Raw genomic sequence first — 288358 nt, forward strand, 5'->3', positions numbered from 1 at the left:
CATGCGTCCATCTGTGTGACCGTCCATGCGTCTGTTCGTGCGCCCGTCCCTGCGTTCGTTCATGCATCCGCCCCTGCGTCTGTTCATGCATCCATCCATGCATCTGTCTGTGTGTCCTTTCGTCCATCTATTCAACACTCCAAGTCCCACCATCTCGCATCTTTTTATCGTATATCCCCATATAGAAGCACCGCCATTCAGTGAACATTCCAAGGACTAAACGAGAGGTGGCACACGCACACTTTCTTACGGCTTGCGCTTCGGGTCTACTTCCCACCTTCAACCACCTTGAGTACATGGTATATACTAGTTCACTGTATTCATGGCACTGCGGCCCAATGCTCGCTAAACCTTTCTAATACCAAGGAGGTTACGCCCAGCGAGTATAACGTAGCAACCTTTTCCTGTCAGATAGTGCTCAATGTACATGCCAGTGGCTGCTAATGTGAAATGAGAGACAGGAGAATTCAGCTTTTAATTTCTTACGGCTTGCGCTTCGTATCTGCTTCCCCCCTTTAACCACCTCGAATTCATTCATGGTATATACTAGTTCATTGTATTCATGGCCCTGCGGCTCAACGCTCGCTAAACGTTTCTAAAACTAAGGAGGTTACACCCAGCGAGTATAATGTAGCAACCCTTTCTTTTCTGATAGTGCTCAATGTACATGCCAATGGCTGCTAATGGGGATCGCAGCGTGCGCGTTGACTAGAAGCCAAATGCACTTGTCTGTTCCCCATTAGCAGCCATTGACATGTACATTGAGCACTATTTTTTATTGTTAAACAACGCACAGAAGAAATCTCTCACCGGCACCACCTTGGAGGTCAAATGTTATACCTATTTCGGGTATGTGCCACTGGTGGTTACGTACTACGAGGGTTACGTGTACAGTTCTAATGTGTAAATCGTTAACCACTTTTCTAAACACGCAGTTCATTTACACATGAACCTTTCTGTCCTTCCTCATTTATTCCTCCTCCTCCTCATTTACACATAAAACGTGCCGTCATGGTACAGAGATGGGTCTTTACCATCGCAGAGCCACGTTAACAACTCGCACAAGCGAGCAGCCATAAACGAATAGGCTATTGTTCTTTATAACATATATAATTGATTGATAGATATGTGGGGTTTAACGTCCCAAAACCACCATATGATTATGAGAGACGCCGTAGTGGAGGGCTCCGGAAATTTCGACCACCTGGGGTTCTTTAACGTGCACCCAAATCTGAGCACACGGGCCTACAACATTTCCGCCTCCATCGGAAATGCAGCCGCCGCAGCCGGGATTCTTTATAACATATATAAAGAGCAATAATATATATGCGGGAAAAATACGGCACCCACTAAGTTCTGAGTTCATTACAGTTATCTTTAATTATATTCATCATTTCAAGTATTTCAATGTGTCACAGAGCCTTCTACTACAATGAAGGCGAGTAAAGATCAGAGCGGTTTTCATCGCAAATTTCTGCATTACTAAAATTACCTTCCTCTAACCAGTACATGATTCATTAGATGCACACTTGACCCTTTCTATCTAACTATTCGTTTCTTGGCTGATTACCGAGAGTGGGTGTGAGCCATGCATATAGGCTATCATCATAATCATACCGCCCGTGACGTTTGATGACGTGATTCGTCGCCATTGAAGAAGAAGTAGCTTCCCACTCGAGTGAAAGTCTGGACGCTTTTCGCACTTTCTTCGTCGCTTCGCCTCGCTCTTATGAAGATGTCTGTTGTCTTACTAGTGGCGTCGTGCGTCCATTTGCTCATCGCAGCGTTTTCAGTGGTGAGTAACGCTAGAAAGTACCGGCATGCGATACTATGCGCCTGGAATGCTTCTTTGTGCACGCAGCAGGAGTATATACCATTCCAGTACAGCGGCAAACTGCGTAAAGTAGGTCATAATTTCACTGCAGCTAACGTTCACAACTACAGAGCTGGTGTCCCGCTACAGTCTTTACATTCTCGAACAATTTCGAAGCGCCAACTTCTGCCAGTGAAGCTGTGAACAGTCCCCACCATTACCCATGATAAATTAAAAAAAAGGGTACTTCAATTTTAGCCTGTATAATAGCATCTTTGACATTCCCATTGATTGCTTTGGAGTTTAATACAGTATTACTTTATTCAGACGGTAATCAATGTGAGACATTGTTATTCTTAATAATGCTCATACGTAATATATATATATATATATATGTTCACTCGTGTATTAATATACTAATCATAATAGGTCTCGTCTGATTTGAAGCAACATTTATTGCGTATTTTATGATCCCTATCCTTGTCATATACAAAATTTGAGGTAGATTTTTTCCACGCATTTGAACCAACTACTGATTGTGGCAAAGAATTCTCACAGGACTTTCTAAAATGTAGCTTTCTGAGGCAGCCGCAGTAGTACTTAAGCACAGAAAGTGTCGAGGTAGCTGCCAAGCACGATGCCTTACGAGAACTTTGATAACTCCAAACGATTCAGTGGCCGCATGGCGCCTTCCACAGTTCTTCGAGGGTTCGCACGTAAACCGGCAGGAAATAACTATTGAAAACAAGAAGAGTAAAAATACCCACAGAGGAGTGAGGACAACCATCGCGCTGTGATCACAGCCCACAGATACGAGTAAAGTGTCGAATTGTAAATCTCGATGTACAAGGTTTCCCTCTCGTAACGTTTCCAAAATACATTAAACCAAAAAGAGAAAAAGTGGTAGCGATCTCGTTGGTTTCCTGAAAACACTCTACGTTTAGTAATCTCAACGTGCAAATGCAGTTTAAGGACTACATACGCCTCGCATGTGCTTCAACCGCAAGTATGTCCATTAACAAAGGGCAATCACTACAACGAATACAAAGCGTTGGTCATATTGACGTTTCATTGTGCAGCAAAAATTTTAATTGACCTCGGAAATATCAGACAGCTGCAAAGCAACAAGATTTTAGCATGTGTAGGTCTACGATCAAGTGCTTCTGAAGCGACTCACAATGCAACTCTGTGGGACCCGAGAGCGCAATTAGGCTCGAAGCAGTCTTTTGGTTTCTTCTTTTAGCACGTACTTTTGAGTTAGTTCAATCGTAAATAAGAACCATAACGCAGATATCAACACAATGTAGACGTCCAAGAATATCACGAGGAAAACAGGACACAGCAAAGAGCACAGAGTATATATTACTAGAAGACACAGTATTGGTCAGGTCTTTCCACGATAATTCCAGACCATACGCTTACGTTTGTCAGATTGCAAGCACACTTTGGTGTTGTACACTTGATGGAGGCAGTGCTCCAGACAGTTTATGACAGTGTGTGTCAAGTGGCACTGTGCTGGAGAAGTTGGTGGTCACACTCGCCTATGTGCCTGAGTAGGAGGACGTCTTAAGGGGTACCTCAAATATGGCGTATACATAGCAATGCAGAGCAGCATAATAATCGCAGCTTCACTCCGGGCTAATGCGTGCGCTTTGCTATCGGGCTAGAACGACTAGAACGCACGGACTCTGAGTGGTTGCGTGCACCAGCCATCGCTTGCGCTGTAAACAAGTGCAGGTGGCCCCATCATGGTTCATTTCTTTGCATTTTTATGATCTTTTGAGCTGATAACTTAAGGTATAATAAAAGTACTTATCTCTGTGAAGTGATCGTTTTAATTATCTTGCTAAGAATATGGAGACGCAATACCTTATGACGTGTTTTTTTATCGTTGTTACTGCGTTCATCGAACTAAAATGTCTCCATAATTGCGCTAATCCCTTCTAACCCGGTCACCCAGCAATCGGCGCAAGCCGCAAATCCCTCTGCGACCGCCGTGCTCCTGGTAAAGGCGGCCGACGAGTCCCCTCCCATGGGAATGTGCGTACTCTACGTTCCCGCCATCAAGGACATCGCCAAGAGCGAACAAGAAGCCGTGAGTATGCGCGTTTCCCATGGAGATTCTCCAGATGGCTCATTACTTCATTTGAGCCCAAAATAAACTGGCAGCCCAATGCAAACTCACCGGATCTCCATGCATTCACCTAAGACGACTCAAAATCAATATCTACCTTCTTCGATTTATTTTCGTCAATCTTCCATGATCGAGGGCACCTGACTTTGCATTGCCTTCGTAATCTGCCCACCATTGACAAATCAGCGATAAGATTCGTCTCATTATGTAACTTCATGAAGACTCCGCTAATTATTTGTTCTGTGTGACGTTGTGGTGACGTCATCACGTGTTCACATTTCACCACTAGTGTTGATGTCACTGACGCTCCACTTTCACGCTGGATGAGGCATTTTAAAGGTTTGGACTCAAAAACCAACCCTAATGGTTGACTCATGGTAGGATGGATTTCGTTTGTGATACCCACCAAGAACGGAAAGTATAAAAAATTATCCAATTAACATGGCCCACTTCCCTTTCGCTCTTGCAAGTTTCAGCTGCACCAACTGTTACTCATATATGACTGTTTAAAGTGCTGATACCGCGCAAAGTCAAGCAAGAACACTTCTGGAATTTCAATGTAGTAACACGAATATCGACTATACGGGGCACAGAAATGCATATAGCGTGTTGTTGTACGGCTGTTTACCTACACATATACCTAGCAACTATTTTCTCTGAGCTCGCTAAGCATGTGGGCCAAGTCTCATGAAAACGCGCACACGCTCAGGACTCCGGAAAGCATTTCGGGTATGGCGTTTGTTTAAAAAAAATGACCAAAACAAATAAAACTTCAGCAGCTAAAGTGACTTATTTGGGACTTAGAAAGCGAATATAAGTGGAATTTGCACAAACTTTACCATTGCGCATGTTTAGGCTGTTTTTCGTTGCTTCTGCTAAGTTCCTGTTTTTCATGCCCCCCCCCCCCCCTCTTTCCGCGCAATATTTGTGCCCTAAGCTGTTATCCGTCTCAATCTTATTAAAGTATAGAAGCAGCAGCAGTGGTGACAGCGGAACAGTTTTTTCAAGCTTCGTTTTTCTCCAGCGAGAAGACACGGGAGGCTATATGTGTCCGTGCGTCCTCTATGTTGTAGCTATATAAACGAAGACAAAAGGGAGTTTTAGTGCTGGGCACCCAAGCGGCTTGCGTACCCACGACGTTGGGGCGTCGGTATAGCGCATGCGCGAAACCCCAAACAGATGCGTCGCAAGATCGCTGGGGCGATGGGGCCATGCGTCCGCGCTGCCATAAACAACGCTGCCACCACTGGCCTCCTAGTGGCGATAAGGTGCTCTTGCGCACATGCTGGCGCTTCATTTTACCCGTGACGTCACCCACCTTCACGGCGAGCAATGCTGAGGCTGGCCAGAGCCACCACTTTGACTTTGAGCACAAATATTATAGTGGCTAGCCACTATACAAATCACATAGCACAAAGGCGCCAAATCTCTGACAACATGGATCAGCCGCCTTGTAAGGTCCACCTTCGCAGGAACTCACGGTATCCGCCCTGCGGATACTCTAGCCGTCGAGTTAAAATAAGCTAACGTGCGAGCACTGTTAAAGGTAGGAAGTCGATGATGGCAGGAACGGCGGGCTTCTCTTTAGGCGTCTGCCCAGACGCATTGCCGGCCCAAACATAACAGCACCAATAGTGATTACATTGTTTCAGCCAGATTACCAAAGCTAGAATAGCTTGAAACATAGAAACTAAAAATATGCCAGCACCCAAATTAGCTGAATAGGTGGCGCCATCTAGCGCGGCCATAGTGAACCAGACAATCAATACATTGTTATTGCAGAAGCATTGTGCGTTGTACGTCGGGTGAAAAAACCGCACAGCGGCGTTATTACAAATGAGTAACCTTTTGATTTATTTTCATCTCAAAAACATTAGGCGTAAGCCAGCATGTTCAGGACTGTGGTTGCAAGAAGTGTCACAAGATGCCAACACTATCGTTACAGCCACCTTGTATTTTTTACTTTTTTGCGATAAAAAACTCTCGTGATTTTGCCGCAACGGTCATACATTCCTATGTAAGTTAAACGCAGTTTAAATGCAGTTAGCATCACAATTTATGGTTCGCAAAAACGTAAAGGCATACATGTTTACGTATGATGATCTCAAAACGTTGGAAGAGGCACGTTCCGGTAGGACGGTAAACGCAAACTGGTATCCGGTAACACGTTAACGTAAAGAAGTATACGTAGAAGCTAAAAGTTACACAGAGTTACACGTTACACCGTCACTGTCGTCGCGCTTGTCGGACTTCGACTGGCTGTCTGGATTGCTTGGCATCGACGGTGCCGGCTTCAGTCGCAAGTGTGACGCATACAAAAAAGTTTTTTTTTTGTTTCGTGTTGATAACTGTCATATTATTTAAATATGATTTATTGAAATTACTTTACTCCATGTTACTACGTAAATTTAGTTAAACATTTTGAATCGTAAACATAAATAAATAATACCAACGCGATAATTAAGACGCTATGGCGCTGCGAGCGCGTGTAACATTTGTGCGGCTTGCGTTTGTGTGCGCGCCTCTATAAGGCATTCCAGTTGGGTATGGGTTGGGTACGCAACGCCGCGTGCCCTCAAGCCCGCAACGCCCCAAGAGCTTGCGTACCCAGCACTGCAACTCTCTAAAGACTTTACGGTGCTTGTTTCAACTCGTAAACGCAATCGTTTCTCTTGGCCCAAGTGTCAACAATGTTTTCTTATTGTTTGTACAAAATATAGTCATTCATATGACACGTAATTTTTTATGTTGTTCCTAACACAGTCTCCGCATGGGTTATCTCTTCAAAGCAGTTTTGACGTCATTCGTGAACGGCGCTGTAATTCCCACTTCTATCTCGTAGGCACAGCCAATTTCACAGAAGCACTGCATGAACGCGTTTACGTTACATTTCTAGCAGGTAAACATCGCGACGAGCTTTGCAAACGGGTAGTACGCAGAAAATGTTACGCAATGCTTACTGATTCCCACTTTTTACAGTAGGATGTTATCAGCAAAGAATGTAAAAAGAATACACTGCTTCTTTTCTGCATATTTTGGCTTCATTCATGCCGGCTGAGGAGTGGGCGTGGCTGAACGATATTGGGTTGCAAGGTGACGCTGCGTTATTTTTGTGTCTGCGTCGCTCTTGTTTACTGCTGTTGGTTCAATGAATTTACACAGGTATCCAACTACTTTCACGAAATGCGTAGAACTCAGCAATTCCGCGGAGGAAAATTGCTGAGAGGAAGTATCGATAACTGCGACACTAATATAAAAGGTTAGTAGGGCAGCTGTAATAACCGAATGCAAAACAGACCAGCTTCAACAAATAATTGGCTGACTGGTTGCACATGATGATGATATTTCTTATGTGTGATTGCCAAATCATAACAAGGCTGGTTAGTCGCTATGAATTCGCAGCAAATTTGTCAACGCATTTTTGGCTTGCCAGTAAGCTTCTCGCCTCTGCATTTGCAAACAAAGCCCGAAGTTATAAGCACACTGATATTTCTGACCTTTTTAAATGATTGATTTACAATGGTCGTACCTGGCTGCGTGTAGCCTTGTGATTGAGACTGAAATAATACGTCCGCTTCCAAATATAGATATGCTAATGCTGCACAAGTTCAAGGCCAATAGCGCGTTCTGTAAACAAGTTCTTGGTTCCTCATTCACAAACTCAGCTTTATGAAAATGTGAGATTTGCATGTACGTCACCTTATTTTAAATCCCTGTGTTGGGGCCCACACGGCACTGCCAGGTCACGCGAAACGTGAACAGGAAAGAAGCGCTTCTTGTATTACTAGTGTCATCTGTCGCATTTTCTTGCACCCTGAGGGCCTTTTGTTATGACTTCCGAGACTATCGACCTAAAAGGGGGTGAGCACAGTGGCGCGTGGCGTCTTCAGAATATAACAAAATTTGTGAGTGCTATTCACTCTATGCGCGAGTAATAGGCAGTGCCTTTAGGTACGTTGGTGACGACCTGTTAATGCTTGGTCCCATAATATTCTATTTCACGTCTTTATTCATGCCTCAAGGTTGTCCACAGTATCACTTACTTGCGTACAGGTCGCGCTATCATACATTCACGAGTACCATCCGCAAACTTCCGGTTGCCTTCGGCTGCATCAAGCTGTTGTCAGTCACTGGCGTAGCCAGAAAGCGTTCCTCACACCAACCCCTGCTTTTCTTTATTAGATTGATAAAAATTGGCAGATCCCACGCACAGTGGAAATCGATGATATGCGATGCATGTAAGAGAAATGTAATTATGTCACTTTAAAATCAGCATGACGTTACGAGGTGGAGGTAAATGATGCCGTACATAACTACCGAGTCATGATTATCATGTTAGAATGTGTCACTATCGTTTGTCATCTATTGACGTCACGTAATAGCAAATTTAGCATTTGTGGAGCTAGCGAAACGGCCGCGAGCACGCTGTGAGTTTGATATGTTGTCATGTTCTTAGATGACACGCGTGTCAGGATTATTATGTTCGCACCAGTCATATATTTCGTCATCCATTGACGTCACGTAACACTAAAATTGGTATATGTGGTGCTGAAAAAAACGGCCGCGAGCGCATCGTGAAGGGCCTAATATGCTCCAATGTAGCGATGACGTGCGGTCACGCTGGGCACAGCGACGCTACGTTAGCGAAACGCGAGCACTCTATAGGCAGACGCCAGGCGTGACCAGCGTCCGTCGGCGCGGCCCGACGGCAACCACCGCGAAATGCGACATGCTCCATTTCGAGCCGATGCTATAGTGTAACATTACTCTATGCTGATACGTTACCCGTACAGCACAGCGTCTCCCTCTTTTCGTGGTGGAGCTAGGGACGCCAGACGCACTGAAATACGCATGCGTCAAAGCAGCACAGCGCGGCACGCGCCTGCGAGTAAGTAGCAGGACGGGCACCTGGCGTGGCGATGCCGGCGTGACGCAACGAAATGAACGCCGGTGAGCACGTACACCGCGTCATGTCGAAATGTATTGACGCCTGGATTGTGGCATCTATCCATGTTCTCACACGACACGCCTCTAATGATTGTTATGTATGCACCCGTCACATACCTTCGTCATCCATTGGCGCCACGTAGTACCAAATTTGGCATATGTGAAGCCATCGAAACAGCTGCGAGCGCATCATGAGTGTGGCGTGTAGTCATGTACTTACATGACAAACATGTCGTTATTGTCATGTTTGGAAGTGTCATTTACCTTGTCCGTTCCCGTCTCGTAATGCCGAGTTTGGTACAGTTGAAGCTATCGAAACGGCTGCGAGCATATCACGAGCGTGACATGTAGTCATGTTGTTACATGAAAGTATGTCATGTTTATCATTTTTGCACAAGTCACATATCTTCGTCATTCATTCACGTACCGTAATACCAACTTTGGTATATGTGACGCTAGCGAAACGGCCGCGAGCGCATTATGAGCGTGCCACGTAATCATGTTATTACATGACACGCATGTCATTATTTTCATGATAGGGTCTGTGACTTGTGTTCGCCATGCAATCATGTCATACCATACCAGTATTGCAACATGCCATGTAAACAAAACCACCGCACGAGCTGCAGGACCATGAAATGTAAATTATGACATTCATGACATATATATCATGATTTTCATGTTATGACTGGTCAAACGTATTCATACAGTCATGTTATGCCATACCAAGTTTGGTATCGATATTATTATCGAAACGGCCAGGAGAGCTAAAAGTCATAGGCTGCTAGATAGATAGATAGATAGATAGATAGATAGATAGATAGATAGATAGATAGATAGATAGATAGATAGATAGATAGATAGATAGATAGATAGATAGATAGATAGATAGATAGATAGATAGATAGATAGATAGATAGATACGCTCAAAGTCGCTGAAGTTCGCCAAGAAATGCTTCGCATTTAAAACACACGAACGCGTACACACGCGTGCACGAACAAAATAGGCGATAAAGCTCATTTCCGCCAAAGACGATTTCTTGCTACGTCCCTGGTTAGAGCTGATTCATAAAAAGCGATGTAGAAAAAAGTAGAGAAGGCATATAGTGTTGTGCATAATAAGAACTGATCTACTTCCGTTTCATACGCTTGCTTGTGTATGACACAGATATGACATACGAGGAAAGGAAGAAAGAAAGAAAGAAAGGAAAAGGAAGAGAAAAATATAGAAGAAAGAAGGAAAGAAAGAAAGAAAGGAAGGAAGGAAGGAAGGAAGAGAGAAAGAAAGAAAGAAAGGAAGAAAGAAAGAAAGAAAGAAAGAAAGAAAGAAAGAAAGAAAGAAAGAAAGAAAGAAAGAAAGAAAGAAAGAAAGAAAGAAAGAAAGAAAGAAAGAAAGAACAACGATGCCTTAAATCTGAATGTTATGGCTGCATTTTGCCCTAAGTTCTGAACTCTTACGCTACACCAACAAGCGCCTATGCTAGAGATGAAAGAAAAAACGAAACGCTCAGTAGGAAAGCCTCACCAATGAAGAGTTAATTTCAGCAGAAGGCGCAACGGCTACATCGAATTCAAGGACAAGGAGGCTAGTTACAGTAAAGTATATGAAGGGGCGTAAACGCGTAGCTGTTGCACAACGCACCGTCCCACAACCTCGCCTCCGTGAGCACTGTACTTATGGCAACAGTGTTTATGCGCCCTAGCGTAATTGCGTGGGACGCGTATCTTTCCGCAAGGTGCCTCGAAGGATTCACTGAAACGGCATTAGGCTGAGCCTTGAATTATTTCCTAATACAAAATGTGAAGACAGCCTTATCAGAGCTGGCTGGGGAGGCTGTCTTGTGACTTGTGAGTTCACGAAATCTATGCATTAATCTTTATTTTTTTTTTCATTTGCATTCGCGAACAAATAGCTACTGCGATTAGTTTGGATAATAAAGCACGTGTACACCTTCCTGTGCAATGTTCTTTCATTCTCAAGTGACCAAACCAGCCAGACAAAATTCTGTACTGCATCTGCAGCAATACCACCCGCTTGTGAACGTGCTCAACGACACCGAGTGCGACTACGAGCGGCGTAGCTTCGAGGGCAAAGTGGTGCTCATGGAGCACTGCGACAACACCTCTAACGACGACATCATTCGGAAGGCCAAGAGCGCGAAAGCGGCAGCCATTATCGTGACCTTCAACGAGAAGCGACCGGTAAGCCTTTGTTGAAGGACGCCCATGAGAATGTCGCTTGCATCAGTTTATATAAGGTAAAAGTATTGCTGACTAGAAAATAGAGTATCGTGTTCTCGTGTTTCCGCAATGTCCGGTATGGTGCACTAAGCAAGTACTACTTTCTATAGGCGTACCCACGGGGAGACAAGGGGAGGGAGGCACCCCCTTTAGGAACCTATTAGGGGGTCGCAATGCCAGTCCCATATATTGGCACACTAGAGAAAGAAACCGGTGACTCGGAGGGGAGGGAGAGGCGCAAACGAAGTTGCTAACGAGGCGGGGAGGGCCGGGGCGCTGCGACCAACTGTCGCCGCCTCAGCAGCGGTACCCTGCACATGCCCATGTTTCTTACTTTGGGTTCCCATGTTTAGGGCGTGAGCTACATATCCGGCATTGAGTGCAAAAGCGATATTAAAGCTACCACTGACACCTTGAGGACTAATAGAAATGTTATGATCAGTCAGGGGGCGTTTAACGTTAGAACGAAAATTGCGAGTGACTTTGGTGTAGGTTTGTTTTAATTGGTGTTCCGGTCATCTTCTAGGTGAAGGACACGACCACCACTATAAAAAAGCTTGACATAAGTGTCGCTTTTGTCAGCAATTCAACGGGGCAACTAATAGCGGTGAGTGATGGCTTTTCCGCCCATCTTTTGTCACAAGACGTGTGAACTGACCGTGACAAAGCCGGTAGCACTGGTCATAAAAACAATGGCGTACATTTCAAGCGCTATTCGTCACGTGTTTTTCCAGTGTCATCTAAGCATGCGTTAGCAGTCGATGTCTACTCAACGTGCGCAACCCACAAAGAAAGGAGCTGTATTGTTACGGAAGCTTCTGACAAGCAGTCCTTGGCAATTCGCTAAACATTTAGTCTTATAACTGAGCACCGAAAACTTATAATTAAGCAATAAAATCGATGAAAAAGTGCAGTGAAGACTTGGCGGGCAATTTCTCGCAATTCGTAGGGGATGATAGGGCTGGCAATCCAATAAAACGCCTTCTGAATTTCGTAACACGTGTTGCAGAGACCTGTGCATCAATGCAGGCTTAATCATTGAGCGCAGCTTTCCAGAAGTCACAGACGGCTTGACCACAGCAAATATTGCGGGCACCTAAGTGGCTCTGGCTTGGCTACTTCTCTGTTCTTCTTTCCTTCTTTTTTCTTTCTCTTTCCCTTTTTCTTTTCCTCTTTTTCTGTGTTCGTTCTCTCGCCGACCATACTAACTGTACTCCGCAACAGTCAAGTCGGCACACATGTTCAAGGAGCTAAGCACAAGAGGGAGACGATAAAGAAGAGGACGCAGACGGCGAGTGCCGGTTTATGACAATATTCTTTTTTTTATCTGTGGAACACGCTAAACCTCGTACATACCTGTTCTGCCGAAAATAACAAAAAAAAAACAGATATCAATCACAAGAGGTTGAAAAGTCTGCTTGCTGTTTCGAGATGAGAATTTCTGATGTAGGACTCGCGTCCCACATTGACTCTAATAGGTTTGATGTAAATCATTTAGCATGTGAGAGCAGAGGAACATGAAGTGTCCTGTGGTTATGACAGTTCGTGCGAAATTTGCAAATGTAACATGGCAAGTGATGTCAAGGTTTGTTCAATCTCACCTTGTGTTTCGCATATACCGCAGCAATATGAAGAGAGGCTGGCCAACAGCACCGTGATGGCCACGCTATTCACACGCTCAACGTCCCTTGACTGGAGTTTCCTGATCATCTGGCTCATCGCTGTCGTCACGGTCATGTTTGGCTCCTACTGGTCAGGCATATCCCAGTACGAAAAGTGAGTACACGCTGTGCCTGCGAGACTCGACATTTATCTTGCCTTGCTGGTCAACGGTCTGTAGCGTCTAGGTCGTTCAGTCGTCCAATTAAGTGACGTGAACACATCCGTAACAGAATATTTGCTTCGCATCCATAAATTCGCATTCGTTCCACTCACCTCGTGTCGTCCACGTTGACCTCTCATGGCGTGCAAATGCAAGTACCCGCTTTATGAAAAGTGCTTTTTAACGCTAACAAAACAAGTGGGGAAATGTATGGCGTTTAGAACAGAACGATCACAGTAAAGCATATTGCTCATTAGAGTTGAGTTCACAAATTATTTTTTCATAAAAATGGTCAACAACAACGCCTTCACACAAGTGCTTGGGGCAGCCATAATTCGGAAAGGTAAAACAAGTTGAGGTACTGCAAAAGCTCAACCTATTGATTACATCACACGAAAATAACTAACACTAAGTCAATTATATGTGACGCACTGAACCAATGCACGCGGCATGGCTAGCTATTCACATGGCAGACCAGAGGCGCGAGCATTGCCAATCACATAGGCATCTCATATGTCATAATAACTGTCTGTGGTGCGCAACTGATCAGGTGAGTAATGTAGTAACGTGTGCCGAATAAAGAGTGTGTGTGTCATGTGAATTCACGCACACATGGCATCACAGCAGTTAAAACAAAAAGCTACCTAAATTCTCAAAGGTGGAGGTGTGATGGTGAGCGTCTCCTTTCAATTGTTTGAAGCTTTCTGTCACGCCACAAACAGCGCATGCACGCAACATTCTTGCAGAAGAGGTTATAGGCGGCTAGTTGGTGTGTATTCAGTATGAGTAAGTGACAGCTCAAACAAAGGGGGGAAATTGAGAGCGGGAGAGAAACGAATGCAGGCTGAAACTCGTGGAGTTGTAAAAGGAACATACAAGAAAACAGGTCGGCAAAATAGTTGCCAGTAGAATGGTCAACCATGGACGAGGCTAAATTTTGGCTGACCGAGAAGAAGTACACTTAACCAAAAAAGATACAGTGGGCTCAAATAGAGTAGCGCCTATTCGAAGCCGCGATGTCAGACAGGTCAATGAATTAATTTTTTTCGGCGCAGGTATTTTCCGAAGCCTCCTGGTATTTCGGCACTCAAGAGGCCGCAGAAGGCCAGTAAGCGTCTGCGGAGGCCAAGCGAACCGGACAGGAAGAAGTAAGCGGAGGCTTTTCTTTGATTTCACAGCAATGTTTCGTAATTATTTCCTCTGTGTTTTTTCGCTTTTGTCTTTGAAAGCTTTGTTTTCAGATACCCGGGGTATTTCCTGGAAGAATATTACTATTTCGATGGATGCAGAAATGCTGTAGGCCTGGTGTCTTTGGTTTAGGGGCATAATAATGAACCCCAGGTGGTCGAAATTTAGCCCACCACGATGGCGTCCCCTTAAACCCTATTCATCAAGCAATCAGTCTGTCAACCAATCAATCAAAAATCTAATGACGATGATAAAGGTGAAGACAATAACATTCCGTTTTGTATTTCAGTGACTATATCCAGATGAACTTCAAAGGACCAAGATTGATTCCACCGTACATACATCAAGCTGTCCTCTAGAATACTTGTAGAATTAAGAAAGACGTGCTGCTGGGCGACTTTGTAATTCATCCTAACTGAGTTGCGCGTAAAAAATTGAAGTACAAAAGGAAGACACCTAGACACAGCGCCCACTAACAACTGAAACGTTATCCGAGAGAACAGACATATATTTGCTGTTTCGAGAACACGTCCGTAGAAAAAAAAATAGATTAGCAGACATATTGTAGTGATGATGCGCTTCCAGAAAAGCACATATATATGTCTGTTTCTTCGAATAAAGTTTCAGTTAGTGTGCGCTGTGTCTAGGTGTCTTCCTTCTTAACTTCAATTTTTTTCGCGCAACTCAGTTGAGTTGTAGATTCGGCTGTGTAACTGATGGATTAAATAAAATAAATGGGACAAAAAACGTGCTACCACTGGGAGCTGAACATGTATATAGGGTTCACATTAAGGCGCACTCAATCTATTTCCGTACCATCTGTCTCCTGAACTTGTCTACCCTTATTTATAGCGTATATGTTCTGTACACGTGAGAACATAAATTTTGGGCTGTATTTGGCCTTGCAAACCTGTATTAAAACTAAGCACGAACGAAGTGTGCGATAGGCACTGCCTGGTTTGTTGGCGTTTAGGTTTTGCACTCAAGGCACCATCATGTAACGACTAAAGAAAAACAATGCGAGCGAGAAAAGAATCATCTCTAAAATTAACTTTCAATTCACTTATCAATACTCTCAAGGTGATAGGCATTAAAAAGGGAAGTCAGCAAATAATAAAACAAGTAACAGCAAACAAAAACCGCAGCAAACAATAAGTAACAATAAAGATTTTTGGGTCCTATTCACACAGCGTTTGATAATGTTGCTTCGAACAGTTGATGGTACTGAAAGGTGACGAGGCTTCAGGGAACGCGTTTCCAATCCTTTGATGTGTGCGAAATTAAACTGTGATAACAGTATTCAGTATGACAGGAAATGATTCCAACTTTATCGGAGTGATCAAAAGTGGTATGACAGTTGAGTTATTCGTTAAGTCCACCGATGGCTATTACGGAAGTAAATTTTGTGAAAAACCATTCACCTAGGATTAAAATGTTACCCGATATTCCTTTGAAGAACGTGTCATATAGCACCCGGCAAGGGTACGGGGACGTAAGTCTGTAGGGAATGCCGGAGGTATATGTGGTGCTGATTCATAGTTTTCCTTGTAAAATTTCCCCTCATACGTTATGTGCTTGTATATATGACCAGGCGACCGCTGGCGACTGATTACTAATGTCTCCGGCAAGCTTGCAAGCAAGGTTTTCTTGCGAAGTTTTTTTATAAAGTTGATAATAACTGTGTGCATCTGCATGGTCTATTGCTACGCAGGAAGGCGTCCGTGTCGGTCGGCGTGCCAGTGGAGCCGTCGGACTTCACGGAGAGCATGGTTGAGCTGGAGGAAGAGTTCACGGTGCCACTCTCCCCTAAGCTGGTCATCATGTTCGTCATGCACATGAGTGTCATGCTACTCATGCTGTACTACTTTTATCGTTATCTTGGTAAGAGATCACCAACCTATTGTCTTCCTCGCCATATAAACAGAGTGCACAAGAACGTGCGGCACGACCACGAAGTAGTCCATAATGTCGCCAGAATACTGCCCCAGTAATGGTGAACAAAGGCGGAGATATATTTACTCGCGGACCGCTTTTCTCGGCAATATAGGAAAAGCTGCGGTGGCGCAGCGTCTGCTCATGTAATTCTTGGCGAAGTAGAGCAGTATAACACGTGGTTCACACGACTGTGGACATTGATGGCTGCACGCAATTGACACGGCCAGACGCCGCTTATCGTGTGAGGAGTCGATAAACGGTGCGACTTTTTCACGCGTGCAAAAAAAAAGAAAAGTGAGAACGTATAAAGTAAAACAAATACAAATTATATCAGTGGTGTGAGCGGCACACTGTCCCAAAAACGACACGTTAAAAAAGCAGGCGTATTTTCTATATATATCACGCAGAAAAAAGGAATGAAATTTTGAACCTACGTTTATTGGTGCTAGAATATTTGCTATTAAGTTGAGTAACATATCGTACATTGTGAAGAAATTGTGTGCACTAACGTGCTTCGACTCACATTGCGCTTCGATACGAGTATACGAACTCGCTTTCGGCTCTAAAAACTTCATATTCATATACAAACGTGAACGGGAAATGACTACTTAAAAAAAAACGTTACACTATCTCCAACTAAAGAAAAGCATGCGAAGCAACACACGCGCCATTCCCTTCATCTCGGCCACATTGCCTGGTGTTAACGCGACCTTACAAGTGGAGAACACTATGAATTCACTGCAGTTTTTGTTGCGGTTACTCGTTCCGATTTCTTATTGAAGCATGGCACGAGCGTTCATCGTCAAGCCACGCGGGAGCACGTCGGTTCATCGCGGGTCTGCAAATTCTGGTCCCCCACCGCCATCACGTGATTGCTGAGATAGTGTAACGGGAAGGGGTCGCATAGTCTTACCCAGTTCCTTACACAGGCTTGAACACACTAGCGCGCGAGCACATTCTGGCAGTGCTTGGGCCAGCTGCTGCACATGCGCAATAAGGGTGGTTACGCACACCAAATTAAACTACGGCATAATTCGCATTTGAAAATATTTGTGTTCCAGCACCGTTCTGGTTTATGCTGCAGTTCAGCAACATTCATTGTCACGCGACTTTTCATCACTCAGGCGCCCTTCATACCGGAAAATTCTGTCGCATTTGGCTTCGCATGACATGTTGCTTATAACTTGTCTGTTGTGTGGCACAAACTACGTTTAATGATTCCGAAACAAAAATGTGATTTATCAAACCACAACCTTTCATGGTCTACATTTGGGTACACGTTAAAGAACCCTAGGAGGTCGAAATCTCCAGAGCCCTCCACTACGGCGTTTCCCATGATCATACGTTGGTTTCGGCACGTTAAACACCACATATCAATTATACACCTTTCATTGTCTATGTTCAATTTGTATTAGATAGCGCCCCGCCGTGGTAGTCTAGTGCCTAAGGTATTCGGCTGCTGACCCGCAGGTCGCGGGATCGAATCCCGGCTGCGGCGGCTGCATTTTCGATGGAGGCGGAAGTGTTGTAGGCCCGTGGGCTCAGATTTGGGTGCACGTTAAAGGGCCACTCACCAGGTTTTACAATTTTGAGCTGACAGGCGCAATGCGTAGACGAGGCGTTCATGATCACGTCTGCCAAATTTTGCAACGCTACACGCCGCGTAAATGGGTCCAATTTCAAGGTGAAAGGTTCTCCCCCTCCTTTCTGCCAGCGCACGCGTAGAGAATGAGGGCATGACGCGGGCGTAGGAATGGCCCTACGTACACGGCAATGCAGTGACGCTGGTCCTCTACGTAGACAAGTCTGCTCTGACGTTGTGAACAATATACCACGTCACATGGCAAAAATTATTTAACACAACATGCGTTGTTTATGTATTTGTTGCTTTAAGAGATGAATAAAACTTGAAATAAATAATGTCACGCAATAAAAAATTGTGCGCGTTTTTCTTTCATTTTCCCTCGTGAAATGCTACGAGATGCGGGGCTAATGTGCCAGCGTTGCGCATGTGTTCGTGTCCCCGCGGTCAGCGCATTGAGCAGACGACCGCCGTGGAATGTTCCTACGCGTTCACGCACTCATTGTGCTCGTGTACTCTACCCCGTCTAAGCCAGCGTTTTCAAACCATCGCGCAGAAACAGGCAGAAGACCACAATATAACGCTGGTCAACAAAGCAACGCTGCTCGCGTGCTCGGGGGCGGGGCTTGTTCGGCTCGTCATGCGCACGTCACCTCTTTGTCGGATGCCTGAAAGGGGGGGGGGGAGAGAGACTTGGCTTGCGAAAGCTACGCGAAGGAGCGGCAAGGGTTTCGAGCTCACCTCCTCTCACCCTCGTTTCGCACCACTTCAAAAAACCTGTTTTCTCCACTCGTAATGAACAGATTAGAAAAATTTTTGTGGCAAAACGTTCCTCATCGGACACCCAACAACTTCCACTGTCTAACTAAAATTCGGTATCGGGCCTGGTGAGTGGTCCTTTAAAGAACACCGGGTGGTCGAAATTTCCGGAGCCTTCACTAGGGCGTCTCTCATATACATATGGTGGTTTTGAAACGTTAAACCCCACATATAAATCAATCAATGGGGCAGTTTATGGCTGTACTTGGACACGCATTACCGTTTTTTAAAGGACACGCATTACCGTTTTTTTAAAGAAATATACTTCCTTAGTGCGCAGGGATCTTTTATTTTTTTTTTTAAATGCAATGCCAGCCACTCCAAGTAGCCACTCTTTTACGCATTACCGACGAAGCGACAAAACAATACTAGCTGATACTCTGAACTTTTATATAATGAAGCGGCAGGCCTCTTTCTGCGAATCTATGAAGAGAAAAATTATTTCATCTTTATTAGAGAACCTACAAGACAGCATTGAATATAGCTAATTTTTCTGCTGGCCAGTTTCGTAGGAACTCGCTTTTTAAACGCTAAGTACCAACGAGTATTGCACATTAGTAGATGCATATTGGGCCTTGTATCTATTTATGCTCATTAACTTGACCACTAAGTGCTTCAAACTAAATATTTTGAATGAATCCTAAATCTCACAGGCCTATTTTTGGTGGTAGCAACATCTAATGAATGAAAAATAAAGTTTTTTTTATGTGAGTTCAAACATTCGCCCCAATGTGGCGCAATTAAAATAACTAAACGGGTAAAACAGGTATGGAATATATCTCCAAGATTCATAGTTTGCCTCACAAGTGTGGTCACCGCTCGTAACAAACACCAACCGTTAAAGGAGGAGGGCTGACTAGTGAATCTTTTCCACTCGCACCACGTCAGCAGGTGGGGCGGTGTCATTAAGTAAGTGACAAATTGTTTCGGTACGCCGGAAAATTGCGCGTTCGTCATGCGTTCGCAGAACCAGCGTTACCCGTAGCGTCTTTAGTAATGTGCATTCTTCATGGTTTGTCTGCTCGTGTTTTGCGCGTTCCTTTGAGTTTTTTCATGTATTTGAGGTTCAAAATTGTGAAAGGAAGGACGCTGGCATGCCATGCGAATGATATGTATGTAGCGCCGCTTCAAAGGGGACGCGATGTTTTTTTTTTAATGCGAAGAATTTCTAAGCGAGCTTCGGCGACGTTGAGCGTATCTATCTATCTATCTATCTATCTATCTATCTATCTATCTATCTATCTATCTATCTATCTATCTATCTATCTATCTATCTATCTATCTATCTATCTATCTATCTATCTATCTATCTATCTATCTATCTATCTATCTATCTATCTATCTATCTATCTATCTATCTATCTATCTATCTATCTATCTATCTATCTATCTATCTATCTATCTATCTATCTATCTATCTATCTATCTATCTATCTATCTAGCCAGCCAGCCACCTACGACTTTTAGCCTTCCTAGCCGTTTGGATAATGGTATTGATACCGAACTTGGTATGGCATAACATGACTGTATGACGAGCATATTTTACTATTCGTAACATGAACATCATGATATGTGTATCATTGATTTCATGATTTACATTTCATGGTATTGCTGCTCTTGCGGTAGTCTCGTTCACATGACATGTTGCAAAACTGGTATGCTATGACATGACTGCATGGCGAACACAGGCGATAGACACTAATGTGGAAATCATTACATGTTTGTCATGTAAGTCATGAGTGATGACTACACGCTACGCTCATGATGCGCTCGCAGCCGTCCCGCTACCTTCACATATAGCGAATTCGGCATTACGTGATGCGAATGAATGACGAAGGCATGTGACCGGTGCAAACATGATAATGATAGATGCGTGTCATGTGAAAGCAACGCAGCGTGGCGCACGCCTGAGAGTATATGGCGCGACCGGCGCCTGGCGTGGGAACGCCGGCGTGACGCTACGAATTGAACGCCTGTGAGCACGTGCTCCACGTCACGTCGAAATGTATTGGCGCCTTGACTGTGACATGAAGTCATGTTCTCGCGTGACACACATCTCATGATTATCATGCTTCAACCAGTTCCATACCTTTGTCATCCGTTGGCGTCACGTAATACCAAATTTGCCATATGTGAAACTAGCGAAACGGCCGCGAACGCATCATCAGTGTGACATGTAGTCATGTTGTTACATCCCCCGTATGTCTTGATTCTCATGTTTGGATGTGTCATTTACTTATGTCGTCCGTTCGCATCACGTAATACCGAGTTTGTTACATGTGAAGCTAACTAAACGTCCACGAGCGCATTATGAGCGTAGCATGTATAGTTGTTACATGACGCGCATCTCATGTTTATCATGTTTGCACCAGTATCACACCTTCGTCATTAATTCACGTCCCGTAATATCAAATTTAGTATAAGTGAAGCTAGCAAAACGGTCGTCAGCACATGAGTGTGGCATGTAGTCTTGTTGTTACATTTCAAACATCTCATGATTACCAGTTTGAACCAGTCACATATTATGTAAATCCATTCAAATACATTTATAACGAATTTCGTATATGTGACGCTAACGAAACGGCCGTGAGTGCATCATGAGCGTGGCATGTAGTCATGCTTTTACATGACCCGTATGTCTTGATTTTCATGTTACGGTCTGTCGCTTGTGTTCGCCATGCAATCATACCATACCATACCAGTTTTTCAACATGCCATGCAAACGAAACCACTGCAAGACCTCCAGCACCATGAAATGTAAATCATGACATTCATGACATACATGTCATAATTTTTATGTTATGACTATTCAAATATGTTCTTCATACAGTCATGTTAAGCCATACCAAGTTTGGTATAGATACCATCATCTAAACGGCCAGGAGAGCTTAGATAGATAGATAGATAGATAGATAGATAGATAGATAGATAGATAGATAGATAGATAGATAGATAGATAGATAGATAGATAGATAGATAGATAGATAGATCGATAGATAGATAGATAGATAGATAGATAGATAGATAGATAGATAGATAGATAGATAGATAGATAGATAGATAGATAGATAGATAGATAGATAGATAGATAGATAGATAGATAGATAGATAGATAGATAGATAGATAGATAGATAGATAGATAGATAGATAGATAGATAGATAGATAGATAGATAGATAGATAGATACGCTCAAAGTCGCCGAAGTTGGCTAAGAAATGCTTATCGTTTAAAAGGGCGACCGACGTACATTTTCTGCAAAAAGATGTTGTTGCCACCCACCAGGCTTTTCTATCAAACGTGTAGATTCCGACGCCGCCGACTTCACGTGTTCGATGGGGTGCCAGAAGATTCTGCCTTAAAAGAACTGCTGATGAAAAGTCTGATGGGTCAGTTTTCGCTGATTTACGCTTAGAAACCTGGAAAAGATTGTCACAATTCTTATGTTAAATGAAGGAGCAGTGCAAATTGTCAAACACTTTGCAGAAACGGTTTTGCAGTAGCCTATAACTATAAAAAAAACTCTAAACTTCATTTAAAACAAATGTATACCTTGTATTAGTTTGGTGGTTTTGTCTGGTCGAATATTTGCATGAATATTATCTTACGTGAGAATCGTATCGGTACTGCTTAAGTAAGTGTCGGTAAAGAGGTCCACGGGACGGCTTTCAGCTCTTCCATAGTAGAGTACTCAGTACGCTAAATCATTACCAACCTTTTCAACACACACGATTCACGCTTCTATTTCGGGTGTGGGTGCTTAATGCTCTTGTTCTGAGATTGATCAGGCCCAAGGGAGGGCTCTCTATAATCTCCCATAGTAGAGTGACAAGTGTTCCAAACATTTAACAACTTCCTCCAAACACACGGTTCTGTTCCCTGCGCGCACGTGTGCGGTTCATTGCCGTTCGACGAATGGGTCCGAGACCCATTCTTTTGCCGTTTTCCGAAGAGTGACAGGGCTGAGCCGCGTCGTCTGCTTTTGCTCCTACGCATCACCTGCGTCTGCCACGGTACCGTTCGAGCTGCTTGCTTCTTGCTCCCGGTTTTCACGCTATGTCGTGTGTGTTCCACAAACGTGTAATGTATGCGTTCCGAGATTCAGGAACGGTTGTTTAAGCCTACAACATCAAGTATTTGAGTATGACTCTCAAAAACGGTGCCGAATTGATTTGAGTACTGTGTTGTCGAAGCTAAAGGACATCCGTCTAAAGCCAATGGAAGCACTACTTCGGAGCTTATGAGCTACAGAGCGCACGGCGGCTGCTTGCTAGATTCGAGGCAGTCGACAGCTGTATTCAGGACAGCCATATTTCTCGGAGGCTTTGAACAGCTCTCCCGCAGACGGCGGTGGCCGACGGTCTACAGCATTGCGCCGTTACTGCAGGCTTACCGCTAGCGTGAACCGGCCCTTTGCGTAGGGGCCGAAGGCGTGAGGCACATCATGCGTCGTCAATTCGGAGTGTCAGTTCCTTCGGACCAAGGAGAAAGAGAGAGAAAAAAAAATGGCTACGGATCTGCATGTAATCTGCAAATGTCGTCGAAAGACAATAGTCTTGCGTGTTGAGAGAGTGAACAAAACACTTATTTGATGTTCTGCGTAAGAAAATCGGTGAATGATATTCCGGAGGCGCCACGTTAGAGTGCCTCGAGCGTGCAGCGCAGGCGAACGAGCGCATCAAGTCACGTCACACGTGAAACATGAGCGCCTTCTGACAGTTTCTTTTGGAAAACAAAGCGCGTGGCCTTGCGCGCCCGTCTCAGAGGTGATAAGGTGTAGAACGCGAGGCGACGGGTAGGTGCCACCACCATTTCGTGTTAGCAAAGCGTTGGAAACACTCCCTGTTCTGTGCAAGCGTTGCATGGTAAGCGCTGCGTGATAAGCGCTACGGTTCTTCAAATTACTTATGTATGCGTGTTCCAGTAAGTGATGCATATGCAGAATATATACGTGTTGTTATGGTGGCCCAGACATGCGCAATAATTGCTTTTTAATTGAAAATTGCACAAGCATGAACGCTCAACCTTGAGTAACATTGGTGGTCGCTGCGGATGGGGTCAACCGTTTCAAGTACCCAATCCCGCTAAGAATGGACAGACAAATGTACAGACAGACAGACAGACAGACAGACAGACAGACAGACAGACACCAAAATTTTTGCGTCGAAGGTCCCAAGAAAGACTATCGTCTTTCAAGACTTTATTTGCGCATAGTGCAGAGCCTTCCAAATGGTCGGGCCCCTATTCCAGGGCTCCGCTGATCCTAGCCATCTCCTCTACCCGTTAGATGAGCCAGCGCTGATCAGGAATGACCGAACTGGACTGTGTTTATTCATGTTGTGTTCTTCACTGTGATGTGTACACTCCCACGTGATGTGAAACAGAGTTGGTGTGGCCCCACACCACGAACATCTATCTCTTTATGCTCTGGGGTAGAATACATGTAGGCTTTGTAAGTTCGTGTAGGTGTTTGTTTTGAGTCTGCGTATTGCCACTGACTCTATCGCTGTGAGATTCCTATGCGGTGCTGGATACAGTTTTCTATTGTCCCTGTAATATTGAAGAATTGTACCAAAGATGGGGTCTAGGGGCGTTGGATCATCTATTACAGTGTGCAAGGAAGCTCGGTGATTTGTGAAGCTTTGAACCACCTCATCCGCAAACTGGTTCCCGGTGACGCCCTCATGCCCTGGTGACCAGATAATGATTTGGGTGTATTCAATTGGAAAGACTTTGCGAGCTTTGGTTAGAATTTGGAAAGCCTTCATACATATTCTACCTTTTTCGGAAGTCCTACATGGAGCCTTCGAATCCGTGATTATTGTCATGGGGGCTTTTCGCTCCCTGCCCTCCTTGATTGCCAGCGCGATCGATATATCTCATCCGCTTCTGTGATAGAGGCCTTGGGCTTTGGAGGCACAACTTGTAACGTTTCCTTTTCGGTCTGTGACCACGGCCACCATGTTCTTTGCATTTGCCTGATATGGTAGAGCGTCTGTAAATCTCGACGTATTCAAATATTTTGTCTTTTTATCTATGTCAGCGGATCTTACTTTACGTCTTCCAGCACGTAGAACTGGGTCCATGTTCTTCAGTAGGGGACATATCTTGTACCAGGCTCTGAGTGAGCATGAAAATTCCTTAACTTTTCCAGGTGCTTGCACTTGTTCATCGAAGCCGATCCTCTGAATAAGTTTTCTGCCGGTTGGCGTCAGTAGCAGGCGGTTAATCTGGGTGGTTACTTGCGCTTCAGCCAACTCATCAAATATATTGTGAAGTCCGAGCGCTAAAGCTTCGCAGTTGAAGTGCTTTTCGGTAGTCGCAGAGCCGCTTTATACACCATCCTTGTAATTTCGTCTCCTTTTTCTTTCTTCTCTCTATTCATGTTGTGGTAGGGTAGCGAGTGTGTTCCGACTTGTGTCCGGACTTGTGTCCATGGATACGCTGTTGCTTGTTCTCGTTGGTATTGCAGGGTCAGTTAACAACGTCATTCCCAGTTTCTCTATTTGTCTTGCGATATTATTGCCTTTGGTGTCTTGCATCATATATCCCCAGCTTGCATGTCCGGCATAAGAGTCCCCAACAATGATTCCAGTTTTCCCTTTCGCCAGTGCTCTTGAAAGAGCTCTTCAAACGTTGCTCTCTTTTCTCTTGGGGGACTATAGATATTGAGTACGAAGGCGCTATTTCCATGGCTCCCTTTGAGGGTTATTTCTGTTATGAGATGTGGGATATCCGCCTCTTTTATGGGCTAATGACATATTGCTGTAATCGAGTTATCGACTAATGTAGCAACTTTTCATTCTGCGTCCCCGGTACTATAGGTTTCGTATCCCCATAATTTTGGTTGTGTTCCGGCTTCCTGGTCAGCTATGACAGCTGGTGGCTTTTGTTGCGACGCCACCAGTTGCAACAGTTGCCCTCTTTTCCGCCGGGAACCTTGGCAGTTTCACTACTATAATCACACTTTTCTGACCACTGTGTTTGATATTTAGCCATTATGCGTCTCCTTGTTCATGACCAGCAATACGGGCCTGTTGTAAATGTTCTCAGCTTTTTCTCTAATATTGACGCCTGTGGCATGCTTCTGCAACGCTTTCGTGAATTCGATGTGTTGTGCCTTGATTTTGTCGTCCAGAATATCGAGATTTCCATCTACCTTTATCAATACTTGCTCCATAACTGTCGGTATAACTTTCTTTAATGTTCCTTTCAGCATTGACAACTTAATTATTAAGTCGCCTCCTGCATTCGGTTGTGTCTGCGATTTCTGGCCACTCCGGGCTGGTATAGAGTTTTCTTGCGAGTGACGCGTTTAAAGCTTTTTAGTTGTATATTTTCGCCTGCTAGGTCTTCTATTTCTACCCGCATCATCTCTAAATTGCGTTCTAGGCGTGTGAGTCGTGGTGTTTGGTGTGAGTTTAGGGGGGATTTCACTTCCCAGCTAACCTGGTTCCTTAGTTTTAGGGGCGAAGCTTCTTATAGCGGCACCTTTTCGTCCCTCGTAGTCGTAGTAGTAGTCGTAGTGCGTAACCCGCCTTAAGTTTCGACCTCCAAGGTGGTGCCGGTGAGATATTTTTTTCTGTGCGTTGTTGAACAATAAAACATGCGCAGCGTGCGCGTTAAATAAAAGCCGAATTCCCCTGTATTTCATTCCCTCTTATCAGCCACTGGCATGTACATTGAGCACTATCTGACAAGAAAGGGTTGCTACGTTATATTCGCTGGGCATAACCTTCTTGGTTTTAGAAAGGTTTAGCGAGCGTTGGGCCGCAGTGCCATGAATACAGTGAACTAGTATAAACCATGAACTCGAGGTGGTGTAAGGTGGGAAGTAGACACGAAGCGCAAGCCATAAGAAAGTGTGCGTGTGCCACCTCTCGTTTAGTCCTTGGAATGTCCGCGGAATGGCGGTGCATATGCAGAATATATAGTGAAAAGATGCGAGATGGTGGTACTTGGAGTGTTGAATAGATGGACGAACGGACACCCAGACAGATGCATGAACGCACTCACGGATGGCTGCACCAACGAACGGAAGCATGGACGGACGCGGGGTGGATGCATGGACGAACGCAGGGACGGACGCACAGATGGACGTGCAGATGCACGAACAGATGCACGCATGGATGGGCGAATGGACGCAAGGACGGTCACACAGATGGACGTATAGACGGACGGATGCTTCGACCCACTTTCCATCATTCACTCCGTGGATATGCTGCCATTTTGCCTTTTGTGTGCGTTCTTGCCCATCCTTGTGCTGTTGTTACTTTGCTTGGGCCTGCTTGTGGTCATCACTCCTGAAGTTGGAGCCGTCTCGAGAGCCGCACCTGGATCGGGATGTAGACCGAGACCTGGATCGGGAAATACAACGGGCCCCGCCTGGCGATGCCGAGTCCTCGTGGTCCGTGCTGAACCAGCGTTTCTTGAGTATGCCAGTGGTTTGAGGTGTGCTATGTTTGTGCGACAGCAGCGAGCGGCCACTTTGAGGGACGCGTTTGAGTTTTTAGGAGCGAAGCTTCTTATAGCGGCACCCGTTCGTACCTCGTAGCCGTTGTTGTGTGTAACAAGTATAAAATTTTGTCCTCCAAGGTGGTGCCGGTGAGAGATTTCTTCTGTGCGTTGCTGAACAATAAAAAATAATGCTCAATGTACACGTAAATGGCTGCTAAGTGGAATGAGAGCCAGGAGCATTCGGCTTTTAGTTAACCTGCACGCTGCGATACCCATTAGCAGCCATCAGCATGTACATTGAGCACTATCTGACAAGAAAGGGTTGCTACGTTACACTCGTTTAGTGGAACCTCCTTAGTTTTAGAAAGGATTAGCGAGAGTTGAGCCGCAGTGCCATGAATACAATGAACAAGTATATACCATGAATTTGAGGGGGTTAAAGGTGGGAAGCAGATACGAAGCGCAAGCCGTAAGAAAGTAAAAGCCGAATTCTTCTGTGTCTCCTTTCCCATTAGCAGCAATTGGCATGTACATTGAGCACTATCTGACAGGAAAAGGTTACTACGTTATACTCGCTGGGTGTAACCTGCTTAGTTTTAGAAACGTTTAGCGAGCGTTGAGCCGCAGCGCCATGAATACAATGAACTAGTATAGACCATAAACTCGAGGTGGTTAAAGGTGGGAAGTAGATACGAAGCGCAAGCCGTAATAAAGTAAAAGCTGAATTATCCTATCTCTCATTTTCCATTAGCAGACATTGGCATGTACATTGAGCACTATCTGAGAGGATAAGGTTGCTACGTTATACTCACTGGGTGTAACATCCTTAGTTTTAAAAAGGTTTAGCGAGCGTTAAGCTGCAGTGGCATGAATACAATGCACTAGTGTACACCATGAACTCAAGGTGGTTAGAGGTGGGAAGTACATACGAAGCGCAAGCCGTAAGAAAGTAAAAGCCGAATCATCCTGTCTCTCCTTTCTCATTAGCAGCAATTGGCATGTACATTGAGCACTATCTGACAGGAAAAGGTTGCTACGTTATACTCGCTTGGCGTTACCTCCTTGGTTTTAGAAAGGTTTAGCGAGTGTTGGGCCGCAGTGCCATGACTACAGTGAACTAGTATATACCATGAACTCGAGGTGGTTAAAGGTGGGAAAGCACTTGTCCTCTCTTCCTTTCTGTTTATTCGTGCGCTTGAACTGACAGTTATACCATCCATATCCAACTAGCCCAACTATCAATTCTGTTGCAAAGGGGGGAAGTAAACCCGAAGCGCAAGCTGTAAGAAAGTGTGCGTGTGCCACCTCTTGTTTAGTCCTTGGAATGTCTGCTGGATGGCGGTGCTTCTATATGGCGAATATATGGTGAAAAGATGCGAGATAGTGGTACTTGGAGTGTTGAATAGATGGACGAACGGATACACAGACAGATGCATGGATGGATGCTTGAACGGACACAGGGGCGGATGCATGGACGAACGCAGGGTTGGACGCACGAACAGACGCACGCACGGAAAGGCGGATGGACGCATGAACGGTCACATAGACGGACGCATGGACGGGCGGAAGCAAGAACGAATGGATGTACGAATGCTTCGCCCCACTCTCCATCATTCACTCTGTGGATATGCTGCCACTTTTTTGGTGAGCTCCGATGCCACCGTGGGGTGGCGTCTGCCACGCAGAGCACATTGCTGATCACAAGTGTAGTCGTCAGGGGGGTCTCTTAGCCGGTAGTTGCTGCACGCCTTTGTCATTGGTGTGGGGCAAACATCCGTCCTATGTCCCTGGCTCTTGCAGAGTTTACAGTATTGCGGTGTGGGTGGATAAGGCACGCACAGCATTTAGTCACCCTAATAATACACGAAGCGCGGCAGTAGTGGTCAATCGAACGTGATTACTACAGTTTGTAACTGTCCGAGCATGCGGGCTTGAACAATTGTCACTCCTTGAGTGCGCACTCGGAGATGGCTCAGGAGTTCAGCTTCTGACGTTTCGCGTCCTAATCCGTGTACCACTCCTTTCAAGTATCCTGCTGAAGTGGATATGTAGGTGTTTAAGCGATAGTTGGTGGCAGTGAGCTCTAGTGTGTTTACTTTGAAGATATTTTCTGCTACATCTTCGTAGGGAGTGCTTGCAGTGATTATGCTTACTTCGTTGCGAAGACGAAGCAGAAATTTGTGGCTGTTACAGGCCTCCGGGTCACCGCTTGCATGTTCTATTGCTTGCGCGACCTGGTATGCTTTCAGGTCCTTCACAACTAACCCTTGGTCTGGGCCGCGCGATAACCTTCATACCATTTTTGAGCAGCGGCACCACGCGCGTTCGTCATCGGCCCCTTTTAGATGCTCTTCCGCGTCATTCTTCTGCAAGGGTTCTGGTGCCGCAGCTGTTGCTTTCAGTTACGCCTCAAGCAACGCTGTCATCACGGGCTGAGTGTTCTAGTTTCCCGATGTGTTTTCGCTGTCGCAATAGCATTGCTACCTGCCACTGGCTATTCTTGGAGGAGGATGATGAGGAGAAAAACTTTATTTATCCCAAGAGGGAAAGGTGCGGTGGTGGAGTGTCAGAGGAGCCTACCCAGTGTAGGTCTCCGCTCTCCTCTTGGCCCAATCTAAGATCTGGTCCTGGACCTCGGGCACCGAGCTGCACATAGCAGCCTCCCACTGCTCCCTAATATTAATGTGTAGAGAATTAGGTGGTGGGTTTTAAGTACACCCCCACATGATATGGTCTAGGTTAGCTCTTTGTTGACAGAAAATGCACAAAGGGGTATATCGTAGGGTGTATAAGATGGCGAAAAGATGGGTAGGAAAGGTGCGGGTTTGTAACTGGCGCCATAGTATTTCATCCGGGTAGCGTGAAGCTCCATGATGTAAGGGGGGGGGGTATATAGTGCGCTGTAGGCGGTAGTGATTTGTTATATCGTGGAAGGTCAAACGACGATCTCTCGCGCTGAAAAAGGCCGCGTGGTCTAAGGCGCCATCAGAGGCCTGTGCTCGGCCGGTCATTCTCCGAGCACAGGTTTCAGCCGCCTCATTGCCACTCAACCCCGAATGCGTGGGCGTTCATATGAGAGCAACGTCTTGCGTGGGAGGATATTTCTTAAGAATTGAAAGGGCAGTTTTCTAAGACAAGAGTTCTAAGTAATTTGTTGTTAACGCGGTCTGGGCCTGGAGCTGACGTGGTACGGAGTGTTGCGATGGCGTGCCTAACTTCCGCTTCCGTTATCGGCGCATCTAATGACTCATTAGGTTTCCCTGTGTAAGAAGGTATAGAATCCTTACGTAATTGAGGTAAATGCAACGTGCGGAGGTTATCAAAGAGCTGTCCTAAATGGTCACTGTGCTCGTGTAACAGTTTAGTGATAGCGTGAGAGTGTCGTGCGCGAGAAGTGTTAGGGTCTAGCAGATGTCTAAGAAGTTGCCACGTTCGTTTATTTCTGAGGTGGTCATGCATTCCTGCTAAAGGTGACCCCATTGTTGTGCCGCCGATTGAGTCGTGTATTGCTCGATTTGTTGGTCTAGCTTCGCTATCCTAATGAGGAGTTTCCTGTTGTGGCGCTGGTGTTTCCACCGTCGCAGAAGTGACTGTTTTGCTTCCCAAATACGGAGAAGCTTGGAGTCAAGAGTAGTTATCGGGGTGTCGGGGGGTAGAGTTCTCGTGTGAATTTCAACACCTTTTTGAAGCTGTTGAGTCTACTCGGTAAGGTCTGCAATACGTGAGGGAGCGGTGCTGTTGCGGGTCTCTCTAAATTTGTCTCATTCTGTGAGCATCTGTGGTTTAGGTGCAATGGGTCTGTGTTTTAGTTGTAAAGTAATGCTAATAATGTAATGATCACTGCCAAGATTAGTTTGGGTGTTAGTCCAAACCATTGTGGAGGCATTGTGAGTGAGGGTAGGATCGGGGGATGTATCGTTGTTCACACTGTTCCCCAAACGAGTAGGCTCCTCACAGTCGTTGTGCAGCGTAAAACGATGTGCCTGATATGGGACCAGAGGGCTCTACCTTTCGGTGTAGAGGCAGTATAACCCCACGCTGGGTGGGAGGCATTGAAATCCCCCACTATGAGGAGGTACTGTTTGCCTGCTGAGGATGTAGCTCGGGCAAATAGGGAATCGAAGCGGTGCCTTTGCTCTTGTGGTCTACTATATGCGCTAGGAAGGTATAAGAATGGCGAGTTAAGTTTATCAGGTAGTATTTGGAGAAATTCGTGCTCAATGTCGATGTCAGCAAATTTTGAATAGGTAACCGTAATGTGCTTCTGAGTTAAGACAGCAGTGTTCGGTTTGGCATCAGCCAGGTTTTGATGCGTTCTATAACCCGGCCGCTGCACTACACCATTTGTTTCTTATAACGCAATGATTGGGGGAGAGGTAGTTTGTAATTTGATGTACTGCAGGAGGTTTGCCTTTTTTCGGCGAAACCCCCTGCTGTTCCATTGCCATACGCAAAGTTCGGTGCGGGTACGACGAGCCATTTTCGCTAAGTTGATTTGGCTTAGGATGGGCAAGCTCTGGATGGTTAGCGTGGACCGTGTCGATCCACTGCGTGACTCTAGCTAGGGTTTGTCGTATCGGTAACATGGCTTGTTGTATTGAGGCCATGGATTCATGTAGCTTCTGCAAGGAACCTGTGGGGAAGGTAATAAAATTGTCTAGTTTTTCCTCAAGTTTGGTTACTTTTTGTTTCTCTTTGTCAACCTTCTCTAGTTTCGCTTCGACTTGGTCTACTCGCTCATCGAATGACAATGTGGGAGTCGAGACTTTTCGTTTTTGCACAGATGGTGGAGCGGGGTGCCTAGCTATAGGGGTGGTTGAGAGAGTAGCTGGTGCTGGTGAGATAAGCGTAGGGGTGAAAGATGAGGCGAGGAGGCGTGGGGAGGTAGATGGTTGTTTGAAGGACTAAAGCTCTAGGCGTAGTTTTGCATTTTCTGCCCTTAATTTAGCCATCTCATCCTGCAATATTTTGAGCTGCTTTCGAATGGAGCTTTCAGGGGAGTAATATGCCCGGGGAGGGATTGAGGCTGCGACCCAGGATCCAGCGAAGGACGACTCTTGCGACGCGTCTCACGAACAAGTAGAAGATGCGTTTAATTTACATATTAGCAAGAGAAGTACATTGCAACGATAGCGTACAGACGCGCCTTTCTATCACAAGGGCCCAGAGCGCACACGAGGCGAGCGGGCCAGCGAAGTCCAGAGAGCCCAGCGCACTCCCGACATGCTCCTTTTATAGCCGTCCGTGCACGCGCTAGACGCCGACTGCGTACAGCAGGCCTGCCGATGCGCGTTCCTCGCAGCGCGCCAAGAGATTTCCCGCATTCCTGTGGAACGCGGACAGCGTATGGCAGGTACGCTGATGAGCATCCCTTGCATGCCGGTTCCTTGTATTGCCGGTTATGACAGCTCGTCCGCCGTCCGAAGGGGTCACGTAAGGGCTGCAGTGGCGCTGCTCCCTGAAGTGGCCGTAGTCCGTCTCTGTAGGCGCAACACTGTCTACCACAACACAGAGACACTCACCACATAGCAGGTATTACGGTAGGCGCACCTCAACGTCGTAAAGAGGCCAGGCACATCACACGCTTGGTCACAGCATGGGACTGTCCACAGCTGCAAAGGCCCTGTCACCACTGCCTGGTCGTCCACTGGCCGAAGGAAGAAGGAAGCCCTACCGAAGGGCCACAGTCCGCAATAGCTGGTTCGTCGCGTCCACCATGCCATGCTGTTGGACCGGCAGGCATAGCAATATTCTGCCTGGCTTTAGCGGGGAAGACGCTCTCAAACCGGACACCCACACTGAGAACACTCAGCTCTCCCGAGAATGACCAGGTGTAACTTGCTGCTAGGCTCGTAATTTATTGCACAACAGAAGACTACACTATGGTGGTGACCAAGTGAACTCGAACAAAGAAATAAAAAACCTATTTTGCCCTTCCTGTCCCTAAACACCAGTTCAATGAAAAACTCTGCGCCATCATCCGGAACTATAGGTTGAAGCCCTTTACAGAACATTATCAAGTGATTGGCAGTTTCTTCTTCCTCTCCACACGCACTGCATACTATGTCTACCCCTTCGTATTTGACCCGATATGTCTTGGTTCGCAACACTTCCGTCCGGGCCTCAAACAGCAGAGAACTACCCCGAGTATTGTCATAAATTTTTTCCTTGACAATTTCCTGCTTAAAAGTTCGATAGATCTCTAGTGCGGACTTCTTAATCATACCAATTCACCACATGTCAGTCTCCGTTTCCTTCACTTTATTCTTAACCGATAGTTCTTTTTGGTTTGGCCACCTGCTGTTTTCTAAGTATTTACCAGTCAATTTCCCGTTTCGCTTCCTCCATTTTGTATCGACATTCTTCGTGTACAAGTAGCTGAAAACTTGTCTAGCCCAACGCTCCTGCCCATTTCTCTCAATCGCTTCTCAAATTTTATCTTGCTGCTAGCTTCCCTGCCCTCAAATGATGTCAATCCCATATCACCTTGTACTCCCTGATTTGGTGTATTCCCATCAGCTCCTGAAGCAAGCCTACCTATTGCACGTTGCTTAATTTCCAATCTTGCTTGAACTTCTGTACTCATGCACAAGATCGCATTGCCGAACGTCATCCCAGGAACCATGACCCCTTTCCATAATTCTCTCACAACATCATACCTATTGTATTTCCACAGTGCCCTCTTTTTCATCACTGCTGCATTCCTGTTACTTTTAGTCGTCACATATATTTCGTGTTCCCTTAGGTACTCGGTCCCATTGCTTATTCATACGCCCAGATATTTGTATTGATCAGTTATCTCTAGCGTGACCTCCTGTATTCTAAGCTCACTACCTTCGTTATCATTGAAAATCATGACTGCTGATTTTTCCTTACTGAATTTGAAATCTAACATATCTCCCTCATTACCGCAGATGTCCATCAATCTCTGCAAATCTTCCTTGTTATCGGTCATTAGCACTATATCATCTGCGTACAATATTGCTGGTAGTGCCTGATCAATGAGTTTTCCTCATTTGACTAAAGACAGGTTGAAGCCCAGTCCACTACCCTCTAATTTGGCCTCTAATCCTTGTAGGTACACCATGAATAATAAGGGTGACAGGGGACACGCCTGCCTAAGCACCCGTTTTACCTCTGCGGGCTTGGATACCTGTTTTTTCCATTTTATAACTACCTTGTTACCTTTATAGATATTCTTTAAAGGATTAGTCACCACATGTTCCACGCCTAGTGTGTCCAATATTCCATACAATTCCTCTTGAACCACTCCATCGTACGCTCCCTTGATATCCAAAAATGCTAGCCAACCGGGCCGGTGTTTGTTTTCTGCTATTTCGATGCACTGCGTCAGTGAGAACAGATTGTCTTCCAACAACCTGTGTTTCCGGAACCCATTGTGCAGTTCCCCCTGCACCCCCTCATCCTCTATCTGCGCCTGCACTCTTTTCTTTATAATATGCATCGCCAGCCTGTAGACCACTGATGTCACTGTTATAGGACGGTAGTTGTTTATGTCAGCTTTGTCCCCCTTTCCTTTATAGACCATGCTCATCCTGCCAAGTTTCCATCCATCGGGAACTCCACCATCGATTATTAGATTACTCACTGCCTCTCTCAAAGCCTGCTTAGACTTCGGACCTAATGTCTTTATCAGCTTAGTTGGAATGCCATCTGGGGCTGTTGATGCACTACTAGGAACCCTTTTCTCAGCCCTTTCCCACTCTCGTTGTGAAAATTGAGCCATTGCACCACTTGAATCATCCTTGTCTATTGTGGTGCATGAAGCACATCTGTGTTGAAATTTTTCTGTCGCCCTTGTTCTTATATATTCAATAGCTCCGTCCCCTTCTAGGCTAGCACCTTGGGCTGTAGGTATAAACCTCTGCTCTATGCTCGTCTCATTTCTTAGGAAGTTTAGATGGTTTCAAAATTTCGCACCTGCCTTTCTATCTTTTTTATGTACTTCTGCCAGCCACTGAGCTCCCTTTCTTCTAATCTTTTTATTGATCAGAAGGGATGCATCCCTTCTACAGCTTAGAAAGGTTTCCCATTTTCTTTCAACATCATCTGTTGGTTCACCCCGCTGCTTAGCATGTCTGTGTTTCCGAGAGGCTTGCTGACGTTTTGCAATGGCTCTCTTAACTTCCTCATCCCACCAACTTTTGGGTTTGTGTCCTCATTTCCGGGTTGACTTGTCACGCGTCTTAGCAAGCTCTACCTCGAACAGTCAAAATAGATTCGTGTATGTCCACACTGCTTTATTATCCTCTGTGATTACTTACTCAATTTGTTCAGTGGCTATTTCAATTTGCGTTTCCGGATAAAAATTTTCCTGTAGTTGCTCATCTTGTCTCCTTCCCACTTTCACTGCTCTTCCGAAACATAGCTTGATACGTTTGTGATCACTATCCAGACTTCTGGAGCCACCTTCACCTATGTGCATTCCCCTGAGCTTATCATACATCCTATGTGACATCAGTGCATAATCTATCGCCGACTGCAGCCTTCCTACCTCCCATGTTATTTGCCCTTCACACTTCTCGGTACTGTTGCAAATGATTAAATCAAGTCTTTCACAAATATCCATGATCATTTTGCCTGTCGGGTCGGTATACCTATCTATATCTTCTATGTGTGTATTCATGTCTCCTAGTATAATTGTCTCGCACTCTCTTCCTAACTCCTGAATGTCCTTTACATACACTCTACCATTGCCTGGTTTTCCTCTCTGGCCTTTGCTCCCGTCCACAAGTACACGAACCAAGGAGTGTCATTTGACCTGCCATTTTCCCTTTTAGCCATAAGTAGACCTTGCACTCGACCCTTTGCCAGTCTGTACTTTTATGAATGAATTCCCCAATACCACCCCCCTTTCTGCTGCCTTCTGTTCTAATACAATATTCCCACGCGTAGTCTAGATTGTTCAGAGGTTGTTCCATGTCCCTGAGATCTGTTTCTACAAAACCGTATACCACCGGAATCTCTTCTCTTAGCTGTTTTTCTATCTCTTCCTACTTCAGCCTGTTCCTACCACCCTGCATGTTAATATACCCTATGTCTGAATTGGCTCGGCGCTCGTGGCTACGTCTATTTATGCCCCGGACTCTACCTATCTTAGATACTGGTGCCACTTTGTAATCGTATCTGTCCATACCACCTGTCAAAGAGTCTCCCTGGTTGTTTTCCTCGTTACTAGCTATCCGGCACCCCGAAGGGCCCGCTTTCCCCCCAAAAAAGCTACTGCGCGTCCTGCAAGTCGCCAACCCACCTCATCAACTAGCCGCCCAGCGCAGTGAATTCTGTCTCGTTGAAAGCCACCCCACCTATGCACCTCTCTGATTATTTCCACTACCTCAAAGCCTTTCTCTCGACTCATCCGCCATATCTCTTGATTTGCGTTGACAACCGCTCTTTGCAGGTTGCTATCCCGCACCGGTACCTCCGGTATCGTGCATATCACTACCTGTACCTAAGGAGAAGTGGCGCGCATGTCATTGACGCCTTTCGCAGTGTGGTTGCTAGTCCTGCTGTATCTTTATTTAACACATCGTTTAAACCGCCTGAAATTATCACGAGGTTTCGTCTATCAGCTGTAGTTTTGAGTTTTGCGCTCGCTTGTCTCATGACTGCTTCCAGCTTGCGTCCTGAGAACGCCCCTACTGCAACCCTCTTGTCACCTCTTACCCTCTCTTTGATGGCTTCTGTGCATCGATTTAAATTCGAGTCCCCGGCGATTATCACATGCCTTGACTTTTCAGCTGGAGCGTCTTGCACCTGGGGGCTACTTGCACCTGTGACGCCGGCTGCTTTGTCCCCTCCAAGCCCCACCACGACCTTGCTGAAGCTGGGCTTTGCGACAATTGAACCGGCTGAACCTGTTTTTCAAACTTGCTTGCTCTTCCGTTTCCGCCGTTCTGGTTGCCGGTTCCCTACTGTTCTCCTCGTAGGCCGCTCCTTTGTTCAGCTTCGCTAATGCTTCTTCGGTGGTCTTCAGTCTTTCTCCCATTGCCCTCGTTTTCTCTTTCTCTGTCGCCAATGCAGTCTCGAGCTTGGCGATTCTTATCAGCAGTTCACTCTGGGCAACCATCATTTCCTCCATTTTTTCCTCGACCTCACATTGCCTACACTTCGCGTCAGCCTCTTCTCCATCCGCTTCTACACTTGGGTCCACTTTTAAACCCCCTCCACATCCTGAACACTTTACAGTCTTTTTAACCATGTCTTTTTGACACGAATTGTCCCTATACTCGATAATTATTAAACTCCAGCCCTGCACTACGAAAAAAAGAAAGTCTAAGCTCTACTACAAAAATATGCGTGTTCAATGTACGCGCACCTCCCCCATGGGGTGGCAAATGAAAAACTACAAAAACGTCAAACACACGCACGCACTAACGAATGAATACCTGGTGACTGGCCCCCGAAAAAGCCGTACCATAAAATTAGTGCTACGAAAATTTCAACTGCAGCCTTATAATTATAAAGACAAGCTCAAAACACGCGAAAACAGTTATCTGCACAGTCGATCGGGAGTACTCAAAAAACACGTCCATCCACCATGACAGTCCGAACCATTCTATCACGCTGGATGGATGGATGGATGGATGGATGGATGGATGGATGGATGGATGGATGGATGGATGGATGGATGGATGGATGGATGGATGGATGGATGGATGGATGGATGGATGGATGGATGGATGGATGGATGGATGGATGGATGGATGGATGGATGGATGGATGGATGGATGGATGGATGGATGGATGGATGGATGGATGGATGGATGGATGGATGGATGGATGGATGGATGGATGGATGGATGGATGGATGGATGGATGGATGGATGGATGGATGGATGGATGGATGGATGGATGGATGGATGGATGGATGGATGGATGGATGGATGGATGGATGGATGGATGGATGGATGGATGGATGGATGGATGGATGGATGGTGGGTGGATGGATGGATGGATGGATGGATGGATGGATGGATGGATGGATGGATGGATGGATGGATGGATGGATGTGGCTGTACCCTTTAGATTGGGCGGCGGCTAGCGCCACCAAGCCGTAATACCTAATGAACCAAAAACTATATTTATTTTTTTTCTTAAAAACGTGAGTTTGAGGATTCATACTTTGCAGTGAAGAGTTTAATTTTCACTCGTGCCTTGACTTTAGCCACCAATCAGATAACCTCCTTCTAGTTAGGTCTACCCGCTTAAAGTTTATTTTGTCCTCCCGGCCCCTAAACCCCAGTGCTTTGAAAAACTCTGCGCCATCATCCTGAACTATAGGGTGAAGCCCTTTACAGAACATTATCAAGTGTTCGGCAGTTTCTTCTTCCTCTCCACACGCACTGCATACTGTGTTTACCCCTTCGTATTTGGCCCGATATATCTTGGTTCACAGTACTCCCGTCCTGGCCTCAAACAGTAGAGAACTACCCCGAGTATTATCATAGATCCTTTCTTTGGCAATTTCCTGCTTAAAAGTTCGATAGATCTCTAGTGCGGACTTCTTAATTATGCCCATTCTCCACATGTCAGTCTCCGTTTCCTTCACTTTCTTCTTAACCGATAGTTCTTTTTGGTTTGGCCACCTGCTGTTTTCTAAGTATTTACCAGTCAACTTCCTGGTTCGCATCCTCCATTTTGTATCGACATTCTTCATGTACAAGTAGCTGAAAACCTTCCTAGCCCAACGCTCTTCCCTCATTTCTCTCAATCGCTTCTCAATTTTTATCTTGCTGCTAGCTTCCCTGCCCTCAAATGATGTCCATCCCATATCACCTTGTACTCCCTGATTTGGTGTATTCCCGTGAGCTCCTAAAGCAAGCCTACCTATTCCACGTTGCTTAATTTCTAATCTTGCTTGAACTTCTGATCTCATGCACAAGACCGCATTGCCGAACGTCAGCCCAGGAACCATAACCCCTTTCCATATTCCTCTCACAACATACCATAAAATAAGTGCTACGATAAATAAGTGGTACCATAAAATAAGTGGTATCATAAAATAAGTGCTACGAAGACTTCAACCGCTGCCTTACAATTATAAAGACAAGCTCAATACATGCAAAAACACTTATCTGCGCAGTCAATCCGGAGCGCTCAAAAAACACGTCCATCCACCTTGACAGCCCGAACGCGTGGGCACCCCTCAGCGCCACCTGGGGGTCCTCCTTCGAAAAAAGGAGGATTGAAAAAAAATGATTGAGCGGAAGCTCCCACAATGCCTTGCCAGCAGAAGTGAAGCCATCTTTTGCAACTGCTAAGATGCGTAAACATGCTCTTTTATGATAGTACCCACTTGGAGATTAGGTGCTTTGATATATTAGTGCAAATTCTAAATTAGTTTTATATTAAAATACAGTTGGTATATTATAAGAACACAGCTATAAACACAGTGATTAAACAAACACACAAGAAGGACACTTATTATAAAAGAAGTATTTTACCTCAAATTAGAAGCTCACTAACGAAAACTTGTAACAATACGACGCATTTTGAGCACTATGTGACCCGAAAAATGTTTCCACATTACACTCTTTAGGCGTGCGAGGGAAATGCTCCATCGTTTATTTTTGTGCTCCTTTTGGCGTTCCAGTCTTTAACGCGGTCAGCATTTCGGCGGCGCCGCTGCCGCGTGTCCACTCGCGAGTTTGCCAGCCAGCTACTTTGAGGCCTGATCTCATCGTCGTCGGCCCCTGCCAGGACCAGCGAGGCTGGCGTCAAGGCCGTCGGCGCTCCCCCTCAAGGAGCACTGCTTCAACTTCACCGTTGCGGAGCGGACGGCGTCCATCGACGAGATCATCGATTGCCTCGAAGATGTCATGGGGATTGAAGGGGTGTTGTTCCCTGCAACACCATGGAGCTTCTAAGTTCCTAGTTGCGGCTAGGTCCGCTGCACAAGCAACCAAGTTGATTGTAAACCAAGATTTCAAGTTACAAGGTTACAAGGTACAAGTTGAAGCAGTCGCGACGCCAAGTGTGCAAGTCAGTGTGCTCCTCCTCCAGCCGTACGTGTCAGTTGACGCAGTTATTTATTCTCTTCAGCCATACGGAAAAGTCAAGGGCATCACATTTGTTACCCTGCAAATGCATCAATCAACGTACACTAGTACCCGCATCGTCCGAATTGAGATGGCCAAGCCCGCCCCTAACTTCCTAGCGATTCAAGGTCACCACGTAATGCTCGAGTATCGCGGTATGCGCAGAGTGTGCGCAAGCTGCAGCAGAGAAAGTCATGTTGCGGCTACTTGCACAACACCCTTCTGTCAACGATGTGGCACCTTCAGCCATACATCTCAGAATTGTCTGTCCAAGTGTAAGCGCTGTAATGGGGACCACGTGACTAAAGATTGCTTCCCTCCCAAGTCATACGCAGACGCAGCGCGGAGCCCTTCACAATCACTGAAAGAATTCCCAGAACTTGGAGAGCCTGCTTCGAAGAGAATTACCCAAGTTGAAACCTCCTCGCACATGGAAGTTTTGCAACGCAAAACCAAGCCACGGCAACAGAAGATTCCAGATTACTAGAATGACGATAACGCAACCGACACAGAATTTCATGACGCCGAGTCAGAAACGCCAGCGGCGTTGATGCCGAATTGCCATGCACAACGAGTGACGACGTTTCTGCGCTGACTGGGGACACCGCAGCGTTGTCATCTCCCACAACTTTGCCAAAGGAGCCCAGCAACGCTGCAGAGACGCCAAGTGCGCTTGCTAAGTCTTTATCAGAGGAACTCAAGGCCACAGAAAACGAACAATCTTCCAACGCATCACCGCTGAAGGAAGCGTCCCAAGCATCTCGGGGCGCTGGCCAACCGGAAAAATTGCTCACTAATATCCGACCTCCCGGAACAACGAGTGCAAGTGACGAGCTCGATGAACGGCCACCAGTGGGCCTGGAAGGTAGCGTGAAGACGGCAGCCACGAAAGAAGTAAAGACCGCGTCTTCAAGGAAACATACAACTGCTCGCACACACGCTGTACAGGCCCAAGAAGAAGCGTCCGACAAGACATCCAGACATCGTAGGAGCCGGTCACCATCACGAAAATTGAGGAGAAAATAACTTTATTAAATAAAAAAGCGGCAAGATGTGGAAGAATTGTCTCCTTCCCCTAGGTGGCAGCCATGAGTCTTTGAGCTCTGGTGGCATCCTCGGCTTGACGAAGGACGTCGAGTTGCACTTCTGGGTCTGCGCTTAGCAGTGCGATCTTCCACTGCTCTCCATTGCTTTACTTTTTATACTGCCCTATCCCTGAGGGGCAAGCCCACACTATATGATTAAGATCCGCCCTTTGATAGCAGAACTTACACAAATCTGAGTATATCTCTGGGTAGATGTAGTGAAAAGTTACCGGGTTTCGGGAACCTGTTGATTTGTAAGAGGCGCCATGCCATCGCCTGCTGCTTGTTGAGCAAAGTATGTGCCGGGGGCATTCGGACCCTTCCTAGCCTTTAGTGCTTTGTGATCTCTTCATAACTAATCATGCGGTCCTTCTCCGCCCCTGGACTTCGCACTGCGCTTGTTCGGCCAGTCAGTTCTCGAGCCAGGTCGTGCGTGATTTCATTTCCGGGGAGGAAGGAGTGAGCAGGTGCCCATACAGTAATGCCGCGTGCATAGCTGCATTTAGTGGCGAGATAGCGAGGACAACAAAGAACGCGGATTTGCTCGAGAGGCGCAGTGCAGCAGAGTGAAGAAGACGAAAATCTTAGCGGCCTTCTCTGAGAGCGTCTCTACAAGTCCCACTGTCCGTGTTTTTAAATAAACCCCCTGTAATTTATAACCCGTGACAATATTAACTACCCGCTCGTACCAAGCGTTTGTCAGAATTTTTAGCGCTTCCGGTAAGAACCTTCCCTTGGCATAACTTTTAACAGTTGTTTTGGAGTCGCTTATCACAATTTTGGCTTTTGTGGAGGCTATTGCTAGTGCTATAGCCGCCTCCTCCGCCACTTTTGCCCTATCTGTACGTACACTGCCACTGACGTTGGAATCCCTTTGAATATTTGTTGCTACGATTACCATACTTCGGCCATTCTCGTATTCTGCTGCCATGTCCCGGGCATTGCCGAACTTTTTATGTAGGCTTTTCGCCCTTTCTATCCTTCTAGCACGGTGATGCTCAGGATGCATATTTCTATGTAATGTAGGCATCATGATATGCCCCCTTGCTTCCCGTGGAATGCCCTTTTTTACCCCATGTTGCATAATGTACGTGACACCAATTGTGTCCAAAATATGCCTGCCCATAGGGCTCTGGGTTAACCGATCATACGGTGCCATCGTGTGGGCCTCTATTGGCTCTGCGAGTGTGTTATGTAGCCCTAGAGCCTAGAACTTGTCATTCAACGTATTTAACGGTAGACTTATTGCTTGTTTATAGGCTTTCCTAATTATGCAATCTATTTTGCTCTGTTCGGCTGCGTGTAGTTTAAGATATGGGGCAACGTACAAGATGCGGTTGACTACAAGAGCCTGGACTAAACGAACTAAGTTGTGTTCCTTCATACCATAGCTTTTGTTGGCTATTCGTTTGATCAGCCTGCTTGTTTGGTAGACGCTGTTCTCTAATAGCCGCTCCATTGTGCCCATTCTCAGATATACGGAGGCCGATAACTCGCAGGTTCGCTACCATGGGTATTTTGCTTCCCCCTGCAAAAAATCATGATGTTTGGCCTTTCCTGTATGCTTTTGTGTCACCTACATGTGGGCCTATAAATGAGCAATTCTGACTTTTCGGGAGAACATTTTAGCCCCTTACCTTATACATATCTCTCTACAGTGTCAACAGCTTCTTGTAGTATGTTTTCAATGTCGCCGTCATTTCCACCCGTCACCCAGAGGGTGATGTCGTCTGCGTATATGCTATGTCTGGGCCCTCAATCTGGTCAAGTTTTGCGGGTAGGCCAATCATCGCCACTATAAATAACAGGGGAGACAGCCCCGAACCCTGCGGCATTCCCCTACTGCCCAATTCAGTCTCTTCAGGCCTTGCCTCTCTGACCGCAATTCTTGCAGTGCGGTCGGATAGGAAGTCTCTCACATACGCGTAGGTGCGCTGTCCTATCCCCAGTCCCTGAAGATTCTCTAATATGGCTCGGCGTGTGATTGTATCGAAGGCCTTAGTGAGATCAAGGCCGAGGATAGCCTTAGAGTCTAAAGATCTGGTCCCGACGTCGAGTATTTGATGCTTAATCTGTAGCATGATGTCCTGCGTTGATAGTTTAGGTCTGAAACTGATCATGGTATGTGGGAAGAGTCCGTTCTCTTCCATTGAGGTAGTGAGATGCCTAAGGATCACGTGCTTCATAAGTTTGCCTATACATGAAGTCAGTGAAATTGGTCTGTTATCCAGCTGGGCTTTCTTTCCCGGCTTCGGAATCATGATGACCGGAGCAGTCTTCCATTGACGTGGGATAGTCCTACTCTTTCAACACTTATTCATGTACTCAGTGAGCGCCTTAATGGATTTGTCGTCCAAGTTGCTGAGCGTCTTATTATTTTATCAGGTCCCGGAGCAGACCTCAGGTTTAGTCAAGCGAGCTCGAATCTAACCTAGGCCTCCGTTATATCAGCGTCGAGTATAAGGTTGTCCTGCCCTTTGTAACCGGAAAATGGTTCTTTTGTTGCATCTGCGAAGTACTTTTTTCGTAGCTCGTGAAGGAGCTCCTCCTCTGTTCCTGCATAGTTGTGTATTACGTGTTGCAGCTTATGCCTCTGTGCAGTCTTTGTACTTTGTGGGTCTAGGAGACTTCGGAGAATGTTCCAAGTCTTTGACATCGTCATTTCTGTATCCATCAAGTTACACGTGGCTTCCCACTGTTGTTGGGTCAGCCGATTCGCATGGAGCTGTATCTCCTTGTCTAATTCAGATACTTTCTTTCTTAAAAACGATTGTATTTTTGTCTTTTCTAGCGCTTTTGGATGCTAGTCCTTGCCTCCCACAGATGCAAGAGTTTGCTGTCCATCTCCGCCATTCCCGCTTCTTCGGGAACAATTTTAGTGGCTTTCTTGACACTCTGTTGGAGCTTTTCTACCCATTTTTCTATATCTACTCTGGTATCATCCGAATCCTCCTCTCGAATCTTGCGGAAATAGTCCCATTCTACAAGTGCCAGTTTTCTGCCTTGCTTTTTTTTGAGGGCCTGCATGTACCGTTGTAACTACAATATAATGATCACTGCCAAAATTCTGCTGCGTGTTTCTCCATCGCGAGTCTGCTACGTTCTTCGTAAAAGTTAGGTGCGGTGTTGTGTCATTACTAATGCTGTTGCCTATTCTTGTGGGCTCCTCAGGATTCGTTATCAGCGTAAGGCCCTCGTGTTGAGCGTCTGTCCATAAGTTGCGTCCCTTTATATTCTCAACAGTATATCCCCAAGCAGCGTGCGGTGCGTTGAAGTCACTGACTATGACGAGAGCCTGTCTCTCCGCTATGCTCAAGGCTTTGTGGAAAAGTGGACCAAACTTGAGCTTCTGTCGCAGTGGTCTATAAATGTTAAGCACGAAGAGGCTTCCCTCTTTCTTACGGGAGGGTATTATTTCTATAAGAACGTGGTCTATGCTATGCACTCCGGTATCATGCTCTACAGCCGTGAGGTTTCTATGCACCGGAGTTGTGACAGTCGCCTTCTCACCAGAAGTACTATACGACTTGTACCCCGATAACTTTGCCGTCCCCCCGGTCTCCTGCAGGGCGATGACATCTGGCGCGTCCCTGTTTATCACGAATTGCAGAAGGTTCCCTTGTTTCCTACGGTACCCGCGGCAATTCCACTGCCAAGCAATGTACTGCTTACGTGGCGCCATGCTTATTCATGGTATTCTCTCCGGTGGTCTTGCTAGTTTCTACTGTGGCTGTTCTGCTATACGGTTTTAATTTAACCGGCCCCACACCAGACGACCTAATGTCCTTCGGCATGCTCCATATCGCTAGTACCCTGTGCTCGAGTCCATCAAATCTCTGCTTTATTTCGACGTGCATGCAAGTAATTTGGTTTTGTATTTCATCAAACATTTCTTTGAACAATCCCTTAACCTCACTAATCGAAAAATTACCGGCTTTTTCTGCCTCTTCCTTCGCCCTTCTTTTTAGTGGTGGGGATTCCCCACTCGTTTGCGAGGGAACAGATATTAGTGCTTGATTAGGCATTGGTATTTTGCTAACAGAGGGAGTGTTAGGCGTCGCACCCGCGTTGCGCACCTCCTGAAGCTTTGCATTTTCTTCTTTCAGTTGCTTAATCTTTTCTTTATGCGTTAGGTTCTCTCTAGTGATCTGTTCAAACATTTTTTTTAATCTGCATGATTTCCTTTTCTAATGCGGACCCTATAACTTTACTTGGAGAAGCAGTGCCGGAGACCCGACTTGCAAAGCTCACCTGCGTACTGCCGCTCCCTCGAGTGGTTCTTGAGCGGGACCTTGGCCTTGATCTTGATCTCGGTTAGGAGCGGAACCTGGACTGTCTTAGACTTTTTCCCCCAGTAAGCTTTGAGAAGGATGCGGAATGGTCTCGTGCGTGGCCGTTCACACTATTTTGCCTGTTAGTGTCCTTGTCCGACTTCTGGCTGGTTGTTGTGTTGTGGTCCTCGTCATGGCATACGCCGACATCCTTGTACTGGTAGCAGGCATCAGCGCACGCTGCCCGTGCTTCCTCCTCGTCTCGCCTCATCCGTTCCCAGTGACGCCTCCTAACCAGGTACGTTATCTGTTATCTTGTATCTTGCCCTACATCTCTTGTCTCCAGTAGGGTGATCTTTGCCACATAACTTGCATTTACCTTCACAATCGTGATCTTCCGCTAGATAACCGCTCATACCCCTGCACACCTTGTCGTTAGGGTTGGGACACACATCTGCTCTGTGTGCAAGTCTCCCACAACCATAGCAAACATCGAAGTGTTTTCTGTATAGCGTGCACTTAAAGAGCATTGCTCCATACCTCAGATATCTCGGAACGCGAAACCCCCTCAAACTGCACAATAATATTGTCCGTGTTTACCATTCTTTTTGCATGAAGGACTCCTGGGTTACGTGGAGTGACCAAGTTGCTAAAGATGTCTTCTGGGCTCTCTGCCTTGGGCAACCCTCATATAGGTTCTTTTGACGTGTTCTCCGGGGCTGCCCTGTACGCACAGGTCTCAAATTCTGCTGACCTATACGTAGTTTGGTAATAGCTCTATACTACCGGGCTCAATCTTCGGACGATGTACTGATGACGAGTGTGTTCTGCGTGTTGTTAATGCACATACTGTCTTCCACAGCCGCCTCCCGGCCGACCCCTGCAGCGTTGGGCAGGCAGCAATATATGCGATTCATCCTGTATTCGGAGACGTTAAGTCCACGACGATAGTTATAGCGCGAGAACAAAACGACGACACAGAGACAGGAAGGACATAACTGTGCGCTATAGCTAACATAACGCGCTATAACTATCATCATGCCATATCAACTAGCCCAAGCTGCCACACTTCTAAGTCCACCACGCGGACGCACAATGACCTTATTGTCTTCTGTTGGCAGATTAGGCATTCGACTCGCTTTGATGACTTGTCGAGCGTTTCGCTCATTCTTCCATTTGTTTCCTGGGGCATTTTCTGCCAAGGGCGTCTCTCGCTGCGTATTTCCCGCTGAGCCGGGCTCCCGGTCGACCTGCGCCTTGCGCCTTTTCGCACTTCGCACCAGCCTGACCCTTTTCAAACTCTTCTGGTGATAAGTCTTCTTCATCCACAGTTACGACCTCCATTTTGGCATAAATCAGGCCTTCGAAGAGGAACGGGGGGCTCTGAACAGCTCCGACGGTGCGTTCGGCCGAGCTCTCTACACCGCCGCGGTGATGGAAACACTAGCGTCCAGTTCGCGTTCGCTGAGCTTAGCTGCCGCGTTGAAGTGGCGACCCAGAAAACACGGTTGTTGCACCAAAAAAATGGCAGCATATCCACGGAGTGAATGATGGAGAGTGGGGCGAAGACTTCGTCCGTCCATTCGTTCTTGCTTCCGTCCGTCTATGCGTCCGTCAGTGTGACCGTCCATGCGTCCATCAGCCCGACCGTGCGTGCGTCTGTTCGTGCGTCCGTCCCTGCGTTCGTCTATGCAGCCGCCCCTGCGTCCGTTCATGCGTCCATCCATGCATCTGTCTATGTGTCCGTTCGTCCATCTATTCAACACTCCAAGTACCACCATCTCGCATCTTTTCATCATATATTCCCCGTATAGAAGCACCACCATCCAGCGGACATTCCAAGGACTACACGAGAGGTGGCACACGCACACTTTCTTACGGCTTGCGCTTCGGGTCCACTTCCCACCTTTAACCACCTCGAGTTCGTGGTATAAACTAGTTCACTGTATTCATGGCACTGCGGCCGAACGCTTGCTAAACCTTTCAAAAATTAAGGAGGTTACGCCCAGCGAGTATGACGTAGCAAACTTTTTCAGTCAGATAGTGCTCATTGTACATGCTAATGGCTGCTAATGGGAAATGAGAGGCGGAGAATTCGGCTTTTACTTTGTTACGGCTTGCGCTTCGTATCTACTTCCAATTTTTAACCACCTCGAGTTCATTCATGGTATATACAAGTTCATTGTATTCATGGCACTGCGGCTCAACGTTCGCTAAACCTTTCTAAAGCTAAGGAGGTTACACCCAGTGAGTATAACGTAGCAACCCTTTCTTGTCAGATAGTGCTCAATGTACATGCCAATGGCTGCTAAAGGTGATCGCAGCCTGCGCGTTAACTAAAAGCCGAATGCTCCTGTCTCTGATTCCCCATTAGCAGCCATTGACATGTACATTGAGCACTATTTTTTATTGTTCAACAACGCACAGAAGAAGTCTCTCACCGGCACCACCTTGGAAGTCAAAATGTTATACTTGTTACAAACTACGAGGGACGAACGTGTGTCGCTATAAGAAGCTTCGCCCCTAAAAAATGCAGCCCACCTGTCAAAACGTGGTGTTCAGAAGATCTCCAGAACTTCCGTCGTCCACTGGTGTGAAAAATGTTGCTAGGAACTTCGATATCGTGCCGATCATCATAGAAAAACTGCGGAGCCAGTGCGACGTGCGCCCGCACTCCGTGGCCCCCAAGCGGCGAACGTTTCCGAAAATTAAGGAGTGAAAGTTTTTTGCAAGCTGCACGATGGATATCTTTGTCTCCTGAAAATACGTGCCCTCCCAAGACTTTGTCCAGAGTCCCAAGCTCTCAGCGTCGCTCTAATCCTGATCGTTCAAGCAGTGGAAGTGACGTCACCACCTCCGGAACGTCCAAAAAGCCCCGAGTGGATTCGCCAGAGCGAGATGCATCACCTGATGCGGGTGAGGACTCAATGTGTTTTTTTTATTTGTACAGCCCACATCCAATCTTTCCGTTTCCTGTTGCCTGTACCATTGAAATGCTTGCTTCCAAGCCGTGCAACCACTATGCATTTGTTGTCTCTGATGCATGCAAACTGTCTAGTATTCTATATGTTACTGTCATTCACAATGAAACCTTCATGCGCCAATTTGTGAGTTCTCTGCTGTGGCAGCTTTGCCCTCTTATAGTAATTGCATCATGTTAGTTATGTTGAATGCTGCGTGTAATAATGCTGTTAATATTGGTGTTGCTTACTGTGTCCGTGCTATCTGTGCGCATGAGTAAATCGCAGCGCCAGTCCTTCGAGTATTATCACGTTGACTTCATCTACTGCCATTTGACACAGGAGAGTCTGTGGCATCCCCTTATTGATTGCTTTTATGGAAAAAAACGGTTGCTTTTTATCTCTAAACTTATTTTAAATGAATAGGCTATCTTTCATGACTTCAATGTTTGTGGTTTCAAGGATTTTGTCAAAAAACAGGAGATAATGAACCTTGCGTGCTCGCTTGGGGTGGACGTGCTTTTTCTGGAAGAGACAGACTTTCGAACGTGGCATGACGTCATGGCTTTCCATACTAAATTTTCGGTTGAAGCCTTCCTCTCCTTAACGCAGACGAAGTCACGTGGCAGCGGTGTCGTGTTTCTCAATCCGAGGTTCTGGCGGGATGCGCATTGCCTATTCAATGCAGAAGGCCGTGTCATCGTAGTGGCCATGTGGATAAACGACCAGAAAATTCGATTCACCAAGCTTTACGCGCCCATGAATAGGTCTCTAGTCAATGAAATTTTTAGGGGGTAAGGTCATTCCTCCTGCTAAGTTCAGCACCGTGTGTGTTACGTGATTTAAACTGCGTTTTTTATTCACTTCGAGATGTCTGAGGTCCTAGTCAAGGACGAAGGACATTCCATTCGAAATAGCTGCATAAAATATGCAGAGAGTTAAATCTACTGGATGCATGGACAAGGTTTCACGGGAACACCTTTGGAGCCAGGCGGGTTCAGGGTACGTCTCAGAGCAGGATTGACAGAGTCTATATCCCTGGCGAGCTTGTTGCAAGTTTAGAGACATGCGATGTCATTTGTTTAGTGCCTGGACAACGCAAGCTCAGCGACCACATGCCAGTGTTGTTCATCTTGAAGGCCCAGCTTGGAAGGCATTGCTCCAAGTTGTGGCAAATGAATTCGTCAGTTGTAAATGATGAAGATTCGGTACATGAAATACACATGGAGGTCTATGCGTCTTTGGAAGGCACGCAGCAAAGTACGCCGACAGCATAAGATCTCTTGAAGGCCAGATGGCTTGTGATTGCACAGGAGGCAGGGAAAATGCATTATTCATGTCAAGCATCACAAATAACGAAACATTGAGGCGTATTCGAATTGTTGAGCATGCAGTTAATTTAACCAGCGCAATTCAAGAGTACATAGGGAGAAAAAAGCTAAATACGACCTCTTGTTGAGCGCAAAGTCCGGGGCTCTTAAACGCACAGAGGAACTGCACGTTCCTACGGATGAACTTGGTAACTTGGCATACGCTCGGCAAGTAGGGGTAAGGAAAAACCAGCCCAGTATTATCGGCGCAGCACGGACGCAGTGTGAGAACATCGTCACAAATGTCAAATTAATCGTGGAGGTCTTTCTGGCGCATTTTGAAAGGCTCTACTCTGCAGACCATCGCTCCAAAGACAGCAACCAGCATCAAAGAATCGCAGACTTTTGTGAAGGCTTGCCCACGCTCTGTCCTGAAGCATCTAATATGCTCTGCGCTGAGGCGACAAAAGATGAAGTTTGGCAAGCCCTGAAGAAAATGAACACTACCAAGGCTCCAGGTCGAGACAGAATACCGACTGGGTTTTATGTAACTTTCTTCGACGTCCTAGGTGACGCACTTACTGACATGGTGAACGGGCTCATTGTAGATGGGCAAAAGCTTAGGTCTTTCAGTGAGGACCGTGTAGTTTTGCGGCCAAAAGAGGGCATGGATCCTGACGATCTACCGTCGTGCAGACCGATTTACCTTCTTAACACGGACTACAAACGTGTAGCTAGGATCCTTGGCTTGAGGCTAAAACCTTTTTTGCCCGATGTAGTGTCACTAACGCAAACGTGTGCAGCGCCGAGTAGGTCAATTTCTCAAACACTTGCCCTGATAATGAATTTGTTCTACTATGCCAACGCAGAAAACGTTAGTGGTGATTTCGTGTCGTTGGATCAAGCAGAGGTCTTCGACAGGGTCGAACATGGCTACCTATACTGCCTACTTAGAATTTTCGGTTTGCCTGAGCAGTACGTCTGCTGTATAAAGCTTCTATACACCAACATGACCAGCCGACCCCTCATGAATGGCGTGGAGACAACAAGCTTTCCAGTAACAAGAGGTGTTCGCCAAGTATGCCCAATGACACTGGTGCTCGTTGTTCTTTCAGAGATCCTCTACTTAGAAAAGTGGCAAAATGTCCTAATATTCAGGGCTTTCCAATGAGAGGTATGGGGTCAGTTAGCATCACCGCTTAGGCGGATGAAATCTCTGTGTTAGTGCGAAACCAAGCCAGTTACCGCGCTTTTTTGGAGCTGTTAGAAGAGTAATACAGCTTATAGGGTGCTTTCCTGAATGCGGGGAAAAGAAAGGCCCTTCGTTTCGATGGCTTCCATAGCTCTTTTCAGGGCAGTATTCAATACGTGGATGCCATAAAAGTTCTCGGGATATACTTTCAAGACGGAAAGGTGGCCGAAAAAATTGCGAGGATGCCGTACATAGAGTCACGCAGGTCTACGCGTATGCCACTGATTTCATATTGTCACTTGACGCCAAAGTGACGGTGGTGAAAACCGAAGCAGGTGCCTATGCTTTCTATATCGGACACAATGCACTCATACCTAAACTTTTTGCGAGCCGCCTTGCATCATTGTGGAAGCCTTTTTATGAGACGGGAAGACACCGAAAATTTAACAAAAGTTCCTGAAGCTCCTAAAAAGTTGTTGAAGACTTAGTCTGCCAGATTTACGACATTCACAAAGACAAGTGCCTTTCTGAATGTCGCAGCTGAAACAGTTCATAAATTGTTTCAGGGCAATGACTATCCTGGTCGTAGATTATTGCTATATTGGACCGGAACTCCTGGAGCCGCATTCAAGTAAGAAAGGTACCGGGGGCCTCAAGCAGAACACCCACATGGCTTTTATAAAGCAGCAGAGGGCCTCAAGCGTACGGTTGATGGCTACGCCGCCGAAGATTACTTAGTGAAGCTTGCACCCGCACGCATTGGCGAAACGTTAATCAGTCGCTCGATTACTGACAAGTAAAACAGAGATGGAGGCCCAGCAAGTGGAAGAAATGGCGGAACAATCACGTTCCAGAGATAGAGAATTCAATTGGCTGCGGCGGATGGACGCGTTGCCCACTCGTCAGAGACTGTCAAAGAGAGGCGTCGTTCCCAATGACCACTGCCCCAACTGCAGGAAAAGAGAAACGATCCACCCCACGGTGTTTGAATGCGTAGTGGCCAAAAAGGTGTGGCATTTCATTCGTCGTCAATTCGGAGAGTCATTGCCTTCGGGCCGACAGCGGGCTCATTTGAACAACTCGTGCTATGCGTCCCAATGTTCGTCTTGTAGCGTCACCTCTGTATGGCCGAAGCACGGCGATGACCCCAACGAGCTGCATACTCAGCGTTACAGAAGATTAGAATGATCATAGTTTGGTACTTTACCGAACATATTGAAACTCAGGGTGAAGAAGCCTCGATCAGAAGGTGGCATACACGTTTTTTTTTTAATTCGAAATGGGAGTATTGAACTTCCTATACTGCCGTTTTAAATCGGGAAAAAAATTCCTTCTCGTCACACGTAATGTGTGAATCTGTTCCAACATAGAGTTTTCTGCGTTTCTTTTTTTCTTTATCTTCTTGAGTCATTTGTGATCTGTGAGAATATTGAAGTGCTGTGTGTTACATCATGTCTAGGTTCTCTTGTTTGTACATGCCACTGAAGTGATTTTGTTACACCAGACAGTTGTGCTCACCTGAAATGTTGTTACCAGTTTGCAGTAAACTTCGCTGTCTTAATCGCTGGACGGTGATAGCTTATCATGCCCCAGGTAAGATGGCTGCCGCAGCCGGAATCTTGCCAGAGACTCGGCTTCACTACTAGGCATGAATTTCCACTCCAGCATTTTTTTTTCTTCTTGCTTCGGACAGACAGGGCAAAAGGGGCTTAGTTAGACAACTCGTACTTTACGTCAAAATATTGGTCATGTGGCGTCGTCGCTGCATGGCCAAAACACGCTGATGACCTCAACAAACTGCATATAAACCCAGCATTACAGAAGATTAGAATGACCATGGTTCAGTACCTTTTCGAACAGATCTAAACGCAGGGTGAAGAAGCCTTCATCAGAAGGTGACCTACACGGTTTTTTTAAAAATTAGGAATGGGAATAATGAATTTCCTTTACTCACATTTTAAAACTCACTGGCAAGGACAAAAAAAATCTTGCTTCTCGTCGCACAAAATATGTGACTCTGTTCGAACTTGGAACTTTTTGTGTTTCCTCTTCTCTTTGTTTCCTTGAGTGATTCGTGATCTGTGAGAGTATTGCAATGCTGTGTGTTACTTCGTGTCTATGCTCTCTTGTTTGTACGTGCCACTGAAGTGATTATGTTACACAAGACAGTCTTACTCACCTGAAGTGCTGTTACTAGTTTGTAATAAACTTCTCTGCCTGTACCTGCAGGGCATTGCACGTTAAATCTGCGGGCAGTGTTACACCTACGGGACAGCCTAGTGTTTCCCTAAAGTAGAGTATCAAGTACTCTAAATCATTCACCACTTTTTCTAAACACCAGTCGGCTGACCAAAATTGGGGCGGTGAGTGCTTTGTCTAGAGACGTAGCTCGGTGCAGCATGTACTTTTGTCAACCCGGCCTCGTCAAGTGTGAGGCCCATGCGGTGGCTGTATGCTCTCAAATACTACAGTACTGAGTACTCTAAATCGTTGACCACATATAAATGCGAGTGTATGGTCGGGCTATGTCACGCATCCGGCACTCTTCATGGCGCTGTTCTCGCGCCGGCAGATGTTATCTCTTTGTTCTCACTCTATCTCCCGTAGTAACAGCTGCAGGCGCGCGTACTTATCCTCTCACCTAGCAACCGGAGAATGTGTTAGCGCGTGTGTCCTTCTTTTCACGTTGTTTTTTACGCGTCTAGAAGCTCCCCCGGTATGACGAACCAAATAGCTCAGGAACAAGTACTTCTAAGAGTGTAGGAGACGGTGGGGGTGCAGTGCTTCGCCACTCCTTCTCTCGCCATTCACTCTCTCTCCTTCCTGCTCCCCGCTCTTCCGTGCGCTCGTACTTAACTCTTGACCGTTCGCTGGCTGGGGGCCTCTCAAGAACAACCGGAAATGTGTGCTCGAGACGCCGCTGTGAAAGGACAACGTCCCCCGTCCACTCTCTGGTTCTCTGGCTGGGTGCCTCTCAAGGTCATGGCAGAAGTCGGTGAACGTGAATGTGTGACCGAAACAGTACTCTCTCTCAGCTGAATAAATTGCCTTTTCATTTCCTCACAATTCCCATCGGGGAGTTTAAAGAATTTCTTTCTAAACACACGTTGCAGAACGGAAGCTGATTTCCTTCGCTGTCGTGAACTCGTTCACGGCGTAATTTTTGTGAATACGGCCTTATCAAATGTAAGTCTCACGGGGCGGGTTTATGATTTCTTATAGTAGAGCGCTAAGTACTCTAAATTGTCAACTACTTTTTCAAAACCCAATACATACTCTTCCATGGTAGTGTACCAAGTACTCTATTTTGTTAACAACGCTTTTTCAACACAATTTAATTTGGTGTGCTAGGAAAATTATCTGTTTCAATCACCGTGAGCGAGCTCGCGCCGTAATTTTTCTCTTCGCCGCTTCCTCAAGGATGGAGCCCACGGGACGGCTTTATGCTCTCCCATAGTAAAGTACCATGTACTTTAAATCATGAACCACTTTTTTAAACACAAATAAACCTTTTTTACACAGCACCTTGATAAAAATAATCTTTTGGGACGGCTTTCCGCTTTCCTTCAATAGAGAACGAAGTACTCTAAATCATTCAGCACGTTTTCTAAACACTGTCTCGACGACGCAGAGCTTTTTGCCAGAACGACATGAGACGGCTTTGTGCTCTCCCGTGGTAGAGTGCGTATAAAGTGCTCTGGATCATTAACGACTTGTTCTAAATACACAAAGGCACTGATTTAGGCTGGGACAGCGTAGTGCTCAACATTAGTGCAGTACATCGTACTCTAATTTGTCGCGCATTTACTCTAAACACAGTGGTCTTCTAGAGGCTGCTTGTGGCTCCACCATGGTACTACCACGATTATGGGATGAAAAATATACAAGAATTTTCAGGGGCAAACTTTCTTAGGGTCTAGCCTTGTCGTTGTCCGAATCTGTCATGGGACATGAAACAGAAGAAATGTTTAACAATATAAATATTAATAACTACTGGGGTTTACAGTCCTAGAACCGGGATATGATTATGCAAGATAGCGTATTGGAGGGCTCCGAAAACTTAGACTACGGGAGCTTCTTTATCGTGCATTTTTATCTAAGCACACGGCCAATAAACATTTTCGCCTCCATCTGAAATGCAGCCACCGCAGCCGGGATTCGATCCCGTCATCTCTACAGTTGCAGCCGAGTGCGACAGCCACAACACCAGCGCCGCAGGGCAACAATACTTTAATGTTATTTGTAATTGTGACTGAGCAATATAAAACACCTATTAACATAAGCCCTTTGCGATCTCCGCGTAGACATTTTCGACCTTAAGACTTAGCTCCACGCACTTATCACAATTTATTTCATGAAGATGCATTCATTTTTCTCAAGTTTCTTTAATATTTACCATGGTACTACTGAGCACTCCGTACAAAGTCGATTGATGTGAGGTTCAAAACAACCACCATATCATTAGTGGAGGGCTCCGGAAGTTTCGACCACCTGGTGTTCTTTAACGTGCACCCAAATCTGAGCACATGGGCCTACAGCGTTTTCTCCTCCATCGAAAACGCAGCCGCCGCAGTCAGGATTCGATCCCGTGACCTGCTGCTGAGCACAGTCAGGGGCTGCTGTTCCTTATACCTCCCATAGGATGCCTTTACTTATGACGTCAGTGGTGGCAGTGCCATTTACACTTACGTCGTGTTATTTACGCGACCCTGGCGAGTGGGAATGTTGGAATGAGACAGAACCAATAAAGGAGCACAGTGTATTCGCCATCGTGGCAACACTATCGCCAGCCGCAACTCCTCTTTTAGCATTCTGGCACGTGCTCTTCTTTTTTTTTTTGCCAGCAGACAAGAATAGCTTTTTTTCTTGTGTTTTTATGAACCCTATCACGTGGGTTGCACCCGGTGTGGTGCTTTTTTTTTCTTATGCATCTGTTGACGTGCGCTGCACTCAATTGCTCAGACCTTCAGGCCCAGCAGGCCTCAGTTCAGATAGCCAGAACGGTGGCTTTATCTAATGGTGTCCCGGAGTAGAGACTCCACCTAGCTTGTAGGGACTTCTCGAAAAGTCTTACATCTCTCTGAAATAAATAAATAATTTTCACCACAACCGCACGTTCTTTGCGCGTTTCAATGCTCGCAATCAGCACTCACGAATTCTGCAAACCCTGATTGATTAATTAATTTGTGTGGTTTAACGACCCGAAACCACGCTATGAATATGAGAGATACCGTAGTGGAGGGGTCCGGAAATTTCGACCACCTGGGGTTTTTTAACGTGCACCCAAATCTGAGCACACGGGCCTACAACAATTCTACAAACCCTGCACACATGCAGCATTTTTAGGAGCATAAAATAATGAATCACGGTCAAAGTAGAACATACATTTGGCTTCGGTTTAATGCCCTCGTCTCCAAAGAATGAACATTTTCATGAACGTGCACGAAACAGGCTGGTTAACTTTTAAACAGAAATAAAACCAATGCGATTATTACCCGTGTTACACGGGCATTCTTAATCGCCATCAGTGCAAATCTAGATTAACGAGGTTCTATTTTAGATGCTGCTACACGGTCACTTTTCATTTTATCAGGACAGATTATGATCAAGACTATCGCAATCCACACATCGCGATCGGGTTGAGAGATCGCGATTCCGTGTCGTCTGCACCCCCGGCCGAGTTTGTTGAAAGCGAAACAAACAAGAAAATCAAGGATAGTTTTGTATCAAGTCAGAGGTATACTTACAAAAAAACTTTCAGCTGTTTATTTGGTCAAATGTTTTGCATATTTTAGGATTATTTGGTCAAATATTTTGCATATTTTAGGGTAATAGTGCATATTTTAGGATTCACATTGACCGCATGTAGTTGCGGGAGAAGCAGACGATAAGTGGGCGACAAGTTCAACTCTCGCATCGTCGGAGCAGTTGGAGCACCTGGAAGCGAATGATTATGGGTGTTGCCAGCTTTTCGACTACGTCGCAGGGTACGCCCACTTCTTGGTCGAATGAAGATACCTTTACCTTAAATACCTTTAGTGACTGCTGGCAGGAGAAACTTCGATACTTGAGGTGCCTGAAGTGAAACTCTGGCGTGTACAACAAGATTGCCGTTTCGCTGCGACTGAACGGCTGAGCAGATGCCATGATACAAAAAAGTGTATATAAAAATTCTCGCAGAGTAATACAGGTAATTGCGAAGAAAACTCCTACAAATGAGACTTATGAAATTCCTTTTGTAGTGGCAGCAAAGTTCTTGACGTTCGAGCGGTTCTTGCACGAGTAACATATTGTTTATAAATGGCTTTATTGAAATATGGTACGCTAAGTTTAGTCAATAACATGTTCTACGGCACGCATGTGTCACCTGGTGCATTTCATCATACCCAACCTTGAACCGGATTAGCTTGGGACCAGAAGCAGTGACCATAAAGTTCATCGCAATCAAGAAAACCACTCTGGATCACCCTGATAAGTCCTGAATACCCGGATCACCAAGATAGCTAATAAAAGTACCCGTGTGACACTAGTATGACAGATTACCAGGAGATTAACATACGTATGTTCATGATGACTAAACAACATGACAGTTCCTGACAAAGTAAATACTTTCAACAGCAGTGCAATAAAAAACAGAACATGATACTTAGCCACAAGAGCTTAACTAAAAAGAAATTTTTTTATAATCGAGAAACCATGGAAGGGCAACAAGCTAGATGCGCACAACACTGGATAAATTGGTCTGCTATAAAATTAGTATAACTAACAAAAGTGCATATTTAGTGTATTGCGAAAACAATGAAAGCAGTTGAAATACCTAAATTACAGTAATGTAATGGTAATTTTAAAGAAGTCAAAATAAGCTCTACATGCAACACAATTTTACTGGTCGCACTTTGACGCCTTCTTTTCCTGGAAACAATAGTTTTTGAAAGAAATATGTATGATAAACCATGATAAAATTAAAAAAAATGTGGTCGAAAGATTCATGTCGGCTGTTTTGAAAATACGCCCTTCTGCAACAATTCAGCTTTTCTCTGGGCACACCGATCTTAACCCCCGAATGCAGAGATGTTACTTGGCTCGTGACTTTAACTTAACTTGAGCAAGTCGGCGCGAAGCAAGCAGCGGACTTCAAAACGCCCAACTCAGCCTTCGCGTTTCATAGATGCTCAGGCTGTCTTGCTTGGTCAAGTCAAGAACGAACTTCAAAGCAGAAACACGCTGCTCGCCTGCTAACGAGGGTAATAATGAAGTTGTTTGCGTAAGGCATGCATTACATCAAAAAAAAAAAGACCGTACGTTTTAAAATAACTATAAAAACGAAGGGCCACAAGCATATTCTTGTCATTTTACGGTTAACGAGCGGCACGTAGTGCCTGCCGCCACAGCGATGCGCAGTGTTGCTTCTGTAGAGCGTTCGTTGCCCGCTGGTTTTAGTGGCCACCCAAATGCGGCGCGTTTCTCCATGGTTGCTTGTTTGGAGGCGAAGCAAGCACCGCGTTGGGTTCTTTCATCGGTTTTTTTTTTCAATCTAACGTCACGGCATGTATTTGGGCTGACCGGGCTCACGAGGTGATGCGATTTTCAGTATTTGCCTTTCTGTACACCTGTGTGCATGCCTGTAGTGGGCTAGGTCGCAATTATTAAAAAAAACAAGTTCTGGGAACAAATGTGATTCGTATCCTTTTGTTGAGCTTGATAAACAAGAGAAAAAGTGGGGGTCAGGACATTGCCCTCAGCAGAATTCTGTCTCGCGGGGTGCAGCAGTGTCGCGCTGCATGATGGTGAAGCGGATAAAAAGAACCCGTGATAGGGGCACCTCTTTTTTATGTGTGTGAAATTTTACGTAGCACTGTGCTACAAGCGATGCCTTTCTGAGCGAAAAACAGCGCCCTAGACGGGACGAAAGGATAGACGAGGCACACGGACACAGCACCGAGTCGATTTTTTTTTACCGAACGAGACGGAAAATGTCGTCGTGTTATAGAAAAACAGAAATAGCCTTTGCGGTTACGGAACACTTCGGCGTTGTCGACACCGGGGCTATTAATACGCACGTGTGTGTAGTCGACAAAACCTGTAACGCAAGGGAACTCAGCCACTTCATAACAGTCCGCCGGCTGTGAAAAGCGCACCAGCATCGTGTACAGGTGCTTTGCGATGAGTAGCGTAACTTTTCCGACTGCACGGCACACTGTCGACTACGGAATGCGGACGAAATTTCTGGTGACTGGTTGGAATGTGCCAGCGCTGTAAAACCTGAGAGCCATCAGTGGCTGTAACACTGGATGCACGAGCTGTCTTCGGTTGTCCCCACTTTCACGGAGCGGCAACATAACGAGCAGCTGCCCCACGGCGTTCTTCATGAATCTGTACCTAGCGTGGAATTGTTGCTCGTCGTACAACTCCATCGGTTTTCCTTGGTCACGTAAAGCGGTTCCAAGAATCTTGGCAGGCAGTGCGCCTCAAAAATGCTACGCTTATGGCGAGGCAAGCAAACTCAAAAGCGGCCACCTTTCACGCGACGTCCATTCGAGAGGTAGCCATGTTGGAATGACGCACGAAGTCGCTTTCAAGCTAGCCCCGCAGCTGACTTGAAACTTGTCCTGACTTCGACCGAGCCAAGTCGCCTTCAAGTCATTCGCAAGTTCGAGAACGATTTATGGCGACCGGCAAGACTGTCTTAAGTCAAGAACGAGTCAAGTACAAGTCAAGTAACATCTCTGCATTCGGGGGTAAGTGGCCTTCAAGAATACTTTAAAAACGCTTCCAAATGCCCGGCTAAATATTGAGATACCGTAGTCAACTATGCCTCGTGTTGAGATCGGCTTTCCCGACATGGCACCGCTTAGACATGAGACGGTTGCTGTACAGCACTCCCAGAAGTGAACCGAAAGCGACAACGACACGCTAACCGTACTTGAAATTTCGTGGCGCGGTGGTCTCCTTTCGTAGAATTCTTTGAAGTCACCCGCCCGACTGTCGGCCTATGAAGGGCTGTTAGCAATCTAAGTGGCTTAAAAAGAGTGGTTATCTTTGTACATCTTTCCTCGTCGGAGTGGTGCGTTCTCAAATGGTCTGTGGTGCCACCATGCCACCGTTTCTACAAACCACGCCTTGTCTGGCGCCGTTGAATCCTCACCGCAACAGATTATGGACTTGATTTCTACATAGAACCTAACATCTTCGCGCGTGCTGTGTCGTGCGTCTGGTGCAGTGTTAGTGAAGTGTTTTATCCCTCACCATGGTACGAACTGGGCGTGCCTCTCCCGTCTTTTCCTGGGTTGGGAAGGAGGCAGTGTGTCATCCTCCCATTTCGAGGGTGGAGGTGAAGAGGACTATTTGATTGGACCATCCTGGGTTTCATTGTTTCCCTGCAGGCGATCCTGGGAAGACATGTACTTTAAAAACACGAGTGCAGAGACGCTCGAGGCATGCTACCAAAAACCATTGTAGTATCACGCTATCTTGAAACTGTATATAATGTAAGTAAACGCTCCTGTTAACCGCACCGGCTCTCTTCTCGTCCTCTCACTGGGACTTTGGCTGGCTTCGTTCTTATGGGCAGACTCCCGAACACATCACTGGTTAGATGTGACTATACTTACCCGACTTGTGTAGGCTCACCTAAGCTTAACTTTGCTAAAAATGAAGTCAGCAAAATCAACTAGACTTGACTAGAATCAGCTCAATTAGGCTTACTTATGCCTTAGTTTCTTGGAAGATACCATACTCAAGTAAGTTTCGTTGACTTCGGCTACGTTTACTTTGGCTTAAATAGGCAATTAAATATAACTTGGTTTAACGCGACGTACGCAGACTGGGATAAAAACATAATTCTGTATGTCTCATTAAAATATACGACGCTAGCTATGCTTAGTTATGCTAATTATCCGGTGTGAAAAGCGATGCTAGCCTGGTGCTTGAGAGGGCCCCACTGCAGCCTATATGTAAAAGAACCATGCACATTCGATGAAGCAAAGTGACACCCAGCTGTCGTTTTGGCTACATACGCGTAAACCCGTGTCCCCATCAAAGAAAGTGACGCGAGAGGCCACCTGATCACGACGGCACGGGCCTGCACACTGCAGCAGGCGCCACGTCGGCAGCAGCACGTAGATGCTTTGTGGCCCGCCATCTAATGGTCAACACTTTTGCTCGTGCCTGTACGTCGCATGTGTTTTATGTCCGTCATAGGCTTAATATGCATAATATCTCTATAATGTCTGTTGCTTGTTCGTGTACCAATGCAAGCACAGCATCATGCTCTTTTCACACCAGGCCTTCCTGCGAAAACAATTGCTCTACGAACCAATGCGTAATCTGTGGTTGCTGCCAATCTGCTGTCAGAACGGACAATTCACACTCCCAGTTACAAATGTAATGCCAAATCTAACAACACATACATGTCTTTTAGGATCGAAGCACCTTAAGGCGTGGGCTGAGCGTCCTAGTCGTAATCGTATGTGGCCACCTCTGATTAAATCTTGAACCGGCCGTAGAAGGCGGCACATGTACATATAGCGAAATGCATATACGCTGAAAAATGAAAATGGTACACTACTAGAGGACGTCACTTGTAGTATGATAAATAATAATAATCACAGCATATCCATGGAGGGAATGACGTTGAGCGGGGCGAAGCATTCGTCGTTCCGTCCGTGCTTCCGGTAATCTGTTCATTATTGCTTCCGTTCGTCAATGCGTCAATCCATTCATCCATGCTTCCATCATGCGTTCATCCACCCGTAACCCGTACGTCCTCTCGTGTATCTATCCGTGCGTCCATCCGTCCGTCTATGCGTTCGTTCCTACGTTCATCCATGCGTTCATCCGTCTGTCCCTGCGTTCGTCTATGCATCTGTCCGTCCGTGGGCCCGTCCATTCATCCGCTCGTCTGTCCATTCGTGCATACGTTCATGCGTCCATTCGTCCCAGCGTCCGTCCACGCGTCCGTCTGCCCGTGAGACAGACAGACAGACAGACAGACAGACGATGGGCGGACATCGTCAGCGGATGACTCACGGTTTGCCGATAAAAACTATGATACGCGCAAGGCCGTGGTGACTCGTGCTCAAAGACGTAACCCCGATGTGCAAGCGCACGAGAAAATAGGAATGGCGTCACACGAGGACGTTGGCGATCACGTGTTATTTGGTGGTGCCGTACGCTAGGGGGCACGGTGTAGTAAAATAAAAACCGTTTAGGCGCGCGCGCGCATTCAGGTCAGCGGATGGAAAAGGTTGCAGAGCGACATGCGCGAAAGGCAGCGGCAGCTCGCGCTCGAAAACGGAACTCCGATGTGTGAGCGCGCGACGCAGATGCATGCATGAAGCTGCGCAGCGGCGCTGACAAGATCCCGGAGTAAGGAAACAGGAGGCCGAAGCAGCACGGGCGTGTGGACCCAGCTCCGCTTTACTCTCCTATATTCACCCCGTGGACATGCTGTCAATTTTCAAAATACTCTTGCACGCTCAAGACATGTCAACAGTTCAACAGTCTCAAAATCTCAATTCATACAAAAAGCGCCTGCATGATCGTTGACGTTTCAGGTAATGTTTCCAGTACTATTTCATGGTGTAAAAAAAACCTTCTGTCAGTGCAATATGCTCACTTCAGTCTTCCTGTTTAAATTTTCAACCGCAGTCTATTTCATTGTCGTCCTGTTTGCGGTGGCATCGACAGCAGCTCTGGTTTCCTGCCTGGAACCTGCCGTCAACCGGATCAACATGGGAACGTCAAAGTATGTGTGGATCATTTGCGTGTGCCTTCTTGAGCCTGCGAATTTTTTAACAGCAGAGTCACCGCCGCCTCTATTTTTTTCAATGCCAGTGCAAAAACTCCCTCCTCACTGGGTATCATCCAAGGGTATGATTAGTCCACCTTGTATCAGCAAGCTGTAGTTGTGCACGACCAATTAAAAGGATTAAAACTTGGGCGAGTTGGTTTGGATTAATTGCTTGAAATAGCGCGGAAAGACTATAAGAAGAGCAAGGTGATTTTGTGATTTTCACTTGCACACACTGCAGACGAACAGACGCTGTTGGCGTAATCCAGTATAATGACCAGTTGGTGCGTATTCAAGTTTTAAAACAAAAAATAAGGCAAGCACGAACAGCACTGCGTGCCTTCCCCCTATCTTTATCTTCGTTTATTGTTGTGTGCTTTTCTGTACAAGAAATGAAGACCTATGCAAAGTATTTTTAAACATCTAAAAATTGCGACATAAGTATGAGGTCGACACTGGAATGACATATATCAAAGCGAGCTTAAGCGTTATCCTCATAATTTCTATACGGCAGAGCACGTTAGGTCATGTTGCTACCAGCGGAACGGAGACGCGCCCGCAGCAAACGTCGCGTCTCTCAACACCCACCGTGAAAGCCTAGCGTGGTTAAAGTAGGAAGCGTCCGTGTGTGTGCCGCCTTTGTTCGTGTGCCGCCTCCATTTTTTAAACGGAGGTGGCGCACATATGAACGCTTCTTAGGCAAGATAGTTTTATTGCAACGCCCCTAAAATAAAAATCACGACAACTACAAAATCATAGCATTTGCCCCGCCGCGGTAGTGGCTAAGGTACTCGGCTGCTGACCCGTAAGTTGCGGGTTCGAATCCCAGCTGTGGCGGCTGCATTTCCGATGGAGGTGGAAATGTTGTAGGCCCGTGTGCTCAGATTTGGGTGCACGTTAAAGAACCCAGGTGGTCGAAATTTCCGGAGCCCTCCACTACGGCGTCTCTCATAATCATATAGTGGTTTTGGGACGTTAAACCCCACATATCAATCAATCAACGAGACGCGAGCCAACGAAGCCGAGCGCAGGCGCCTTCAACGCACCCGCCACTCTGCTTCATCCATTCTGCGTCATCGATTCGCCACCTACGGCGTCTATCTAAAAGACAGAGAAACACTCGTTCTCCGCGCATTCGGGCAAAGCGCGCGCAGCAGTCAATCGAAGAGTAGCGGCGCTTTGGAGAGTAGCGGAAGAGTAACGCTATCTAGGAAATGAGATGAGCAATGAGTATCCATTTAGTTTGCCTTTTTTCTTTGTCGTCTCTTTTTTTTTCTTGGTTACGCAGGGGCGCGTGATAAGGTTACACTAGGCGGAGCTTCCCCCATAAAAAGGCAAAACAAAAAAACTAGTAGTTTTTCTGTTCACGAACACATTCGTCCAGCGAAGCTTTTTAGAAATGAGACGGAAACGACTTCGCGCCAGATCAATGGTTCAGCGTCCATAGCTTGATCTCGGGTCAAGATTTAATGATGGTGGTAAGATGGGCAGCAGGTGGGAAGACGGTCTTCTCCGCTCGGTGACGGGAACGACTGAGCGAGGGAGTGTACAGCACGCAGCTCAGCGCCAGCCAGCCCCAGCATCCGACAAACCAGTGGGTGGAGTGGAACCCCTAAAATGGCATGGCATCAAAGACGACAGGATGAATCGATGGTTTCACGCGTCCGCTGGCTTGGGGGAGGGGACAGAGACAAATAAAGAGGGAAAGGGAGACGACAGTAATGCGACAGGGAGCTTCGACGACAACGGCGGTGTGCGCAAGGCTAATTTGCAGCCGCCGTGGCGTTTTAGCTTTCGCTTTCCTTCTCAAGTGTGAAAAGTGTTGCAGGGCCCCTTTAACGCATGCTTTTTTTATGGATTTTAGAAATGAATGAATTACTCTTTCTAGCAAAACAAGGTTCGAACGCGCGAAATGGAGATTCTCAAGCTGCAATATGAATGCGATAAAAATTGCCACGAGCGTTGAGCTACAAAGTTTCGCGCATCATGGCGTATAGCACGTTTTTCTCGGGCGTTTCACGTGTGGTAATGTACATTTTACTTACATAAACAGACCCTAGCATTTGTACGCACTATTAGCAGCAAAGGCTTGTGGCACGTTAGATTCACAACAAATGCGAATTTCTGATATTTCAGAGCCTAATACTTTCATTTAGGCTAGTGACAGTATGTCGGAATGCCAAGTCAAGTATGTAACATTCATTTCGCAATTACATTCCAAGACAAAGTGGAAATGGAGCTTTATTGCACATTTCGAATCCCGCTGACTTTTGCTGCTTGATAGTAGGCGTGCGGCTTAGCCAGAGAACAGCTAGCCAAGTGAAGACATAAAAACCTTGAAAAAATGCCCAAACACGAATTATTCTGCCGCATATGCTGCGGCAACTACTGAAACTCTGTCATTTCACAAAATAATTCAATCCAGGTGCAATAATATCAGTAAAAGCTAATCCTAATTCAATGAAGATAGTGTGGAGCGCAGCGCACCACAATCGCAAGTTCTCGCGATTCTTATATGTTTTTTTCTTTCCCTCCCATTGATCTATTCGGTGTCAGATAAACTACATTGTCCCGGAAGAACAGCGCAGAAGGGCGCGAATATTATGCCTGTTCATGCATGCACGTATATCAGCCTCTTACTTGGTCATGATAACAGGTAGACTGAAACTACTCTGTGGTGGTGTAGCGAATAGGGTTCTGGGCTCTTCGCCCAAAAGTCGCGGGTTCGATTCCGGTGGCGGTGGTTGTGCTTCGACGGAGGCGAAATGGTAAAGATGCATAAACACGGAATGGTTGAAATTCCAGGAGCCTACCGCTAGGGTGTCTCTCGCTATTATATGTTGACTTTAGGACGTTAAACTCAAATGTTAATATTATAGTTCGAAATAGGCATACGGAACCAACAAAATGTAGTTTTATTCTCAATGGAAAACAATACTCATCGATAGTTCACACAATGATGTCGCATGTACAATGAGTGAATAAAAGCAACTCGGCCTTCGGCAAAATAGCAGGAAAATAATCATTTCCATCTGCCACACACAGGCGCCGCCTTGTATATGCGTACGTAATAATGCAGGCTGGAATAACTCGCGCGCATAAAACACAAAAAAATATTGTCGTCTTAAGCGCATTCTTTCTAGGTGCCTCACAACTGTCGCTGTGATCGGTGCACGATATAACATGATAAGTATTCTTTTTGCAACAGAACAATCGACAACCTTCTTGAACGTAGGTATCTTCTTAGTGTTACATAGTTTACTCTCACCTGGTGAAGCAGGGTGCCTCCAGGTCGGCGTCTGGTCATAAACAGCGCTGCTATTCACGACGTGAACAAAGGATCGTCACTATCCCACATTATATTGCAACACAAAAGTATTGCGGACGTGTTGTGCTAAAAATGTATGGAGTGTAGTACCTAGTGTTTCATGTGCCAGAACTACGATATAATTGAGACACGCCACAGGACAGAGCTCTGTTAATTTTCACCAACCGTGGTTCTTCTAACGTGTGCTTAAGTACAAGTGTATACGGAACTCTAGCATGCCACCTGCAAATAACTCTAACCACCACATCTGCGGTTCTTCCGTGTCTTCCGTGTAAACCTATGCAGTGTAGAATAATGGCTAAGCCTTTCAGTTGCCCGCTTTCTGCCTAGCAAGCTGTATTCACTTCAAGTGAAGCCATTCTTCTGTCCCTTTGTAAGGTGTACGGATCTTCTACCATATATATATGGTACGTGTGATTTATTACAGCACGCGATTGACCACGAATTTTCTTCTTCTGTATAACCTAACTGCTTTTCGCTGCGATAACGCCTATATGGACGCTTTAAGCGGCTTTTCGCTATAGCTTTTATTTTTCGCATATAGTCACAATTGATACATCGTTCCACGCATCATGTGTTCTACCCACAAGTGAAACCGCGGCAGCGCTGGCAGCGAACGACGCTGAAACGACGATGAAATAGGCCGGCCTTCTCCATCCCACGAATGGCGCATGCGACAACACCCGCGTGCGAAGTCTGCCGTAAATTTGTGATCAGACAGGATTCCGCTACATCAATCGAAGGGCGCAATCTCTGACGTGCGCGCGATCTCGACGTGCAACAGATACGTAAACTTGCTGTGCTCACAACGCTTACTTAGCGTTTATAGAACTAACAACCTGAAAACTGCTTAAGTGTTCGGGGCGGCCGTATTCCCTTACACCTGTGTTTTGTTGGGTTACGTGAGATCGGGTACAAAAGAGTTAGCTGCTCGCATTACCAGGTACCACATTACATATTCTCGCTGCCGGGTTATTTCTTCACCTTTAAGCGACACTGGTATTTCTACTCGTCTCTTGAAACACTGCAGCTATAGTTTCCCCGATTATGTAAATTCCACTCACACTTCTCTTTCAGGATGCCTAGAAAGTTCCCCAGCTGCTTCCAGACATCCATGGAGATCAGGCAGGTGGCTCTGCTGGCGTTCGCACTGTCAGTAGCCCTCGCCTGGTTCCTGCTGCGACGCAGTGACACGTACGGCTGGATTCTGCAGGACATGTTGGGCGTCGCGTTCTGCGTGAACATGCTCAAGAGCTTTCACCTTCCGAACTTGAAGGTGCGCAGCAAATATTCAGCTCAGCATGCAATTGTACAGTCAAAATCGAGGGCAAGGTCAACTCCACTAGTTCTTCTAGGTCCCCAGGCATGAAACCACACTCTTAAAAGGTAAATCAATCTATCTGACGCAATGTTATGCACGGGAGCATATCTGGCTATCTTCATGGTCTGGATTGGTAGCGCATTTATTTAACCCAATAATCAAACTGAATATAAAGAGACTAAAACACTAAACAAATAAATACGCATGAATTGTTGTAATAGTTAAACAAGAAAATAAAAAATAGAAAATTTTGAAATTACAAGATCAGTCGGGATGGTACACGGGGACAAGAAAATCTCGCACCTTGGCAACACGTCAAAGGCGTGAACCGGGCATGTATACGTGCATCTATACAAGCAGTAGGTCTCATATCCTAGCGTGTGCGTTTCCTCGTGACGATGGGTCTATACTTGTAAATGGTCGTCTTCTAGTCTTATGTTGCTACGGTGCATAGACAACGTAGCAAATTCAAATCGCCTTCCTTCGTTTGCGTTCATGCAATATCTGACTCTGCATCACTTCTGTGAAACTGCTGTGTGCATTATGGATGGGTAACATATCTAAACACCTTCCCTGCACCTCTACAATTCCCGAACTTGTTGAAAATGCGGGCCTTCCTTTCGAAACATCCTTAACGTACTTTTTTTCTCCATGTACCTCACTTAACCTCCCTGACCCCACCCGCCCGTGCTTGGTTTGTCTCATACCACATGATCAGCGATACGCTGAATCAGTTGGCAATGAGTCGACAAAACAGGTTCGTATATTTATGTCATTTTCACCTTGTGCTAGCTCAACAAACAACAAGGACACTCGGGAAATCGGGCATCTGAGGACACGAGCGTTAACTTCCAATACAAGATTCTTTTCCGTTTTCTAGCAGTAGGCTACCTATAATGTACTCGTACGTAAATTCTCACTAGCAAAAAAAAAAGGGGGGGGGGGGCACGAATAACAACATTTTCCTGTTCAATTTTTCACACACAGAAAAAAAAATCTCGTTTCCTCATACATTCGCTCAAGACGATTGGAAGGCGAAAGCCACCGATGTATTCGTTCTTACCCTCTTCCTTACGAATCTGAAAGCATTTTGCCCTGATGCGGCTTTGCACTGCCTCACGTCACATGGTTTCTACATCTCACATGTCTTCACACTGACTCCAGCATCGTCTCAGATTTGGCAAAGAGTCGATGTCATGTGATTGCGTCTTCACCTGAAGTCATCTTGTGTCAGGTCATACGGCGACGTCATGAAGTGATGCTTTTTCCATCCCTCGTACTGATACTGCCATCGCGGCAGCTGACGGTTAGTTTTTCACATTTTATAAAGCATCTAAGGTTCTCTCTCTCTTACAAAACTTAACTGATACAAAGATGACTTTCTTTTTCCCACAAGGGGATCAATGGGTTACTAACGCGTGCGCCACTAGATACCGATATGTTACGCGCTTTTATGATCAACCACTTCTCTTCAGATTTGATTCTGACTAAGAAAGTAGCTTAAGCTTTGGCTCGCAGCTACATATCAAACAAAGGAAGGCAATGAAAGCAGGATACGATTAGGAGAGATGCCGTAGTTTAGGGCTCCGGAAATTTTGAACATCTGGTGTTCTTTGAAGTAGACTGACATAGTCCGTAATACCGGCCTCTGGCATTTCGCTGGCATCGGCATACGGCCGACATCGAACTTGAGACCTTCCGTTTTGTAGCCGAGCACTATAGTCACTATAAACCATAGCACGCCCAACTCGCACCCAGTGTGCCAGTGGGCTGAGCGGATACTCTCACACCCAGACCACCCAGACATTGGACTGTCACGACACGCATGAACTGCGCCAAGTAACGAGGCAGGCTGTAGCCCTGAGGGTTTAAAGTGCCTATAAGAGTTTGATTTGATTTGATTGATATGTGGGGTTTAACGGTGCCTATAAGAGTTCGTCTCGGCACTACTTCACATTCTTTGGATGTCAAGCAGTGCAGCAGGCTGATATTGCTTAGCGCTGTCCTCAACGATCACGACGCTCTACTGTAGGTGTGCCAGTGTGGTTTTTTAAAAGCCTTACTGCTTGTGGATACTTCTGATTCAAAAAGAAAAGGCCAGAAACCAAGGGCAAATGCTCGAGTAAGTGCACTACCTGAGTCTATTTTTACGTGAAGCCCACGGATTCAATTTCGACGAACCTCGTTTGCGTTACACACAGCTAGGCCAAAGGCGTGTGCAAGCTTCGTGTGAAGGGGCACTTGACACCTGTCATAATCCCCTTGCACAAAAATGTGAGGTAGTGCTTTCAAGCAAGCACCATGATTTCCCACTTTCTACGTGGAATTAAGCTTTAATGTTGTGAGTCTTCGAGATTACAAACTTTTCGTTTTCAAGAGAGAGTAAATGGCACGGTGGTCTTGAGCAATTGGCCAGATCTTTGTCCCTTCATTTGAGTGTTTTATGTTCGTAATCTTATTTGTACACAAGGAAAGCAACAACAGAAATTACATATAACGGTCCATACCAATTTCAATTACGTCGCAAGCGCCGGCTCTAGCTAAAATGGCAAAATTTCCAGCATATTTACAAATCACCCATTTAAAGAAGAACAGTAGGATCCCGTCTATTTCAATATAAGCTTCCTAAAAGTAGCACAGTTGAGCTGGTAAATCATTATCGTTGCAATAATGAAATCATGCCGATAGCTTCGAAAATGAATCGATGAATGATAATGTAGGTTGCAATCTCTCATAGGCCGCATTTCTAAGTAAGATGTATTAATTTAAAACACTCGTTATAAAAAATGCGTTCCCCGAAACTTCGCGCAAAGCATTACACGATGCACGTCGAAATTACGAGTTTTCACAAAATGTGTATGCCTTGTATATATTCATAGTGCACTTGTATCTACAAGGACTTTTTGATGTTCCCATAAAAACTGCGAAGATAACCAGGCTGAAAAACACTGAACACGCTCTCAGAGGGACGGAGTTTCGGAAGTTTCGTGTTTCTTCTGTGTAACGTAACTGCTTGTACTGCGAGGAAGAAACATGCCGGAACCACTGGCATGACAGTCCAGGCATGTTTCTTTCTCGCCATTGCAATAGACGCCGTGACGCGCCATGCAAATAAGGTGCTACGTATGCGATTTACTGTGTTCTGGTCCACACCACCGAGGCTTACCACTCTTAGTCGTTATGTTCCTGTAACATACTCTCGACGCATCTCTCGCTCTGCCCTTTTGTACACAAGGAAGGAGGCCGTAGTTTACCTTAGATATTGTGCATTCGATGAAAGAATTTTTGGGCTTTTAATAATTTTTTAGGCTATCCCTCTCTTGCCTCATCTTTTTTCGCAGGGCAAGTAACGCGGCTTAGCTAAAACACGGCATTTTGTTCGCCCTCTGCACAATCCTCTTCAATTGATTGATTTGTCGGGTTTAACGTCCCAAAACCACCATATGATTATGAGAGACGCCGTAGTGGAGGGCTCCGGAAATTTTTACCACCTGGGGTTCTTTAACGTGCACCCAAATCTGAGCACACGGGCCTCGACATTTCCGCCTCCATCAGAAATGCAGCCGCCGCAGCCGGGATTTGACCCCGCGACCTGCGGGTCAGCAGCCGAGTACCTTAGCCACTAGACCACCGCGGCGGGGCGCACAATCTTCTTCAAACCAAGCGAGAAGCCATGAATATACAAGGTGTCCCAGCTGTCCTGAACCATAGTTTAAAAATAGGCTGACACACGCAATTACGACGCGACCAAAGCAATGTTACTGATTGTTCTCTGGAGCTAGACTATTTTTTGTGTTCTAAAATATTGGTTATTTCAAAGTAACTTTTGAAGGAACGAATATGGATAAAATTTTCACTGAGGGAATTGTAGATCGGGTTGAAAAACGTCCCATTGAAAAGATTCGAACTTTACATCTGTTAATCATTAGTGTTTTTCTGCTAACTAGAAATTCTTGCTAAATACCAAAAAACACCACGTGACAAACCCGCTCGCGTGCCAGTGCGCACAGATGATTCTAGTGCTCCCTAACGTTCCGCGTGCGAACGACCATGCATAGCATTTTCCCGATAATGCTGTCTCGGCAGGGCTTCAACGATGATGATGGCTTTGCGACGAACACGTTTTGATAACAGCCACAAAATCGATAGCCACTGTGTGGCTGCTTATCGCTGTCATGAACCATTGCAAGGGAAGCGTATTGTTTGTACGCGGAACGGTAGAAAGCACCAGAACTACGGCGCGCGTATGCGTGCCAGTAGATTTGTCACGCGGTATTTTTGTGTAGTTCACGAGTATTTGTACTTAGCAGAAAAAGACGGACAATTAACAGATGTAAAGTTCAAAACTGTCTAATCAGTCATTTTGCAAACCGATCTACAAATTTCTGATTGATTTTTTTTATTTATTTGTTCCTTAGAAAGTTGGTTAATTAAACATATTTAACTCGACAATGCTTTAGAACACAGAAAATTGTCTGACTAACTCCAGGCAATGGTCAGCAACACGCATTGGGTTGCGTGCTCATTGCGTGTGTCAGCATAGTTTTAAACTATGGCTAAACATAACTGGGGCACTGTGCATTGTGAATACTACGAAATTTCTCATGCTATTGGGGATCGGGCGACCACTTCCTCGGCACATCAGTTTTTTTTTTTTTTTGGCATCCTTTCACAAGAGACCGCATCACGTGGATATGGTATCCAGCGTCATCTAAGCGCGATACTTGCCACACGAAACAATCTCACGTCATGTGCTGGCATGATGTTTTCAGAGTGTCGCTAATTCACGTGTTCGCGATATCCCCCTTCGAAGGTTTAGCGTGCACTCAAATGCGATTCCTTTGTTTTTGGTACACAACACTAGCTACCACTGTTATCGATGCATGTAGAACTATTGCTGAGAACTGTAATTCTTCCGTCTTCGAACGTCACTTATAATAGGTTTAGGCAGTCTTGATAGTTATATCCCCCTCAGACGAACAGATTTAACTGTGGTTTTGCTTAAGGGGTGATGTGCTTCGAAAATTAAATAAAGTTGCATTGACGTGTAGCCTAGAGCGAAATTGTCGCTGTATATATAGGCTCTTATGCTGTTTACAATTATGTATTAGGGTATATAGAAAGTTGCACAGTTCTCCTTTCATTCCATTACAATGTCTGAAGTATAGTTCGTTTTGGACTAAGTTTTTATGCTACTAAAGCGTTATGGTTCGGAGCCATTATTGGTTCATATTGCCCGACATGAGCTGTAAAATGCAAATAGCTGTCAAGAAAGTGCGTATAAGATGTTTTAATGAAAAAGAGACATTTTATTGTGAGAAATATTAGATACTCAACCCTTACTAATAAGTTGCTTTAGGTTCGTAATAATTATACAGCCGATATAAAGCTTTAAAGGATATGCTTGCATCCTACACATGTTAAAGATCGTGTGGAAAAATTGCACCCTGATCAGGCTATCAGACGTACCACAAATATGATGTCTAAACTCGAGACGTTGCCCGAAAATGAGTCTTGAGAAAAACGCTTTCTGAAGGTATAAGTGAGAGCTGATCATTGCGGAAAAGATGTCTTTTTTTAAGATGATTGATTTCATAATGAGAGCTTGGAAATCATGGTTATTTTGAGCATGTGGCTTCAGTGAAATCCTAACGCTAAATGCAATGGCAAGCACCCAGGCGATAATTTTCAAGGTACTCTATACAATGACTTCTTTTTAATTTTTAGTCTTCAGTTTTTTGTCGTAAATGTAGAGAAACTAAATTTGTAAATACAAGTCAAAACAAAAAAATGCCAGAATATCCACAGAGTGAATTATTTTTCCTATTGTGGGGTGAAGCATCGATTCATCCGTCCGTCCTACTCTGTCTGTCTGTCTGTCTTTCTGTCTGTCTGTCTGTCTGTCTGTCTGTCTGTCTGTCTGTCTGTCTGTCTGTCTGTCTGTCTGTCTGTCTGTCTGTCTGTCTGTCTGTCTGTCTGTCCTTCCGTCCGTCCGTCTGTCCCTCCGTTCGTTCGTCCGTGCGTCCGTCCGCCCATCCATCCGTCCGTCTGTCCATCCTTCTGTCTGTCTGTCTGTCTGTCTGTCTGTCTATCTGTCTGTCTGTCTGTCTGTCTGTCCGTCTGCTCGTCCGTCCGTCCGTCAACTATAGCAAATCGTTACCTATGCGAAAACCACTAACGCCGGCTATAGCCGATGACAACCTAAAAATAAATATAAGCTACACCCACGAGGCTGCATTACCCTTATTTCACCAAACTATAAAGTAGAGGGGTGCAGTCCTCGCTTCATTTCAAGCGCGCTTGAAATGAAGCGGGGACTGCACTCTTCTGCTTTATAGTTTGTTTCTTTTCAGACGGTGATTATCAACAGGGACAGGCGCCACCACCAGGTGATGACGTCACTACTAACCCCTTTAAAACTAACACGCCAAGGATGACACGGCGCCTTTAAGAAAGGTAGCACCTCCTATCGAAACGTCGACTACGATGATTACATCTGTCGCCTCCCATCTTGATTTTGGATTTCTTGTTTTATGAATTTTTGCTGCCATGTTTATTCACTGTCTCCCGTAACTATGGCAACTATGACTCAAAGCAAGCGAAAAATAGAGAAGTGATCTGAGACTGACTTCGAGAATTCTGATTGTTAAGGTGTCGTAAATACCGAGTGTGCGTCTCGCGTCACCATGCTTGTCATCGTGTTTCAGGTAAACGACAATGTTTCAGTGAACGTCTTGTTTCGTCAAATTTAAAGCGCATAGCGCATTTTACGTTTAACAGTCAATGTCACTGCATACGTTATCGTTAGGTTAATGCTAAGGTGGTGTACTAGGCCATTTTTTTTTCAAATTATGACTGAGCTTTGTTAGAACAGGGACCCCTACCATCTACGAATGTACCTGTGTGAAGGTGTGTCTGAGCAGCACGAGGGTTTTCTCTCTCCAATGAGTGCGACTGAATTGCGTGCCAGACTTCTTTCACGTGGAAGTGCGCTGTGTCTTTCATGTTTTTTTTAGATGCGGAGCATCTTATACTCGCGCCTTGTAGTGCGCCGTCCGCACCGCTTCTCGAACATTCGACAGCTGACGCGCGCGCATGCGCCGTCGCGCCGTCGCCCACTCTTCCACCATCTGTGCATCCCTTCCTCCTCTACACACCGCGCGCGCTTCACTCCTCCACCATCTGTGCACCCTTCCTCCTCTACACACCGCGTTCGACATCTACAATTCTCCTGATTCTCCAGTGGACGCGCATGTGGCGTCGCGCTTCGAGAACATTCAACAGCTGACAGTGCATGCGCCGTCGTGCTGTATATATACTCAAGGTCGGCGCTCGCTCGCTCAGTTGCCGTTCGTCGGTTGGTTTGTACGGCGCGTCGACGTCCAAGGTCGCGGTGAAATGAATTCCAACGAATCCACAAACACAATGATCGACGTCCCTTCGACCAGCGCCGCCCTTTCGCATACGTGTGTACGTGTTCACTCATTTAACACCCCCTCCTACAACCACGTTAACCAATTTAGCCATCGACCCAAGTAAGTCGCAATTTAACACCCCATTTCACAACCACGTTAACCAATTTAGCCATCGACCCAAGTAAGTCGCACTTTAACACCCCGTTAACCAATTATATGGTCCGCATCTTCCTCAGTGTTCCCCCGAGGGAAGCTGCGGGCAATTTTTTTTCACTAGGCTTCAATTTATTGTAAACTAGCTATCACTACGTAATACATGTACGGTAGGTGAGAAACAATACACCTTTATTACATAGCATAGGTCATTGTGCGTTCTTAAAAACATCGCGTGGTAACCTTTTTTTTCAATAAAGGCGTTCGTGTATCGAACGTGAGACAATGCCTACGCAACGCGCAGTCAACTTGGCACATAATTATGAGCCGGTGCAAATCAATTCTGTTCACATGACGCAGTATCGCCAATAGACACATGTCAAAATAATTACACCTACACAGGATGACAACAATTCACTTTATAATGTATACACTACCACATAGTCTCCCCATCTCGTTTGCTTACTTTCGTACTGTGTCACGCTAGCAGGTTTTGTTGGTGGCTTTTTTTCTCGCGTCTTGTCCACACTGCCACCACTCTTAAGGGCGCTCAGCACAGTGCATATTGCAAAAGTTAACCAAGATTTTCACGTCGCGACACCCAAGTAACACACTCACACATGCACATGCATATGGCAACGCTGATGCCATGTCTTTTGCCGGTGGTAAGTCTCAGACGCACACAATCAGACTTCACCTTCCCCTTACTGCACACGAATGACCACGATGACAATCGTCGAAAATGGTTATCCTCAGGCGATATGCTTCATACATCAGGGCGACGCGGAAAGAGGCGTTGAGTTGCTGCTTCCCGCTGCCGAAACGACGGAACGCGATGAAGCTCTGCCGCTTCCGTGTACTTCAAACTCTGCAAAATCAGAAACGTCAGCGTCCAATGACGTATGGCGAGGATAATTTTGAGTGTGGGTGGATGAAATAGCTTCTTTTTGACGAAGAAACACCACAGGAAAACAGAATGGACGCCTCCCGGTCTCGGTGAAGCGGCACATCGCCTCTCGTCAGAGAACACTCTCGTCGCGAATGGCGCCATGCTGAATTCGTCATTGGTTGATCATGACTGTTACGTCATATTAAATAGGGGTTGCAGTTGTACACGCATAATAGAAATGTATCGTGGTGATTTTTACTTTTTAAATGCGAAACGTTTTTATCGAACTTCGGCGACCTTGAGCGTATCTATCTATCGATTCATCTATCTATTTAGCCGCCTACGATTTTTAGCTCTCCTGGCCGTTTAGATAATGGTATCAATACCAAACCTCGTATGACAGAGTATGACTGTATGCGGAACACATTTCACTGGTCATAACATGAAAATCATGATATGTATTTCAAGAATGTCATGATTTAAATTTCATGTGCCTGCTGATTTTGCGGTGGTTTTGTTCACATGGCATGTTGCAAAACTGGTATGGCATGTCATAATTGCATGGCGAACACAAGCGACAGACTACCATAAAAATCATGACATGCGTGTCATGTAACAACATGACTACATGCCACGCTCTTGATACGCTCGTGGCCGTTTCGCTAGTGTCACATATACCTAATGTGGTATAACAGTACGTGATTGAATGACGAAGGTATGTGACTGGTGCAAACATGTTGAACATGAGATACGTGTCATGTACCAACATCACTACATGCTATGCTCATGATGCGCTCACGGCCGTTTCGCTAGCTTCACATGTACCAAACTCTGTAATAGGTGACGCGAACGGACGACATAGGCACACGACACATTGAAACATAATTAACCATGACACGCGTGTCATATCACAACATGTCTACATGCCACACTGATTACGCGTTCACGGCCGTTTCGCTAGCTTCACAGAAGCCAAATTTGGTAATACGTGACGCCAATGGATGACGAAGGTATGTGACTGGTGAAAACATGATAATCATGAGACGCGTATCATGTGAGAACATGAGTACATGCCACAGTCAAGGCGCCAATACATTTCGATGGGAAGAAGGTGCGCGTGCTCGCCGGCGTTCATGTCGTCGCGTCACGCCGGCGTTGCCACGCCAGGCGCCGCTCCTGCCATATTCTCGCAGGTGAGCGCCGCGCTGCGTTGCTTTGACGCATGCGCGTTTCAGCGCGTCTGGTGTCCCTCCGTCACGAAAAGAGGGAGACGCAGTGTTGTCTGGGTAACACATCGGCGCGAATTGCAGCATGCCCCATTTCATGCCGGTTGCCGTCGGGCCTCGGCAATGGACGCTAGTCACCTCTTGCGTCAGGACTATAGAGTGCTCGCGTTTTGCTAACATAGTGTCGCTGTGTCCAGCGTGCACACGCGTCAACGCTACATTGGAGTATATTGGGCCCTTCACGATACGCTCGCGGCCGTTTCACTAGCTCCACATATACCAAATTTAGTGTCACGTGATGACAATGGATGACGAAATATGATTGGTTGAAACATGATAATCCCGACACGCGTCTCATGTAAGAACATGCCAACATACCACGCTCATAGCGTGCTCGCGGTTTTTTTGCTAGCTCCACATATACTAAATTTGGTGTCACAAGACGTGAATAGATGGCAAAGGTAAACGGCAGATCCATGCATAATAATAAATACACTGAAGTCATGTGCGGCATCAATTACCTCCACCTTGTAACGTTATGCTGATTTTAAAGTGACAAATGAACATTTCTCACTCGTGCTTCGCATATCATCGATTCCCACTGTACTTGTGGTCTGCCTATTTTTTATAACTTCCATGATTGGTCTGCTACCATTAAAACAAGCCCTTATATCTTTTTCACCTACCCTGTTTGTTTTGTTTTATTAGGTTGTGTCCAACAATTGTTATTGTCACTCCGGAGCACCTAAATGTGGATCGGTGTGCTTCATGCACTCACTCATTATTTCGTTAGTATGGATGTCAGTAATTTTTTGGTAGAACCTGAACTTCAGCTAAAAAAGAACTTGTAGCACACATTTCAGCAGCACACGTACAAGCATTTTCATTATGTGGCAGTGTTTTGTTAAAAATTTAAACGGAAAGTCTATTTCTTTGTTTTTAGCAGTTTTCATCCTGTATAACATTGTAAAAGTATTTAATTAAGAAGCACAATTCTGCCGCACAGCCGGACCAAGCACCAAGGTTTTTTGGCAAGACTTAAGAGAACTGTACACTCTTCTGTGTTATGATTTAATACTGTAGTGTTGGCGATTGGTAGAGAGCTTACCGCTCTTTATAGTTGAGTTATCAAGTCATACGTAGTACTCTGAATTGTCGAACATTCCTAAACATATTTTTGTACATTCCTGTTTGTGTATAGGGACGGCTCAGTTCTCTCTCATAGTTGAGTGCTACGTACTCGAAATCGTTAAACGCTTTTATCTAAGCAAAAAGTGCCCGCAGCTTCCCTCGGGGGAACACTGAGGAGGATGCGGAGCGTATAATTGGTTAACGGGGTGTTAAAGTGCGACTTACTTGGGTCGATGGCTAAATTGGTTAACGTGGTTGTGAAATGGGGTGTTAAATTGTGACTTACTTGGGTCGATGGCTAAATTGGTTAACGTGGTTGTAGGAGGGGGTGTTAAATGAGTGAACACGTACACACGTATGCGAAAGGGCGGCGCTGGTCGAAGGGACGTCGATCATTGTGTTTGTGGATTCGTTGAAATTCATTTCACCGCGACCTTGGACATCGACGCGCCGTACAAACCAACCGACGAGCGGCAACTGAGCAAGCGAGCGCCGACCTTGAGTATATATACAGCGCGACGGCGCATGCAATGTCAGCTGTCGAATGTTCGAGAAGGGGGAGAAGCGCAACGGCGCATGCGCGCGCGTCAGCTGCCGATGTTCTCGAAGCGCGACGGCGCATGCGCGCGCGTCAGCTGCCGATGTTCTCGAAGCGTGACGGCGCATGCACGCTACATTATACAGCTAGCGAATGTTCGTGAAGAGGAGAAGCGCACGCGGTGTGTAGAGGAGGAAGGGATGCACAGATGGTGGAAGAAGGAGGAGGAAGCTTGCGGACGGCGCCGCACTACAAGCCTCGAGTACTAGATGCTCCGCATCTAATAACTCCAACTTGGCTTCCTGCACCGGTGGTCGTCGTGTATGAAACTAGGACAGCTTATTGCTCCCCCAAGGTGGAGTACATCGTGCTCAAAATTGTTGAACATTTGTTCTAAACAAGTAGAGCACATCGCTTACCTTTGCTGTAGTTTATTGCAGGTGATCAGTTGATCACTCGCTCATCCGCGAACTGAAAAGAAAAACATAAAAATTGCAGCATATACACAGAGTGATTGATGATGTGTAGGGCGAAGCGTCCGTCCATCAGTCTTTACGTCTGTCTGTGTTTGTCTGTCCGTCCACTGATTCGTTCATCGGGTCTGTTCCTCTGTCCATTCACTATTGGAAATTGTCAACTGTACGAAAACCAGTAACGCTATCTAGTGGGAACATATATAAGGATGTATGGATGAATGAGTGGATGTATCCAGCTGTGCCCTTTAGATCAGGCGGTGGCTCACGCCACCTAGCCATAAAGTCAAGTACTATCACTATGTGTTGAACGATCGAATTTCACTCGCGCCTAGATTGTAGCCACCACTCAGTTAGCCTTCTCATGGTTATTTCTACCCATTGAATGTTTATTCTGCCTTCACTGCCACTAAACCGCAATGCTTTGAAAAATTCCGCGCCATCATTTCGGACTATAGGGTGGAGCTCTTTACAGAACATTATCAAATGTTCAACCGTTTCCCCCTCCTCTTCACACGCACTACATACCGTGTCTGTGCCTTCGTATTTGGCTCTGTACGTCTTGGTCCACAATGCTGCCGTTCTGGCCTCGAACAACAGAGAACTACCCCGAGAATTATCGTAGATTTTTTTTTCTTTTGCGATTTCATGCTTGAAAGTTTGGTAAGCCCTCCAGTCATGATTTCGTAAGCATTCCAATCTTCCACATGTCCTTCTCTGTTTCCTTCACTTTTTTCTTAACCGATGTTTTCTTTTGGCTTGGTATTCTGTTGTTGTCTAAATACTTCCTTGCAAATTTTTGAGTTCGCTTCCACCATTAAGCATCAACATTCTTCACGCACAAATAGCTGAAAACTTTCCTAGCCCAACGGTCCACTACCAATTTTCTCAATCGCTCCTCAACTTATAACTTCCTGCTAGCTTCCCTGCACTCAAACGATGTCCATTTCATGTCACTCTGTACCTCCTGAATTGGGGTATTTTTGTGTGCTCCCAAAGCAAGTCTATCTATGCCACGTTGTTAAATTTCCAATATTGCTTGAACCTCTGATTTCATGCATAAGACCACATTGCCGAACGTCAAACCCGAGACCATGGCACCTTTTCAAATCATTCTCACAGCGTCATACTTATTTAGTTCCATAGTGCCCTTTTTTTCATTACAGCTGCATTTCTGTTACCCTTAGCCATTCCGTATCTTTCGTGCTCCCTTAGGTACTCAGCCCCGTTATTTATCCATACGCCCAAATATTTGTATTTATCCACTACTTCTAGCGTGACTTCCTGTATCCTCTGCTGACTGCATTTGTTACAATTTAAAATCATGATTGCCGTATTTTTGCTGCTGAACTTCAAACATAACATCTCTCCCTAATTACCACAAATGTCTATCAATCCCTGCAAATCTTCCTTGTTGTCGGCTATTAATAATATATCATCTGCATACATCAATGATGGTAATGACTTTTCAAAGTGTTTTTCTTGCTTAGCAAAACAGTTGCTGAAGCCGAGTCGACTTTCCTCTAATTTGGCTTCAAGTTCTTCTAGATACAGCATAAATAACAAAGGTCATCCTTGTGGAAGCCCGCGTTGTCTCTTTATAAGTTCGGATACCTTTTCTTCTACTTCATAATTGTTACTTTTATAGAACTCCTTTGAAAAAATAGTTATTTCATCTTCCACATATAGTGTGTCCGGTATTCCCCACAAGTATTCTTGAATCACACTATCATAAGCTTTCTTGATATCTAGAAATGTGAGCCACAGGGATGTGTGTTCTTTTTCCGCTATTTGAATACACTGTATCAATAAAAACAGATGTCATCCAACCTCCTGCGTTTACGGAACCCATTTTGTAGGTGTCCCAGCACCCCATCACTCTCCACCCTTGTCTGTAGTCTTTCCTTTACTATCTGCATCACCAGCCTGTAAACTACTGATGTCACTGTCATTGGATGGTAGTTGTTTATATCAGCGTTGTCCTTTCCTTTATAAGTCACGCTCATGCTGCTTAGTCTCCACCCATTGGTGGCTTCACCATTCATTATTGCTTTGCTCGCTGCCTCTCTTTGTGTTCGCTTAGAGTTTGTTCCTAGTTTCTTTATTACCATAATTGGGAAGTAGTCAAGGCCTGTTGATGTGCTATTAGGAACCACTTTCTCTTTCGTTTTCCACTCTCATTGTCCCAGTGGAGCCCCTGTGCTAAATAATCCATCCTTATCTGGTGCGGTGCATGCAGCGTTTTCTTGGTGTTTAAATTTTTCTATTATTGTTCTTATATGTTTCATTGTGTCATCCCTTTCTAGTTCAACCCCTTGAACTGTTCTTAGAAACCTCTTTTGTATGTTTTCTTATTACTCAGAGAATACAGACGGTTCCAAAACTTTGTTGCTACCTTTCTATGCTTTTTGTTTATTTCCGCCATTCCTTGATCCCCCTTTCTTCTAATCTTTTCACTGGTCAGGTCGAACGCTTCCCTTCTTGAGCTCAAAAAGTTATCCCGTTTTCTTTTGCCATCATGTTCCGGCTCACCCTTCTCTTTAGCATGCCTGTGTTCCATGGAGGCCTCCTGACGTCTCACTATGGTTCTCTTAACTTCCTTATCGCACCAGCTCTTCAGTTTGTCTCTCCTTTTTTGGTAGATTAGACTCGTACCTCAGCCAGCTCTAACTCAAACAATCGAATTATATTTGTGTACGTCCACTCTGTTTTAGTATCCTCGGTGATTATGTTCTCAATCTCTTTAGCTGATATTTCTATTTGCCTTTCTGGTCCCGCTGCAGTGGTCTAGTGGCTAAGGTACTCGGCTCCTGACCCGCAGGTTGCGGGATGGAATCCCGGCTGCGGCGGCTGCATTTACGATGGAGGCGAAAATGTTGTAGGCACGTATGCTCAGATTTCAACGCTCGTTAAAAAACCCCAGGTGGTCGAAAATTCCGGAGCATTCCACTACGGCGTTTCTCATAAACATATGGTGGTTTTTGACGTTAAACCCCACATATCAATCAATCAATTATATGTCTTTCTGAATAATTATTCATATACACACAGTGCCATCTATTGAGAAATTTATAAACTAGAGGTTTCTACTTACTACTACTACTACTACTACTACTACTACTACTACTACTACTACTACTACTAATATTACTATTACTATTACAGAGGAGGAAGCGACCCATAACCTATATTTAAAAAAAACTCACGAGCCTTCCTCAGTAGGTGGCACGCGCAGTTTTCATGGTGCAGAAGGTGAATATTGAATTTCTTCTACTACCGTGCCAAAACCATCTCGCACGTGTTAAAAAAATCAAGTTACTATTAGGCGTCACAGGCACCAGCCTGAGGTGGTGACAGGCATATTCACCGCATGTTTGAATTCAAATGAAAGGGTGATTCTTGTATGATATGTGTGTGCCAGTGAAAACTTCGGCTTAGCCCGTAATGTGTGAGCGACCTGTGTTAAAAAATGCATGCGCCTTCCTGTTTGTAAGATGTGTGTCGTTAAAGTGATTCTTGGTAGCCCGGTACAGCTTTACTGATCTGAACTCTTTTTATTACCAATATACAATTATTTCACTCTATGAATTCTTGCAGCTCCTCTCCCTGCTGCTGTTCCTCCTCCTCATCTACGACGTCTTCTTCGTGTTTATCACACCCTTTCTGCGCATGGTAAGATCACTTCCCAATGCCGCCGCAAAGTTCTTCCTTGTGCGAATGTATAATAGGTTAAAAGTGTAAATTAGAAGACTCGTTTTTTTATACTTTGGGTCAGACCACATTAATGAAAAAAAGAGACAATGCTGCCAAGGAACGTATCGGGGATTTTATAGATGTTATTGTAATGCAAATGTGCACAAAGCAAACAGGAAATTTCGTTCTTACCCCTCTGACACACCTGACGTCTTCCTTACTTCACTTCCATTTATAACCACGTGCTCTAAGGCAAAAGAAAATTATGCTTCAAAGAGCAGAAGGCATCCTATTGATATGTAGTAAAATTTATCTTTGCTTATATATTAATAACCCTTTCGGTAGTTAGTGGAAGTCGGTTTTATTTCCATTGCGGTCATCAAATTAATCTTCCCGCCTGACTGATGCTTCACTCGGTGCTTGTTCTAGACTTCTATGTCGCTTTCACTGTCAACAGTATACTTGCAGAAGAGTCTCCTAGTTCTTTTTTTATAAACTGTGAGTCAACGCCCATGCAAATACCGGAATGATCTCTCTTTCTTCGAAACTAAATATGAAATCACTGATATTGCTACTCACATCTGCACCACCAGATGTCTGCATGTGATGTAGTGAAGTAGAGCCTTTATTATTCTTACACAATGTATTTTTAGGTGTAGGGATAAGTGAAAAATAACGATAAGGGTTGTACAGAGTAACGTAGGGTAGTTTTGACCTTGACGTGTGGTGTCCTTTGAACAATGGTTGTCAACACTGGTGAAAACCCTAGCATTTATTCAACTGATTGAACCGAGAAGTAGGGAGTTGGGGGGATAATAAATATTATTGGAGCAATCTTAAAAGCAGACCTCGTTGATTCACCTACTAAACGAGAAACATGAACATGTCTTCGTTTGCTACATGGTAACACACCACACCATGCAGCCTGGCTACTACTTCAAATAAATTCTAAAAGAAGTAAATACTCACTTTCACCTGACCGTGAAGTGAGTAAAGCATTCACTGTTGAAGAACGTAAGCCGCAAAGTGTGTCAATTCACCTAATTAATTTTTGCGAAGCTACTTAGTAATAATATTTGAAGATTATAACCTAACAGTTTGCGTACGAAGCTCACTGCGTCCTGCACTTAGTGGAAAACATTGTCCAACGACGTTGTGCAGAATCGCGAAAGCGTCATGGTCGAGGTGGCGAAGGGCGGCACTGTCATGGAAACGCTGCCCATGGTCATCAAGTTCCCGCGTATTATGCGAGGCCCGTACAGCAAGTGCTTCCTACTCAAGTTCTCCATCTTGGGCTTAGGGGACATCTTAGCCCCGGGTGAGGATAGACCTTTAGTCGCATAAGTTAACGCCCAGCTTCAGTCATCTCTAGTATTTGAATCATAAGTTACGAGGCCTGAGCGTGAGAATTATTCCAGCTATGTTTCTATTAATTTACCGCAGTCCGTCAGCGAAGTATTGAAGGCGGTAGTTCACGTCGTGAAACAACATCAGCTTTAATAAGAACCTCTGTATCAACTCGTCTGCGATTTGGTACCGTGTACACTAGATTGTCGCTGCATGATTGTTGCAACGTGGCCACATATGAATGCGACCAGACCTGACGTCAGAATAATGATACATTGTGTCTGTAGCGTGGCCAGAGTAAAGAACTGCCCCCCCCCCCCCTTTCCTGAATATTTTTCGCCATGGCATGCATAGTGGAAAATGATCGTTCTAAAGCTGCCCCCCCCCCCCCTGGAGAACATTTCTGTTTGCGCCCCTCTTTCGTGCTAGAAATCAAGAAGCGGTATATTTAGTCAGCGATTTCTCGTATCGGCTGGATATCCCATTATTTCCAGCAGCCACTGCAAGAGCCTCTATAGCTGCAGCGACCACAAATTCACCTGGGGAAATGCAGCTTTCTCTTTAAGAGACTCTTAGCAGGAAACTTCAAATACCATAAATTCAGCTGCCCCTGAACTGCCCATATATTCAATTTGAGAAATTTTTTGGAACTGCACAGTGCAGTTTGCGTTCGCCTGATCATCTCGCTATAATTCGGAAAATTACCGCCCCGATCTCTCGTATATCTCGCAAATACTCGCCAAGCGAATAACAACCCTGGTACGTATTAATACTTCAAAAGGCCTTTCGCTGAATGAAGATGTTCCGTCATCGTGCACAAAATACAATACATGAATCAATGACTATTAATAAATAAAAAACAGTCAGTCTTTTTCGTACAGGGAGCCAGGCATATTTGAAATAATTTTAGTTCAATTATTATGCGTTGTTTCAATGCAGTCTGCTTTTTAGTGATTTTTGTTGCATCGCAGGTCTCTTGTTATCCTACTGCCACGCATTCGACCTTCTTGCCCTTGGAAAAAGATTCTACTTTTACATTTCGAGCGCTTGTGAGTAAAGCAGCATGCACTTTTGATATCCGCATTTGGGCGTTTGCACCCGGGTCACATTGCATGTTCTCGTCCTATTAAAACCTAATAAAAACAGAAAGCTAAAGCCGCGCTCATTGAGCCACTGACGGCACCGTTTATTCTCGTTTTCTTTAAGTTCGCCTAAAGGCCTCACATGCTTTTTTTAATGTAAATATGTAACCTGCAGTGAAAGTTGCTTCTCAAGAGTGCTACAAGCTAGGCGCTCATTCTGCAAATCGGTAAACATAACTCCATATGGACGTAAAATCTACTCCTTATAGTTAGAAATGTGGTGAATTAGAAGTAAGATATCCATTCGTTCCGATTGCAAGCACTGTAATCGTTTTGCACCGTGGTGCTGCACTGAATGCTGCTGTTCTGAGAACTACAGCAGCTTTTAGGAGGTTATTCTTACGTCCACTTGTGCTCAACCCTAAATTCCGCAGCGTATGGCTTAGGCATGGTGGCCACTTTCGCCGCACTCGAGCTGATGCACAACGCACAGCCGGCACTCCTTTACCTGGTGCCTTTCACGATCATCCCCACGGTGACCACGGCATGGTTCAAGGGACACTTGTTCGCCATATGGAACGGAGTCCAGGTACACCATTGCGATACAAGTTTGCTTTTTTAGTTGGTATGTCTGTACAGATAACAACTATTGGCGGGGTTTAACGCTCCAACACCACGATAAAATTATGATAGGGGCTTTGATGGAGGGCTCAGGAAAGTTTGACCACCCGGGGATCTATATAACGTGTGCCTAAATCGATGCACACAGGCCTAAAGCACTTCCGCACTTGTCGAAAATGCGGCCGCCGCGACCAGCATTCGATCCCGCTACCTGCAACATCCCACTACCATAACCACAGACCACGGGGTTGTGTTGGTACAGATAAAATTACTTTTATACAGTGACAGTGGCGAAGGAACAATGGTGACCAGTACACACAAATCCAACAATGTGCGCTCAGAGCATAGTGTAGATCGCGATGGGTACTTATTTCATTGGTGTCCGGAAGAAACATCTTCCTTGCCTAGCGTTCATTAGCAAGCACGGATCATACGGCGGAGTAATTGCTTATGAAGTTACCCCGTAACGGTAGCTCCGTTCAACCAAGCCCACATTAGACCCCAGCACACGTAACACAACTGATGGCACTTAGATGCCTGACATTTCGCGACCCATACCCATAGGCAGGATCTGCTGCCAGCTCATACGTGTTAAATGTGATGGAATGCTTCATTGAACGTGAGTCTTCAGTAGATCTTGAACTAGAAGTCGTTTTAATAGGGCGCCTTGGCTTGATCGTTGAGCAGAGGCCTTTATAAAAGTGCGGCTTCCTTGAGAAGCGAAGGTTAAATTATTCAACAGGGTGTATTTTCTAGACATATGTTAGAGGTATCTTTAACGGTGCGTTTTTCTGTAGCTATTGATGTGCACTCTCTGGGTCACGGTCAATAGGTAATTTTAACAAGCTGTCTCCCTTGGGTAATGAAGCTGAAGCACATCTTAACAGGGCGTTCGTAATGTTTCATCAAGTAGAAGTGATTGTAACCGCGCGCGTTCCACGGGTGTTCAGATGACCACTGATTAATTAGTGGTCATCTGAACAGTGCGTCTGCCATTGATTAGATGTCGTAAGCAAAAGTTGCAGAAAACATACAGCTCGTATTGCGCCCGGCCTCATGAGTTTTTTTATATCAGTTCATCCTTCATTACTTCAGTTGCCTGAGAGCTGCTCCAGACATCAGGTGAAGGATGGATCGAGAAACCCGACACCACGCTCGAGTCCCGGAAGCCGTGGCGTCGTGGCTGCCAGCTCCACAGGCGAGTTCATTCCTGACAGCGGAGAAGGCCGCGAAGACTGCACCGCGAAGCAGCAGAAGCAAAGGCGCCAGTCGAAGCCCTCGGACGACCGAGGTGAAAAGAAGCCTGATAGAGTACATCTCTCTGAACGCAAATTGTGCAGCTAAAGAAACGCCTATTTCCCTTATGTATCCTCAGTCGAGAACTTCGTTGCAAATTTTCTACTGCATATTCTTGCTACGCGGCCTTACTAGGGCCGTTTTTGTTGCACTGAAGTGCAGCAAAAACGTAGTAATACACGCTACAGCCTATTGGCTATTGGTATTGTTGCTGACGTCGTTAGACCTGGCAGAGAAGATATTTTTTTTACGTGGCCTCTGAGCTGGCCTTTGGTAGTGCGGGATACACAAAGTTAACATGGGGCCGACGAACGCTGAAGCGCGGTTGCTGCTACCTGATGCCAGTTTCATAAACCAGGGTTGCCTCCGTATTCTTTTCCAGGTATAGAGACAATCTCCTCTCCAAATTAATTATGTCAGCTGGTGTCAGGAAGCATGTATATGTTCTTGTGGAAGACTTGTATCAGGAAAGTGAACAGGCTTGCCGTCACGGACAAGAAGAGTGGAACCAGACGACACCAACGCTTACTGTAAATAGAAAGGAATTGCAGGGGTGGAAAAAAAAAGTGAGCACTATGAGATACTCGAATACTGAAGCACCACCTTTCAGTTGGGCACAGGTGCGCGCAAGAGCACTTCTAGTTAGCACTTCTAGCACTTCTAGCACTAAACGTCTTAGGAGTCCTAAGACGTTTAGTTTTTCCTGCGTGGAAGTTAATTGAAGGCTAAGTCGACCACTAGCTTCGGCTACTATTGACAGGTTGATAGAACATCTGGAGGATTGTCATCTCTTGTTTTGTTGAATCACATGTGTTGCCACCACTGGAAACCCTCCAAGTCATTTATAAATTTTCACGAGGACTCTTTAAAATCCGAAAATAGAATTTGCATGTCATGTCCCTAGTCTTCTTTTGCCTAATTTTGTGTGCATAAAATTAGCGCTAGCTGTGATGGTTCTGTTGTAGTTCTTTCAGCAGTGCGTGATCCTCACGTTGCCGCTGTAGCAGTTACCGTACGTTTAAAAAAGTGAATTTCATTATTAAGATTGCAGAAAGCTTTAACGAGAAAAAAGTATTATTTGTACCTAATATCTATTTCTTATTGCGTAGGATCAAGCAAGTGAGAACTACATGCGCCAAACAGGCAGATCCAGAGTGTTCCGCTCTCGCCGTCATGGCTACTGTCAGCGCTGAAAGAAGCTCCCACAATTAATGATCCTATATACCCCATAAGTGCACTGCAGGGATAACTGCCGTAGTAGCTCAGTTGGTGAAACATCAGACGTGTTTATCGAAGGTCACAGTTTCGGTTCCTGGTAACAGAAAGTTATATTTTTGGCCACTTTTGTTCATATATACATTAAAATTAGTTCTAACCTTTTCAAGGCATGATTGTCTGTTAGCTATCATTATTCGGTCTAACAAAGAAAAACGAGGCCTTGAATGTACACTTCTTTCCTTCATACAGTGTACACGTGGTCTTTTACTGTTGTAAAATATAACATACTAATAGCAGTTATTACAAATTATTATAGTCCATCAAGTATGCTTTAGTCACTCCTAAACATGCATATGTTTGTGTTTCGACAGACTGGCCACGCGCACCACTTAAACAGAAATTGTAAGAACACAAGGAGAAACAAGGCACCGACGCGCGTAATATGAAGGTTATCGCGACTGTCGATTAGAAACTACAACAGCGCCACGTCCCTACAGAATACTCTTTCTAGGAGAGGGTGGTATCATGCAAGCTTCACTAACTCTTTTTGCTCTTTTTTAAGGTACGATCACTCCCTTCTTAAAAAGTTGAAAAAAACGAAACAGTGCCAAGCACCAGCTTTTACTTTTTTTCAGAAATTTCACGAGCTTCGCATATTCCAAATTTGGTATGCGAACGGAGGACAAAGGTAAACGACATGTCCAAACATGATATCATGACATGCGTGTCATGTAACAACAAGACTACATGATACGCTCATAGTGCGCTCCCGGTTGTTTCGCTAGCTTCACATATACCAAATATGGTGTTACGTGACATCACTGGATGACGGAAGGTATATAATTGGTGCAGAGCATGATAATCGTGATATACGTGTGATGTAAGAACACGACTACATGCCATGCTCGTGAGGCGCTCGCGACCGTTTCGCTAGCTTCACAAATACCGAATTGGTTATCACGTGACGGGAACGGACGACAAAAATAAATGACACGTCCAAACATGATAATCAGGACATGCGTGTGATGTAAAACATGACTGTTTGCTACGCTCACAGCATTTTGCGGCCATTGTGCTAGCTCCACATACACCAAATTTGGAATAGCCCAACGTGAATAGACGACGAAGGTAAATGACACGTTCAAACATGATAATCATGAGAAGGAATTCCCTTATGGCAATATTTACGTCCGCTTCGTAACATTGGGGTAATTTTCAAGTGCCATCAACCTTCCTCATTCGTGCGTCGCATATCGTCAATTTCCACTGCACGCGGAATCTACCAACTTTCTTTTTTCCATCGTTCTCCCGACAGGAGGCGAAGTCAACCTTCCCAAAAGTGGAAGATTCCCTGGCCAGGAAGGTGAACCGTTCCAGCGCGGTGGCCGTGGCAGTGGCAACGTTGCCGATGCTACCGACCACGCTGCGATCGCATTCCTTCATCGCGGGGATCGTGATCTGGAGCTGGCGGCGTCCGCCATCGTGCCAGTGCTGACATCTGGGACGCATGATTCTCGGGCTTCAGAAGGACCCGAGCAGTGCCCCGCCGCGCATGTAGTTGGCGCTGCACGATACAGGTGGCGCATTCTCCAGGGATGCGCATTGGCGAATGGGCACGACCCATCCCGTCCCTTGCTTTGTCACGAGAGACGAAACGGTTTCCGTCGTGACCAGTCGGACGGCCTCGGACCCACCACGAGTCCGTTCACCACCTAGAAGCGTACCATGGACTGATCCAATCGCTGCACCGTGGCTTTATTGAGCTTCGCTTTACATTGATAATTGCTTTTAAAAAACAAGAAATTTGACTGAACGTGTCCTGCTTAATAAGCAAAGCTCATTCTTCCACCCCTGAAAAACGTTCTGCTAATTATCGTGCAGTTGTGGAGGATGCTCAAAATGTATGTGTGAACAGTACCACGCGTGATTTTTATATCAGTGATATATTTCGGTAGTAACACTGTAATAACTAAGCTAACCTCAACGTTTCAAATACCGAGATAGAATGCACGGGTCATGTGTTTATTTACGGCAACGCAATATATAACGTAGGGGGAGATAGGGGAGGATACGAACCGTGGCTTGTGCTTCGTGCAGCCTCATATAAAGCAATGATGGATGATATAAATCGTAATGATGAATTACTTGTGTGGATGCACGTACTTCCAACTCTTGTATATGTTTGCTGCAGTAAAATAGTGTTCCCGAGATGTATTCTTATTCTTGCCTCAGTCTGTAATCATTTCGATAAAAAATATTCTGTTATCTTACTTCTGTAACGGACGTCATTCGGATCCATGCACTCAGCAAAAGCAGAAAAAGTTTATAGCTTGTTCTGATAGACCGCAGCAGGTGACGTATTCCGCCGTTGTCTCGTGTACATCTTAACACAAGAAGTGGCGTTTGGTGCCATCGTCTTGAAGCTTAATTATTTTTCTTTATCGTATGAAAACATGCGAGCCAAGACTTTACGCACGCGTTCTTAAATTGGCCAACCAACTAGAAAGAAATACATTCAAAAGCATGTCATTAACGCAAATGTACAGTTTTAATTTAGCATCAACACGAATCACAGCGAAAGAACACCACGCAACAGTACACACGAATGTTTTCATTGAAGTGTTTTTATATAAATCAACCATGAGGTGCTCGGTTATTTGAAAGTGCTATATAAGAGAGAGTAATCTAATTTATAAGAAATTCATATGTTTAGTGCCAAATAGAAAACCTTGAAAAAAAAGCTCATTACGTTCTTGGGTTCTCGGGGCTAGCGCTATTCTGAATATATTTTACAGATTTTCAAGAAAGCTTTACAAAAAAGATCCAAATTGGGCTTGAAAAATTTTAAGATGGGCGTGATCAATATGAAAATTCAAAAAAATTATTAAAGATAGAACATTTGTATTTTCAGAAATGGAGCGTCAATAAATGGCGTCCTCTTGAGAGCCATAGGAAGGTGACGGAGAACGACCCGGCAACCAAATCATCACTTCGTGTCCTAGTATTGCTGCAGGACTAGTAGCCCCAGCCAGCGCCATTTTTATCTGGAGCTCTGCTGACACTTTCTGAATATTCTTCAGTACGCTTTATTATTTCACAATTCTGTTGATTTTACAAGAGATTATTACAGGCAGAGCCTACATATGAATCTGACAAAGCCCTACAGAATAAGCTAATCAAGGTTAAAAATGAACTAATTCATTAAAATTTAGTGATATCTATGGGCACGATATGGCGCAAAATCATAAAGGAGTACCAGGTAAACAATGGTAAACATACGGTGCTCAACAATCCAGTTGGTTGAACTGACACGAAAAACATTTTAATTCATGGTTCCTTCCTGGATCGCTACCCATTCACGCTTTCTTTCAACGCATTCGCGAGCTCAAAGCAGAAAACACAGGGACAGAAAGAAGCAGGTGCTTACTTTCAACTAAAACACCTCCCCGTATGCTTTTTACCTTCACCTAAGACTACTGGAAGGAGAATGTGCCATCTTCTTTTTCCCCAGATAGAGGTCACTATAATAACGATCCCCCAATCCCCTTCGAGATATTCATGCACCTAACGTGGTTAACTTACTGCCTCAAGGACAGTACGAACGGAATCCTTTCTGCCTCTTCGTTAGTTATATGCATTGCCTCTGTGATCGTCCCGCCCCTGGACAAGCGAAGATGCCGTGATCATGGGACAAGTTGGTGATGGGACATAGTGCTGATGGGACAAGTTTCGGTGTTTTGTGATGCTATGATGACGTCATGACGGGATTTTTCTCATCACTCGTGTCGATGCTGCTGGCGGCAATGGTCAATTTTAGTGCTTGGTGGGGAATCTAATGATTATTCATCATTGGGTAGGCCACAAATTGAAAACACAAAAGGAAACAGGAAAAGTAAGGAAACATGCCCTGCTCCCTTTTTTTGTTTTCAATTTGTGCAATAACAACGATGAATAAGTTCAAACTCACCCACCTTTCAGTTCTATTACAATATAATGTATTTCTCCTTGAAAAGTAAAGCGACACTCCAGCAAGACTTGGGGGCGGGGGAGGTCTGTCATTGGTGCTCGCACTGATGATTACAATGATGATGATGATAATAATGATACTGATGATGCTCCTTGGAACATTGCAACCTACCCACTGACCAAAAGGTTCATGCAAGTGACTTGGTTTTCAACTGCCTCCTGAACAGAAGGTATTGCAAGCTTTCCGCGCTTGTTTTCATCTTCTCCTGCCTCCAAGATCAGCACAAGTTCGACAATGCCAGATTATTACCCGTTGTTGCATCATCATGTGAGTTTATCACCCATGTCATCAAGAGCTTTAGTGTTTCTACTGCAAGGCAAGGGTCTCGCCCATGTTCTCCCAATCAACCCAGTCTATGTGCTTGATGTAGTCACGTTGTAGCTTCAAACATCTTAAGCTCATCTGCCCGCCTAACTCTCTGTCAGTAAACAAAAAGTGAGGTGTGGAGATGAGATTAAGTTCACCTTCTCCGCAGATGCACTCTGTCAGTCTGTTGCCTTTAAAGTTCAGTGGTTATCTTGCCTACACGCCACATGTCTTGCCCAGGCCCATTTCTCCTTCTTGATTTGAATTAAGATGACGTTAGCAACCATTTTTTTCCCCAAACCATTCCTACTCTCACTTAGTCCTTTAAAGTCACATCTATCATTTTCCTCTCTATTTCTTGCTGAAATGTAAGTTTAACTATTTTTGCAAGTCCCCAGGTTTTCGCTTCTGAGTTGAGTACCGGTGGCATGCAGCTCCTATATATTTTCCTTTTGTACAATACTGGAAAACTACAATTCGTTACATGAGAATGCCCGCCAAATGCGCTTCACCGCATTCTTATTCTTTTAGTCACTTCAGATTCATAGTTCGGCTCCACAGTTACAATCTGTGTTAAGAACACGTAGTTCTTTGCCGCCTCCAGGCCAGACTACCTACCACAAGGCACTGTTCTGTTTTAAGACTGTTGTACATATTCTTAGCTGCACAGCTGTCTACCTTGAGGACCACGTTGTTGTTTTACATCTGGTTCGTACACCAGACATAACGCCTGTATTGGGTATTTTTGCGACATAGTTTCCAGTGCCGGCGTGGTTAAGTGGTAGGATACTGTGTTGTCATGGGGAGGACCCCTGTTCGAAGCTCTCTTCATCCTTGATATTTTTCTTATTTTGTGCAATAGCGGTTACAGACACCGTTCGTAGGAGTGGTGGCTGTGGCGGACAACTATGGTGTCATAAACATCCCTGGTTCTGGTGCAACATTTTTGCCAGTAAAAATAATTAGTCACATCCTCGTCTGTGGTGAACAGCTGGCAAGCTGGTGTCACAACAATTTGAACGCTTTCTTTATTCATCTTCTTCTTTGTTTCATCTTTTCTGATTGTCTTTTTTTGTATTGCCCTCTCTTTTACTTTCTCTTCTCCTAACCGTCACTTTCCTTTCCAACTCTTGCCTACGCCACCTGCTACAAGGCTAGGCACAGGTTTACCCTCTCGTCTCCTTTCTTTCCTCTTCCTCACCCTCACATTTGTCCTCTCCACTTTGACTGTCCTTCCCAATCGTCTTGTTAAACTAAACTTTACAAGGCTATGTCAGGCTTTACCTGTGCCTACATGACGGGAAGCCTAAACCATCTTGCTTTCTGTACTGGCAGTTGTAGCAGCGTATTCTTCGAGTGGAGTGCTGATGCTGATGCTGATGACCTCTGATGGATGGCGTTTGCCCACAAAGGGAGATGGGCCAAGAACCGGGCGGCAGGATACATAAGTGAAACTAAAATGAAAATGAAGCCAATCTGAAAAAGTAGCTTAAAATATTACTGCACAAAAATGTTTGCTGAGCAAGCGGTCAAACCATCTTTTGTTTTTGAAAGACATAACTACGAATTATAAACTAAAGATCTGAAAAGGTAGGGGTTCACTAGCACGGTAATTTTTTAGTTGCGTTGATGTAATCAAACACAGCGGAGCAGACATCCCTGTGGCAGTAACTAAATGAAGTTCCGCCTCTTCTTCTTGGCGCCCCTGCCTCTTCTACACTTTTTTTTTTATTGAACCGCTCTTTTGGCATCACTGCTTCATTACCCTTGTGATTTGGGACATCACTGATACTATTTCCCCATCACGTGTAAACATGCAAATCAAAACGTGAGGCGACCACACAATTGTAAAAATAAAAGTAAAACTTTTCCTATGCGATGTCGGTAACCCTGACCAGAAGAAGATGATGACGTTTCACCCGTGCAAATGGTGCGCGCAGTGGGCACGAGCCATCGACCCAAAAGAAGACGTCCGCTTTCATTCTGAGCTGGCTGCAGTTCCGTGACCGTTCCAAATCGAAGAGAGATGAAGTCCGGCTACCTAATCGCAGCGTCCATTCAAATTTTCTTCACCGGAATGGCTGTTAACGTGAGTTTTGTAGACTGATTCGTGTGACGTCACCCGGGTAATTTGCAAACAGCTCCGGCTACTGCGTTGCGAAAGAAATAGCTTGCCAACTGTGTTTGACTGGTGTGCATGCCATGTACTTTAGCATTGACGGTTAAAAAACACTGCTGTGAGCGCTGTTCACATTACCATTCTCTAGTAGGAAATAGATAAACAAAAATATTTTATGAAGGGCACTTGTTTGTCAAAAAAAGCCACAATGGTTGGTCGCCACATGTCTCCTGTAAAATTAAGTCACTATGCTTTTGCAAGAGAGCTAAATACAAGCATGCTGTGAACGCGAGTGTTCTATTTAAGAGAAGACCCGACTGCACATGTACGTGGCACGCACACCTGCATGCACAAGGGACGTCTCACAGCAGGGAAGGAAGGACCTAAGTATGGCGCTATATTTTTCACCAGTAGCCGCTGAAGAAACGTAAGGCCTGCTTTTTCGCATGTGCTAGGTTACAGTAGTAATCTCATTACAAAAAGGCCTTTGCTCCTTGACGACAGATGGCACTTTGTTCTGCTTGTGTCGGATTATTTTTTACATATAACGTTTGTCTATCATTCGCGGTGTACCTTGTATCCATTTCCTTTTAATGCCGTGCGTGATTGAAAGGCCGCTAAGCAAACGTGAGTACAACGTGCTAGTGATCCAAGCCAAGCATTTTCATCTTCAGAAAGATGTTGACATTCTTAAGTTTTGATCTGCCCTGAATGAGTGACTGAAGTAACTTATTCACCGCAGAGATGCATTTCGCGTTAACGTACCGTAATCTATGATGTAACCATGAGCTCGCGATTCGTTCAAAAGAATATAAATTGATAGAGTACATACACAGCGCTCACGCTGACATGGGCTCACGAATGCAATGTGGCCGTTCGTGTATTACCTCATTTCCGTAGTGCCATAGATGTGTCTAGCTGGCGTGTTGATAACTCTTCACGCATGCACAAGATAAAAAATACATTTTTATTACACTAACGCCACATGGGCAGATAGGAGTGTTTTTAAATGTATAGTAAACAAAACGGCCGGCTTTGAGCGGTATCTCCAAGCCAGCTTTCAAAACATGTACTGTTCGGTGAACTCACGCGCATGCAGTCACCCAGATTACAGTATACTAGAGCCGACGAAACTAAACTATATACTACAGCTATATAACACGCAAAAATATGAGTAGCATAAAACATGTGCAGACTGCTGGAGCGAGCAACCGGATAGACAACGCGGTGCTTCTGCTCAAGGCGGAGAACGCGAACCCCGTGTTCTTCTGCTTCGCCTTCGTGCCCGCCATCAAGGACGTTGCCAAGACGGAAGAAGACGCGGTGAGTCCCAGTTCGCCATACCAACGCCAGACATATACTATGAATCAGGCAGGAGCAAGGTATCAAGAGGTTATCATCAATCGGCATACGACAATAAAAAGTCGCGCAGCAAATCGTGAGCTTAAGTAGCTTTTTTTGTCTATGGATATATAATTTAAGTATAGCGTGAGCAGGCTGAAATAAACCTGAAGCATAGAGCTACTTTCATTGTGTAAAATATTTACAACAAGGGTATAACGAGAGTATCACATCAGTAATTGACGTACGACCATCAAACGTCGCGCAGCGAACAGGGAAGCAATAGTTTGGTTCGTGATAAAAATCATAATCTCTATCGAAGAACACATCAAATTAATAAGGCTTTCTTTGCCAACTGAACCGGGTACCAGTGTCCATTCGTCTGTGAGGTAACACTAATCACTATAATAAAATAGGCGTATGCAGCAAAATTTTGCAATTAAACAGACATGATCCCGTAAGCTTTCGCTTACTTCGAACCCATTCATATCCCACCAGCCATCTTACGACAATGCCCCACCGATATATGTAGCCTAAAGCATGCCGCCACACAGCAACGCATAGCCACACGCTCTGGGATTGTGCCGGCGAAATGTCGTGAAACCACCGCGGTTTGCGATCTGCCTTTAATGGCCGTGAATGCAAGACCAGAGGCAACCTCAAGCGCATTCGTTCCTGCCACCACCCCGGCGGTGGGAAACTAGGGGGACCTTATACATCAGCGCCGCTGCCATTGGTGAGGTGGCCTTCTGAAGCCCGGAACTGAGCGACCAGCTCTGGGCCGTCCGGCAGGCCGAGGATGCCGCCCGAGTAGCGATACTCCAAACCGCCACCTGAAGCCACCGATACCAAGCTGCCATCCCACAGTGTGCGATGAAGCACTTTATCTGGTGGTAGAGGGTTTTCAGATGCTGGAGGCGCGATCTTAGAAAACGATTGATTATCCCGGTGCCTTAAACATCTACGCTTGCAGTGGGGAATACAACCACATATACGATAGCACCTACGTGCATTCGTTCTGCCTCGAAAGCTACAAATGCAACACAAGAGCACTTTATTAAAGAAAATATATCGGGACGGTGTAATAAAAACCCTTCCTAGAAAAAAACATATATTGCGCACTAGGAGCAATCTGCCCCACGGGCCAATTTTGACTTGGTGAAGATTTATTGCTAAACACGCGACACAACCAATGCGTTTCGCTGTTGATGGGATGCAGCTTCGGTTGGAAAGTTCGAGATGCAGATGAATGCTAAGAAGATAACAGACCAAGCGTCAATTTTGATGCATGCCTCAACCGTGCCGTCAAGAAACGAATCACCTGTGCGTGCAACACTGGCTGTTTCAACTATCGTAGAAAGTCTACTGCAAGTAAAATGGGTAGGTTCCCACTGCCCCCTAATGTTCCCTTTCGCGAACCAGCGAAGAATCCACTGCACGTGCATAAGGCAACAGGGGAACGTATCGTTGAGCGCTCTGTAATGGGTGGGGCTTCAAACAACCACTCACCGCGCACTTCACGTATTTTTACGCCTGGCGCTATTCTGTGCTTCTACCACGAAATTTCATGTACGTTAAAAAGATTCCATTTTCTTCATCTGGGAAAAAGGTGTAAACGAAGACGTCGTTTTTTTTTTTGTTCATCATCATCATCTGCTTAACTACGCCCACTGCAGGGCAAAGGCCTCTCCCATGATCCGCCAATCAATCCAGCCTTGCGCTTTCTGCTGCCACGTTATACCTGTGAACTTAATCTCCTTGGCCCAATCTTAATCTCCTTGGCCGAACTAACTTTCTAACTCCCCTTCGTGCGTTTTTCTTCTCTGGGAATCCATTCAGTTACTCTCAATGATCATTGGTTATCTTGCCTTCGTGTTACATGCCCTGCTCATGGCCATTTCTGTTTGATTTCGATTACGATGTCCTTAACATACATTTGTTCCCTGATACACTCTGCTTTCTTCATGTCCCTTAGAGTTGCACCTATCATTTTCCTTTCTATTGCTCGCTACGTTGTCCTCAACTTAAGTTGAACCTTCCTACTAATTCTCCAAGTTTCTGCGTAGGTATGCACCGGCAAGATGCAGGTGTTATATCCCCTTGAGGCATATGAGCCGACAGACGGAAACACCTCACAAAGTATCTTGCGGGTTAGTGTTAGATTACCAATCATGCTGAATGTGATCCACCCTACCCTTATTTTTCCCGTTATTTCAGTCACGTGATAGCGGCTCCACGGCTATTACCTGTCCTAAGTAGACATATTGCTTTACAACATCCAGCGTCTCTCCACCTATAGCAAAGTGCCTTTTTCTGCCGAGACTGCTGCCCATTACATTAGTTTTATGCGTATTAGTTTTCAGATCTCCTCCTCTGCTTTACCTGTTTCGTTCAGTAATCATGAGGCTTACACCCTTCTTTATTGGGATTCTGTCGCTTTCTTTCTCGAGAACTGTAGTGGCTGTATATCCTCTGCCCGTTTATGTATAGTTCGTTAATGCTCCGATCCTGGAGTGTCTGAATCACTACTGATGTCTCGACTTATTCAAACGCCTTCTCGTAAATTATAAAGGCTATGTATAGTGGTTTGTTTTATTCCGCGCATTTCTCAATCACTTCATTGATAGTATGATTATCGTATATTGTAGAGTGGTCTTTACCAAATCCCGCTTAGTGCTTTGGTTGATTAAACGGTAATGTAACCTTATTTTATCAGCTATTATTTTTAAAGTAGTTTGTAGAGAACGGACAGTAAGCTGATCGGCTTGTAGTTTTTCAAGTCTATGGCGTCTCCTTTTTTATGAATTAGGATGAAGTTGGAGTTCTTTCAAGATTTTGGTACCCTTCCCGTCAAGAGATACTGCTTATATAAGATGGCCAGTTTGTATAACACAATACATCCGCGATCTTTAAGCAGGTCCATGATTACCTTATCATCACCAGCAGCTTCGCCTCTTTGCATTCCTTCTAGGGCTTTCTTTACTTACCCTGTCGTTACTGGTAGGATCGCGAATTCCTCTGAGCTATTGTTGCTTCTTACGATATCATCCTGGTAGTTTCAGCTCCTGTACAGCTCTCTGTAGAGCTTCTCTGCCATCTCAACGATCCTATCTATAATGTTTATTGTACTGCTTTCCTTGTCTCTTCATGCATACATCCGATTTTTGCCTTTGCACAAGTTTGCCTTCGCATATTTTGGACTTCTGCGGTTTTTCACAGCGTGCTCTATTCTCTCCATGTTATACATTCTACTGTCGGCTACTTTACGCCTATTGATTAACTTCGAAAGCTCCACTTGCTTTATTTGTCGATTGTCTTTGAGACTTTCACGTTTTGTCGTCTCTTAATGAAATTACTTGTCTCCTGAGACTGTATGGCAGTGTCCTGCCTAGTTACAGTACCTCCGACTTCCATTGCACACCCTTTGATTATACTAGTAAGATTATCATTTATTGTGTCAACGCTAACGTTGGTTATCTCATTCAGAGCAGCCAATCTATTCTGAAGTGACACTCTGCATTAATGTACTTTTTCTTCTACAACTAGCTCAATAATTATCCTAATTATTTGCATTTGCTTTTTAAAATTTAGGTGAATGCGAGCTCTTACCACTTTATGGACAGAGCGTAAGATCTTTGCAACTACTCCTACATCCTGTACAATACCTGGGTGTGCACACAGAATGAAATCTATTTCATTTTTAGTATCGCCAATCGCCACGTCCACTGGCGGTGAGACCGTTTTTTTTTTTTTTGTAGAACGCATTCAAGAACCGTAAATTATTGCGTTCCGCGAACTCCACTAATAACTGCGCTCTGCATTTCTTGAGCTGATGCGATACTCCCCAACTACATGGTCTTTGGCTTGTCTCTTGTCTACATTGGCAATAAAGCTGCCAATCAGTACAGTATTCTGTGTTTTTACGTCTTGGATCATTGATTGCTGGCTCTATGTATTCGTAGAAGCTTTAATCCAAATGTCCCCGATATAGACGCGTAGGCCTCTACCACCTTCATTTTTTACCTTTGTTAAACTTAACTACAATAATTGCACCCTCTCATTGATGCTATATTATTCTTCTATGATGTAAGCAGTATTTTTGTGCATAATAAACCCTGTCCAATATTCTACGTTAGCATAGAATGTTTCCGTTCTACAGCACTGCATGAACCGCACGTGTCCTCTACATTCCCTGAGCCATATTACATCTTAATTATTACCCTCTAATTTCTCGAATAGCACAGTTAGACGTGTGTCACTAGATAGCGTTCTAGCTTCGGGCGTAGCCAAGTTCTGGTACGCTCATACGGGAGGTAGTGGCGAAGTACTGCACCAATGTGGTCAATACTGCTCTGGTGAGGGAGTACATTACCGGCAAGTGGTCGCCAGTGAGGCCGCACCCCATACTTTTTGAAGACGATATTCTTTCTTGGAGACCTTTAACGCAAACATTTTGGTGTGTGTGTGTGTGTGTGTGTGTGTGTGTGTGTGTGTGTGTGTGTGTGTGTGTGTGTGTGTGTGTGTGTGTGTGTGTGTGTGTGTGTGTGTGTGTGTGTGTGTGTGTGTGTGTGTGTGTGTGTGTGTGTGTGTGTGTGTGTGTGTGTGTGTGTGTGTGTGTGTGTGTGTGTGTGTGTGTGTGTGTGTGTGTGTGTGTGTGTGTGTGTGTGTGTGTGTGTGTGTGTGTGTGTGTGTGTGTGTGTGTGTGTGTGTGTGTGTGTGTGTGTGTGTGTGTGTGTGTGTGTGTGTGTGTGTGTGTGTGTGTGTGTGTGTGTGTTCCAGTAAGTCAACTTCATTGAGGCTATCACACACGTTTAGGGTCATTTACCGTCAAAGAAAGACGGCTGTGGTTAAAACGGCAGAGGTCGTCATAAAAACTAAGCTCAAAATGCTCATTCACCTAGAACTGCCCATACTGCGAACTTAAACACAATGCGGACAGCTCAAATATAGGCAGGACATCGATCCTCAGCCAACTCGCAATGATCAACGCAGCTCCATGGGTCATTCTATATTGGCGATCTTGAGCGTATCTACGTAAGCAATCCACAAATGTGACGCTATAATCTCGACAGGAACCATAATAGATGTTTATAATAGTACATCAAAAAAGTCACCGTGAGGAACACCGTGGTGGACCAGCGCGGTGCGCCGCCATGAGAGACTACGTGCCGAAAGTAGTGCAAAAATCATAGAGGAAGAAAAAAAACTTGGGAAAAGCCCTGACGTCACTCGTTGTGAAGCCGTGGTGAAGCCCGAAGTCGGCTATATTGAGTGGGCAAATTCTCCTTTCTTGTTTACATCCGAATGTAAAGCAGAAGGCGCGACTCTATCTCCGGCTCGGAATGCACGTGGTCTGAGCAGCGCGCGTGTCGTGACGATCTGAAACTAATGGAACGGGGCTCAACTTTCTGGGCCAGCGCGACACCTTCGGCGAAATCATTTCGTCCGATTATTAACAGCGAGTAACAGCTCGCCGACAACGAAGGAAGTAAAAGAGAACGCGCACTAGATGCACAGACAACGGCGAGTGTTTTCACGTTAATAATTCACGCACTGTACAGACATCAAGATCGGTCGTGTGCCTTCTTCTACGGTTGCATTCCGACACAAGGCCGACGCAGCGCCCGGCCACAGTGTCCATGTTCCACGTGAAACTCGCTGGCGTCCACATTCTGCGACAATGGTGACATTGAGCACGGTGCAAGTGACACTTGAACGCAGTTGCTCTAACGTTGAGATTGCAATGCTGAGGGCGAGTATAACAAGCGGAACAGAAAAGGTGTTTTATTACGCACATGCAATTTGTTACTGTACACGTACCGAACACTAAACTACGTATGTGCACATGGTCCTCATTGCGTCTTGCTGGGCACAACAGTTTTGCCCAACGCAATTTCGCTGAACACTTAAAATGCTTCATCCGCGTCATCTGCTGCACGACACATGGATATGCGCTCGTTCTGCGCACTGTTCAGGCCCCGTGGTGGACGAAAGGTTTTGTAAACGTTGTTAAGAGTACACTAACTGCCAGGAGAACACAGCGTAACCCATAACGCAGCGCAGAGCATGATATTGTCTGCCACGGCTCAGCACGAGACCAGCGGGGAGACACGTGCCGCCGCCAGCCACAGCCGCTCAGTGCTAGGCCAGCTACACTGCGCAACACGTAACCATAGCAACGCCGCCGCTGTACCCAGTGAATATGGCTGCCATGATGTAATTTCCTCCACACATTTAACGTAGCACACCGGCTAGGCGTGCCCCCACCTGTCTTTCCTTCTTCCGGGGCAAAATCTTCAGAAGCGCCGCAATAGGAAGCCAAAGCAAAGCATGGTGGCCCTGCGGCTCCAGACTGGCAGCGCCATCTTTGGTATAAAAGGGAAAATTGGTGATGTAGATGGCGCGTTTTCCCTTCGCTCCAATGCGCTGCCACTCGCTTACGTGCTCGTGCAGAGAGCACGCGCTGCGTTTCAGTCACCTCACAATGTACCGCCTGCAGTGCGGCTTCACAAAGATCGCTGATCTGGACAAGCACTTCCGAGAAGCGAATCGAACCAAAGTAGTAAAGTTCGTTAGTCAAGTTTATAATGTGGAGCTGACGACAGAAGACGAGGACGCCCGAGTCACTGCGAAGTGCATTTCTCGGGTCCTCCGTGATAATACCGTGTACGACGTATGCCTCGAGGTAAGTCTCATTCTGCCGACATGAAGCCGCGTACTCTGTCGATGTGCTGCGTTGACGTTTATGGAAAGCATATAATTGTTGTTTTGAAGTGGTATCTAGCAGTAGCATCCGTGTACTCTCATGTGCAAACGTTTGCAGCGTTCACAAAAAATAAAAAAAAAATAAAGTTATAGGGTCACAACATTAAAATATCCGAGAAGATTTAGAGTCGTGTCCTCTGTGCCGTGGGAGCATGACCCGCTGACGTCGTTGCAAAGCAGCAAGCTAAGTTTAACGACAGCGAGTCAAGTTGAAGTGCTCGCCTTTTTTTTTTGGCTCTCGTGTCATGCTTGCTATATCTTTCGCGAACGCGGCTCTGTTTGCCGGCTGTGACTTGCTGGGAAACTGATACAGCTTTACACGTGGAGAGCGTCCCTTGGTGTTCCTTGCCTTGTTGTGGCAGCTCACAACACAAACTTCGGACCGCGGCGACGCATCCGTGGGGCCGCTTCTTCTATCGTGGAAATGCAACTTCGCACAGCAAGCGTCTCGTTTTAGCGCGCCAAGCTGACGGCACGTCGCCCAAGTTCCCCGCACCGACTGCAGAACGCGTTCCGCGCGTGTCGCACGCGCTCCCGTTTCGGCATAACACGCACACTCGCCTGCGACCTCCCCTGCGTCTCTCCTCAAGTGTTCCTGCGCTCGCCGCCAGGGCCAGGCGCGGCGTTGTCGTCGCTTTGCAAACTTGAGCTTCGGTGGCCTATAGTTTTCGCGACCGCCATTCGGCCCACCCTTATCTGTTGGCGTAGCTTCGCAAATGCGTTTATTATAGTGAAGTTGGCTGAAGCTGCGAACTGCCGCAAATGATTGCGGAGGCCACGCCTCTGGCATTAGCTTTTTTAGTCACGAAGTGTCCAAAATATAAACGAGTCGTCGGGAACAAATAACGTGCACTCACTCCAACGCGTCATTTCATGACTGTACGTTTATTGCTAAGAAACGTTCAGTACACTTAGTGACAAACGTGATTAGTACTAAACAGATGACTAGTAATAAATAATCTAGCGCCATTTAGCTGTGTCCCGTGTTTTGATGCAAACTGAGGAAATATATGCACCAAATTTGGGCAATTATTAAAAAAATCATGAGCGCTTAGCATATCGAGGAAACGAGTGCAAGCGAAGCTGAGCGCGCAGCTTGCCTGACGTACTGCTTTTCTCTATTTTTGTTTGCTCATTCTCATTGCGCAGTGCTACTTCCTAACGTAACCAATCAGTTTTATGATCGGAAGTGGTCGTACCTATAACTTAGTTTTCGGGCTGAATCGGCATGACGTCTTTCATACTCTTTTCAGCGTACGTCAGAAAACAGCTTAATGAAAGTACCATCACGCGATCTGAAAACATAGTTTAGGAAGTCAATTTTATCGAAGTCAAAATTTTCGTGACTCTGCAGTTCCTTATAACGGCCTTTCTGTTTTCCAACTGATTGGTTTTTGGTCCACCAACACCAAACAACATAATGCAGTGCAAATGTATTTCTTCTCGTTTTTTTTTCCGCGTCGTCTGTACAACACATTCATGTGCTTCAGTTCAGTTTACAATAGTAGAGTGTGAGTGCGTGGCCTGGTGGTCACTGTATTCGCTATAATACCGGGTGTACGTACCCGACTTCAGACCTCACGAGAGAGAAAAAAATAATGTGTGTTGCTTAATATTTAGGTATTTTGTACACGCCAGCCGTCTATAAGGACCTTTTTTTTTTTTACCATCACCATCATCAGCTTCTAAGGCTAGTCAATACAAGCTTTGCTTACAAACGTTTAACGATTTAGGACAATATGTAATGTACTATGGGAGAACATTATAAGCTGTGCTGCTATTAATAGAGATGCATCGACCACGAAGTTGGTTCCGAACTGTGCGTTTAGAATAAATGCTGAATTCAGTGTACAGGGTTCTAGAGCCCCAAGCCACCCAGATAGGAAAGCTCACAGAGCTCTGACGTGTTTGTAACAAGTGGCCGACCGACGAGGTACTCTACTATGGTGTGCCTCTCTTTTGTTTTCTTCCGAAGGCTCACTTGCCAGCAACGTGCTTAGAACAAATGTCTGACGATTTAGAATACGATGTGCTCCACTATGCGAGAGCAACAAGCTGTCCCAGTTTCAGACAGCCACAATGGTCTGTGGGTCAACAACAAGTGGTTAACGATTTCGAGTATACCATACAGTAATATAAAAGGTCAAGAGAGGACACTTCCATAAGCAAGCCCCTGCGGCTTATTGCGGTTCGTAGCGCACCAAACGGGTGTGGTGAAATTTTTCAACTTCAGAGATGGAAGACCACAGAAAAGACTGTCTCGAAGGTTATTCGGTAGTGACTCAGATTATTATACAACCTCTGAGACCACTTCTATCTGCGTGCTGATTGATGAGGCCATACTTGAATTTTTTAACATGTTTGGATGCATCGATGAGCTTCATGTCAATGAGTGTCTATGCACGCATTTTAATTAAAACATGATAATCATTAGAGGAGCGAAAACTTTTATTTTCAAGTGAAATTCTGGGTAAGCTCATGCCCACTTCTTTAATGTTTGATAAACGCAGGCACAAAGAGAGGTTCATTGCACTGCGAGACGCCAAAATACAGCTGTCATATCATGATTATAAAATACACAAAAGAAATAAACATAAAGGCAGCAATATAACAAGAACCGCAGCTGAATAAAACTGCAACAAACGCGCACCGTGCCTTGTCGCGTTGTGCACACATACAGTGCACAACGCGACACGGCGGTACTTGCCCCAGCGATTGGCTCCGACGTGAACCGAAAAAAGTAAAGAAAAATGTTGGCTACGTTTTGCTCCCACCTTCGCACTAATTTTCTCCTGCCCACTTTATTTACATCACTACTTCGCGAAAAACAGCCACAAGCAGTTGCCGCAGCAAAAACAAATCAATTTTAGGTGTCATGCAAGTCGTTAACGAGGCAGGAGTATTTACTCAAAGTTAGGTCCCAGTTTTAGCCAGCAAACTTTTTTCTAGATTCACCACTTTTCTATTAATGCGCTCGTTAGCGCTTCAAGCAATTTTCGAACGGCACAGACAAGGATACTGAGCATAGCTGCATTTTTCACAAAATCTCACTTATGCAGTGAATTCTATCACACAGTGGCCCAAAGAAAACCTAACAACGTGATGGCGACTCAATTTCTTGACCCAAGAAAGAATTTTCTCGCAAACGTGCTGCGAAGCATTCTAAGCAGTTTTCTTTCGTGTGAAGCAATCAAAAAAACAGTACGCAAAGAGGACAAAAAAAAAGATCTCTGAGCCGAATAGCACATTGCCACAAACGTTAGGTTGATGCTTCAATGACAGATGCAATACGCATTTAACATAATATTGATGGCATTCGTACCTACCAGCAGCCAAAGCCAAGTTGAGAGGCAGCCGAAACAAGCGAAGACCATGACGCACGCCAGGCACGTTATCGCACATCTTTTATGGCGTCTCCCTGCGGCTGGCCGTACTTCATCATTACCGCAAATGCTCATGAACATGGAGCGTGACAATGTTGCCGTCGCCTGGACGCCTTGTGCACTTCTTTCGCATACGATCCATGCCTGATCCCAGCCCGACGATATCGCACCGTACACTCGCAGACGATAAAAGGGAGCTTTAGAATAGTGCACCGCGAGCCTTTGCGGTGCGGTTGCTGCCACTGCGCATGCGTCGTAACGCGAGTCGTCGTTCGCGTTCGCGGACCGCATGCAGAAAATCCAAAATTGCGTGCGGTGATGGCGGCCCGCATGTGGCCCGCAAGCGCTGGTTTCTAGGCTACGGTGTCGCTGCGATCGTGCGTTGCGGTTCGTAGCAGGGCAAACGCTATCCTAAAACTCTTATGGCACCCGCTTCGCCCGCAACGCCAGCAGCGCTTGCAAACGGTATTCTAAAACTCCCTAAAGACGGATTCAGGCTACTATCACATACGCAAAAGCACGTAGAAGTATAATGAACTAAAAAAAGGTAGTGTAGTAAATAACTAGTAAGCGTGTTTCTTTGACGCAGTTGGTGGTGTGTTGCCATCTTAAGGCTGGGGTGAAGCCGCGTAGCTCAGCCGCTTTTCGGCCCAAGTGACTACTCTTGTCACCTTTTATGTTACTCCATGCGAGTACTCCGAACTGGACTATTGGACAGCAGTGAACCCTCCTGATGAAGGGTCCATGTCCAAGAAAGTGTTGAGAAAAAGTTAATAATGATATAGAGTACTCGGTACTCTACTATTCGAGAGCAAAAATCCGTGCCGTGAATTACGGCAGAACGTTCAAAAGAAACGCGTGTGTGTGTGTATGTGCGTGTGTGAAGAGAGAGTGATGAACAATATGGAGTACTCTGTACTCTACTATGGGCCGCACGAAAATTTGCCGTGGAAACATCTATTGTTTACAATGCCATTTCAATTTTCATAGCTTATGAATTGTGCTTACAAAGTCGACTCACCGGAACACGTGGGCTGGCTGCAGACAACATTTAAAACGCAATTCCGCAGTGCTGCAACTTCTGCAACTTTGATCTTTCCAAAGCGGTAAATTACTTCGCAATTTGCACCTGTCTTTTATTTGAAATGTTTCGGGAATGGCAACTTTTGTTTGTACTTTGTTATTTTTTATGGAAGAGAACACGGAACCATGTGGCCGGTTCTCTGCGGCGTCCGCCAACAGCGCGATTAACTATCAATGAAAAAAAAATGGCAGCATATCCACGGGGTGAATGATGGAGAGTGGGGTGAAGCATCCGTCCGTCCGTTCGTTCTTGTTTCCGTCCATCCGTGCGTCCGTCTGTGTGACCGGCCATGCGTCCATCTGCCAGTCCGTGCGTGCGTCTGTTCGTGCGTTCACTCCAGCACTCGTCCTCGCAACCGCCCCCGCGTCTGTCTATGCGTCCATCCGTCTGTACAGCCATCCGTGCGTCCGTCCATGCATCTGTCTGTGTGTCCGTTCGTCCATCTAGTCAACACTCCAAGTACCACCATATCGCATCTTTTCATCTTATATTCCGCATATAGAAGCACCGCCATCCAGCGGACTTTGCAAGGACTGAAAAAGAGGAGGCACACGCACACTTCCTTATGGCTTGCACTTCGGGTCTACTTCCCACCTTTAGCCACCTCAAGTTCATGATATATACTAGTTCATTGTATTCATGGCACTGCGACCAGACGCTCGTTAAACCTTTCCAAAACCAAGGAGGTTACGCTCAGCGAGTATAACGTAGCGCAACCCTTTCTTGTCAGATAGTGCTCAATGTACATGCCCAATGGCTGCTAATGTGGAATGAGACCTAGGAGAATTCGGTTTTTAAACGCACACGCTGTAATTTTTTTTATTGTTCAACAACGCACAGGAGAAATCTCCCACGGGCACCACCTAGCAGGTCAACACGTAAGACATGTTACGTACTACGTCGAGGGAACGAAAAAAAAAACAGGAAGCGAGCAGCGCGAACCAGCCGCGGACCCCCCCCCCCCCCCCCCACCGGCAGCAAAAAAAAAAGTACGCGTCTGTTTATTGATGATGATAGTACTGCTAGCGTCATCTCACCTCGCGGTATTGCAGTTTAGTACGCCGCCGCTACGTATTTGCATGTTATTTTGATACAACAGCCCAAAGGTACAGTTTCCGTTCTCTAAACTGGTAGGTGTTCTGTGGTGCCGCTGTAAGAAGCCTCGCCCCTTAAAGAAAGACATGTTCGCTTTCGTCATCTATCGGCAATCAATATAACCAGTCAGGACCGGTCTTGAACGAAACAAAAAAATGACCCGTCCTCTAACCAGGGGCCGGGCCCCCTACCGGGATGAACGTAACTGGATGATGAGGGGTTGATCAGTCACATGTACTTGGGGACGCGGCGCTTTCGGGTGCCAACTCCCCTGTCTATCTGACAACGGTAGGCGTACGCTCGCCTCCAGACTGCCGGGGTCGGTAGGAGCGCTGCTTGGTACGCTCCCGTAGAGATACTGTATATGGGAGCATATACTGTAGACACATTTAGTTGGGCGTACGTAACGAGCCTACGTACGCGGCACGATACGTGCCGTACGCTGCATGCGAAGTGCTCAATGACACTTTTATTTCACCGTATCGACCGTACCGAGATACGTCTGCTTCAGCTAGACGGATGTTCTTAGAAATAAAACAGCTTTTGAGTGCTTTTTAGCGCCTTCGTGCGGCAGCAGCGCAACATCGTCCCTCAAAGTAAAATATATTCTTTTTGGGCCAGCTTTGTTGGTCTCTGCGTTCGACGCCATCGCTTCTGTTTTGCTATCCGGTTCCCATATCAATCGAGATATGGCGAGAGCGTCACGCCGTGTACGCTTCGCCTCATCACGTTTACGCACACCGCGTTTTGTTTTTGTTTTTTCGGGCGTACGCGCGCATCTCTGGAATCAATGCGTTACGTACTGCACATGCGCACTTCTCTCCCGTGGCAGTGTTGCGTACGTGGGCTCGTTGATTGATTGATTTGTGAGGTTTAACGTCCCAAAACCACCATTTGATTGTGAGAGACGCCGTAGTGGAGGGCTCGGGAAATTTTCACCACCTAGGGTTCTTTAACGTGCACCCAAATCTGAGTACACGTGCCTACAACATTTCCGCCTCCATCGGAAATGCAGCCGCCGCAGCCCGGGATCGAGCCCGTGACCTGCGGGTCAGCAGCAGAGTACCTTAGCCACTAGACCACCGCGGCGGGGCGTACGTGGGCTCGTTACGTACGACCAGCTAAAAATAATGTACAACAACCTCAAAAGTGAACAGCACTTCGAGATAAGTAATAGTGCACTTGAAGTTGTTAAAGACTACGTCTGCTCACGGCAGGTAATAACCACGGAACCAAACCACGAGAATGAAGTAACTAGACGAATAAGAATGGGGTGGAACACATTCGGCAAGCGCTCTCAAATTATGACAGGTAGATTGCCACTATCCCCCAAGAGGAAGGTATATAACAGCTGTATCTTGCCGGTACTTAGCTACAGAGCAGAAACCTGGAGACTTACTAAGAGGGTTCAGCTTAAATTGAGGACGACGCAGCGAGCGATGGAAAGAAAAATGGTAGGTGTAACCTTAAAAGACAAGAAGAAAGCAGAGTGGATTAGGGGACAAACGGTGGTTAAGGATATTATCGTTGAAATAAAGGAGAGGAAATGGACATGGGCCGGGCATGTAGCGCGTAGACAGGATAACCGCTGGTCATTAAGGGTAACTAATTGGATTCCCATAGAAGGGAAGCGGGTTAGGGGGAGACAGAAGGTTAGGTGGGCAGATGAGATTAAGAAGTTTGCGGGTATAAATTGGCAGCAGCAAGCACATGACCGGGTTATCTGGCGGAACATGGGAGAGGCCTTTGTCCTGCTGTGGACGTAGTCAGGCTGCTGCTGCTGCTGCTGCTGCTGCTGATGATGATGATGATGATGATGATGATGATGATGATGATGATGATCTCTACGGTCCCATATAGAGCCTTCATGCACGCGCCGCCTCAAGACGGAGCTGACGCGCACATTGAGGGTCCCTACGCTACAGTGTACTAGACTACCTACGTTCCCGCTCTGATAACGCTACCGGCGACGCCTGCAACGCGTCTGCAGTGAAATCGAGCGTAGTGCGCGAATACAGTGTACACGTTAAAGCACACTCCCTCAAAGCCTGCTCGAAGTGCAATTCGCTTAAGCCAGATGCATTTCAGTAAAACTAGAGATGTCTAGGCGATGGGGATGTACTGAGGTTAAGGCGTGGGTGTAGTATTGATTTCTTAAAGCGTACCAACGTACGCCGTGAAAATTGTCTTTCGAGTTTTAGTCCCATTTACCTCGAATGGAACCGTCCGTCAGTCGAGAAAAAAAGAACTTAAGCTTTAGTATATGTGCGCTTGATGCTGTAACGCCATGAATAATCGAATCAAATTTACCGTTGTAACAGCGAGTGAGATGTTGCCGTGGAAAGAAAACTTGAAAAAAAAAAGGCTCGTATGTTAGGAAACATTTCGTTGCATGCATCCGTAAGATAAAAACCGCGATCACGAAATGGCATGACACATATTCGTATGATAACGTTGGCATAAAAAACACGAAACATTTTCTTCTGTCCCGAGCACCAAGAAAAAACTGAAATGTGTTGTTATGAGACACATCTCAGTACGTAGTGGCGTCCACATTTGTTGCGACAACAGCTGCCATTCTTAAGGAAAGCGAGTGTTACAAGGCCGCCGTCAGTGACCTGTCACTTCTCAGCCGTTAACACTTATCTATTATGGCAAGCCAGAGGTCATCAGCAGAGACTCCGAGCAGTGACCGACTCGCTTGCGCGGTTTTCAAGATGCGCCACGCATTCTCTATGATGTTGAGGACTGGAGACAGGGATGGCCAGCTGAGAGTGTTGATGCCGCGATTTTCGAAAAACCTTGATACCTTACGGGATCTCTCAACAGGAAGTTATCTTGCTGTAAGAGATAATCGCCTTCTGGGAGGGGAGCATTGAGCAAGTGGGGCACCATCACGTCGTCCAAGATCGAGCAGTAGTGCTCAGACGTGTATCTGTCTTCTATGCAGACTAGCGGACCAAGTTCTTCTCACGAGACCCCACGCGCACACTGCTGGACGGCCTTTTCAGCCACTCGCTGGAGGTATTCTGGTCTGCAACTGTATAGAAGCATCATTATACCACCCGTTCCCCACAAATCAACAGTCAATTTACTTTACTCGAATACACATCATTTACGCCAACAATGCGTAACTCCGTTGGGCTACGTAGCACGCATATTGATTAACGTCTAATTATGTCTACCTTAATTACTAATTAATGTTTTGATCACGTTCCTATGCAACCAAATTTAATGTTCTTTGTTTTATCTATTCTACAGGCACTACTGGGGCAGGCAGTGTACCTCTGCCTGTGGCAGCACTCAGCCTACGACCACCTTATCGTGGCTGTACCTTTAGATTTGCCGAAGAAACTTTAAATATGAACTAATACAGACGTCGATCACACCGTTAGTGATAAAATCAAACAAAGTGTCATATTAACGCAAGCGAGCGTAATCACAGAGTGCCCTGAATATCAAGTTCTTCATTCCGTATACACAATATTGCCACGCTCCTTCCTGAAGCTTTCTTATCACCCCTTTACGCTGTACACGGTTCTCAGCGCAAACTAAGCTTACAGTGTTCGAGATGCTTCAGGGCTGCCGTAGATAATTCGTTGAGAATAATCCCACATTGTGAGCATTTCAGATTATTCTGGAATCTACGTCGCTGCTAGCGATAACGCTAGAGTGTTCGATGGCGAGTGTATAAATGCCGACACGCTTCGCCACTTGTCAGTTCATCGACGACCGAAGCTCAGTTCGCCGATATCAGTGCCAGTGTCCTGCTGTAATCTCTATTTTCTTTTTCGTGGCCACAAGCGTCTGAATAAACAATTTGATTTTTGACCTACTGTTTGGTCCCTTCATCGTTGTCATGACCCTTCCTGATTCATGCACCGCACGCCACCTTCCAGCCGTGAACAAAGTCCATATTGTGAAGAAGACACAAACGCCAACCACGACCAGCGAGTCAGCCGTAGGCAACAAGGTATACGGCCGGAGTACGGACCTTTACCCAACAAGACTCGCACATCCACCATGACGACCACTGCTGCAACGATGACTGCCACTGCGCCCCTTCCTGCGGCTATTGTGATGCACCCACCCCGAGAGCCACCGAGCTTCCATTGACCACCTAAAAGAGAACCGAAAACCTGGCTCGAGACATACGACCGAGTCGTCCCATTAAACAGCTGGGACACCAAAGAAAAACTACGCCGCGTATACTTCTATCTAGAAGATGCCGAAAAGACATGGTTCGAGAACCGGAAGTATTTGCTGCGTAGCTGAGATGTCTTTTGGATGACGTTCCTCGGCACGTTCACGAGCGTCATCCACAATGCACGTGCTGCGACTATCCTTGAGACGCGTGTGCAACTCCCCAACGAGACCGTCCGAATCTTCGTCGAGGAGATGACCCGGTTGTTCCGCCACGCTGACTCCTCCATGACTCCTCCATGCTGACTCCTTCAGCAACGAGTACAAGCACGTGAACAAAGGCACTACAGTTGCCTACATCGAAAACATACTGGAATCCAACAACGCTTTCACCCCCACCGACACCACCGAATCTACTGCGACGACTGAAACCCTTCAACCAGCATTCGACGTTAATCTGAGCCTTCCGACGCATAAACAAGAGCAGCTCGAAAACCTGCTCCTGAAATAGAAGAACTGCTTTTTGTCGTCATCGAGAATTCGACAGACCCCGGTCGCGAAACATCGCATCGTAATGGAAGAAAATGCCAGGGCACTCTATAAGAGTCTGTACAGAGTTTCGACGCGACAACGCGAGGCCATAAAGAAACAAGTCGATGAAATGCTCCGCGACAACATTACCCAGCCTTCAAAGAGTCCATGGGCGCCACCGGTGATGTTCGTGAAGAAAAAGGATGGAACACTACGCTTCTGCCTTGAATATCGCTGACTCAACAAGATAACAAAGAATAACGTGTACCCTCTCCCTCGAATAGATGACGCCCTTGATCGACTCCACAGCACCAAATACTTTTCATCGATGGAGCTCAAGACAAGCTATCGGCAGATCGATGTAGACGAGAGAGACCGAGAAAATACTGCGTTTATAACACCCGACGACGTTTTCGAGCTTAAGGTCATGCCCTTCGGTCTTTGCTCGGCACCTGCGACTTTTCAACGCGTTATGGACACAGTGCTGGCAGGATTGAAGTGGCAGACTTCTCTCGTTTACTTTGATGACGTCGTCGTGTTTTCCTTAAGCTTCGACGAGCACCTCCGGCGCCTGAGAAATAGAATAGAGGACTGAGAAATAGAAGAGCAGGATCATCATCATCATCATCATCATCATCATCAGCCGGACTACGTCCACTGCAGGACAAAGGCCTCTCCCATGTTCCGCCAGTTAACGCGGTCCTATGCTTGCTGCTGCCAATTTATACCCACAAATTTCTTAATCTCATCTGCCCACCTAACCTTCTGTCTCCCCCTAAGCCACTTCCCTTCTCTGGGAATCCAGTTAGTTACCCTTAATGACCAGCGGTTATCCTGTCTACGTGCTACATGCCCGGCCCATGTCAATTTCCTCTTCTTTATTTCAACTATGATATCCTTAACCCCCCCGTTTGTCCCCTAATCCACTCTGCTCTCTTCTTTACTCTTAAGGTTACACCTACCAATTTTCTTTCCATTGCTCGCTGCGTCGTCCTCAATTTAGGCTGAACCCTCTTTGTAAGTCTCCAGGTTTCTGCTCCGTAGCGAAGTACCGGCAAGATGCTGCTGTTATATACCTTCTTCATGAGAGATAGTGGCAATATACCTAACATGATTTGAGAGTGCTTGCCAAATGTGCTCCACCCTGTTCTTATTCTTCTAGTTACTTCAATCTCGTGGTTCGGCTCTGCGGTTACCTGCCCTAAGTAGACATAGTCTTTTACAACTTCAAGTGCACTATTACCTCTCTCGAAGTGCTGCTCCTTTCCGAGGTTGTTGTACATTACTTTCGTTTTCTAAAGAACAATTTTAAGACCCACCTTTCTGCTCTCATTGTCTAACTCCTTAATCATGAGTTGCTATTCGTCCCCTGAGTTACTCAGCAATGCAATGTCATCGGCGAGGCGCAGGTTACTAAGGTATTCTCCATTAACTCTTATCCCTAACTGTAATCATTCTAGGCTTCTGAAAACTTCCTGTAAGCACGCGGTAAATAGCATTGGGGAGATTGTGTCCCCCTGCCTTACACCCTTCTTGATTGGTATTCTGTTGCTTTCTTTATGAAGCACTATGTTAAAGCATCAGGAGGGTGCTTTTTCAGAGCGGGGCAATGCCACGCTCCTTTCACAAGTTTTCTTATCTCCCTGTTACGCTGTACGCCATTCTCAGCGCAAACCGCGTCTACAGTGTTCGAGAAGCCTTAGGGCTGCTGTAGATCACTTTGTTGAGATTACGCCCACGTCATGAGCATTTCATCTTAATGTGGAATCGATGTCGACGCTAGCAATAACGCTGGAATGTTCCATGGTGAGTGTATAAATGCCGACACGCTTCGTCACTTGTCAGTTGATCGACGACCGATGCTCAGTTCGCCGACATCAGTGCCAGTGTCTTGTAATCTCAATTTCCTTTTTTGTGGCCACAAGTTCGGCTGAATAAACAGTTTCATTTTAAACCTACTGTCTACTCCCCTCGTCGTTGTCACGACCCCATGATAATATGAAACACTATACTATTATAAAATGCATAAAAATGGCAATTGTCTTGTTGGTACTTTAAGCTAATGAATTATTGATATTTTGAACAATAATTCTTACCAACCGACTGCGTTCTGGGCGTCACACTCTTTGCCTCTGGTCACACCAAGTCGTGAACGAGCTCTCCTCGTCAAAGGTGGTCTAATGTTCATGGTCGCTAGCAAATTGCAGCTGTTTTGCTTGGTTTGTTTTTCACATGAAAGGCTTCATTCAGGCAACCCTCTTTCTAGGGCCAGCTTCTGCGAGGCGAAGCACCACAGTCGCCTCGGATGCCTCGATACCCAGTCCCTGTAGAATTTAATGAACTGTTATCTGTAGTCTCACTGCCGCTGGAGTTACGGTTACACGGTCTTCGTCCGTAGTTGTTGCCCGTGGTATGCGCCTATGCCGAGTGTCCTTCACACGGCGTTCTTTCTTGGAGGCCTGCACTACCATCGTCACTAATTTTAGGGGCCTCTTCCTTATAGAGGCATTGTGTTGCTTACTGAAGACAACAATGCTGACCTCCAAAATTTTCCCTCGTTCCTCGAGTGGAACACCTGTTATCTTTACGCCTATCTGCCTCGTGTCCCAGTGAAACGAAGTTGAACTAAGCACGCCCATCAAGTCACCAGGCAACGGGTTGAGCATTCGAGATTTTCCTCGTGCATCATCTTCAAGCCCAAGCACTCGTGTAAACTAGCTCAGTAAATGCAATCTTTGTCCCGGTATTCTAAATGTTCCTCGACAAGAAATCAGTCCATCAACTCAAGTGATAAAAACGCGGCCGCTCACTTGATGCAGCGGTTTTCATCAAATGGGGGGCTGCGTGTATTTTCGTATACAAGTAGTGACAATTTAGCCGATTCGAATCACCACCGTCGTTTTCTTGATGCCCACTCATACCCTTTGACAGACATGCTCGAATTCTGAGATTTATACCAGGCAAGGTGGTCTCAGGATTTTCCTCGAGTGATTCTCCCGAAAGAGAAAGAGAGAGAGAAAACGTCTTTATTCCCAAAAGCATGAAGAAAGAGGGCGTGGGAGGAAATCCTAGTTCGGGGCTCCCAGGACGACTCCAGCGACGAGTCTGGCCCACTGTATCAAAGCCTGGAGGACCTCGGGAGGTCCATCGCGGAGAGCGTCATTCCACAGCTCTTCGTTACGTAAAGGGTTAAGAAAAGCAGGTAAGGGAGGAAAGATGCTCGCAGTGCACTCGGTCTAGACATGGAAGGTCGTGGGTGAGTGTCCAAAGCTGGGGCAACGGTCTGCATAGCACTGCGGGTAGAATTTGTGAAGTCATACTAGATTGGGAAATGTATTAGTTTGTAGCTGGCGTAACGCTACTGCCTCCTCTTGCAAGAAAGATGGCGGTATGCGCTCCGAGTGCGACGGACGTTCCTGTAGTGACGAAGAATGTCGTTGTAAGTGAGAAGAGAATCCCCCCACTCAAAAATGGTCACCTCGCCTTGTGGGGCCGGAGGAAAATTTCGCGGCCAACAGCGTGTGCGCGTTCATTGCCCGGCAGAGACCAGGAGTCCAGAGTATGTGGACGTGAAAAGTACTGTTTGACTCAGCGGAATTCGATTGCGAAATTAGTGGGCCGCTCATGAGATTAAACGTCCTGATAGGAAGGCCCGACATGCCTGTTGCGAGTCTGTCGATATGTAGACCTCACTGCGAACACGGATAGCGTATCGTATCGCTAGAGCGACTCCGAGAATTTCGGCGTGAGCGGCATGAACATTCTCATCTTTGTTCACGGTACCACTATAATGCTGCGAATCAATTTCTTGCAAACGTAATGATGGTTGGCTTATCGAAATAAATACTCTTCGAGGCGAAGCCATGGAGCTCGGATGATACAGAGTACCACTGAACGAAACTGTGTATAATTCAGTGATAAACAACAATCCCACCTCCATATGGGCGCAGCCCTCTCACCTATTATATCCCTAGTTTAGTTTAAGTCTACAGACATTGCATTTACGTGAAGCAAGGAGTGGCGCTCCCCGCTTGATTTGTTCGCGGCAGACTATGAGCTTCAGGCATCGCCTGTTGCTTGATTAGAGTGGAAGCGTAATCCAGCAGCGCTTGTCTACCTGCACTGACTGGTTATTTTCTTCGTCGATACATGACAGTGAAATTGCACATGTTTTCTTTCGCTTTCGGTTGATGGCGCTGTTGGCGGCCTCCGCCGAGTGCCAGCCACACGCTTCCGTGTTCTCTTTTCTATACACGACAGAGTACATTATAATTTGAGACGTGTACTTTGTCATCTAATCCCTCATACAGCGTAAGTTACGGGTGCCCTTCATTTGGGTGGTTTCAAATTGGTGACATTTTGAGCATTGGTGTTTTCGCAAAATAAGAACCAAAATAAGTTTTTAAAATCGCAGCATATCTACGGAGTGAATGATGCTGAGTGGGGCGAAGTGTCCGTCCGTCCATCTGTCTGTCTATCTGTCTCTATATGTATGTATGTATGTATGTATGTATGTATGTATGTATGTATGTATGTATGTATGTATGTATGTATGTATGTATGTATGTATGTATGTATGTATGTATGTATGTATGTATGTATGTATGTATGTATGTATGTATGTATGTATGTATGTATGTATGTATGTATGTATGTATGTATGTATGTTCATCTGTCTCTCTGTGCTTCCATCCGTCCGTGCGTTTGTTCCTGCAACCGTCCGTCCGTCGATGTATCAGTCCGTCCGTCCATTCATCCACCCGTCCATCCATCCGTCGAGGCGTCCGCCTGAGCGTCTCACCAGGCCATACTTCCATCCATACTTCCGTCGATTCATCTGTCCGTCCACCTGTCTTTCTGTCTGTTTGTCTCTATCTGTATGTCTGATACTGCCGGTTGCGCCTGACGCAGGACAAATTCATACTAAGAGAAGAGCTTCGCCCGTAAAATCCCAGCCGCATCTTCCCAGGCGGAAAACTTGAGTAAATGCGTCGCAGAGTGGGGGAGGGGGGGTATCGCGTGACTGTTGCCTAAGTAGGTATGGTTTGAGAATGCTTAATCGTTATTAAAAGTTAGCGAACTTGGGCGAACTTGAGCGTATCTATCTATCTATCTATCTATCCATCGATCTATCTGTCTATCTGTCTAGCCGCCAACGACTTTTAGCTCTCCTGCCGTTTCGATAATGATATCGATACCAAACTTGGTATGGCATAACAACACTGAATGAAGAGGGTATTTAAATAGTCATAACATGCAAATCATGACATGTATGTCATGAATGTTATGATTTACATTTCATGGTCCTGCTGCTCTAGCGGTGGGTCAGTTCACATGGCATGTTGCGAAACTGGTATGGTGTGATATGATTGCATGTCGAACACAAGCGATAGACCGTAAGATGAAAATTATGACATACGTGTCATGTAACAACATGACTATATGCCACGCTCATGACGCGCTCGCGGCCTATTCGCTAAAGTCACATATACCAAATTTGATATTACAGTATGTGAATGGATGGCGATGGCATGTGACTGGTGCATACATGATAATCATGAGATGCGTGTCATCTAACAACATGACTACATGACATGTTCATGATGCGCTGGCGACTGTTTCGCTAGCTTCACATGTACCAAGTTCGGTAATACGAGACGCGAACGGACGACATAACACATCCAAACATGATAATCCCAACATGCGTGTCATGTAACAAGATGACTACATGCCACAATCAAGGCTCGTTGTTGAACCTTCGGCTCATCAGTCGACCACTTTAACTCCTAAACCAACTCGGCCTGTATGTCTTCGCGGTTTGTGCCACATTTATTTTACATATTGTTCAGTTTAGTCACATAGTAGCAATGAATTCTGCGAGTCAAGCTTCAATAAAAATTTACCTATATTTTCTAAAAACTCTACGCGACCTGGAACCTGGATTTGAACTAGCCCTTTCATGCTTTGTCGATACAGTGATACTGCTACAAGTGTTCCGCCTTTAATCGGCAACTCTGACTTTCCTTTGTCAAATCTTACCTTCTATAGAAGTTGGATCACCTGCCGAGCCGGTGTTTGAACTCCTTCTTACGGCACAGGTTTTCAAGTCGCTGTGGCTTCGCGTTCAGCGGGGGCGGTGAGGCAACGCTAAGGTGCAAGCAGGTTCCTCGTGCGTTATAACAACTTTCGAGAAACTTCAGGGCAACGTTAAACCGTGCAATCGCTTTCAACACTTGGCGTATGGTTAGTTTGGTTTGATGTTTCGTGGCCCTCGATTTTACTCGCGCTGTGCAGGAGTACCGTCCGTTTTTGAACACGCTCAACGACACCGACTGCGACTACGAGCGCCGCGGCTTCGAGGGCAAAGTGGTGCTGGTCGAGCGCTGCGACAACGTCTCCAACAACGACATCATCCTGCAGGCAAAGAGTGCCAAGGCCAATGGCATCCTCATTTCCGTCAACGCAAGACACGCGGTACGCAATGAGAAATTTGCCGACGAGTCAGCCCGAGTTCTCAAGATGCTTTAAATTCAGACTTGGATCATTCTCGCTTTTTTTTCCTCGTTTAACGAAATACTGAAATGATTTTTACGATTTTGTACCAATACGTTGGGCTGCGAGAGTAAGTAAAAAGATTGTTTACAAACGTAATAAACAACGCTGCGTAAATTGTAATTTATTAAAACGCTTTTAAGCTGCGAATTGCTGCACATTACTGAAAATCGGCCAAACTCCTTTTTAACCGCTTACTCCCAAAGCGACATGTTCTGTCCTCTTGACGTCACCGTGGTTGCTGATGTGACTGGCTGGGGAACACGTGTCACAGGCGCCGTGAAAGCGCAGCGTGGCCCCGACCACTCGAAGGAAGAGTTGAGGCGTTTGAGGAAGAAAGTGGAAGTGAAGGAGTAGGTTATCTATTTATTACTCGTAGCTGCAATAATAAGGGGTGTTTTGATTTAATTATGGTCACAATGATTTTCTCCAGCAGTGGCCTGGTCAAAAACGGAACGTGAGAAAACTGCTTCAAGGATCCTTTAACGTATACAGAGAGCTCCTCTTAGAACCTGCAATTATTTCGCTATCATCGACTGCTCACTAAATTGTCATTAAGCCACCCATAGCATTCGGGAAATCTCATAAGGTACCTCATGATAACCTTATCTATCTTTCCTGACAGGCTGAAGAATCGAAGACCAGTATCAAGAGGCTTGACATCACCGCCGGTTTTATCATCAATGAAACCGCTCACAAGATCGCGGTAAGTCACTTGGCAGCATTGGTTTCCATCGTTCACTCACACAGACGTGCCTCTCTTGATTGAAAAGTGACGGCCGTAGCAATTTTTCAGATCCAACACAAAACTCAAGAGGACTTCGACAAAAACAGTCGCAACAAGTGGATGATTGCTTTATGGCTGTGTTTGAAAAACAGCCACAAAAACAGCCCCAATTGAAAAACGGAAATGAGTCGTTATCAGTAATATATTATTTGTTGCCTGTGGACTGCGTTGCAGAGAAAATTTTAATCACGTTATAACGCAGTAAACAACTAATGTTATGCCGTGCATTGCTGGTTTCATAAAAATAATTTCACCATCTCCCGCTAAATGGAAACATGTGTAGATGCGGCTGGTGGATACGTTTAAGTTGGCGCTCCTTGCGGTGTTGCGCAGGAGAAAAACCTGTGGAGGCGCAAAGCATGCAGTGATGGACCAGCGTTTTCGAACGAAACATGCCAATCGCTTCTGATGGTCGACGGGAAACAGACGACTCCCATAGGACACAGCGACCCGCATTCGGCTTTTAGTTAACGCGCACGTGGCGAATTCTAATCGTTCCCTAACGCACAAAAGAAATATTCCACTGGCACTACTTTGGGTTCAAGATCTGGAGCCTGTACATACGGGCTGCCCAGTCAATGGTTGTGCAGCGCAATCAGTCGGATTCTTTAATTAAAAAAAACTCGCTTTTCCTCTCATGCCTTTGTGAGACGAGAAAAGGGAAGCGTGGGAGAGGGGGCTAAGAAGTCGCGCATGCAGAATGGTTGTATAAACGCCGCAGGGACGAATGCCTAGAGGAGAGAGAGGGGGAGCGAGCGTAGGTTAGCAGACTCTCCTTGCGTCGGCGTTATGAGCTGAGAGAGGGGGAGCGTAGAAGAAAAAAATGAGAGTGGACGCGCATGCGCAGTAATTGCGGTCACGCCGCCCACCGGATGGAGCTCTAGCCCCAGCTCCTTCACCTATAAAAGCTTCGATCAGTACACAAGTGGTGTGAATATAAAAGCTAGAAAATTGACGCCCGGGCTGAGATCATTCGTTTCACATAACATAGGGAGCCTTGCGTTGAAGATTAAATTACACCTCTCAATGAAAAAGTGCACGCCCTTTTTACAGTCTTCGTTCTTGCGTTTTATGGCTGAAGGCCTATTTGAATCCAGAAACCGGCCACTTAATGTCCATGACTTGTGCAACCACCTGTAAATTAACTATACTTGAATTATCACCTTTTAGACACATTTATCCCCTCATGCTGCTAAGTTCTTTTAGAGGTGTGCTCTTCGATACGTAGTGTGTATGTATAGTGGCAAGCTTCTCCCCCTTCCCTAAAAAGTCAAGTATATTTCGTCGATAATTTGCATATCTTGTAGCAACACCCAATGTATGACAATGATTCTTTGGATTTAACGTCCCCAAACCACCACATGGTTATTAGAGATGCCGTAGCTGAGAGCTCCAAAAATTTCTACCACCTGAGGTTCTTTAGTGTGCATCTAAACTTAAGCACGCGGGCCTCAAGCATTTTAGCCGCTATCGAAAATGTGGACGCAGCTGGCCGGGATTCGATCCTGCGTCCTTCGAGTCAGATGCCCAGTACCTTAGCTACTAAACCACTATGGCGGGTCCTTTGGATTTGTATTTAACTTAAATTCGATGGATAAAAAAAATGCCGCCTTGAGTTCTACTCTCCTTCAACTGGTCACTGTGTAACAATTATATCGTTTAACATAATTCTGAGTTTAAACTCTGTGTGTTGAACTCCGGTGTAATAATAATATCTGAGGGCTTCACTTCGCAAAACCAAAATATGGTTATGAGAGACGACGTATAGTGGTGAACTCTGAATAATTTACCAATACACTTCTGTATATTCTGATCAGTGATCATTCGGTGATATTATGAAATTATTTGAAGCTCTTATAAGGAAATAAATCAGGGTTTCGCAAAATCAGCTTTCTCGATAGGTTCTTGTAAGCATAAAAAGGTTATGTTTGGGGGGAATCTCGCTATTATTGACTCGCTATGCCTGCTAAGAAAATATGAACGTGCAGACAAGCAATATGAAAGATAATCACATGCAATATGTCTTATCCTTTACCAAGTAATGAAAGCTGCGTGAAGATTAGGGCAAGTATCAGCAGCTGTATTAAGCTTGTTGGGGTTATTCTTTTAACAATGAATATGCCTGTTAATGCTTCCCAACCAATGTGCATAAAATATGAGAGAGGCCGTGGTGGAGGGTTACAGAAATTTGGACCACCTGGGGTTCTTTAACGTGCACCCAAATCTGAGTTCACGGGCCTACAACATTTCCGCCTCCATCGGCATGGCGTCATCAGCTGAGTACACTAGTCACTAGACCATCGCGGCGGGGCAAATACACTAGCCACTTTCGCCTGTATTTAGCGATGTTTTCTAGTGGAAGTCAAGCACCAACCAGGCCAAATACGTACGCTGCTGCGTAGTGATGGCTAATTGCAAAACCAGTACATTTATAACCTCAGACAATGCTTGAGATATTTTGCGCACAATTTGAAGCTAACATTTGAGAGCGTGTTTCTAACGTGTCGTAGTGCGCATTAAATTTTCAGTGCAATGGAAGGAAGTGGCTAGTATACATAGTGTGTCATGGGAAAAAGATATATGTGAAACAAATCTTATGGTAGTGTTATGATGCGATATAATTAAGCTACCTAAATACATGCTTCATAAAGCAGATGTGGCTTCGCAGAATGCTGCGCCTGTGAATGTCGAGCAAGACATAGTATATTACATGCTACCTGTGCACATTCCAATCAAAATGTACGAGTGAGTGTTCACGCGTTTCTCTCCGCAGAAATACGACGACCACCACAACCAGAGCCTAGTGGCGAAGCTTTTTTCGGTGCAAACTTCGTTCGACTGGAGCTTCGCCGTCATCTGGGGGATCGCCATGGTAACGGTGGTTGGTGGCGCCTACTGGTCCGGCTTGGTGCAGCTCGTGCAGTAAGTGCTATTCTCGCTGGCAAGACGAGATAGCCGTGCGTCATGTTTGCGAAGCATTTTTAAGTGAACTTCGGTTACTTTTTCCGTATCTATCTATCTATCTATCTATCTATCTATCTATCTATCTATCTATCTATCTATCTATCTATCTATCTATTCGCCTATGAACTTTAGCTTTCCTGCCCTTTTCAGTAATCGGATCTGTATTAACATTGGTGTGGCATAACATGACTGTGCAGTAATTAGTTATGACAAGGAAATTGGCAGATCCCACGTACACAGGGAATCGATGATATGCGAAGCACGAATGGGTAAGGTTCATATGTCACTTTAAAATCAGTACAAGGTTACGAGGTGGAGGTAAATGACGCCGTACAGGACTTCCGTGTTATGATTGTCATGTGTGGTTTACCTTAGTCCTCTAGTCAAGTCACGTGACACCAAATTTACTACATGTGGAGCTAGCGAAGCGGCCGCGAGCACGCTGTGAGCCTGGCATGTTGTCATGTTCTTACATGACACGCGTGTGAGGATTACTACGTTTGCACCAGTCATGTACTTTCGTCATCCATTGATATCACTTAACACACGCTACATGTGAAGCTAACAAAACGGCGGCGAGCGCACCATGAAGGGCCCAATATACTCCAATGTAGCGTTGTTGCGTGCGCACGCTGGCCACAGCGACGCTACGTTAGCCAGGCGCGACCACCGACAACCGTCCCCACGGCAACCGGTGCGAAATGTGACATACTCCATTTCGCGCCGATGCGGTAACCATACAACACTGCGTCACCTTCTTTTCGTGACGGAGGCACACCGGACGCGCTTAAAAGCGCATGCGTCAAAGCAAATCAGCGCGGCGTGTGCCAGCGAGTATATGGCAGGACCGACACCTGGCGTCGCAACGCCGGCGTGGCGCGTCGAAATGAACGCCGCTGAACACGCGCACCACGTCACGTCGTAATGTATTGGCGCCTTGAGTGTGGCGTGTAATCATGTTTTCATTTGACACATATCTCATGGTTATCATGTTTGCACTAGTCACATAGCTTCGTCATCCATTGACATCCCGTAATACCAAATTTGGGATGTGCGAAACGGCCGCGAGCGCATGATCAGTGTGGCGTGTAGTCATGTTGTTACATAACAAGCAATGTCGTGATTATCACGTTTGTATGTGTCAGTTACTTGTGCCGTCCGTTCGCGTCACGTAATACCGAGTTTGGTACATGTGAAGCTAGCGAAACGGCCGCGAGCGCATGATGAGCGAAGCATGTGGTCACGTGTTTACATTACACGTATCTCATGATTATAATGTTTGCACTAGTAACATACCTTCGTCATCCATTCACGTACTGCAATACCTAATTTGGTATATGTGACGCTAGCGAAACGGCCGTGAGCGCATCATGAGTGTAACATGACGTCATGTTTTACATGACACGCATGTCATGATTTACAAGTTAGGGTCTGTCGCTTGTGTTCGTCATGCAATAATGCCTTACCATACCAGTTTTGCAACATGCTATGTGAATAAAACCACCGCAAGAGCAGCAGGAACATGACATGTAAATCATGACATTCATGACATACATTTCATGATTTTCATGTTATTGCTAATCAAATATGTTCTTCTTACAGTCATGTTATGCCATACCAAGTTAGGTATCGATACCATTATCGAAACGGCCAGGAGAGCTACAAGTCGCAGATGGATGGATGGATGGATGGATGGATGGATGGATGGATGGATGGATGGATGGATGGACGGACGGACGGACGGACGGATGGACGGACGGACGGATGAATGGACGGACGGACGGACGGATGGATGGATGGATGGACGGACGGATGGACGGACGGACGGACGGACGGACGGACGGACGGACGGACGGACGGACGGATGGATGGATGGATGTATGGATGGATGGATGGATGGATGGACGGATGGATGGACGGGTGGATGGCGCGAAACGAGGGTGAGAGGAAGTGGCGCGAAACGAGGGTAAGAGGAGGCGAGCTCGAAACCCTTGCTGCTCCTCCGCGTAGCATTCGCAAGCCAATTCTCTTCCCCACGCTCTCCGGCATACGACCAAGAGGAGACGTGCGCATGACGTGCCCGAACAAGCCCAGCCCCCGTGCACGCGAGCGGCGTTGCTTTGTTGACCTGCGTTATTTTGTGGTCTTCTGCCGGTTTCTGGGGGATTGTTTGGAAACGCTGGCTTAGACGCGGTAGAGTAGATGAGCACAATGAGTGCGCGAACGCGTATTAGCGTTCCGCGTGGGTCGTCTGCTCAATGCGCTGACCACGGGGACCCAAACGCATGCGAAACGCTGGCACATTAGCGCCGCATCTCGTAGTATTTCACGGGAAAAAATGTAAGAAATACGCGCACAATTTTTTATTGCGTCTCAATATTTATTTCAAGCTTTATTCATCTCTTAAAGCAACAAATACATAAACTACGCAGGTTGTGTTAAATAATTTTTGCCATGTCACGTGGTATACTGTTGACAACGTCAGAGTGGAGTCGTCTACGTAGAGGACCAACGTCACTGCATTGCCGTGTATGTAGGGCCATTCCTACGCCCACGTCATTCCCTCATTCTCTACTCGTGCGCCGGCATAGGGGAAGGGGAAAAGCTTCCATCCTGAAATTTGACCCATTTACGCCGCGCGTAGCGTTGCAAATTTTGGCGCACGTGATCATGAACGCCTCATCTACACATTGCGCTTGTCAGCTCAAAATTGTCAAACCTGGTGAGTGGCCCTTTAACATAAGGTACTAGTATCAATCCCACCATGAAGCTACATAAATATGTCGCAAGTTCAGTCACACTCGGCTGCTGACCCGCAGGTCACGGATTCCAATCCCGTCTGCGGCGGCTGCATTTCCGATGGAGGCGGAAATGTTGTAGGCCCGTGTGCTCAGATTTGGGTGCACGTTAAAGAACCCCAGGTGGTCAAAATTTCCGTAGCCCTCCACTACGGCGTCTCTGATAATCATATAGTGGTTTTGGGACGTTAAACCCCACATATCAATCAAAATCAAATCAAGTTCAGTCACACCAATGGTATCAAACAAGTGTTTCGCGAATCTTGCCCTATCAGTCCAGCCCACATGATTGCAGTTTTATTCCCATACTTATTTTACTTGCTTAACATGTGTTTTTTTTTTTTGCGTTAGACGCCACATGCGGTCAGCGGGTGTTAAAACGCAAGCAAAGAACAAATTCTCAATATGGTCTGCAATTTCAGCTCACCCATTCGGGAGATCGGGGTCTGTATGTTTCTTGAAGCCTGACGTCGAATAGCCTTCAGAAATATCCGTTACAATGATACCGGGAAGGCCTTTCAAAATTCAAAGTTAGCTGACAGGTTGCTTAATCTCCTACCTCCAACCTTGCTTCCTCCGACCGTTTTTTAGCTTTCTTACTTTTCCGGCTTTTGAAAAACTAAAATTCTGTGACCCACCTGTAGAGACGAGCTTGTTTACATTTCGTACTAAAACGATTAATGCTGTACAACGTTGAAAGTAGCTGCGTTTGTGAACGCACATTTGTTCTATGTTTATTTCTAAATGTGCAGGAAATTGTTATCATATAAAAATATACCAACGGTAACTCCTAATTTTTGCCCCCTGTGCTTTTCAACAAAAGCGGCTTCCTTAACGGCTTCATTCTTAGAACTGTTAAGCATGCTTGATTTACTACGCTCGCTGACTGAATTTACATCAGTGCCATATCCATTACGCAAGTCCATGAACGTCCACTCGTACACCTCGTACACTTTGAAGGTTTGTAGGCGACTATATAAGTCGTGAAATCGAGTTCTCAGTGCATTTCAGTTTACGTTAATATAAATGAGCTCTGTTTGTTTCGTTCAAAACGCTTTTGAGCGGAAGGAGGTGGCACGAGATACAATGAATACTATAACGAATGTGGCAAACTCTTCTTATTCTGGTGCTTGAGCAGTGAATACGAGATGGGTTGCTAAAAAAGAGCAGAAAAAGGAAGTTCGAAGAATCCGTAAATGAAATGAAGGCCTTTTGCGGGGCCCCAGGTAAAGCTTCAGCTTTCTTAAATTTGCTTAGTCTTTTCACACGTGCCTATGTCTATAATACTAATAATGCTAGCAACATAAGCTGTTCTTAAGGGTTCCTAATACTTACACGTTCTGTCACTAACGCAGGTACCAGCCCAGGGTGCCCAAGCCGAAGAAGAAATCCCGGCGTGCAACCAAAAGCCACCGACAAGCTTCCGAGGGAAACGTGAACAAGTGCGCATTTTTTTTTCTTCTCCGTACCTCTCAATAGAGGACAAGAGGATATGAATGAAAGCATACACTGGTACTACATACATTTGGTGCTCGTAAGATGTTTTTTTCGATTCGCCGGTTACTATATTCAAGTGGGCAAACACTAGAAATATCTGGCTTTCTTACATTAAACTGGCGAATCAAGCTTTTATGCTTGCTAATTATAACATGCTTTATTTAAGCTTTAACATACCTAATCACCCTCCTTCACCGTCATGGATGTTAGGATGTTATTACTTGTGAGCACAGCAGTGCTAAGTGCTCAAGACGTATTGGCTAAAACTTTAGCGATATCTGAGGCATCTGAATTTTGAACTAGCTCGCACTCGGCAGAATATACCCGTAGTGCAAACGTTATGTCTATTCCCTCATGACGCGCTTACACATTTTGTTCGGCTTAACGCAACAGCGCATCCGACGGGTCTCTAGTGCACATTCCGCCCGACCGGGACTTCACGGAGAGCATTGGTGAGCTGGAGGAAGAGTTCACGGTGCCACTCTCTCCTAAGCTGGTCATCATGTTCGTCATCCATATGAGCGTCATGCTGCTCGTGCTGTACTACTTCTACCGGTACCTGGGTGAGACGGCACGACTCACTGCGCCATCTTTCTATGAAACGTGACACCTCGGCATTCATGGAGCCTGATTTGCTGCGCGTGTCTGAGCTCCGGTCGAGAAACATTAGACTGCTAGTATGAGTAACAATAAAACTTAAATTTCATGCGGAGGCACATCAAAGACACTTGTGTTGGGCACTGTTTTAGGCCTAATTTTTTCCCAATGTTTTAGGTTTACCACTGTGAGAACAGTGAAGCTAGGAGCCCTTCCCTCCTCATTTCCTTCCCGTCATATCACTCCTCCTCCCTTTCGTTTATCTTTCTCTACCTTTGCTATACTATACAAGACTACGCCATGCATTCTTTACCGTCTATAGTTCTTTCTATAGGCCCGTTGCTTTCACACTGTTTATTTTCGCTTCTTTCTTTTTCTTTCAACATCTATTTCTTTCTATGTTTGTCTTATTCTATCACCCATAGCAACGCTAAGATTATTCCCATAAATTCTTTTTTTTTCTGTTAGCGTGCCTGGATAGCCTAGTGTAACTACTCTCATCTTCGTTCCGTGGATACCTGGGTTCCAATCCCGCCTCTCCGAAAAAATGTATTTTATTTTACTCATTTATTATCCTTTCCTTTCATCTAAGGCGTAGCTAGGCTGTTCCCACGGCGAAGCGCCGACGCAGCTCTGCCGAGTTGTTCCGAAGTAACGACAGAGCCTGTGAGCAACAATCCAGCAGCGACGAACCTCTATATTTCAAGCAGACTCACTGTTAGATTATTATATATCTTGATCAAACAACTTGAACAGTATACTCTTGTTAATGTGTAGACGAGACAAAGCAGCGCACTTTGGCACGAACGGAATACTAAGTTGAATTGGACACAAAATAGGCAAAATATATGTAACAGCACCACTAAATAAGTCGAGAGCACCGAGACCACACGAACACAAGCACGTTTTCTCAACGTTTTTTTCTCGTTGGTGCTTCCACCTTATTTTGTTGCGTGATTTCATAACAATGACGAAAGGGCAATACACTTGCAAGGCATAATAAACAGCCAAGCTAGCAGACCTTAGTGCCTCAACTTGGCCTTCTTGAATGAGTCGAACATGCATAACTTAAGCAGGTACCTGTCACAGATCATGCAATACTGTCCGAACTCCATCACCTGAACTAACGTGAAAGCCGGCTGCGGCGCCTCCGGTAAAAGCGCAGGCGTGGTTCGTGCTCGGCTCTCGCGTGCAAGCAAATTTGGCGCAGCGGCTGCACCGACGGCCTCCGTCGTTGGCCACCGCTGAACGGCGCGTAGGGTTTTTTAGCGGACATCAGACGTTGTACTGCAATTTTACAAAGCTTGAACGTGCACCTTCGATTTTACTGGTGTCTTACGTGAACCTTTCTACATATTGTTTTGTCAGTTCACCTGATCGTCATAATGTTCGCCCTGGCATCGGCAGCAGCCCTTCTCTCCTGCTTGGAGCCACTCGTCAACCGGATCAACATTGGAACGTCAAAGTACGAAATTACCTGCACACCTTATTTTAGCCCAGTATTTATAAAAGGCACTTGCAACTGTAACTACCAGACAGCTAATTTTGTTTACCTTGAACTTTTATCGAAGATGTAATTGCTTCTGGAGAGAATATTTCGTTATTGTGCTTCTGGCTTCCACCCCGTTTTTCTTTCTTTTTCTTCGAGAAGTCCAGAGTTAAACGTTACAAACTACGCAGCACCGTAATTCACGAATGAAGACTGGGCGTGCATTCCTTTCGTATCTGAAACCATTGTGTCGTGGTGTTTCCCAAACACGATGAGATGAAGCATGAGCACGGTTTGTTGCAACTAACTGGTGGGACCTGTCGGGACACTGCGGACTGGCTACAGTTAATGGCAACCAGTATTGAGGATCTGCGTATGGCACAGCAAGAATGCATAAAAACAATCGCTGCATATCCACGGAGTGAGTGATGATGAGTGTTTCGAAGCGTCTGTCTGTCTGTCTGTCTGTCTGTCTGTCTGTCTGTCTGTCTGTCTGTCTGTCTGTCTGTCTGTCTGTACGTCCGTCCATCCGTCCGTCGGTCCGTCCGTCCGTCCGTCTGTCTGTCTGTCTGTCTGTCTGTCTGTCTGTCTGTCTGTCTGTCTGTCTGTCTGTCTGTCTGTCTGTCTGTCTGTCTGTCTGTCTTTGGTCATGCTGAGCTGGCTATCCCGGAGGAACGGACTGCCCTAGACCATAAGGAGCTTCACCCATAGAACGGTATTCCCACACTCTAAGCCAAAACGGAGCAACAGGAGTATAGGGGTTGCTCCTTTCAGGGAGCAATTGCATTGCCACTCCCATTACTCTCCTAAAAGGAGTAACTGCAGAGGAAGGAACCGTTGCTCTCCTTTCAGTTCCTTCTTCGGGGGATGAACAGTTACTCCCTCCAGTTCCTCCCTGCAGACCAACAGTTACTCCCACCAGTTGCTCCCTGCCGACCAACCATTACTCCCACCAGTTGCTCTTCTAAGAGCAACAGTTACTCTTTACTGTTCCTCCCACGTGTTCGCAGTTACTCTCTGAAAACCAACTGCACATGCTTCCAGTTACTCCTTGGGGAAATGAGTATTTATCTCGAGTATGCTTGTCACACGCTTAACACATGGCGAGAGCTCCTTGGAAGAGCACCGCTTGGGTGCTTCTAACACAAAAAGTGGACAATACTGAAAGGAAAATAAATGCTTTATTGTTCTTTTTATGAGGCGACGTTTGACCACACGTAAAAGTAGACTTCGCCACACCACAGCCAGCACTAAACAAACACCATAATACATCAAAGGTTTTCTGCGTCATCCGTGGAAAAACAATCTTGAATTTCTAGCATAGGGCAGTCTGTGTCATCATTGGTGAGAGAAGAGCAACTTCTCCAATTCTGAAGAACTAAAGTTTCGCAGCTGGTGTTTCCATCAGGCTAGCGCAGCAGAACGTCACCGCAGGCATATGTGAAGCATCTCATTGCTGCAAGAAAAAAAATAGAAGTGTGAGGTTAAACATGCCAGAATCCATTCATAACAATGAGTCACACACACTGCAGCAGCGCTTACATTCTAGGATGTCTACTGCAAAACGAAATGTGAAAAAAAGGAAGGTTCGGCCAAACGTTACTTGGCAAGCCATATAAATGCTGATGTGGTAGACGCTCTTCACATGATGTCTCAGACAGCAATATTCTGGAAGAAAATGTGCAGCACCTCAACAAGGCATACATATTTGTAGTAGCTAAAGATACCCTTAGGTTCAGTTAACTTGTTTCCTATACACAGCTGAGTGACATTTCTATGAGCCCATTCACCAATGGGCATTCTAAATGAGGTCATGTGTGTGTGGCAAATAACACGTACTGGCCGCTCATGTTAAAATACTTATTTAGCTCGTGCACATAGTTGCTCTCGATTCTACTGTTCTATCATACGCTGCTGCAAAGCCTGCTTGAAAGCAACCATTTGCAGAGGCTACATGATAATTTTCAGTATATTTCTTTGTACCTGACGCAAACGGCTGGACAAAACTATAGACAAATAAATGTAGACCGTGCTACCTTCAAAAAATGCTTTAAATTTAGAAAACTAGGGTGCATTTGTTCACTCGGTTGACGAGTCACAGCCACGAGATATGTAAACGAAGCAATATATCTTAAGGCATGCACAGATATTCTGATTCTTTGTTTGACAGTGTCACAGATAGCTTGCCAATACATATATATTTGAGAGCAACAAGATGTGAAGCTTTTATTAGTTCAACGTCTTGTTGGTTCACAGCCAAACAGGTTACTGCTTGTTAGACAAATTGGAATAAGCACACCATGGTTTCCAAAAAAAAAGCATTATTAGAAGTTAGCTCCCGGTGTGAATGTCTGCCTATTTATTTTGTACTGCCTTCTACATGTGCCACAAAGACATTTGTTGAGGATGTGCTACCAGTCAAGCCAAGATCGCATACTTGGTCAATGTGATGGAAATACAAACATTAGAAACACTGCCACCTCTAGTAAGAGCATAACACTTCAATATCTTGGATTAGCAAAGAGGTGCACAAGAAAGTCAAGCCCACTCTTGCGGAACTTTGAACGCGAATATTTCAGAGTGGGGGAGGTCAACATGCTGTGGCACTTTTAAACCCACGAAACATCTGCAGAAAACAGGGTAAAAGCAAGTCAAGAAACACTGTTATGAAGGCCTGCGCATGGACAGCTTTGTGAATCTAGGCCCAAGTGTTATGCTTTGTGCAAGCCAAAATCCATGTAAATAGGGAAAGCATACTTTTAGGAGTACCAGCGTAAAGAAATCTTGGCAGTTGGCTTTTTAGTACAAACAGCAATACCTGCAATGAAAACATAAACATTTTATCTTAACGGTAACAGTGTGAGCACCCACACGGGCCAGCGGAGCCATGTCGAATTGTCAGTGCCAGTGTAACCATGTGGCATAGTGAACTCTTCTCTGGCCAACACATGCACAGTTTGCCCCTAAAAAGCGATGCTTTCATATACGTAGTACAAAAAGTCTGCACTTACCAAAATTCACTTGCTTTCTGTACTTTAGCATCGTTGGGAGCATCTTTATCTGCAGTATAACCAAATTTGTTTCATATCACTGAAAAAAAAAAGTAAAAGACATGCATCAAATATTGTTTCATTTGGTAGCAGTGAAGTCAGGTTAAGAACAGCCAAGTGGGAATCAGCCTAATTATGTGCATGCGGCAAATTCCAAACGGCGTTATTGAGGTTGTCGAAATTTTCGTCGATTGGTATTAACGTCGATATGCGACTTCAGCGGCATGCCAAGTTTTCACAGCGCATAAAGATTTCATGATGCAGAATAATGACAGCGCTAACGAGAACATACAGCATTTATGATTGTATTTTACAATATTCAGTTTTGCGAAGGTTTTGCATCACTAAAGAAATCTGAAAGATTTGGGTCATTCCTCCTCCAATTGTTCTGTCAATATGTAAACTGCTCGCTTGATGGTGCGCTTATAAAATAGTACGTTCAGCCCAGAGGTGAAGCAAGTGACGCAGTGATGTGAGCAGATTTTTTTTTTTTTAGGCGTGCGGGGAGGGGGGGGGGGGGGTGTCCGCTTATCTGAATAGGCCGGGCAAGCGAATATGGTTGTCAATTTGGGCTCCCTACGCCCGGCCTAAAAAAATTCTGTGCGCAACCGCCTGGCTATGCCAGTGAAGTGATGCGACAATGATTTGTTCACTTACTGATTTACATACACTTTACATCTCTAAAAAATGCGGCCCAAGGCCTCAACACTCGGCCGTTAACATTGCATAAAGCCAATGGTAGAAAAGTGCCAGTATGAATGCAGCTACAACCCCGCCCCAATGTTTTTTCAAGCGAGGTAGTGTTGCGGAAATGAACTTTTAACTGCAAAAGTACACTGGCACTGCAGTGGTGACAGGGGAAGCAAGAGGGTATGCAGGCGGTAATAGAGGTAATTTAGTCCGATACGGCTAGCAATGGATACGGTGAATAAGAGCAAATCATTTCTCTTTCAATAGCGCAACCACTCAACAATGTATTGTAAGAGCATTAAATGTTGCTGGAAATGCCACTCACCTGCACGCTGATGCATGCACAGTCCTTTGTCCGACGAGCGAACAGGCTTGCAGATAGCTGAAGACGTGTTTACGATGTGTTTGTTCCACCCAGCAGCAAAATCCACAACTACTTCGCGCTCCATAAAGATAAATATACACTAACCTTCATCACGAATAAGTAGAAACGCAAATCTGCGACACACACACACGATCAAAACATAGCTCACAAGCCCGCACGTCCATGTGCTCGCCAACCACAGACCATATGAAAATGAGTAAGTAGTGCGAACGCGAACCTAGTTGCGCCGAAAAAAAAAAAAAAAAACGTCGAGCAGTGGCAGCACAGGCGTCAGCGCAATAATTTCAGTGTGTACTGAGGTACACTAAAACTCATAAATAAATATAAAAAGTTTAGTGTAATTTTTATTTAGTGCTAGTCAACATAAACACTGAATAAAGATTACTTTGTAACTTACATCGTTTGCTACACTAGCGCCACACTTGTCGTGCGGGCGCAGATGGCGCAGATTTGTCATTCTGCCCTCAAAGTACACGGTGAAGCGTGCTACTAAGTGTATGGCTGATGAGAAACGCGTCTGGGTCCGCTTTTTTTTTTTTTCTCCGATATATCTGGGCGGGGGGGGGGGGGGGGGGGCTCCTTATGCACGTGTTTCGGTGCTTGATCGACTTTGACGCCCTTACTTCGCGGACGAACAGCGTGTCTAGGCTTTTTTTATCGTTGTTTTGCACGTGTTTCGGCGTTCGGTCCGCTTTGACGTGCCAACTCTCCATCCTGCTGCTGCGTGTGTTAGGTATTTGCCGTACTGTATTCACAGGCCTTCTGTGTTCAGCCAGCGCTGCTATCTTATTATCTACGGATGCTAAAATAAATGACTGTTTTGGTTTGGTGAAGTTTGGCACACAGAACAAACAATAATCTGGCCCATGAATATCAATGTGGGCGGCATGCATATTTGTGTGCGGTGCCCTGCCGGGGAGTAACCGTTGCGTGACGAGAGCATTTACAGCGGTTCCTCCTTCCGTTGCTCCCTTACAAACTTAAGATGAATACAGTTGCTCCCCCATTCTCGAACAAGTCGGCCATCTTGTTCCGCTTGGTCTTTTCGGAGTGTAACAGTCGGTCTGAAGGAGTAAAAACAGCCGTTGCTCCCATTTTGGCCATTTTTGGCTTAGAGTGAATGCATAAAAACAATCGCTGCATATCCACGGAGTGAGTGATGATGAGTGTTTCGAAGCGTCTGTCTGTCTGTCTGTCTGTCTGTCTGTCTGTCTGTCTGTCTGTCTGTCTGTCTGTCTGTCTGTCTGTCTGTCTGCCTGTCTGTACGTCCGTCCGTCCGTCCGTCCGTCGGTCCGTCCGTCCGTCCGTCCGTCTGTCTGTCTGTCTGTCTGTCTGTCTGTCTGTCTGTCTGTCTGTCTGTCTGTCTTTGGTCATGCTGAGCTGGCTATCCCGGAGGAACGGACTGCCCTAGACCATAAGGAGCTTCACCCATAGAACGGTATTCCCAATATCGACAGGGCACCCAGCCTGTTGCAACCTTGACCTTGGCATCGCAGGGTGCCCAAGCAGCTGGCATTTTGCTGCCAGACGCCCATGGAATGGCGAGAGGTGGCGCTGTTCGTCGCATCCTTCGGCGTGGCGGTGTCCTGGTTAATAGTGCGCAACAACGACACCGTGGGATGGTTCCTGCAAGACATCCTCGGCGTCGCCTTCTGCATCAACATGCTGAAGTCTATACACCTGCCAAACCTCAAGGTGCTCATTCCCGTCGGGACTTGTCAAAGCGGATTTGGAATCACCAATACAGAACGTCACTGAGGATTACTAAGGTTACAGTAGAGAGTATTAGGATGTCTGTAGCGTAAGGGTTTCTTAGGTAGGCATCCGTGTCCTGGAAGTTCGCCTATGATGCATGCGCTGTGGCAACAAACACTAAAGCGAACCTTTGTGTACACTATTCTACAACGGCGCAATGTCCGAAAGGCTTAGACACGACTCTGTTAATGTAGATTACTCTCATGATGAGCGTCATTATACGCTTCGGGTCATTCTGACAACAATATACCCATCCAATCAGTGCTTAATAACAAGTAATCTAGCTAGCTTCGAAGTAATCTAAATTACTCTGGAGTCCTCTCCTATACCATTGCATATAATTAACTCGTTCATGCAGGTTCCTGCTGCTAAGTTCCTTCTTAAAGCAGTAACACTACTCGATCTCAGTTCACTGCGACACATACCTGCTCTGTTTACCCTTTTCTATATCTGTCCTCGATGGATGTATCTATCGGCAGACATACTTCTAAATTCTACTAGTGCAACTGATTGTGCTTTCCATCGTCCTTATCATTTCAGCTGCTGACCCTGCTGCTCTCGCTGCTGCTGGTGTACGACGTGTTCTTCGTCTTCATCACTCCTCTCCTTCGCGTGGTAAGGGCACTGAAGCACGCCATAGAATCAACTCGCCGTACCTAAAGGAAAACTTAAGCAGCATTCACAGAGAGTGCACCTTTCCGGCTAAACGTAGGCCGATGCGTGCATTTGCCATCAGACGACTACCACCTTGACATGCCTAATAAGCTTCATTCACGAACTATGCCCTTCATTCGTCCTTGAATCGACGTAGCAAACATTGAGCCGTACTATAGAATACCACGCAGCAGGATGCGCACATCTGGTTCAGTCGCCTTTCTGAACGCTAATATAAACACAGGTGAACCTCTATCTGTGACGTCATGAACAGTCCGACATATCTGGCTGTCGGGTGTGACCAGTGTGAAAAAGTCCACTAAATATTGCTAAATGTTGAGGCGTGAAATGCAATGACTGCTTTCCCGCTCTGCACTTGTGAATACACCCCACAACGTTATGAGTTGAAAAATAAAATATATGATTGGTGACCGAAAACTAGAGAGAATAGATAAAAGTGGTGAAAACAATAAGGGCATTTTACCGTAAGAGGCAAGGATATCGGTGTGTATTTTTCTGATCCCCTTTTCCCCAGCGTCACCCGAAGGATAGAGCCTGATTCATTATAATTAAGTCATTATATGCAAGATAAATTTAATTGAAGTAGTCATTGCATTAGGTACACATAAAAAGTATCATTTTTTATGCTGGTGGCACTTCTCTCACTACCCCGTCTGAAATAAAACGCTCATACAGCAGTAATAATTCATCGCGTACCACTGTAGTTAGCATCATCTATCACTTGTAGGCTGTTTCATATATTACTTCAAGGGGGTCAACACTTACTCAACACTTCAAGGTGCAAGACTTATTTAGGTAACCATGGAATGGATTCATTAAGGAAGTCTATTGTGTCATGAATTTACTAATTTAAAGATTTTTATAATTCATCCAGCACGAAAGCTAAGCAACTCAAGAGTACTGAACGCTGGGCGAGTTGGTAATTTATAACTACAAAACTACGCGAAAAATCCACAAGTAATAGAGAAGGCACACACACAACGTAAACTAGCAACTGAAAGTTTATTGAAGGATACACATACATAACTAGAAAAAAAATGACGTGAAAGATTAGAGGTTGGCAGTGAGATAATCTATCTCTAGTTGGTGCAAAGTCGCAGAAGGCCTCGCAAGATGCATGTCGCCACACCTGTGTATTTAAATATACTCGTGCCTTCTCGGTTTCTTGTCCCTTTTTCGCGCAGTTTTGTAGTTAAGCTAAGCAAGGAGGGATGGCACGGGGAAAACATACTCACACGCACCTCGTGACTTCGAGCACTTTCTCTTTATTTTTGTTTTTCTTGAAATACATGGCTTTTCAGAGCGATTTCGCGTGCCAACGTGTACAAGCCTTGGCCTCCCGCGGCGACCCCTGTAACTACAGTGTCTATACTGTAACGACCAAGCGCGCCTTGCACAAATCATCCAATGGCTGACACAATGGCTGCGACGAGTAATTTTTGAGCTTGTCGCGTCATTTGGCGAGAGAAGAGAAAACAATTTTAGCCGACTATGAGAGTTTAAAACGACTTCCAGGCCGCGTGCTCCGCTATAATATGTGGCTCACGTGTTCTCGGAAGTCGCGACTGCCAATCGGCAGAGTTTTGTGACCACGCTCAAGAAGTGTTGCCATTGGCCCACTACTTTGTTTCACCAATTGCACGCGCCCCATCATCCACACATGTTATTCTTGATAGGAAAGTAGTGAGCGCCAAGTTCAGTTACCATCTACGCCGAGTTTAAACGCTTCAGACGCAAGCGATCTAGAGGACGATTATTGCTTGTTGACATACGGATACCACCAATGACGCAATTGCATTTATAGTGTGCGAGCAGTACTCGTTTTATTTCGCTCTAGCGATTCTCTACCTATCTCATTGTTACCAAGTTGATAATTCGCTCCAGCAAAGGCTTTCAGGTCTCAACGAATGTTTTGAAGGAGCGTGCAACAAAGTTCATTTAATCAGCTCTTCTTATTCCACACTTCCAGAACCGCGAAAGCGTCATGGTGGAAGTGGCGAAGGGCGGCAGCCTCCAGGAGTCGCTCCCCATGGTGGTGCGCTTCCCGAGGTTTGTCAAGGGCAAATACCACGCCTGTTTCCCGCGCAAGTTTTCCATGCTCGGCCTGGGAGACATCCTTGCTCCCGGTGAGAAGCGGTCCTCGACACTCGAATGCAGCGTTTCACGTATAGAGATATACGCGCTCGCAAATTAGGCATGCTCTTTTGATTCGTGTTGCGCAAAAAGCGAGGATGGACACTAATTTTGCTATCACGGGAAAACGTCAATGTTATGAGCAACATGGACGTTCACACACGTTTTTATGTTACAGTGTCCGCGACTTTCATTCACTGGGTCAGCTGACGATGTGTAGATACACACATAAAAAAATTATCATCAAAATGAAAATTTGAAAAAAAAAAACATCTTTTCCTTCAACGTGAGTACATTTCATCAGGCGTGGACCACTGCTTTAAGGTTGGTATACCATTACGTCATACAAACATATACAGCCACTCTTTTATCCTGCACCCCACCACGGTGGTCTAGTGGCTAAGGTACTCGGCTGCTGACCCGCAGGTCGTGTAATCGAATCCCGGCTGTGGCAGCTGTATTTTCGATGCAGGCGAAAGTGCTGTAGGCCCGTATGCTCAGATTTGGGTTCACGTTAGAGGACCCCAGGTGGTCGAAATTTCCGGAGCCCTCCACTACGACGTCTCTCGTAATCATATGGTGATTTTAGGACGTTAAACCCCACATATCAATCAACCAATCAATTTTTTATCCCGCAAGCCAGCAGAGTATACAACCACCTTGCCGCCTCCATCGTAGCAATTAGTAATGTTAATTTAAAAAGTGCCATTCAAGACATGGTGTTTTGTTAATATGTACTTACATCATTGTATTATTACACACTTGTATATATTAATGTTACCCGTGTACTCCTTTCTGTAATGTCATCGGCCGTGTAATGTGTTTGTAATAATTATTAGTTAATTATTGTCCTAATAAATCAAATACCAGTGAAAAACAAACTCCAAAACGGAGACTACACATACACAGAAATTCAAGAATTTCGTTATTGAGTTTCCCATAATGAGGTGCACTGCCCGATTCTCCTACTAGTTACGGAGGTATCACACATGTGAGCAACTCGTAACGTAACACTATGAAATCTACACTAGTTTTCATACGTTCACTTTGCTTCAGAATCTTAATTGAGCTTGTGAAAAAAGTGATAAAACTTTCGTGTGCAGGGCTTCTGCTATCCTACTGCCATGCGTTCGACCTTCTTTCCCTCGGAAGACGGTTTTATTTCTACATTTCATGCTTCGGTAAGTAAAAATACGGGGCATACGTATACGTGCCTACTGCGATTCTGTATGTTCCCATTTACCAACACGTTAAACAGAAACTTGTGAACGCAATTTCGAGCCTTAAATGAGCGAAACAATCTCTTGTAATTTCGGTACGCTCAAGGAATCTGAAAAATGTTCGGCAATATTCATTTGCGTTAGAAGTGCAGGAAAGGGAAGGAGAACACGAACTTGCAATGATCATTCCTTCCACAAATACTAAGCCCTAATCACTGGCATGAATGGTCTTACAATCGAACAGACTGCATGCGCACTCTTATGTTTTTTTATCATTTCCATCATACCACTAGCGTATTTTCTAAGCTACAGTAAGATCGCTCACATATATGAAGTCTGCCTTCTTCGCTACATCCTTATTGATAATTTACAGCAGTGTTAACATCATTGTACAGAAGTCACTTGAGCATATAAGTACAGATGTCACTCACATCGAAGCACTGTAATTAAGCACATCGAAACAAAGCGAAAACAAAATCTTCCAGGCCGAGTTCCTTTTAAGCCAACGCAGCTTTTCATACGTCATCATCGTAGCGCTAGCTGTCCGAATATACGTAGTCTCACACTGGGTGAATCGGTTCATTTGCGCGTACTTTCGTCTCCTATACGATGTTTCACTACTGGTTCAAAAGCCGATTGGACCACCCTTTACAGCCAGTAGGTAATTATGTGTGTCAAGTATACTGCATTCTAAATTTTGTAGCAAGCTAAAAGGTGCGAGAAAGGAAGACACCGCTTTAGAAATGCCCGGTGTCTCGCAGCATACGGAGCGGGCATGATCGTGACGTTCACGGCGCTGCACTTAATGCACATGGCCCAGCCAGCGCTGCTTTACCTGGTGCCGTTCACGCTCGTTCCCACAGTTGTTACCGCCTGGTACAGGGGGCATCTGTTCGCCATATGGAACGGGCTACGGGTGAGTGTGCATGTAAGCTGAACGCAGCTGACTGTGCTTTTATAGCGTCTCTTTTTCCTTATCGCATTCTGTTCGCTGTGTATTTATTATCATCCTTTTTTTTTTCTATGTGACACAGAGGGTACAGCGTGATTCCGCCTATTTATGCATTAACTGAAGAAAATACCAAGCCGCGATGATGACAGTTGTTAGCTGGCAAAAATGTGGCGGTGCATAGGTGGATAGATCATGTTAGTATGTTTTAATTATATCGTCCACCCGGACGTACCCAAGACTTGTACCACACGCACGAATACTTTAGGGACTATATCCACCATTCAAGATAATCGAGGCGTCAGTTGTCAATTAACGGAACTTACATCAGAATGAGCATGTGGAAATGATGAAGAAGTATCACTTGTTTGCGCTTTTCGTTTGCTTTTCGACACCGAAAAAAGTGCCTGAATTAGTCTTGTTTGATGATAAACGACACAAACGCGTACGAAACGCCCAGTTTGTTCCCTGTTAAATGTCTCTTTATTTGCCACATGCGCATAAAGCGTTCAATCTCACAGTCATCTTAAGGAATGCTTGCCTTTAGCTGGATAAGAAAAAAAAAGCTGGGATTGGCAACCTCGATTTTCTTACGGCACACACCGTGGTACATATCGATGAGTTTAACCTGAAGATTGATTGATTGATATGTGGGGTTTAACGTCCCAAAACCACTATATGATTATGAGAGACGCCGTAGTGGAGGGCTCCGGAAATTTCGACCACCTGGGGTTCTTTAACGTGCACCCAAATCTGAGCACACGGGCCTACAACATTTCCGCCTCCATCGGAAATGCAGCCGCCGCAGCCGGGATTTGAACCCGCGACCTGCGGGTCAGCAGCCGAGTACCTTAGCCACTAGACCACCGCGGTGGGGCGTTTAACCTGAAGACGCGTTAGTACAACCGCGTACATCACAGGCTCTACTGAGACAGCTTCCACTGTCTCAGTTAAGCATGTGACGCTGATGAGGCAATGCGCAAGCAGAAAACCAGTTATCTAGACATAGTTACTCAAACTAAGCGCATTAGAGGCCAGCACACTGCACCAGTGGCATCGTACACCTCAAATTTTACGATTTTCTAATCTCGAACTTCAGCATTGTCTCCCGTGGACCTTGATGTCTTCTTGTTGCTTTCCAGAATATTTCAATAACTTTGTCGAAACATTTTCGGGTCAGTCAAATAGTAATTTGCATTAAGAATTGTAATCTTTTTGGGTTCTCCATCAACAGCAGATGTCGACTCTATTTAATCCCGTTGACTGTGACTTTTTTCGGGGACATGTAAAGACAATAGCAGATCCCACTCATCCTGAGAGCGTGTCATGCGAAGCAGTAGGTGATTAGTAGCCACTTCCTTAGTTTTTTTAATAATTTGAGTATAACATTCGACTAACTTTTTTGTTGATTTTGTGTAGTTATTGTTGAACCGCGGGTAGAGAAGTAGTTAGGAATTTTTTTTCTGGGTTTGCGGGGACACTTGCTGATAGTGTTGACTATTTGAGGAAAGCACTTATTTTCAGAAAAGTACCTACTTGAAGGAGCAACGGAATAAGGAAGCGGTAGAGCTCCAAGGACACCTCCACCTTCCTTCCACGGCATCGTTAGTTTACTGGGCATGTCTATTACATTGACGTCTAAGGGGTATTCTATGGTCCTGCGTAACGGCAGTGCTCACATTAGAGCACAAGTGTCAGTTACATCGAAATACGGAGTGCGATAATGTGCATATCACAGGAAGCGGTTTTCGCCATACTCCTGCGGGTTGTGCAATTGTTGACCCATAGTTTGGCGAATCACAGGAGTCAATATGTAGTGTTGATTATATTTTTGTCAAAGCGATAGTAAACATGGCAGCGTTAAGAAGCCAATATACGTTTTTTTTTTTCTCGTAAGCTGTTTCAAGCGCGACGTAGCCCTGCTGCGAATCCCCACTGTCACGCCGAATGTCTGGGTCCGATTCTGGCTCTGAGTGCGTTTTTTCTTCATCATCTTTCTCTTCCTCCAATCTTTCCATCACCGAACACGGTTCCGACACCTGCCCCGCATTTTCTGTGACACAGGCTCCGTAATGCGATCGTTTGAAGGTTTAAGTTCTGTTATCGCCCGTTTATAGTTTGATACAAACTTTCAATCACCTGTGGCTCATACCTTCATTCCATGGGCCGTGGTCTGCGTGTATGCGCCACACGTTACTGAAGGAGAAGGTTTCGTGACTTGCGTGTCAAGTATCTCACTCAATTGATGTAGTGACATCGTGTTCGCCATACACGAATGGCATCGTATTCAAACTTCTTTATGCGTCAAGTAAAATGAGTAGACGAGGATAGTGCGCAGACCAGTGTTGCAAAATAGGCACCTTCAATCGAATTCCATTCCGGGGGATCGAAACTTGCCAAAAGTTCACTTCTTTTCATTTCGTTGGAATGAAAATTAACTTAGCCCGTTCCCACTACAGGAATGGCCAGGCAGGTCAATTCCATTCCAACAGTTCCTCGACGTACGAAAGGCATATCTTGGTAGCTTTATCAAGCTAGGAATGATAGTAACAACATAAAGATGATGTCATCGGATGTGTAAGAAGTGCAAAATTACGCCATACATGTTACCACGGTCGAGAGATTGGGGACTTATCGCATGCAGTACAACCACACTACTAGTTTCTATAGGGCAGTTCTTCCACTATCTGAGGTATCTGCATAGTGAGCACAATCTTAAGAAAAGTAAACAGTTGGCAACGCATGCATTTACTTGTTTCGAATATATTTCACTACGTTCGCGTCATCTCTTTACTATAGCCAGCAGCTAGTAAAGCTTGAAACTATTACTGTTACTAACCAGGAATGTTTTCTTTGTCTGTTTAACTATGTAACTACTAAGCCGCATACGTTTCTCGATCTATTGTACACACCACCGTATATCTTGAAGTAATCATGACACTCTTAGGAATAATTTAGACCAATCTTAATATTGTCGATTATTTCAGAATGAAAGTTTCGTGCTAAGTGATCACGCACATATATATAAAGAGGATACAAGTTTATTTGAAAAAAAAAATCAAAGTATATGTGGTTGGGCTCCGAGATGTCCGGGAGCCCCCTGCCCGACATCTCTAGGCAGGCCCGGTCATATATAGAAGGGCAGACGATGATGTGCACAACGTCCATTATTTTTCTAAACTGTATGGCGGCAAACCAGTACACTGTGTTATTTCAAAGTAAAAGCATAAATAGCCTTCAAACGGCTGCTGCAGTATGCGACACCGGCTAAGTCTTTATAATCTACATGCGTGTTTGCCTTTATGTCGTCGTCTGAGATTTGTTCATGCCTCTATATATGTTGCTGTAATGCGCACTTCTTGTCATAATTGCATGAAACATTTAGTGGCCATTAATAAGTATGTGGTCAATTACACTTCCCCTATTATCGTATTATACTTTTGTAAATGATTTATCTTCATGTCTCAATGTATATTCATTTGTGAACGCCCGTTAACTGAAATTCAGTAATGTTTTACTGGTTCGAGTCAGCACTATTCAGGAACTACCTTGCAAACTTGCAAGTTGCCCTAATCAGCGTTTTACTATACCTTCACATACCAGGAGTTTAGTGCTTTTTGTGACAAGTAAAAGGTTAGTATTTTGTTAGAGAATAAGCAGGCCTTCATTCTAAAGTGCATGTTTAAACGAATGACGTTATATATTGTTTAAGCTTAAACGCGTTAATGCTAAATTGATGACCTAACAAATCGTCCCGTAGGGATTCGGTGAGACGCCACCTTGGTTACGTGGGATCGCCTGCTTTTGCTGGCTATCCAAATAAATGCTTTCAAAAGTCTATTGTATATCTTTCTGTACGGTTCATCATGTACAACAGCTTATTGCACACACAGTAAACACAGCACACAGTTTATTGTGTATGAATGTGTGCTTCGCTGACCTACATACCTTTGCGATATAGTTTCAGGCAAATACGCTCTTATGTGTAGACAGCGGGGCAGTATCGTAAAAAAAAAGGGGGGGGGGGGGGGGTACTATGTAGCGAGACTACGCGCAGGCTGGTACACGAAAACTTGCAGTAAACACAAGCATCGCCCGGCGTCAATACGCATCACAACTTAGAGAAGCAATTTCTCGAATAGGTGCCCGAGTCGTAAACAAGTAAGGAGCACAAATGAGGAAGCTTGATTTGTCACGTTAAAATCAACACAACGTTACAAGGCAGAAGTACGTTATTCCGTACATGACCTCCATGTCATGATTATCATGTTTTACCTGTTATTTGTGTTCGTAGACCATTCAGGTCACGTGGTACCTAATTTCGTATATGTGAAGCTAGCGGAACGATCGTGAGCGCGCTGTGAGCGAAGTATGTAGTCATGTTTTACATGACACGCATGTCATGATTATCGTGTTTGAACGTGTCATTAACTTTCGTCGTCCAATGGCATCACGTAATACTGAATCAGGTATATGTGAAACCAGCGAAGCGGCCACGAGTGCATCATGAGCGTGGCGTGTTGTCGTGTTCTTACATGACACGCATGTCATGATTATCGTGTTTGCACTAGTCATATACCTTCGTTCTCCATTCACGTCACGTAACGCCAAATTTTATATATGAAGCTAGCGAAACGACCACGAGGGCACCATGATCGGGGCCTGTAGTAATCACATGCATGACATGCATGTGATGATTCCCACGTTAGGGCTTGTCACCAGGTAGTCATGTTCGCCGTGCAGTCATGTCATACCATACCCGTTTTGCAATATGTCATGAGAACGAAACTGCCTCAAGAGCACCCCGCCGTGGTGGTCTCTAAAGTGACTAAGGTACTCGGCTGCTGACCCGGAGGTCGTGGGATCGAACCGCAGCTGCGGCGGCTAGATTTTTGAGGGAGGCGAAAATGCTGTAGTCCCGTGGGCTCATATTTGGATGCTCGTTAAAGAATCCCAGGTAGTCGAAATTTCCAGAGCCCTCCACTACGGCGCCTCTTATAATCAAACGGTGGCTTTGTGACGTTAAACCTCAATTATAAATCAATCAATCAATCCCCGCCAGAGCAGCAAGACCCTCGCATGTAAATGATGAGATTCATGACATACATGACATCATTCTCATGTTATTTCTAGTCACCTGTGCTCTTTATAGAGTCATGATATCTCATACCAGTTATGGTATAGATCCCATTATCGAAACGGCCTGGAGAACTAGGCGGCTAGGTACACTGGCGTAGCCAAGGGGGGTTGGGGAGAGGGGGGGTCGACCTCTCCCTACTTGCCACTTACTCAACTCAATTGTTTTCGTCGCTTCGCGCTGACACAATTTAGAAACTAAGTGCTGCTACTATCGAAATATCATTGCTGGGTGGTTTTTCGGTGAATAATGTCCGCATACGGAAAAAAGGTGTCACGGTGTTTGTCTCAACGCTTAGCATTCTGTAAGATTTTGGGCAGAAATCTCGGCCGCGATTGTTTTAAGTTGAATCGGCTACAGGATTAATGCTCAAGTGGTGGTCATACTTGTACCCACCGGAACAGATCTCGCCAGAGTCGATCACTACGATAATTTTCAATAGGGAGAGGTTCATTTTAATGGAAATAGCCAAACACAGTTCCAAGGTTTGATAGGCCACGTTCAAGCAGATTACAGTGTGACTCTTCGTACGTGTGCTAAGGTATACTGAAGCCAAAGAATAGCATTTTTATTTGACCTTCGCACGTTCTGCTAACACACACACACACACGCACGCACACACGCGCGCACGCACGCACACACACACGCGCACGCACACACACACACACACACGCACACACACACACACATGCACGACGCATGCACACACGCACACACGCACACACACACACGCACGCATGCACACGCGCGCCACTAAATGGTTCATACATTTAACTCGGCTTGTATGCGAGTGTATACAATACTATTATGCATATCTTTAGTATGCCCTGACGTCTAAGGCACTCTGAAGTGTTGTCTAGTGACGATGGTGCAACACAGGCAAACGTGCAGGCTAATCACAGCCTTAAAAGACCTACTAAAATACTCATCATGTAATTTAGGCTCATTAATAAAAAGATGGTGGTCATAAACCTTAAGCAGCGTAATGAGAAATGCAGTGTAGACAGTTGTATAGAGTACAAGCTTTATTGTTCAGCACTGTGGCAAACAGCGCAAGAATACGGACCATAAAGCTGAGAAAATATACGACAAATTATATTGATTCGCTTCATCTGTTCGTTTCCTCACATTGACATGACTAGAAGGGCACACCGAGCAGTTTCTGGTACTAGCGACATGACGCACGACAAGAAATGCACAAAATGGAGATACATGGCAGGGCGCGTTATCACGTAAAATTACGAGCAATATACATTGTAACCAATTTCTTTACAAAAAATGAAAGAAACCTGTGCAAGAATTGTTTCACCCTGCAGACACACACATTACATAGCGGAATACTGTTGATTATCTTCTTCAATTGACACAAAGGTATTATACTGCGCATTGCATGTCACATTATATGCCCCGTATGTTACCCAAAATTTTCTGGAATTCTCCAGTGTAATTTGGGTTGTTGAATTGTCGTTCATATCTTTCGTGTCTGTTAACCACGTCTGCAAGTGAAAGGTGCCACTGAAAAGCAAGGAGTAGGCAACGGGAGAGAACGAAAACACTCTGCCATGCTGTCAAAGTGATCTTCAGCAGTATGTCTCACACAGTTGAACTTCTTTTTTTACACCTGGAGGAAAAGTAGCGCATACTGATTTTACTAAGACCGTCTTCTTTACTCGCCGCCAGGGTGGTACAGTGATTATGTTGCTCTATTGCTCACCCGCAGGTAGCGGGATCGAATTCCTGTCCCATTTTCGATGTAGGCGAAACTGCTTGAGACCCGTGAACTTTGATTTAGGTGTATGTTGAAGAAACAAAGTGGTAAAACTTCCGCAGCAACCCACCGCGGCGTCTCTCGTAGTCATATCGTGGTTTTTGGATGTTCATTATCATCATCATCACACCAGCCAGACTACGTCCACTGCAGGACAAAGGTTTCTCTTATGTTCCGCCAGTCAACTTTCTGTCTCTCCCTTACATGCTTGCCTTCTCTGCGAATCCAGTCAGTTAGCTTCAATAACCAGCGGTTATCCTGCCAACGCGTTACATGCCCGGCCAATGTCCATTTGCTCTTTTTGATTTCTATTACGATATACTTAATTCCGGTTTGTTCCCTGATCCACTCCAGACTCTTCTTGCCTCCTAAGGTAACACCAATTATTTTCCTTTCCATCGCTCTTCGCATCGTCCTCAATTTAAGCTGAACCTTCTTTGTAAGTCTCCATGTTTCTGTTCCACAGATAACTACCAGCAAGATGCAGTTGTTTTATATCCTCTTCTTGAGGAATAGTGGCAATCTACCAGTCGTGATGTGAGAGTGCTGGCAAAATGTCCTCCACCCCATTCTTATTCTTGTAGTTACTTTATTCTCGGGGCTTGGCTCCGCGGTTATTACCTGTCGTAAGCAGACGTAGTCATTCACAACTTCAAGTGCACTATTACCTATCTCGAAGCGCTGTTCTCTTTTGAGGTTGTTGTACATTGCTTCCGCTTTCTGCAGATTAATTTGAAGACCTACCATGCTGCTTTCCTTGTCTAACTCCGTGATTATGAGTTGTAATTCGTCCCCTGAGTTACTCAGCAGTGTGATGTCATCGGTGAAGCATAAGTTACTAAGGTACTCTTCGTTAACTCTTATCCCTAGCTCTTCCCATTCTAGGCCTCTGTAAACCTCCTGTAAGCACGCGGTAAATAGCAGGGAAGAGATTGTATCCCCTGCCTTACACCCTTCTTGATTGGAATTTTGTCGCTTTCTTTATGGAGCACTATGGTGGCAGTTGATCCCCTGTAAATTTCTTCCAGGATGTTTATATATGCTTCGTCGACGTCATCATTCCGCGGTGTCCGCACGACTGCTGATATTTCTACTGAATCAAACGCCTTCTCGTAATCTATGAAAGTTGTGTATAGTGGTTGGCAGTATTTTGAGCATTTCTCTATTACCTGATTGATAGCATGAATTTGGTTGATTGTTGAGTATATTCTATCGGAAATCCTTCTTGTTCCGTTGGTTGATTGAATTCTGATGTTATCTTAATTCTCTTACCAATTACCTCTGTAAGTAGCTTGTATACGATGGAGAGCAAGCTGATCTACCTGTAATTCTTCAAGTCATTGTCATACCCTTTCTTATCTATTAAGATAATATTAGCATTCTTCCGAAATTCTGGTACTCTTCCAGTCAGGAGACACTTCGTAAACAGGGAGGGTAGTTTCTTCAACACAATCTGTCCTCCATCATTCAGCAGGTCTAATTTTATCTGATCCTCACCAGCAGCTTTGCCTCTTTGCATTCCCTCCAAGGTTTTTCTGTCTTCTTCTATCATTACTTGTGGAATTCCATCTGGGTTACTGCTAGTTCTTATATTAAAGTCGTGATATTCTCGGCTACTGTTCAGATCTCTGTAAAACTCCTCTGCTATTTTAACTATCCTATTCATATTGGTAATTAGTTTGCCTTCTTTGTCTCTAAGTGCATACATCTGGTTTTTGCCTATCTTAAGTTTCCTCTTCACTACTTTGACGCTTCCTCCGTTCTTCAGAGCGTGTTCAATTTTCTCCATGTTATACCTTCTTACATCGGATACCCTACGCATATTAATCAACTTCTAAAGCTCTGCCGATTCTATTTTGCCTGTTGTATTTGAGGCTTTCTTGCTTTGACGCTTTTAATTATGTTCTTCGTCTCCTGGGACAGCTTGCCAGTGTCTTGTCTGAGTACCGTACCTCCAACTTCCACTGAACATTCAGTAATGATACTCGTCAGATTATCATTTATTGCGTCAGCACTAAGGCTGGTTTCTTCGACAAGAGCCAAGTACCTGTTCTGAAGAGAGACTCTGAATTCCTGTACTTTCCCTCTCAGTGCTAGCACATTTATTAGTTTCTTACGTATCGCCCCGCCGCGGTGGTTTAGTCTCTAAGGTACTCGGCTGCTGACCCGCAGGTTGCGGGTTCAAATACCGGCTGCGGTGGCTGCATTTCCTAAGGAGGCGGAAATGTCGTGGGCCCGTGTGCTCAGATTTGGGTGCACGTTAAAGAACCCCAGATGCATGGTCAAAATTACCGGAGCCCTCCACTACGGCGTCTCTCATAATCAAATGGTGGTTTTGGGACGTTAAACCCCACAAATCTATCCATTCTAGTTTGTTACGTATCAGTTTCTGTCGTTACTTCTTCAAGTCTATGAATTCAAGACCGTACCATTCTATGCTCACTGCATCGTGTCTTGCCAAGCACTTACACATCCTGCAAGATGCCTGGGTGTACACTCAGTATAAAGTCTATTTCGTTCTTACTTTCGACATTAGGGCTGCTCCATGTCCACTTACGGTTCACTTGTTCTCGGTAGAAGGTATCCAATATTCGCAAATCATTGCGTTCTGCGAATTCTACTAAAATCTCCCCTCTGGCATTTCTAGTACCGATGCCTAATCTCCTACTGCCTGGTCTCCAGCCTGCTTCTTTCCCACCTTAACATTGAAATCATCTATCAGATGTTAAACCCCATCAATGGATCATTAACAACTATGTTTTTTTTTTACTGTCCTTCAGAACATATCAATCCAAAAATAACTTCAGGTAACTTTCATCCTTGATTGAGCGGGTGCCTATGGTTGATATTACACACACATGCAGCTGAAGCTGACTACGTTCCTGTTAAAAACAGAAAGAATGTCTTCCGGACAGACTTGTATTTCACGGTGGATGTTCAGATAGCGATGCCAAACAATCTTTCATGTGTTGTTGTAGCTCCCAGGTACAACTTTAGGCGTCTCAGCGATGAAAAAAGGCGTTCTGCTTCAGGTGTGTTCACCGGCGGAGTTGCCGGAGTCTTTAGAAGATGGTGCACGTTTGGGAAGAATACCTCTGGGCAATTGGCAACCACCTGCATCGCAGACATGCACAGCATTTCTCGCTTCTCTCCCTTTCATTTCACCGCCTATAGTGCTAACTCCCCTTGAAATGCTGAATGTGAGATAATGTTTTAGTATACATGCCAATAACTTTTCGGCAGTGGGAGTATTAACAGATTCGGGAATGTTCTGAGACAGAAGAGAAGAAAGCATCTTCAAGGTGTACCGATGTTTTTTGAAGCGCTCATTGAAGTGGTCTATTAAATAGTCCAAAAAAGGCCAGAAATGTTGAAAGCCTTAAGTGCTGTTCTACGCCAGCCACTGACATGTTACTTCGATGAAGCTGCCTGCCTGTGACAAGCAGCATTCTCATTTTCGCCTGTTAAGTGTGCACTGGGAGCAGCGCCGCCTTTCGGAAATAATCAAGTGTCATACCGTACGGCATTTCGGTGCGACCATCAAGTCCCATAGAAGGGCGCTGATCGACCCAGGACACGAACTACCAAGCAATACGTGTAGGTAGCGTATTCAAGGGGGTAAATTCACATTACTAGGGAGCAAAGAGCTCAGCAATGTTCGGGCAGTGACCCTGAATGCGAGAAACGAGAACTAAAGGCTGGTGCACACCGGCGACTAGCCGTGGTCGAGCGACAATTTGCGACTGGTCGCAAACAGTCGCGAACGGTCGCAAACGGTCGCCAAGTGACTGCTTTGGCTAGTCGCTTGCTGACCGATTTTTCAGTCGCGCGACTGCGGTCACGAAGCTGCTGGAACCAATCAATGATGCTCCATTTTCGTTGTTTGTTTCTTCATTGCGCTGGCGAGAACGGATAAAAACAAGAAATGCGGTGTGCTCGCTTTGCTCCGCTCACTAAGTTGGCGGTAATCAGCTGATTGGCGCTGGTCTCCATAGTTCTCACTGATAACGAGATCCGGACGTGACTCTCTGCTATTGCGACTTCCGGTCGCTCGCGTGCAGCGTCTGCCCGTGTGAACATCAGTCGCTTTTTGGTCGCCAGTCGCAAATGGTCGCGTGACCGCTGCTAGTCGCCGGTGTGCACCAGCCTTTAAGCGACGATGCATGTCAGCTGGTAAAGTTCCGCCATGAACACTAGCGCTCGTTTCTCCCCTGCCGGGAAGATTCGCGAGTTTACATTTCTTCCGCTTCCCTTCAGGTGCCGGTAAAGTCGCGCTCACCCATCTTCCCCTGTGCGCGAGGTGTCTCACGTTTGTGATTGCCCCATGCGGAAGGCTTGTAGTCTCTGTCACGTTGCGATGAAATACCACAAACGTCCATGAGCGTGAGAAGGTGATGGCTATAGTGAAATTCCAGCGAATCGCATCATAATGCCCGAAACAGACAATCAACAGGCTTGGACGGTGCACAGTAGATCGTAAATAAACTCGTGTTGCATGCACTGGCAGTTCTCGTCGGAGTTCACGTTTTCTGAGAAATGGATTATGGAGCACTGTGCTTTGAGCAACTGCGGACTTCATTTATTCATCACTGGTGAGCCGATCACTGAAGATTTTGGGTGGTTTGAGGCTGCTCCTGTTCACGCTGGTGTAAATGCTGGAAATATTAATGCACGTATTCTGCGTGGTGAAATATTCCGTACGGCTCTTAATCTGCTCAAGCAAAAAGAAACGTCAGCTGCACACTATCAATCAACGGAAGATACCTTGCCGCAACGCAATCGCTTCAGGGAACCGAGTTAAGAGAGCCATGAAAAAAAAAACAAGAACAAACCGCGTTTTTTTGTGCGTATTTAGATGTCCTAGCACACATGCGCAGTGCCCAAGTTTTATGTGAGTGGGTTCGTAGAGTACGGTCACACGTGCACTTTTGATTGAGATCAAGTGAACATTTCTCATCAAGGTTTACCTTGCCCTCACAGATTGCCGTACTTCATTGCTATCAATAGTCACAGTGCAGCTGAAAGTCTGCCCGAAAAATAGCCTGTGCACAATGGTGTTCCCAACATGCTGCATATCTTACAAAAAAAAATTGTTATTGTGTATCGCAAGCATGCTTGGATGCACGCAATAAAGTAAACAAATGTTGACTAAAAGCTCTACTTTTGGGCGGCGGGACATAAGATATTATTATAAAATCATTCCCATAGGCATGAAGTCTCAGACATCGGCAGTAAGAATATCACTCAGTAGAATAAGCAGACCGAAATGCAATTATGAATGTACAGAAACATGCTGCATATACCTCTCATTCCTCGTTGTAAGCCGAACCGTCCTAGACCGGTGAAACGCGCTTCGCCCCGACGAGTATTATGCCATCTATCCTTAATAGAGGTTACCAATGTCTTCTCCGATCAGGTTGGTCATCGCAATGAGTTTTCGAAGACTAGTCCATTCAATGGTGTGACGAGGGGCCATTGCTCCAAATGATCGCTGTACCTGTCGTTTACTGTAATTAGAAAACTTCTCACAGTACTGCCCCGCGACCATGGTCTAGTGGCTAAGGTACTCGGCTGCTAACCAGCAGGTCTCAAGATCGAATCCCGGCTACAGCGGCTGCATTTTCGACGGAGGCAAAAGTGCTGTAGGCCCATGTGCTCAGATTAGGGTGCACGTTGAAGAACCCCAGGTGGTAAATTTCTGGATCCCTCCGCTACGGCGTCTCTCATAATCATATGGTGGTTTTGGGACGTCCAACCCCACATATCAGTCAATCATTCTTACAGTACTTTTAATTACTCTCTTCACAACCATACGCAAAGGGAGAGGGGGAATCTTTCTCACTTGATATACATGTACTGCCGCTGATAGTGACATCACAGAGAAACACTAATGCATGTGCCCCCCCCCCCCCCTGCCCCCGAAAAAGTTTCTGGTTACACCCCTGGCTAGGTGCATAGATACGGTTAAGGTCGCCGACCTTGGCTGAGAAATGCCTCGTATTTAAGACAGCACGTCGATAAAGATGTGCTCTATTTGTGGAAAAAACCTAATTTATTTCCCATGCCATTCTGTGTGAAGTGCGCTTGATTCCATTCCTCCAAGCTTTGGCGTCATTCCATTCCCATTTCATTTGGGCGTTACGAAAATGTGAAATAATTCCAGACTCTTTCCAATGCCGTAGTGGCTACTCCGCAACACTGGCTCAGACGTAGGTGGCGTAAATAAATAGATAGATAGATAGATAGATAGATAGATAGATAGATAGATAGATAGATAGATAGATAGATAGATAGATAGATAGCCCTCCACAATGGCGTCTTTCATATTCATAATATAGTTACTGAACCCCGTCGATTATATTGTAAAGTGCTTTAGATTTGCAAATAACAGATTCAAACTTAAAATAGCGCATATAATTCTCGTGTCGCAACGCCAAGAACGTAGGGTCACGGCCGCTGGATCAAAGCGCACAGCGGCCGTGGTAGGGTGTATGCAGGTTGTGCCACCTACCGCGCAAAAGCCCTGCATGGGTAGTGGTGGTGCGAGCTGTGCTCAAAAGAGGGCACAAGTGTTCGCACTCACAGCGGCGGCAGTGGATCGTTCAGCCTTAGTGCATTGATGTTGATCTTTCTGTCCCCGTGGCAGAATTTGCGATGTTGATTATAGTCCCGATTTTCTTTGGGAAAGTATTGTGGAGCTCGCATGGATAGCAGAGGAGAGGGACATATGCGCAATATACCTGCTCGTAGTTAGTGAAATGCAATCCACGTTATTTACGCTTTTCATACCTGCAGTCATGGCGGCTTTAGCTATCAAAAGGGTAGTTGGAGGGCAGTGGTCTGCCACGTAGAATAGGTACATATAAAAACAAGACCGCGCCAGCATAAGGCCTCGCGCAGAAATGGGTAATGGGTATGTGAAATTGTTCTTAGTCACAATGAATAAATAAATACTTCAGACGCGCGCGCGCGTGCGTGCGTGCGTGCGTGCGTGCGTGTGTGTGTGTGTGTGTGTGTGTGTGTGTGTGTGTGTGTGTGTGTGTGTGTGTGTGTGTGTGTGTGTGTGTGTGTGTGTGTGTGTGTGTGTGTGTGTGTTGTATTGTTCAGCTGACTTCCTTTCAGCGCGAATAAAAGACGGGATAAGTGTTTGCACATATTTGCCGTACTGAGACCCACTGAATACGCGTTATCAGTAAGCCCGCATAGCATACCGCATGTTCTGGTGATCATCCAAATTGATGAACGACATTTGGATCACCACGGACAATCACGAAAACAGCACACACGTAATCAGACTCCTGTTTACGCGTCTACTTTTTCCTTCTTTGCACGCGAAAATTTATGTACAATTTGCTGAAAATTTGGTTGTGTTATACAGCTCACCCAAGCTAAAACCTCTGGAATACTTGAAGGTACACTAAAGAGAAGAATGTTTTCTTGCAATAGTCAATTTCTGTGGTGCTAAATGCATCACCCTTGTTTCGAGAATACACTTGAGCTAGAAAATGCGCGAAAAGAAAACGTGAGTGGAGATTGCACCTTGAAAATCCCACATCAAACACTGTGACGCCGTAGATTTTGACAACGTCTAGCCTTACCATGTCCCTAATGAGTGAAAACAGACTAAATCGCCCTGTGATGGGACCCCAAACCTCACATGTCAAGTTAAGGTGAAATTTCGTTCAGCTAACGTCACTAAGATACGTAAAATACTCTGAAATTCTTGACGTCATGCGCGAAGGTTTGAGCGCGCAATTTATACGTAAAACTTTGACGTTTATTTTTCTTTCCATCAAGTGACCCATGATGGTAAAAGTTCTCAGAGAGCAGTTGACGAATATTGCTTCACTACAGTGCCTCGTTAAGATTTAGGTATTCGGAAAGGTGGCTGCTTGTTATTATGGAGAAGTAGAAAGATCTGCGACTTCTTTGTATTGTCAGTACGGTCACCTTGAAGTTTCTACCTTGATATTTCTACCTTGAAGTTTCCACTTATGGTCCCTTTTTCGGGCGCAGCTTCCCACCGCACCTCCGCCGATCCCGGCAGAGGTTGCCGAAGAGAAGCGTTCTCCTCCGGACAACGACCATGATAAGACACCCAACCACTCCGAGACCGAAGAACTCCTTCCAGAAGAGCCCACTGATACGAGTGGAAAACGCCGCAGGAAGTCCCGTCGCAGGAAAAGGTCACGACGGACCTCTGAGAGTAAGTTTGTAGAGCGTGCACTCAGCCTAGAAACCTACGACCTTCGACCTTCGAATTACGCGTACGCGTAATTCGAAGGTCGTAGGTTCGATTCCTGCTCACAGTTGGTAATTTTTTCATCCACTTTTCTTTCTTCTTATTTACATTTCATTGGTTCTAATAACTTCCCCTGTACATTCCTTGGCATTACTGTCTGTTATATCTCATTTAATATTGTGTTAAAACACGGAAAAACGAGCCCTTAGGTATACACTTCTTTCCCTTATATATATATGTATATATATATATATATATATATATATATATAGGTATAACTCATCCCCTGATGAAGGGAGGTCCCCTCCCGAAACTGTTGGGAAATAAATCTATTTATCCTTGTTGACAACGCTCCCGTTGTGCCATATCCCATACCTTCACGAAGACTAACTGGCCCATTGAATTATTACTCCCACTATATATATATATATATATATATATATATATATATATATATATATATATATATTACTGTGTATTTCTTCATGAGCATTGCTTTTATCTCTTTATAAAATCTCCAGTGCCAATGGGTGGTCTTTGTGTTGCGTCTGTAAGCGTAAAAAATGGCGCCATGTTTCGATTGTACTCATGGCTGTAAATGGTGGTTGTATGACAAGGCTGCTCGTGAAACACCTAGGAAGACGAGCAGTCCCCTAGCTAATAGTCTTTGAAGTGCGGGAAAAGCCGTGTAAAACTGCTGCAGAATATGCAACTTTTTGTCGTATTAAAGCATTGTGAACAGTGAGCATGAGTGATACAGATCCGCCCCATGATGTCCCAGTAATTCTGCGGAGTATATTCACTAGCATATTCATCTTGTTTCAACTTTTTTTTATGTGAGGTGCCCATGATAGCTGCCTATCAAATATTACTACGAGAAACCGATGCTTTGTCACAGTCATTAGTGGTTCTCCTTCTAAATTGAGATTGAAGTTTTTTTAACTTCTTACGGGTGGAGGGCAATACAGCTGTCTTTGCGTGTGACAGAACCATTCCTATTTGTTTTAAAAAGTTGTTAATAATAGTTATGACGTCTTGCAATGCAATTTGAATTAACCGAACTTCCGTGCCAGATGCCCAAATGCACACATCATCTGCATATAAGGAGTATTTCAACCTAGAAGGCAGTCTTTTTGCTAAATCATCCATGACACAGTTGAAAAGAAAAGGGGCGAGTACGCTTCCTTGTGACACTCCCTGTCTTACGTCGTGTTCCGCACTGTTTCCTTCGCTTGTCTGAATGAATATTTTGCGACCTGATAAAAATTTAGATACCCACCGTAAAAACCTGCCGGGCAGTCTGAGTTCCAACATACTCAGTAGCAAATGAGTGTGACTGACCGTGCATGTCAAATGCCTTTTTGATGTCTAAGAACACTGCGACTGTCAAACTACCACTGGCGCGTTCATGCTTCACATACGTTACTATGTCCAGTATTGCATCCATTGTGCATCTCTGTTTCCTAAACCTGTTAAGTAGTTGGAGAATACACCGATTTGGTTGCACCACCACTGAAAACGCGCATCAATTATTTTTTTTATTGCCTTACATAAACAACTTGTCAGACTATTAGGGCGGAATGATTCAAGGCTCAAGGGCGTCTTAGCCGGTTTTAAGATAGGAATGCTGCGAAAAACTTTTAAGACTAGAATACAATTTCTCGCGTCCATAGAATATTGTAAATATCTAAGAGAATAGTTGTGCCTGTTGGCCCAAGATTCTTCAGCATATTTTCCGTAATGCCGACCGGTCCAGATGAAATTTTTTAGGACACCCTGCTATAGCACGTTGCATGCAGCTCACTTAACGTAAATACACGGCCTAGTTAAGGATACTGGGCGAAATAGCAAGCAATGATTTTATGGCTAGCAAGTGTGACAGAATTATCAAATAAGTCACATTGTGATGCGCCAGGCCTAGTGATAAGTAGAAAAAATTCATGTGCTACCACAACTTCCCGTTTGTCCAAGGCTACAGCAAGAGCATGAAATCAGAAGCTCTGTGGTACAGGGCCACTAAATGCTCAAATTACAAGCCGAATTTTTAAAACAGGTGTGTAGGGAAAGAGAGCATGCTGCAAAAATAACGCCAGCGTCGTTTACTTGAATTTTCTAGACGTCTGCGCATTACACTGTCGATTTTCTGAGCAATTTCGTATGCTTCTAAACTTCTGCTGCGTCGATATGCTCTTTCTAACGTCGTCTGATGGCTCTGAGATGTTCGTACTCTCCGTCGACTGCAGCATAGTCTTTTGCAATTATGACTTTTTTGTACATTTATTCGCATTATCATGTGAATTTTCAGTAAAGCTTTCAACTGTCGTAAGTTGAGTATTTCGGTTTGCTAGGCGGCACCGAAATGCTTTCTAGTTCGTCAGTTTGCTGTAGCGCTTGATGTCATTTCGCAAGTAGGGGTTATTTATAAGGATGAAAAAATGGTCACTCCCACGTGTTTTTCATTCGTTGTCCTTCCCACACCATTCACTAGATCTCGGGAACACATGCTAACATCTATGCAACTCGGGTAACTATGCCCACGGAGAAAAGTTGGGAAGCCGTCGTTTAAAACAGTCATATTGCATTTGTCTGCGGCGCACTCAACAGCGTTCCCACGTGCATCACATCGATCACTACTTCAGATTATGTTGTGCACATTAGAGTCTCCACATACAAATGAATATGAATTAGAAATATTGAAGATATTCGTTAGCTCTTCCTCTGAAATATGACTTGAAAATTGTATAGGTAAACATTATTCACTGTTATGCACTTCTCACCAAAGGATTCTTTACAAGCAACGAATTCCTGAAAGTCCGAATCACTTGAGTGAACTTGGTGAGAAGGTAGGTCCTTTCTGACTCACAGATGCACTCTGCTAGGACCATTTCGACGAGATGACTTATGTATCATGTAGATAAAAGGGCAAAAATCGTCAATTATTTCTGCCTCTTAGATGCAAAGTATTGGAAATGTATATTGGAAAGAAGTTAATGGAAGTCAGCACACTTTCTTCGAAGACTGTTGGCATCCCAATGAAATATGGAGACATTTTTATAGCGCTTATTCATGTGTTACTTGTCACTGGTTTGAGCCGGATTGTTGACACACTAGTGCTTCCAAAGGCACCAGGGTTTTTACTTCTGGCAGGTTGTTTGCTTCTGGTAGAGCAGACAAAATCGCTTTAAGTTCTGCGAAAAGCATTGGTAGAATCAATTGTTTGACTGATGCGGAGTCACGGACACCATTGAATGGTTCAGTTTCTGAGGCTTGCTGTGGATGGCGTGATGTTTCGATGATGTAGCTTGAGCGAACACTGACGCTATCGGGTCTGCTACTTTCCGGCTCAGGTCGCGTGGGCGTTCGCAGCTTCAACGCGTATGTTGGGGTACTTGAATGCACTTATCGTGAGTAATCTCTCAGGTGTGTTCTTGGTGGTTCTCTTGATGTGTTTCTCGGCTGTTGTTGCGGTGTGCGCTGAGGTGGGTGACGTACAGGATAAAGAGTTTCAAGGTTTGGAGAGGGTTCGTTGGGACGCAGTTTTCTTCCATGAATAAGCGCATGCCGACGCATTTTCACGGCAGCTCTACTTTGCGGGCAGCCTGAATATGAGGCAGCGTGATTACCTGCGCAGTTCGCACACTTAGGCTGAAGAACTGACTTGCACTCCTTATGGTGGTGTTCTTCTGAGAAGATCTCACACCGGCGTGTATTACGACCATTTTTCGCCATATGTCCGAATTCCTGGCAGTTATAGCACCGAGGTGCTGGACCAAGAAATTCTTTCTCTGGGTGACTGGGTGATCAGGTGGTCATCTCGAAAAGTCAGGATCGCTGTGTGAAGTGGACGCAACGTTACTGCTCCAGATTTCTTGCGGTAATATTTCTTTTGCAGCTACACCGATATAACCCTTATATCTCTCAAGTACTCTAGGATTTATTTGTCTGAATACTGCACAGGCGCATGCTTTACTTTCTCAACGTTCCGAGTGTATGACTCCGGGATGAAAGGCTTAACTCCAGGCTGCCTGCACTCGAAAGGATAAAAAGACGCTTTGCTGAAGCTAAGGAAGCAACGCTGACACTGAAGCTTTCATCTCTGGTCGTTCTGAATAACTGCACTTTTTTCTTTAGCAGCGCAAACTACTTCGGCTAACACTAGATCGGGGTTCACTTTCCAGAAACTAGCACCTTCAGATGTTGAACGAAAGACGACTGGGATGCCCTCTGCTCGCTTCTTCTTATACTCTACCAACGTAAATGGTTCGTCTTCACCCGTGACTTCTTCATCACTTAGGTTATAAGTCGGCGTTTTATCATGGAAAAGATTCTCTTCTAAGCAGTCCTTCTTGCTCTCAGCTTCATCGTCTTCCATTGCTGCTGGGCTCACTGAGCCATTTGGAGGTTCCGAATTAGCAAACGTGCCAATTTATGATGTTTTGTCGCGCCTGTAAGCTCCCAGGCTTTTCTTTGTGTCCTGTAGAATCACTCATGAGTGTAGACACACTTCGACCAGTATTAAGCTCGTGGCGATGTCTACCAACCACCATAGCGGTTGCGTACTAGCCGATTCTTCGACAAAGGAACTTCGTAACTGTAAGGCGTCGAGTCCTTGAAGTCTTCACCCGACGTCTTGTTGGTACACCGAGGAAGAAATGTATGTGAGAAGAATAGTCCAAGAAAAGAGCGAAATGAGCTGAAAGAGTGTTTGCACTCGACGTGTGGTCCATCGTTGTGGGTGGTGGGGAGAGTAAAGCGAAAGAGAAGTGTGTGTGGGTGGAGGAGCAACACCGCCCAGGTGTGTTGGAACATGAGAAGAGCTGGCAGCTGCTGCGGGTGAGACAGAGAGTGAGGTCAACGCAGCACTCAGCTGCGACTTGACCTATACTTGGCATCATCCCAACAATAGCGGCGGGAAGAACGCGGTGCGGCGCGTTGGTACGGGGACACGGCCGGATAGCGTTACATAGGCTAGTCAAAGACTGCTTCCCATCTAATAAAACGTTTTAGAATAGCAGAGGAACCCTGAGTGGGTCGTCAAATGCTCCAACCCATTACAAAATCTTCAGCGATAACGTTGCATCGCCTTCAGTCACAACATGAAAACAATGCACAAAATTCCTTGGAAGTGTGTAGCGAGTGCGCTTCTCAGAAGAATGACGAACGGTGAAATAGCGAATGCCTCCGTACTACACAATGATTATGATTTATGCCAATTACGACTTATCCACCCTGCGAGTGTCTCAAAGGCTCTGAAAGGTCGCTCTTCGAGCTTTCACTGTGACTCTGCTGTGGGTTCAGCGCAGGCCTGGTGGTGTTTTAATCAAAGAGCTTGAAGCGTTTATTCTTTGCCATCACCAGTCTACGAAGCAGCTCTAAAACAGCAGATTTTGAAGTACAATGTAAAAATTAATCCCCAACAATTATTTAAATTGTTGTCTCTTGCAAAGATATCACACAGCGAGTATTGTTGAAAATGTTTTTTTTTTCCTCTCTTAACGTCAAAATATACGGCGTGCTCTTTTCACGAATACTCAAAGGCTTGTCATGCAGTGCTGAATGATAAATGTAAAAAAAAACCTCATCTGAGAAATTTGAGTTCAAGAACCAGGAACCTCTCCCACAACGAAAAAATGTGATCACTTTATTTGGCCAAGAATTCGAAGTAGTCACAAACACGAAACACAAGAAAAACATATCATGGTTTGTTGTGATTGATAAGTCGGGTTTAACGTCCCAAAACCACCATATGATTGTGAGAGGCGCCGTAGTGGAGGGCTCCAGAAATTTTGACCACCTAGGGTCACGTGCACTCAAATCTGAACACACGGGCCTACCACAATTTCGCCTCTATAGGAAATGAGCATATCATGATTTGAAATTATAAAGAGAAAATAGAACACAGTGAAAATTTGCTAAGATCAGTGAAACTAAGAGGCTTTCGCAGAATTCGATTGTGAATAATTAACACGCGCTATACAGCAGCTACGAGTCGTAAAGCGACTAGGGCCGCGAACACCCCCTTAGTACTCGTCTAGAGTTTTAGACCAGAAGCAATCAGTGCCATCGCTAAACTGTGTCAACACATTGGAAACCCTGAAGAGTATCTCACGGACAGGAAAATGGTGATTCGATCCCACTGCATAAAAAGGGACTAAAAAATAGCTCGCGCTATAAAACAATCACATTTACACTTCGTATTAGCAAAGTACAGCTCAAACTATTGCACAAAAGGTCTCACACGTGGACAGAGATCGCTGCAGGTCAAGCAAGTTTCAGATGGAGGCACTGCACGCGACCACATTGAAATACATGAGATTTGTAATAAAAGCCTTTTAAATATGCCTAAGCACTTTACGTACCATTTCACAGGAATGCTTTTGAGCTTTAGTTCTGGTTTGAGCCCCCCCCCCCCCCCCTTCCCGAGTTTTGTTCTAAAAGGAACATATGCAAAGGACCGGAAGTTCTTGTTGATACCGCCGCTGTTGACCTGGACGACGATAAGGATGATCTTCACATTGTTGTGGAACTAGTATATTTCTTGATTTGATTGATTGATATGTAGAGTTTAAAGTCTCGAAACTACCATATGATTATGAGAGACGCCGTAGTGGAGGGCTCCGGAAATTTCGACCACCTGGGGTTCTTTAACGTGCGCTCAAATCTAAGCATATGGGCCTACAACGTTTCCGCCTCCATCAGAAACGCAGCCGCCGCAGCCGGGATTTGATCCCGCGACCTGCGGGCTAGCAGCCGTGTACCTTAGCCACTAGACCAACGCGGCGGGGTGAACTAGTATATTTCTAGTATTGCACAGTGAATATCTCGGAAATACTATGTACCACTAAAGAGAAAAACAATTTTTATCATATTAGTAAACTACTCATTTATTATACCATCATCAGTAAACAAAAGAAGCGCAGTAAACAAGAAAATAAAAACCTATTTCTACGGAGTGAACGATGACGAGTGGGTGAAGCTGAGTTGTGGTGCACTTACTGTCTACGCTGAAGTCGGCGACTAGTATAAAGGATTTGTGCTTGTAGGCGTTTTATACGATCCTGTCACAATCATGATGGATAGTAGTCTACTGTTAGGCCTTTTTTTGTGTGTGTGTCACGTATGCTACTGTACGCTACCCGAGCATTACCGCATATATTAGACAGTTATAGTTTTCTGTTAGCGTGATAGCGGAGGTTAAGGGAATTACGTTAACGCGCAGCAAACGTTCGTTGCAGACAGTGTCTTATAGCTTAGCGGGATAGCGTTTACGTGGTTTACGTGCCCCAGCTGGGACTGTGGCGCCACCTATTGGATGGTTAATGAGGTAAAGAACACTGAAAAGGAAAAGAAAACGAAATCGCTTGCCTATGCCACCGCAGTTAGCATTGTAACAAGTTTAATTTAATAATAATAAAAGTAAATAAATATTAACCACGCACAAAACATTAAAACATTTGAGTTGCTGATTTGTTTACATTGATCTTTTAGTTAGGCCTAGACGCGTTCGCAAAAAAAACTACGCCAGCTTATCCGAAATACTCGGTCTTCGAAGCTAACTGAAGGCAAGTGAAGCCATTTAAACAGTCGTTTGCTGCGATCAAAGTGAATTTTTCATCAACTACGCCAAAATCACTTCTAAGCGGACAGCCGAGAGCACCGCCATGTTGTACATACATTACGTGCTCCTACGCTAACACGGTAACATAAAATCTGAAAACAAGCACGAGTGTGGTAAGCGGTACGGGTAACGTGCGTATCTGCGCACGCGCACTGCAATTCCACTATCATGGTACGCCCGGTATCCCGGTAAACCCGGTATACTATAACCCCCGTATGCACAAACGCTCCTCGACTCGAATTCGATCCTTCACTTGACTGAGTTGAGCACTGCGCCGCTGCTCGACTGAAATTGACGCTGTGCTTCTCAAGAATTGCTGCAGAATATTGCCGATATGCAGTGACTTGGTCTGCAAAGAGACGGCGCTGCCATCGAGTTTTTCAAGTCGAGGAGAGCTCTTGAGTGAAGGAGCGTTTGTGAATACGGAGGTAACTGTCAAGTGTAGCCGTGGCAGCGGTCAACGGAAAGGCCTCGCACTTACAGTGCTTCGCTTCGAAAAAGTGGGGGGCGAAACCCCTTAAAAATTTCCGCAGCAATAGCCATGACGTCATGAAATATTGGGGATATCAACTAAAGCCTACGTAGTTTTCAAGCGGTAGAAATGAAGTAAAATACCCTTTGAGGTTGTCGCAGACCCCGCATACTAAATTTCATAAAATTTCGTTTCACGAGTGTCGTCGGTATATGAGAAAACGCTTTTGAAATCGGTGACATCACGTAAGATAATTTGTGCGTGAAATATAAAATTGAAGATATTTCCTCCATTTTTGGTTTCGCAAAATATTTCCGTGAAATTAACTATAGTGGGGTGTAAAGGATATGATTTCTCAATCTGTATCTCCATTGTCTCGCTTTCATTTTCCTTTGATGAATACGCTGCGCTCTCATTCGCAGGCGCAGCGAAAAGTCCCCGCGATGGCGTGAAGGAAGTCGTGACGGCTGAAGGCGACGACGTGGCCCACGACGCCGAACTGCTCGTCGCCGTCGAGCGACTCATCAAGCCTTCTCCCAGCGCGCTCCCACCCACCCCTCCACCAGCCGGGGTCGAAGACATCGCCGGCGTCCGCAAGCGCTCGCCAATCACGGCGACTCTTCACTGGCAGGAGCCGTTGTTCTGCGCCCAAGGCACCAAGAAGGTCGAAGTGGACGATCTGCCCCCGAAGGCCACTGCGAGCCCGTTCCCGCCCGCCTAAGGGATCGACTGCGCAGCTTGGGCGCGAGGAACCGTCATCGGTCGGGATCGGCAGCCCCAACGAAATTAGAGTTTCATGTTTTTCTACTCTGCCTCATTCATATATTCGTGCCAATTACACCCCCCAACCTCCAAAAAAAATCTAGTATGTTTCCTATATACCCTCCATTTAACACCTGACTGGCCATTTAATTTTTACACGTGTCCTGTTAGGCATAGTTCTACGAGAAAGCGGCAAGTACACTCTAAGCCAAAAATGGCCAAAATGGGAGCAACGGCTGTTTTTACTCCTTCAGACCGACTGTTACTCTCCGAAAAGACCAAGCGGAACAAGATGGCCGACTTGTTCGAGAATGGGGGAGCAACTGTATTCATCTTAAGTTTGTAAGGGAGCAACAGAAGGAGGAACCGCTGTAAATGCTCTCGTCACGCAACGGTTACTCCCCGGCAGGACACCGCACACAAATATGCATGCCGCCCACATTGATATTCATGGGCCAGATTATTGTTTGTTCTGTGTGCCAAACTTAACCAAACCAAAACAGTGATTCATTTTAGCATCCGCAGATAATAAAATAGCAGCGCTGGCTGAACACAGAAGGCCTGAGAATACAGTACGGCAAATACCTAACACACGCAGCAGCAGAATGGAGAGTTGGCACGTCAAAGCGGACCGAACGCCGAGAGACGTGCAAAACAACGATAAAAAAAAGCCTAGACACGACGTTCTTCCACGAAGTAAGGGCGTCAAAGTAGATCAAGCACCGAAACACGTGCATAAGGAGCCCCCCCCCCCCCCCCCCCGCCCAGATATATCGGAGAAGAAAAAAAAAAGCGGACCCAGACGCGCTTCTCATCAGCCATACACTTAGTAGCACGCTTCACCGTGTAGTTTGAGGGCAGAATGACAAATCTGCGCCATCTGCGCCCGCACGACAAGTGTGGCGCTAGTGTAGCAAACGATGTAAGTTACAAAGTAATTTTTATTCAGTGTTTATGTTGACTAGCTTTAAATAAAAATTACACTCAACTTTTTATATCTATTTATGAGTTTTAGTGTACCTCAGTTTTTTTTTATAATTGTATTAGGAGAACACACTGAAATTATTGCGCTGACGCCTGTGCTGCCACTGCTCGACGTTTTTTTTTTTTTCGGCGCAACTAGGTTCGCGTTCGCACTACTTACTCTTTTTCATATGGTCTGTGGTTAGCGAGCACATGGACGTGCGGGCTTGTGAGCTATGTTCTGATCGTGTGTGTGTGTCGCAGATTTGCGTTTCTACCTATTCGTGATGAAGGTTAGTGTATATTTATCTTTATGGAGCGCGAAGTAGTTGTGGATTTTGCTGCTGGGTGGAACAAACACATCGTAAACACGTCTTCAGCTATCTGCAAGCCTGTTCGCTCGTCGGACAAAGGACTGTGCATACATCAGCGTGCAGGTGAGTGGCATTTCCAGCAACATTTAATGCTCTTACAATACATTGTTGAGTGGTTCCGCTATTGAAAGAGAAATGATTTGCTCTTATTCACCGTATCCATTGCTAGCCGTATCGGACTAAATTACCTCTATTACCGCCTGCATACCCTCTTGCTTCCCCTGTCACCACTGCAGTGCCAGTGTACTTTTGCAGTTAAAAGTTCATTTCCGCAACACTACCTCGCTTGAAAAAACATTGGGGCAGGGTTGTAGCTGCATTCATACTGGCACTTTTCTACCATTGGCTTTATGTACTGTTAACGGCTGAGTGTTGGGGCCTTGGGCCGCATTTTTTAGAGATGTAAAGTGTATGTAAATCAGTAAGTGAACAAATCATTGTCGCATCACTTCACTGGCATAGCCAGGCGGTTGCGCACAGAATTTTTTTAGGCCGGGCGTAGGGAGCCCAAATTGACGACCATATTCGCTTGCCCGGCCTATTCAGATAAGCGGACCCCCCCCCCCTCCCCGCACGCCTAAAAAAAAAATCTGCCCACATCACTGCGTCACTTGCTTCACCTCTGGGCTGAACGTACTATTTTATAAGCGCACCATCGAGCGCGCAGTTTACATATTGACAGAACAATTGGAGGAGGAATGACCCAAATCAGATTTCTTTAGTGATGCAAAACCTTAGCAAAACTGAATATTGTAAAAGACAATCATAAATGCTGTATGTTCTCGTTAGCGCTGTCATTATTCTGCATCATGAAATCTTTATGCGCTGTGAAAACTTGGCATGCCGTTGAAGTCGCATATCGACGTTAATACCAATCGACGAAAATTTCGACAACCTCAATAACGCCGTTTGGGATTTGCCGCATGCACATAATTAGGCTGATTCCCACTTGGCTGTTCTTAACCTGACTTCACTGCTACCAAATTAAACAATATTTGATGCATGTCTTTTACTTTTTTTCAGGGATATGACACAAATTTGGTTATACTGCAGATAAAGATGCTCCCAACGATGCTAAAGTACAGAAACAAGTGAATTTTGGTAAGTGCAGACTTTTTGTACTACGTATATGAAAGCATCGCTTTTTAGGGGCAAACTGTGCATGTGTTGGCCAGAGAATAGTTCATTATGCCACATGGTTACACTGGCACTGACAATTCGACATGGCTCCGCTGGCCCGTGTGTGTGCTCACACTGTTACCATTAAGATAAAATGTTTATGTTTTCATTGCAGGGATTGCTGTTTGTACTAGAAAGCCAACTGCCAAGATTTGTTTACGCTGCTGCTCCTAAAAGTATGCTTTCCCTATTTACATGGATTTTGGCTTGCACAAAGCATAACACTTGGGCCTAGATTCACAAAGCTGTCCATGCGCAGGCCTTCATAACAGTGTTTCTTGACTTGCCTTTACCCTGTTTTCTGCAGATGTTTCGTGGGTTTAAAAGTGCCACAGCATGTTGACCTCCCCCACTCTGAAATATTCGCGTTCAAAGTTCCGCAAGAGTGGGCTTAACTTTCTTGTGCACCTCTTTGCTAGTCCAAGATACTGAAGTGTTATGCTCTTACTAGAGGTGGCAGTGTTTCTAATGTTTGTATTTCCATCACATTGACCAAGTATGCGATCTTGGCTTGACTGGTAGCACATCCTCAACAAATGTCTTTGTGGCACATGTAGAAGGCAGTACAAAATAAATAGGCAGACATTCACGCCGGGAGCTAACTTCTAATAATGCTTTTTTTTTTTTGGAAACCATGGTGTGCTTATTCCAATTTGTCTAACAAGCAGTAACCTGTTTGGCTGTGAACCAACAAGACGTTGAACTAATAAAAGCTTCACATCTTGTTGCTCTCAAATATATATGTATTGGCAAGCTATCTGTGACACTGTCAAACAAAGAATCAGAATATCTGTGCGTGCCTTAAGATATATTGCTTCGTTTACGTATCTCGTGGCTGTGACTCGTCAACCGAGTGAACAAATGCACCCTAGTTTTCTAAATTTAAAGCATTTTTTGAAGGTAGCACGGTCTACATTCATTTGTCTATAGTTTTGTCCAGCCGTTTGCGTCAGGTACAAAGAAATATACTGAAGATTATCATGTAGCCTCTGCAAATGGTTGCTTTCAAGCAGGCTTTGCATGCTTGGCTTGTGCCTACAGGTATTGCACAATTCAAGACGCAGCAGCGTATGATAGAACAGTAGAATCGAGAGCAACTATGTGCACGAGCTAAATAAGTATTTTAACATGAGCGGACAGTACGTGTTATTTGCCACACACATGACCTCATTTAGAATGCCCATTGGTGAATGGGCTCATAGAAATGTCACTCAGCTGTGTATAGGAAACAAGTTAACTGAACCTAAGGGTATCTTTAGCTACTACAAATATGCCTTGTTGAGGTGCTGCACATTTTCGTCCAGAATATTGCTGTCTGAGACATCATGTGAAGAGCGTCTACCACATCAGCATTTATATGGCTTGCCAAGTAACGTTTGGCCGAACCTTCCTGTTTTTCACATTTCGTTTTGCAGTAGACATTCTAGAATGTAAGCGCTGCTGCAGTGTGTGTGACTCATTGTTATGAATTGATTCTGGCATGTTTAACCTCACACTTCTATTTTTTTTCTTGCAGCAATGAGATGCTCCACATATGCCTGTGGTGACGTTCTGCTGCGCTAGCCTGATGGAAACACCAGCTGCGAAACTTGAGTTCTTCAGAATTGGAGAAGTTGCCCTTCTCTGACCAATGATGACACAGACTGCCCTATGCTAGAAATTCAAGATTGTTTTTCCACGGATGACGCAGAAAACCTTTGATGTATTATGGTGTTTGTTTAGTGCTGGCTGTGGTGTGGCGAAGTCTACTTTTACGTGTGGTCAAACGTCGCCTCATAAAAAGAACAATAAAGCTTTTATTTTCCTTTCAATATTGTCCACTTTTTGTGTTAGAAGCACCCAAGCAGTGCTCTTCCAAGGAGCTCTCGCCATGTGTTAAGCGTGTGACAAGCATACTCGAGATAAATACTCATTTCCCCAAGGAGTAACTGGAAGCATGTGCAGTTGGTTTTCAGAGAGTAACTGCGAACACGTGGGAGGAACGGTAAAGAGTAACTGTTGCTCTTAGATGAGCAACTGGTGGGAGTAATGGTTGGTCGGCAGGGAGCAACTGGTGGGAGTAACTGTTGGTCTGCAGGGAGGAACTGGAGGGAGTAACTGTTCATCCCCCGAAGGAGGAACTGACAGGAGAGCAACGGTTCCTCCCTCTGCAGTTACTCCTTTTAGGAGAGTAATGGGAGTGGCAATGCAATTGCTTCCTGAAAGGAGCAACCCCTATACCCCTGTTGCTCCGTTTTGGCTTAGAGTGGTGATGTCATTGCGCTCAGAGGATCACCGCATTTTTATGTCTGGTGGTCGACGGCAACACCCACTTCATGGCTGATTCCCAAAGGTGAGTTGCGCCAGACTCAACCAACCAACAAACCACTACTAAAATATCCTGGGTCACTCTAACCATGCCATCAGTTTACCGCACGATGGCCACCCTGTGAAGTCAGTTGAAGTGTGCAGTGTCTATTCAAATGCTCTGTTTTGTTTGTTTGTTTTTCACAATGAAAGCTGTTACGACGCCGTAGTTGCCCGCGCGGTCGCTATGCCATTCGTAAGCACTTTTGCGAAAAGAGAAAAAAAAACTCGTAAAAGGCTATAAAAAGTCAATAGGATTTTAACCAGAGTCCCCTACACGCCAATGCAGTTTTCTACCACTGAGCCATACAGTTATCGTTTTTCTTTAATGCCTCGCCGAGACACACTGGTGCTTAAAACTCCATTGCACTTTGACCCTGGGCTGGCAATCGGGGAAATGAATCACACTAATATGAATACCGAAAAGTTTTTAGAAACAGCCTCACATAATTCGAATTGCGTAACGAGGGGGTTATCGAAAGTCACAACCCATTGCAAAATCTTCCGGTGTAATTCTTCTTTGTCCTCAGCTAATGCACCCGAAATTGCACTATAAAGCCCGTGCAGGTGTACCCTGCAAGTTCGATTGTATCATCATCATCGTCAGCCAGATTACGCCCATTGCAGGACAAAGGCCTCTTCCATGTTCCACCCGTCAACTCGGTCCCTTGCTTGCTGCTGCCAATTTATACCCGAAAATTTCCCAATTTAATCTGCCCACCTAACTTCCTCTCTGCGCTTCACCAGCTTGCCTTATCGCGGAATCCAGTCAGTAACCCTTAATGACCAGTGTTTAAAAGGAACTCATAAATGCCGCTCTTGCAGCTTTCCTTGCGACTAGACTATGTCTTCCGCGCAAGCCTGGTTTCCTTTTTTTTACTTTGTAACACTCCTGCTTTCACAGCTCTCGGCAAAGTGAGGATACGGATGAATTAAGAATAAAGTGTGATAAGAGCCTGCGCTTACAGTCGGCGAGGCTATGTGAGCACACTTGGAGAAGCAACAGCACTGAACTGACATTACGCATGCAGTACAATTCCGCCAGCAATTGCGCCCACGTGATGATGAACCGGCTCCAGTGTACATGGTCCTTGCACTGGCGACGTCGCAAGCGGTCTGCCCAAACTTCGAAAAGCAAGAAAAGCGATCGGTGGGCCACACAGAGCACAGCCTTTCACTTCAGCCTGTTTTACAAGCAAGTGATTTTGCCCAAAGAGTAGAGCGGCAGTCGTCGCACGAGCCCAAAAGCAGTTTTTTTTTTCAGGGTGTTTGCTAGTGACTGCGGTTGACATCGGCAGAGTGAGAAAAACTCACTCCGCGCATAGCGTCAACCCAAGTCAACCAATGGGGGAACAGTCAAGGAGCACGTGCTCTTCTTTACACGGCTCTGCAGAAGCAGAGCAGAGTAAAGAAGAGCAGACAAGTTTCTTGCACGAGTAATTTTGCCCTTTTGTGTTTTTGTCGAATCATGGCCTCAACATAGGTCCCGACAGGGGAAAGCTACGACACTCGGCACGCGCAGTTCGCAGCATGTACGTTGTGGTTTTGTCTTCTTTACTGCTCTGACCATCCGTGTACGAAAAGTTTGCAGTTTTCTTCATTTGAATAGTAAGGTACCCTGACGACAACAGATGTCACCGCCTTCACAAACCCACATTATCGATAGGTCCGCCGAGGACTGCTTGTCGGCCCAGACAGCACATCAGCACCTTGAGGCATTCGTGAACAGAAGCCACTGAAGGCCCCGCGAGAGGTTAAAACTACAAAAACCAGATATTTCTTTGCCTTTTCTATAAACAAATGCATGAGCGCCACACCAGACGTTTGCTGTCAAAAAAAAAAAATGTCTGAAACACAAATTACCGTGACTAAGGATAGAGTTCTCTTTTGCTCTTTTGTACTCTGATACCAAATATTTCCATCAGGCGAAGTTTAGTCACGTCAAAATTTATCACCTAAGTAGAAAGCTTGTGACACCCGAAACACAAGCTAACCATACCAAGTAAATTTGGAGAAACGACAACCGCGCTTCGCGCACATCCCAGAACCATCACTGCACATCGCCGAAGCGCGCACCGCTCAATGCGATACCATGTGAAACTAAGCTTCGTCCGCGCGCCCTGCTGCCACCTCATCGCCGCGACCATTACCGCTCAGTAGCTCTCATAGGCGTCGAACTTACCGAAGAGAAAATTTTTTAGTTTTTTTTTTCTGCAACATCTGTGTTTGCTACAGACCCATGCTAAACGAACGATAGTGAAACAAAGCTGTGTTTGTACCTCCTGGCACTATTAGAAGCTAACCTGTACGTGATTAAGGAAGGAAGGAACAGGAATCCAAGAGGACTAGTTTGCTACCTTTCGCGGGAGAGATGGGTATGGGAGAGTTCAAGATAGGTAAAGAGAGCGAGAGGAGAGAGTACGCACACGAGGTCACACATCAATGTGATAATAGCCTGGTGACTTTATAATCACCGGTGCAAGTCTTGATAATTGTTGGCGTTTAACGCTAAAAAACCACCTTATGACTATGAGAGACGCGTTGAGTGCGGCTGTCGCGGCCGGTATTCAATACCGTGACCTGCAGTTCATCAGCCGAGAACCTTAGCCACTGCACACAGGTGCAAGTATGTTGCACCGGCAAGTTTGCTTTTATTAGTGTGTACTGTAAAAGCATCTCTACCCGTGCGAGTTCGTGTTAGATAATGAATCACACTAGTTTCATAAAACGCGCCACGTGATTCCGCAACGGAAGGCACACATAACCATCTTAGGGCTGGCCAGACCTGGTTTTGATACCCTTGTGGGAACGTTCAACTTTGAAGGGACTCTAAAGACCTCAAAAAGTCATTATGAAAAAGTATGTGTTCTCTTTATATATATATATATATATATATCGCCCTCTACAGACAGGTGATTTAGCACTTGGTCCTTAGTGAAATAATTGCGTTGATGTTAAACAGAGTTTCACTATAACTGCATTGCATGTGGCTGCTATGAATGGTGTTCTACAACAGAGCCTGCATTGAGCCTTGAAGTGACGCTATCGGAGATAACCCTCACGATTAATAATTTAAGAAACAATGGGACAATAAAGAAAGCGCTCATGCGCTTAACCACAAGGTGGACCACTAAATGCGTGACATTTATTTTTATAGTTATCTCACTATGGCTTGAGAGCAGCTTTTTGAGTTGGGTGTGCAGTACACAGAATTTCGTGATTAACGCATTTACCTCTGCAAGTAATTCTAAATCGAAGCGCAAGGGGCGTTCCGGTGGACGACACGTATACCTATAAAACGTAGCTATACTCTACAAAAGTGGTACGCTCCTACTCGCCCATTGAAATTGCTCTTCCTCGCATTCGCACTTTAATTTTAAAACATTTATATGTATACAAGATTTATGTTTCTGCGATTTCATGTATTTCCCTTTTGAGACACTAAACCGTCATTTTAAAGAGCCTGATGCTCTACGCAGTAGACGGGCCGGTGGCATGCCCGTCCGAAGCGTGTTGACGCAGCCCGTTCCTCCTGTGTTGGCCCAGCACGGAACGGTACTCCCACGGGATGTAGCCCAGGTTCCGCGGGAAGCGCTTCCGCGAAGCCGGCAACACTTCCGTGGTCGGGCACTCGTCGCACCCGAACCCAGCAGCGCTAGGGTGTCGAGGTAGAGCGAGTACAGCACCTGCACGCTCGGCCCCCTCGGTGAAGTTTAGATTGTCTGCACCGTATGAGCTGGCCCCGGCTTCCATACTATTTGCTGCCCCATGGCTGTCTCCAACGCCCACCGAGCTGCCTTCTTGGAACGTAAGATTCCTGTCTCTTGAAATGCCCGGCTCGTCTCCTGCAGAGACACGTAAATTCTCAGTGTTGAATGAGCTGAAAATAAAGCAAGAACAGCAAACACACATTGCTTAATGGAGCACTGACATCAAATTTACTGATGCCAAGATTTTTCCGTCAGCGAGTACCTATACACCCCGTAGCAGCAATTCGCGACCTAAAACGCAACTGAGGGATGAATGACTATCGCATTTATTGATTTTTATCACTGTTGTCTAGCACTATTCAAAACGGCCTGAAATCCCGCCATTTATAGTACTGGGAGCACCAGCAGTGGCGATACCTCGTGGTCACCTCCAGATCACGCCACAGCTGACCACTTCTCTACAGAAAAGAATGACGTCAAGCTCAGCTGCTCCACAAAGATTTCGTCTGCTAGGCGGACACATTCAGTCGTGCTTTGTCAGCTGCATTGTTGCCGTCACCGTACATAGTGTCGACTCGGGTTCAATATGATATTCTGGAAAACGACCCGCGATTCGCGACGTCGCGAATTATTTTTGTTTCGGTCAACCTTTTGCAGAACAGTGAGTAATGGACGCCGTTTCAAGCAGCCCTGCGGAGGTGCCCGAGGATGCACGCTTCAGCCATGTTCGCTCGTGCGTCTCAGTTAGCTATACTTGTGTGTTTCGACGTGCAAAGCATTCAGGTATACGCAGCGGGGTCAACACAATATAGCTATCGCGAACGAGCATCAGCAGAGAAATAGAACACGTTTCCTGCTTGCCAGGTTATTTTTTGCGCCTCCAGATAGCCCCATCTATCCAACTTCTCGCGGTTAACACAGCATTACACTTTTACGTGGACGCGAAGTCTACAGATTAACTAAAATTCAACTATACCTGCATGTTACTTGTTAGCAATGATACCTGAGTATACGCTGTTCCACTTTTGATAGCTTGTGGTTGCGTTGATGTGTAACGCATACGTAATATGAAAGGACACCCTCATTGCGCTTTTTCTGTGCTTCGAACTAGACGACTGCAACTCACCTGCAGCTCACAACGATTTCCTAACATGCTGACCGACAAGCCCACATTTGATTATGCCCTTTTTTTCGCCGTTATTTTCAATGTGGTTTTTTTTCTTGATAATTTCACTAATTAATTCAAACCGGTGCGACAAAGATTAGACGAGTCGAGCGAGTGCATTTCTGCGCTTCGGCGCCAGTCGGTGCCACGATAAGAACACTCGGATCATACACGTCATCACTACTAGGGCATCCTCACTCAGGATGGTATTTGCGGAATGTATCACACTGAACACGTAGTACTAATGTCGATGTCGCAGGGCAGTCTATTTTCTGCTTTTTCTCCTTAGCTTTTCTATGCTGTTTGACATCGAATTAAAAAAACCTCCACGCCGTGGATGCTGTTTAAATTTGGCCAAGAAGATTTTTGTATACCAAGCGATCGAATGACGGGCACATCTCGATCTTGAAATTTGTTGTCAGTGCTCCTTTAAATTATGAGTGCGTAATGTAGACAAATACTGAGACAGGGACAAGCACCTTCTACCGACTGAAAGTTTAATCTAACAGCTGTAACAAATATGTACCGACAAATAAAGATTATGTAGGAACAAAGAAGAGCATACCAAAAAAACAGTAAAAATCTATAAAACATAACTGTACATAACGTAAACATAAAGTACATAACGCTTGTACTGCGTCTGCAACTGCCCTTAGTCCTTGCCTACGTTATGCGCTCGTATTTCAAGCAATCACAATTCACGAACACGCCTTATCGGCCATTTGCCAAACATGTACGCTTTTAAAATTCGTACACAGTAGCATTACTTCCGATGTACTTCTTTCACTAACGCTTTGATCCGCACGACGCTTGATCCGGTCGACTTGACGCAGTTTCTCTGGATGGTGTACAATACCCGAGTGGATGCTCTTGATACGAGCTTTCATGTACACGATCGTGAAGATCGTTTGAAGTAAAACTCGTATAAAGGGCATCCATTAGCTATTGGTCGGGCTCCATGTTCTCCAAGATTAATGTTCTTGAGTTTCGGAGGTTTTGGTAGATTGATATGTGGGGTTTAACGTCCCAAAACTACCATCTGATTACGAGAGACGTCGTAGAGTAGGGCTTCGGAAATTTTGACCACCTGGAGTTTTTTAACGTGCACCTAAATCTAAGCACACGGGCCTACAGTATTTTCACATCCATCGAAACTGCAGCTGCCGTAGCCGGGATTTGATGCTACGACCTGCGGGTCAGCAGTCGAGTGCCTTCGCCACTAGACCACCGCGGTGGGGTGCTGTTTCGGAGGGTGATTTTTTGGAGTTTATTTTGTAAGATGCAAATTCGGCGTGTGTCGGTGTTTATTTTTGTAAATATCATATTCTTCTATATTCCGTGTTTAAATTGCATTGTACGTTTTCGCAATGTCTGCCTATTTATACCTATTTTTTATGAAAATACGTTGCAATTTCGTTTTTTTATCTTTTCATACTTTTTTACCCTTCCGTTCAATAACGCTGCTAATAAAGCTGTGATATGCACGGCTGTGAACTCACCAAGGTGTATTGTATTCTTGGGGGAGCTCGAGCTGATAAAGCTGCTTCTTGTGAACTCACCAAGGTGTATTCTTGGGGGAGCTCGAGCTGATAAAGCTGCTTCTCCCAGCCTCACTCTTATTCTTGATGAAAAATAAAAAGCTTGTTTATATTATTAACAACAATATTATTATTATTATTATTATTATTATTATTATTATTATTATTATTATTATTATTATTATTATTATTATTATTATTATTATTATTATTATTATTATTATTATTATTATTACTTCACCTTGATCTTCCGGACTCTTGCTCCTTGGTCTGGTCCTATCCTGCCCTCTGGTGCCAATCTCAGCACCATCAGCGTTGTCCACAGGCATGTCAGGCGCGGCATTTTCTTTAGTGACTTCGAGTCCATCCGCAGTGGGTTGCAGTGCCCCTTTGCGACCATCCTCGAACAACTGTGACGTGAAGAAAGCATGATGAAAAATATGTCGCGTGAATATATTACGCAACACACCAACGGAAACACTGCGAAAAGAAATTATGGGGGCTGAGTGATATAAATGTTATAGGTTGACGACAACACTACGTAGTGTCAACGATTGTTTTCCTTCTGCTGATATCCAGCACCGCCGACAGAACGCGACTTACTTACAGTCGTCCTACCTTTTCTGAAAGGCAGCTGAAGTACTTTAAAAAGAATTGTTATTTGAGTTCCCTTTTGAGTACTTTCACAGTGGTTTTCACATTCAGCTGGCATCTAACTCCCAATACTCACTCCAAATAATTATTTTTTTGCAAAAGCGTTGAGGGGCTCGGACCACAGAACTTCCTTGGATGCTGAGCGAACGTGGTGGCGCCATCTCCGGCATGGCGCGCGTGATCTACAAAAGCAGCCCTGTAAAATCATGAGCTCCGGTACCGGCGTGCAGGCGGAGTTGGTCATGGAGGCCACGGTTTATATTCAACCTAGGCTTCTTCGAATAGACGGAAGAGTAAAGTAAGATCGCCGCGTCCACCAAAAGAAAGGACACACCCCCTGCGACGTGATGTTTTCGATTGCGGTGGCAGCGTGCTCGTCCGAAGTTGTGGCACGGGATTCAAAAGCTCTGATCTGAGTTCCAGAGCTGCATCTTGCCGGTACTTAACTACGGAGCAGAAACCTCGCGGCTTACAAAGAGGGTTCAGCTTATCTGAGGATCACGCAGCGAGCAATGAAAGGAAAATGGTATGTGTAACCTTAAGAGACAAGGAGAGAGCAGAGTAGATTAGGGAACATACCGGGGTTAAGGATATTATAGTTGAAATTAAGAAGAGGAAATGGACATGGGCCGGGCATGTACCGCGCAGACAGGATTAGCGCTGGTCATCAGGGTAACTAACTAGAATCCCAGAGAAGGCAAACGGGTTAAGGGGAAACTGAAAGTTAGATGGGCAGATGAGATCAAGAAGTTTGTGGGCATAAAATGGCAGCAGCAAGCACAGAAACAAGTTGACTGACGAAACATGGTAGAGGCCTTTGTCCTGCAGTGTACTGACGACGACCTCGATGATGATGAAGATGATGATGATGATGATGATGATGATGATTGTACACATTGAGCTTTGCGGTTTGCCTTTATGGCTGACATTGTAATCGAGCTGTCGCACTTTCAGCGAATCTATGCTTTCTGAGCCTCAGTTACACAAATATATAGCGTTCTCACATTCCAGATCAGCGAGCAGCGAGAACTGTTCAATAGAGAGCAGCGGGGCTCCGCCAAAAGTGCTGAAGAGGACGTAGTTTCTTCTCACGCCCACACTTTTGGTGCAATCAAATGAACCGAGGGCGATAAACTTATTTAGCGTATTTGAAAGTTCATGCAGAACTACCATGCAAAAGAATAAAAACATAGCGACATCGACCATAATGTCGGTCCTTGTAGACCACGAAGCTTTACCAAATGCTAAACCACGTCAGTCATCCTTTAAGTGCATAAGACGTAGCGATCACTTGCGAATGCGTTGCGATTTATGCTTTTGTTTCACGTGCCGCTAAATTGGCCTAATGGTTGTCAGGATCTCCAGAAACATTGATCTTTCCTTTGCTCCTTCCTCATAAAAACTATAGACGTAGGTCCATACTGCTAATAGAGATGACGTACTATTCATTGGTTTGTTCACAAAAGTGTTTTGGGTCTTAAAGCTCGTTCTTTTCAGACCGAGGAGGGCCACGCCCACGTCGGAATCATCAGGTTGAGCTTTGTGGTGTCATCGTAGACCTTCCAAACTGCCCGTACCTAATCTTGATAAGAGGCGCTTTGCATCATCATCTGCCAGTGAAGACATTTTTTTTTATCAAGGTTGGCAAGAGTCACGGGACAGCCCGCCAGCATGAAAGTTCCCTTTCAGGGTTAGTTTTATTGAGACAATACGGAGTGGAATAAGTGCCAGTTTGCAGTAAACGTAGCGTGTCCGCCTGAGCCTTGTTCAACTTCACGTGTGGAAGTGCACATTGTCTACGCCCCAAGTAATAATATTTTGTGGTATCGTTGTGCGTAACAAAACGACCTTTATCATCCCCAGAATGCTAGTTAGCGTTGAATCGGGTCTGGCCGGTACGGCAACCAAATCTTCGTGCCAGGTCATTCGTCCACTCGTTGAGATTGACCCGAGTGCACTGGACATGGGTTTTCTCAAGCATAAATTTCCGTGTAGGTCAATCAACAGAGTAGATAAAACAGGCCGTGGTTAACTAGGCGGAAGAGAGAGTGCAGGGAAATAATTGCAACCTAAATATAAACTGGTGATGGAGAGAAGATAACGAAGAGCCTCACGAGTCTCACACTCTTGTTTCCTTTCTAAAGATTGTCATCTGTGAACTTACTATACAAACGCGTTTTAAAGAGGTTATTCCTTTTGAGTGTAATTTATACCATTAGTCTGTGAACTGCAGTCTTCAAACTAAACGAGAACACGTCTTAACTAGGGCTAGCAACCATAGGTGGCATGCGTGCCTTGACTCCGTTCCAGATGGCGAAAAGGTCTCCCTTCGACCAGGCCGTGGTGATCGTTGGAATGATCGTGAAGGGAACCAGGTAGAGCAGAGCCGGCTGGGCGTTCCTCATCAGCTCCAAAGCTAGGAACGTAGCCACCATGCCCAGGCCATACGCTGCAAGTACGGTAGCCGTTTGTCGTGAGAAAAGTCTCTAAACTTGGCACAGAATCACGTAGAAGATGTGCTTGTGTAAGGACTAGTTGGAACGCTATGTTTCTTTCTATATATATTGCTCTTGCTGTCTGCTGTCTTTGTGAACTTTGCAGCACAGCTTTTTCCGTAATAATATTATAATAATTGTATTATTACTATAATTACTAATATAATATTAATAATAATAATAATAATAATAATAATAATGGCCCTTTAATACTTTTTTCTAATCATCAAACTCCGGCGTAATTCAATGGGAGAGCTTCATACGCCGCCCGCACTTTCCGCGCCGCGGCGCTGGCGCAAATAGAGGGGGCGAGGAAGCCGGCTCGGCCGGCTGCTTCGCTGGCCGCCATTAGCGGAGTGCTGGGGGTCGTGCGGATCACCCTCATTTTTTCGCTTTTCGGGGTATATTCATGTTGACAGGGATGCCCAACACCTGCTGCGTGCCGGGCTCTCACTCTGGACACAAGGGCACCGTCGAAAAATTTTTCCTGTTCTATTTACCAGCCAACGCAGAACAATGCGACAGGTGGAAATGTGCGATCTCGCGACAGGAGACTTATTTCGTTCTACTCGACGAACGCTCGCGTGTGTAGAAAAACTCTTCGAAGCCATTGACATTGTACGTGCGAATGTGTGCACAGTGAGCAGAGTCATCGTTTCGGTACCCCAAGAACGACCGAGACTGGTGGAAGACGCCGTACCAAGGATTTTCGAAGGTTTGCCTTCTTACCTCTCCAAACCAAAACAGCGTTCACGTGCAACGAAGCACACACCTCGAAATGGCTGCGAGAGCTCGGATTGTGATGGGACAGTCGCGAATGCAGACGTCTCCAGTGCATCGGACGAACAAATCGATGGTAAGTCCACATCTGGCACAAAGCTTGCAAGTATCCCATCCGCTCACTACGCTAACCAAATTGGTTCCTTTCCTTATTATTTTTGCACTTTCTCACTCTTTTCAGATGTTGTGAGAACAGAGAATCGCAATGGCTATGCTGATGCTTAGTGTCAAACAGAGGTCACCGTCTGTTTAGCATCAGAGCTGCAGAGGTGAAGGCCCAACTTGTATTCCCCAGTGGCACAATCGGTTAGCGCACCGTACTTATACGAAGGCCCAACTTCGCATCGTGAAGCAACTGCTTCAATTATGCCAGTGGAAACTTTTTTCATTGATTTTAGTTGCGTCGCTCACTTCATCTCCCAACTTTCAACCACGGTTTATGAAATGCAGATTTGAATAAACTTTGTGCCAGTGCTCACGACAATTTGGAATTCTCGACGAGTGCCAGTGATTTCAGCAAAAATAACTATATGCTGACATCATTGTCCATATTTTCTTGCAAGGCGTAGCGTAGTTGCCTAATTCAAAATGTTACCCACTGCTATAGGTAAGTGGTGCACAGATTTGTTTCCGTTAGGCAGAAATGTCTCGCACAAGAAAAGCTCAAGTTGGATTGAAAGAGATATCAAGTACAACGGAATCGTTTACACTAAACAACTGGGTTGAAGGCTATGAGCGCGTAGCAGGATCAAAGTGACTAATTAGAACGCGGACTTAGAAGTCGTGGTCATTGGAAGAGTACATGGAAATGAAAAAAAAAAAACGCTGCTTATATCAACCCTCGGCTGCGTATCAAAACTGCATGCGTAAAATCAAAAGCTTTCGTTTCGAAATAGCACATAGGGCCTATATATGGCAGATCCCAACTGTTTCACAATAATAATAGCTGCTATGATTTGTTAGCAAGAACACGAAAATGAGAATATCTGAAGAAGTTTATTTGGTTGGAAACGCTTCGGCGAGTGCGCTACAGCCCTGACAAGCGCTGCCGATCGATGCCCTCCTGCTGACGGTGGCACCCAAGGAGGCCACGTTTGTCCACATATGAAACTTTCGCGGGTGTTTCATGACCAGAAAAAAGGACCATGGTATCGTTTAGGAGATCAAACCACTTTATGATTATACGGAACGGAAGGACTGAAAAAATCAAGACTACATAGTGTTCTTTGACGTGTACTGTGATAGCGTAGTAAACAGGCCACTGCATGCCGCCTTCAACAGACATGCGACCACCGTTGCTGTGAATTCCGAGGTTTTTTTCATGTTCGCTTCATCGCAATACTATCCGCTTATTTTTCTGATGCGTTTTTGGGTACATTGTTAACTAAAAGCGTGAAAGTAACTTCCACAGTAGTTAAAAACGTGCTTCATCTGAAAACATAAAAAAACTTTTCAGGGATTACACCTCTCGTTGTAGCTGCGGTCAACACCTTGTGGACAAAATCAATACAAGGGAAACGCCAAGGCCTTAACGCGTGGCCAAATAAACTATTTCCTATATAAAGCATCATGGACGCTTTATACATTGCCGCTTTGACGCCGCCAGTCAGCTGCCGGAGATAGCAGGGGATATTCGTAATTCTCAGTGCTCTAGCAACACTAGATGAGTTCATGCATGTTTTCAAGGGCGCCGTCGCGGCATTGCCTGCTGGCGCTTCCATAGGGAGAGGCCACGAGGCTGAGCCAAAGTAGTTCGCGGAGCTTTCAGAGAGACAACCGCATTTCTATTTCCCACTGCGATTACAAGAACACAAGTCCGATATCAAAACCACGTTTTTTTTTTCGCACTACCTGTGCAATGCTGCATGCGCTGCATTCCACGGCTCATTTCTTCAGCCACTGGTACCGTGAACTTAGCTCTTGTTAGCGCGGCACATGTGGCGATGAAAAAAGAAGCACGACAGGGACGTCTACAAAGGTAGGCACTACCTTTCTAGACGTTAGACGTTAGATGTTTCTAGATGTTAGCGCGGCACATGTGCCGCGCTAACATGAGCTAAGTTCATGGATAACAAACTCGCCCGAGCCACAACACTTTTCGGCGAAGGGTGCACACACATCCGTTTTCACAATTGTGCATGCCAACGTCTTCCAAAATAAACAAGGCCTGTACATGTGCATGAACGATGCGCCGCAAACCAAACAATAATATTGATTGGGCGTTTTGATTGTGCACGGAGAAAACGTCCCTTGTAATTCTCTTTTTATATTTTGCATTTAAAAATTTGCCTTAACAAGCCTTGCGAAGTCATTACAGAACGGATATAGTCAAAAACTACCTAACATCGCTGAAAAGTGATGATATGTTACTGGTTTTGTTTTCGTGCCCAACAAAACATGGCGGATGGAGCTGAAAGCATTGTCGGCATTTGACTCTGTACATATTCAATATGTTCTACAGGACATGTATTCTTACGCTATATTTATATTTATGTCAACAATACAGAAACCAGTGAACATTCACTCGATGGTATACAAATGGTACTTACATACGCACGCAATATAGAAGTAAAATCTCCTGCCCAGTGCGAACAGGTCAAACGTGTGGCAGTAGGATATCAGCATACCTGAAAGTGTCAGGGCATCTCAGTAAACAAATAAGACCTAGACAATGTAACAAAACTTGCTGAGATCCTTATATGACGCTTCTAACAGCAATATTTTAGCCAACCAAACTTTCTGGTTTCTGGTGCTTTCTGCAGCGGCATACACGTGCCAAATATCTGCAAATCATTCGCTAATAAACAGACATGACCCTAATACGAATACACTTGTGAGACCACAATAATACATTTTCGCCTAATTAGTAAAGTTGTGCATTACTTTTATGGGCTGGTGATTTATCAACGAAATCGACTTTGAGCGAGTCAGTTGAAGAGAATTATTTAATATTTTCTCGATTACTTTTGCCTTAAACATGGCATTTCCACTTTGCTTGCGGCATAAAAAATTACGAATAGAAACTGAAAATAACAATGGCAGGTTAATCGGAGTGCCGAACGTCAAGCATAGGGGTATTAATAAGGACATACAAAACGACAATATTATGTTGCAGTAATACGCTTTTAACAATATGTTTTGTAAATGTAGTGTACACATGAGGTGTGCATAGATAGTGAACACTTGATAAAGTAGTTTCAGTGTCTTTCAAAAGTAATATATAGACATATCATTACTCTTGGGTGGCCTTGATTTTCAATTTGCATAGCTTGATCAAAATTCAAGATTTTGAAAATCTAGGTAATGTAAATAACCACGGTGTAGGAGCGATTTTCAATCACTGATACTAAGTCTAGGAAAAGTAATAAGCACCCCTGTCCAATATTTTCAAATTTACATCGTTTATACAAACGCAGAAGAATGTGCGATGAGAGGCAGCCTGGAGAATCACGTCTGGGCGGTTAACAGTATTTTGAACATTCGATTGGTGATAAGCGTCATTAGAGCTGTCCGACTTTCGACGTTGTGCCCTTGCCTGGCGCCAATATGTCCCCGAGGCCCAAGATGGAGAACTTCATCTGGAAGCACTTAGAGTAGCCACTCCGGTAGATCCTGGGGAACTTGATCACCATTGGCAGGACCTCTCTGACCCCGGAACCTTTGGCCACTTCGACCATCACGCTTTCGCGGTTCTGCACTCAAATACATTAGATAGCAATTCGTTTGTTTCCTAAATCGTTACTACCTCTGCCGTTCTCGGTGTTGTAAACGTTACCGAAAATTGTAACTGAATTTGTTACTCGTTTCTGAAACAAAACAAAAATGTAAATGTAAATGGAAAAATGTAACGTGATACAGTTAGCGTTGCCAAATAAAAAGAACGTTACATATACCGTTGCTCCGCAATGATAAGCTCTAATAAATGTGTTTTTGTAGCAAAACAAACAATAAAAATTTTCAGACCCCAAAGTTATGCTTCACTTAAAACGTGTAATCCAAACAATGATCATACACAAAATGCTCGATTTTCTATAAATATTTATGCAAATTTAGTGTGCCGGACCCTATCGATGTTATAAAAAGATGCCTGTATACTATAGAGTTACATTCGATGGCTTCTACTGTGGCACACGGTGAAGCCATTTTTCTCTATGTGGCATTATATACAATACCAGATTCAATCATGCACTCTATCTGAAGAGAAAGAATCACCGAACTCTAAAAAAATTCACGTTGATCGCCCTTTACAAGTTCTAACAGGAGCTCCAGTGGAGATCGTTGAAATCAAAACTAGTGGTCATTATTGGCCTCAGAAATAACCCACCACGCGCCAAAAAGCAATCACGAAGGCCTGCATTCGCACTTACTTTGGGGAGGGGGAAGACAATTGCACGTCTAAGACCCCAGTTATCTTTTTGTCAGCACGTGTCGTCATGTTTTGGCTACCGACAGCCATGCACATGTGCGTATGATACCTACGCAAAAAAAAGCCCCTTTTGACGGTGGGCTTGGCCTAGCGAAAAAATTGCGCAAGTATGTCGCAGTGAAGAAATGCTTTAACGGCCTTGTCATAAAAAAATGCAAGCATAAACAACTTCTGTTCACTTTACCCTGCAACGTGGCACCGCACGTTGCCGAAAAAAGTTAGACTAAGTACGCTACCCATTACAGTTCCGAAGTTGTAACGACTACGTTACTAAGTTACCGAAAAAAGCAACGCATTACCAGTAACGGCGTTACTTGTAACGCGTTACCGCCAACACTGGCGTTCTTATACCGTACATTGTAGTTCTTAGGGTCCTCTGTTCCTTATCGTAAAAACTATTTGCGTCACACAATAATTAAGCTAGCCGATTACGTAATTCCATTTTAATGGCAGGAAAAGAATAATTAACAAGCGAAATAATAATTCAGTTTTAATGGCACGAGAAAAATATTTATCTAGCCGATTACATATATTATAGTTCTGTTTAGCTTCACGTAGCAGGCACATTTATGTTACATTATTGCTACAATTTTGATTTTTGTTTTTCGCTAAATGATACGCTAAAAATTGTGGGCACGTTACATTCTCAATCAAATACTAAATTCGCATCAAGTTATGATTTTCAGTTTTTTCTAACGTAAGATTAGCTGCACGTTGTAATCACGGGCACGCAATATTAGTGAAAGTACGGAATACACCGGGATGTCTTGGTGCGTCTAGGATTATTCGACATATTGGCAAACATTTTCATTCGCTACTCTGCACATATCGAAACTCGTTCGCTGTAGCAGGAATCGTTGGGAAGTACGCACACTAATGAATGATCCGTAAAATTGCTGTCCCACGGGAACCACGACCGATGACAAGTGTCGTCCAGGGGCTACAAAAGTATATAGCCGATCTTTCATAAAATCTCGGGAAATTCCGTGTGTACCATTGCATGCCATCAACATATATTTTGAGTAATTTATTTGGTGCCAGGCAGAATCGAAATCTCGCCGAAAATCTTCAAACAAACTACTGCAATACCTACTGCACTTCCACCAATTACGCGGAGCCCTTTCTTAAGGCGACAATAGATGTAACGAGAAAAAATGTTAGAAACGTTTAGTTTACGAGTTATATATGACGTATGAAAAGCAGAACCTTCAATAGCACATTTCGATCCACCCTAAGGAAAAGATTAAGAAATCCTGTAAGGAATCATGCCATGACCAGCATTGAGGGCGTCATGTAACCGTGCAGATGCAAAACGGTACTGCCAAAAATCACGATCTCTCGGTGACGAACTTCCAATGCTGCAGGAGATTTTCCGAGCGCCAATTCCTTAAGCGTGATTTCCTGTATCGCGATCACAAATGTTAGCGCTCGCATTATAGGAAAACATTTTACACTTCGGGAAAGTTAACCATCCCAGGTGAGGGCAATGATGGATAACAATAAAACACAATGAGTGTTTCCGACAGGATGACTTACCGCGCGCAAGAAAGGCGTAATGAAGACGAAGAAGACGTCGTACACCAGCAGGAGCATCAAGAGTAAGGAGAGGAGCTGCAAGGATGAAATCACGCATGAGAAATTATTGAATTGCTAAGTAAAATAAATGATGGGGCATTAAGACCTAAAAAAATTGCTAAGTTTCCACGGAGTGAACGATTATGAGTGGGGCGAAGCGTCCGTTAGTCCGTCCGCCCATTCGTGCGTCCATACGACCGTCCACGCGTCTGTCTGTCTGTCTATCTGTCTGTATATATGTCCGTCCTACCATCCGTCCGTTCATCTAGTGAACACTCCAAACGCCACCACCTCGCATCTTTTCATAATACATTCAACATATAGAAAGTACCGCCACCCAGCGGAAATTCCAAGGATTAAGCGTGTGGTGGCCAGCTATACGATGCCTATAGCACTACTACATACATCGGGAACGCATGGCCCACGGCTCAAAGAACTTCGCCCCTCATATAAGGGAATGATTAGGAGGCACACCATAGTGGGAGACTCGGGGTTAGTTTCGTCCACCGGAGGTTCTGTAATGCGCAGTAAATCAAAGTGCACGGGTGATCCCACATTCGGACCCCATCGAAACGCGACCTCAGTGCAGTGTACCGTGACTTCGAGCGCCGTTGTCACTCGTTAAGCTGGGAACTTGACGTGCAATGTTCGGGAGGGAGATGTCCTAGAATTTCACACAACAGTTCAGGAGGTGACAGTAAGTCTAGGAACGAACAATAACAGCAACCAACAGCAAGTTTTGAAAGTACGTTCATAAACACTGTCGCAAGCTAAGAAAGGTCTTTATCTCTTTATCTACACGACGCAAATATGCTCGTCTCATCAAATGCTATCATCATATTACTTCATAATAGAAAGTTGGCGACACGTATCCAGGAACACACAATACTTCCTCATAAATCTGCATATAGGACAGCGTATATCTATGCAAATACCTTGAGGTTGGGCAGGTGGATGCTTTTGAGCATGTTGACGCAAAAGGCGACACCGAGCAGATCCTGAAGGATCCAGCCAAACGTCTCGTTGCGGCGCAGCAAGAACCAAGTGACGGCCACAGACATGCCAAACACCAGAAGGACCACATGCCTGACTTCCATGCGCGTCTGACAACACGCTGCCATCTGTGCTGGCACCCTTTAAAATCACAAAACGAATTATGCTGCAGTATAGCAGACCATGAAATCACGTTACAGAGTCTACAAATTGTGTTTACGTTACAATTTCGTGCACATAAGATATTATATCTTGCACATCAGGATGGGCAGAAAGAAAAAAGTTTATCTTTTTAAATACATAATCAGTTTCCCTTTAAAACATATCTTGTCCTATTAGTCAGATCATTGTCACGCATTATAAATTACACATAGCTCCAACACGTTTTGATCACTTCTGGCAGGCGATTGACATGTTTGTGGCGCACATGTCTGCAGATTTTCCTGCGGTGCAGGAGCAGAGACTCCGATTCTTGCTTTGAATTCATCGATACCCGTATCAATTTGGGCCTTAGGCTTCTTCTCAACCTCACCCCAGTCGAAGAAATCACTGGACGTCAAGACTTCCTATAGATCATTTTAGGCGATAAAGACTTCCAAACTGGCAGCCTACAAAAACGTTTGTTGAAATCGTGCATCTGCTATACATAAAATGAGAGGTGCGATGAATTTCCCGACTGTGTACGAAACAAAATTGTTTGAACTGGTTAGTGATTATAAACATAATAAACAATTTTAATGACAAGTTATTTTTCGCAAGCTTGCTACCTATGCAAATACAAATGTGAGTGAGTGAGTGAGTGAGTGAGTGAGTGAGTGAGTGAGTGAGTGAGTGAGTGAGTGAGTGTGTGTGTGTGTGTGCGTGCGTGCGTGCGTGCTTGTGCTGTTCGTCTTCCAACCTGCAACGTACATTCGCTAATCACATTTTCTACAGTGAATATAGATAGCCTGTGATAGGTACTAACAGGTCCAAAATGAAGGCGACACCTGCACAAAACAGGTCACCTACCATTGCAAATAATGCAAGCCATTTCATACAATAGGTTCGTAAGGACGAAAGTAGCTGTGTCCTCTTTTTCTTTAGCTTTATATGAGCGCCGGTTGAATGGTTCATTACTAAAAACACATAACGCCATCCACCTCCAAGCTACAGAGTCTGGCACACAGACGTCGATTATCGACTGCCTAAAAAGAGCACCGGAGTGGTTGCAGTTTTTGTAACACGAAGCAGCTAAAAGAAAACCAGCAGGTAATGAAGGCAGGGCAGATATAAGGGACGTTAACTGTACTGCCTTCATTGTACTGGTTTAAATGTATTTCTAGTAATTATATCTCATGTCGAGAATTGGACGAAGTGTCATCTAGTCGGAATGTAATGACAGTACAAAGAAAAAGACAAGATTCCGACCAAGAGGCTGCCAAAAATATAATAAAGAGACGTAACGATTCCACACGGAAGACTTGTTCACTGTAGGCTTCCATGTAGAAGCCGAAAGGTCGTTTTAATATATTTTCGATGCCCTCTTGGTCGCCGTCCTGTCGTTTTTTTTTCTACAATGTAATTATAACATAGATGTCAGGAATGAAATGTCGACAAAAATTCACTCGCTGATGGCAGAGACCAAGTTTGCAATCTTCGGATGACGCACACGATGCTCTTACCAACGGAGCTACCACCGCAGTCGTTCCCTCGAACAAATTATCGGGTATTCATGTGCATGAAATATGGGAGTGTGCTGGTTTCCATTGAAGTTGTGCCAAAAAATGAGACGAGCCCTCGAAATGGCCTCCTTTCAGGCAGCAGCAATGTATCACACAGTAGCTCGTCTAACACAAAGTTTTTCAGAGATGAAGAATCATGGACAACGGGTTGTAGCTGGCGGAAACGTTTCCTCAGGTGATCTCGTCTTCTTTAAAAGATGCCTAAAACACTCCGAGTTCAACGACGAGATAGTTGTTAAAGAAATCACTATACCGTCTTTGAACTAACCTTCCCTAGCCTCCCTACATAAGCTATTCCTCCCCGCCACTTCATTCTATCTAAAGCACGCGAACTATAGGTCAGCACTAAGCGGTGACCCTATCGGTATTTCTTGTTTTTAGGCTACACATGTTATAACTATCTGCGGAGCACAAAACGAAGTGAAATGAGTTAATCACGTACTATATAGTCACGCGAGACAAGGCTTAACCAGCGTGCGACTGTATGGGAAAAGAAGGTAGAATAAAATTCACAACTGATACGCTTCGCATACGGGCCAATCCAGAGTTCGCCTCCTCATGACGTAACGTGAACAGAGTACTGGCATCACGAATCGGGTCGAAAAAATGGTGAACGCTATAGTAGTGCATAAGGCATCATTCACACAGCCGTCATGAGGCTTCATCGCATCGCCGACAGGGCACAGCTTTTCCCAACGAGGAAGAATTTCTCCCTCGTTTTCGCTTCAATAAAGATTTGACAACGACATTGAGCGGTAACCTACGCTTTCGTCACCAGCGCGGCGACAGAGCCCCGTCTTTACAGAATGGACCAATCAGGTATCTTCACTCAATGCGTCGCCTGTTTCTCAATCGCATGCATATTTCTTCGTCACCGAACTTCACGTGGGCGTCCCTGTCCCCCCTTACAAAGAAACAACAGCATCATATTACTGCTCAGCATCAAAACAACAGACATTTGTTCGCCATGGCAGCCAGTGTGATGACTATCTCTCTTTTGGCGCGTTGCATTAACATAAGCGTCGTGTTCCTGGTATGCTACTGAACAGCTTATTGCTTACGCAAGCACTACACAGGTGAAAAGCTGCTTAACTCATTTAATTGATGATTTTGATGATTAATATGTGGGGTTTAACGTCCCAAAACCATCATATGATTATGAGAGACGCCGTAGTGGAGGGCTGCGGAAATTTCGACCACCTGGAATTCTTTAACGTACACCCAAATCTGAGCACACGGGCCTGAAACATTTCCGCCTCCATCGAAAATGCAGCCGCCGCAGCCGGGATTCGAGCCCGCGACCTGCAGGTCAACAGCCGAGTACCATAGCCACTAGACCACCACGGCGGGGCTGTTTAACTCATTTAGGTAATGCATAATTTTGATATCGTTTTAATGCTGCTTACGCATTCAAGGGAACAGTGAGACAAGGGGGCACCTAAACGTGCTTCTATCGAAGTTACCGCCGCATTTGCCTCTTTGTGCACAAACCCGTGGCGCCTGTTCTACGATTTTTCTTCTGTGACGGTGATGCCATGGAGCGTCTGGAGCCTTTGTGATTGATGCCTAATGCGCTCGCTCTTTGTATATTCGGAGGTTTTTGTTTTAGGGGTGGTATATGATGGTAACTGTCTTGAAACACCCAAGACCACTGGTATAAGTATTGATGACAAGACAACTACGTACAAGAAATTTTAATGTCTTCAAGGCTGCGTAGAGTTCACGCCTTGTTTGCAAAGTCTTCCAGCTGAACAATGACTGAAAATACATATAGTGAAATATTACCTCGATCTCCCGACGCTGATGTGGTTGACGAGTGGCTCCAGACAGGAAATCAGTGCAACTGCGGATGCCATGGCGAACGTGATGACCAGGCAGTGCACTGGAACGTATGTGAACAAAACGCGGGCAGGGTTACCCTCAAACAGTTCTGTTTTATTTTCACGTGGAAGTAGCGCAAGACCAGAAGGTGCCAGTGTCATTGAGCAGTAAAATGCTTATGTATTCTGCGAATGATACATACCTAGGCATAAAACAATTAACGGCAGTGCACGAAAGACAAAAATGAGAGAAAAAGTGCGTTCTTTCAAGAAAGATTGGCCAAGCTTGTGAGCGTCCGCTGAACTTGTTGAACACAAATAATTTGCAGTGTGTGCAAATTGTAGCCTTCGGAATTCGTAAACACTATGATTTACTTAAATACGCCGATTGTTTGTATTTAAGTTTTTGTTTGTTTTATATATTATTTTTGGCTCTTTCGTCCCGCGTCTCATGGTTCTCGGTCGACTTGGCTGGTCGGTCTACGAAAGTGAACAGAGCACTCTCAATCATCCTCTTGTTCCCAGCTTTAAAGCGGTAGCAATGGCACCTTCCTGTAGGGTTCTAGCGCATTAACGTAGCTTAAGCTGCACCTCAACGTAGGACATTCCTTCCAGGAACGGAGCATGTTGTGCATTCGACAGTGGCTGTGATGATTACACGACAGCTGGACCTCGGATTATCTGATACCCGTAAGAAACGTTTGGAATCAAAAACAAGTAAGCAAACAGACAGCAGAAAGATATGTTCTCGTCGACACGCGTTTTCATATACTAAAGAGAACCATTGCAGAAATTTGACTTGCTGTCACACGTAGCCGAGTCTCGTGACCTGCGCAGAAACATCACTGACGACGTGATACCAGCTCCAAAACAAAGAGGAGAGGGAAATATTTTGCCTGGCATTGCATAATTATCGTGGTAGGCCAGTGTCAGTGTGGTTGGCGCAGGTCATTAGCGAAGCAGTAACCATCAACTTGCCTCATCATGGTTGTCACAACTACTGCCAGAACCACGGTACTCGACATAGAGCTTCATTGATGACGTCGTGTGTGACGTTTCTGTTGAAGTCACTTGACTTTTTCGCTTGCTACGTCAACCATAAGTGTAGCTATTGCGCTCTTTACCCCATAAGAACGAGAAAAAGGTTTGTAACTCTTTTCCGTGAGCCTTGACTCAGAAAGGTTCTCCCTCCGTGGTCCTGACTTACCACTCTCTCTTTGTGTATTGTTATACTCCTCGGCGAGAGTATACCAATATACAAAGAGAGTTTCGCTGCTTCTCTAAAGAGAGTAAAAAAAAGTCAAATGACTCTTTTCTTCTTTACGAAGCAGGATATGGAAACGCACTTTATGGGCGTCGTCGCCTTACCGAGGTAGCGGTAGAAGTAGTAGAGCACGAGGAGCATGACACTCATGTGCATGACGAACATGACGATGAGCTTTGGAGAGACGGCGAAAGAGAACTCCTCCTCCATCTCCTGCATGCTCTCCGTGAAGTCAGAGTTTTCTGACGGCACACCCACGGATACTGAAGAGTGTTTTCTGTCAGAGGAAATACGGGGACACATGTCTCATGTACGCGGCCCCCAACCCAAAAATGACTCTCTTCGGCGCATTTCTTATTAATTTTAAGTAAGTTTGCTCATAAGTTACTCAGTCATGACAGGGCTCAAACAATTTTTTTCGTGAGGTATGCGCTGTAGCTACCATGTGTTGACAGATAACCATGAAACAAAGCTGTATTGGAAAATTGGCGTCCGGAATATAGTCATATTGCAGGAAGGTATTGATATATTGTGAGAATAATGGCATAACGTGCTTTTTAATAGTGACGCATACATGAGATATGGGAAAGATCTTCTAAATGTAAATGTCAGCTTACATTTTGCCCAACCCACACTCCCCAACCCCCTCAACCTTGATTTTACTGCTGTCGTTGTTTCTGGCCGTTGATTGAGTAAGCTTCGTGACTGCGGTCCCTTAGCTGAGGTGAGTTTGAGACCCCGGGTATGAGAAAGAATGCGCGCGTATTTACGCTTAATCCGATATAATGCAACAAAACTTAGACATAGATCAGTGTTAACCGTCTGTTGATTGTTAGCCAGGTTAACATGTATAAATGGTAGAGGAGATTCTACGAATGCCAATGCGCTCAGAAAACGGCGGCTCATGAGCATGGTTGTTATAAAGAGCCCTCTTGTAATGGGTTGGGGACCTGTGCATCAACTTGACCCATCTTTTTTTATTCGGTCCAACTTCTTGCCTACCTTACTTTTGTCTTGCTCATACAAGTGCGCTTTGCTTTATTACTTTGTTAGCAGGACACCCATGAACAATCAAAATTAGTGTACATGGTACAAGGTAAGCGTACGCGTATAGGCAGATTCAACCCTAATGGAAACCGAGAGACAGTCGATCCAAACAAGGTATATAGCGAACGCTCTTTGTAGTTTTTACCTGGATTGTAATAGTTAGGATATGCATGTGAAGAAATGAAGCGGACAGAAAAGACAACCTGTCACCAAACGCGGCCGAACTTGCAACTATCGGATCACACAATTCATTAGACACCTCTACATTTAAAACGACATGCACGATGCTCCGTGCTTACGGCTTCCTATCAGGTTCGCTAGGTCTTCTCAGACGACGGCTGATTCTCTTTGGCCTGCTGCGGGTCCTTACGGGCTGCGCGACTTTTTGCTTGTACCTGCGAGGATATCAACAAAAAGAAACGTCGAAGCCCTGCAGGGAGGTCGGTTAAAGTCGCCGCGGAATAGGCTGCTTCATAGAATTTGTTAACAGACGCTTGCTATGAGTGAAAAAGCGCAAACATTTCGTGATCGATACCTGACATCCACGGAGAACGTGCTGGGCCTAGTCCTTTAGGAAGAGGAGTGGAAATCAGAATGGAACAGTGAGTCAACACAGCTGAACGGAGAAAAAAAAAGACTAACTCCGTGTTCATAACCGGGAAAAGCAAACGTACAAAGCCTATACTTACAACAGCACCGAATAGACTGCAATTCCATACCTGCGGAGGAGTGATGTTGAAGGAGGGAAAAAAAAATACTTATTTTTCAACACAAAGCACTACAACGACACGGAAAAAATAGTGTAAAAAAAGTAATCAATTGGAGAGAGCAAAGTTAAAACTGCCTGGTTTAACTTGGTCGTCTGCTCACACGCGACAATAACAAGGACGCTGAATTGGTCAGAAAGATGTTCGTTTCCAACATACTTATTATTAGTAATTAATACTTGATGAATAACTGAATAATCCTTTATTAAATAATATTTTTTATTAGGCGATTCACACTCACCGGCCGCACTGTGCGATGCCGGACCAGTAGGCTCCGAGAGTGACTGTGCCGACTGCGATGAGCCAGATGATGGCGAAGCTCCAGTCCAGGGCTGTGGAACGCGTGAACAGCTTAGCCATCACGGTGCCGTTCGCGTGCTTCTCCTCGTAGTGCTGGAAGAAGAGAGTGGCAAAAAAAAGAAGAGATGGATGTTTCCAGGGCTGCTCCTCAGGCATACCCTGCAATCATCACGGCAGTCTGATCACATGCGACTGTTCTCGCAGCCCACTGAATTCACAACTATGTGCTTACTGAACGCATATCCTAAGGTACATGTGAATTCCAGAAACTGTGAAAACTTGCGTCATTCGTTCACGCACACATTAGTAAATCTAGCTGCTTTTTCATTGCGAGAGCTATAGATGAGCAAATTCGTTCTCTTCACGCTATAATTCAGTCTATTGAAAGCATTCGAACCGATGCCAAGCACTCAATGGCACTTTGGTTTAGCCGGTGAAGTCAATAAAATTTTATCAATTCCAATTGTGTACCACGTGCCGCTATTTGGGAACATCAAAGCGGCAATGGGCTTTCCACAAACGTAGCTTCAATTCTCTCTTTTTACCTGACCTCCCGTCTCCACTATGTAATCAGTGAATTAACTTATCTAATTACTGCCATAACTTCTTTTCCCATTCATCGTAAGGTGTCTACCGCTAGCGAATATGAGGGCATCCATCGAATATTCCATTTCCCTTCATTACGAAGAATTTCGGTTAACGTTTCTAAGACACCCCGCGTACCTCGTATTGCAGCTACGCTTGTAATTGCTTTGAGTGAACATGTAGGATACGCAGTCAACTGACGCTCGACGTCTGGGTGAAAGACAGGTAACGCTGTGTGCGTGCGTGTGGTTCAGAATTTTGATTATTCACGTGGACCTCCTCGCTTTACGACCGGAAATGTTTACGAACCGAGTATCTGGCGCGAGAAACGAAACTGTGACGGGGCTGTTTACGCACCTGTATATTATAATATATTTAATATTTCATACGGTGTCTCCATTATTTCGTACGTTACCTGTGTTACTTTTTGAAAATATGTAAATGGTGTCCTCGAATTTTCGCATATAGAACCACGTCAAAGTTAAGTAAACGGACACGCCTCCGCTGGCGCAAGCCTGCTCATAGTACACGCGGAAACCAGATTCAAAACTATACAAGATACAGCATAAAAAAAATAAACTCCGTTTGCACTCACGGCAATTTGGCGTCCTGTCGAATTCTTGGCAAAAGCGACGACTATGTCCAGCTTCTTTATGTCAGTGCTTGTCTCTACTATCTGAAAGAAGAACATAAAACAAACGTTCTACTTTCGGGAATTAAGGATTCCATGGAAATCTGTTCGCCTTGCTAAACTATCACATGCACACCACACGTGCATCGGTTGCCCGGCTTGCACTGAGTTAGCTACGGGCAAATGACTCTTAAAGAAGTATTACCATTATTTCCGGCGCACAGCATGAACAGCTTACGTACGGGTGCCATTAAGAAGTAGATCCAAACGATACCTCCGCAAAAACTATGCTTGGAACGTAAGCCACGACCACGCTGCCCTGTCTGTGAAAGTTCTCACGAGCACCCCTGATAGCCACATCCTGTAAACGCGCAAAACTTTCACAGTTGCCTGTGAGCAGCTGCCAAGATTATGCCACGTGACTAAGCAGTACGGTGGCGAGTGCTTCCGAATGGCGTCTGGTCACTTTCGTGTCTTTAGTGCAGAACCAGCGTGAAAAACAACCTAAATAAGAAAACCTGCTCCAGAGAATTAGACCATCCTTAAAGTCAATTAAACATTAAAAATGATGCGAGAAGCCCAAAGATATGTTTCAAGAAAATCATAATTATAAAACAAACAGCGGCGGGTAAATAGGCCAACGTGGAGACGGAGAGTGAAAGCCGGGGAGGGTGAAGGTGTAAAATTACCTTAGCGAATTTGTGACCTCCGACATGGCGCGCTGGCAAAAGGCTCTCAATGGACTCAAGAACCGACGTTGCAGGCATAGGTCGAACCAACGTATACGTATGAGGCAGGCACATTTTTCGTCTGTCTACCCGAACACCTCTTGGATGGACACGGCAGTGGTGAATATTCTCGCACTATGCGCGATATCAGTTCATAAATACAAGATCAACCGAGTAGTAGCTCACGTGTATTGGCGCCTCACGCAATCAAATTATCCTCGTTCAACTCAACATGGAGTAAATTGGGGCGTTCTTATCGGTTCGTCATCAATACCTCGAACAAGGGAACACAGTATTGAATATTTATAATTCCTTGGAAAAATGATAAAGAAGAAGAAGCCGTCAAAAAGAATACGTGAACTCTAAAGAAAGAATAGAAAGAAAAAAGCGTCCGCCATGGACTGTTCCAGCTGCTATGTGTAAATAATGTAGATATAGTCTTGTTTCTTCATATGGCGTGGCCAGTTTTTTCGACGAATGCGTCGAATGAACCACCATCGACATGGCAAAATGGTTTTATCTGTGCGGGACACACACAAAGAGGTCACTCTCGTATATAAAAGCAATTTCAACAAAGTGCGTACAGGATGCCGACTTCTACGTAGGTCGCTATCACAGAGAAGTGAACATCGATACAATAGCGAAACAGTGAACCCGTTCACGCACGTCAACCCACCGGTTGTTTCTCGTTGTACGTCACCACAATGGCTGCCGCCTTGGCGCTCTTTGCCTTCTGAATGATGTCGTCGTTGGAGGTGTTGTCGCAGTGCTCCATGAGCACCACCTTGCCCTCGAAGCTACGTCGCTCGTAGTCGCACTCGGTGTCGTTCAGCACGTTCAGCAGAGGGAGGTACTCCTGCAAGATCCAGATCACAATTCAGCTTAAAATTTATAGTTGGTGTGACCCTGCTGATTGATATGCGGGGTTTACCATCTGAAGTGTCGTCCTGTTACGACGCGCACAAAAGGCTCTAGTCGTCACCAAAAAACATGCAATAACTCTTGGTATACAGAGGTCACGGTTGCTCTTGGTGGCTACTTCACGCCACATTGGGTATACTTTTCGACCCGTTTGGCCACGAGAACTTCCATATTGTGACATGGCTACTTTTTGCCACTTTTATTCTCCTGATTATCCTTATTGAAATTGTTTTCATTTATTCGTTAATAGTAAACATTTCGCTCATCATAACGCTCCAGTTTTATTTAGCTAAAATTTGGCAATCATTGTGAATGACACGACTACTTTGGATACTTTTTGCTTGAGTTCTGGCGCCTTTTCAAGTACACCCAACGGCAACCCTGAGAGCTTGTAAACGCTCAAGATTCGAGCTCAACAATGTGCGTATCCGCAGGTTTCAACAGTATCGAATGCGAACAAATGTTCAAAAGGGGCAGCAATGCAGACTGCCATTTTTGTTATATGGCGCTTCAAAAAGCTCAGTGAAATTTTCTGTCAAATTTTGTAGACATTGATTTTTTGCTATTTTTAGAGGTGTTTTTAGAGGTACGTAGACGTCAGCCACTTTCTGGGTTTTAAGTATGCTATCGCCGTAACCGCATTTTCGGCTTTGATATAAAGGTGGTCTGAACCATGAGGTAGGAGTCAGAACAGAAAAACGTTGATTTGCATTGTACCTTGGTGTGTTCCTTACCCAGAAACCCATCGCCACTTCAACATTGTTCTTCCTTTCCATTTCGTACGCCTTAGTATGTTTGGCACCATGTTTTGGTAAACAACAGTCTTGCGGTCTGTAAGTCGTTTCATGAGAATAAGCGAAAGCTTAATCGTTTCTGATGTACGCTTCCTAGTTGTCGTGCTTACTTGAAAGGCAAGTGAACGGCGTCCGTGACACTTCGTGTGAGTGCGCTAAATATCTCTCTACGAGCGGATCGTCTTTTTTTACCACTCCCTTAGTCATGTTTTCTGCAGGCGTTTTTACTTTCAAATGATTGTGCTACTGTATTAGGCATACAGTGTTCGAACAAGTTGCTTGAATAAAATAATATTGCTGTCTGCTGTACGCATCTGCCTGCACCAGAATGTCAGTTCTGTTGTAGGGCCTGTTAAAAAGTTATTGATTCATTGAACGAATGACTAATACCATAAATCTATTATATTAGTCATTCTTCTATCAAATGTTTTCAGCAACGCAAAACGTCTAATAATGTCCGCGTTCAATTCAGAATAGGGTATGGCAACTGCAAACTGTCAGCGTCACTCTCGGAGCCAACCACGCCCGTATTGTATTGCATAAATTATTTATGCCAGGGAGATTCGGTGTTCGCTGCACGACATGCACCACTCACCGCGTCAGCTTCTCGTTTGGCGATGTCCTTGATGGCGGGCACGTACAACACGCAGTGCGCCTCGGCATCGGACACGTCGGACGCCTTCACCAGGAGCACCGAGCTTACCGCGGGATTCGCACCGTGCACCGGGCACTGCGTTGTAACGCGCAAATTAAGGCAAAAAAGGTCATCGAGATAGCTCTAATCATTGCCTTATTTGTCCCTACAGTAGCTTGACGGCACGAGCCGCCCTGGTGTTTTTTTTTTCTTTTATGAACTATGGTAGAAGAGCTTAGCCTCACTGCCAAAGTTGATCTCAGAGGCCCTCCTACCATGTGTTGTAACTATACCCAAGCTGATCAAAAAAAAAACGTCTGCCCTTCCAGAAAACTCATACCAATTTATTAATGTTCATGAATATTAGTGCGTCCTTATCTCCTAAAGGGCCGCCCACAAGGCTCTCATAATACATCAAAGAAAGTGCAATATTCTTTACTGGTATATATTACTTCGCCGCGGCACTCGGCTGCTGACCCGCAGGTCGCGGGATCGAATCCCGACTGTGGCAGTTGCATTTTCGATGGAGGCGAAGATGATAGGCCCATGTGCTTAGATTTAGGTGCACGTTAAAGGACCCCAGGTGGTCGAAATTTCCGGAGCCCTGTCCCACGCCAAGCTCTCATAATCATATTTTGGTTTTGTGGTGTTGAACCGCACATATCAATCAATCAACCTCTCGATATATCTCGTCCTTCTTGCGCACTTTTGTGACGCAGAAGGTAGTTCCCGTGACGTCTAAAGCGTGCATACGCTTGAATGGTCCGTACAAGCGAAATGTCAAACGTGATTTCTCTCCAACACTGCTTTGCCATGTAGCCGACCATCCTTTCTTCCTTGGCTCGCATGAATATCATGCATAATCAACCGATCACACTTCATTTTGTGTGTTTACAACTGCGAAAGTGGTGATAACAGCGTGAAGCCGAGAAACGATAAATCCTGATAGGCTCTAGCGCTTAGTGCTGACATAATTCTCATGCTATTAAGCACTAAGGGGCAAGGAGGACCCACGACGTGTATGAAAGAGAGGAGGAAATTACCTCCTTGTCTTTATACTCAGGGTAGTTAGTGGCCCTTTCAGTATGCAGACGCAGCGGCATCATATATGTCCTATTTTACTCTTGACTTTATTTTTTATTTATTTACAGTTATACCCACAGTGCCAATCAGGCATATCATTGGGAGAGGGGGGCTGCACAAAAACTTTATATACATTACATTTCAAGAACAATGGCTGAGAAAGACAACAATCCCAATTAGAACCAAAATTACAACCAAGAAATAGTTGCATATATTGTTGTCAATGCACATGACATAAATATCATCTAACCTGCACGAGAAAAAAACAAAATGAAGTATAGTGTACAAACATGGAAAATACAAAAATATGTGATAATAACTAAACATTAGGAATCACAACCTTCAGATGAAACGTAAAAATAAAAGAAATCGTGAACATCTGCTTCATTCGTGAGAAAGACAACCAGGAAGCAATTTCAGTGGAGCACAAGCACAAATATGTCGAAGGCATGTCTCCTTTCTGCATTCTCAGGAAACTTTATGGAAATGGCGTCAGGATGACTGTTGGAATGTAGCATGGCGAAATCAGAACATACCTAAATATGATGCCGTAACAGATGGAAGAAAGTGCAGTGTACGAGAAACTGGGGAGACAATGATACATCACTACATTGCGTTTCTACGATAGCCACCAAAAAAGGCACGTTAGACAAGGCGGCAAGCAATAAGTATAACAGCAGGGTGAAAACAGATTTGGCCAACCAGAATTACGCACGAAACCTACAAACTGCAGTTTGAAATTAATTTCCCTTCACGCCCTTTTTGACGACCCGACAACTATACCACAGCTGATACAAGGGGAACAGTGTAGCCATATTTATGACATCACCACTCGTTTATTGGATGCAAAGCAGCTCAGGCTCACGCGCATCCGTTCAAGCAGCTCGTGCGCGTCCGTTCCAACTTATTTCCTTCTTCGACACACTTCCTCTCTCGCCTCGCAATGCCGACGAAGGCAGCGCCGCTAGCCTACTACGCTCGCCTCCCTCTCGCTCTTCTAGGCATCCTTTCCTGCGACGTTAACACCCCCATTGCTCATGCGCGTCCCGCATCCTCTCTTTTCTCCTAAGCCCCCTTCTCTCATTTGACAACACCGACGCAGGTAGCACCTGCTAGCGAATTTCTTGTTCGAAAATACCGGCTACTCGCATCGCACAGCACAACCGTTCTCTGGCCACCCCATATGTACAGGCACTGGATCTTCACCTTAAAGGTAGTGTCGGCGGAAGATTTCTCCTGTGCGTTGCTGAAAAATATTCGCAGCGTGCTCGCAAACTGAAAGCTGACTGAGGGTCCCTACAGGGTGAAGTGAGAGTCTTCTGTCTCTCATTGCCCATTAGCAGCGATAGGCATGTTCCAGGAGGAAACACAAGTTCATTACTGCGTGCTTTGTGCCTCCCCAGGTTTCTCTTTTGCGCAACGCCTTGATGAGCTCCAGAGTTAACGTCACCACCAGTGTAAGCGTTAGCGCCCGCTGCTAAGCATCCGCACATGGTTCTTTTTAGCGGCAGATGGCGTATTTTTTCATAGCAAAGCACACAATGCTGCGTACCCCCTTATGACAACCCTCAATGTTTGCAGTCATAAAGGAAATAGGGTCAAGGGTGGTCACTTTCACACTGAGGCTCTAGATTTAGGGTTAAATTACCTCTGTCATAGTTAACACGAGTCATAGTTACGCAGCAACGACGTTATATTTTTATAGCCGTAGCTCCACTATTCGATTCCGTTACATGAGCACCGTTACTTCGGAGAGGCCTACTCACGGCGGCAAACACAGCGATGAGCGCCTGGATGCAGACGAAGTTCAGCGTGCCTCTGGTCATCCTTTTTGCCTGTCAAGTGGGAGCTTCCACTAGGACGTCCAGGGAAGGCGAAATGGCGCTGCCGGTTTCGCAGAAAAGGTCCTTCTTCTTTGACGATGGCCCGAGAGAGCACTGACACGTTCAGAACGTGATGATTGTGACGATACTGATGGTGATATCTCCAAATTAATTTCGCGTGCACGTCAAAGCGCAAGGCCATAAATAGGACGGTGCTGTTGAATGAATAACCAATCCTAATAAAAATAAAACAGAGAAGAGTGTAAATGAATATAAAAAGAAAGCTTATAGTAATATTCCTCAAGCTGTAAATGTATTCCGATTACGTTTGTACGGAAAGCATAACCTAATATTATAATCATAGGTGAGCCATACCTGTATGCTTGGATATACCTATTCTTTTAAAGGATGACAGCACTTTTTTCCTCGAAATTTCGTTCTTCTGGACTGCACTCACGAATGAGAAGTAGAAAGAAGCTATGTCAATGGTCCCCTAAAGAATTGTTCGGGGCTCTTACGCACATTTGGGGTGAAGTCTAACGAAACAGCGGAGCGTGTCAGTTGGCTCTTTTCTTGCTGCGCTTCAGAACCCAGCAGGTGGCAATGATAGCACACATAGGAAAAATATTTGAGATTACGACAAAGAAGGAAAACAAACGCCTTCCGGTTTGCGGAAGGATATTTAAGGTGGAGCTGCGAGAGTGGCGGAGTACCCGAGCGCCATTCCGAGCTGCATGTAACTCATTCTTGTTGACAGTTACTACTCTCTGCCACGTGAAAAGAGCCCCGGCTGCCATGGTAAAAGCAGCTGAAACTCTTGCTGACTCGTTAAACGTAGACGACGTAGCCACCGCTTCCGATACCGATAGGAAGCCGCCAAGGTTTGCCGAAAAGCTCGAACAATAACAAAATCAGCAGGCATGACACTGCGCAAGTGGACAACAAATTCATGAAATTTGATCGGAACTGCTGATCGTGAGCCAGAGCCTATATTAATGAAATTGTCGCTCTTCGCGTAACATGAATCGATGGGTGTAGTGAGCTGTCTTACAGAGAATAAATTCACGCTTTTGGTTGAAATTTTACTTGGATTTATGACAGCACAGACGCATCCAAAGCAATTTGTATTGCATGCAGCATTAGGAATAATTTACTCGTCGGAACTTGTCGGACCATGTACGCAGGCCATACGAATATTACATTAGAAACTGTGGATGCGAAGGATCATCGGAAGAAGTGCTACCTATAATGACCGGCAAAATAAATGGCGGGATCGGGAAACTCAGCCGCCGTAACTGCAAAATATTGTCCCTCATTAGCTGTGAGGCGGCGGCAAGAAGCCCGACATACTTCAAGTGCATGTATTCTGTAACGCCAGTCCATCGGCATACAGAGCAGCAGTATATGTCATGCCTGAGGAGCCGACACTGAGAATCACGTAAAGCACACATTAGGGAGATGGCGCCACCGATATTGGAGACTTTGGCTGCCTTAATCGGCTCGAGAAAGTTGGTCTATGTCATATGAGCGGCTTGAAAAGTGTTCAAATACACTGCACGATGTGAATGAATTTAACGATCACGTTTCATAACTAAAAGGTGATGCCATGAAATGGAAGCAGTTCGTAGCCTACTGAGTCAATAAAATCAGGTGTATAACATATTCATCAAAGCGGACATACTGCTTTGAGCCGGAAAACCCATCTCACCTACCAAAGTGGGTTGTGACGTTCAAGAAAATGCTGTGCACCTTTAAATAGTGGCGTGGTCTATAACGCCTAGATAGACCGATGTCTGAATGGCCCCTACAGTTCAATGAACCAGACATCGAAGAAACAACCTAAGATGAAGTCACAGTAGTCCATGTCGCCGCAGTAGCACGATTCTAAATACTAGTCGTTGACATGACGGTACAGCAGGCCCAAAACTATTGGATCCCAAGACTGGTTGCTTGCTAGTGATTGTGTGTGTCTCAAACTAAAGCAGCCACAAGTCAATACACATCAAGGCCCTGTTACTTGTCAGTAACTCGCTTATGCAGTTGCGCCTTCCATTGAAAGGTTCTTTCAGGACTTAGCGTGCACGAGCTACAAGTCGTGTCATACCTCAGGTTCATTTGGGCCACCATGGGCTTTAAACATCCGCTCAAACTAAAAGGTACTGTGTTGGTTTCGGATTCCGCATCCACTGAAATGTGGCCGCCCTGTGCGAAATCAAACACGCGATTTGAAAAGCAGCAGATCGCCCGAATTATGCTCGCAAAAGTGAAAGAAGTACCGAAATATTACCAATATGTTCCTGGTGGCTTGCGCAGTAAAAAAGGATAAGACGCAGGCGCCCACGGTGCGTCGCATAGCACAAGCCACGTGCACTGTTTCCTAGGGTATTCAATATTAACGCACGCTCTACGAGAAAAGCAAAGTGGCCTAATATAGCGTGTTCAAGTGGCTCGCAGGAGCCAGGTGCACATCTGAACGGTCACATGCGAACGACGGTTCATACGTTGCTGTCGACATAAGTGTTCGGTATTATGCTTCAGCAATGGTAATCTAGCACATCGAGTTAAGCACAACGATTCACTGTTAAGCGCCACGATTCGAGCGCATGCTATAAAGAAATGATCCATACGCAACACGCTGGTATGAATAAGAGTCTTGGAGAGGCGGTGTCAGGTCATCAGGTGCAAGCCTCGTCCAAACGTTAGTACACGTACAATTTCCGGACATGCAGTCATACTCATTGTAACCACACTTGGGAGACGAGTCCACCATTAGACAGGTAATACCCATCATCGAAGGTAACCTGAAATACAATGTATTGTCATGTCAAAATTAAGATCGTTGGTCCTGGGCAGCCAGAGCCGGTACCACTATATCGCGTTATGAGCTTTCATCTACCTGCATTTTTTCCCGGCTAGCCGATTCTTCTTTTGATTTTCGCCATCCCATACGAAGGTCCCAGGTTCGGCATCTTATACCAGGTTAACCACTGTCGTTGAGGGTAACTGACTGGATTCCAAGAGAAGGCGAACGCGTGAGAGTGAGACAGAAAGCTTGGTGGGCAGATGGGATTATAGAGACTGCCGGTATAAGGTGGCAGCAGAAAGCATAGGGCCGAGTTCATTGGCGCGGCGGGACATGGGAGAGGCTTTTGCCCTGTTGTGTGCGTATTAAGACTGATGATGATAGGGACAATTATGATGCAAAAGTAAGGTTACGACAAACTTGAACACGCCTATTTTGTCGATAATGTTACATTAAAAAGGAGCAACAGCGTAAGACACTGCTGCACATTGTTTTGACTCACTCGTTCAGTGTTTGTCGCTATTGTCTTACACAGCTAATAATAACAATATTTCGCTATCATTTTGCAAGTTATTTCTTATTAAGCGCTATTTAATTCGGGGAGGAGTACATGCGCTCTTCTCGGCCGTCACTCACTCTGTTCAATGTATCAGGTGCTGATCGGGCTCATGGCAGCGGCGGCGACGTATGCTACACCCGTGGCATTTCGACCGATCGACACATGGCCAGCGGCTCTTGGCATTCCACAAGCGACTACGCATGATCTACTAGATTCACCAAGCACCTCGGAGCGGTGCCATCTGCGCATCGAAACAAGCTGGATGACAAAGCATCGTGGTACGCTTCCGGATCCGCCTACTGCTGGCTACAAAAGGGAGCCCCTGAACCAATGCCCACTGGGACACGGCGCTCTTCTCGGCCGTCACTCACTCTGTTCAATGTATCAGGTGCTGATCGGGCTCATGGCAGCGGCGGCGACGTATGCTACACCCGTGGCATTTCGACCGATCGACACATGGCCAGCGGCTCTTGGCATTCCACAAGCGACTACGCATGATCTACTAGATTCACCAAGCACCTCGGAGCGGTGCCATCTGCGCATCGAAACGAGCTGGATGACAAAGCATCGTGGTACGCTTCCGGATCCGCCTACTGCTGGCTACAAAAGGGAGCCCCTGAACCAATGCCCACTGGGACACGGCGCTCTTCTCGGCCGTCACTCACTCTGTTCAATGTATCAGGTGCTGATCGGGCTCATGGCAGCGGCGGCGACGTATGCTACACCCGTGGCATTTCGACCGATCGACACATGGCCAGCGGCTCTTGGCATTCCACAAGCGACTACGCATGATCTACTAGATTCACCAAGCACCTCGGAGCGGTGCCATCTGCGCATCGAAACGAGCTGGATGACAAAGCATCGTGGTACGCTTCCGGATCCGCCTACTGCTGGCTACAAAAGGGAGCCCCTGAACCAATGCCCACTGGGACACGGCGCTCTTCTCGGCCGTCACTCACTCTGTTCAATGTATCAGGTTAGTTATTTATGCCGTTGTAATTGCTTTAGAAGCAGTGATGACATGCTTTTTAGAGTGTCGTGTCCCATTAACGGTAAATGGCTTATCTGGACGTGCTATGCTGTTTCTCGCGAGTGTATGGCTGCCGCATTGAATTGGTCTGTCTTGGAGGGTTACGATGTGGCCTCTCAGACATTACTACTCTTGGCTGGTGACATAGAACAAAACCCTGGCCCTATGTCTGTGCCTGAGCGAGAACAGATAAGTAAAATCGAAGAAATGCTAAAGGTGCTACAGTCAGGGCAGGTAACCGTGTTGGAAAAGCTGTCGGGCATTGCTAAAACTCAGGATGAGCTTCGGAAAAAGCTGGACGACGTGATTACTAAAACTAATGTAATTGAAAAGCGCCTTACTACACTAGAGGAAACAGAAAAGAAGTTCGCTGACAAACTAGACGACTTAGAAAACAGAAGCCGGAGAACAAACTTGGTATTCTTTGGAATACCAGATAGTCATCCAAAGGAAACTTGGGAAGAATCCGAAAATCTAGTTAAGTCTGTCTGTACGGATGTATTAAAGCTGGAAAATATAGCAATAGAAAGGGCTCATCGTCTCGGGGCCTACAAAACAGAAAGAATTCGTCCAATAATTGCTAGCTTTTCAGGATCGAAATCAAGAGAATCTGTTCTGCGAAATGCATACAGATTCAAGGGGACGTCATACAGCGTATCAGAAGACTTCAGCAAGGCAGTTCAAGAAAAACGCCGGCAGCTTTGGAAGTACAGTAAAGAAAAACAGCTCGACAAGAAAAATCGTGTACATTTAAGTTACGATAAGCTGGTAATCAATGGGCAAGCATTTGCCTGGGATACTGACATGCACCAACCAGTTCCTCTTCGGGCGCATGCTCAGATATTGGGGCGGAAATGACATGCTCATTCTAGCTTAAGAACAAATGGGAAATATACCATCACAAAAAGCTTTACACCAGTATTGTTGGTGGTCAATTGTCGAAGCCTAAAAAACAAAATTGATGAGTTTACAATCTTACTTGAAACGGTGAAAGCGCAAATCGTTATGGGTACCGAATCATGGCTTGACGACACAGTATTGGATGTAGAAATATTTCCGCCAGGTTTTACAGTGTACCGTAAAGATAGAAACAGGCATGGTGGTGGCGTGTTTCTTTTAATTTCAAGTAGCCTTGCCAGCGAGGAAGTTGTTTTTGATAATGAAACTGAATCAGTATGGTGCCGCGTCCAATTTCCCCAGGGAAACAACATCGTTTTTGGATCGTTTTACCGCCCACCTGACCACAACAATGAATCTTTGATTCAACTTTCCGACATACTATCACAAATATCTCACTGCGTAATACTGGGAGGGGATTTCAATCTGCCCGATATGAAATGGGATTCCGACTGTGTAGCCCCACAAAAAAATCGAAATTGTTCTGCCTTTTCAGAACTAATGAGCGTCTATGGGCTACAACAATATGTGAACGAACCAACTCGGTTTAACGCTTTACTAGATCTTTTACTAAGCAATGACGAAAAAGTTATTGTTCACACAAACGTATGTCCAGGAATTAGTGATCATAGTTGCGTTGTTGCAGAGTTAAACGTTTCTAGAATACCTGCGTGTAAGCAAACCCCTCGAAATGTTTTCATGTACGACAGAGGGGACTTTAATGCCATTTCCGAAGAGCTGGTCTTGTATTATCCCACTTTTTTATGCATATCGGAGTCATGCGGCATGGATGAATTGTGGCAAATTTTCCGTGACAAGGTTACAGAGCTGGTGAATATGTACGTACCTCAGAGGTGTCTAAGATGCAGAAAGAGGCACAAACCCTGGTTCAACTCTGAGATACGCAAACTTGTTAGAAAAGCAGCGAATGCCCATAAAAGGTTTCTTAAAAAGAGAACAGCACTAAATAAAACAAAGCTCAAAAGTGTAAACAAAGAGCTTAAGTTAAAACTAAAACAGGCAAAGCGTGTCTTCTTTGACAAGCTAAACACAGACTTGAAGTGTAATCCAAAATTCTTTTGGAAGTATGTCAAGAGCAACAGAAAAGACGACACAGCTATCCCTGACCTTTTAACCCAGGAAAAAACTATAACGGATGACTTGGAGAAAGCTGAAGCATTTAACGCCTATTTTCAGTCAGTGTTTTCAAAAAGAACTGAACACTCTCCAATGCTACCTTCAAAAAATATTGGTAATGAAATGGCGGAAATTGAAATCGATTACGCTGGTTTGGATAGTCTGCTGCGTACTCTGGACACCTCTAAGGCTACAGGGCCTGACGGTATATCATCTCATGTACTTAAAAAGTGTCACGTTATTATTGCACAATATTTATGCATAATGTACAAGTTGTCTCTAGACACCGGCGTTATTCCAAGGGATTGGAAAACAGCCAATGTGGTTCCTGTACACAAGGCAGGAAGCAAAAAACATGTACAAAATTATCGTCCCATATCCTTAATTTCAACCTGTTGCAAATTATTAGAACATGTTATTTATAGCGCATTGTTCAAATATCTCGAATCTACTCATTTTTTTGCCCGCTCCCAGCATGGATTTCGGCAGGGTCGTTCATGCGTCACACAACTAACTGAATTTCAGCATGACGTACTGACTGCGCTTGACCGTAACAACATTGTTGATGCATTATTTCTCGATTTTCGCAAGGCATTTGATACGGTCCCACATAATCTGTTAGTTATTAAACTGGCTTCACTGAATATTAATGCTAAGCTGCAAACCTGGCTACGGAATTACTTAAGTGGTCGTAAACAGTGTGTTGTTTTAAATTCTAAAACGTCTTCATATGTAAACGTGACCTCAGGCGTGCCACAAGGTAGCGTTCTAGGTCCGCTGTTATTTTTGGTTTATATAAATGATATAGCCTATAACATAAAATCTTGCATAAAATTATTCGCAGACGATTGCGTCATCTACCGTCACATTACTTCAATCACAGACACTGAATTATTGCAAGATGACTTAAACACGGTAACACATTGGTGCTCCACGTGGAATATGTGCTTAAATATCTCGAAGTGCAACCACATCAGCTTTGCAAAGAACATTTCAAAAATCCAGTGCACATACAGTATTAATGGCGAGGCAGTCAAAAAAGTGCCCGAGTGTAAATATTTAGGAATTTACTTGACAGAATCATTCCATTGGAACAGACACATAGACCAAATGATCTCAAAGGCTAGTAGAACGTTGTTTTTTATTCGTAGAAACTCTCACTGTGCAACAAAAGAGGTGAAAGAAACTCTTTACTTCCTTCTTGTCAGGTCTATACTTGAATATGCTTGTGTTATCTGGGACCCGGCTCAAAAGTATCTTGCAAAAACAATAGAAAAAGTCCAAAACCAGGCAGCCCGTTTCGTCAGCAACAACTACGACCCATTCGCTAGTATGTCAGAAATAAAGGCCATATTAGGCTGGGAAACTCTAAAATCTAGAAGACGGAAACTTCGATTAAAACTTCTGCATAGCATATATTATAACCTAACAGGAATTAATAAGTCTGAATACCTACTAGCACCAACATATCGTTCCACAAGATGCCAACACTCACATAAAATACAAGAATACGCATACAAAACCACTACTTTTGCCAACTCCTTCTTTTTAAAAACAATTAGAGACTGGAATGAACTTCCCGAAGGTATAGTGAACTTGAGTGACAACAGCGCTTTTTTCTCATCGTTGTGAAATTGTGACATAGGTACTTCTCTTTTGGTACCTGTTGTCATGTGCAATATTGTACTAAAATATTTTTTATTTTTATATGTTGTTATAATTGAATTTTTCACTATGTTTGGCGTCTTATCGCAGAAATGTTTTCTATGACTTCTTATGTATACCCCCCTGCAGTAATGCCACTACGGCGTTGCAGGAACTATGTAAATAAATAAATAAAAATAAAAATAAATGCGGTGACCAGGACGATTACCAGGCCTTAGAGCATCATTTGGTAAAAGTGCAGCGCGTCCCTGACAGTATTCTTTCTTATACCCTGTCCTCGAACAAAAAACTAGAACATTTGCCAAACAACGACCGACGTGAATAATCTAACCCCACTAATAGGTTTTCCTTGTGAAAGTAAAGGTACCAATAGTAGACTCCTGTAGTGGCGGGTAAGGCAGCCTGCTAATGCACCGGATGGACTCCACCAACTTCACAAACGATGGCCCGACACGCAAGCACAGAATGACAACGACGGCAATCGACCACAGCTGAGCGATTAAACAATGACACTACCTGAATAATGACTGACTTTGGGAAGCGAATAATGCGGGTACGTGCCTGGCAAAAAGGGTTTGCTCCAGGACCTGATCGAAGCTCAGCTGCAGCGACAGACAGTATTGCTTAGAAAAACACTATTCTAGGCAACGGCGGTGGTTTTGTCAACAGCTCGATGCTGAAGTTTTGTTCAGGCGCAGTATGCGGTCGGAAATTTAGGTTCATACAGCTAGCCCAAACCTTTCAGCCTTGCCTTCGCCTTCGCCCAAGAAGCAAATATATATTTATATTAGGCCCGCCGCCAGGCAGCAGAGAAAGGAGTTAAGGGCCTGGGCCTTTTCCCTTCTCCCAAAATTTGTATGAAATTGGGCGTTTTACCAAAAACAAATACTGAAAAAAACAGGTGTTTTTCAAGACTTTCAACAAGTACCTCCCCCCCCCCCCCCCCGGAAAAGTGTGTAGCTGCGGGCCTGCTTTAACTACCCAGAATCATACATTTGTTTCTCCCGTTTATGCTTGCGATGTCTATAGAGAGCCCAAGAAAACATTTTTTTTTATTCATTAAGGGCATTATCAGCATGAAGGATAATATCCGTGGCTTCTTCAGCCTTGATTTTATGCAGTATACGCCTCCCTTTTGTTTTGAAACAAAAAAGGTAACCTGAATTCATTTCCATGTTTTGTAAACTGACTGCAGGTAAGAAGTGAGAAAAACAGCATTCGCAAATAGGGGAGCTGCCGGTCGATTTTAGAGGGCAGATGCTAGGCACTAGTTGCTGTTGAATGCTGTGAAACAACCAAACAAACAAACCCACGGACAGAACAGTAAGAGGCAACACCAGAATTTTAACTGGCGTTGCTTGTCTTCTTATTCTGTCCAATAATAATAATAATAATAATAATAATAATAATAATAATAATAATAATAATAATAATAATAATAATAATAATAATAATAATAATAATAATAATATTATTATTATTATTATTATTATTATTGGGGTTGTAAATCCAGAATCATCCGTAATGATTGGTTCCCATATACATGTCTCTCTCAAAGTTTGCATCAATGCATCACCTGCACAAATCACGGGTACAGGCGCGCTCACATTTCGCATTTAGGGAGTAACGTACTAGTCGGTACTACAACTGATGAATGAATGTTAACAAACCACACGTATTTCTTAATACAACGGCCTTTCTTTCCCTTGCTTGTTTTACAACTGGTATGAATATAGCGCAAATTCAGCTCGCTGGTTTTTTGTTTGTTTTTTAATTTTGAGACACCAGCGCGAGATCCACATGGACGGAACAAAGAACGACAAGTACGAGAGCTGAACTTGCAACGACATTGATTAGGAAAATAATCATAATTATTTATCCCATCTAACACAGACGCCATAAACTCGACTCCCCTATAAGTTCACTATGTTTTTATCTGAAAGTTGCGTGTTTTGGCACGCTCACACACACCCGTCCGGTGACGGTCCTGGTTGTTTTGTCCTCGCGCGGCAGTATCTCGAAACTTGTCGGGTGATACAGATTATAAATCGCTATAAAGGTCTCTGTTAAGAAGACGCACAAAAATTATTAACTACCGTTATTTGAAGGTCATGTACATCAAACGCACATGTTTCAATAATTTCAATAAAAAGCCAAGTTATAACTGAATAATTCATCCCCATCATCACCCTCAACATCTGTGTGGTATCACCTACTCCCACACCGATATTACTCCGATCTACCGGACCGTGTAGTTGCTGCAGCCATGTTATACCTTTGAACTTCGTAACCCCATCTGCCCACTTAGACCTTGCGCGTAGAGTGAAGCGCCATATAATGCTTATATATTAAACCAATCAATCAATTCATCAATTAATTAACTTCATTTGGGCATAATACTGGTGCTAAAAAATGTGGACAAAAAAACAAGACTTGACGTGCTGCGCAGGCTTGTTTTACAGGCAGCAAAGTATCAAGAAAGCTATTTGCCAAAATATACATAAATATCCGCATCATAACAGTGAAACTTCTAGGATGATAACTATGACAAAATAATAGGAAGAATGAGAAATGCGACAAACATAATGAGGTGTTTTCAGTGATTCAGCTTGTCATTATTACATTACAGAAAGCTTTAAAGCAGGCAACAAACCTACTGCAGTAAAGGATAATTTTTTTCGGTCACACTACATGACTAAAGCTGTTGCTTTGCCGAGTTGGTTCATGATTATTTAGACTGATTTATCAGCGTAAAAATAGACGGGACTACATGAAATGTATTGACCATGAAATTATTTAATCTTCATACATCTCATAGCTGCGGAGCATAATGCACTGCTAAACTTACCTTTAAATACGTCATCTTTTGCAGAAGTTACGAGAAGTGGGAAGGCGTAGTCGTCCGATGACACGCCTTGAAACATCGATGCGCCTATGTGAGTAGAGCTATGCATGCCATGCACGTAATCTTCTTGTCGATATCAGTTGCCTAGACAGGGGAGGGGGCATACCAGGCACGTGCCTCCCCCTCGTGAAATGTCTTTTGCCAAGGCGTACAGATTGATTGATATGTAGGGTTTAACGTCCCAAAACCACCATATGATTATGAGAGACGCCGTAGTGGAGGGCTCCGGAAATTTTGACCACCTCGGGTTCTTTAACGTGCACCCAAATCTGAGCACACGGGCCTGCAACATTCGCGCCTCCAACGGAAATGCAGCCGCCGCAGCCGGGATTCGATCCCGCGACCTGCGGAAGGCATACAGAGAGCAAACTGGCCATTTTCACCTGCCTGGCTCGATACGTCGACATATTATTGTCGACGAATAGTTTACGCACGAAGGCTCACGGGTTCATCACGTAAACCAGCATGGGAATAGAGCATAATAAATGCGAAGCATTTCTTAGCAAACTTCGGCGACCTTGAGCGTATCTATCTATCTATCTATCTATCTATCTATCTATCTATCTATCTATCTATCTATCTATTTATCTATCTATCTATCTATCTATCTATCTATCTATCTATCTATTTATCTATCTATTTATCTATCTATCTATCTATCTATTTATTTATCTATCTATCTATCTCTCTATCTATCTATCTGTCTATCTATCTATCTATCTATCTATTCAGCCGCCTATGACGTTTAGCGATCCTGGCCGTTTCGATAATGGTATCGATACCGAACTTGGTATGGCATAACATGACTGTATGAAGAACATATTTAACTAGTTATGGCATGAAAATCATGACATGTATGTCATCAATGTCATGCTTTAGATTTCAAAGTCCTACAGCTCTTGTGGTGGTTTCGTTCACATGGTATGTTGCAAAACTGATATGGTATGACATGATTGCATGGCGAACACAAGCGACAGACCCTAACATGAAAATCACGGCATGCGTGTCATGTAAGAACATGACTACATGCCACGCTCATGATGCGCTCGCGGCCGTTTCGCTTGCGTCACATATACCAAATTTGGTACTACAATACGTGAACAGATGACAAAGGTATGTGACTGGTGATAACATGGTAATCATTAGATGCATGTCATGTAACAACATGACTACATGCCACGCTCATGATGTGCTGGCGGACATTTCGCTAGCTACACTTATACTAAATTTGGTATTATGGGACGTGAATAGATGACGAAGGTATGATACTGGTGCAAACATGATAAACATGTGATGCGTGTCATGTAACAACATGAATACATGCTACGCTCAGATTGCGCTCGTGGCTGTATCGCTAGCTTCACATGTACAAACTCGGCATTACGTAACGCGAATGAATGACGTAGGTAAATGACACATCAAAACATGATAATCACGACATGCGTTTCATGTAACAACATGACTATATGCCACACTTATGATGCACTCATGGCCGTTTTGCTAGCTTCACATATGTAAAATTTGGTATTACGTGACATCAATGAATGAAGAAGGTATGTGACTGGCGCAGACATGATAATCATGAGATGAGAGTCATGTAAGAACGAGACTACATGCCAAAGTCAAGGCTCCAATACATTTTGACTTGACGCGGTGAGCGTGCTCGCCGGCGTTGCGACGCCAGGCGTCGGTTTTGCCATATACTCGCAGGCATGCACCGCGCTGCATTACTTTCACGCATGCGCGTTTCAGCACGTCCAGTGTCCTTCCGTCACGAAAAGAGGGAGACGCAGTGTTGTCTGGGTAACGCATCGGCGCGAATTTCACGCCGGTTGCCGTCGGCCGGCGCCGACGGACGCTGGTCGCGCCGGTCGCGCCTAGCGTCAGACTATAGAGTGCTCGCGTTTTGCTAACGCATCGTCGCTGTGCCAAGCGTGCGCGCGGGTCAACGCTACATTGGAGTATGTTATGCCCTTCATGATGCGCTCGCGGACGTTTTGCTAGCTCCACATATACCAGATTTGGTATTACGTGACATCAATGAATGACTAAATATATGACTGGTGCAAATATGATAATCCTGACACGCGTACCATGTAAGAACACGACAACATACCACGCTAATAGCGTGCTCGCAGCCATTTTTCTAGCTTCACATATACTAAATTTGGCATCACGTGACGTGAATAAATGAAGAAGGTAAACGACACATCCAAACTTGATAATCATGACACGGAAGTCATGTACGGCACCATTTACCTTCACCTCGTGGCGTTGTGCTGATCTTGAAGTGACATATCAACCTTTTTTATTCGTGCTTCGCATATGATTGTTTTCCACTGTACGTGAAATCTGCCAATTTTAATTAATTTATTTATTTATTCATTCATTTATTTATTGCTCATTTACAATACTACCAGTGCCTACAGAGACCATAGCAGATGCCGACTATATAAAGGTACTACGAATGCTCATTATAGCAACAAATCGGCAACATGGAAGAAAAAGTGATATCAACTTTGCTCTTCATAATCGGGCATCTTACACCACATAATATATAAACGAAATAAAAGTGCATATGAAACGGGAATCGTACATTACAAGCTGTGTAAACGACTACACACACGATGTAGAAGTGCATGCTTCTTTCATGGACATATCGCTCTCTTTGACGACGCCATGATGTTTCACATTTCGAGGCAAATACGGTGATATCTAACGTTTGTTACTCGATTGTATTGACTTCTTTACAGAATATAAAATTTTTATTTGAGAAACTGCAATGCCGAATTTTGCACAATACTGACTGAATCATATGGCGTTCGTGCGCATTGCAAATCTTTAAAAAAAAAGCTGTATGTTGATCAACCTTAACTGGGAGATTCAATCTACACGAACCAAAGGCCTGTGATTGACGGGTATTACTATTCTTGTTTCAAGGCGTTGAGTAAAAGGGTGGGCAAGTTGTCTAAGTTTTAAGTGTGTTAGACGGAACCAGTCGGGCAAAGTGAAAAATCATTGCAGCCTGACTGGAGTGGTTTTTGTTTACATAACAGAGATTTAACATATCCATGTAAGCACACATCGCATGTGGCCTATGGCACTAATGTCTCGTCAATGAAGACTTCTATAAGCCACTTTGTTTTCTCCTATCACGTAAGTGCCAACAGACAGACCAATCGGTCGACTGACAAATAAACTCGATACTCTACCAGGCAAGGTAGAAGTTTCACTCTAATACACTTACAGTGTTCACTGAACAAATGAAAAAAACGTGTATCTCTTTGCAACAAGCGGACATGTGACCAGCCTGGCACGCAAGCCGTGGTTCCCTTCAAAACTTCGCTACTCAGTACGGAGCATCCTCCGTCTGCGTCGATGTGGTTGTCGCTTTCAATGGCGGAGCTGTAGAAAGTGACCGTTGGTCTGTGCAAAGCGAGCATGAAACTGTCCCTGTCATGATGATGATGATGATGATGATGGTGATGATGATGATAGCCTAAACGAATGGATCTCACCCACTTTAGAGGATTGGCCAAGAAATGATTATTTAGATAGTGGAACACAAATTACTTTTAAATCTACTGAATTTTTTTTAGTTTAGAACAAACCAAATTTCACTAATTTAGAGATTTGCACTCAAAACCGCCTTGATTCGATTAAGAATCTTTGTACAGCAGAACAGATATCCCGATGACAATGACCTAATGGGGAGGCTTCCCATGTAGAGAATATTAGAAATAATGAAATCCAATCTAATTTGATGAAAAGCAGCTTTAAGAACGTTTTTCCTCAGTGACTTGAAGCGAGTACACGATAAAAAATAATGTTTGATTGTTTCATCCTTGTTACAAAATGAGCGAAAAGGAGAAGGTGCCAGACCAGCTCTATGCATGTAGTAATTTAGTTTTGGCACTCTACAGCATAATTTCGTAAAAATAACTTCTTTGCGTGTTGACTAGAACTTCGTATACACCAAGGGATCAAAAGGTGTCGATATTCGTTTAGGTGAATGGTTAATGTTTTCAAGAGTCTTCAATTACGGCACGCCTTCGAAATTTGTCTTGTATTATGAGTGTTGATGTGGGAATAATTGAAAGTACCGGAGCACTAAGAGCGGCTTTCGCCACAGCGCCCGCCATTTCATTCATTTTTATTTTTTTTGTGTCCAGGAACCCAGATCAATCGAATTAAAGTTATATGAGTTGGGACCAGAAAATTAAACGTGCGTGATACATACGAGTCGTTATTGGAGGTGAGTTCCGAACACAGAGGTAACGAATCGGTGACTAGGGACACACTTGAGGCTGGCGGGCTGAGTTTTCCTAATGCCATAATTACCGCTATAAATTCCGCCAAAAATACTGACAAGAAATTGGGTAGTCTCAGTGAAAGAGACCATTTGAAGGTTTCGGAGAAAATGCCAACGCCATATTTCTCTTCAGATTGCGAGGCATCTGTAGCTATGATATTTATTACTTTTATCTCTTCTAAATACTGCTGCAGAAGGCCATTTAACAAACGTGTCGACACATTTTTTGCATGATTTGGATGTATATCGTCAAACATTATTTCGAGATTGCACCTTGCATTGCTGATGAAAGGGTTTTCATACAGGTTAACATCTAATAGACCAACGAGTGATTGTACGTATCCCACCTGTGGATTCTGAAACCGAAGTCAATAAGATAGAAAAAACAACGCTGGCTACTGCATCAAAAATATTTAGTTTTATAGGGCCCTCATGAAGCTTCGAAAATGTTTGCACCATTAGTATTCTAAATCTGCAAAAAAAAGGGCAAATTTGCCTCTAAGTACAGGACATTATTAGCGACGAATGACGGTAATACAAGACATAGCCTTAGGGCATCTTTTTCCAGGAGTACCAGTGGCCGCAATTTAGAAGCTGGAGCACCCGAATATAAAACACATCCATATTCCAAAACGAGGCATATTTTCATTTTGTATATCATAATTTGCGAATCTCTCCGCACCCCCCATCGACTGTTGCATAGCCTTCGTAGGACTCCTAGCGCCCTTACTCCTTTCTTGGCTATGCATAGAATGTGTAAATGCTAAAGGAGCTTGCTATCATAAATAACTCGCAGATATATTACGAAGTCCTCTTGCGGTATATTCTGCAGGTTGCAAGTTAACCTGATAATAACTGGGTTATACAAAAGGAAAGAATAATTTCGCTTTTTTAATATTAAGACATAAATGACTAGCCTTTCACAATTTTTAAATGGCACACAAATGCGATTGTAAGAGAGTATATAATGAATGTGTATTCGTATCTGAAGTGAAAAAGGCTATGTCGTCTGCATAAACATATGTGTATACTCCATCATCACTGGGAATGGTGCTTAGTAATATATTAAAAAGAAGAGGTGAAGTAACTGCTCCCTGTGGAACTCCTCGTGACTGCGAATGTATATTTGAAGAATGACCTTTTTAGTGAGCAATAGAACACCCTTCTACTTAAACAATTCACTAAACCACTTCACCATGCAGTTATAGATGGCGTGATATTTTAATTGATCCGATAATATTCTATATTCTACACTATCGTAGGCTTTTGAGATGTCCAATGTTACCAGGGCTGCTACTTGTCTGTGATGGCGCACTAGTTAAATTCGGCTCTCCAAGTCCACATAGGCATGCCGAATAGAGCATCCAGGTCTAAAACTAATTTGGAAGGGGCCCAGAATTTATGTGTTTTCTACTAATTTAATGAGACGCGCATAAAAGATTATTTCTACTAATTCAACTACATTGGAAGTTAGCGCAATGAGTCTAACATTGTCCAGGGTGTATCCTGTGCAGTTAATTTTAAAAAAACAGATTTATTTTAGCAGTTTTCCAACTATAAAGAATCCATGAGCATTTCATAGAATGGTTAATTATAGTTAATGAAATATCAGAAGCCTCATTGAAAAAGTTTTTTAACATTTTTGAAGTGATTCCGTCACCGCCTGGAACAGAATTTAAAAGCCCTTGGATAGCCATGCACGAGCTGGCCATGGGCAGCTCAGCCTTTGATACCTCACTGAAATCATTACTCTGTGTTATACGTTTAGTGCAAGGAGATAGGAAAGATGAGAATCAGTTTTCTAGACCATTCGCTATATTGCTTAGCATTTGTTTGATTTCTTCGTCAGTTAAAACTGATGAATCTATGTTCGAGCTAGAAAGGATTTTTAGGAGATATTTGAAAAGTGCACTCTTATTTTTGGCTTTTGATAAAAAATCATAATGTTTAGTTCTGTACGCTTCTTTTGCTTTAGATATCGTGTTTTTGAATAGAGTTCAGTAGAATTTATATTCGCTTCAATTTCTCGGGCACTAGTCATGTAGTAAGCTTTTCCAGGCTGATTTCCTTCCCTTATAATCTCGTGAACAAGCCGCATTCCACCAAGTGTTGAACGAATCATCTTTCTTTGATTAAACAATAAATTCCGTCTCTTCTAGAAGTTTCTAAACATCACAAATTTTCTTAAATTTTTGTTCTTCAGAAGCACCAGATAGTGAAGAAATAGTTGACACCAAGTAATTTTTGAATATGCTGTAATTTATGAAAGTATTAGTTTTCCCAGCAGTGAATGTTACTGGAGAAACGATATCATAAAAATAAAGGAAGATTGTCACTATTTGTAGCACTATCAATGGTCGACCAGGAAGACACAGAGAGACTACTTCTAGAAAATGCGAGATCAATTGTAGAGCAGGTTAGACCTCTCGCAAATGTGTAGGCGCCGGAGTTCTTGCAAGGGAAGTTTTTGTCTAATGGTCTGTTCCATAGCCGGTTACCACAGGAATCTGTCTTTGAACACTGTAAATTATGATGCGAATTGAAGTCCCCAGAAATCAATATATCACGCCCGCAAATATTTAGAGCCATGTCAAAATGGCGAGTACATTTAACACCGTTAGGGAAGTAAGTGTTTATAATACATATTGGAAAACATCCGGCAAGGACTAGCTCTGCAGTTCAAATTTCACAGTCTTGATCCATACATTTAAAAATTATTTTCGCCTTATGACATATTTTACCCAAAATCAATGTGATTAGACCTCCGCCTCTAGTAGGTTGGTCCAATCGAAAGCACCTGTAAGATTTTAAATGAAATGACCTTTCCCTAGTTAACCAAGTTTCTTGTAGTAATATTATATCTGGATTGAATTTATTTACAAGGCAAAATAAGTCTACGGAAGCTGCAAAAATGGAACGGCAGTTCAACTGAAGTACTTTCAATGATCCTATGGTGAAGAGAATGCAGCAGTCGAAATTGCTTTCTTTAGTATACTTTGTTTTAAAATTGCATTTGGCTGACTTTTCTTTGATTTAGATTGAGGAAGAGAGGGTAAGTCCTCGCTAACGGACGACATCGCTCTTTTTTGAGTCCTAGCAGTATGTTCTGCGTCTGTCATTTCCATGTCGTGGATGGGCTGGTTTTCAGAAAGAGGGGTAAAAGGTGAACTCGTTGACGTAATTTCACACTCGAGGATGGGCATCTGATGTCTTTTCTATTTAATACACTGTGTTGGTTTCGGATTTAAGGATACAGCGCCCTGACCAATAGACTAAATAACGGATTTTTTTTTCAAAATAGCCTGCGAAATACTCTCTCCCAGGTTTGCTAAGAGTTGGTCCATTGCCTTCACTACTCTATTTTGCACAGCTGCTTCAATGATTCCCGAAAGAAATTGATCTGGGATGACATCATGTTTAGCAGCAACTCCTGCATGTCCAAATGTCCTTTCTTTCACAGTGATTGTCGCTTCTTTCCAAGGACATCTCCGTTTATCTATTATTTCCAGAATCTGTATTTATTGGACACAAGCTGAACAATCGGAATATTCAGCGGCGTGATCCCCACCACACAGACAACATCGCTCATCTTTAGAGGTGCAATCACTTTTGGCGTGGTCTTCCCCACATTTGAAGCATCGTGGGGCTGATTTACATCCGCCTACACTGTGACCAAGTCGCCAGCAATTTTGACACTGAAGTGGGCGCGGTGCTGGTTGACCCACTCTAAATACCAGTGGCCATACCTTAACACTGTCGAAATTTGGGCTTGTTGGTGCATCGTGACGACTGAAAATAGCGCTAAAAACACGAGGACACAAGAAGAGGACACACAGCACAGGCGCTAACTTCCAACATAATGTTTATTACCACCGCACGCTCGCCTATATCACAAAAAAATATCACATGACATGAAAGAGGCACACAAAAAATTAATTTCTTAGAAAATACAATTCTTTATCACTAAGCGTAAGAGAGGGAGTGCTGACGCACTAAGACCCCAGTGAAGCGATAGCCTCAGCCTCAATAATCTCTCTAGTAAGCTTATCGAACATTCTCTTGATAACTGTGCATGCATTGAATATCGGCGCGCAGCCGCAGGATTTACAATGTATGGCCAACCAACTCCCCTGACCGTTTTTCACATTATTACAATGTTCTCTTAATCGATCATTAAGACAACGGCCCGTCTGTCCAATGTACTCTTTACCACAAGAAAGCGGGATGCGATAAACAACGCATATGATGCAGGGGACATAAACAGTTCGATGCTTCTTACTACACCCTTTGGGTTTTTCGTCACGGTTATGAAGGCCACAAAGGCTGACCAACTTCTTGGGAGCCGAAAAGACAACCCTAACTTCAGAGCGCTTAGCTAATTTCTTTAGGTTGTGCGATATCTTGTGAAAATACGGTATGACGACTAGGTGCTTCGGTTTCTCGGCATCACGACTCGCTGTACATCCTGGGTTGCGAAGCGTACAAAGCAAGCCTTCTGCAACTGAAGTTTGGACGTGCATAGGATAACCTGCTTTCAACAAACGGTCTGACTGATTATGAAAACTATTGGCGATTTCGTGCTCACAAGATTTGCTTAAAGCATGACGAAAACAATGACTGATAATGCCTCTTTTCACTAGTTTAGAGTGAGCTGATTGGTAAGGAAGGACCGGTTTGTTCGTACGTGGTTGGTAAGCCCAACATATGCGGTTAGGATGAAAGGTGAAGAGGACATCGAGGAATTTTATGGCATTGCTCTCAGGCAGTTCGTGTGTGAGAGTCAAGGGTTTAAAACACTCCGAAAAATGTGAAATTATTTTTGCCAAACCTGCCTCGTCCGCCATACCTTAATCTCTGAAGAGCATGTTGTACCCGCAAAAGTGGCAATGACTGACTCAGTAGGCGTCCGGGTCTTGTCAACTACTATACTACAGCGGTAGGCTGCAATGACACCAGCTGTCGATAACTTCTCTAGTATTTGTTGCGCAGTTAGACTTGCATTGACACCTCTTGTGATTCCCTTGGTGCAGGTGAGGTGAGCAGAAATGAATGCACTCACCGGAGTTATCGCGAACATAGTGCATCTGAGTAAATCAGCAACACATGCCTGGTTTGGCTACCTGCACACAATACCTCCTCGACCGAACTGTCTAACATCTGTTATCGTCTGGTATAACAGAGTGGGAGGATTCCTGGATGGTCTGAGGGTTGTTCAGACGAACAGAGCCTCCGCTGGAAGTTACCAAGGTGACCGGGATGCTGGTGACTCCGCTGCGTAAGAAAACATCCAAAGGTAGGTCATTGGACGGGAGAGATTATGAGAGATGCCGTAGTGGAGGGCTCCGGAAATTTCGACCACCTGGGGTTCTTTACGTGCACCCAAATCTGAGCTCATGGGCCTACAGCATTTTTGCCGCCATCGAAAATGCAGCCGCCGCAGCTGGCATTTGATCCCATGCCCTGCAGGTCAGCAGCCGAGTACCTTAGCCACTAGATCACCGCGGCGGGGCACCATCAGTTTCTTACGCTTCTATAACTTCACGCGTTAGCTTATGCTATGCTCTCCCTATTTCCAAGCACTGCGTCCGAAAGCGATTCGCAAGTGCCACTCGGCGTTTGTCGTGCGTATACTTCCATTGTCCCCGTTGATATGTGTGCTGTGGCGTTTCATGATGCATTACCAAGGAGCTCACCAAGCCATCGTCGTGCTGCTGCTGCTGCTGGTGATGATGCCTTCAAATATGGCTCGAGAGAAACTGAGAGAAAGAGAAAGAAAGAGATAACCAAATCAAAAGACACACGAACATAAAAAAAAACAAGGCCGGCCGTCCACTTGCACGCCTCCTTCAGGCTTGCAACAACCAGTGCGAGGCTGCCTTGATTTGTCGCGAAAATTGCAGCTCTATCCTCAGCAATTTCGATTGGTTGAATAATTCATTTTAACTTGCTGGAAACATACAGGAAATGATAGGTGTTTTATTTCGGGTCTATGTATCGATTCCTACCCCCACGGCCTTGTTAATGTGCATCTCATTTTCGTAATGCACGCGTTTTCGCACTCACGCCTCCTCAGCTTCGAATATCACCGAACACGCCACATTGCACTTCTCAGCGGAATGACAAAGTGACTGGGTCACCTAAGCGGTGGCAATTTAGCGTGCACTTGCTAGATTCTAGGCACAACAACAGCGAAAAAAAAATAATAATTACCTAACACATTTGAAACGCCTATGGGTAACATAAATGACTATGAAGTGCAGCACTAAGTTATATTGATCGGATGCTTTTATTTTTTTACTCATGATTCTGGCTCCATTTCACTGAGTGCTTACCGAAGGCGTTTGCCTCGTTTTTCGCGGACATTGTAAACAGTATATCCCACAATGATCCTGCTAGAAATCGGCCTGAATGACTTGTTTCTTGGATGATTGTTAGTTTGCGCGTGATTGTGCTATTTACTTCTGCAAGCTACGTGCATTAGTATTATCCACGACTACCTCATGCTGCATATGAAAAAATGTCCACTGGAGGTGCGTGCCAGGTGTGTCGTGAGGCCAAGCAATCTTTGGTAACCTTTAAAGAATGGTTGTTACCTCTTAAGAAACAGTCCTGTTGTGTGCATGGTGGCAAATTGCATGTGTTTCCACCTGCCAACCCAATGGTAACGCTCAGTGCGTGTGTAGTCGATAGATCGAACGAATTTTCAACCTATTTGTGACGTGCGTAGCACTATTACAGTGCTTTGATGGTAAGTTGGGAACCATGTAGAGAGATCCTTCGTCCTACAGTGGGCATAACGTGAACTGACAAACCACGACAGTGAGGGTAATGATAAATAGCAGCAATAATGTAAAAAAAAAAACTTGTGAAGTGCGCAAAGTAGTTAACGACAGAACGGGATGAAACCCTTGGCAACAATATCAACGGTTGTTAGTTCGCGCAATCTTCTTTTTTATTTTACGCGCACGCACCTACGTTAGCAGGCATCGATTCAGCCTTGGACTGTGGCAATTCTGTTGAACTATTCCGTTATGCACAATTTGATGTCTAATTTTAATTCTGATAACACTTAGATTAATGCGAAAAAGTAATTACTACAAAGACTTTTCGAGCGCCAAATTTTTCTATCATTTTTTTTTTTTTACATTTCTACTCTAAAAACTGCCCCTTTGAAAAGTTTCGTTCATTTTATCAAGCTGCAAAATGCTTGGCTACTCTGGCACCGTGGGTGTAAGCCAGATAGGTGAACAACAACAACTACGACAGCAACAGCATTCATTTTCGTGTGGTGCTTGAGGTGATTGTTTATAAAGTAGGAGCTTTCCGGTTAGCCCTTCTTCGATATCTTCCGGGTACAATCTCATTGTACAAACCAGCTGCGACAGGTTAACGCGTACTTGTACCGAAGTAATAACAATCTATCACCTTACTGAGGTACGTAGACAGAAAATTACGGAGTTGGGAGTTGGCCTCGACAACTACTGAGATTATTAAGATGTTGCCTCTAGGCATCCCGCATGTAATCCAAACTACCGGGTTAGCTCATAAAAACAACCTGTCACTGCCCTGGTGACGCAATTCGCAATAGCACTCCGTTTAACGCGACTTAATTATTCATTGCGAAATACGCCAGCAGCCCATAGGCACAGGTTGTTTGTCGCTTGGGCGGCCATCGCTCCCGTGCACGACCGGGAACACCCGAGAGGATTTAGCAGAGAGAGAGCACCAAGCATAGTCGGCGGAGAGGAAGGGACGTAAGCACGAAACCCTTTCCGCATCTGTCGCAAGCAATGCTGACTGCAAATGCGAGCGCGTCGTTTCGGCACCACGTGCACGCGTGGTGTACGGCTGAGGAAACTTTCCGGCCTTGAGGACGTCCAGTTTCTAGCCGACCTTGTGCGTCGTTCTCCTCGCCAACCAACGCTACACAGCGCTGCTCGGCGTCTATGGCAGCGTTCACGCTGTCGCAGCTTTTTTTTTTTTCTACCCCGCCTCCTCCGATCGCGCGCGGGGGCCCGTATTGAGCCGTTTTTCCTCGGTCGGTAAACGTGCGCGCGCTCCTTTAGAAAAAGCCGGCCACCCCCCCACCATCGAAAGGCTGCTCCGTCTCACAATATTTCCAAATGGCCGCCTCGACGCCGCGCGTTTCTAGGTGACCGCCAACGTGCCGGTTGCCAAAATGTGCCCGCCGTGATATTCGACTCCTTTAGGGGGGCCATTGAGCCCGCGTCTGATCGTGCATCTGCCGGCCGGCCGGCCTCGGTTTGAGAGGCCGAGCGTGTGTTTTCCTCTGTGCTGCGTCCAGTAGCTGCCGAAGATATGTGTCCCGCAAAAACCGCACTCGCCGCGTGTGCGTGGTTGATGTGCGTGACAGTTGTTCTGTGCCGAGCCGACAGTGCTTCGGACGACAACGCCCAAAATCGGATTATTGTCGCAGAACACGGAACAACGGGACAAACACGGGGACGGTGGATTCGTGAGGCGCTTTACAACGATATCCCGGAGTACGGCTTGTCATATCTTCAGGTGCGTAATGTGACGGCTAATTTGTCTCCAAAACTTACACGGCCCCATGTTTCGCTTGCGACCCGGACGAGCGATCTCGCAGACACCTATGGTGCTATTTGGAGCACTGCTTCAACTAAGGTGACTCGTCTCACTTCGCAGGAGTACGGAGGTTCCTACGACAAGCGGACACCTCTCGGAGTCGGCCGGCGGAGGAGGGCGTTGGACTTGGACGACGAACCCCGCGCTGTGTGGAGCGACCCCGAAGGCGCCCTGACCAGGACGGCCGAGTGGTTTGTGCGCAAGCTGTGGACGCCTATGCAGGAATTGGCCGGCAGTGGCGCTCTGTCTTCCAAGTGTGTGTCCGGCCTGCTGGCCGTCTACGGCGGAGTCCGCAGAGGACAGCTGTGGGCGTTGAAGTGTAAGTGATCATGAGGACAGCCAGTTTGACTTGATTGATCTAGAGAGTGCGTAGCGAGAGTATGTTGCCTTTCGGGTAGTGCGCTATCAAGTGATTTGTTTATTAAAAAGTGTCTATATATTCAAAAGCCAGAGCTGGCTGTAGTTAATGAACTTCTGAACAACTCGGCTAAGCTGCTGCCTAAAGGGAAAAAAAAACTACTACTCTTCTTTCAAACAATTGTTTTTAATCCTACTATAGGCCGTCAACAAGGAGAAATCTACCCCTCATCATCTCTATGATCCCACTTTCATGAATCCATACTGACCTTGCAATCTATCTTAGCAAAAGCAGGGAATATTTCATACAACCCAGTTGTTTGCAATATATCGGGCGGCGGTTCAGAGTTACAATTATCTAGCATTGAGGCGTCGCGCTATCATTGCATGGTAGCGGAGCGAAAAGTCGTAGACCCATAAACAAAGGGTTGATCGAGGACTCGAAGCTAGGCAGTTTATTTTAAGCAGCATATAGTAACTAATCGGTTTGTGTAAGGGCAGTTCTGCCAACTGGTATGCGCCCGCGAAAGAAGACCACAAAAAACACATGGTGTGATTGCACGAGAGCCCGGGCTCTCTTTGCGGGCCTTGCACTGGTTTTCGATGCGGCAATTCTTTATTACGATTTAATTGAATAAATAAACTTCATCGCAATTGGAGGTGTCACGGGGTATCGATCCCGATACCTCTCGCATGAAAAAAAAAAGAATTTATTTTTTTCGTAACGCTGCAGAACCAGCGGCTATACGAGGACAAGAAAGTAACGACAAAAAAAAACGATGTATTGTGAGATAACGTGAGCACGTTTTGGATTATTGGCTAATTCAAACAGTACTATGAAAACTAATTCTATAGAATACGCGTAGGTATTTATTCTTGTTCTAGTTCATATTGGCTCTGTTCTTATTAGACACGAGGCAGTTGCCTTACTATTCAGTGTCAATGTATTTCAACGCAGAAAAGAGCCTCACTCAGACTGCTGCATTTTCAATTTTCTCAATGTTAAATGTTTCGGTCATCTCTGAATACATCGTTTCTCACTGTAACAAAACGCTTAATGCAAGGGAAATCCGCCTATGTATACATCGTACTGAAAGCTGTCACTCTCTGATTTGTCAAACACGTTGTTTAAAGTCCACTTTGCTCCTGTCCACCGAACACCGCGTTAAGCAAAAAAGAAGAGGCAACGACTAGCTTTCGAGGACATTGTCAAAATGTCTGATACCGTTTCCTTATGATTTCCAATGCGAAAGCGCGTAGCAGGGACAGAAGTGGGGAAGCGGGGGGTGCCAAGTGTGCGAAACCAAAGCCTTCAGCTGTAACGGCTCTTCGCCCGAAGGTACCCAGCTGTAACGGCTTTTCGCCCGAAGTGGCGAAGTCGGTTATTGATAATATCTGTTTACTGCGATCAATATGCAAATAAGGCCTGTTCGCAGGAAAAGCGACGGCAGTGCCTTAAAGCGGCTGTAAAGGGCTTAGAAACTCTGTCGGCACGTGCCGCTTACCGGCCGGATATTTGTGTTTCGTTTTAACCAAGAAATCGCTTGTTTCTTAGGTTATCTCTTAGGAGGTTCTGCCCACGTGAGCTGCGAAAGGCTTAGCGAGAAGATATGCCGAGTGTAGGTACTGTTGCTAAGAGGATTCTAAGTTCTCGTTTTTGTATCCTATTTCGCCTAGCTTAACATGTATTCCACATAGACGGTGGCTGGCATCGATTCCTCTTAATTGATTCCACTTGTCGATTGAGAACACGCTTTATTTCGCAAAGATGACCAGAAGGTATGTCCAAAGGTATATTGAATTAAAAAATGAAATCAGGCTACGCATAATAAATATCTTTTCAGAGCGTTATCATAACCAACCTTGCTATCACAGCTTAATGTAACTATTTGGAATGGAAACGAAGGTCAGATTTCTGTTTGAATATCATGGCTAACATTTCCCGTTCACGTCAGTGTTCTGTGAGGAATCTGAATCTGTTCTTGCACATTTTGGCTAGAATGTTACGACGAAATCGTTGTGTTCTCTAGATTTTGTGGACTAGAATGCAATGTAAATAATTTTAGCGACAAACAATTGCGTATGCCCTAGCACAGTGACGTAGCCAAGGCGTGACACAGGGGGCTCGTGCCCCCAGCTGCTCATGGGGCTGCTCATCAGCTGCATGCTCATGGGGCTTTGCGCCATCTCTATGAGGAGGGAACCCTTCCGCTGGCAGAAAATATAAAGCGGGTGTGACGCAATAGCTGGTGAACAAGTGATGTCATTTTGTGTCTATTAGTGCGAATTTTGATCTCAAATAACTTTTCATAGGCCGATCGCTAAGAACTTGCGCTAAGGCGATCCCCGGTGAGTCATCCACGAGTGCACTGCAAGTCAACGTCAGGAAATGTAATACAGACTCATGACTAAATAGTTATGGTTAAGTGTACTACCATTCACTTTGCCTCGGTCATACAATGAAACTTATTTTACAAACTTTTATTAGCCGTTCGTGGAATCTTCCGCCGAACGATTAAGGCAACGAACAGCCTAGCAGAATATAAGCGTGGCTTATTTGTTTCGCCCACTGGTTCTTTAGCGTGTACAAAGCTTGTGATCTGTTTTAACAAAAATGAATGACGCCTAATCAAGCCAAAATTATGACATTTTATTTTCATTCAATGCTCGCAATAACTCAAATTTATTACACTGCACAAAATGGTAATAAGAACAAAAAATGTGTGGACACCCTATATGGTATGTTTTTTGTTCTTTTTGCGTTATGCTCCAATAAATTACCACTACGTATGCGAAGGAAGACATGCGAATTGTGCGGTAATGAAGAATTTGGCAATCTGCTCATTGATAACGCAAATAGTAGGCACTGCATGCTCTAGAAGGAAACCGCGGGCTGCTGAAATACTGATGAATGAAAGTTCAGTGAGCAGGACATTTCTAACCATTGTCCTTGTTTCTTATATAGAAGACATGGGTCACCAGGCAGACGTTTGTCGCTACGGCATCCTTGTACAGCCCATCGTTTCCGCAGCTACCGACGAACTCGGCAGTAAATGTAATTCTCATCGTTCCGTTTCCCGTTGGACACTGCACTAAAGACTTTCACCCACGTTAAAATGCATCTAACGATTTCGCGCGCCCCGCCGCGGTGGTCCAGTGGCTTAGGTACTCGGCTGCTGACCCGGAGGTCGCGGGTTCAAATCCCGGCTGCGGCGGCTGCATTTCCGATGGAGGCGGAAATGTTGTAGGCCCGTGTGCTCAGATTTGGGTGCACGTTAAAGAACCCCAGGTGGTCGAAATTTCCGGAGCCCTCCACTACGGCGTCTCTCATAATCATATGGTGGTTTTGGGACGTTAAACCCCACATATCAATCAACGATTTCGCGCACAACAGGAACGCAAGCAAACGCAGAACACTAAAACACGTGAGAAGGTGTGTCTTCGCAGAAGAATTTGACGAGCGGGCCTTGCAAGCCATGTATACCCAAGTTGTGTAAGAGCTGCAGTGAGTAATAATCGCGTTGGCAGAGAGCGCTAGAAAAAAAAAAAAGATTTTTCGTAATAACAAACAAAAACATGATAAATTTTTTGTTCATTGCACCTACATAAAATTTTGGGGGGAAAACATCTCATTTGTAAAACATGTTCCTTGCTTCGATTTTGAATCAAACTTAGTTTTTCCACTATTAGTGTTTGTTCCCTCAACACATAAGTGACACTTCAATCGCAGCTCCCATAACTCATCATGCTGATGTCGCTGGCAATAGCTTCTGAACCGCTTTTCGGCCAAGCCTTCGCTACCTATTTAAACAGACCTTTGTTTCCCGGCGTTCTACATGCGAAACCTAGTGTTTTTTTTTCACATTTTTTTTCTTGCGTACATCTTCATTTTTTTTCGTAATTTCTCTAGTGCAGTACGATCTGGTTTTTACAGCCGTTCTTGAAGAACACTGTGTAAGGTTGCTTGAAATTTCAAGTTCCGCTGTGAATTTATTCATGTTACCTAATCTACAGTCGCTATGACAGTCCACGTGCCATCTCTCTCCATAAACATTTCTCAGCTTGCGGACTTGCGCTGAATATCTGCATAATTTGTGAGAGAAACTCTCGCACTGCGCGCCTTTTATTCCCAACCAAACTGCAAATAAAATGTTTTAACCTGCTGCACACGGCCTCAGAAGCTTATAACCGCTCCAAAAATTGTATACTCTTTAATAATCTCTTTTATACTTACCGATTTCATATATTTCGGTTTACGACCTTGTCTTGTCTTCGAGGTCTCAGGATCATTGATTGATATGTGTGGTTTAACGTCTCAAAACCACCATATGGTTATGAGAGACGCGTCTCAGGACCATTCACTACGTGTCTGCGGCTGAAGTGTTCATTGCGGTGAGGCGCTGTTATCGTGAAACTGCATTTTTCAGTCCATACGTTGCCAGCACACTTGCTTCAGAGGCTTCGTGCGGCATGCATTGCCAATTTAAAGCGCTATCCGCTTCCTTCGTATTGAAGCGCTCCTACGTCAATAAATGGTGAAACCTCGGTTATTAATTATCGGTGTTGTTAAGTTTGATTTCTCTGTGTTGTCCACCAACGCAACAGGACTATATACTGTTCCTTGTTTTTCATTCTTCATCATTAAGCACGTGCTCATTAGCGATATAGCTGACTGTATCTAGCGAAATAAGCGGGATTATGATAGCAACCGAACTAGTCCATGGCCGTGACAGCCGAATGCTTTTGCGACTGCGTAGTTGCTTTCAAAATCTCGGCCACGGGTGGCCGGTCTCTGTGAAAGCGCTATTCAAAAAATGCGGTTGTAAAAAGGTCGCCATATATAGGTGCACGTGAAAGACCCACTAGTGGTCAAAATTAATGCCGTATTAAGCTGTCTCCCCACTTCCCATGTATACCGTACGCGTGTTTAGAAAAAGTGTTTAACGCTTTCGAGTGCTTAGTTCTCAACTACGACCCTTGCTCGCAAAAACGATTCGGCGGTATCCGTGCGGCCACAGTCAAGGTGCACTTCCGACACAGAAGAGCTCAACGTCAAAGCTCAGCGCGGGTTAGCCTTTATGCTTACGTCTACATGTAGACGTGTTGGCTACTGGTTATGAAATCAATTCGATTGATTGATATGTGGGGTTTAACGTCCCAAAAGCACCATATGAATATGAGAGACGCCGTATAGTGGATAGCTTCGGAAATTTCGACTACCACATGGGTCTACAGCAATTTACACGGAATGTTGAATCCCGGCTTCGGCAGCTGCATTTTCGCCTCTATCGAAAATGCAGCCGCCGCAGTCGGGATTCATTCCCGCGACCTGCGGGTCAGTAGCCGAGTACCTTAGCCACTAGACCACCGCGATGGGGCGGGTTATATGGAATGAAGTCTTCGACGAACACCCCTTTCGTCAGGAACAATATTTATTTAGTACATACTGCGAACCATAAATGGCCCAAGCAGGAAAGGCACATCACATTAAAAAGCAGGAATATCATGCACCATACATAATACGATTCACTCTAATTTTTTAGAATGAATGGGGATCACATAATTTGTTCCTATCAGACATTGTCCGTGGAAAGAAAGAATACATAAATACATCAGTTCTCGCGAAATATGGGGTAAGCAAATTGCGATGGTGATGTCGGGTCTGCCTAGTTGATAGGAAAGATTGATACGGTGATGGATGAATGGCGAGTTTATTGTTAAGTAGCAAGAAAACGAAATCAAACCGTTGTTTGAGTCTGCGCGAAGCAAGTGGCTGAATGCCATTTGCAGTCATTTGTGCAGAGGGTGATTCAGATGGTAAGTATTTGTTGTATGTAAAACGAACTGCTTTCCTTTTAACCCGTTCAATTTTATCAATATAAAACTTAGTGTAAGGATCCCTTACTGTGCTGGCGTATTCTAATTTAGGCCTTACAAAATAAAAATAACTAAAAAGCTTTACATTTGGAGGGCAGTTACGCAGTTTATGTCTAAAAAAGCCGAGTTTTAGGAGGGCAGCTGAACATACGTTGTCTATGTGGACGTTCCAAGATAAATTGTTAATTATGGTCGAGCCCAAATATTTATAGCTAGTGACTTCTCTTAGGGTTGACGGCCGCAGTTGGTAGATATAGTCACGCAGATTTTTTTTTACGTGTCAGATGCATACAGACACGTTTGTCTACGTTGAGGGTCATTCCCCATTCATTACACCACTGATCTCTATTGGAAAGATTTGTGTTAAGTTCGTTTTGATCATGAACAGAGTAAATATTATGAAACACAACACAATCATCGGCAAATAATCTAATTTGTACTGTAGGTGTTATGACATTGGCAATATCGTTGATAGAAATGAGAAAAAGGAATGGCCCCAGTACACATCCCTGGGGCACACCTGATGAGACATGAAGAGATTGTGAACGGTGGTCATTAATGGCAACAAACTGTGACTGGTTAGTAAGATATTCGGCGATCCAGTTTACGTGAATGTCTGGAAGGCCAATCCGCTTAAGATTTTGAATCAGTTTATCGTGAGGTACTCTGTCAAACGCTTTACTGAAATCTAAGAAAATTATGTCAGTTTGCTTATTGTTATCAAGGTTTAGTGCAAATGAGTGAATTACTGTAACCAATTGCGTTACTGTTGAATATCCCTTTCTAAACCCGTGTTGAAATTGTGTCAAAATAGAATGTTGGTCCAAAAAATTTACTACTTGGGTGGCAATTATATGTTCAATTAATTTACTACAGCAGGATGACGCTAGAGATATAGGAAGATAGTTTTGAGGAGAAAGATGGTCCCCTTTTTTGAATACGGGACTAATGCGAGCGGCCTTCCAGTCACCTGGTAGCTTTGATGACATCAATGAAACAAAAAATTTTATACAGGAATTATACGACATGTTCAGCATACCTTTTTAGAAACATATTTGGCAGATCATTTGGTCCACACGATGTTTAGGACTTAAGGTTTAAAAGCATCGCGAATACGGCAAAGTAAGACACAAAAGGTGCTTCAGATGGATCTAAAACTTTACCGCTTGACGTATGTACTAGAACCAGAAAACACCTATTGAAAATACGTATTAAAATGCTCAGCCATTGCTTTCCGGTCAGTAAGAATTACGCTCTCAATTGCTATTTCGGTCACGGCTTTCTTTTTGTCGGCAATATAATTCCAGAATTTACTTGGTTCATTTTTTTTGTGAAATTGGGCAGCAGTGTCATAAAGTAGCGATCTTTAGAGGAGCGTACGGCCCGTGCAAGGCTGACCTTGAGGGTTGAAAGAGCACTAGTCGGCGCTTGCTTTTTCCGTAATCGCTTTATTTTTCGCTTTAAATGAATAATATCGCGCGTAATCCAAGGAGTTTGTTTGTGAGCCTTCTTTCGTTTATTCAGAATAAAGTTGTCTATGCAATTGTGACACATTGCTTTAAATCAGTTCCACATTATTCCGACATCTTCAGCATCAAATACAGCAAAACACGATTCCATGTAGTCTATCACAGATACGTCATCTACTCGTGAGTAATCTTTGAAACAACGAGCCAATGATTTTTTATCGCTCGGGCATATGGTAAGGGGAACGGATACACTAACCAAGTTGTGATCGGACAGGCCCTGTTCCACGGAAACAGTGTGCTGCTCTAGATCACGGCTTATAAATACCAAATCAAGAATGAAACTACAGGACCCATTCACACGGGTTGGCTCTTTAACAACTCCCATCAGGTTATGAGTAAGCATGACGTCGAACAAAGCCTCCGTCTCTTTTTGTTCAAGGGCCCCGTCGTAAAGCATTCCCAGTCAACAGAAGGTAGATTAAAATCACCAGCTAATAAACTTTCTGTCTACGAAACTGGGACATATGTTCACGTAATTTTGCCATGCCTTCAAACGTAGCCTCAGGGGGTCTGTATACGGCATATAAAATGAAGCTATGGCTCCAACAAGACAGTCTGATGCATACACACTCTAGTTCATCGACAATCACGATAATTGTAGCCTGTATTGTGTCTTCACAAGGACGGCTATTCCATTACCCCTGGTAGCTCTGTCTTTCCTAAACAATTTATACGAGGGTGGAAATACGTCATTGTCAGCTATTTCAGGGCGCAACCATGTCTCAGACACAATCACTAAATGAGGGTCGTATTCAAGTAAGGCAATTTTCATGAGTTCAGTCTTAGTGCTTACGCTTCGGGCATTCGCATTAGCCAATCAGAGACACTTTTGTTCCGAGCGCTTCACGCGAATATTGGAACGTTCACTTTTTGTTGACCGAACCCACGAAGAAACTGTAGAATGTCCTCTTAGGTCTTAATAAGTGACTGGGCATATCGTCTGGTTATCGGACGATTGCTGCTTCCGTCTTTTTTTTTTTCGCGGTATTCTTTCTCCCTTTTCACAGTCCCAGACGTATGCTCGGTTATCTATGTACAGCTTGTCAAAGACCAAGTTTACTTTTTCGTTATTATCTCGGTTTGCTTCGGCACTTGTCCAATGCTTTTTTCTAATGTCTCGTATTCTTGGGGAAAAGTCTTCACTGATAGCCAATGTTGTATTTTTAAGTTTATATACTTTCTTTAGTATTTTAGCTTTGTCTCGCCAATCAAGCAACCTAAAAATAAAAATAACTGAATGAAAAAAAAACTGGACACTGACCACGAGAGAATGGAAACGCATTGATGTTTTGGTACCGAGAACGACACCCTTGTGAACAGAATGCGGACAAGTTTCCCGTTCTGGGCGTCGAAGCGTCAATGCATGTTTTTATTCTCTCGTGCTCGGCGTGTTGATCCTTTTATTCGGGTTGGTGGTTAGTGGTGACACTGTCGTTGTCGCTGCGCATATCGCAATCGTTTTTCCGTGCCAGTAAGTGAAGGAGCCTTTCTTTCATATATCACCGAAAAAAGAAAAAGTTAAAAACCCGTATACTCAGTACCAGGAAATGGCCGTCACTTGAAGGCAACCGCGACAGCTCAACAAGAAGCAAATAAAAGCTGAAGTATATAAAAGCGCGCACTATATTGCTCGCCGCCGGAAAGGGAGCTTTTCTCTATGGGTAAGGGCTATATAATACCTCTGGCGGAGTATCTTCACATATATATCGGCTGATCGCTTTTCCCTCTCTATATACGCCCACCGGTGTCTGTTAAATAATCGCTGAAAATGGTCGGGAAGTCTCTCTTAGTGAAAGGCTCATAGACAGATGCAATCGCTTCGAGCACAGAGGTGGCAAATAAAGCGTATTTTCCTCGTTCATCTAAATTGCCGTATCGTAGCGACTAAACATAGACGACGACCAATTCGAGTCTAGATGGCCGATATGTTGCGATCAAATGCGTAAGAAGAAAACGGGTGAAATTACGGGATGCCTATTCTTAGTCATCACTTATTATGCTTATAGAATCTCCTGCGAGCGTCATTTGCTCGCTGCGACACCTTTCTTGGCACCTCTATTCTCATAGCGTAGAAAACTCAACAACTGACATGGGGGCTGACTTCACATTATCAAAAGCCAATAAGTGACAAAACAGCTGTTGTGGTCAGAGATCTCAATTTTTCTTCTTGGAAAGCTGCCCTCAGGGACAAAATTCGCAGTGTCAAAACAGACACGTGAATTTCCTTCGTGCATGAGGTTTAGTCGTGAACGGTATGATTCGTGAACCGAGCTATCAAAATCGAGTGATGAATGACTGATAGGTGAGCGAGTTGCTTTGAGTTCATAATTATGAGGTCATAATAAAGGACAAATGCATGTCCTATCTCCTTCTTGTTCCTTGGTATTCGTCCTAGCACTGCTTTTTGTTGAGTCGACCACCTTATCACAAAGATTGGTGGTCGACCTAGCCTGACGCCTGTTGCACGGAAGTTGCGAAGAAGGCTTGAGATCTGCGAACAGGCTGCAGATTTCTTTATGGATACTCCCAAATATTCGCTTGAAGCCATACAAGCTAGTGTCGGTTTTAAGAACCTTCATGTATCTCCTAAAAATTACGCAAGTGCTTCAGTGCGTGCAATCAACACCAACGACGTTGCTTTTTTTTTTGTTGTTGTTGTTCAAAGCGTCTAAGGTTGGCTATCCTAGGGAAAAGCCGTATGAGAAGTTAAAAAAAAAGTCAGGATTATGTTTTGGCCTAATGTAATACAAATCATGCAATGCGTGAAGCCTACTTGCCAACACTCTAGTATTATTTTTTCTGTAGGAAGCAGAGCTTTTTGATCACGCAGAAAATATCTCTTAGGTCAAGCGGAGTGCAACTGACTGACATCATCCAACTGATTGGCAATGTAGCTTCTCTGGGAGACGTCTCAATGATCGCGCTATAGATAAGCCGTATTTCGCAATGACAATTGTTACGACAGCTTAATTCTTTATTTTTGTGATGTGTAGAGGCACCACACAACGAGGGCTTCCGGACAAACAGTCCGTTGGGGCACCGAAGTGTACTGGTCGACGACTTCCTTCGCTCCCCCTGAGTGAAAGTGGGTGCCCAGAGCACTGTACTCCGGATCGACAGGCACTGTGGCGCGGGAAGCCGACACCTCTGCGAACGGCCTCGCGAAGTCTGACCAGCTCTGGTTATTGGTTGTTATTGTGGCGGGCGGCAAGGACAGTGAAGGCGATACGTAACACTCTTGCCGTCTTCCTGATGGAACAGCCGTAACTCGGTTAACGCGCTGTCGCTGAGAACGCGCTGCCGCTGAGGTTCGTGTCTCGGCATCGGCGCCTTGTTCTGGCAACGCCGGTATGTCCATCATCGGCCCTGCTGTTCTGAACACTATCTGCGTGGAGTATTTTGAAACATCCATCGGAGATGCATGCCATGCCTTCTTTCTCCCAAATGTGGCTTAACTATTCCTGAGCGAGGATCTTTCGCATTTAGGATGATTCCGAGAGCCCTTTGAGGGCTCGCTCTGAAATTCCAAGCGGAGACTCCTTAGCCTGGTAGAAAATGTTCGCCAGATGTCCTGAAGCTTTCGTGTTATACTTCGGATGACTACGCAGTGCCTAAAAGGAGACTTTGCAGGTTGGAATGAAGTTTTTCTTTCCATCCTATCCATACATGACTACAGGGCTTCCAGTACGACTCGTATGAAATACATGCGATACAAACGTTATGTCTTTACGGCAAGCCTGTATAGTAACAATGGAAAGAATGTTGATCATCAAGACGCATAATCTATGTGCTATTAGTATAGCCTTGGCATCCGAAGAATCTTCTCAATCACTGTGACGAAGGTTGCTCCAACCGTCATTTGAGTCATTCTTGCACGGTCTTCCTACACCAGGAGGGAAATATTTTAATGCAAACCGAATGTGTCAGCGCAGCTATCACGGGCCACTTGCTTCTTCAGTTGAGAAGTTCCAGATGACACCAAAAGAGGAAAGGGGGCATCGGCAGTGCTACAAGGCCACGCGCGGTGACGCATAAAGCTGGCACTTATGTGCGCACACACATTAGCCACATTGGCTGGCCATCGACCGACTCGATGCGGTGTTTTCTTTGTTGTCGCGCTGCCCCGAATGTCGAAAACGTGAACAATTTGGCCCTTTCCGCCTCGCCTTCCTTGGAGCGACTAATTTGTGACAGAGTCAACTCTGGTGTGCCGCTCCCCTGATATCCTTGACTATAAGTGTGCGCAAGTTTGTTTGCCACGTGAACGCTCGCGTAACATTCTTCGAAAGCTGGTCGTGGTGGCGCAGGTCGTTTCACCGTGGCATCGCATTTAACATCCTTTGTGTCATAAGCAATGCGGCTGAATGTATGTGGTAGCTGCTCTCCTAACACACGCTCTCCTAACGTGATGGCGTACCGTATAGCCACTGCTGATTTCGCACCGTAAAACCCAACTCAAATACTCATAGTCTATAGTATGAGTGGATAAGCAACTAAATAAATCACTAGCGTACTAAATGACTCACTAACCTATTTGGCCTGTTTTGCGGTGTTCTACGTGCTCCAGTATTTCTTATAAGCCTCTTGAGGACACATTTGTCTGTATTTGCCAGGCCGCATCGTTTATGGCGATGATTATGATGTTGATGGCAGATTTTTATAGCGCGAGGGCAACTCAGGCCAAAGCGCGCCGTACGCAAGGCTGCTGGTTGAATGGGTCATAAAGAACTACTCGCGGGGTGACATCAGTAAAATCATAGTGAATAGAGCCCTAAATAAGTTAAGAGTAGCGGCTACTTGGTATGAGGCAATTGGTATGAGACGCCAGCAGTGCACGTGGGCAATACGAAGTAACACAGTCTCAGCAACAATCATTGTTAGGACAAGTTAGGACAAAGAGTGCATGCTGCATTACATTCGCACTAGAAATATTGTCGATTGCATCAAGAATAAGAACAAGCTGATATTAGTCAGAGTAGCAAATTGGACGTAGGAGGAAGCCTGTGCTAGCTAGAAACTTTAAACTATTTTGTGGGAGAGCATTAGATCGCCCCTCATTCCAAAAAAAATCATTTACTTGCTGTAACACCACCGATGTGTCTCATTATATGAAGTCATAGCACTGATAAGTTGGGGACAACAGAAGTAGTACAGGACGTGCGCACGTTCTGTAATCTTCCTGTAGTCCTTGTCTTGTCAGCGCCATAGCTTCATTGAACGTAACAAATCAACTGTAGACCAAAACTCTGTTTGTCTTCGATCTGTCTGACGCTTGCAGAGCTCAATCATATTCGGCGCTATTGCTTCATAACACAATGCTTGTGCCGCTGCCTCAGACCTGCCTCTGATATCGATCTGTGCTTCGTAACTGAGTTCTACAAGGATAGATATAACGAGCTCTAAGCAGCGCATCGATATGTAGGTGTACGCGCACTCAAAGACGGAAAATTCGCAGTAGTTATCTCCAGAGAACTGTACAGTGTAACGTTTGTGTCCTTTACACCAGCCATTATCTGAACAAAGCGAGGAGTATATGCAGAAAGAACGGTCTCGCCAAGTACCGCCTTGCTTCTTCGCGACTCGTCTCGCGTCGTTGAAGCTGTCATTTGAATACAATGGGCACGCGCCCCCTCGGGCCACATTAGCGCGCCTACTCAACTGCAGGCGTTACATGAAGTGCCAAACGGTAGTGCAAAACGGTAAACAACTTTATCACAACTTCCGGAGGAAGCAAAGACACAAAATACCTCCACAAGCAATTAATTCTTGCGCGTATAGCGGCCCGACCCTAATACAAGCGCGACCGTGAAGCTCTGTCATTGTGTTCACTTGAGATATAGTGACTGGCTCGCAAAAAAAAAGAAAACCTGCTCGAGCGTTAGATATCTGAAATAAAAGCGATGTTTGATTAGTGAAATTTCGAATTTACTTTTAGTACCGATGCACGAAGAAACTACTTTTCTGTTTATAAAATCAAACGGCGATATTTGCGATGAAGTAATTTCATAAAGTAAACATAGTTACCTTACATTATATGCTCACTTGACATTGTCTGCTACTATTCCAACGGCAGACACCGAGTAGAAAACATTTTCCAGTTATCGGTACATAGAGAGAACGACCGCCCAAAAGCAAAAAAAAAACCTTGTCACCGGCCATACGTATTGTCATGATCCTTCAAGGCACCAAGTGCCCCCGGCAGTGCATGCAGACACATAGAGACTATACGCGCATGATATCAGGTGAACAAAATCTTGATGTGTGTAAATCGATAGAGATCAATTTACAGGCTAATTAGATACGCCTGATTCTCCTTTGTATTGTTGAAGCCACCGATGTCAGCTGGTTTACTTTGCCTCAATGGCGAAAAACCCCAATCGCCAGTACTACAGACCAACCCGATAATTTCACACACACACACACACACACACACACACACACACACACACACACACACACACACACACACACAGCACTATTTCGTACCACTCTTAGTGATTCGCGTGTCAGCTGTTAGTTATGCATAATAATTAGATGGTACCCGAATGGTTTTTGTCCTTCGGTGAAGTAAACATCGTGGCACCGCGGTCCCAGTAGGGCAACGTGCTTCTCGAAGCTTGCTTGACCTAGCTTACAAGAGCATGTGCCGCTATACTAGAGGGATCACCCTACATGTATGGGTGTATTCACAATGACTCTTTTCGTCTCTTGCTGATCTTTATTGTCTCGTTCCCAGCAGATCAAGGGCAACGAACTGGAGTGAAAATAGCTAATCTGACTCAGGTTGCTCACCGTCATCGCACCGTCACCGTCATATATATATATATATAAGAGGGACAATTAATCAGCTGCCCGCTCATAATAAGTTCACGTGCTACGTGACGCCAAAACATGCGAATAAGAGTGTTTTCACACTCGTTGTTTGGCTTATAGATGGCGCTGACTGTCACTCCTACTTCTAAATTCACATATAAACTCCAAAAAGTGGATGGAGGGACGGCCGCTGTGATAGCTCAGTGGTTAGAGCATCGAACGCGTTATTCGAAGGTCGTAGGCTCGTTTCCTGCTCACAGCTGGTAATTTTTTCATCCACTTTCCTTTCTTCTTTCTTTTTATTTACATTCCATTGGTTCTAATAACTTCCCCTGTACATTCCTTGGCATTACTGTCTGTTATATCTCATTAATATTGTGTTAAAACACGGAAATACGAGCCCTTAGGTATACACTTCTCTCCCTTATTATATATAATATATATATATATATATATATATATATATATATATATATATATATATATATATATATATATATATATATATATATATTTAATCACCTCGCACATGCATACGTCAGTTAACTCACGGCCCTCAATACCCAGTGGCTGGAAAGCAACTGACCTCGGCGGCGGTCAGATCTGCAACGTAGCATACTGTGCTAATAAGAATCTCTGGGTCCGAACAGGCCGCCATTGGAACCTGAACTTGGCAACGCTTAACGCTAGAACCTTATGTATTGAGGCAAGCTGTACTATTAAAGGAGCTAAAAGGTGCAAATTGGCAGGTAATAGTGCTTAGTGAACTAGGAGGACAGATGAGGCCTATACAGAGCTACAGTATGGACATGTCCTGTGCTATCGTGGCTTGGCTGACAGAAGAGAACTGGGAGTGAGATTCTTTAGCTACAGAAAAATAGCTGGCAACATAAATAAATATTATAGCATTATTGAGACGATGGTAGGTATCGTACTTAAACTCAATAAGAAATACAAGATGAAGGTGGTACAGGCTTACGCACCTACATCCAGCCATGATGACGCGTCAGTTGAAAGCTTCTACGAAGACGTGGAATCGGCAATGAGTAACGTAAACTGACAGTATTCTTTACTGATAGGAGACTTCAATGCCAAGGTAAAGAAGAAGCAGGCTGGAGACCAGGCAGTAGGAGATTATGGCATCGGTACTAGAAATGCCGGAGGGGAGCTATTAGTAGAATTCACAGAACGCAATAATTTACAAATCTTAAATACGTTCTAGCGAAAACGAGGAAACCGTTAGTGGACATGGAGGAGCCCTAATGGGGAAAGTAAGAATGAAATCGACGTTATACTGAGTGCACACCAAGGCATCGTGCAGCATGCGGAAGTGCTTGACAACGTACAATTCAGTGACCATAAAATGGTACGGTCTCGAATTCACCTAAACTTGAAGAAAGAACGACAGAAACTGATACGCAAGAAGCCACTCAATGAGCTAGGAGTGAGAGGGAAAATACAGAAATTCAGAGTCACGCTTCAGAACAGGTACTCGGCCCTTATCGAGGAAACCAGCCTCAGCGTTGACGCAATGAATGATAATCTGACGAGAATCATTACGGAGTGTGCAGTGGAAGTTAGAAGTACGGTAGTTAGACAGGACACTGGCAAGCTTTCCCAGGAAACGAAGAACCTAATTAAGAAGCGTCAAACCATGAAAGTGTCAAGTACAACAGACAAAATAGAATTGGCAGAGCTTTGGAAGTTGATTAATTAGCGTAAGGTATCCAACGTAAGAAGGTATAACATGGAGAGATTCGAACACGCTCTGAAGAACGGAGGATGCGTAAAAGCAGTGAAAAGGAAATTTGCGATAGGAGAAAATCAGTTGTATGCACTAAGGGACGTGGAAGGCAAAGTAATTACAATTATGGATAGGATAGTTAAAATAGTGGAGGAGTGTTACATAAATCTGTACAGTAGCCGGGACAACCACGACCTTAATATAAGAAATAGCAGTAACCCAGATGGCATCTCACAAGTAATGATAGAAGTCAGAAAAGCGTTGGAGGGAATGCAAAGATGCAAAGCTGCTGGTGAGGAGAAAGCACAGAACCGTGTATATATACTAGGTAACTTGGAGAAGGTGACCTATAGCAAGACGGACTTTGTATAAACTGCTGTACTGTTTTATAGCCGATATTTATTTATTTATTTATTTATTTATTTATTTATTTATTTATTTATTTATTTATTTATTGTTCCCTCAGGGTTCATATACAGTATATAAGGGCTCGCTTTGTACATATTAAACAAGAGCATGAACAATATTATTATGAAAGTAAAAGTGTAAGCATTTACAGAATAATTACAAAAAATACCTAAAATCTAGCAGAGTACAATACGCAGAAGAAACAAACGGGTAACAATACGGAAGGCTTGATAAGACATTTTTAAATGCAGTTGTATCAGTTACATCAGTTACGAAGGCTGGTAAGTTATTCCAATCACCTACTGCTCTGGCGCTAAATGATTGCGAGCCTGCACTACTTGAAAAATATTGTATCGGAACCTTATGATGACGATCAAGCTGATCTGAGCGGAATGGAGCTGGGCGTATCAACAAGGAACGAAGAGTGGGGTTCTTGTTGTAAATTTTGTGAAAATACAAATATACGTGAGTCCTTTCTATGGGCTGCTAGGAAAGGGAGGTTAAGAGCAGCTTTTATGTTTGTGATACTGGCATTGCAGTCGTAGTTAAACGAGATGAAGCGAACAGAGCGATTTTGCACTGCCTCAATGCTTTTTTTTTTTTGTAGAGCAATGCGAATTCCAGACAGATGAGGCGTAATCTAGTTGACGGCGAACGTATGTAGTACAAAGAAACAGTTTTAGTGACGGTGGGGCAAGATAGAACTTTCTTTTCAAGTAAACTAAGGCTTGGTTTGGCCCCGCTGCGGTGGTCTAGTGGCTAAGGTACTCGGCTGCTGACCCGCAGGTCGCGGGTTCGATTCCCGGCTGCGGCGGCTGCATTTCCGATGGAGGCGGAAATGTTGTAGGCCCGTGTACTCAGATTTGGGTGCACGTAAAAAAACCCCAGGTGGTCAAAATTTCCGGAGCCCTCCACTACGGCGTCTCTCATAATCGAATGGTGGTTTTGGGACGTTAAACCCCACAAATCAATCAATCAAGGCTTGGTTTGCTTTAGCTGATACGTCACTAACGTGATGTTTCAGTGACAAGTTGTTAGATATGTAAACGCCGAGGTAGCGATACGAAGCCGTGCTTTGCAGGGGAAAATTGTTGAGGGAATAGGACGGAGAGGTAACATTGCACCTGGTTACACGCATGCACCAGCATTTAGCGACGTTCTGTTCCATGTGCCACTTGCGGAACCACTGTGATACGGCATCCAAATCACTTTGTAATTATGTCACGTCTGAGTCGCTAGTTATTTTCCGATAATGTACACAGTCATCTGCAAACAAACAAGCTTGGGAATTTGTGTTAGTAGGTAAATAATTGATATAGATCAGGAGTAAGCGTGGACCAAGGAGTGACCCTTGAGGAACGCTGCAACCGACTGTTGCCAATAATTTGTTGCCGATGAATTACATCGTTCCAGTTCTCATCATGGAATTCAAAGTGTGTCATTTCAGAATACACCGCACCTTTATTGTAGGACGCTTTTTTCAAGCACGCTCTGTTTCTTTCAATTTTTGAAGAAAAAGTGCACGAACACTTCAGTTTATAGATAAGACGCCTTTTGAGATTGATACATTGAGAGATGAAGGGCCGCTCTTCCTCTCGAATTTCCGACGTGTAAATTTTTATTGGTATACCGATCTTCTTCACATCATCAACATTCACAACCAATGGTTTAGTTTGGACATTTTTATTGATGTGGTCATACGCCCATTGTGCTTGAATGTTATTATAACTAGAAATTATACTCCCCGTTTCATACATCGAGTGCAGCGCTCTGGAAGCCAGTGATAGAATTCTTGAAGTAGAATCGTCCAGACGAAAAAAATTGTTCGATGAATTTACCTCGTGTAATGTGGCTTTGTCTAGAAAACCTTACAAATTTCTGACGTCAATACCTCTCCATTCCGCTTATTCATAAAAAGCGTAAAAAAAAGATATGACATCAAAATATACGATCTAGTGATTATTCCGTCACCAATCGTTCCCTTAAATGCATCTATCTATCTATCTATCTATCTATCTATCTATCTATCTATCTATCTATCTATCTATCTATCTATCTATATATATATATATATATATATATATATATATATATATATATATATATATATATATATATATATATATATCTTATTTGTTTGTTCATTTTTTGTTATTTATTCTCTTCACTCCTTTCTGTAGCGTGATCTTTTACTGACACACAGAAAGCGCCCAGATGCTCTCACGTACTCTTAAAGAACGATGTTCAGCAATTCAGGTCATCTTGGCATCAATCTCTGGCAAAAGTATTCTGCACACATCTTTGAAGCCTTCGTTTGAAGTACGACGACACCCACGGCTATCTACCCAATCATATACACTGATTAGGGTCAGTGATAAGTGAACGCAAACGTTAAATAAATTCCGAGGCTTTCAGCGCAGCATGCCAGTACCATTGATCCTGCTTTCTCAGATCTGACAAAGCTCGCAAGGTTGCACTATTTCACGAATGAATACACGCAAACACACAGGCAACAAACAAACAAAAACTAAAAAGCACATCAGAGGCATAAGAAGTTATCTTGTTTTTTTTGCGGCTATCTATAGGTCGCCTCTCGTTGCATGAATCTTTGACTGCTCGCCAAGTTTATCCTCTTTCTTATTATCATAATTTCCGATGGTCGCGCTACCCGAGGTGCGGCAACAGGATCGCAAAACCGAACGCTGACATTGGAATCCGCTCCTACGCGTACGAAAGTCCTGCAGGGGAGTCGTGAGTAAGCGCTGCGTTTTAGCTTTCAAAAGCTGCACGATAAAAGAAACGAAACAAAAAAAAACAGATAAGGCAAAACGTGGGGTTCGTTTCGATTCCAGCGGCTGCCCCTGGCGGCCTTCGTACGCAAGGGCACAGAAACGATAAAAAAAAATTATACCAGGAGACCTTCGAGAACTAAGAAATGCAGAATGCAACAGGGGCAATGCATGACGGTTGTATGATTGGGTACTTTTCTTTCAAAAAATAAAACACAGAATCAAGTGTGTCGTTTTTCAATCTGTAAGATAACGCCAGTGTGCTCTTGTTTATCGTCGTTCTTGCTCTTATCTGCCACGGTGAAACAATGGTTGCGGTGCTCGGCTGCTGAACTGAAGGTCGCGGGTTCGATCCCGGCAGTTGTGTTTTGGCTGAACCGCAACGGTTGACGCCTATGCACTGTACGTTGTCAGTGCCGGATAAAGAAAACCAGATGGATGAAACTTGCGAATCTCTTCACTACGGTGTGTGTCTGTGGTAATCGTATAGTGGTCCTGAAGCAAAAAAAAACATGTTCTTGTTCATTTTTTATAACTGTGTTTTACTTACCGTGGCCGCCAAGCCATGGTGTCAAGGGATGTATTGCATACTGGGCCTTTTTTTTTTTTTGGGGGGGGGGCACATCATAACACATGTTTCGTTTGGTTAAAAAAGAAGTTTTCATAATCCAAAAAAAAATTTCTCTCAGCCTTCACAAGCAGTCCAAGCAAATGAGGTTGGGAGACCATTAAGCTTCGCCTCTATTGAACGTGATAGCCACATTCTGTTCCTAGTGTGCACTTAAAACACTTAGTGTATGAAATATTTTCCCACTTGTCATGCACACACTACGTGGCCTTAAGGGATCAGTAGCGGACGTGTTCCTTCTAAAGTGGGTGACTGATGACTTCTGGTTTGGTTTGGTTTGCTTTATTCAAGGCAAAATTGAACAAGATTGCCTTGGGGTACACGACTAAAGGCTAAGTAAAAGCCTGACTTGGTCGTGCCACCCTGGCAGGAAAGCAGAAACATACCGCAAGTACTGTACTCAGAAAATTACAACATCACGTGTTATCTTACACGGGTACCATAGTCGAACAGGAACTGCCAGAAGTGTGAATAAAAGGATAGAAATATAAACAGTCCTTATTCGAGTGGTGGCAAATACAAACTGACATGTCGCCTTAGAAGACGACATTAACGAAGTGCGCGCGGGGCACTGGCGCTGTGGCACGAGCGCGAGCCTGGCGTCGAACGCTGGCCAGGAGTGACTCCAACGCCTGGGCTACGCTTTTGAACTTGTTCACGTTTCCTGTCCTTTAATAAATCGTCTACAGTCACAAGCGGCTGTACAGACGTAACAGTTGGCGACGAGGAAGACTGGATCGACTCATCGGCACTCCACCGACGTCAAGGAAATAACATGGCGACGCCCGACTTCGGTCGGCTACCCGAATTCAGCGGCAGCCCCAGCTCCTGGAGATCCTGGTATGGGAGGCTACAGTTCTTCTTCGAGGCTAACGAGATTACGGACGCATCGAAGAAACGTGCTCATCTGCTAACGCTGTGCGGGGAACAGACTTATGACATCGTCTGCGCCCTCGTTCAACCCAAGCAGCCCAACCAAGTGAGCTACGAGGACATAGTCAAGATGCTCAAGGCTCACTTCGATCCACAACCGTCTGAGGTCTTCTGCAGGGCACGATTCCAGCGACGTGACCAAAAGCACGACGAAACGGTCAGTGATTACGTCACGGCGCTCAAGAAGCTAGCAGCAGATTGCAATTTCGGGACAAGCGCAGACACTGCAGCGAATCCGACAATGCTGCCTATGGACGTCATGCTGCGTGATCGTTTCGTTTGCGGTCTTCGGAACGAGCAGGTCCAGCAACGGCTCTTCGCAGAAAAGGACTTGACGTTCAAGAAAGCTTTCGACCTTGCACTGCGAGCTGAAAACGCCATCGAAGACCAGAAACGCGTGAAAACCGAATTTAAAGAGTTTCACGAATCCTGCATAAGCACATGCAAGATAGACAACCAAGGTCACTCTAGTGCCTCTGCCCAAAAGAAGAAACAACGCTGTTGGCGTTGTAACGCGCTACATAATCCGGACACTTGCAAGTTCCAGACAGTCTCCTGCAACTACTGCAAGAAACGCGGACACATTGAAAAAGCCTGTCTGAAAAAGCGGAAAGAAGCAAAAACGAGCAACAGCATCGAATATCCCCAACAAGGAACTTCGACAGCTGCCTCAGCACCAGTGTCGACTCAGCAGGACTCATCAGACGTGGCCCTTTACGAGCTCAACACCGTAACCAACGCGTGCAGCACACAGAAGGTCATGACTCGGCTACGCGTACATGGCAAGTTCTTGGATTTTGAAGTCGACTCGGGTGCAGCCTGCACACTCATCAGTGAGGTCACGTTCAAAGCTACGTGGACAGATGATCGACCACGGCTTCAGACCGACAACATGCTCCTACGCACATGGTCAGGACAGTCTCTTCGAGTTCTCGGATGTGCAACGGTGATTGTTACGCACGGAAACAAAACCATGACACTACCACTTGTTGTCATCAAGGGAGCAGGTTGTAACCTCCTTGGACGAAACTGGTTTCCTCACCTGGGTATACAGATCACGGGCATCAATGATGTATCCGGCGATGAACTTGTTTCGAAGCTTCTCGACAAGTACCAATCTGTATTCGACGAGGACATATCAGGACACATCGGTCCAGCGGTACAACTAGACCTCGTGGAAGGAGCGAAACCAAAGTTCCTAAAAGCACGGCCGGTTCCTTTCGCGCTCCGGTCAGCTGTAGAAGCAGAATTGGATCGACTGCAAAGTCAAGGCATAATCGAGCCAGCACAGCATTCGGATTGGGCAACGCCTCTCGTACTGGTTCGAAAGAAGAATGGCTCGTTGCGAATATGCGGCGACTACCGTTGCACAGTGAACCAGGTATCAAAGAAGGCAGACTACCCACTTCCCTCAACTGATGAAGTGCTCAGCCACTTGAGGGGAGGCAAGGTCTTCAGCACCCTGGATTTAGCACAAGCGTACCAGCAACTTCACGTGACGCCAGAGACAGCAGAGATATTGACCCTGAACACGCTGAAGGGACTATACAGGGTCAAGAGATTGCCTTTCGGAATTTCTGCAGCCCCAGCCATTTTTCAACGTTTTATGGAGACAATGCTGTCAGGCATCACAGGCGTGTGCGCATACCTAGATGACGTGATCATCAGTGGGAAAGACGCCACGGAACACGCCGAGAGACTGGAAGAAGTGCTGAAGAGGCTACGAAACTACAATCTGCGCCTCGGAAAAAACAAGTGCTGCTTTGCGGTGCGACAAGTTTTCTTTCTGGGACACCGAATCGACGAGACAGGCGTCCACACAAACGAAGAGAAAGTTCGAGCCATAACGGACGCTCCAGCACCAAACTGCAAACAAGCGCTTCAATCATTTCTCGGAATGCTGGCTTTCTACGACAGATTCTTGAAGAACAGGGCAACAGTTGCCAGCTGCCTATACCAGCTTCTTCAGAAGGACGCCACGTGGAGATGGGAGACAAAGCATCAAGAAGCCTTTGACAAGCTTAAGGCATTGCTGCTCAGTCAGACCGTACTGGCACACTACGACGAACAGAAGGAGCTTCTTGTCTCTTGTGATGCTTCACCATATGGCATAGGAGCTGTTCTGTCTCAACGTGATGACCAGAATAGAGAGGCGCCAATCGCTTTTGCATCTCGGACGCTAGGGCCGGCAGAACGCAAATATGCTCAATTGGACAGAGAAGGCCTTGCTGTGGTGTTTGCAGCCCACAAGTTCCACAAGTATATTGCGGGAAGAAAGGTGACTTTCGTCACTGACCACCAACCACTGCTCGGCATACTGGGTCCACAAAAGCCAACGGCTCAAGTCCTTTCTCCACGGATGACCAGATGGTGCATCAAGTTATCGGCGTATGACTACAGCATAATCTACAGGCGTGGCAAGAACCATCAAAACGCGGATGCGTTGAGCCGTTTGCCATTACAAGAACGTCTCGATGAACCCTGGCCTCCAGGTGACGTACTATTGTTCGAAGCGTTATCGAGACCTCCGTTGACTGCTGCCGAGATAGCACGCCTGACACAACAAGACAGCATCATGCAGAGGTTGTACAAGGCAGTGCAGGATGGTACAGTGGAGAAACTCACTGGAGATGAGTTTGCTCCTTACCGACGACGAGCGACCGCACTAGCACTACAGCGCGAGTGCATCACACTTGGATCCCGAGTGATCATACCGAGCTCAGCACGATCCCGTGTTCTGGCACTTCTGCATGCGGGTCACAGAGGCATGGTAGCCATGAAGAAGTGCGCAAGGAGCTACGTATGGTGGCCCGGAATGGACAAGGTGATCGAGGAAACGGTGCGACAGTGCCGTGAATGCCAAGCAACGCAAAAGAGCCCACCCAAAGCTCCTATTCCTACGTGGGACCGTCCCCAGACAGCATGGAACACGGTGCACGTTGACTTCGCGGGGCCACTACTCGGACGCACCTACTTAGTTGTTGTGGACGCATACACAAAGTGGGTGGAAGTCCGGCACGTGACACAAGCAACATCCGCGGCTGTAATCGACGTGCTCCGAAGCCTCTTTGCAACGTTCGGCATTCCCCGAAAGGTCATCTCCGACAACGGAAAAGCATTCATCTCCAACGAGATCAAGCAGTTCTATGCGTCGAACGGCATACAGGCTGCAACCTCACCAGCATATCATCCGGCAACAAACGGCCAGGCAGAACGCTATGTGGCGGAGCTGAAAAGAGCGCTGTTGAAAGATGCAGACAAGTCCATACAGTGCCGACTTGCAAGATTTCTGTATCGGCAGCACACGACAATACACACTACCACAGGTATGACACCGGCGAGAGCGATGTTCGGACGAGAATTGCTCTGCCCTCTCGATCTTCTTAAGCGGGAGACGGATAAGCGAAGTCCTGAGAGCCAGGAGGCATTGCAAAAATCACGCCGCTTCGCTATAGGGGATAGAGTGCTTATCCGGCAGTTTTTGAAAAAGCCAGATTGGATTGAAGGCGAAATACTGCGCCGCGTCGGACCACGATCCTGGCTTGTAAAAAGCGACCAAGGAAAGGTTCGGCGTCACCTCAATCACATGAGGAAAACGAGTCAGACCAGACAAACAACCCAATCGCGGACAGATTGGAGCGCAGCTGACGATCTCTTGGACGCAACGCCAGAAGAGACGCCATCGAGCTCAGCTGCTCAACCGCCTGAATCGCCCGAGATGCAAGATCACACTCCCTCGCAACCGTCGACGTCACAGGCAGTGGCCACTCGGCAACTGCGACCACCAGAGGTTAGGCGACCTCCAGACCGCTATGGAGACTTCGTCTAAGGGAGGAAGAGTGACATGTCGCCTTAGAAGACGACATTAACGAAGTGCGCGCGGGGCACTGGCGCTGTGGCACGAGCGCGAGCCTGGCGTCGAACGCTGGCCAGGAGTGACTCCAACGCCTGGGCTACGCTTTTGAACTTGTTCACGTTTCCTGTCCTTTAATAAATCGTCTACAGTCACAAGCGGCTGTACAGACGTAACACAAACAAATGCATGTTTTCTATCAAATAAATTAACAAGAGACATCTTGACTAGGAAATCGAGTTGCTCATGACGTCATCATAATCCCAAGTTCTGACGCCAGACGCCAATGTGCGCTTGTACCACGCTATATTACGGCAATATATTATTCTGTGTTGCGAATCATGCATAGAGGACGTGTGTGTTAATTTCACTGCATGTCCAAGCAGAGGAAGTTATTTTCATTTTATTTACAACGAGGGATGTGGCTATGCCACAAAATACACCCACAAAATACGATGAAGAACCGCCAGCTCTGAGTTGTTACTTTGCACCAGTCATCTGAGTCGAGCTGTTCTTCCGAGCTTCTGAATTCAGATTGAGCAATTAAGTTCTTTCAATTGGTCATACACACAATTTCTTACCCTGTGCACGCAGTTCTGGACGCCACAGGCAAGTTCCCCAGCGGTGTTCTCACGACGTCGTCTCCGTCGTCGGACCCTGGCTCGTACGACGAGTGCTTGGACATCGGGCACGGTGACGCGGAGAGCTTGGCGTTCAGTGACCGTGCGCCCACCGCCATGGAAGGCCGATACTGCAGCCTGCTGTGGGTTACGAACGCAGCTTCATTGGTTACGAGAATTTCGGAGAGTGACGACATCCAGGGGAATGGCAGCGTGAGTTGTCGTTTTTTACAAGTCTGCACAACTCTTTAAAATATGGGGTATGTTCTGAGTGATACGGACACACATTGCTGGTGTTAGACCAGTATTAGTAAACTAAACCTATAACTATTTCTAGTTTTATCGATCGATTCTGTACCTCTATAACGTTCGATCACCAATCGAGGCCTGTATTCACTATCCAATTTTGTGGTCACCGTTTAACCTGTTACCATTTTTTGTTCCTTTATGAAGAACGTAGAGTGTACAGAAAGTTGAAGGAAACACGAGGTAAGCATAAGGTTTATTTGTGAATCATAAGTGTTTTTTTTTCTTTCTTATGTTTTTAGGGCTGCCATTCGTTCTATGCCGGCGAACTTCTTAATTTCATCGCAACACTATTTTCTTAAACGTCTTTCGATGTATTTTACATGCTCTTCTACTCAATCAACCACTAGCACAAACCCAGCAGACAAGTTGTTTTCCGTCTTGCGCAAGATTTCATCACTGCCATGGTCAAGCTTTTCTTTTTTGCTCAATGACACTTTAATTATGCATTGTAGTATTCTTGATATAGGTAAATTCGGGTCGCTTGCACAATGGCACAGCAAGTCAGCCTAATCTTGAACGTGTAGTGTGCACCAACAAATGGATACACAAAAACATAGGAGGGGCCCCGTGCACATATGACCGAAGCATGGCAGCCGATTTTCTAAGCGACTAAAGAAATAGTCGTCTTGCAATAGGCGATGTTCTCCGAAGGCAAAATCGACAACCCTTTCACACATGACGCCACTGAAGAGCGCGCGCTCATCGGTGAAGGTTTGTGTCCATGTGCCATTAAAGAACCCTAAACAACCTCTCAATATACGAACAAGTGCGTTATTCAGTCCCAGCGTCTCGCGCTCTTGTGGCGCAATCCGTGACATCACCGGTTTGTTCACGTGACGTCAGGACGAAGTAAGCTCTCGGTTGGTGGATATCCAAAAGGCATCTATTGTGAATTATCTCTTACCCGCTTTCGCTGTGCAGTCATGCGTCCATTCTGCTTTGCCTTGCATGAATGCCCGGAGCGGTAAGCGGATCTCACTCCGTTTGATGCGTTTGAAACTTCGTGAGTGGAGATAGCGGCGTGCACTCGAAAAGAACGAAATCTTGACGGCGACTGAACGCCTATAGTGCTAAAATTACACGTGCTTTGTGAATAAATGAGTGGCAAGGAAAGCCCCGTCATGGTGGTCTAGTGGCTAAGGTGCTCGGCTGCTGACCCGCAGGTTGCGGGATCGAATCCCGGCTGCGGCGGCGGCATTTCCGATGGGGGCGGAAATGCTGTAGGCACGTGTGCTCAGATTTGAATGCATGTTAAAGAACCCCAGGTGATTGAAATTTCTGGAGCCTTTCACTACTGCGTCTCTCATAATCATATGGCAGCTTTGGGACCCCACATATCAATCAATCAATCAACCGAGTGGCGAGGAAAAGATGGCGCTAGTATAAAGGGAAGCAAAGGCGAGGAAGAAACTACTATCTCGCCTTTCAACTCAATGTGCTTTTGGTGACCATTAAGCAGGAAACACCGCTGCCTTCTGAATCTGTACCTGGCTATAGTTTAAGTCGAACATTTTCCGGCAATAAAAACAATACCCCACCGCGGTGCTCTAGTGCCTAAGCTACTCGGCTGCTGACCCGCAGGTCGCGGGGTCGAATACCGGCTGCGGCGGTGCATTTTCTATGGAGGCGAAAATGCTGTAGGTCCCTGTGCTCAGATTTAGATGCACGTTAAAGAACATCAGGTGATTGAAATTTCTGGAGTCCTCCACTACGGCGTCTCTCATATTCATATGGTGGTTTTAGGATGTTCCACCCCACATATCAATCAATCGATCAATAAAAACAAAATGTAAGAAAACTTGCAGGTTCATTTGTGCATACACCTCATTTGACTGGAACGCGAAAACCATCCACTTCTTCTTGTTCCAAGTATTGAACCTCCCGCACCTCTCTTTGAAAGCTTTCGGACACTGAGGGGATTAGGGATGCCTCCAGGACCGGAGGCTTTGCAATATATGAGCACTCCACTCGTTTCGCACGGCCTCTTATATCGGCCTACGTTTGACCAATCAATATTCTATGTGATTATTACGCCCATTCTGCTCCAATTCTAGACAGTATCTTAGACAGTCTGCGCTGACAGCTTAGAAGACAGCATGGAGCCCGTTTTGTTCAAAAAATGGAACACGTCTGGATGAAGTCTATGCGACGAGACGCCACCTCGCGCCGAAAAGAAAAAGCTTACATAAACAAACGTAATTGTTAGATTTTTTAGCTTATTTCGTGTTCAAATTTCTTTGGTGTTCAAATCCAAGAAATTTGAACGTTACTCACGCGGAGCGTCTGAAAAAGCGTCTGCTTTTGTGCAGACGACAATTCCGGTGATATCTGACCTATTCGAGCACTTCGCATAGCCACCATATTGTTTGTACAGCAAAGTAGCCTGCATCGTTATTGTGTACTATGCCGTCTTCTCGAAGCTGTCTATTTTGCCGGTTACCGGAGAATTAGAATGAGATTTAGGATGGCCGCCGTCCACTTAGATTTCTGTATAGCCGCCTATCTATGACTATTGGAACACACCCGTGAATACATTACGTTATAGGGCTTCTCAATGACTTTATGATGACGTCATGATGGTGACATTACTACGCGATTATTATTTTTTTGCGTTACTTGTGTTGGCGCCGCCCAACGGGGATGCCAGTAAATATGCGCGTTTGATGAGGCATGCAAGACCGTAATAAAATTACAGGTTTCTTTCGTCACGCCGTACAACTTTTTTTTTAGTATTTCCCAGGTACATCGAATTCGGCGTTCATCGGCAAGCGTTCCGGCGTGGCGTAGTTGAAGGTCACTGCTCAAGACGACCGTCGTCAAGGCCATCATCACTCGCAGTCACGATGCGCGTTGTTTTAATTTCGCAATGTACTTGGCTACACGGAATGTCGCGCAAATGGCAAAACGCGTGTGCGTCCTCGAGTCGGTCGTTCGAGGAAGGTTCCGCGCCCGAAACGTCGTCGACATGGTTGACAGGTTTTCGCCCATGGCCGATTTCAAGAACAACCGCTCAAGGCACACACCGCTTCCAGTAGCGACGACCAAATGCCAATGCATTAGATCGAGCATGGCGCACTGAATTTCCTCGTGGATGCGTTCTATCCTCTTTTCTTTCATTCACTGTCCACGGTTCGTCGAACGTGGTAAAACGTAAACAACAACAGAGAGAGAAAAACAAAGATTGTTCAACCGCGTACTGCGCATAGGACCCGTGTTTTCGAAGGAAGTGACACGACGCATTACATTCTTACGTCCAGATGCTTGTCTATTCGAACTGTACGTGGCGACAGAGCTACCTCCATCGAAGTTTTCGGCAAACTGAAGGCTTTTCCCAAACCTAGGCGCACGAATCTGCCATATCTTGTCCTAAAACAAAAACGATTGCGATTAAAGCTTAAAGCATGCACCGCTTGAGCGTCAATGGTAGGAATCAGAGAACACATTCCTGCTAAATAAATACAATGTTGTCCTTATAAAAGATTCATTTCTGATTCACTACTAAATATTCTGGTAAATATATAGTTCTAAACGTATTGTTTTAAAATATAGTTCTAAATATAGTTCTGAATATAGTTCTAAATATAGTTCTAAAAAATATGCTAAAAAATATAGTTCAGTAACTAAATATTTAAAATTATTCAAAAAGCAAAATAATTCAAATACATGAAGAACCGAAAGGCCGTAGTGAAGAAATAGGCAATCACGACAACATATAACGCACAGTCGTCAGCAAGTCTGTTTCGGACGTGACTTTCTTTAGAAGGAAAAAAATAAAAAAATTATTAGTGCTAAGGACAAAAAACTTCCTGACCTGGTTCGAAAACCAACGCTTCCAAGAGATTAGGGTGAGAGATGATATCGCAGAGCCTGTCTTAAAAAAAGACCAAAAGTTATGCATGCTCACGTAAACGGGTAGTAATGCTTATGCCATGCGCGAATCAAGAACCTCATCTAGCTCTAAGTCCTTTACATATGCGGATAGTAGTGTGATCGTAATTTAGAATGCATAAGGGAATGCAGTGTATAAATTTATAGCTGACTACGTACGGTGCTTTTGGGCAGTGGCAGCTGAGAAAGCTTGATAGGGTGCTTAACCACACGATTTAATGATATTGAACATTATCATTCGTGACGTAAATATCATATGGCGCAAAGTTCATTAAGCAAAGTTTAGTTTTTAATAATGGCAATTTTTCTGCTACGCCCTGTTCCGACTAACATGACTTTCTGTATAAGGGAGATAATTTTATCATTGGCTCTGTTAGTTCATCTCGGGCTTTTGGCAACGCACCTATTCAGGCAAGACGTGTAAAAAAGTGAAGGCTTCTGCTAAATGACAAAATGCGATAGAAGAAAAAAATTGTTTATTATTAACGGCGGCATATAAACAACTCAGTAGTGAGCGCACGGCATGTGCGTGTTTGATTCACTCAAATCGTCCATCCAGGCTGCTTCGTGAGATGTCGCAGCTTAGCCATCACTTTATTTCTTACTTATGTATCGCTTTATTTTTGTCATAGGTGTGACAGAGTTTTCTATACATTGAATTGCTCATTGTAAAGCGCCAAATAACATTGTTCTGCAGGCTGGTCTACTTAAATAACTGCATGCGACTGCCTTTTACGAGGGACAGTTTACATCCTACCTGGCTTGCCTTTTTTTGTCTCTTGTTAAACCAAGAGTATGAAACTTACGTCCTGCTTGCAAAATCGCCTGTGCTATGTTCGATCCAAAAGGCTGTATTCTGATGCTGTATACTTGTATCTATAGCACGTGACAGAAATTTCGCGTCAGTTTGTTTACTTTTCTTTCTTACGTTTTGTTTCTGTTGCGAGTATACCGACAGGCTACGGCGTCCTTTCATCTTCGTATCAGGAAGCAGAAGACCCATTTCACAAAGACCATTTACGTAATTTTGATGCTATGGATATGGTATGTGCCGTGATCAAGAGAACCACGGCAGAAATCATTCAATGACAAAGCACTATACATTATGTTCTCATTACTTTTTTTTTGAGGATCTCGGTCGTCAGTGGCGATATCTAAACTGTAGAGGCGTCCTGTGTTATTGAGAGCGCAACACGCGATCCAAAATTTCGCAGAACGCTTTTAAGTTTGGTTGTAATTCTCGCACATCAGCGAGCTCTCTCGATTTGAGAGTGTTCGCTGGCGGTTCATATAAAATTAAGCTACTCCCTTTTTCATTTTCGAAAGGCTCTGGAAGACTTAACGCCCGAGAAATCGGAGCGCAAAGCGCTGTAAGCTAAATCTATAGGGTCGTACTGTATGAACAGATTGGGAGCAACGACATTTGAGAAGCGTATACACGGGCATTGCCGCCTCTGAAACGCCGAGCAACGCAGACGCGCTGCTGTGTTTCTGGAACCTTGTAGACACAGCGGTGTAGTTTATTTTACAGCCAGCCGTCACATTTAGCGCTTTATGTGCTTCTTGGATCTCAGTCTGTGTGCTCAATGACTTCGACTTTGTTCCGTATGCTCTTTTCGAGAAGCCAATAATACAATAAATTTAAAGAGGAAACAAGACTCATAGAAATAGAAGCAGTAGTGCGTAGGACTCTTATAAATGGCAATGCGGTGCTCCGTATCCGAGTTAATAGAAACGGCTTGAGCAAAAGGAGGTTAAACAGAAGTGGGATTTCAGGTCATGTTCGATCTGTTAATCACTTGAGATGACGCTGATACAGTGTTCCGTATACACAGCATTGCGCGGTGCCTTGCGTGGAGCCTTGACTTGAGTATGCGGCGCCGATGCCAAAGACAGATCCCGGAATCCGCTCACGTGCTCCGCGTGGCGCTTACTGGGTATACGCAAGGAGGTTTAAAAACCTCCTTGGGTGTATACGGCGGCCTCCCTTTGCAGCAAGCAGTGCTTTCTTCGAGGCCGTTTGCGTACCGGCAGTAAGAATGTGTGCATGCATGCGTGCGCGTGCGTGTGTGTGCTCGTTCCAATGTGTGCGTACGTGCCCTTTCGCACGTTGGTGGACGCGTGTGCCTGGGTTTGTTGTGGAAGCAAAATAGCTGTGTGTCCTCCCCCGAGTGTGCTCGTAATTGTGTGTACCTTCTTATCTCTCTGCAACCTCTTTTCTCCCCTTCATCTATTCCCCGGTGCAGGGTAGCAAACCGGATGTGCGTCTGATTAACCTCCCTGCCTTGCCTTGCATCTTTATCTCTCTCTCTCTCTCTCTAAACAGGATCACACACAGACGTGCAGATCGAAGCACCATAAACACTTACGCTTCGCTACAGCCGTCATCGCACAAGCAGGAGCTGACTGATTGATATGTGTGGTTTAACGTCCCAAAACCACCATATTATTACGAGAGACACCGTAGTGAAGGGATCCGGAAATTTCGACCACCTGGGGTTCTCTAAAGTACACCCAAATATGAGCACACGTGCCTACAGCATGTTCGCTTTTATCGGAAATGCAGCCGCTGCAGTCGGAATTCGATCCCGCTACCTGCGGGTCGGCAGTCGAGTGCCTTAGCCACTAGACCACCGCGGCGGGTGCTCAAGCAGGAGTTGAAACGTTAAGTGTACAACCACGTGATTCTACGCGCAACGACAAAGGTACACTCCGCCCTCATAACAACGACAGTCATCTCATCATCCATATAGCGACTTTCCTTGCATTCTCGCTGCACGTGTGGTGTTTCATAGTCACAACTGGCCAGCGACTATAGGCATGACATCGCACTATTAGGAGAGTAGAGAGCGCAATTATCGAGAAAGGGAACTCAGCCAAGCTATACGAGACGAGTGTTATTATGTCGCCCAGAGACACCCCGAGCACTCCCATTTGCCTTGAGCGCAAGTATACCTTCTAAAGCAGTTTTCACCTATGAGGCAGTTCTTTTGTCGCAACTCAATAACCACCACTTGGCTTCCTTGCGCTTCCTTCCCGGAAAACTCGACGCTCACTCGCCTTTTTCATACGACGAATATGCCACGCCAATCTTACAGTGTCCACATTGACCGAACGTCGATGCACTGGCGCGTCGCGATAACGCAGCACAAAGAACGCGAGAATTGATTATTGGCATAACGCAAGAGGGACGCTCGAAATGTGCCCTTCAAATTGTATTAGTTGACAAAGTAAAAAAAAAACATACTGATAGTACTGATGGGCTGCAAACCGATGCCCCATTGATGCTACAGCGTAATAGCTGTAACAGCTACCTACTACGTCTTGATAGCTAGCTATTAACGCAAAAGGGATAATTGCGCTACTTCGACACACACGGAAAAACCAGACACACACATTGGCACAGACGCGCAACTCAGACCAAAGACATGATCACTCAATCGATAAAAGTTGCAAGTTTGTGTCAGTAGGCGTGTCTTTTTTAGGGGCAAAGCTCCTTATAGCGGCACCCGTTCGTCCCCCGTAGTATGTAACAACTATAACATTTTGACCTCCAAGGTGGTACCGGTGAGAGACTTCTTCTGTGCGTAGTTGAACAATAAAAAATAGTGCTCAATGTACATGTCAATGACTGCTAACGGGGAATAAGAGACAGGAGCATTCGGCTTTTAGTTAACGCGCAGGCTGCGATCACCATTAGCAGCCATCGGCGTGTACATTGAGCACTATCTGACAAGAATTGATTGCTACGTTATACTCGCTGGGTGTAACCTCCTTAGCTTTAGAAAGGTTTAGCGAGCGTTGAGCCACAGTGCCATCAATACAATGAGCTTGTATATACCTTGAATGAACTCGAGATGGTTAAAAATGGGAAGTAAATACGAAGCACAAGCCGTAAGAAAGTAAAAGCCGAATTCTCCGCCTCTCATTTCCCATTAGCAGCCATTGGCATGCACATTGAGCACTATCTGACTGAAAAAGTTTGCTACGTCATACTCGCTGGGCGTAACCTCCTTGGTTTTCGAAAGGTTTAGCGAGCGTTCGGCCGCAGTGCCATGAATAGAGTGAACTAGTATATACCATGAACTCGAGGTGGTTAGAGGTGGGAAGTGGGCCCGAAGCGCAAGCCGTAAGAAAGTGTGCGTGTGCCACCTCTCATTTAGTCCTTGGAATGTCCGCTGGATAGCGGTGCTTCTATATGGGGAATATATGATGAAAAGATGCGAGATGGTGGTACTTGGAGTGTTGAATAGATGGACGAACGGACACATAGACAGATGCATGGATGGACGCATGAACGGACGCAGGGGCGGCTGCATGAACGGACGCAGGGGCGGCTGCATGAACGGACGCAGGGGCGGCTGCATGGACGAACGCAGGGACGGACGCACGAACAGACGCACGCACGGACGGGCTGATGGACGCATGGACGGTCACACTGACGGACGCATGGACGGACGGAAGCAAGAACGAATGGACGGACGAATTCTTCGCCCCACTCTCCATCATTCACTCCGTGGATATGCTGCCTTTTTTTTTTGTGCGTGTGGCGAAGCAGCGCAGTTATTCGTTTTGTGTTGACATGCACGGACGCGTCGACCAACGTCCTTCTAATCTAATTAATGGTTAGCTATATCAATTTATTAGAAAGTCCGAACGCCTGGTAACAAGCAAGCTTTGTTTAGCTTCGTCAACAAAATAATCTTAGCGTGTTCCCTGTTTGTTCGTTCTTCGAAAGCTCCGCTGATCGGAAGCCAGCAGCTATTATACGCTGGCTTGTCGTCAAATAAAACGGCGTCCAACGTACGATAGCAGATTATAGGACCAACCACGTATGAGATTCCACCGTCAAATTTGGCCTAACGGACCTGCAATAACTCTTCATGGGCCAATATTTAAGAGATCTCGATCTACATTTTGTCCAAAGACATTTCAAGGCAAACGCGAAGTTCAATTTCAACTACATAGCTTGATCGACAGTCATCAAGATATCTTGATGCGAACACTGAACAGAAATTCGGTGCGGCAAACCCTGAATAGAAATTTTGGCGGCCAAACATTCAGAAGGTCATGATCTGCTTGACGAAATGCATGGACAAACGCAAAGTGCTATTCCAATATAATTACTTCAAATTCTTTGTGGTTATTCTTATTATCCCCAAAGACGATCCCCAAAGACAATCTTTACAGGTGTACAGGCGCATCAGGATTGCTCACTGATTACATATCACAAGTAAAAGAAAGGAATGCAATAAAAGCAAGTCAAACATGAATATTGTGCACAAGGGGACAAAAAGAAATTAAAAAAACTAGAACATACCAAGCGTGTATATCGGTTCCCGAAAAATAAGAAAAAATGATTGGCACTGATTCCCAGCCAAATCTCAAAACTAACAATAATAATAACATTAGGAGGATATGTGTAAACAAAATATATAATCTTGGTTATGTGATATTCAGCGGCAATGTGCAGTGTGGAGGGTTTCGTTAAGTTATGTCGTAAGAATATAAATATTTAATGGCCACACTGCATATGCATCTGACATTCTATTGAATGTCCTCAAACGAGAGGTTACCGGTGCATGATGAGTGAAACAAATCATCACTAATTGAAGGATAGTTTCGAGCTTACGCAAAGTAAGTATAGGTAATTTTTTTCATGTTCTCAATAAACTTTTTGTAAGCTGAATTAATGCGTGCACAGGTCTCAGCCATATAGCACGCACATCATTACAGCTGTACCACCGCAAGTACATAACGAAAGGCAGCACACCAGTGCTAATTACCTTCACGGGTGTCAATAGACAATGTCCCTGACGATCACGCAAGCTACTCAGGGTTGAACGCTGCGTGGCCTCGGCTGGCGCGCCCTAGCATGTCTTCATTGAATGAGACTCAATCTTGCGTAAGTGCATTAGGCCTTTCTCTATTCAAGTTTAACGATGGAACATCGCTGAGTTGCAAAACGTTACGAAGGACTACCTAGAATGCACAGAGTTAGTCACTTGCGTTGAATTGTCACCTTGGTGAATAACAAAGGTCTCCGTTGTGCATGTGCGCAACGTTCCGAGCCTCGGCGACCGCGAATACGTGGTTGAAGAGTGAGCCCAGCCTTCGTGACACCTGAATGCTTGACCTTCGCATGCGTGGCTTTCGCCGTGGCCAAAAGCGTTTGGAGTGGCGTATGCACACGCGACGGAATTACCATGCATTACTGATGTTTTGGCTATGGTTGCTAGTATATTACTGTTAAACTTTAAGAAAAACTTGTTGTTGGGCTAGTTGGTGCATGCTTCAGGAAATTGTCAGACGCAAACCACTAATTAAAACAGCCGAAAAGAGAAAAAAAGTCGTCTTATTTTTTCGTTTCGCCTGTTTACCATTGAAGGTTGGCAACTTACATTTTCGTGTTAAATATTAGCGCTCAAATGGCTGGGACTTACCGGAAAAAAACAGAACTCAAACGCTTGCGATTTGTCGCATTGCGTGAAGATTATTTACATGCACGCTCAACAAGCGCAGAGGTGTTGGTAGCGAAGTATATCCTCCAGCACGGAAGAAGACAGAAAAAAGGAAGGCTTGTTTCAACTGTGCCCCGTCTTTTAGAACGCTGTTATTATTAACAGGAAATTCTGAAGATGACATCTGCTTTGAGAGAAGCATTTCCCAAGTTTGCGACTAAGTGCACTGAGTCCTTTTTGTTAAGGAGGTAAAAAATGTCCTTCATTAAAAAATTGCTAATGATTGCTGAAGTTTTGCTTGCCAAACCCACGGTATGATTACTAGGCGCGCTGTCACGGAGGGGTTTCTTTCCTGTGCACCTCAATCTAAATAAGCAGTGTCTCTGGCTATTCGCGTGAACAAAAAAGTGGACATAGAAGGGAAGAAAGGGGTACCTTTTAGGCGGAACAGTTACATAGCTTGAAAAGGCTGCTAGCTTCAAAATTGATTTCAAGTTTATGTGTTTTGTAAAATGACGATTTTGTTTATTCAAATCTGCTAAAATAGTTAGTTAACATGTCCTTTATTCAAAACTTGTAATGTAATAAGTGAGCGCGTCCTCCTTTGCAATGCGAGTAATATGTGCCTCTTCAAGTGTTACTACTGCTCAATGCAATAGAGCACACCAAAATATCTGCAGCCTTGCATGAAATAATTAATTGAATTATATAAATAGTCTGAATAAACGTTAATAATTACTTAGAAAAATTTTACTCCATGTCATGGACTATCTTTCTATATCCCTTTAGTTCTATAATGACGGTACAATTACGACTGTTTCTCATATTCTTTCTTATTGCAGAATACTCTAAAAAAGATACGACAAGGCGTGTGCGTACCTTCTCATTGCACCGGAAGAGAACTGGAAGCGCTCGTCGCGAAAGGTGAGCTGCGTGCCTTTTTTTCCCCTCTAACAGCTCATGTGAGCGTATTAAGATGCGTATTATTTGCACTCTTCCTTCTCAGCGGTGAAGTAGTATACAGGCGCAAGTTACTTGATGTTCGCTAAAGATGAAGTTTCCACGGCCTTTGTTGTCACTTTTTTCGGTCTCTATTCAAAAGCGCACATACAAACAATTTACTTGTTAGTAGCGCTCGTCCTCTGCTCTTCTTTTTCTGTGTTTTCCCTTAGACTCGTATTGGCAAATTAAATATACGTATATAGACATAACGTTAAGTAATGATCTTTTAACTTTACTGCAAACCCACGCACCCTCCCACATGTACAAGAGTCAATAGCCCGCAAGCATCGTCGGTTGCCCCGTAATAAAAAGTACTTGCTACGGCAAGTACTTTTTACACGTGGCCTACGCGTAATAATCTACCGCGGTCACACAGGCAAACGTAGCGCAATTAACAGCAAAAATGTCGCTTTGACAACCCCTTTTAGAAATGACGGTAATGACGATGGTTACTTCCGTACCACAACAGCAACTTATTTCAGACATTGAATATCGAGTAATAAGTTGTTACTGCAATGGGCAACCCTAAAAATAAGCTTCGAGTGCCAACGCGGCAGATATGACCGTTGTACGACGTGTATAGGGCATGCCCCTGGCATAGGTCGGCAAACTCACTCCAGACACGAATAACTCAGACTCAGATCGTGCTCGGAGTGAGTGAGATCAGGTCAGTTATATTTTAGTGAGTCGGAGCCCAAGTGAATCTCGTTGAAGCAAATATTGGTGAGTCCGCGTTCTAGCGAGCTCTCAGAGCAAGATGTATTTCGTGAGTGAGTCTTATTGAGCTCCACCACTAATTGCTGAACCATATAGTTCTATCTACTCGTCTTCAGCATTATTAGCAGAGGTATATAGGCTCAAGCTTCTGCTAAACTCTTTTCGCGCATATTCCAGCAATGCACTACCTCATATTTGCTCCAAGGCGGGGGTTTGGGAGGAGGGGGCTATGACCTTCTCCCGCAAACGATATCTCGTGCAAATCGCAGATTTCATAAAAAGTCCTTACTGGATTGAAACCACTGATAACTCGCATATGAAGGTAAAAGATCAAAAAGTGCACTGTACAGCAACGATTACGTGAGGTATTGGGGATAAAGTGCATTGAGATCTAGATCGAAAATGCTGAATTCACGTTGACAGACTCGTAAGTCGATTCACTCAGGCTCAATAACACCAAGGTGAAGCCATGAGTCTGAGTCTGAATGAATCCGGCTGAGACGTCAGTCCGGTCGAGTAGAAGCACACTGAGTCCGAGTCCGAGTCAGCCTGGTTGAGGAATAATTTGGTGAGTCTAGGTCCGAGCGAGTCCTCCAAGCAAAATGTATTTCTTGAGTGAGTCCGAGTCAAGAAGTCTTTAGTGGTATGAGCTCATAACAATGTTCCTAATAACAAAATCTTTAGTGTAAAAAATGCCATGAGCTCATCCTTGGATAACAAGTTACCTGATCTCGAGAACCCTCAACCTAGGCTAGACACTTCGTCTCGGCACAGTAAGTCTGATGAATGAGCTCACCTGGGAGCTCACCTTGTAGCGAGTGTCACGAAGCGTTCCCGTATGACAGCATGCATATCGCACTGTAGCGGTGAAGTGCCCTCCTTCGAAGTCCACTTAAGTTGGCCGGTGTGACAGGGGTATAATACACTTAGAGCATTCCCGTGACGAAGTATAAGCTAAGCAAAAGTGCGAGGGTTCTTCCGTGCAAAACTTTCCAGTTTTCCTTCAGAGTGTCCCCTCTGTCAATTTGTCGCGCCCAAACGTTCGTGTTCTATTTTCAGTGCTCAACGGGTCGAATACGTCGGCTGCAGTGTCATCGTGCCGCTCAAGGAACGACTTCAGCATCACCCACGTGCAGCTGGCCGTCATGTGAGCCATCTCCGCAGTCGTAGCTTCTTCCCTTCGGTGAACCGTTAGCGAAGCATTGCACATCTGTGATGCGCTCGTAAATGTAAATGTCAGCGTAGTGAACGTGTGCACAGTTACATCTTTGTTTCGCTTTCTTTCTGCCGTCTTTTGCTACGTAAAAACACTGAACGTTACGCTCCTTCGGGAGTCGACAATAAATGGAAGATTGCAAATGACTTCGGCGGCGCGTACAGCAACAGCGAGAGCGGGGTTTGCTTAACGAGGACAAGACCGACTCAGCGATGCGGCCCTGATGCAAGAGTATTCTTTTAAGTAGCCTTCCTTTCCTTCACAGCCTTCGCTCTTGTATGCCAAACCCTACATTATAGCCTCCTATCGTGTCAACGTTAACTCCGGTTGCAATATTAGCTATCTAGTTTAATAACAATGTAAGAAATATTACAGAAAATATAGTATGACCTAAACAATGTCCAACGTGGAGGAATACGCCGTACACCGTTTCTTATTATACGCACATCATTGCACAATCAGTTCGATAAAACGAACACCTGTGCTCAAACGCGCCGTACCGACGTTACGTTGTACAATCGTATGCCTTCGGGCGTCACAGAAGTATATACGATTGCTCACAATCGATACCGTAGCCAGGGGATGAATAGGTGGAAGGCCCTATGAAACATAATCAATCTATGATCAATCAAGATTATGGATCATCCTTTTCCCGTGGTCTCTGACAATGGTGATGTAAATGAATAAACGAATCTAATCAAATAAAATCAAACTTTTCCGCCTCCAAATAGTTCATTCCTCAAACAGGCAGATTGCTCAAAGAGTTGATGACTTGAGCAAGTGGTTCACTGCGAAAAGAAAAATTCATCGCTATGGGCCTGCTCACAAAATGCACATACATAGCTGCTCAAAATCCACACTGTTAGTCATATTCGTAACGCTTTACTCAAAACAATAATAAGTGCTGTATAGACCACTACTTGCCGACCTCATCGCATTACGACTGCCAGAGTGAGTGTGGATCTGCCGAGTTTCTTCGACTTAAGTTATAACCGACTACAGTTAGATCTCTCTTTTTCGGGGGCGCCTGCAAGACGTGCTGAGCGAAGGTAATGTGGTTGTAGTACTCCATTAAAAAAAAATAAGCAACGCAACTTGGCTCGACGAGGTCATTGTTGGAATTGCCAACATGCTCATTGTTACTGCTTGGAAGCACGGCAAAACCGTTGATAGAATTGTTGACTTGCTTCTTGAAAAGCATTCCACTGTATATCTGTACGAAAGTAATCTCAATGAGTCATATAGCTGGCTTTAAGCGCGTAGCGCTACAGGGGCCGGGCTTCTCGTTTGTCATGTGGTGTAATCACGCTCACAATACTATGGTCAGTACAACCTTACAAATACGCTACAGATGCCCAATACCTGAGTAAAATTAAGGAACGAGGTCTAAAAAGCATTGCAAAGGACACAAATAACCACCAAGTAATCACGACATCCCCGCCAGGCAAGAGCGCCACAGCCTCGCCAAGCGCGCGATTGCACCTCCCACCGGCGCTTTTCCGGTGCCTTCCTCGTTACATCCGCAGGAGGAAACAACCTGACCGAACGCACTAGTGCAGACGACGAGCCTCGCAACTGCTACAACAAGCAGCAAATCGATTATGTGCAACGAAAGATAGCGCGCATGTCGCACGCCAAGTTTGAAAATCCCGCCAGCAAGATCCTACTGGAGCCGGGTAAACCCTACACGCTTATCTCAAACACTGACGTCGCATCGACAGTTAAGTGAACGGAGCAGTGGGAACTCTACGAACGGGAATTGCTCGTAGCCCGTGCTACGTACATATTCAGGTTTCGCTCTTGTAGAAGTGCATACACCAGTTGCTTTACAAGGGCTGCATTTTGTTGTGTTTTATTTTGAATTACTAGCGAAAAATGACATCTCTGAGTAGCCAATTTATGTGCTACATATCACGCAAGACATTTTTTTAACAAACATACTCTTCTGGTATATTGAAGTATGCGTGCTCTAACGCCATGTCGATAAGATTATGCCGTTGTGTGCGCAGGTAGAGGTAGAAAATAATGAATATTTAGTCAAGCTGCTGCAGGCTAAACATCTCGGTAACGTGGAGCGAAAAACTTAAACTCATGGAAAGAAACAACACAGAACACCATCGTTTTTTGTTTTGTTTCTTGCCTTGACGGATGAGGGAAACAGAATCCGCGTTGCCTTATGAGGTGTTCGTACAGAATAATCTTACATCCAGAGTCATATATAGTTGAGGTTGTTGAGAGGCGCACCTGCCATATCTGTTTCTCCTCCTAATTGCATGGTCTTGGCACCACAAAAAAGTAAACGTTGATTGGGTTTTCGGATATTGCTGGAAATAGATCAACGATGAGCTTCTTGCCTGCTCATCGTCTTATACATTTCTTACCTTCTCTCCCGTTTCTTACCTGTATATGGTCTATTAATCTAGCTTTATGGTATGACAACTCATCAAAAAACGATTACTTATCTTAACGAGTTTTGTTTGTCTACTACAAATAAAGATTTGTGTTACATTTACGGTCAATCTTAGGTACACTTCCATAAATACTGACTATAGCCCTTGACGTAAACGGTGCCTCTGTATGTATTGTCTTAACGATTGTCATCCTTCTGAAACCATCCAATAATGCGGATACATGTGAGCACGCAGTAACAGCAACCGTAATAATAGTATTAGTAATATTAGTATTAATAACTAATAATAATACTAATAACGTCTATGTGCTCTCGCGGGAATAAATTAGTATAAGGGGGGGGGGGGATAAGAATGGTTTGACAATATAGACTTGAATATAGGCTTAAGTAATGTCACAATCTCGTCGCGTACGTCGTCAAAGACTTTTCCTAAGATAGTGGTACATACCCGCGGGCGGGTATGTGCTACTGTATGCGGGTATGTGCCACAGGTGATTGACACTTCGTATCTACCGAGAAACAACGAGAGCACGCGTGGGTAATTTTAAGCTGTGAGCGTTAAGAAAAAGCTGACATCGGCAACGTTGACCAGACGAATGCAAAGAATGAGTGTTAGGGTCCCAACAGGAATTGAACCCCAGCATTCTGCGTGGCAAACAAGTATTCTACCATAGAGCCACACCAGGTCTCAGAACCAACGTTACTAGACTCGGAACTACCTTTCAAGCGAATCCTATTGTTCTGAAACGTCAATTGTGCTTGCAGTGCTGACTATCTGCAGTAAATCAGTCAGACGCTCAGCTGGGAAATGAACGTAGGTTTATTGACGCCCAGTCTGTTTATCGAATGGCTGTGAACTCGTGATAACGCCACCACTGCTTGCGTGGTTGATAAGCGATAAAATGTACATATGACGTTAGTACACAACACTTCTTCCTTCCAAGATTAGTTATACAAAAAATACAAAAATACGTTAGGCTATTCATCAATGCCATAACGTAGAATAGGCCGTCGAACCCGCGTTGACCTTCGCGGCGCGATCGAATCTTGGCCGGCATGCTCCGGGCTTGCCACTGATATCTCTGCACTCGTCAGCTGCCGCTGTGGGCCTCTTGTGCTTGGCTCTTGAACAGCTTGACATGGACTCACCGTTACAGTTGCTTCTGGGATTGTCGGCTGCTGTTGGGGTCGTGTTGCCAGGGAAAAAAAGCGTAGGGTGGCAGCCCACCCCGGTACCCTTGTCTGCTTCGCAACTCGTCCAGGCACTTCTCAGTTGGTTCCGATGTCGATGATGGCGCTCGCCGTTATCCAATTGGACTGTGTACGACACTGGGCCTCTGACCACCACCACTCTGGTAGCTTTCCACCTGGGACCTGGAGTGAAGCATTTAGAGTAGACAGTGTCACCAACACAGTACCTCTTTGTCTCTGGAAGCTGACCTTCAGGCACATGCTGTCGGTCCGGATAAAGGCGATCGAAAGCCGTTCTCAGCCTCCGTCCCATCATTTCTGCTGAAGATTTCCCTGTGACAAAATGTGGCGTCATGTTTTGTTGAAAAGAGAACCGCGAAATCTTGCACTGTGTTGATCCTTCCTGTTGCTTTTTTAAAGCGTCTTTGACCTCCCTTACAATCCTCTCTGTTCTACCATTGCTGGCGGAAGGATAAGGTGCCGTAAAAACAGTACACACACCATTACACTTCAAAAATGTTTGCAACTACTACAAATAAAGATTTATTTATTTAGATTAGATTAGGATGGAACGGCTTGTGAAGGCCGTTCCGTCCTCAGAAACAATAACGCCTGGCACACCATGTGTCGCAAACATTTTTCTTGAGCTTGTCACAACGGCCGAAGCCTTCATTGACGACATGATTTCAACCTCGGCCAAGTTTATGCATGCATCGACCACGATAATGAAAATATCTCCTTTGACTGGGCCCACGAAATCTATGTGCAGACGACTACAAGGTCTGGTTTGACCCAAAAGAGAACGGGAGCCTTGGAATCACTTCGTCTATTGCTCTGACATGGCTGGCAGTACCGTACAGCCGCGGCCACGTCTGTGTAGAGCGCTGGAACAGCCTGTTTTTCTCTGTGGGCCGAAACCTTGAGACAGTTTCGGGCTCTGAAGTGGTGTATCAGGAGCATTCACGGCCTAATTGCCAGGCTGACCACGTAAGAGCCTGATATTGCCCCAAGGTTCCACCCCAAGCAGTTATAAACTCGATGTTCGCATGCTCTACACAGACGTGCTGCGGCTGAGCATACTGTTCAATTTGGCGATCCATGTTTGGCCACCACATCAGCCCTCTAGCTACAGCTTTCATAGCGCTCATCCCCGGGTGATTTGCATGCAGGAGCACTGGCTCCCTTGCTGCTTCTGGAATTATCACGCGATTTCCCCAAGGTACGCAACTCCGGTGGAATAAAAACTCGGTCTTTCTCACCTCGTATGGTGCAAACGTGTTGTCTATTTGTGTCGAAGGCCAATCACTCAGGATCCAGTCCTTCACCTTAGACAAGACCCTGCCTGTTTTGATAAGCTTGACAATATCTGGTGCCTCTAATGGTGGACACTCTACAGCTTGCAGTAAAAGCACATCTCCAGGCGGTTGGCGTTCGTCCTCGTTCCCGGGAGCTGGCAGTCGACTGAGTGCATCGGCGTTAGAGTTGTCCTCCCCTCACCTGTACTGAATGCGATAATTAAACACAGACAACAACAAAATCTAGCGCAGTATTCTGGGCAACAGTACTTCCAGTACTCGTTTGTCCGTGTTAAATAAACCCAAAAGCAGTTTGGGATCTTATCATCATGAATTCTCGCACAGCAACGTACTGATGAAATCGTTTCACACCAAAGACGACGGCTAGACCCTCTTCGCCAATGTGGGCGTAGTTACACTCACTTGCGCCAAGAGTTCGTGAAGCATAAGCTATCAGGTGCTCGCTCCCGTAAGCAGCTTTATGCGCCAGCACCGCCCCCACCCCTACGGGGGATGTGTCACAGCACAGTATCAAGGGACGCTCGAGGTCATAAGAAGCATGTACTGCATCGGAGCTAAGTAGCTTTTCAGCTTCTCGAAAGCTCGTTGGATCTCATCTTTCCACTCCCATTTGTGGTCCTTGTCTAGGAGCCGGTATAGGGGTTCCGCCGTTTCGGTCCTGCCCTTGAGGAAACTGCTGTAGAAGTTCAGTAGCCCCAAAAAAGCTTGCAACTCTTTCTTGCTAGTGGGCGTTGGCACTTGCTGGATGGCGTCAGTTTTGCTTGCACTCGGATGGATTCCTGTGTTATAAATCCGGTGTTCCAAGAATGCGATGCTCGTCTTGTTGAATTCACACTTTTTAACTGCGCTCTTTCCAAGCGCGCCAATACAGCATAAAGTCTTTCTGCATGCTCTAATGAGTTACGCCCAGAAATGAGGATAACATCAAGATAAGCCTTAACACCAGGAATTACTGCCAACAATGTGTCGATGACTCGTTGAAACACCCATGGCGTGACAGAAATTCCAAATGGCAGCTGCCTGACCTTGTCAGTCAGTCGCCATGGCGGCATTATTGTCTGTTATATTTCATTATATTGTGTCAAAACACAGAAAAACGAGCCCTTAAGTACACACTTCTTTCCATTATTTATTAACGAGAGTCTCGTACTGCTTAGGTTGTATACGAGGGACTATTAATCAGCTGCCAGCTCGTAATAAGTTCACGTCCTACGTGACGCCACACATGTTCATAAAGAGTGTGTCACACTCGCCGCCACGGCTACAGACGGCACTGACTGACACTCCCACGTTTAAATTGACTTAGATACCAAATAAGCTGGCTGGGGGGATATCTGTCGTGGTAGCTCAGTGGTAGAGCATCGAACGCGTTATTCGAAAGTCGCAGGTTCGGTTCCTGCCCACGGCAAGTTATGTTTTCACCCATTTTTCTTTCTTCACATTTACATTAAAATTCGGTCTGATAACCTCCCCATAGATTCCTTGGCGTTATTGTTTGTTAGATTTTATTATAATTGTGTCAAAGCAAGGGTAAACAAGCCCTTAATATACACTTTTACTCCTTATATATATATATATATATATATATATATATATATATATATATAGTGCGTATGGACTGTCGTATGGTGTCCTTGAATGGCGCAACGCAGCAAAACCAAGTACAAAAACCACAAAAAAGAAGAAGCGAGTGAGCAATAGAGTGAGAAAGAAGAAGCAAATATGCGTAAAATTTTAAATTGTAAATACAATAAAATAAAGATGGAAAATACGCATAAAGACTGTAGAATATAGAAAAAGAAAGTTAGATACAATAAAAGAAACAGAAAACCAAACATTAAAAAGTATGTGAATAGCTCCGCACTCATTTCAGGCTTGGCACCCCTAGTAGGCAGCTAGCCTAATTAGTTTTATTTTACCCCTTGTTCTCCCCACTTTACCAAAAGGCAACTGCACGACTAACCTTAAATAACAATAATTAACTCGCTCATTTGCATGTGTCGTTACTGCATACTTTCTTCTTTTCTCCAACAGTTGCATCTTCATCGTCTGGATCACATTAATCGCCATTTCTACTCTGCTGCACTTTCACTGGGACAGGAGAGAGTCGTCGGCCAAAGAAATTGCAGGTACTAAAAACTAGAAAAAAATATGTCACTCCCTTTACATATGCTGTCAACCTGCATAACATAAATCAATTCGATCGTACGCCCGCAAGCGTATGTAAGTGTGTGTGTGTGTGTGTGTGTGTGTGTGTGTGTGTGTGTGTGTGTGTGTGTGTGTGTGTGTGTGTGTGTGTGTGTGTGTGTGTGTGTGTGTGTGTGTGTGTGTGTGTGTGTGTGTGTGTTAGATAGATAGATAGATAGATAGATAGATAGATAGATAGATAGATAGATAGATAGATAGATAGATAGATAGATAGATAGATAGATAGATAGATAGACAGACAGACAGACAGACAGACAGACAGACAGACAGACAGACAGACAGACAGACAGACAGACAGACATCCATTACAATTATTGAGCACGTGCAACTATGCAGATGAAGTTCTCAAATTGAGCGAATATACGCAGGTCTCTGATAGGCTTCAGCCGTAGAGGCCTTCTCTACGGCAGTTTAAAACTTCATTATGGCGCATGGAATGACTGCCTTGTTCAGTTTCTAAAACTGCTTATTTGTTACTTTACTTCACGCGAAATTCTCGCAAAATTCGTTTCTCCATCTCAGGTCTCATCACAGCTTTCAACGACAACGTCGCGACAACGTTGTTCGTGATAACTTTTTCTATCGCAGACTGACACGATAGTGCGATGGGGCGTATGGACAGCGGGTGACAGCGTCCGTATATGTATTTTCCTTTGCCTTGAGTTCATAGTAGCGCTGTTGTCGTTCCTACTTTTTGTCCTTTTGTCAGTCTACGCTAGAAAATGTTACTACAATGTATATGCGCCAACTAGCTCGTCTTTCAGTAATACTCCAGAACATCGTTCCTACACACGGCCACGCTGTATACATGCACTACAGTAACAGCTGCTGTAGTTGACCCCTCCGCTTCGTCCTCGCAGATTCGTGCCACCGGAAGTTAACGGTGGCCATCTCAGCCGTGACGAGCATCAAGCGCCTGCTGGTGGTCAGACAGGAGAAGCACATGGCTGCCGTGCAGCCGCTCAAGACGGCCAGCTTGCTCTGGATCGTTCTTGGAATGACGTACCGAGCCCGGCTACTCGAACACGGTAAGGCTCACGTAAATTAAATGTCAGGTTTGCAATGAAAAATAAAAAGAGCGACTTGCACGAAGACTCGGAAAACACAGGACTCTCATGAACCTTTATCAATGCACCCAATCGTCAGTTATCTCAAAAGTAATGAAATGCTGTGGTTTTGTTGTGCACGTTTCAGATCCATTATGTCATTACAAGATAGCCCTATTATCGTGGTGGAGGATAGGGGACACCGCATCAATTTTTACTGCTCTTCTGCTCTTCTAAATAATTTCCGTTTTAGCAAACTTCGGTTAGTGCGAACGTATATATATATATATATATATATATATATATATATATATATATATATATATATATATATATATATATATATATATATATCACTTAACCAGCTCTAACATATATTCGGCCACGACTTTGTGCTCTCGTGTTCGTGTCGTTAACCAGAGATACGTAAAAACATTGATATGATGTGACACGACTTTCTGACGACCATAAATAAGAAGTCATAACATTTAATCTCAATTTCGTTAAAAACAATTAGTAGGTCAATAACTAATCCCTCGACGCGCCCAGCACGACCATCCCTAATTCAAATGTGTCTGGACAACAGCGCGTAACGCATTATCAGAACACAAAAATGCTAGGAATACATCGATGGTAAAGATAGTTCGCAAAAAAACATAAGGTAAGCGCAAGAGGCTATGAAGGGCAAAACGACTTCAACAGCGTGTGAAACTTGCATAAAACTGCGCAAAGTTCGGAGAGAAACAATTACCGCCAGTCTATCCGCATTTCCGTCCGTCCGTGCATCCATTCGTGCGTCTGTCCGTGCATCTGCCTATGTGTCCGTTCGTGCGTCTGTGCATCCGTCCGTTCCTCTAGTGAACACTCCCAGTACCACCAACTCGCACCTTTTCAACATAATTCCACGGGCATATTGTCGCCGTCTTCACGGCGCTCTACGTCACCTGGCCAACAATCGACCTTTGCGGACGTCCTTGCGGGATGATCGCTGAGATTCACGAGCCCACGCAGGAGAAGCTAATAACAGCGACCTCTGGGGGTGAGGCTGCTGTTCATCGACCGTTACAAGACCCTCCCCCGAACTTCCTGCCGACATCTGACGACATCCTCCTATCGACGTATGCCATCGGCAACAAACGTGTCTCTGCTCGGATCTCCGTTCTTGTCGATAACCACCCGGTGACCACTCTGGTAGATACGGGTGCCAATTATTCCGTGATAAGCGCTGACCTTGTAGCACAACTACCAAAGGTAACACCACCTTGGGGCCATGAACCCAACCTCCGGCCTGTGGGAGGTCATCTATTGGCACCGCTGGGAATATGCATTGCCCGGCTTCAAATTTGTAAGTCGAGATACATTGCTTCCTGCATCGTATTGCGCAAATACTCCCAAAACCTAATTTTCGGAATGAATTTCCTCTGTGAGCACGGAGCCGTTATTAACCTTCGCAACCTACTCATAACGTTCCCTGACGACCATACAGCCAGACAAAAGGATACAGCTGTGCAGACTTCAACACTTCGAATTACTGACGCCACCATGGCAGTTTCGCCGCGAGCCAGTACGTTGGTAACTTTGGAGAGTGACTGTGACAGCAAGAGTAGTGGTACCGCCGAAACTAACCTCTCTGTGCTCTAGGCTCGGTAGATTTGTGTCGCGCACGCTATCGTTCAACTGAAAAGTCGGAGGGCTCAGCTTTTGACCACGGATTTCAGTGGCGAGTACCAACACTTGGCAAAGCGAACAGCTATCGCAAACTTTGAAGTTATTGATGACGAAGAATGTTCCACTATTGCCCCGATTGCCACTGCCATCGAGTGTGACACTGCATTAGCCAGTACTGTTGACGTGAATTGCCAGCTATCCTCTGCGCAGCAGCAGCAGATACGCATAATCTTACGTACGTAGAGTGGCTGCTTTGCGTCCACCTCCAAAATCAAGCAGACCCCAACGGTGAAGCACCGAATTATAACGTACCCTACCGAACGGCCTGTACTTATTGCAGCCTACGCACGCCTACCGCTTGTCGTGTTATTGCAGCCTACGCACGCCGACGGCGTGTCGCAAAAATAACAAGAGGCGATACGTTCTCAGGTGGAACAGATGCTCAAAGATGACGTCATCTAACCCTCGAGCAGTTCACGGGCGTCGCCCGTCGGTATTTTTAAAAAGAAAAAAAACAGCACTCGTAGATTTTGTGTGGATTACCGGAAACTCAACAAAGTGATGAAGAAAGACGTCTACTCTCTCCCGCGCATGGATGCCTCACTGGATCGACTTCAACATGCCCGATATTTTTCATCAATGAATTTGCGCAGCGGCTACTGGCAGATCGAGGTTGATGAGTACGGGAGGGAAAAATAGCGTTCATAACTCCCGATGGCCTCTACTAATTCAAAGTGCTACCGTTTGGATTATGCTCTGCATCGGCAACGTTCCAAAATATGATGGACACCGTGCTGTCCGGTCTGAAATGAGAATCCTGCCTCGTCTATTTAGACGACGTCATTGTTTTGTTCAAAACATTTGAACTACATATACAGCGACTTCCCTCCGTCTTCGTCTCTATTCGATCCGCAGGCCTATCACTAAAACCAGAGAAGTGTCGTTTTAACTACGAGGAACTAAAGTTCCTTAGCCACCTCGTCAGTCACGATGGCATTTGACCAGGCTGTTGCTAAATTTTCCGCACCTTTGAACAAACAGGATATGGGCCGATTTTCGGGTCTCTGTGCATACTACAGGCGCTTTGTGCAAAACTTCGCTAACATCGCTGAACCCCTTCCCCGCTTAACGAAGGATAATACTTCTTTTGTACGGGATCCCAAGCACAGAGCCGCTTTTCCTGATCTTTAATAGTGTACTGAGCCCTTACTAGGGCACTTTGATGAAGATGCCGCCACCGAACTGCTCACTGGCGCAAGCAACATTGGTCTTGGTGCAGTGATCGTCCAGTGGAAAGACGGTGCCGAGCGTTCCATCGCTTATGCTATTCGCATTCTATCATCTGCGGAAACTAACTACTCGACCACGGAGAAAAAATGCCTTGCTGTTACTTGGGCGATATCAATGTTCCGACCATATTGGTATGACCGTCCATTCAGAGTCGTTACGGACCAGCATGCCCTCTGTTGGCTGGCCAATCTCGAGGACCCTTCAGGGCGCCTCGCGAGGTGGAGCTTGCGCCTTCAAGAATTTGACGTAACAGTCGTCTACAAGTCTGGCCGCGTGCACACTGATGGCGATTACCTTTGGCGCGCTCTCCTCGCAACGACATCGAGCGATGATGATACCGATGGCCATTTTCTTCGCGCAGTCACTGAATCTCATTCGGCCCAACTACAGAAAAGTGATTCCGAGTTTCGACAACTAATCAAATGCCTTGAAGGCCACAGCTCGAGTCCACCACCGGCATTCGCTCGTTCAAGGTCATTTTGTCTCCGCAACGACATCGTCTACAAAAAGAACTTCGAACATTATGCGACTGAATACGTCCTCGTCGTTCCACCAGGGCTACGCGCTGAAATTTTATCTGCCTGCCACGACGAGCTTTCCTCTGACCACCCAGGATTCGCACGTACCCTTGCCCGGATTCGGACTCGCTACTACTGGCCTAAGCTCACCCAGGAGGTCAAGCATTACGTTAAAACGTGCAATCATTGCCAGCGCCGTAAAGCCCCACCTGTGCGCCCTGCTGGTTTATTGCAGCCTGTTGTACCCCCGTCACAACCGTTTGAACGAATCGGCATGGACTTGCTTGGGCCCTTCCCGAAGTCACATGATAACAACCGCTGGATCATAGTCGCTACTGACTATTTAACAAGGTATTGCGAAACGAAAGCCCTACAACGAGGCACCGCCAATGGGATTGCGTATTTTTTATCAACAACGTCGTCCTCCGCCATGGAGCGCCAACAGCTGTCAATACTGACCGTGGAGCAGCCTTTACAGCCCAACTGATGCAAGACGTCATGAGGCTTAGAGGAACAGCTCATCACAAAACGACCGCATACCATCCACAAACCAATGGTGTGACGAAGAGATTAAAAAAGACGCTTGCTGACATGTCCATGTATTTGACCGCAATCACAAAAACTGGGATGAAATTCGCCTTACGCATAACGTTCGATTACAACACTGTTGTTCAATAGACTACAGGTTTCACTCTTTTCCGGTTGCTTCACGACTGAGAAGCAATTATGATGCTGGATGCCACGCTCTTACTGACATGACCGATATTTCTACTGATTCGAACGACTTTATCCGGCTCGTCGATGCGGCCCACCAGCTTGCACTCGAGTGAATCCGTAAACAACAACGCATCGTCTCGCAGAGGTACAACTCTCGTCATCGTCATGTTATTTACAAACCCGGTGATCTGGTGTGGCTGTGGATTCCCGTTCTCCCAAAGGGCCACTCAGAAAAGTTACTTCACCGCTGTTTCGGTTCTTATAGAGTACTATGGCGCCTCACAGATCTCAACTACTAAGTCCTGCTTGAAGACACAGCTCGGTGATCTCGACGTTCGCAGTAGATAGGCGGACATTATTCATGTCTCACGGATGAAGCCACGCTACCCCCGAACTACCTGACACTGCTTCATCATGCGTTTTTGTGCGTGTATGCGATTACTGTCACTTTTAACCGGCATTGAGCATCAGGGCGGTACTTTTTTTTTTGGAAGGGGGTAATGCCACGGGCATGGAACGAGATTGAGCCATTCCAATGCGTGTATATATGTGCCATTGTGACAAAAAGGTTGTTGCGCTCGTGGTCTTGGTGCCCGGTTCAGCTTGACGTCCAGTGCTACTGCTCCTGTTAATAGACGTTGTGCTTTACCCGTATTCACGTGACAATATATTCATCACATATAAAAGTACCGCTATCCAGCGGACATTCCAAGGACTAAACGAGAGGTGGCACGGTCGGACTAAAAGAGCGGCACGCGCGCACTCTCTTACGGCCCGCGTTTCACGCCTTGTTCCCACCTTTCACCGCCGCTAGTTCATGGCACTGCGGCCAAACTCTCGCTAAACCTTGCTGAAACCAAGGAGGTTACGCCCTGCGAGTTCAACGTGGCAACCTTTTATGGTCGGATAGTGCTCAAAGTACATCCTTCTGTTACTAGTTTTTTTTTTTAGTAAGCATCAAATTGACGGCAAATTTCATTGGAGATTCAGTCACCGATACTCGTCTTTATTTCAACAAAAACAACTATATTTTTATTTATAATTTACGTGCGCGGGTTTCCTCCTCAATTCAAAAGAGTGCGCACGTGCCACTCCTGTAGTCCGACTGTGAAGGTGGCTACCTACTACTACTACTACTACTACTACTACTACTACTACTACTACTACAACAAAAATAGCGGACGCATGACCCATGGCCTAAGGAGCTTCGCCCCTAAAACGCACACGGTCTTTTATGGTTGCATCTAGGCCGAAAGCGGAGCTCTCTGCCACCCGCTTATGCATTAGAGGCGCTGCCGTTGTTCGATGGCTTCAGCTCAATTAATAAGCGAACGAGGACGAAAGAGAGTGAGTGTGGAGTGTGTCGATATCACGTGCCACTCGCTTCTATGACACTTCTTTCGTCACGCGCGCTGGCCACTCTCGCGTAGCGCATGCAGGGCTGACTCGTTCACTGCGGTTCGCTTCTTTTGTCGTGATGGGGCCGTCGGCGTATCCCTTTGTTCGCGATGCCTCCCGTGCGCAGAGTGGTATTCGTAGCATTTGAGCGCTGGCAGTTTCTGCAGCACCATTATGAAGGGTACATTGCTAAAACTGCGGATAGCAAAATCTTGAAACACAGTTGGCGGTGCACGAACACGAATGCAGCGATCTATCTAAAAAAAAACCTTGTCCGTGTGTTTTCAGTCCGGCAAAGGAAATACGTTGTCTCAATAGCACAGTAGGCCACTTATGTACAATGTCGGAAGTCGGCGTACAGATTGTCAATTGCTGCACTAGGAGGATGCTTTGAAACGCATCCCTATTAAGGACGCATCTATCACCTGCACAAAATAAAGACGTCGGCAACATGTGCCAAGCATCGTTCAACAATAGCTGCCCTCATTGTTTCTTCACGCATAAGGTTAAAGGGGTCCTCCAACACTATTCGACCCCATATGTTTTATTCGTGAGTTGCGTAGACTGAAGTACAGACAGACTAATGCAGCAAAAACTGCAGTGATAACGGCATGCAGTCTGAAGTTATTCGACTTAGAAGATTCAAAATACAAGAACAAAATGCTTGCCCTCAACTCAATTTTTGTGAGGTCACTTAACCACAATTTACTCGCCCATGACGTCGGAAGGCTGCCTCAATGAAATAAGCTGGAAGCGCCTACGTAGGGGTAGCTCGCATCCCATCGTTGCCTGTTTGTTTTTTGTTGTATTTTCAAAGTCATGTTGACCTTGTTGCCAGAGTAACAATCGTGGTGCCTGACACCTGGCTTGCCAGAACGTGAGCGGGAGCTACTGTGTCGAAGCGGGGTATTCTCCTGTTTTTACAAGGTTATGGATCAATCCCTCCTCCTATTCTGAGAAAGAAACTTGTGGAACGACCAAGACAGTGAAGTGTTGTTGAACCTTCGTGCGTTGTTCGGTGAGCCGCCCAACGAACAACAATGCTGCACTGCACCCCTTCAACAGCACACATACAGAAAGAGGCAGCTCGCAAACTCCCAAAAGCAAAAAGAGTAAAGAAAAAGAGAGGTCTACATCGGACCCGCGCAAACCAAAAATAAAATGGCGAAATGGCAGCCAGTGCCTCTGTCGTGCTTTGTCTTGCAGTGATCTTTTTTTATTGTGGCTGCGTCTGTTCAGGGTTCGACGAAAAAGCATAGAGAAGAAAAATGAAACAGATTAGTGACCTCAGTTTTGATCATACACCACGATCGCTTCTAACGTTACATTTATCCTATGATACATGGCGACAACCTTACGGCGTCATTTCCATCCGCAAAGTTCTGGCGAGTGCCACTACGTGGTAATGGGGTCGGTAGCGATGTAGTGATTTTATTGCGTGATTAAAATACTAAATCACTTGATATCAGCGCTTAGACCCACGCTGAAATTATCTTTAGCTATCGATCTACGCAAGCCACAGATAAAAAATAGGTGCTTCAATAGTGTTACAGGGCCTCTTTAAGCTCTCCACGAAGCGTGGCAACAAGATGTACGACTGCAAAAATGAGCACAAGCATTTCCCGCACCCACCCCACAACAGCTCACGCACTCTCATGCAGACGACACACTCAGTGACATGTGTACATTCGGTGGCACGCTGTCCCCATGCGACAAAGACGGCAGTGCTTTCCTGTGAGCCCCTTACCTCTGAGAAAGGCCACTGTGGGGGGGGGGGGGGGGGGAGAAGGGAATGTGTTTGTTTGCTTTCTCCTGCGCGTACGTAGTAGCTGTGAACGACGACAACAGTCTTGAACAGGCGTATTTGTTTGTTTTGCTTCTGTATGTCTGTCTGTCTGTTTTCGCTTGTTTGTTTGTTTGGAGCGAACCCACAAAGAAAGAAAATTGCCAAGTAAGATGAGAACCGAGTAATGGAAACCAAGAGAGTCGGAAAACGATCTTGTTCGTGTGTTTACAATCAAGAGACCACATTAGAGTCGCCTACAGATTGTTGCATCCAACAAACCTGCGGAGATGAGCGCCGGGTAATTGTTAGTACTTGTAAATCAATCTACCTAGTGAAACCTGCTTTTATAAAAAAAAGAATACTATGGTCAATATATCTAGATACCAAACTTTTGGCGTTCTCTTTATAAAGTGTTTTTTTGTAAATAAAATAGGCCTGTTAATAGGGAAAGTTGTCGCGAGCGCAGGGCACAACGCGTACCCATGATCGAGGGAGTATAGAGAGCTACAGTGGCTGCAAGTGTACAGTCATACCATTTTGAGGGACGGCTGTACATAAATATCAGAAACCAGCATCTCCTTCAACATCCGACTCATCACATATCAAGCGAGATGATACCCATCTGACTTTTCTCGCTGAGTAGCATCTATCCATAGTGAACTACTGTAAAAGCTGCCTAATTAATACTCTGTTAATTCGAACTTACAGTTAATTTGAATGGGTGAAGTGCTCCTGGTGCAGGCCTGTGCATGTCTATGGAAGGAAGCTCCCGATGATTTGAACGCAGAAGTTTTCACAGCGATCAATTCCAGCTGGGAGCCCAATCTTTTTGGCGCTTCTAGCAAAAGTCGGTGCCGAGTAATCACAGTGTGTTACATAACCAGACAAAGTCAAATTTACTAGAGATGCAGAATAGCGAAACAGCAGCATTTCTCAGCAGGTGAGCATTCGGAAGCTGCACCGGAGCTCTTGGGCATGCTGAAAATTATGTTCATTGAGTTGCTGCAGAAGAAGCGCTAGCAAATGCACGTTTATGATTGCATTTGATTTTGCTCGCGTTATCGCTGCCTTGTAAATAAACGAGTTTCGGAAATAAACTTGTTATGGTCCGCACCCTTGAGCTAGTCTAGAGGATATTGTGCTGCTGTGGCTTGGGTGTTGGGCAAGTGAAAGTATGGATTTAAGTGAGTTTTCTGCAATCCCTGCAATCCCTGCTGCCGTCCATACCACTAGCTAGTAAAACAGTAAGGCCATGGTAACCTTCACACTCACGATGCCTCTAATACAGACAAATGACTGTGACGATACGGTCGGACTCGCTCGCTCTATTTCGTGCCGACCGGTTGTGCCCTCACGATCTCCGACGACAGCGCAGCTCTGGCCGACTGGGTTGGTCCTACGTCACCTTCTGCCGCCGGTCCCCTACGACGACGACAGCGTAGCTCTGGCCGACTGGATTAGCCCTACGCCATCTCCTGTCGCCGACAAGAGCTCTCGCCAGTGGTGCCCCGTCCTCGGACTCCTGTAACCGTGTCCTTCTTTCTTGTCTTCTCCTTACACCCGTCGCTCCCTGTCCCACCGCCTCGCTCTTTCCTTCCTCTCTCTCTATCTCTCTAGCTTTTAATCCTACCCTTTTATTCCCTTCTCTACCCGCATCCCTCGTGAGCTACTGTTGAGGTGTCCTCCCCCCGATAGACAACTACGGGGCTCACTTTTCTCTTCTTTCCTTTTAAAAACACTCCCCCCACCCCAATCCCGATTCCGGAATTATTTCACGAAAAACACAGCGGTTTTGCAAAACCATTAACGATATTTCGGTAACCATATGCAGGCTATCTTCTAGTTGCGTTTTCTGATGTGGCGTCATTTGCGATTCATTGTTTTATTCAGTTGCAGCATGTGGATATCTTTTTCATTCTACAGGCGAACACGAGGTTGACAGGCAATGGCGGCACGGCACCCTGTACACGCTGGCCGCCAGCTCGGACTTGGCGTACACCACAGTGCTCCTGCTAAGGTAACCACTCGTCAAATCCTAATGTCCCGATATTACAATACTTCACAAAATTGTGACAAGTGGAGAGCAGCATCACACATCTGGCGGATGGAATGCACCTACGCCTTTTCCATCATCACCTGATGAGATTTTCTTCGCTTCTTTGTCGAATTTCCCTAAATATAATGTATAACTTGATCATCTAACGGTTTCTTCCGTCGGTATTATCTTGTTCAATTTCTCGCAGCCTCTTTCTCCCAGAAGTTTCCATTACGATGTATATTTGTCAAATTTATTTTCTTTATTTGTCTATATTGCACGAAAATTTTTTTCTGGCTGTTTCATTCTTTTTTGTTGCTGTTCCGTGTCATACAAAGTACACATGCATGCACACACAAACGCGTGCAAACTATAGCGTACGTGTGAAGGCACCTGGACACATACCTACCTACATAGGGGATCGCACTCATCGTACAGCCGTCGTCTATAGCTATGGCGACATGTCTAAGATGTTTCTTCTTTAACGCAGTGGATACACGGCTGCCAACACTGTCCTGGAGCTGCACAGGCTTAAGGTTGGCTTCTTCAGGAGACTGCTGGCCATCCATTGTTTAAAGAACAGGTGAGTATGTTGTGTAGTCAATACACAACTAAGCAAAGTTAAATGACTCGATCATCCTGAAACATCAGGCTGTAAGTAAATTGTCTACTCACCTTGTACAACGCTTTAGCGTATACGCAGAGTGCCGTAAAAATTAAAAATCAAAGGTTTGCAACACTTGTGATGTGATCAAATCGCTAATATTTCTGAAATATGACAGGGAGACCAAATGTCAGCGCTGTGAAATGTACAAATGAGTGAACTAAATGTAGCACTGTGCTTGAAACTCTGCTCTCAAATTTTGACAGTTGACTTGTTTCACGGAACCGGCCACGAACTATGGATGATGGCGGCGGTAAGATTTTTTAACATTATGGAACTAATGTTGGCGAACAGACAACGAATGGCGCACAGGCTTAGACGATGCCACAGTTCTCACTCCTACTGCGCCTATATGCTATGTCACCTTGAGAGCAAGTGCCCCCTAGCCACCCTGCTAAGAAATGTAGCGCTTCCCTGTGGCTGCAGTTTGCAGGTTCTCTTGATGTCGCTGTGGTCAGGCTCGGAAAGTGTTCACGAGCGCAATAATTCAGTTCCCACGGCCAACAATAGTGATCACGCGTTCGTATTCAGCCTAAATTGAAACAGCAACGTCCAATGAAAAAGTCCGCCCGATGAAATATCAGACCGTCATATCAGAAACGGCTGAATGCCGACAAACCGCACATTCTAGAACGCGCCAGTTAAACGGCGCATACCTTTTGCGCATACTTTTATACGGATGTGATCAGTGCACCCAATCGGTGGAGTGAATTTTGACGCTAGCTTTTTCGCGTACGATACAGCTGCCAAGAGCGCATTCAGAAACTTTTTACGTGATGAGTGAGGGAAGGGGGGTGGGGCGCATTCTATCACACTTTACGCAAGTTCGTGCGTCTGTTTTTATGTGTGCCTTTTGTACACACAAACGCGCGAAGTTTGAAAATTTTGAAGAGTTTGAAGCGCTACAGCATAACCTCCTCCGTTCTCCTCCCCAATCCCTATTTTTAAGCAGCGCCAGTGAGCTGTAGCGAGCTTCGCTTTTACAGAAAGAAAATTCGAAAATTCACACCATCTTCTCAAAGGGAACCCTGATGGGAAGCGAATCAGCAGCGTTGCGCGTAGTGGCGTCACGGATTGAACGGTGCCAACGCGGGTGCTGCGGTGAGCGCTGGAATATTCGTTTGAAGCGATGGCTGGCGTAGAGGCTGGCGCGCATTTTGCCTTGACTACCACTGCCTTGTAATGGGTGAAAAGCACGCTGCGATGTTCGTGAAAATATTCGACGTCAAAGTTGCGCGAGGTGTAGCAAGCGGCGGTCGCGGTAGTGGAGCAAGCAGAGGTAGCAGCAGGTGTTCTTTTCCTCGCCTGCAGTGCATGCTGAGGTCACTCTCAAGAGAGTGACGAGAGAGAGAGTGCAAAACGCCCGCAAGCGCATCATGAGCGTGGCACGTAGTCATGTTGTTACATGACACGCATGGCCCCGCCGCGGTGGTCTAGTGGCGAAGGTACTCGGCTGCTGAGCCGCAGGTTGCGGGCTCGAATCCCGGCTGCGGCGGCTGCATTTTCGATGGAGGCGGCAATTTTGCGGGCCCGTGTGTTCAGATTTGGGTGCACGGTAAAGAACCGCAGGTTGTCGACATTTCCGGGTCCCTCCACTACGGCGTCTCTCATAATCATATGGTGGTTTTGGGACGGTAAACCCCACATATCAATCAATAGTGCAGCGATGGCGTAGTGGCTAGAGCATCCGCCTCGCATGCAAAAGGTCCGTGGTTCAAATCCCGGTACCGCGCAGTTCCCAACCGGATAAAAAAAATCCGCGTGGTGATGGAACTGCATTAAAAGGCCTGGGGTGCGGCCTCACCGGTAACCACCGCCGGGAACGTACTCCCACACCAGAGAAGGATTGGCCACCCTGGTGCAGTATTTGGCCACCACCTCCCACATGCATACGTTGAATAACTCATGGCCCTCAGTCCCCAGCAGCTGCGAAGCAACTGGCCACGGCGGCGGTCAGCTCTGCAACACAGCAGAGGGTGCTAAGAATCTCTGGATCCGGACAGGCCGCCATTGGAACTTGAACTTGGCAACATTTAATGCTAGAACCTTATCTAGTGAGGGAAGTCTAGCTGTACTATTCGAGGAGCTAGAGGGCGTTAAATAGGATATAATAGGGCTCTGTGAGGTTAGGAGGACAGATGAGGCCTATACGGTGCTACAGAATGGGCACGTCCTTTGCTATCGAGGCTTGGCTGACAGAAGAGAACTTGGAGTGGGGTTCAAGATGAAGATGGTGCAGCCTTACGCGCCTACATCCAGCCATGATGACGCTTCACTTGAAAGCTTATATGAAGACGTGGAATCGGCATGAGTACGGTAAAAACACAGTATACTATACTGACGGGAGACATTAATGCAAAGGTAGAGAAGAAGCAGGCGGGACACCAGGCAGTAGGAGATTATGGCGTCGGTACTAGAAACGCCAGAGGAGAGCTACTAGTAGAATTCACAGAACTCAATAATTTATGAATTTTGAATACTTTCTACCGAAAACGAGGAAACCGCAAGTGGACATGGAGGAGCCCTAATGACGAAAATAAGAACGAAATAGACTTTGTAATGAGTGCACACCAAGGCATCGTGCAGGATGTTGAAGTGGTTGGCAAGGTACGATGCAGTGACCACAGAATGGTACGGTCTCGAATTCGCCTAGACTTGAAGAAGGAACGAAGGAAACTGATTCGCAAGAAGCGAATCAATGAGGTAGCACTGAGAGGGAAAGTACAGGAATTCAGTGTATCGCTTCAGAACAGGTACTTGGCTGTTAGTGAGGCAACCAACCTTAGCGTAGATACAATGAATGATAATCTGACAAGTATCATTACGGAGTGTGCAGTGGTAGTTGGAAGCAGGGTAGTTAGACAGGACAACTGGCAAGCTTTCCCAGGAAACGAAGAATCTCATTAAGAATCGTCAAATCATGAAAGTCTCAAGTACAACAGACAAAATAGAACTGGCAGAGCTTTCAAAGTTGATTAATAGGCGTAAGGTATGCGATGTAAGAAGGTATAACATGGAGAGAATTGAACACGCTCTGAAGAACGGAGGAAGCGTCAAAGCAGTCAAAAGGAAACTTGGGATAGGCAAAAGTCGGATGTATGCACTAAGGGACAAAAAAGGCAAAATAACTACCAATAGGGATAGGATAGTTAAAATAGCGGAGGAGTACAGTAGCCGGGACAACCACGACTTTAATATTATAAGAACTAGCAGTAACCCAGATGACATCCCACCAGTAATGATAGAAAAAGTCAGAAAAGCTTTGGAGAGCATGCAAAGAGGCAAAGCTGCTGGTGAGGATCAGGTAACATCAGATCTGCTGAAAGATGGAGGACAGATTGTGTTAGAAAAACTAGCCGCCCTGTTTACGAGGTGAATCCTGACGGGAAGAGTACCAGAGTCCTGGAAGAACGCTAACATCATCTTATTACATAAGAAAGAAGATGACAAGGACTTGAATAATTACAGGCCGATCAGCTTGCTCTCTTTAGTATACAAGCTATTTACATAGGTAATTGCTAACAGAGTAAAGAAAACATTAGAATACAATCAACCAAAGGAACAAGCAGGATTTCGAACAGGCTACTCAACAATGGACCACATTCATACTATCAATCACGTAATAGAAAAATGATCAGAATATAACCAACCACTATGCATAGCCTTCATAGATTAAGAGAAGGCGTTTGATTCAGTAGAAATATCAGCCGTCATGCAGACACTGCGGAATCAGGGCGTCGATGACGTATATATAAACATCCTGGAAGAAATCTACAGGGGATCAACTGCTACCATAGTGCTTCATAAAGAAAGCAGCAGAATACCAGTCAAGAAGGGTGTAAGGCAGGGCGGCACAATCTCCCCAATGCTATTTACCGCGTGCTTACAGGAGGTTTTCAGAAGCCTAGAATGGGAACAGTTAGGGGTAAGAGTTAATGGAGAGTACCTTAATAACCTGCGCTTCGCCGATGACATTGCATTGCTGAGAAACTCAGGGGACGAATCGCAACTCATGATTACAGAGAGCAGAAAGGTGGGTTTTAAAACTAATCTGCAGACAACGAAAGTAATGTACAAGAACTTCGAAAAAGAGCAGCCCTTCGAGATAGGTAATAGTGCACTTCAAGTTGTAAAAGACTACGTCTACTTAGGGCAGGTAATAACAGTGGAGCCGAACCACGAGATTGAAGTAACTAGAAGAATAAGAACGGGGAGGAGCACATTTGGCAAATACTCTCAAATAATGACAGGTAGATTGCCACTATCCCTCAAGAGGAAGGCATATAACAGCTGTATCTTGCCGGCACTTAGCTAAGGGGCAGAAACCTGGAGACTTACAAAGAGGGTTCAGCTTAAATTGAGGACGACGCAGCGAGCAATGGAAAGAAATATGGTAGGTGTAACCTTAAGAGACAAGAAGAGAGCAGAGTGGATTAGGGAACAAACGGGTGTTAAGGATATCATAGCTGAAATCAAGAAGATGAAATGGACATGGGCCGGGCATGTAGCGCGTAGACAGGATAACCGCTGGTCATTAAGGGTAACTAACTGGATTTCCAGAGAAGGTAAGCGGGTTGGGGGGAGACAGAAGGTTAGGTGGGCAGATGAGATTAAGAAGTTTGCGGGTATAAATTGGCAGCAGCAAGCACAGGACCGGGTTAACTGGCGGAACATAAGAGAGGCCTTTGTCCTGCAGTGGACGTAGTCAGGATGATGATGATGATGATGATGATGATGATGATGATGATGAGATGATGATGATGATGATGATGATGATGATGATCAATACCTGACACGTATGTCACGATTTTCATGTTAGGGTCTGTCACTTGTGTTCGCCGTGCAATCATGTCATATCATACCAATTTTGCAACATGTCATGTGAACGAAACCACCACAAGAGCGGCAGGAACATGAAATGTAAATCATGACATTTATGACATCGATGTCATGATTTTCTTGTTATGACGTGTCAGATAAGTTCTCCATACAGTCATGTTATTCCATACCAAGTCTGGTATCGATACCATTATCGAAACGGCCAGGATAGCTAAAAGTCGTAGGCGGCTAGATAGATAGATACGCGCAAAGTCTCCGAAGTTTTTATAAGAAATGCTTCGCACTTAAAACAGGGGAGCGAGCGTATACTACCAGACACTGTCTGCGTCGTCATTGCAAGGCGAGAAGGGGGGGAGCGTAGGAAAGGAGGGAAAGCGGGCGCGCATACTCAGTGGGCGTGAAAACGCCGCCGCGAGGGATGCCTAGAGGAGAGAGAGGTGGAGTGAGCGTTGACTAGCAGACGCTGCCTGCTTTATCGTTGCCAAGAAAGAGGGGAGGGGATTCCATTGCACAGTAAGGGTGGTCACACCACTAAGCGGATTGAGCTCGACGCTAAGAAGCTTCGCATCTAAAAGCGCTCTGCTCCAGTGCGTATTCAGCTTCATAACGTTAAACCATGACTACGTTATATGTTTTATTATGTATAAACTGGAACAATAAATTCCAGCTGTCCATGCCTCCTTAAAGCGCACACCTGAATCCAAGTGTAACAACTACGTCAAATGAACTCCAACACAAGTAAACGCTTTTCAGGGTCACACTTTCATCGCGCTTCTTTAGTATAAGTTAAATTTACTGTAAATCGAGGACAGAGTCTCTCAAGAGGGAGCAAGAAATTTCAAGCGCTCGGAGGTGGACGGAGAGGCAAACGCCCATAGCTTCTTATCCAACAGCGTGAGTAGAGAGCTCTCTCTTTATACCTTTATTCCTATCTTTTTAATCCCTCCTCACCCCCATCCCCGGTGAGATACTGTTGAGGTGTCGCACCCTGATGCAGACAGTTACGGGGCTCACTTTTCTCTTATTTTCCCTCATATAACCACTTCTCTAGAGACGAAAGTGAAACCGGAAAAAGTGGGTCCTGATTTCTGTTTTCAGTAGCTACTATTATCACAAGAACCCTATAGCAGCGTAAATACTCTTGATTTGTTTTCACATGGGTTCCAGTCATTTGTTTATTTGGTTTTTCATTCGTAATAGTTTCAAAAAATTGAAACAATTTATGG

General features: G+C 45.1%; 5 protein-coding genes and 1 long non-coding RNA gene across 12 annotated transcripts in view; 4 read left to right on the plus strand and 2 right to left on the minus strand.

Moving 5' to 3' along the window:
• Positions 1-10838: 10838 nt before the first annotated feature.
• Positions 10839-90545, plus strand: LOC142803427 (signal peptide peptidase-like 2B). Its single transcript, XM_075888549.1, has 13 exons — positions 10839-11096; positions 11662-11742; positions 12760-12911; positions 14013-14105; positions 15857-16026; positions 62465-62561; positions 67012-67210; positions 82678-82752; positions 83935-84091; positions 85092-85169; positions 85637-85791; positions 86919-87114; positions 89653-90545. Exons 1-13 carry the CDS (start codon positions 10857-10859, stop codon positions 90051-90053), a joined length of 2094 nt encoding a protein of 697 aa, XP_075744664.1. The 5' UTR covers positions 10839-10856; the 3' UTR covers positions 90054-90545.
• A 4093-nt stretch (positions 90546-94638) lies between these two features.
• On the plus strand, positions 94639-165229 carry LOC119184211 (signal peptide peptidase-like 2A). 4 transcript variants are annotated; one of them, XM_075888551.1, is made up of 15 exons: positions 94639-94759; positions 95984-96112; positions 119426-119605; positions 120309-120389; positions 123244-123392; positions 127588-127674; positions 128123-128292; positions 129695-129791; positions 135437-135635; positions 136236-136310; positions 138340-138496; positions 139607-139684; positions 140485-140639; positions 155594-155783; positions 164332-165229. In XM_075888551.1, the coding sequence occupies exons 1-15, from the start codon at positions 94697-94699 to the stop codon at positions 164628-164630; spliced, it is 2109 nt and encodes a 702-aa protein (XP_075744666.1). In that variant the 5' UTR covers positions 94639-94696; the 3' UTR covers positions 164631-165229. The 4 variants fall into 4 exon arrangements, with proteins under 4 accessions (XP_075744666.1, XP_075744665.1, XP_075744667.1 ...); XM_075888550.1 differs by lacking the exons at positions 94639-94759; positions 95984-96112 and adding an exon at positions 102569-102815; XM_075888552.1 differs by lacking the exons at positions 94639-94759; positions 95984-96112; positions 119426-119605 and adding an exon at positions 102569-102815.
• Positions 165230-172154: 6925 nt separating this feature from the next.
• On the minus strand, positions 172155-204597 carry LOC119184355 (uncharacterized). 4 transcript variants are annotated; one of them, XR_012894425.1, is made up of 14 exons: positions 204427-204597; positions 198043-198177; positions 196409-196588; positions 194969-195049; positions 193730-193881; positions 193411-193440; positions 193257-193289; positions 193021-193116; positions 190376-190472; positions 186812-187010; positions 185838-185912; positions 182425-182502; positions 176188-176356; positions 172155-173378 (listed from the first exon to the last, which is right to left on the minus strand). XR_012894425.1 is itself a non-coding variant. In XM_075890468.1 (13 exons), exons 3-13 carry the CDS (start codon positions 196505-196507, stop codon positions 178859-178861), a joined length of 1131 nt encoding a protein of 376 aa, XP_075746583.1. In that variant the 5' UTR covers positions 196508-196588; positions 198043-198177; positions 204427-204597; the 3' UTR covers positions 178782-178858. The 4 variants fall into 4 exon arrangements, 3 of the variants coding, with proteins under 3 accessions (XP_075746583.1, XP_075746584.1, XP_075746585.1); XM_075890468.1 differs by lacking the exons at positions 172155-173378; positions 176188-176356 and adding an exon at positions 178782-179049; XM_075890470.1 differs by lacking the exons at positions 172155-173378; positions 176188-176356; positions 182425-182502 and adding an exon at positions 183344-183567.
• LOC119174382 (uncharacterized) lies at positions 204459-206237 on the plus strand. The gene has a single exon (XM_037425260.2). The coding sequence runs from the start codon at positions 204459-204461 to the stop codon at positions 206235-206237; it is 1779 nt and encodes a 592-aa protein (XP_037281157.2).
• An 18234-nt stretch (positions 206238-224471) lies between these two features.
• Positions 224472-288358, plus strand: part of LOC119170644 (nose resistant to fluoxetine protein 6) — an 87138-nt gene continuing 23251 nt past the window's right edge. Inside the window, exons 1-9 of the mRNA XM_075890471.1 lie at positions 224472-224821; positions 224963-225221; positions 250428-250666; positions 261954-262035; positions 263890-263977; positions 270998-271092; positions 272032-272199; positions 281518-281611; positions 282120-282212. Of these exons, the coding sequence (XP_075746586.1) occupies positions 224615-224821; positions 224963-225221; positions 250428-250666; positions 261954-262035; positions 263890-263977; positions 270998-271092; positions 272032-272199; positions 281518-281611; positions 282120-282212 (1325 nt within the window). The 5' untranslated portion in view covers positions 224472-224614. The remainder of the gene's footprint in view (positions 224822-224962; positions 225222-250427; positions 250667-261953; positions 262036-263889; positions 263978-270997; positions 271093-272031; positions 272200-281517; positions 281612-282119; positions 282213-288358) is intronic.
• LOC142803428 (uncharacterized) lies at positions 267259-268299 on the minus strand. The gene is made up of 2 exons (XR_012894111.1): positions 267897-268299; positions 267259-267830 (listed from the first exon to the last, which is right to left on the minus strand). It is a non-coding gene; the product is annotated as an uncharacterized LOC142803428 (long non-coding RNA).

This window comes from Rhipicephalus microplus, chromosome 3, assembly GCF_043290135.1.
Source record: "Rhipicephalus microplus isolate Deutch F79 chromosome 3, USDA_Rmic, whole genome shotgun sequence".
Lineage (NCBI taxonomy): Eukaryota > Metazoa > Arthropoda > Arachnida > Ixodida > Ixodidae > Rhipicephalus > Rhipicephalus microplus.

Coding starts and splice junctions, on each gene's coding strand:
- LOC142803427 (XM_075888549.1), top strand. CDS start 10,857: ATGTTCTTTCATTCTCAAGTGACCAAACCAGCCAGACAAAATTCTGTA. Junction 85,170..85,636: donor CTTTTACATTTCGAGCGCTT/GTGAGTAAAGCA, acceptor TAAATTCCGCAG/CGTATGGCTTAGGCATGGTG. Junction 87,115..89,652: donor GAAGCCCTCGGACGACCGAG/GTGAAAAGAAGC, acceptor TTCTCCCGACAG/GAGGCGAAGTCAACCTTCCC.
- LOC119184211 (XM_075888550.1), top strand. CDS start 102,615: ATGTACCGCCTGCAGTGCGGCTTCACAAAGATCGCTGATCTGGACAAG. Junction 123,393..127,587: donor GGCTTGGTGCAGCTCGTGCA/GTAAGTGCTATT, acceptor TCACTAACGCAG/GTACCAGCCCAGGGTGCCCA. Junction 139,685..140,484: donor TTTCTACATTTCATGCTTCG/GTAAGTAAAAAT, acceptor GGTGTCTCGCAG/CATACGGAGCGGGCATGATC.
- LOC119184355 (XM_075890468.1), bottom strand. CDS start 196,507: ATGGAGCACTGCGACAACACCTCCAACGACGACATCATTCAGAAGGCA. Junction 193,117..193,256: donor ACGTTCTCCGTGGATGTCAG/GTATCGATCACG, acceptor ATATCCTCGCAG/GTACAAGCAAAAAGTCGCGC. Junction 187,011..190,375: donor ATCAGCGTCGGGAGATCGAG/GTAATATTTCAC, acceptor GTGATTTTAAAG/GGTGCCAGCACAGATGGCAG.
- LOC119174382 (XM_037425260.2), top strand. CDS start 204,459: ATGGCAGCGGCGGCGACGTATGCTACACCCGTGGCATTTCGACCGATC.